Consider the following 284,012-nt stretch of genomic DNA (forward strand, 5'->3'; position numbering starts at 1 on the left):
TCTAAGCAATTTAGGAGGTTAGTTGGCTATTTCTTGATAAAGCATAGGAATAAAACTTTACACTTTGTAAGAATGAATGGAAGGAAATACTGAAACTATAGGACGGAAAGACTCAGTTGACCACAGCTGCTTCTAATTCTGTCTCTTCAGTGCCTGCCTTCCAGTGGACCACAGGTCTTCCTTTGGAATTGATAATGTCTCTACCCTGCCTGTTCTTTGGGCTCACTAAAACCCTTTGGGTAGAATGGGAACAAGTCCCTCTTATGTTCAGTCAAGATAAACTTGTAGCATTATAAAGGAATATTTTGAGAAAAGGAAAATAGAGAAACTAAAAGAAGACAAACTGATGGAAAACCTATCCCTTCCCAAAAGAATAAAGAAAAAATAAACACATGGATAAAATGGAGGCCATAGAAATAGATTCATTATTCTCACCAAAGATCAACATGGTGTCTGTGCCATGGCAGGAGCAATTAGTTTCTTCTCTTACCTGAGGCTTCTGCACTTAACCTCAAATCTCTGTTTATTGTGGGCTTTTATCGAGGTTCACTATGGGCTGGTTCAGTTCCTTCGGAAATTATATGACCTGAATGGTAGGTGTTATCCTTGGAGCCTCTATGCTGTAAGGAACCTTTCTAATTTGGCTTTGCTTAAGTCCTAGAATTTTAGTTTTCTGGGTCCCAATTCCATTGACTATGATAGACTAAAATTCTAAAACCTATCTTGGAAGTTGTTGTAAGTTATTATGTCATCTTTATAGTTCTTAGTAGAAGGCCTGGCATAATTTTGAAACTCAAGAAAGTAATCTATAATTTGATTAATAAGGTTAATCAGAAGCATCTATATCTTCTTATGACTGATATTTTCCAATTATCAGTACTTCCTTTTGTTTTAGGCACTCCATGAAAAAAATCGTAAAGTTCCTCCCACAGAGTGAGGTGAACATTGAACATTTAATTCTTTCATTTTCAAGCAGCAATACTGTTTCCCACCTCAGAGATGCTGAAGCAGCTAGAAACAGTAAAAGAATGGCCTTTTGCATTTATGAGAACTTATCAGAATTGGAAAGAAAAACACGTAAAGAGTCAAATTATAAAGAAATTCTGCTCCCCTCTTCTGGATTTGTCTAACAGTGAGTTATCTAATCCACATTTAAATTTCACTTTTCTGTATTCAATTAGCATTGACTATTAAATACCAAGTTATATAATAAACTATGTGTTATACAACGTTATTTTTAGCTGAGTATCAGCTGGGCTGGGCTTGAACCGTAAAGATCAAGGATAGAAGTAAAAACCCAGGAGATTTGGGATTTTAAAAACAAAGCGTAAATTTTAGCCAAACACAAAGTCTAGAACCAAGAAACAGAGCCACTAACTTTAGCTGAGTAGATGTCATTCATGTGCAGTAGTCAAGAGAGCAGAAACAATCATCAGGGAACAGATGACATTAAAAGAGAAATAAATTGTATGAACATAGAAGGAAGTTTGTAAGAATTTTAGGGGTGCTGAAATGGCCCTCAGTCCTAGGGCTTAGATCAACATTTTGTCTTTTCTACTCGCTAGGCATGCAATTATAAAAAGACCACTTCACTCCTGTAAATCAAGTTTTGCTTACCGATAGAAAGGGAATGGTCTTTATCTTACCTACCTTCCAAGTTGCTTGTGACATAACCAATAGGGAAGCACATGATAAACAATTGTGTACTATACACATTAAAAGGTAAAGTAAACTCTGGGTTGGATGCCACATGCAGATATATCTTCTTTGTTCCACATATGGCATTCTAACCTATGAACTATAAAAATATGGATTTCTGGATTTCTTTGAAACACTGAAAGATATGGAGCCTCTGGGCCAGTGTTACTGGATAATAGCAAGAGACAGAGTGTTTGCATTATAACCTGTAATAAGAGACACATGTCTCCTTCCTGCTCAAGATACAGATCTGACAGCCCAGGATATGATTAATCAGAGCTCAGGGCTCAGGAAGCCATTCTCCACATCTGGCAGAGCCCGACAAAATATTTGCAATCAGATTAACAAAGTAGTGACACGATGTTCTATTAGTGGGAACGTGGACATGCAAAATCATTATGCAGAACAATTCATTATCATAGCTGAACATGTGATGGGATTTTAGCTGCATGTGGATTTGGCACAACTCACTGAAGATGCATGGATAAACTCTGTGGCTAAGGCATTGAGAGGAGCTAGAAAGCTAGCTCTTACCACCTAAGCCCAGCTTGAAGAGAAACATAGTTCTGGGATCACCACTCATTTTGCTGCTTCTGAGTCCTTTCACCTCTGCTTTAGCAAGGTACCCTCTTGCATGAACATTTTCTTTTGTCCTTCAACTCTTCTTCCATCCTGGTGTTTAAGATATCACTGGGTTGGGATAGTGGGAGAGATGGCAGTTTTATTTGTTTTTAAATATAAATTCTCCTTTTTGATATAAGCTTTTCTCCTCTGAATAGTCCAGGACATACCTGCCTCTCAAGCACCCTTTCTCAAAGCCAGTTTTTTTTTTTTTTTAAATGCCACAGACTTAGGATATTTTTCACAGTCTGTACTATGAGGGTTGACTTTCTTGCACCTACATTAGGCCACAGCCTTTAAGCACAAAGAGCTTTTCATGACTGCTTACTGAAATATCCAGCAAGAATTTTCATCAGAGCTTTAGTCATGCTCTACCTCTGCTACTTATTAAAAGGGGTTGACTTTATATAACTTGATTAACTCTTCTAAGCTTTAGTTCCTTCTTCCTAAAAATAGGATTTGTAGGAAAAAAGATCAGTGGGCCCTGATTCATTTGGCTACATTTATAACATCAAAATGCAATGAATCTCTATGTGCACTCTGAATTTGTGACTAGCCGGGTAAGCCAGATTTCAGTGTACTTCACAGACCTGAGGACCTTGGACCTGGAAGAGAGAACGACACAAGATGTCTTACTGAGGCCTTTTAGAGTAAGCTATTCTCCAATATACAATTCTTACAGGGTGCTTGTCTAGTCCCTCATTTGGTCACTATCTTTAAGTGTATAACTCCTTGTAGGAAACAACTTCAATAGTGGAAGATAAACACTAAGTTTCATTCACATACAAAACTTCAACTCAACCATTGCAATGTTTATAAAGCACACTCATCATCTTTGAAAAAAGATATCAGTTTCACAGGTCAGGTTCCCAGAAAGTGCACTCTGAAGTAAAAGTGCATGTAAGTTGCAGTGAGCAGAGATAGCGCCACTGCACTCCAGCCTGGGCAACAGAGTGAGACTCATATATATATATATATATATATATATATATATATATATATAATATGTAATGTATGTATTGTAATTTTATTAAGAAATGCTCTTAAGATCAATACTCTTGGAATAAAAAGGAAGGAAGCAGAATTATGCAGAAGAAAATCTTTGGCTGTGATGTAATCTCAACACAATTTTTAGCCAATCCCACAAATAAAAATGGCTGGGATTGCTGTTTAGAGTAGATGAAGAGTAAGCCTTTATATCTACACTGATAAGTTGTTGATTGTGGCTACCTTTAGGAATAAGAGTCACCTTCAAAGTGCCAACTCTACCTAGCCCATGGCAATTTGGAGTGTGGGTGGGAACTAATTTGCTAAATAAATAATTTTTTTTTCATTTCTCAGTACAGATATTTCTGCTTTTGAAGCCACCTAGAGCATTGCATGTACCACTTATTTTGAATGATGCTTTATATTTTACAAACATTGTCTCGATGCCTCCCATGATGCTTCATGAAGCAGATAAAGCAGGTATTATTTAGAGAAAAAGAAACAAAATGTTTCAGACTTTTCCAAACCATTTTGGGAAAAGTAGCCTTTAGCAAGTAATAATCTCTGTGGGATTTAGCTTTCTTTTAAACAAAATATGGGTGCAAATCACTTACCTGCTTAATATTTAGTTCCAAAATTAGGATCTATGAATGTGTACCTTGCACAGATTTGTGTATTTGCTAAGTGGAGGAGCCAACCACAACAGCTGTATCCTGTGGACTTCGATTCCAGGGCTCTACCCACTGCCCCACGCTACCCTGATAGCACTGAGGTCAATGATAGGTCTATTGTCTGAGACTGTAGAAAAGACAAGCACAGAAGTATGTAAAAGAAGAAGGATACAACCTGAGGAAATATTTCCAGTGTACAGGTGTCTTTGGAGTGTTTGAAATTACTTGAATAACACTGAGTAATATTTCCATGTTACATTTGCCTTGAGATTTTTTTTCCACCCCAAATTGAGCAATTTGTGCTCATAAAGTGGAATCATGTGGAGCAGGCTTGACAGAATTCCATGCAAAACTGACGCCTAGGTTTTTTTTTATTTTTTTTATTTTATTGCCAGTTGTTGGCACAAGTCTTTTGTTGTGGTAGACATGCTATTCTCTAAATTTAGCTTACTCTATTAATGAAAAACAAAAGCCATGATGTTTAACTCAAATATTGTGTATTCTTAGATTATATTTCTGTCTTCTGGACATTCCAGTTATACTCTTTCCAACTGAGAGGGTTTGTAGAACCACTCTATACTCATGGGTAGCATCCATTTTCCCTATCCATGTTTAGCCTGCCCATTCTCTCACAATCTCAGCCAGCACTTAGTTTTCAAGCAGATTCCCTGAGAATGAGGAGCTGGAGCTGACTCAAGTCAGCTGTCATCAGCATTTGACAATACAGGTACAAGATGGATGAAAACAGAGGCAAGACACAAGGTAAAGCGTTCTGATTAAAGATGATCAGTGAAGCAGAAAATAAGGACATCGCTGGGTTGTTTGGCCCCAGTTTTACATACCTTGCAAGCTATTTATTATGACAATGTGGGGCTGCCTGAATTACTGAAATGTGTCATTTTAGTACTACCGTTCTGATATTTTGGAAAACCTGGTTGTGTTGTACGTAAATCAAGATTTTAGACAAAAGAAAGAATATATGTCTTAGGACTATCAAGTTTAAGGAAAGAATCCTTATAGAGTGAGGATAATTGAGAAATTGAAGTATGAGAAAAGCCCCGAAATAAATGAGTTGTGAGCCATGTGTGTATCTAGCGGGTGAGAGTCCCAGAGGGAAATACCAGTTCAAAGATCCCAAATGAGAAGGACTCCTCAGCTCAAAGAGTATAAGTCACAATGGCTAGAAACTGAGAAGGAAAGTTAGAGAAGTCAGACAAGCAGAGGAAACAGTGACTACACTGAATAGGGTCTTGCAGACCATTGTAAGGATGTTAGTTTTTACGGAGTGAAGTAGGGAATCACTCAATAATTGGATTAGAAGAGTGATATGGTTTGATATATTTTTAAAGGATAACTCCACATGTTGTCTTGAGGGTACATAGCAGATATCCTAGTTTTCTTCAGAATGAGGGGCTTTCTGAGACACAGCACTTTCAGTAATAAAACCTGTTAGGTCTCAGAAAAACCGGGATAGTTGCTTAAATAACAAGTAGAAGCAGAAAAACCAACTAGGAAGCTATTGCAATAGCTTCCTGATGCTAATATGGTAGAACTTTCCTCCTTAGTTCAGCTAAAACCCAGGTTTCTTGTCACATGGCCAGGAAAATTTAGGCACCAGACACATTAAAGGGTGAGTAGAGCAGGACTTTATTGGGAGAAAAGGGAAAAAGGCATAAACACTCAGCAAAGTAAGATCCAGTCCTGCTAACAGGCCCTTCACCTCAAGGAGTGATTCCCAGGTCCCCACGGGAGCCGAAGAGAGCTAGCTCCTCCCCTACATAAGGGGTAATTTCCCCATAGCTCCACCCACTTCCCCCGGTGCACAAGTCTGGCTTTAGTCCACTGTAGGCATGCCCAGACAAATCCTGGGCAGGTTCCCTCATCTGCACAAAAGCATCTGATGTTAACCCTGTGGGGCGGGTGGGGAATTCTCCAGGGACCCCTTTTTATCTGCCTAGGCATTTGGCTGTCTCACTAGCTGTGCAAACCAACTTGAGTTCCTTAAAAGCTTCATACCCTTTCGGGACTTGAGGCTTTCAAACATACTTTGCATCTGTCAGAAATGCTCTTCCTTTCCTCCTTCTTGAAATTATTACCTGCTTCAGAGCTCATCTCCAACATTGTTTCCTCTAGAAAGCCTTTTATGACTTCCCCAACCTTGAACTGTCACTGTGTAGGCTCTGTTAAGCCATATACTTCTTCCTTTATAGTCCTTTGTAAAAAGTCATTTAGATAATTATGTAATTGCTTTTTAAATGTCTGTCTCCTCCACTAAAATCATCTTTATGAGAGAACAGACTTTGTATATTTTTGCTGCTATTTTCTAAGCATTTTTTTGTTACTTTTGAGGCAGTCAGTAAGATTTTGGATGGATGGATGGATGGGTGGATGGATAAGTGAGTGAAGAGTACTCACTAGTTGAAACCTGCCTGATCCTGTCCTCCATCTCTCCTAAAATTCTAGAAAGTTCATGATAGCTATATTTTGAGAACTGCATCTATGGCAGGCTTTTCCCAATAGTGAATAATTACCTTCTTTCCCTTTGCAAGCATAGCTTTAAGTTAATCAGTAATTTTCAAATGCTCATAATTATGTAAAATAGTGAACTTAGCATCCTTTCAGCTCTTAGTGTGACATGCTGATATGAAATATGAAGCCTGGATATCAAGGATCTAAAAGCCTGAGCAAGCCCCTTCCTTGAGAGGCTTTAGGTCAGATAAAAATGTCAGAGGGTGAAATCAGGGTTGCTATGGAGTGTTTTGGTGGAAGACACCACGAGTTGATTGAGGTAGTTATCAGAATTACAGCTCTAGATACAAACAAATACATATTACTAAGGTGGATTACACAAGAGAAAATTTCTGCTCACGGATTAAACATTCAGTAAACTTCCTCTCTTGACCAGAGTTTTACAGACTATCTTGTGATGTACTTATCTTTCCAGCCACATTAAGAGAAGTGCCTTATTCCTGGCAATTCATCCCTCACCCATTTGCATTCTTACAAATTTCTAAGTCTTATTGTAGAATATAAAATTTCCAAAAGATCAGAAACACAGGTATTAGTAAGAAACTGTTACACTTGTTTCAGAAATAGAGTATTAGTAGTGTGGCAGGATTAAATTAGCTCTACTAACAGAGAGGCAAAATAATAATTGCTTAAACAATAAAACAGTTTGAAAATGTAACAACATGGGTGTAAGTGGCTCAGAGTTTGTTCAGATCTTTCGCTGTATTGGGAACCAGATCTAGCTTCAACCTCTTCCATCTCCAGGGTAATGCCATAATCTAATGTTACCTACAATCTGTGTTATAGCCTGTGAGAAAAGCACAATGGGAAGGCAAGGACATGTCCTAGAAAGTACACACATGGCTTCTGCTTACACCTCAATAACCAGAATTTAGTGATGTCCACAGCTTGCTCTGAGGTAGGTTGAAGAGAAATGTATTCATTATCATGCACCTGCTTGAAATTGAAGATATCAATGTTATGAGAGGCAAAGAAGAATATATTTTATGGGAAAACTAACAAGCTTTATTATAGTAAGTAAATCTAATCTTAATTTCTATTCTAACTTTCTATTTCTAAATTCTCACTCAACTGTTTTTCTAGAGTTGGTTTCCAGGAAAGATGTTTTTTGGGATACGTTCAGCCTTAGGTCAAATAAGTCAATGATAAGTAAAAATATTAGCAACTAATGTCACCATGAAACTCAGGGAAATTTGTATATGGAAAAACAACTAGCTAGAAACATGAAACAGAAGTTAACTGAGTTACTGTTTTTCTTGAAGCAAACAAAGTTTTGTGAATGTAGACTATGTGTGCTAGAGGCTCCATACTCTTTTTGATTTCTTTATGCATTCATAGGTAGAGAGACAACAGTGTGCCTGTGTTTCTTTTATCTAGTTAATTCTGATTCTTCTCTGTGACATCCTCTGAATTTAGGAAGAAGCCATCTTTTATCCTACTTATGGCAGCTCAGGTACACATTGTTGGTCCAGATGCAGAACACAGCCAATCTTCTTTGATTTATCCCGAAACATCATGTAAAGCGATAATATATAAAATAGAACTCACTGGACATTTTTTTGTAATGCTGAGTGTGTGCTTTTCATGTTAAATATTCATGTTGAAGACGCATTAGTAGTAGTAGTGCGTTTTTTAGGGTCTCTGAAATGTTTGTGACCATAGTTTCTAGCCCGTGCTCTACCTTTCTCTCTTCTCTGTTCTCCATTCCTTTCCAAGTTTCTATTTTTTATCTAAAACAATTTAGCTTTCTTCTCTTTCTTATTTTCCTCTCAGCTCTGTTTATACAAAAATATTCTTTTAAGTATAGATGATTCTTAACTATTTTTTGATGCAAGCTATTAAATATTGGTGTGTTTTTCTATTATTTTGTTTTGTCTTGCTATATGTGTTTAACAATATGCATTTTCCTAGATCAGAACCATTCAATATAAATTGATAATATGAGTCATATGTTTACTTTTGCATTTTCTAATAGTCACATTAAGCAATTTTTAAAAATACAGGTATAACAAACATTAATTGTATATTTTCTTTAACCAAATAAGTTTAAAATGTTGTCTCAAGATGCAGCCAATGTAAAAATTATTGAGATATTTAATCTTTTTCATTGTACTCAATCTTTATAATCTAGTGGGTATTTTATACCTCCAGCCCATCTGAATTCAGATGCTAGATTTTCATTGGATTTGCTTGATCTGTATTTAGATTTCATAAAATTTGTAGTGGAATTATTAGATTTACATACTCAAGTCATTCCCAACATAAATAAAAGTTTTTCAATAATTGAACTGAATACCAGAGATAATTTTCCTTTAATATTCATATCTATGATGACAAAGCATGTTAATATTTTCAAAGATAAAAAGGGTATCAGTTTTAAAACTTTATCCAAGTTAGGTAAACTCATTAACTGTGTCAGCTTGGAGTTACTAATATTAAGATCAGAGGAAAGCTGCATAAATTGAAGGGCAATTTCAAATTTGACAATATGAACAAAACATTTTCAAATTTTTTTTTTTTTTTTTTTTTTGAGACGGAGTTTCGCTCTTATTACCCAGGCTGGAGTGCAATGGCGCGATCTCGGCTCACTGCAACCTCCGTCTCCTGGGTTCAGGCAATTCTCCTGCCTCAGCCCCCTGAGTCGCTGGGATTACAGGCACGCGCCACCATGCCCAGCTAATTTTTTTCTGTATTTTTAGTAGAGACGGGGTTTCACCATGTTGACCAGGATGGTCTCGATCTCTTGACCTCGTGATCCACCCGCCTCGGCCTCCCAAAGTGCTGGGATTACAGGCTTGAGCCACCGCGCCCGGCCTCAAATTTTTCTTTATAGTTTTACAGCTAGTTTATATAGTGAAGTTTGCAACTCGATTCATATTAGAAAAAATATGTAACATCAATACTATTGTATTTTTAAAAGTTTTCATTTCAAAACAAATGTTATTACCTCTCTAGTCTGCTCACAGATAAGGTCTTTCTTTTTGAAAGTTTAACTTTAGCTTGTTCATATGCAATACAAAAAAGTCCTACATTATATTTCCATTTTTATTTGATTATTGAATATTTGGTAAGTATGTTATTATTTCAAGAAAATTTAGAATTGGAGTTACATATTTAGAATTATATATTTCTAAAATTTATGGCTCAACCGAACTTAACATTATTAGATACGTTGTCTTTTATTTATTTCAATAGTTCCAAAAACAGGTTATGATTTATGTATGTATGACACATTTTATAGGTTATTTCTAAGACCAGAGCATAAAGATTTTCAACATGTATCATGTAGTGGAACAAAGCAGTAGGGAAGCTATCAATCTCTTGTTTTAAAATTTTAGTAAGTCTGGGTTTTTGACCTAACATAGAGCACTGTTTACTGTGAGTTTTTAAAAAATATATACCCAGCTGAAATCATTCTTTAAAGATGTAAAATATTCAAAAGTATCTATGCCCTGAAGTTGATATTTTAGGTTGCAAATTAACAACATTGACTTATAAAAGTCCATTGAAACAAAATATGCCCACTATTTAATTGGGCATTATGTTTTATATTGTAATTCTTTGTAAAGCAAAAAATTTATTTGCAATATTTAAAATTTATAATTAACTGATCTTTGATACTGTTAGAAAGGTGTACAATGGGAATTGTTTTGTACCTTAACTTTCAATTTTAACTTTTAAAATCTTTTCCTTCATGACTTGCCAACTTAATTTTCATAAATGAAATAATAATTTATTTCCTTCTCTTTATCTAAAATTACTTTTTGAGCATGCACAAGAATCTAAGCTGTTTTATACCTCACCAATATTATAATCTTAGCTCTTCTTAAAAATCATTCATAATTTTTTTGACATTTAATTTTTATTTTAGCTAATTCATTCAATTCTCTTTTTTGCTGGTTAGATATGATTTATTATCAAATTTACTATGTCTACTTGATAGTGCTCTTTGTTATTTCCAAGATTGTTTTTGTAAATCAAATAACTTCTCCATTTTGTTCTGCTGCGGCAACTTATTTATTTTTTCTGAAGAGGAATCAGAGTATGTTATGGAATCAATCATGTAAGACCAATTAAGTCTCCTGAGATTGAGAGGCAGACCATGAAAAGAAAAAGATTGATAAAATGTATAGTCTTTAATGCTCACGATGTGCCTCTGTGTAGATTTTAACAATATTTTGATGCCATTACACTTCACGTAATAACCTTCCTAAAAGACAAAATTATTAATTAGATAATAGCTTTAAATTTTAAAATTAGGTAAACTAACCCCTTCCCCCACTAGGTTTTGTTATTTTAGAATTGTTCAGGGCTTTGGTCCTCTTTCATCTTATTTTTTTAATTGACAGATAAAAATTGTGTATATTTGGTGTGAACAAGGTGTTTTGAAATATGTGTACATTCTGGAAAAGCTACATCAATTTAACATATGCAATGCCTCACAAACATCATTTATTTGTGGCAAGTACACTTAAAATCCATTCTCTTAGAATTTTCAAGTATAAGTATGTTGCTATTAACTATAATCAACATGTTGTACAATAGATATTCTAGATTTATCCATGTTATAAATGATAGAATTTCCTTCTTTTTGAGGCTGAATAATTGTGTGTGTGTGTGTGTGTGTGTGTGTGTGTGTGTGTGTGTGTGTATAAAACATTTTCACTATCCATTCATCCATTGATAGACACTTAGGTTGATTCTATAATAATGCCACAATAGACATAAGATTTCAGCTTTCTCTACAGATAGGTTTCCTTTCTTTGGCTGTATAACTAGAAATGGAAATGTCTAGATCACATGGTATTCTGTTTTTAAAATTTTTTAACAAGTCTTCATAACAGTTTTCCATAATAGCCATACTAATTTACATTTCCAGCAACAGTGTACAAGAATTGCCTTTCCTCCACAACCTAATACTTGTTATCTTTTGCTTTTTCTGATTATAACCATTCTAAAAGGTATGAGGTAATGTTTCATTTGGTTTTGATTTGAATTTCTTTCCCTGACAGTTAGTGATTTTAAGCCTTTTTTCTCATACCTGTTGGCCATATTTATGTCTTCTTTTGAGAAACATCTAGATCCTTTGCCAGTTTTTAATTAGATTTTTTGCTATTGAAGCCTTTACGATCCTTATTTTTTTGGTATATGTAGACACGTATATTATTAATGTTGTTTATTTATTTGTAAATTTATTTTTATAATTTATAATTTTATTATAGGTTAAAGACTACACATGCAGGTTTGTTGCATGAGCAAATTGCATTATGCTGATGCTTGGGGTTACAATGATCCCATCATTCAGACAGTGAGCATACCACCCAACAGGTGGATCTTCAAGGCATGCACGCCTCCTTTCTTACCTTGTCTAGTGGTCCCCAGTGTCTGTTGTTCCCATTTTTATGTTCATGTGTATTCAATATATAGGTCCCACTTACAAGTGAGAACATGCAATATTTAGTTTCCTGTTTTTGCAGTAGTTCACTTAGAATAATGTCCTGCAGCTCCAACCATGTTGCTGGAAAGGATATGCCTTTGTTCTTTTTATGGCTTTATAGTACTCCAGAGTGTATATGTACCACATTTTCTTTATCCAATTCACTGTTGATGAGTGCCTAGGTGGATTCCAGGTCTTTGATATTATGCACTACACAATTTACAGCATTGCAATAAATATATGGATGCATGTGTCTTTTTGATTGAATCACAATTTCCCTTTGAGTATATACCCAAGTAGTGGGTTTGCTGGATTGAGTGGTAGCTATATTTTAAGATCTTTGAGGACTCTTCATGTTTTGCACATTAACTCTATTAGATATATGGTGTGCAAATATTTTTTCCATTCTGTAAGTTGTCTCTTCATTCTGCTTAGTTTTTCAATTGTGCAGTACCCTCGTTTTAACATAATCTTACTTGTCCATTTTACTTCACTTTGTTTTATTTTAGTAGTTTTACAGTTTCAAGTCTTAAGATTTAAATCTTTTATGCAATTTGAGTTTATTTTTATACGTGGTATGAGATAAAGATCCAATTTCATTCTTCTAACATATACATATCCAGTTCTGCCAACACAATTTATTGAAGGGACTGCCCTTTCTGTGTTGTGTAATCTTGGCATATTTGTCAAAAATCAGTTGATGACAAATGGATTAATTTATTTCTAGGCTCTATATTCTGTTTCATTGGTCTATACTTCTGTTTTTAGGCCAATGTCATGCTGTTCCAATGACTATAACTTTGTAGTAGATTTTTAAAGTCAGGTAGTATGATGCCTCTGGCTTTGTTCTTTTTGTTCAAGGTTGCTTTGGCTATTAGTATCTTGTGTGAATTTTAGGGTTTTCTTCCAATTTCTGTGAAAAATGCTACTTGAATTTTGAGAGAGATTGCATTGAATCTATAGATTTTATTGTATAGTGAAATATTTTAACAATATTAATTTTTTCAACCCATGAACACAGAATATTTTTCTGTCTGTATTTGTGTCTTCTTCAATTTCTTTCACTGACGTTTTATAGATTTGATGTATAGACACTTCACCTTATTCCTAAGTATTTTATGTTTTTGTTTTGTTTTGGGGTTTTTTAAAGCTATTATAAGTTGGTTTTTCCAATTTCTTTTTTGGAAAGTTCAGTTGTTAGTGTATGGAAACTCTACTGATTTTTGTGTTTATTTTTGCATCCTGCAACTTTACAGACTTTAAATAGGTTCTAATAGTTTTTAGTTGGTGTCATTAGAGCTCTGGATAGTAAGACTGTATTGTCTGCAAAGACAAGTTAATTATTTTGTTTTGATTTAGATGCCTTTAATTTCTTTCTCTTGCCTAATTACTGTGGCTATGACTTGCTGTATTATGTTGCATAGAAGTGACAGGAGTGGGCATCCTGATCTTGTTCCTGATCTTAGAGAAAGAGCTTTCAGGCTTTTACCATTGAGTATAATGTTAGCTGTGGACCTGTCATTTATGGCCTTTATTATGCTGAGTTATGCTACTCCTATACCTAATACGTTGAGAGTTTTTATTGTGAAAATATGCTTTATAGTGCATTATATTTTACTTACCATATTTTTTCAAACTAGAAAAACAATTTGCTTAAATTAATTATAAAATAATAATACGTGTTTTAATCAATTTATCAATTATAATTTACATAGGTATTGCTGTAACTGCCACTGTCTGCATAAAATATTCAAATAAAAACACTACAATCTTAAATCAGTACATAGAGAAATATCATTCAAACTGAATCAATCCATAGACACCAACTAGATTGGTGAACAGCTTATGTGTAATACTAGAAGTGATGAATGTTGCCAACATGTGCAGTAAAATACAACAATAACATCTCACATGATGCAATAAAGTGAAATATAGCTCTATCAGAATAATAAAGTGATATACACAAAAGTACTCCTTAAGTTTTAAAAGTACTCCTTAAATTTTAAAATTATGCTGCTGAAGTTTTAAAATTTGGATAAATTAATAAATGAAATAAAATGAAATGTTAAGTTTTTTGCTAGCCACATTCAGATGTTCATAGCCAAATATGGCTAGTGTCTACCATATTAGATAGAACAGTTCCAGATTCTACATTGACATTTTTTCATGTTTCACACTCAGTGACTTACTATATTTTATAATTGCAATAACTATAAAGGACATATTTCTCCATATCATGTGCCTTCTCATAAACTGTGGTTATTTTGTTGTATTCTTCCTATCTAGTATATTACGTGAACATCAGTAAATACTATGGAAATGAATAAATAAGCAAATCTATACTTTATCACTGTTTTTTGTTCCATCTATTATTAAGCTTCTTCAGTATATTTAGAGTGATCTTTCTGACAAAAGAGTAATGACCCAATTAATTTCTCATCTCTTAATTTTTAATAGTATATTGCAGATAATTTTATTTGATTTTTTCTTAAAATTTCGTTATAAAAATAACAATGACAACTATAAAGAGAAAAATATCAAATACCCATCCAAAGCACCCTGTTTTAATAATCATCAATATATGACCAATTTTCTTTCATTTATATTCTCCAAATCCCAGTCTTTGCCCTAACGTACCACTGAAACTACTGGATTACTTTAAAGAATCGCAAACTCATTCACTCAGAAACACTTCACTATGTTGCTGTAGAAGATAAACTCTTTTAGAAATAGTAACACAGTACCAATTTCACATCTACAAAAGTTTTTTTTTTTAAATCACAAAATACTTAGTAGTCAGTGTTCAAATTTCCCTAATTATCCTGAGTTTGAAATTTTGTCCAAATCTGAATCCAAATTCCACATGTATCTGTTAATTCTCTCTAAATCTATAACAATTTCTTCTACATTTATTTTGTTTATTGATATTTGTTTACTGAGGAAACAAGATATTTTTTTACAGAATTATCCACATTTTTTATTTTGCTGATGCATCCCTATGTTGTATTGTTCACCATGTCTCTTCTGCTTTTTTTTTTTTTTAATGGAGTGGTAGTCAAACCTAGGGACCACATCAGCTTTTAAATTTCTATGTATCCAGCAGGTTTGGTGTCAACTGTCTTTGATGAGCTAATTATTACTGCTCATCTGAATTTTTTTAGTCACCAGATATTGGTGCTATCATTCTCACGTATACTCTCATTCTCTGTGGGTTTATACCTCTTTAAAAACCTCTTTAATATACCTTCAGAAAGGTGTGGAAACAAATACTTACATCCAATTGCCATGCTTCTCTATTCTCCTTCAACTCAATAATCTGCATTTTTGCTTTCTCTTTATCATAGCTGCTCTCTAAAGTTACCAATAACCTCCACTTTAGCAATTCCCACTGATAATGTGTTTTCATTAACACACTATTTGACAAAGAGTTTTAATCCCTTTGTATTATGGGACCAGTTTATCCTGGTTCTTCCTCTATTTCTGTATTCTTTCCTTTATAAAGTTCTTCCTCATTCTTTTCTTCTGTCTGTCTCTTAAGAAATAGATTTTTTGTCCTGTCTTTATATGTTTTTATAAAGACCTTTCAGTTTTTTACACAACTTAAGACTATCCAAATGTGAACTCATCATTCTCTTTCAGACACATACGTAAGCTTTATATAAGTTCTTTATGCATAATTTTATTTCCAGCCCTCATGAGAAAATGGCATAAAGTATATAATAAATGTTGTAAAATAATTTAATCCATAAATAACATAACTTTAAAGGGAAGTTATATTTTCTTAGTTCTCTAACTAGATATTTTTCATTCCCTTTGGTGGATTTTCTTTCTCTGCCACAAGGTAAATGTTGTTCCCCACGTTTTGTTCTGGGTCTTCTACTTGTCTCATTCTAAATTCCTTTTCTGTTGCTTCTTAAACAGCCATAACTGTGGCTTTCTTTTAATACTGGTGCCTTCTTACATTTGGATTTCTAGTTCCAAATTTTCCATAAAGCTCCAGTTCACATTTTCAAATTTCCTGCTGTGTACCATCAGGTCTCACTCTTGCCCCTAAAACTTAACACTTTCTGTGCCTGACACTATGGTCCCCATCATCCTTGACAATCTATACTTTATCTTTCACTTAGTATCCTGGATTAATAGCCACCAGCTTGTCTGGGATAGGCTCCCTATTATCTCCCCATCAGTGAATCAGTTGCCAAGTCCTGTATCATACAGGCCAGAGTTTCGAATCCAGTTGCCTTTTTATGTTAATATTGCTATGATCTGGCCAATGTCCCTATTTTCCCTTGCCTCATTGCAACGCTTTCCTAACTGATCTAATGACTATCCCTTCTTATTTCTGTCCATCTCATACATTGCCCAGATGAATATTATCTCTGTAAAAATCAAACTTAACTGCATATCTCCCTTAAATAAAATATGTTTTGCTCCCAATGCCTATACACAGAAGGACCTGACAACCTATCTTTCTTTTTTTTTTTTTTTTTTTTGAGACGGAGTTTCGCTCTTGTTACCCAGGCTGGAGTGCAATGGCTGATCTCCGCTCACCGCAACCTCCGCCTCCTGGGTTCAGGCAATTCTCTTGCCTCAGCCTCCTGAGTAGCTGGGATTACAGGCACGCACCACCATGCCCAGCTAATTTTTTGTATTTTTAGTAGAGACGGGGTTTCACCATGTTGACCAGGATGGTCTCGATCTCTTGACCTCGTGATCCATCCGCCTCACCCTCCCAAAGTGCTGGGATTACAGGCTTGAGCCACTGCACCGAGCCCCCTATCTTTCTATACTTAGCCTACAATCTGTCTCCTTCACCCTTAGCTCTGTCCCTTTCCCTTTCTAGTGGGTTATGGAGGGCTCTCTATTACCAAGCCGGTGGAATTATTTTGTCCATTATTACCTCTCTGTATAATCTTTAAGAGAAATACATATTTCTCTCTATTTAGAATGGCCATCTGTTTCTTCTTCACCCGAAGAATGATTCAATACAACTTTCAAAGGAATATTCAGAGAATTTTCTAATGTAGAAACAGGTATTAGTCTATTATCATTTCAAAAAACATCTTCCTTTATTTAAGCATGTTATTCTCTTCTGCAGAAAAGCCTCTGGTGTTTATTGGGGAGATTGGTGGGAAGAAGGGGACAGTGCTGAACCACACCCAATCTAACAAATCAACCCTGATAATTAGTAGAGTGGCAGATGGGGAGCCCAGCGATGCTCACACCTTTGTGAGAACCAGCTCAATTCCCATCTCTGACCTGACACTTTCTTGCTGGTAGTTAGTCACTTTCTGTACTTCTCATGCACTCTGTTCATAGTTTCATTCAAGTACGGGTTATATAGCTTTCTAGTCATTTGTTGACACATCTACTAAAATGTGAATTTCTTAAGGGCAAGTCCATTTTATCTTTATATTTCTGCATATATAGTTTATTCTAAGCTCATTTATTTTGAATGAATACATTTGGAGATGGGACAACAAAGTATGAGAGATACGTTTAAAACCTATAAATGCAAAACCTTGAATGAGAAACTTGTTCTTGATAGCTTTTAAGTTTTTGGATGATATATTTCTAGAGCGTAGACAGTACCTGCCAAGGCATAAATTTTTTAATAAAGGGCTCCCTTTTAAAAGAGATCTTTAAAATATCACAGTTTCTTCGGTCTGTGCATTGAGATTTCAGTTAATCTGTAACAGAACTTCTTATTTAGGACCCTTTTAAATGGCCTGGGGTACAGAGACCAGCTCTTTATGGTCCCTTTTGTGACATGAGCAAGGCCACAGCTCCTGTGATTTCTGGTATGTCAAATTGCTAACTGAGAAACAGAAGGGGGACTTTGTCTAAGAACCCCAGCATCTACTTGGAAGCAAATAGACAGTACGTTCCCCTTCTCTCATTACAGATAAAAATGTTATTTTATTTAAAATTCTTGCAGGTGCTGTGTAATTAACATTTTAATCCATAGTCGCTTTATAAATGGTATTGTGTTGGCCCATATGCTTGCTAGTTTCTACCTTCTAAAATATATAACCAAGAACTTGAGCAGTCTCAGGAATAGGTTTTATTTTTTAAATGTTAGTGTTAGGCAGATTTACTTGACCTTCAACCAGTATTGGTAGTAGGCAAGTTTAATGAGATTCACGGAATAACATCACCTTTGGGAAGCAGAAAATCTAAGCTTGAGTAACCTGAGTTGCTAGGGGAAAAGAATACGTTTAACTTTGACAACCCTAGTAGTGCTGTAAATCCAAATATCCAGCAAGAGATTTGTTTTGGGTAATACTAACTACACATGTGTATGCGAACTAAAAAAGTTATAATTTGGAGCCTATGAGTGGCACCACATTAGAAACTGTGTAGGTATATGGACCTCGTATTATCAGGTAGAAAAATTTCTGAAGGGCTGTACAGGCTTTTGCTTCAACAATGACAGCAATGTTACTTACACCAGCCTCCAGATTTTTCTACTCCTGATGTCAGGAGAAAGTTGATTTACCTTTAGAATGAGATAACCTCTGGGATCTCTGAACAGTTAAAGGGCAGACGGAAATAAGCCTGGGTGAGAACTAATGAGATTCCCGCTAATAAGTCAAGATGAATTTGCATGATTGATTAAAGAATTATTAATTAAAGAATAAAGAGATGACATATTTGTTCTCTGCTTCTGTGGCTCATAATAGTTACACAAAACAGTTTGTAGAAGTTTTTTTGCATGCTTCATGAAAGTCCAATGTTGTGACATCACTAGGTGAGATCATGCAGTTATGAGTACTTAATAAGGTGAAAATATTATACAAATAAAAGAAACTTTATAATATATTATTAGCGTGAATTTAAAATTTGCATAAGAACACCTATGAAACGATAACAGTAGCAATTACTCTTGTGAAACTATTCTAAATAATTTGAAAGAAGTAACTTATCAACAATATTTTTCTAATCCTTTCCCACAAGGCAATGAAGATGGACAAGGAACATATCCCAGTACATCTATTATAAGCTATGTATCCCAGACTGTGATACAGGTGTGCTTAAATCGGAACTGCAAGTGACTTGTACTTAGAGGCAAAATACATTCCAGCTGGGGCAAAAAGGCAAGAGTTTTGCCGTCCTTTATGACCTGTTTAATCCTGTTGCTTTACATTCATTATGGATGTCTCTGGATGGTGCCAAAATAGGTGAAAAGTGGAAGATTAAATCACATTCAGCCAACCATTTGTTTTGCTCATACTGTGCCAAAAATAAATATGCCATTAAAATTTTTTCGCCAAGTTTACTGATTTTTTTCCCCATAATAGTCTTTATTATTTCCTTTCTTTTTCTCATTTTTAATTGATTTGGCTGTCTTATCTAGTTTCTGTTGGTTTGTTGAGAAAGAGTCTCACTCTTGTCTCCCAGGCTGGAGTGCAAATACCGATCCCAGCTCACTGCAACCTCTGCCTCCTGGGTTCAAGCGATTCTCCCACCTCAGCCTCCTGAATAGCTGAGATTACAGGTGCCCACCACTACGCTCAGCTGATTTTTGTCCTTTTAATAAAGATGGGGTTTCGCCATGTTGGCTGGCCTCGAACTCCTAACCAATGGTGATCCGCCTGCCTAGACCTCCCAAAGTGCTGGGATTATAGGTATGAGCCACTGCGTCCAGCCTGCCTTACCTAGTTTCTTAAGGTAGAGGTTTAAGTTTATTTATCTGAGATCTTCTTTTCTAATGTAGGTGTTTACAACCATAGATTAACCTTTTAGCACTAGTTTTGTTGCATTCTATCTATTTTGTTGTGTTTTACTTTTCATTCAACTCAGGTATTTTCTAATTTGCTTTGTGATTTCTTTGACCCATTAGAGATGTAGAAACACTTGAGAAAGCTCTATGATGTACTCCACCTACAATGGAGAGGTGTTTAACAGGTGAGTTTGAGTGAATTCAAATAATGAGATTGATAGTTCTCCCTATAGTACTGGCAGTGTGAGCTGATACACTGAGGACTACTGCTGAGCTGGGGAGTTGGAGATGGGATGAGTGTAAGTTAAAACACCACAAATCTCACTAGTCTTACTGATAGTAATTCATTTTTTTGACTAAATATGACCCAGGTTGCTGCAAAGCCTTGACTAGCTTTCAAAGTTTTGAAAAGTTGATACTTATCTTCTTTTTTTTTTTCCAGGGATTTTTGTTGCTGATTTTATGGAGGGACCGGCTTTCAGAAGTCTTTAATTCACCATTTTCATTGATGTCACCCTGTTACCAGAAAGATGTCTCAATTCTGACCCCAAGAGATGGTCCATGGATCTCATGCAAGGAAGATTTCAGGGTAAGTCCATAAAGTGAAAGCAAGTTTATTAAGAAAGTAAAGGAATAAAAGAATGGCTACTCCTTAGGCACAGAAGCCCCAAGGGCTGCAGGTTGGCTATTTTCATGGTTATTTCTTGATTATATGCTAAACAAACCAAAATGAATTATTCATGAGTTTTCTGGGAAAGGGTTGGGGAATTCCTGGAACTGAGGATTCCTCCCCTTTTTAGACCATATAGGGTAACTTCTTGATGTTGTGACGGCATTTGTAACCTGTCATGGTGCTGGTGGGGGTGTCTTTTAGCATACTAATGCATTATAATTAGAGTATAATGAGCAGTGAGGATGACCAGAGGTCACTTTCATCACCATCTTGGTTTTGGTGGGATTTGGCCATTTTCTTTATCTCCTCCTGTTCCATCAGCAAGGTCTTTGTGACCTGTATCTTGTGCTGACCTCCTGTCTTATCCTGTGACTTAGAATGCCTAACCCTTTGGGAAGGCAGCCCAGTAGTTCGCATTGTTTTACTGAGCACCTATTCAAGATGGAGTAGATCTGGTTCAAACGCCACTGACATAAATAAATATGCCATTAAAATTTTTTCACCATTTACTGATTTTTTCCACCATAATAGTCTTTATTATTTCCTTTCTTTTTTCCATTTTTAATTGATTTGGCTGTCTTATTTAGTTTCTATTGGTTTTTTGAGAAAGAGTCTCACTCTTGTCTCCCAGGCTGGAGTGCAAATACTGATCCCAGCTCACTGCAACCCCTGCCTCCTGGGTTCAAGTGATTCTCCCACCTCAGCCTCCTGAATAGCTGAGATTACAGGTGCCCACCACCACGCCCAGCTGATTTTTGTCCTTTTAATAAAGGTGGGGTTTCGCCACGTTGACTGGCTGGTCTTGAACTCCTAAACCCTGGTGATCCACCTGCCTAGACCTCCCAAAGTGCTGGGATTATAGGCATGAGCCACTGTGCCCAGCCTGCCTTACCTAGTTTCTTAAGTAGAGGTTTAGGTTTATTTATCTGAGATCTTCTTTTCTAATGTAGGTGTTTATAACTGTAGATTAACCTTTTAGCACTAGTTTTGTTGCATTCTATCTATTTTGTTGTGTTTTACTTTTCATTCAACTCAGGTATTTTCTAATTTGCTTTGTGATTTCTTTGAAAATTCCAACTATTTTTAAGAAAATGTTCAGACATATAAAAGGAGACAGGTAGACATATAAAAGGAAATTCCAATAACTTGGTCTCCAAATTAAAATAAGTATGTCTTTATTGAACACTCATGTGATTGAAAATGTGCTAGGGGCTTTTAATGTATTATCTGATTTAATTATTTTAACACCTAAAAGAAGTTGGGTACCATTAGTCACTCCCATTTTACAGATGAGAAATCTGAGATAGAGATAATGAATTACCTGGCTTAGATGTCAATGTTAGGTTAGTATAATGTTAGGTTAACTTTTAAAAACTCAAGTTAGGGAGAACTAAAAGTCTTCAGAGAGTGTAAATAACTCCTCGTTCTTGTTGTTGCTGAGGGCATTCTTACATCATATGAACAATTGGTTTAGAGGATGTCTTTTTTATTAATTTTTTAAATTGTACTTTAGGTTCTGGGGTACATGTGCAGAACATGCAGGATTGTTGCATAGGTACACACATGGCAATGTCGTTTGCTGTCTCCATCCCCCAATCATCTACATCTGGCATTTCTCCCCATGTTATCCCTCCTCAACTTCCCCACCCCCCAACTGTCCCTCCCTTACCCCTCCCAAAAGACCCCAGTGTGTGATGCTCCCCTCCCTGTGTCCATGTGTTCTCATTGTTCAACACCTACCTATGAGTGAGAACATGCAGTGTTTGATTTTCTGTTCTTGTGTCAGTTTGCTGAGAATAATGGTTTCCAGATTCATCTATGTCCATACAAAGGACACAAACTCATCATTTTTTATGGATACATAGTATTCCATGGTGTATATGTGCTACATTTTCCTTGTTCAGTCTATAATTGCTGGGCATTTGGGTTGGTTCCTGGTCTTTGCTATTGTAAACAGTGCCGCAATGAACATACGTGTGCATGTGTATTTATAGTAGAATGAATTATAATCCTTTGGAAATATACCCAGTAATAAGATTACTGGGTCAAATGGAATTTCTATTTCTAGGTCCTTGAGGAAGTGCCACACTGTCTTCCACAATGGTTGAACTAATTTACACTCCCACCAATAGTGTAAAAGTGTTCCTATTTCTCCATATCCTCTCCAGCATGTTGTCTCCAGATTTTTTAATGATCGCCATTCTAACTGGCGTTAGGTGGTATCTCAATGTGGTTTTGATTTGCATTTCTCTAATAATCAGTGATGATGAGCATTTTTTCATATGTTTGTTGGCTTCATACATATCTTTTTTTGAAAAGTGTCTGTTCATATCCTTCTCCCCCTTTTGGATGGGTTCATTTTTTTTCTTGAAAATCTGTTTTAGTTCTTTGTAGATTCTGGATATTAGCCCTTTGTCAGATGGGTAGATTGCAAAAATTTTTTTCCATTCTGTTGGTTGCCAGTTCACTCTAATGATTGTTTCTTTTGCTGTACAGAAGCCCTTAAGTTCAATTAGATCCCATTTGTCTATTTTGGCTTTTGTTGCCAATGCTTTTGTTGTTTTGGTCATGAAGTCCTTGCCTATGCCTATGTCCTGAATGGTTTTGCCTAGGTTTTCTTCTAGGGTTTTTATGGTGTTAGGTCCCATGTTTAAGTCTTTAATCCATCTGGAGTTAATTTTAGTGTAAGGTGTCAGGAAGGGGTCCGGTTTCTGCTTTCTGCACACTGCTAGCCAGTTTTCCCAACACCATTTATTAAACAGAGAATCCTTTCCCTATTGCTTGTTTTGGTCAGGTTTGTCAAAGATCAGATGGTTGCAGATGTGTGGCATTGCCTCTGATGCCTCTGTTCTGTTCCATTGGTCTATATCTCTGTTTTGGTACAAGTACCATGCTGTTTTGATTACTGTAGCCTTGTAGTATAGTTTGAAATCAGGTAGCATTATGCCTCTGGCTTTGTTCTTTTTGCTTAGGATTGTCTTGGCTATGCAGGCTCTCTTTTGGTTTCATATGAAGTTTCAGGTGGTTTTTTTCCAGTTCTGTGATGAAGGTCATTGGTAGCTTGATGGGGATAGCATTGAATCTAATAGAGGATGTCTTGAACATTTACTGTGCTCTAGTACTCTGCAAAACTTTCCTATAATGTCATGTTAGACAAAACAACTTTATGAGATACTTCTGTTATTTTCATTTTTAAATGGGAAAAAAATGGTACTTGAAAAGTTTAAGTAATTATCTAAAATCAGTCCCATCGGTAAAATTTAATGCAGGGCATTGTTGACCAAAAAGTCTCATTATCTTTATCACTAATCATTGGATTTAGTGATGCCATTGGAAGCCACAAAAATATGTCAGACTATTCTTTCAATATAGTAACTCATTACTTTCCTGGAAACAGTTGAGGAAAATGAATGTATAAAAATTTTAGTCTTTATATTGCTATTAACTATCATTCATCACCTGCTGCATACAATATTCTTGCCATGTATTATCTTTAATTCTCATATCAACCGAGAAAGGTGGGTATTCTGATTCCCTTTTCATATGAGATAAAACCAGAGGTCAGAGAATGTAAGTATTTTCTAATGTCACAGAGTTAGTGAATGAGCTCAAAATCAATTGCAGGCTTATCTGATATCAGAGCTCAAGCTTTTCCCATTGTGCACCGATGCTTAGTCCTTTTGTAGACAAAGTACTTGAAAGATATTGTAGGTGATAAAAAGACATTAATGGCACACAATGGCAAAGCATTATACTCCTGCTAAGACTTAATTGAATGGCCATCCAACTTTTTGAGAGCAATTGCTGTTTTGGAAGCCCAACATGGAAAATTTCAAACTTAACATAAAAGAAAAGTTATATTCCACTAAGAATATAACTTCTCACACACCAGGAAGTTCTCAGATATAGTCAAAAATGTACTAGTTAATTCTTTTCTCTTAGAACCTGAAGAAAAGCAGCAATAAAAGGAGACATTTCTTTCATGGACCTGCCATTACTATGCCAATCTCAGAAATGAAACTGGTTCTTATTAGTGTTTTGTTATCATGGGTCACCCCTAGCATTGTGAGAGGTTTCTGGGGCATAGAGAGCAGAAAATTCAATCACAGACCCAAGAAGTTTACATTATGCTTCTGCATACATAAAGTTATGTAGTATTTCTGTAAAATCGTAACATAGTCTGGATCAGAGTAAAGGAAAATCTGGTGTTCTTTGTTTGCTTTTTTCAATGATTCATAGCCCATGACTTTAAATCTAAGATATATCCATGTAACAAAATAGAGAGATGAGAAACTAACTCTTATATCCATGATAATTCAGTGTCTTACAACAGTAATAGTTATCACTTGATGACTAATTATTGTGTTTAAGACATTATCCTAGTTTAACCTGTACTATCATGTTTAATCCTTAAAATTGTCCACTTATGAAGGTATCAGCATTACTTACCTTCACTTTTAGAATTAAAAAATTAAAAACAGAAGGAGTTAAGCAACACATATCAGATCATACATGAGTTGGATATTAGGGATGGGGTTTGAACCCAAGAATTTTATCACCCAAGTCCCCTTTGGACTACTGCATTACCTAACCTGGCATACAAAGCCAATGAAGTAAAATATGTACTATTTAGTTAAATGATGATGATTCAAGTACCAGTGGTATAACTCCAATATGACTAATGACATGATTAAAACAAGTTACAAAATAGGGATATATTTGGAAAAGTATTTGAAGTCTATGGGATAGAAAAGAGTTGATATCTTTTACATCTAAGAGGTATTTAAAATAAATAAAATGATAGACACACATTAAAATAGACAAAGGTAAAAAATAAAGGAAGAATGCTTAGTGGCCAGTTAGTTCAAAAAATAGGTTTAGACTGGTAATTAAACAACTGCAACTCAAAATCTCAATAAAATGCTATTTTAACCTATCTAATTAACAAAGATTAAACATTTTTAACAAATAATTTTAACAAAAAAGTTTTGGAAAGTGTATGGGAAAAATGACACATTCATACCTACACAATAGTTGTATTAAACTTGTGCAAAGAATGACAGAAGAAAAGAAACATATAATAAACAGAAATGCAATTATTTACATTAAATGGAAATATAAAATGCCAATGACTAGGAGTATAATTTAAATAGGTGGTAAAAGTAGACATATAACTAAAACTCGAAATCTGAGATCAGCCTTGCAGATACAGAAATAAAAAGACATTCTTTCCCCAAAACTTGTGGGACATATTCTCTAAGACCTAAAATATGCTTTTAATGACTATATGTTTCCCATTCAAAAATTCATATGTATATGAATATGCATACATGATATATTTATTGCGTATATAATTTTTCAAATATCAGGCTTACATCAGATGTAAGTTACCTGGCTGTTGAGACTTGCTCTATATTACAATGCTTAGTTTTGCAGAGTGATAGAATAAGCTAAAGGAACAGAGAACAAATTTGAAGCTAAAAGTATATATTGTCACTTTAAAAAATGTTGTTTTATGACAGAAGTAATTGCATTACTATTTTAAGATGAAAGTCTAATTGAATCCTTAATATGATTTAGAATGAAAAGAAACTTTTTAAGTCGCCATTAAATCATTCAAATGTACTCGCTTGTCAGCTCAAACATTATCTAGAAAGAGCTATATTTTCTCAGTTCAGATATCAAATCCTCTAATTTGCAGATTTTTCTTTCTTACAGTAGAAGCACACTTATATGCTTTCTTAAAGTGCTTTAATGCATGTTTTCAAATTTGAATGTAATGCTTATGTAAACAAAGCAAATATAATCATCACGATTTTAAATAGGAAACTGAGGTATAGTGACTTTAAATTGTTCTAAGGCTCACAGAATGTTGGTTACAAAATGGAACAGTGTTTTTTTTAAATTTTGATGGGAAGGGTCTGATTGTTTTGTTTGCTTTTTATGGAGAGTCATTGAACGGTATTTTTGAGAAGGTACTCTTTATTTTTTGTACATTCATTTAACAAATTACATGGTTTAAATTCTATTAAGACAATTCAACTTTTCATTGTCTTTCATACTTTCTTGACAAAGTTGCCTCTCTGGACAAGTGTTTGTTATTGTATATCTGACCCCCAGCCCCTACTCTGAAGGAACAAATGAAACGCCCTGTGAATCTCTCAACACTGTGTTGTCCAACACACATATGATGTGAGTCCCATATGTAATTTAAACTTTCTAGTAACCACATTTTAAAAAATGTAAAAAAAAAAACAGGTAAAATTAATTTTATTCAAATCTAATATTTAAACTTAAACTAATATAAAAATTGTTAATGAGGTGTTTTGTAATTTTTTTGGTACGAAGTCTTTGACATGCCATGTGTATTTTATACTTACAGCACATTCAGTTTGAACTAGCTGCATTAGAAGTGCTATATGATTGCACAGTGCATTCTGAGGGCAATTGGGACTTCTTATTGTCTATTTTGACTCTTGGTTAAATAAAATTTGAAATAATTTCAGACTTTAAGTAAATACTTAGGAATATATTTGCTTGCAAAGTTACCAAGGAAGCCCTGCTAGTTAACTTTATTCTCATAATCGCTATTATTTTTCATTAATTAAAATGTGAACTTCTTTTGACTCTGTGTGTTTTTTTTGTTTCTTTTATTTTGTTTTGTTTTTGCTCCTCACTTTGTTCTGACCTTCTTCTTTTCCTTTTCAGTAAGATTTGTCCTGTCTCCACAAGAACCAGTCTTGGGATGGGAATAGTAAATGACTTATCTAGAGAGTAAATAAATGTTCCTCCTCCCCCAAAATTCCTTTTCTTTTATTGATACCTGATTTCCACAGAAGTCAGTTAATTTCTTTTCTTTATTATTAGTCCACTAACTTCCATAATAGATAAACTCCAAAATTTCAGTTTCTAAACCCCAAATCAGCTTCTCTCTCAGATAATAGGCCGAATTCAGGCTTATTTTCAGCAAGAGCTCTGGCATGGGGGAATTGGGGGTGGGGTTTCTATTCCACAAGTCATTTGCACACCCAGCAGACTGTGCCTTCTGGAACATATATAGTCTCTATGACAGTCCTTTAAAGCATTACCATTGAATAGACAAAGAACAAAGACAGAGAAGGCACATACATTCCTCAATTTTCTTAATCCAGAGTCAATGCAGATCATTTTTACTTATATTTCATTTGCAAGAACATTCACACATGCACTAGATGCAAGAAAGGATGAAAAATGTATCACTGGCCGCTCAGGTGCTTCCTAAAGGGAAAAAAGAGCATAAATCTTTGGTGAACACCAACCCTTTTCTGCCACAAATGTTAACATCTTTTGAACTATAAATCCTGTGGAGGATTCACCTATCCTGGGAAAGCTGCAGTGACAGACTAGAGTTATAGATACCTGTATTCAAAAATACTTTCCAGCACTTGAACAAATTAATTAGCTTTCATGAATCTAGTCTTTTCCATCTCTGTCACTATGGTTGGGAGTGGTGACAAAGATTGAAATTGTGTTTTCAGTACCACTATCCTCATATTTCTTATGAAGTGAAATCTAGTTTTGTTTGGGTGGGCAAGTTATCAATTTAAAAGCTACAATTCCTGAATAGGGTTAACATGTAATTATTTTTTGGTCTATGACAAAACTGATAATTAGTTTCTTTTTGGTTTAGTTTTTGATTGCTGACTGATGTTTCCATGAGAGTATAAAAAATTTTCAGTTTCAGTTTCTTTTTCAGAGCAGTATATCATAGGGAGTAAGTTTACACTGCATTTTCGAGGAGTCAGAAAAGTTGTGTACAAAGTAGGATAGATTGTGTTATGCTTCAGTAACAAACTATCCAATTGTCAGTGGCCTATTTCAACAAAAATTTATGATTCACATAAATTATGTGAAAATCAAGGTGATTTTCTATGACATCTATTGTCCATGCAGTAGATTAGTGTTGGGGACTGAAGATGCACATTCTTTCCCTCAAATTCAGGGATTTCCAGGAAAGTCACAGAGAGACCTGCAATAAGGTGGCCTGTGTCTAAAGTGCATAGACACTAATCATACTTGAAAGGCAATGAAAGAATGCTTAAATGTGTGATCGTATCTCTAGTATTTTCCAGTTTTGTATACTGTTTTTTAATTTCTTAATATAGGATAAAGTCTAAAACATCATTTAAGATTTAAAATAACTATTAATAAGTAGGTTTCTTTTGAAAACACATGAATATACTTATTTTCTTCTTCACCATCAACTCTATTTTAATTGAATAAAAATAATTATCTTTTAAAGGTCTCAATGTGAAAGCTGTCTCTAAATTGATGTTTTCTGAAAGCTGCCAGTTAAAGGGCTACATCTTGCCACAGTAGACTAATAGAAGTCAAGTTCTATTGTAAAAGTAGAATTGAAATTATGCCTCTTGCACATCTGGCAACAGGGTGTTTTACACATAAGAAAGGCGTGAATAAGATTATGTCTTGAATAAATTATCCACTGATTATGACAATTAACTGGCTGTCATAGGTATTCAGTTATCTAATTATCTGGCAAAATTCTGTGCCAGGTGTTTCCTGTGTCCAGATTTCCATTATGTTACATTTTATTAACAAATTTGCTTCATTTTGAGGATCCTCACTTAATATACTTAGGCTTGATCAAACAATTTGCTTTTCTTCATATTAAAAAACCCAAATTTACACATTAAGCCATCTGAATAATGCATGAAGAGAGTGTGTGGATTCAAATTCATTTGTCCACATCACAGCATCTGTTTGTACTGGCCCAACTGCTTACTATGCATGCAGATGTTAAATTGTGCATCCTCAGTCTTCTGTTTATAATGCAAAGTGACAGTTTGACTTGATTTTATCTAGCAGAAATAACTCAGGCATCCACATTGGTAAATTTGGCGCAGAAGGTTTTATGAATATTTCGCAGTGAAACCTGTGGATGAATTAAAATGCATATTCACAATTTCTGTATATAAGTGTGTATATGTGTGTTCATCACATAGAGTTTTTCAAAAACTGGAGATTTTCCTTCTTGAGCTCCAAAGAGAAACAATTTTCTCTGTGAATCAAGAGTGTAAATAACACTATTTTTTCCTTTTGGTTTTACCTCCCACTAGAAAATAGCTGTGTGTGCTATGCTCAGGACTACAATATCTACTTTCGCGAATGTAAAGAAATAAGTACTTTGAGTCTACATTTTTATTTATACAGAAATTCATGCAGGATTTTACAAGGACATGTTGGTCTCTACACTTCTTGTGATAGTAAGCGTATCTCCCATTGAAACTGGGAAACAACCTTGTTCTACAAAACAAGTGATTTTGAAAGCCTTTGATTGCATTGCCCAATGCTGTGTCACAGAGCAGCCACACACTGACACCCAGTAATTAACATAAAAACAAAAATATCTAAGTAGAAATGCCAAGAACACGGGGAAAGAATGCATGAGAAAAAGAACGTGTTTTCATAAATATACAGTTCTTATTTTTGATAGAGCCAGAGTTTCCCACAATTGTTTTTCCATTGTCCCTTTTCTACTTAAAATTCTAACTGATGTTCAATTACTTGAACATTTTTGAAGACCTACCTGGTCTTTCTGTTACATGTGCTGTATTCTGAGCCCTCCATCATCTACTCTTCTTTATAAAATCTAGACCCAGCTGCAGAATAACATCTGTAAGACATTGATCTTATCATCTGCTATTCCTCTGTGGCACCGATGTAAGTTTAGGGTGGGGAGTAATCTTTGCAAGGCCCAGGTAAAGAGAGAACCAAGTCTAAATAATTAACTTAGCTGCTGGGAATTCTTCACTATGGCGCTGGTAACTAGTTTTCTGACCTTAGCTTCTGCCATATTTTATTCTCTTCCTTCTCCCTCTCCACATCCAACATTTTAATATCACTCATGTAAACATTGTTCTCCTGAATAACATATACTGCTCCATTTGCAGGTCCTTGTTCAAATTTATATACCTAGACTTAAGTCCTCACTTAATGTCACCAGTAGGTCCTTGGAAGCTGGTACTTCAAGCAAAACAATGTACAGCAGGTCCTCTAATGACTTTGTTTCATTCAACACAGTCCAGTTATCATGTTGATGAGAGGAAGAAAATGGTTTTGTTGTACGTTGTTTTGCTTTAAGTCACTGTTTCCAAGAACCTATCAATAACACTGACACCTACAGTATGTATGAATATACATCTATATATCTATATATATATATATATACACACACCCATACATCTATATATATATATATACTTTCTATAATGTCTTTTCTTGTACTGTCTACTTGTCAAAACACTGAGACATTTTTATAGACCTGCTCATTATATCCATAAACTGCCTTGCCTACACCTTTACCCCCACCAATCCCAATCTACAATATGTTTTCTACAACCATATCTAGCACATATTTTTTTTGCCTCATTTATGTATCTGTGTTTCATTGGCCTATCAGAAGTATTTGTGTCTTACTTATTAAATATTAAATTGTAAGCTTCTGCATATTAGGAACTGTTAAGTTTTCCTTTGCACTGCCTTTGCCACTGCTATCAAGGTGCAGAACACAGGATATTATGGTAAATGTTTATTAAAGTTAAATTTAGATCATTTATTCAATTAACATTTATTAGCCATTTATATGTTTGGTGTTTGGCCGAGCTTAGAATGCAAATATGAATGAATAACAGAAACATATATTATAAAATGTAATTTACAGGGAAATAATGAACTCTTGGTGGTTGAGGTGTCCAAGGATATTCTCTGTAAACTAAATCTTAAAGCTTGAATATGAGACCATTGTGATTAGGGCATTTTAGGTAAAAGGAATAGTGTAAAAAATTATGTACAGACAGGAACATGTGGTATATTGGACATTACATAATCGTTAAACCAGAATACTTGACTACTCTAAATACACATGCACCCAACACAGGAGCACCCAGATACATAAAGCAAGTTAGTGGAGAAAAGAGACTTAGATTTCCACAAAATAATAGGGGGAGACTTTAACACCCTACCAACAGTATTAGATCATCAAGGCAGAAAATTAACAGATATTCAGAATCTGAACTCAACACTTGACCAAATTTACTTAATAAACCCCTTATTAAAGAAATGGTGCTGGGATAACTTATTAGCCACAAGCACAAGATTGAAACTGGACCCTTTCTCTTACGTTATATACAAAATCAACCCAAATTGATTAGACTTAAACTTAAAACCTAAAACTATGCAAAACCTGGAAGATAACCTAAGAAGTACCATTCTGAACATAGGACCTGGCAAAGATCTCATGATGAAGAAACCAAAAGCAATTGCAATAAAAAGAAAAATTGACAACTGGAACCTAATTAAACTAAAGAACTTCTGCACAGCAAAAGAAACTATCAAAAGAGTAAACAGACAATCTACAGAATGGGAGAAAATATTTGCAAACTATGCATCTGACAAAGGTCTAATATCCAACATCTACAAGGAATTTAAACAAATCCACAAGAAAAACAAACAACTCCATTTACAAGTGAGGAAAGGACATGAACAGACACTTTTCAAAAGAAGACATATATGTGGTCAACAAGCATGTGAAAAAATGTGCAACATCACTAATCATTAGAGAAATGCAAATTAAAACCACAATGAGATACTGTTTCACACCAGTCAGAATGGCTGCTACTAAAAAGTCAAAAAATAACAGATGCTAATGAGGTTGCAAAGAAAAAGAAACCCTTATACACTTCTGGTGGTAGTGTAAATTAGTTCAATAATTGTGGAAAGCAGTTTGGTGATTTCTCAAAGAACTCAAAGCAGAATTACTGTTCAACCCAGCAATCCATTATTGGGTATAGCCCAAAGGAATATAAAGTCTTCTATCATAAAGACACATGCACACATATATCTATTACAGCACTATTCACAATAGCAAAGACATGGAATCAACATAAATGCCTATCAACAGTAGCCTGAATCAAGAAAATTTGGTGCATATATGCCATGGAATACTACATAGCCATAAGAAAGAATGAGATCATGTCCTTTGCAGCAACATGGGGGCCATTATCCTAAGTGAGCTAACACTGGGACAGAAAACCAAATATTATATGTTCTCACTTAAAAGTGGGAGCTAAACATTAAGAACCTATGGACACAAAGAAGGGAACAACAGAAACCAGGCCTACTTGAGGGTGGAGGAAGTGAGGGTGAGGATCAGAAAACTACCCATTTGGTACTGTGCTTATTACCCATGTGGTGAAATAATCTGTACACCAAACCTCTGTGACATGCAATTTACCTACTTCACCTTTACATGTACCCCTCAACCTAAAATAAAACTTATAAAAATAAAAATAAAGAATTTATTTCCACTGAGGCATTTTATAAAACTATTGTTTTGCAGAACAAATTGTAGGAAATTCTGACTTGGATTACATTTATTTGGTAAAATCCGCAAAGTCTAGGTGTTAAATCTGAGACAATGTGCCTCAGTTTCTGACTTGAATGGTGGGATGGATAGTGATGTCATTAATTGTAACAGAAACTTTTGAGGAAAGAAAATTATTTCATTCTTGGACATGCTAAACTTTGAGTTGCCTATATGATATCAAAGTGAGAAAATCTCTAACTATCAGAATATGCACCTGAAATTTATCAATATCTTTTATATATGTGAGTAGCAATTAAAGTTTTATGAGTAGAAAAATAATGCTGTCTTAAATCTTCAGCATAGATTTTGATTGAATGTCCTGTCTGTCTAACTGAGGGCATTTGAGACTTGGGAAACATCCTTTGCAAACAGAGTTGGATGGTAGTTTCCAACAAAATGTCTAAGATGGGGAAATGAAGGGCTGGTGCAGACTTTATATTTTTAACATAGCTGCTCATCTTATACCTCTGCCTGTCTCTATTGAAAAAGGTACCTTTGAAAAGCACAGATACACTCCTTAGAGTTTCTAGGTGAATAATGAGTGTCAGCCTCCAGCAATAACTGTGATGTGTGAACTTCAGGCAATGACATGGAATCTCTCAGGTCTCTCTGAGTTTTCAGAGCACGTATCATTGTTATTAACTTCAGCCTAACTTGAAACAAGTATCTGGAAATAGAAAAACATGAGTGACGGTCATTCTGAGCTTTATGAGCTATAGAGATCCATAAGCCTAATTAAATTCATATTTTTAAAGAGGTCAGAAACAGTTCGTATTTTTAGATGGAGCAGCATGAACACCATTTTGTGTACTCTACAAAAGAATGACTCATGAAGAACAGCTGTTAAACATCCTTTGCCTTCTTAATGGCTGTTTCTGTGTTGATCTCTCTAGCATTCCATGTCAGAATGCAACCCTGAACTTTCTTCTTTCTTAACCCGTGACCAGCCTGTAAATGTAACATGATGTGGAGAAATAGTAGGCAATGTTGTGAAGCTCGCCATCATTTCAGTCTGACTTATTGAGCCCAGCCATAGGCACTGGGATTACTGGTTTCACATTTCCTTACTATGTTTTCAGAGATTAACCATTGGAGATGCTAATGTCTTGATGCAGAAACAAAAATAAATAGTGAAGAAATAGGGAAGAGGAAATAGTGAAGCACATATAGAAAACTATATAGAGTGTACTTGCCTAGAGGAAACACATTATGCAATTTTTCCTTCAAAGATTTATTTAAATTGAATAACATATAATTACACTTGTCGAGAAAAAACTCATGACAACAGGAGATTCTCTTGGCAAATCAGCATTTTGAGGTCTATTGAAATTAAGAGGATTAAACATTTTCTCACTAAACTTGAAATATCTGATCACTAAACTTGAAATATCTGTGGTGGCTTAAAGATGATTGTCAAATTCTTTGCCACAATCTTGTAAAGAAAAAGAGCTAATCTGTCCTTCTCTAAAATCTCTATCAGCTTCTGCTTGTTCACTCTAGAACAATTACTCTTCGGATACTCCCTCTCAAAATTCATCTGCTTCTCAGAAACCAAAGTCACTTGAAGAGGCTATGAGTGTGAGTTCTGGTCAATAGCCTCAGCTGAGCTCCCAGCCGAAAGAGCATGTCTTCTACCAGCCGTGTGAGAAAGCCATTTTGGATGTTCCCAATCAAATAAGTCCCAGATGATGCAGCTGTAGCTGATATAACATGGTGTAGAACTACCCAGCTGGCTTTAGCCAATCCTTAGAATCATGAGAAATAATAAGATTATTTTTAGCCATTCAGTTTTGATATGGTTTATTATGCAGTTATTCATAACTGAAACAGATAACATGGCTTATTCTTGGGGACAGAATAAGCCACAAAATTCCAGAGGTAAGCGACTCTACAAAGCTCAGTGCATGTGATGGTTGAGAAAGAAAATGAAAAACGAGGCAGGCAGAGCTGAGGACAATGGGCAAATAAGATCTCAGAGAGCAGAATCAGAGCCTAAGCAAGGGATTACCTCCTGATTCCTCAGAGTTGGGGTTTCTTATAATGTGTCTACCTAGTGGGATTTAGACCTATGTTCCAGTAACTGCTATGTGTCTCCTAGTCTTCTTTCAAAATAAGGGTCTGGGTTGTAATTATCCTATTGCAGCATTACACATTGGTGTGGAGGGTAAGATAACTAGCAATGTTATTCTATGATCTTAAGACTATGAATGTGCTTCCCCGGTAAGGTGAAGTAAGTGCCACTCCACACCCAGAGATGTAGACTTTGAGGATGCAATGTCTATGTGGAACTTTGTATTGTCTCCTTGTGAGGGGATTTTTAAAAATAAATGTTTTCTTATAATAGGTTTTATTTTTTAGAGCAGTTTTAGGTTCACAACCAGACTGAACAGAAGGTATGAACACACTCCTGTCCCGCTTCCCACGGCCTCCAGCAATATCAACATCCCTTACCAGAGTGGTACATTTGTTATAATCAATGTGAGAGAGTTTGAGTGTGCTTACTGTATGGGAAGAAGGGAACAAGGAATATACTGGTTCTAGAAATATGACTTGTGCTCAACAAATATGTGCATCCTTTCTACTTATTCCCCCCAGACATGTTTACAGTTAGGTTGGGGGTATGTGATTAGATATGGGCAATAAATAATCTGTGAGCAGGAGTTATGTGTTTCATTTTTAGGGCAATGCAGTTAATATCTAGGGTAATGCTTCAGCCTTGGTCTTCCACTGTCATGGCAGTTTGAAATCCATTTGTTTCATAAAGCACAATAAGAAGATGAAAGAAGACATCCTAACCTGTAAATCTGGAATCTGTATATTGCAACAACTAGTGTTAATCACCTTAATTAATGCATTCCTGGGAGGAAATTCTTCATAAGTGCTTTCACATAGAAAGAGGTAAATAACCTTCATCTCTGACTTCTCATTTATTCGCCAACATTATACACACCCTTGTGAGAGACATTTAAAGTTTCACATATTTCAATCCTTCATTCAATCTCTGCTTCATTCAGAATTTGTATAATAAAAAGTTTGCTAATTGGCATTATTTTCCATGTATTTTTTGAAGTGAAGTAACATATCTCTGGCTGTGGCCTTTATCCAAATGTAAGTGTATCTGTTATCCAACCATCCAGCCAGAAATTGCTTTTTCTTTTTTGTTTTGCAATCCTAGTCCGTAGGGCTGTCAGTTGCAGTCTCAAACTTAAAGTGTTCTCTTGAGTACTTCTATATGTAATTGAAGACGTTTGGCATCAGTTTTACTTTCCTAAATTCATGCTAATACAATATGGTATAGTGTCATGCATTTTAAGAAAGAAAACAATGGAAATTCAAGCATGAAAATAGCAAAGATAAAAGTAAAAGTAAAACATAGACATTTGAATTGCATCCAGTAGTTTCTTGTTTACTTGTTTTGTGCTTTGTGTTTGTGTACACGTATGTACCTTTTGCTATGTTTTGCTTTTTGCTAGTAATACATTTACTGAGAAATTTCTTGTTTGAGACCCTGATACTCCCAAACAAGACTTTTCTACTGTCTGAGTTACAGAACTAGCGTTGACAATGTTGGGAATTAGTTGAGTGAAAATAATTCAAATAGAGTATGAATATCTATATGATATATATATGAGATACAATCTTTGTAAAGCTTAAAAATGAGTAAAGGTAAATGACATTTCGCAATAGCTTATGGGGTAAAGCTGTTTAGATAAATTATAAAATGACAAATGTAAAATTTTAGATAAAAGGCTGGGTACGGTGGCTCACACCTGTAATCCCAGCACTTTGGGAGGCCGAGACGGGCAGATCATGAGGTCAGGAGATCGAGACCATCCTGGGCAACATGGTGAAGCCCCATCTCTACTAAAAATACAAAAATTAGCCATTTGTGGTGGCGGGTGCCTGTAGTCCCAGCTACTTGGGAGGCTGAGACAGGAGAATTGCTTGAACCCAGGAGGCAGAGGTTGCAGTGAGCTGAGACTGCACCACTGCACCACTCCAGCCTGGTGACAGGGCTAGACTTCCACCTCAAAAAAAAAAAATTTTTTTACATAAAAATTGCCTCTGAAGGAAAGTAAGGGGATATAACTAGGAAATATTAGCATATGATTTTTACTGGCGTTTGGTAATATTTTGGTTGTTAAGTTGGGTGGTGGGTTCATGAATGTTCAATTAATCACTATAATTCACAGTTCCCATTCTAACTACGTAACGTTTTGATCCTATTAAATGAATATATTTTTTATAATTCAGAGGTGAACAACTACCTGTAAAGTTTAAAAAGCCAGCAAACAATAATGAACTCTAAAGAAAGTTTAGAGTTCACTGACTAAAAAAAAAAAAAAAATTCTTGTCTATATGTGCTTTATTTGAATTCCAATATCCCTCAAAAAAATAGGTGACTCTGTGGCAGATAGATCTGAATCACTGACACCCCGTGATTTCCACTTCCCAAAGTGTATGGCTTTGGGTATTCCCTACATCTTGAGTATGGATGAGGCTTGTGACTTACTTTTAACCAATTAAATATGGGAATTCATTTTCACAGTTAGTGTAGATTACATGGCAAAAGAGATAGAGTGTCACTCTTGTGATGATAAGTGTGACTTGTGCCTCAGCCTCCCAAGTGGCTGGGATTACAGGCATGCACCACCAAGCCTGGCTATTTTCTTTTCTTTTCTTTTTTTTTTTGGTATGTTCAGTAGAGATGGGATTTTGCAGAGTTGACCAGACTGGTCTTGAACTCCTGGCCTCAAGTGATTCTCACTCATTGACCTCCCGGCGTGCTGGAATTTCAGGCTTGAGCCATTGTGCCCAGCCTCAAACCTCTGTTTTTGGAGTTGTTATTAAGCTTTGTGAAACAGAGAACTATAGCTTTTATGCTTTATTTTTTTTTGATGGGGGTCGGGGAGACAGAGAGAGAGAGAAAGAGAGAGAGAGATTATGCATATGTGTGAGCTCTTTAAAACTAACTCAAGAAAGATTTTCAAAAGACTGATATCCTAGAAATCAGTACAAAACACAACTAGTGTAACATAAATAGCTTTCTTTCCTAAATGAAGTTGTTTGAAGAAAGTTAGCTGTCAATCAGAAACTGTTTTATTTGATCAGGCAGAGGCAAGATACTATGACTACTTAGCCAAAGAAAATGACATTATAGATACATGTAAAATGCTAATACATTGTGTAATGTAACAAAACGTAGGCTGTCTTCTCATTATTATTGTTATTAATTTAGATCTATATTCTACCGACTTAGGTGAGAATGTTCTCCACTTTCTGCTTTGAAAGTTAAGCAACTTTCTATGAGTTTTTCACCTGTTTAATAGTACAACCAATGAAAACATGTTTTGCCATAGATTTAAAGGTTTGTAACATCTCCCTCCACCAGCATTTAATCATAGACCTTAAATATTAAGGTCTATGATTTTGTGTATTCATGATAAAATAATATAAGTAGTATCAAAAAAGACTGTGAACTATCCCTAGACTATGAGATATTTGAGGGAAGGGGTTGTGCCATGTTTACCTTTATAGCCAACTTTAGAGAGCACCTAGTACTAAGCAGGTCATTGTAAGATGATTCCTAAATTAAACAGAAAACCAATTCTTAGTTATTTTGTGCCAGTGAATCAAGCACAAAATAACTTTACTGCACTAAGTTTCACCAATATTGACGGTCAATATTTGCCATGAGAATTGGATGGGAGTATTTAGAGCTGAATTTAAGTGTACATTATTTGAAGGATTTTCTACTCTTTTCAGTTTGTCAGGACCTTAAATGAGGATTTTGAATTGGTGTGTAACTAAAATAGGAGAAAGCATTTAAGGATTTGGCTTGAACTGCAGATGTTTGGGATTACATCTAATTGCTTCACTGCTGCTGCTATTTTTGTCAGTCTGCTGAAAGGACTTTTGTAAATGCTAGAAGAAAGCCTAACTTAAAAGGGTTAAGCTTCTAAAGTGCTGTGATCTATAGTCAGTGAGATGTGACAAATTGTAAGCAAAAGATAATCTCTTCTGCTTTCAGAAATGCCAGACCAAATATCATCTGTAGAAAGACTTCAGGAACTTTAATATATTCATGTTAATGAAGCAGAATTTTAAAATAGTCATATATGGATTATGGAGTCCTATTGCTTCATAGACTATGATGGTGAGCAGGTTTTTTCATTCGCAGTCTGATGGAGTACATGGAATCTCTGTATTTTAGAGATTCATGAAAAGCCTATACTGTGGAGGTTAGCCAACACCTAGTCTCCCAACTTTTTGCATCTTCCACACAATGGAAATCCACAGCTTGTGAGGCAAAGGATTTTGAATGCATTAGGAAAGTTTTACATTCCAGGTAATAGAACAAAAAGTGACTTTAAAAAAGAAAAAATTAAATCACATTAATTATGAAAGTCCTCCTTTAAAAATATCATCTTAATTATGTCAGGGCTGCGTGCATTTTTGCTAACCTCTAGTACCTTATGGGTACAAAATAGGAGCTACACTCTACAAAGGACACCACAATATTATATTCCAAACAGAAAGTGAAGAAGGCAAATAGAAAAGGGGCACTCCTTTGTTAAGGCGTAAAATCCTTTTCAGATTTCTCAAGTAGCCTCTCTTTATGCCCACTTAGCTGAAACTACTTAATATGGTCATCTCTGGCTGAAAGGGAGGCTGAGAAAGTGGGGAGATGGCAAAGAAGAATGAAATGGTCATAACTAGCTTAGATAAAGCATGTTTAATTCTATGTTTTAATTCTGTGAAATTAGGTGTTTTCTTTAAAAAAAATTGGGACCTGTTAGCAAGAAAAAAAGGAAAAGCTATAGGATAGCAGGGTAGCCATGCAATGATGTTTATAAACTATCATTCTATTTTATGACTGTTCTAATTTGAAGAATAATTGAAAGAACTTCTCCACCACCATTCACATATATCGTTATACTTAATCCAAAGAACAATCAACAAAAAACAAAATTAAACCTAGCAAAAGACAACACTAAAGACTCTTGAAATTTATCCATAATTTTATCACTGAAAAAGAATTTGTGTTCAAATTTGTATATTACTATCAAATTGCTCATATTATTTGTATATAACTATACTTTTAAAGTCTATATTCTTTTGCATTCTTCCATTTTCATTTGTCATAAAGACATTTCATTCTGTGAATTGTTTTAACAATTTTCACTCAATGGTTTCATAGGTTTTTATCCAATGTTAGGCCCAAGTATATGCAATAATTTTCCTATCATTGGAAGTCAGTAAGCATAGAAAAGTAGCCTAGCAGAACATAAGCTATAGCATCACACTACCTGGCCTCAAATTTCAGTACACCACTTTCAAAGTGGTGACATTTGCAGGTTATTTAATTTCCCTGAGCTCCAGTTTTCATATCTGTAGAATAAAATTAATAGAAAGATCATAATAATAATTAAACAATATAATTTCTGTAAATTGCTTAACATGTGTCTCACTGTGCAGCCCATTATAATAGTCACTAGCCACACATGACTATTGAAATTTTAAGTTTGAATTAAATTAAATTAAATTAAATTAAAAATTTAAATTCTCAGTTGCATACTACATTTCAAATACTCAATAGTCACATGTGGCTACCATATGCCACAGCAAGTAAAGAACATTTACAACATTACAGAATGTTTTATTGGGAAGCATTAAGTAGAATATAGTAAGAGTTCAATATATTGTCCATGTTCTTTTTGCTTCTCGTAAATGTCCTTGGAAAAATACCCCTAGGAGAATAGTTTCTAAATCAAAGAATATGAATCAAAGAATATGAGTTTCCCTATGGTGAAGCTCATAACTTTCAAAATGTTATGTATTTATATTTAAGTAGAGCCAAACACCTCTCAAAATTTCTTTGCAAATACTTATGCCGTTTGAAAGCAGTCTTTTCCTCCATTCAATTACTGAATAACTGCTTAGAATAATAATGTCACATAATATGCATTCAATAAATATAGTTGTTGGGTGAATGAATGATTGAATGATTGCCCAGGAAGTATCTAAACAAATATTCTTTCAATTTTACAGATGGCAAGTCTGAGCCATTCAGTGAATTGTCAACAAATTTCAAATTAGAGTACAGTTGGCCAAGCTTAAGTTTTATTCAATATTGTCATTGACAAATATTTTAAAATATAATCATGATGAAAACACTATTATCTCTAAAGATCAATGTGGAAATATCCATCTCTATTCCACAACAAATTTTACTGAAGTTACTGCTTAGATCAATGTATATATAATATGTATACATATATATTATATAAATATATTGTATATGAACACTGCATGCATATGTCTAAAATAATCATATGTCTAAAATAATACTTGATGGTAATAGTGATATTAATACTCTGTTATTATCTAAAGACCTAGGACCCTAAATACTGCCCAAAATAGATTCATACCTTCCATTGAAGGTCCCAAGGAAAATTTGTAAACAAAACACACTCACAAAAGGAAATTAAAGGCTGATTTTATTGTTAGCTGGGCTTCTGCCCATAACTACAATGCAGTGCATTTTGGAAAAGTGATCTAACCCATAGCCTTCAAAGGTATTTCCCGCTGCTTGTGTTGTCTAAATTTTCCCAAAGGCCAGCTTTTAAAAGCTAATTGATTGTTGAGCCACAGTACACTGTGAGAAACTGAAACATTTCAAGACAGAAGATCTAAGCTGTCCTACTGACATTGTAGCATAAGCAGAAGAGCCAAAATGCAGCTCCAGAACTATCTAAAACTTCCCTCAGAGAAGGCCCTAGTATGGCTTCCTGCTTTGACATCCAGGAAACCAGAGGAAAGAGAGAGGGAGAATACACCAGAAAGGCTGACATCCATATCTAAGTGCATGCCCTTTTAATGCACAATTGTCTTTCCCACTAGTTAAATGGTCTAATTAGAGTTCCAAAATATAACTCAGTAAAATCAGCTGCTTCTTTAGTTGAGAGGAACTGACATTGGGGATTGCATGGAGGAGTGGATCTTTCCTGCTGCATTTGGGACCATCAGGAACCAGCTGTCACTCAGCTAGGCTTTGTATTGGATTCTAATACACTGTGTGTCTACGTTTGCTTAAATGTCTATGTTTTCCCAAAAGTGTTTTTTGAAAGTGATTTTCACTGAGCAGAGGAAAAAGGTTTGTTAAATGCTAGTTTGATATGAACTTGAATTAGATTTATGTAGAAATTGACAAAAATTCCTGAGGCAGATGCTTAAGTTCTTTCTTTATGGGATGAACTTAAGCATCCCATAAATGAAGCTTTGTGGCAGACAAAAGGCTCAAAGAAAGAAGAGTCAAAACACTATCCTTCCATAAAAGGGTGTGGCTGCTGGGTGAGCTGTGCATTTTGTGTCTGATGTCATTCCCAAGAAAAATCATTTATTTTTGGATTTCAAACCCTCTCTGAATGCAACAGAACAATGCAACCTTCTTCTTGAAGGAATCTACAGAAAATAAATGTCAGTATTTCATTTTTCAATTAGAAGATAATCCTTAACTTTATTTTTAACCTATCACTTATTGCTGTATGGGCCAATTTAAACACACACTGTGAACTAACTTTTATGTACTATTATATGTTAATGTTTATCTTATCTACACAATACTATTAAACCAGGCAAAATGGTGAGGATCAATTTGGTATTGGTTACCTTCCTTTCAAATCTGGAAATGATGAAGCTAGATATTTATAAGAAATGATGGAAATTCACTAAAATATTCTGAAAAGTAGTCTGCTGATAATCACAATCAAGGTAAATAATGCAGTAAATTTTAATTCTTTTATTGATGTAATTATATATGCTACCCTTGATTAGAAAATATATCCTGGTTTTTAATAGAAAAAAGAATTAAAGTATTATTTCTGTTATAAACTGTTGTAGTCATTCTTTAGTTTTTATAATAATGATACCAAAATATCACCATAAGTTTAATTGTTTGATGATATTAACTAAATTGTGAGACATGTTATTTTCATTTGTAAATTGTTATATTAAATACAAAATAAAATGATTATGTGCAGTAATGGTCAAAGGTCACAAAAGCCTGAAAAGATTAGGACGTGTGTGTTGTGTGAATGTGTATATGTATATATATGTATAGGTGTGCATGTGTGTGCAAATGTGTGCATTTGCTTATATATATGTGTATTTGTGTAACAGTATGATGTTGAATGAATATTTACTCTCTTCTAGGCAGTGTTCTGGATACTTTATAGTCATTCTTCCATTCTCTGCATACTTTATATTCAGTACATTTAAGGGGTTAATTATCCATCCAAATACGGCAATATTTTGTCACTAAAATCATTCTGATTTGGTATACTTGGTGGTTTTAAAACCAATACATACTTCATCTTTCGGCAGTGCCTTACTTTTTGAAGTTAGTATAAATGAGTATAAATGCTGTTTAAGTATAAACAAATGTTTTAGTCCCAGAGGAAGACTGAAATTAGCATATATAGTAAACATCTTTACTTAGAAAAAAAAAAGAGTTATTTTTGTTTGTGGTTTTTCTAGATTTAAGAAATGTGTCTATGTGTATACTTAGACAAATATGTTATCTCAAATCATATTGTCAGTGTATAATGTAGTATGTACAGGGGTTAGCATTAATGCTACAAACAGTTAAGTCAAGGTCTACCAAAAGTGGATACAAGACACTTTCTTTCTCCTTTTTCCAGAAAAGAAAATTGTCAATTATGTCCTGCCTCTTCTATCTTTGCCTAGAGTACATTTCTATTAGTATTTGTAATCAGTCAGCTTAACTCTCTATTTATCTTATTGAGTGTTAGATCTGACCCGTAGGCCCTGACCCAGCAATGGATGAACAAATGCACTCAGACACAGATATATGGTGAAAGAGCAGGCTAGGAGATCAGGCCACTCACAGACACTGAGGAGAGTGCTATAAAGAGTCAGCAGTGCCCCTGACAAGCTGGCCCTGCAGGCCTTTGTTTAGTGCAGAATTAAAGACAAAGGCCTAAAACAAACACCATTTGTGGGTCATTAACTTTGCTGACCCCTGAGTAGAGAACAGTCACATGCCTGTGGAAGATCAAAGATCAGTCTTAGGACCACATGAGTAAATAAGTTCTTTAGATAAACACCTCTACATTCCCTTGTTATCTGCTCTATGCTGTTAGCTCAAGAAAAGGGGAATAGGCTGCCTTCAGCCATAACCTCTTTCCCAGGTCTTTTGTAAAACCTTCCAGCCTCCCAAGAAGGTTTGCTTTTTCTAAAATTTCTCCCACCACCCTGACTGAACTCCTACTATTGAGAGATGATTTCCCTTTATTTTTTATAGGTTAATTAATTTATATAACTATGTAATATGGAAGCATCTAAATGCATGGACACCAGAAGAATTTCTCTGACTATCTTGGGTTACCTGATCATGGCTATCACACTTTGAATTCTGAAGGAAGCAGACTCTAAGAATGAGTTTGGCATCCATTAAGTTGATTGGGGAATATTCTTGGAAAGGAAGGAAGCAGAAATAGGCAGAGGGAAAATTGGGCAGCCACATAGTCTCAATGGAAACCTCAGCTGATGCCACAGAAAATTCTGGAGCTAGAATAATCCTTCAGTGTTCTTCTGAGTTAGGGTGAGGGGGATGTGTCTTTAGAGCCCTGGGTCATTCTATCCAAACCACTCCAATAAAAGAGCATACATCTTTCTTCAGCTAAGCAGTACTCATAGCGATTGTCAGCTGGGGCTCTCTGCTGACAGCACTATCAGCAGCTGGGAGAATATGTCCATCATTCCTGAAGGGCAATGGTGATGGTATCTTACAACATCCACCAAAAAGACCATTATGTTTGTGATATCTAGTCATTTGTCTCTGGGATGAATAAATTCTTACCATTCTGCCTCCTCTTGTATTATTAGCTCAATAATTAATTTCTCAGAGGCCTCAGAATAATGTTTACATTTAGTTTTCTTTTTTTAAATTTGGTAGAATTTTTGTCATTTGTTAATTTTGTTCTTATTTATAAGTATAAATAATTTTTAAGCACAAAGAATTATACTTAATTTTGTATGTTTATTTATTTATTAAGAAGCATAATAAGCTGGGTGCAGTGGCTTATGCTGGTAATCCCAAGCACTTTTGGAGGTCAAGGTGGGAGAATCTCCTAAACTCAGGAGTTTGAGACCACCCTGGACGACATAGTGAAACCCCATCTCTACTAAAATACAAAAAATTAGCTGGGCACGGTGGCACACACCTATAGTCCCAGCTACTCAGGAGACTGAGGCACAAGAATCACTTGAGTCCCAGAGGCAAAGGTTGCAGTGAGCAATGGCTGTGCCACTGCACTCCAGCTTGGGCTGCAGAGTGAGACTCCAACTCAACGACAACAAGAAAAGAAGCATATTAATAAACATAATTGAAGTCAAAACAAGGGCTCCATAAGAATTCTTTTTTGTTTAAAAAGGATCTATCAGGTTTTTTAAGAGTTTAAAGTGCTGTTTTGTGGATTCAATTGGGCAGAAACCAATCTTTCATCAGATGAGTATAAACAGGTAGGAAAATGGGAGTTAGATACCTGAGTTGAAAGGGAAAATGTGGAATCAGAACTGAAGGACCTGAAACCAACACTGGAAAAGATGATACTAAATACTAAAAACTAAAGGCAACTAACATATGATGATTAAAATGATTTTTCACAGGAGGATAACTATCATAACTGTCATATACTGAACACTTTCATGAGTCAGACACTCTTGTAAGCATTTTAAAAATATTATCTAAAATTTAAGAAGTTTTAAAATTAAAATTATTTCAAGTTTTACTTAGGAAGGCATTGAAGCTCAAAATAACTAAGCAATATGCCCAAAGTCACAAAACAAAGTGTTTAAGCCAGAAGCCAATCCAAGTCCATTCCAAAGAAAGTTTCTACTCTTCACACAAGGTAGTAATGGCCTGGAAGCGATTTAAAATATATGTATGAAAATAGTAAGTGTATTTAGTCATAACAGCTGTGACACAAACCATAAGAAATAGACAACCTCAAATGAGAGGAGATCTGATTGTGTAGTGATTCAATTCTGAGGCCGTTCTGCTGAGGCGTTCCACATACTTTGGTTTCCGTTTTTCTCATTTTAATCAGCAGGGAATTTACTTGGAAGCAAAATCTTTGGTTTCTTAACTATTATTACCCACCTGAAGTCATCATTTCTGTTTATTACATCATAATCATCTCTACTTGCCACCAATTGTACATTCCCAAAGAGGAAATTATGATTTCAAGTGAAGACGATGGAACAGGAACAGATGTGCTACTAAAAGAGAGACATCCTATTATCCTGGAAATGTACTCCATAATGAAGAACAAGGGAAAAAAGATCAGAAGGTATTGTCATATATCAAATTAGAGTCTGTTCTAGCAGCAGGATTACATTTAAATAGAAAGATCTGCTGATGTTTCCATGCACCATTCATAACACTTTATGCTTGACATTTTTATACTAAAGAAATAGTGAAATTTGACCAAAAAAATCCATATGCATAATTTTTGGCAAATCCCTTACTCTAGCCTTTGCAGCAATTTCCTTTATCCTCATTTGGTCTAGTCACACCATGTTGACCCTACTTCCAATTGTGGCACTTCTGTTTGGTTCTGACTTTCTTTTTCCCAAGACCTCCACTGAATTGCACCACCAGCTATTTTAGAGGCCTTCATAAAATATCTGTCTTTTAACCCCAAGGAAGTGAAGCTGACAGAAGGAAGACTGTGTAATTATTCAAACTGTTTTTAAAAACTGTTGTTTGTGGTTACTAGGACTGTAAAGCATGTGTTTTATACCAATTCACTCATAAAAGCAGTATTCACTTAGGCCGGGCACAGTGGCTCATGCTTGTAATCCCAGCACTTTGGGAGGCGGAAGTGGGTGGATCATGAGGTCAGGAGTTCGAGAACAGCCTGGCCAACATGATGAAACCCTGTTTCTACTAAAGATACAAAAAATTAGCCAGGCGTGGTGGTGTGCACCTGTAATCCCAGCTACTCAGAAGGCTGAGGCAGGAGAATCGCTTGAACCCAGGAGACGGAGGTTGCAGTGAGCCAAGATCACACAATTGCACTCCAGCCTGGGTGACAGGATGAAGAAAAAAAAAAAAAAAAAAAAAAAAAGGCAGTATTTACTTAATATGTGTCAGACAATGTCTGATAAGCTAAAGGTACAGAGATTAAACACCTGTTACATAAATTCAGTGAGTCCACAGTAGAGTGAAGGAGACAGATAAGGTAACAGATAATCACAAAACAGTGGCCCAGTGCTATGACAAAGAGATTCAGTGTCTGATGGAAGCTTCTTATAAATACAGACAAAGAGGTTGATTCAGACTGACTGGGAAAGACTAAAAATGAGCTGAACAGTGTTTGCAAAGGTATGGAGATAAAACAAACCATGGTGTGTTAGGGACAGAGCCAACTGATAATATGAATATATTTAGGCTGTTGGCTGTGGAAGTGTCTGATGAAGATAGCAAGGGGGTCAAGGAAGGACCAAATGGGCTTTTTAATCAAAATCAATGTGCAGACTTTTGTCCTGTCTCTAGAGTCATTTTCAGAAAATTCCTAAACTAAACCGTTGCTGATGCTCCCAAAGCCCATGAAGGCCCAGTGAGGATCATGGTATTTTCTTCTCCAGGAGCTGCCCTTTTATCTCCTTTTGAATTTCCTAGGTTTGGAATAGCTTGTGCTGTTTCTATGCTGATAGAAACATTGCGATCTCCTTTCCATTTCCTTCTGTGCATCTACTTTCCTGTTGACCAAGTAAATTGACTTTGATTAAATCAAATTCAACTTATTTTAACATCATTTTACCTGAAAAATCCCTGGAGTGATATTGCATTATATCCATATCTTCTGCTCACATTCAGGGAAACAGATGATATGAGATATATCTATATATCTATATATATATATACACACATATATACACACACACACACACCAGGGGTGCAGGAATCTTGAGGGCTGTCTTAGAATTCTGTCTACCACATGGATTATTCTGTAATGCCTCACCCACAGTCCTTTACACAGTAGATAATATATATCTGTTTGCTAATTTAATATATGCATTACATAGCTTCAAAATTATACATATTGTACATAACAAATTAAATAAATAATATTTACCAAAGTTATATAAATAATATGTTTAATGTTGTAGTATTTATTCTACCTCCAGGGAAAGAGGTCCTTACGTTCTCTGTAGGTCTGTATTTATTTAATCTTTATAAATCATAACAACTAATATTATTTGACTCTTTCTTCACTGTCTGTGCCTTCTGTCAAATGTGAAATTATTTAATGATTTGAACAGTCTTGAGTCCTGGCGATGAGGCAGAACAGACTATCTTAGGTTTCTGGGCTGATTCATCATGATTTTCAGAATCTACAATGAATCTATTATAAGAAGACCTTTTTGATTGTTCTAAGTGGGAGAAAATATTCTAATTTTTGAAATATTTCTCTTAGGGAAGAAGTTAAGAACTGCAAATATTTCTTTAATCCAGGCACTCATGGACAAGTGTTCTACTATTGTTTTTGTGGGAACACATATGAAAAAAATAAGCATATGCTAAGTCTCAGCAAAGTATATACCGACACTTCATGTTCAGCTTTCTTACTGAAAACATGCAACCTACACACCTGCAAAGTTTGGCTTGTTTTATGTACAAATATGAAAGTCGTAAACTGCTTATTATCCATACTGTTGTTGTCAGGATTACTATATTGATATTTTTTATTATCAAAGAGCTTAAAGGCTATGTAGGGGTTTTTTATACTGGTCTCCCATAATCAGCATATGCAATGAACACATAAGCAGAAGATTTACAAAACTTACATTTTATTAAATTCCATAAAAGAGAATAAGAAAATAAAATTTACTCTAAATCTATTATGCACATCCATAGAAATATGAATATAAGAGAAAATTGATAGCTACTCTAACACTAGTATACCATAATTTGTATAACAGAGCAAAGTTTCATATGTCCATGTAGTTCAGAGACTGTTGCTGACAAAAAGGGACAGAGTCAGGTATAATAGTTGTATTAGTCTTTTCTCATACTACTAATAATGACATACCAGGTAATTTATAAAGGAAAGAGGTTTTATGGACTCATAGTTCCATGTGGCTGGGAAGGACTCACAAGCATGGTGGAAGGCATAGGTGAAGCAAAGGCATGTCTTACTTGGTGGTGGACAAGAGAGTTGTACAGGGAAACTCTGATTTATCAAACCATCAGATCTCATGAAATTTATTCACTACTATCAGAACAGTATTGGGGAACCCACCCCCATAATTCAAGTTCTCCCCCTGGCCCCACCCTTGACAAGTGGGGATTATTACAATTCAAGGTGAGATTTGGGTGGGGACACCACCAAACCATATCAATATTTAGCATGGTTTTTGTCAACTATTTGAAAAAAATACTTCAAAATGAAATTGATGTCATTGGCTGTTACATTTTCATTAATAGGTACTGGCATACCTGATTTGATTGCAATTCCTTTTATTGTGCTTTATAGATATGCTTTTTAACAAATGGAGGTTTGTGGATAAACTCCATCAAGTAAGACTTTGGTACCATTTTTTTCTAATAGTGTGGGCTTATTTCATATTTCTCTATCATGTTTTGGTAATTCTCAACATATTGTTTCAACCATTTTAATTGTTATATCTGTTATGATCTATGATCAGTAATCTTTGAGATTACTATTGTAATTGTTTGGGGGTACTAAAAAATGCATCCATATGACACAGCAAATTTAATCTATAAAGGTGGAGTGTGTTTTGACTGCTCTACTGGTTGACTGTTTCCTTATCCCTCTCGTCCTCTTTAGACCTGTTTCCTAAGATATAATCATATTGAAATGAAGGCTGTTAAAAACCCTACAATGGCATCTAAGTGTTCAGGTGAAAGGAAGAGTAACATGTCTTGCACTTTAAATGAAAAGCTAGAAATGATTCAGCTTAGTGTGGAAGGCATGTTGAAAACCCACATATGCCAACAGCTAGGTGTCTAGATGTCACCAAACAGCTAGCTAATTTAGGAATGTACAGAAAACATTCTGAATAAAATTAAAAGTGCTACTCCATTAAACACACAAGTAATAAGACAGCAGAATATCCTCATTACTGATATGAAGAAAGTTTTCTGATTCGGACAGGAAATAAAACTAACCACAACACACTTCCTTAAGCCAAAGCCTAATTCAGACCAAGGACTTAACTCTTCTTTTTTTTTTTTTTTTTTTTTTTTTTTGAGATGGAGTTTCACTCTTGCTGCCCAGGCTGGAGTGCAATGGCACAATCTTGGCTCGCTGCAACCTCCACCTCCCAGGTTCAAGAGATTCTCTTGCCTCAGCCTCCCAAGTAGCTGGGACTGCAGACATGTGCCACTGTGCCCAGCTAATTTTTTTTTTTTTTTTTTTAGTGGAGGCAGGGTTTCTCCATGTTGGTCAGGCTGGTCTTGAACTTTCAGCCTCAGGTGTTCCACCCACCTTGGCCTCCCAAAGTGCTGGGGTAACAGGCGTGAGCCACCGTGCCTGACCCAACTTAACTCTTTTCAATTATTATTATTTTTATCTCTTTTCAATTCTGTGAAGGCTGAGAGAAGTGAGAAAGCTGTAGAAGAAAAGTTGGAAACTAGAATAAATTTGTTCATGAGGTTTAAGAAAATAAACCTTCACTGTAACATAAAAGTGCAAGGTGATGCAGTGAATACTGATGTAGAAGTTGCAGCAAGTTATCTAGAAGTCCTAGCTAGGCAATTGTTGGAGCTGACTACACTAAACAAGGTATGTTCGGTGTAGATGAAACAGCCTTCTACTTAAAGAAGATGCCATCTAGGATTTGCATAGCTAGAGAGGAGAAATTGATGCCTGGGTTTGAAACAAAACTTCAAAGTATAGGCTGACTCTCTTCCTATGGGCTAATGTAGCTGGTAACTTTAAGTGGAAATTCAATGCTTATTGAACATTCCAAAATCCTAGAGCTCTTAACAGTTATGCTAAGTCTACGTTGCCTGCATTCTCTAAATGAAACAAAGGCAGGATCACAGTACATCTCTTTACATAATGGTTTACTAAATATTTTTTACTCACCATGGAGACTCACTTCTCAGAAAAAATAATTTCTTTCAAAACGTTACTGCTCATTGACAATGCACTTGTTCACACAAGAGTCCTGATGGAGATGTACAAGGAGATTACTGTTGTTTTCATGCCTGCTAATACACACCCATTCTGCAGCCCATGGATCCAGAAGGAATTTTAACTTTCAAGTCTTATTTTTTTAAGAAATACATTTCATAAGGCTATAGCTGCCATAGATAGTTATTCCTTTATGAATCTAGAAAAAGTAAATTGAAAACTTTTTGGAAAGGATTTATTACTCTAGGCATCATAAAGAACATTTGTGATTCATGAAGGAGGTTTAGATACCAACATTAACAGGCATGTGGAAGAAGTTGTTTCCAACCCTCATGGATGACTTTCAGGGGTTCAAAACTTCAGGGGAGAAAGTCACTGCAAATATGGTGGAAATAGCAACAGAACTAGAATTAGAGCCTAAAGATGTGAGTGAATTGCTGCAATCTCATAATAAAACTTGAACAGATGAGGAGTTGCTTCTATAGATGAAGATAGAAAGTGATTTCTTTGGATGAAATCTACTCCTGGTAAATTGCTGTGAACATTGTTGAAATGGCAATGAATGACTTAGAACATGACATAAACCTAGTTGACAAAGCAGCAGCAGTATATGAGAAGACTGACTTCAAGTTCAAAAGAAGTTCTACTTTGAGTAAAATGCTATCAAACAGCATCACATGCCACAGAAAAATCTTTTGTGAAAGGGAGCATCATTCCATGTAGCAAAATGTATTAGTCTTATTTTAAGAAATTGCCGTAGCCATTCAGCTTTCAGCAATACCACTCTAAATCAGTCAGAAGACATCAACATTAAGGCAAGATCCTCTACCAGCAAAAATATTATGACTCACTGAAGCCTCAGATGATCATCAGCATTTTTCAGCAATATTTTTAATTTAGATAGGTATATTTTTTAAACATAATGCTTTTGCACACTTAATAGCCTATAGTGTAAACCTAACTTTTATATCCACTGCAAAGCCAAAAAATGTGTTTGATTCACTTTATTGTGATATTCATTTTATTGTGGTGGTCTAGAACTGGACCTGCAACATGTATGAGGTATTTGTGTATTAATATTTACAACTAACATTGACCTAAATTACTTACAATTGAAATTTTAACATCTGCTAAATTCTTATTTTAAATAATCAGTTAAGACATGAATGAGACATACATAGGTTAATAAGGAACACTTAAACCAAATCATATAATTGCTTCTGATGATTGAATTGGCACATTAATGGAGGGAAGGAATAATTTATATTTTTTTAGTTTGAATTATTTTACATTTCTCGGTATATGGCTCAGGATATTTGAACTTAAAAGAATCTGTGCATACTGGGCTAGATTTTATTCTTTGTAGTTTCACTTGGGGAGAACCACCAAGACTCTTTTAGAAGACAAACACAGTTGTATTTAACATGGGTAGCATTCCATTAGAAATGACCTAGAAGGGAAAATAAAGAAGACACTCGTGGAATGATAAAATATTGAAAGATGCTATACATTAGAGATAAAAACATGCCAGAGGCATGAGCAAGGATAGATAAATTGGGATTCAGCTAGAAATAGTGCATTGTTATGATAATGAGAAATTAGTTGGAATCAAGCATTCAGGTCTCAGAGAAACAGTCCTCTAAAGATGATCAAAAATACACTTCTTCTTTCTTTTCTTTTCTAGTTCGATCTTTTCCTTCACAATTCTCTTTTTTTCCTATAAGAATCCCACTTTACTTTTAAATTGATTTGTGCAAAGGACTAGTAAACCCTAAATACACCCCAAATTAGGTAGGTTTGTGTTTGTGTGTGTGTGTGTGTGTGTGTGTGTGTACATAAAAGTACTGGTGACTGAAACACAGTATGTACAATAATTGTTTCTTGCTAACATTGTTTTTCCCAGACAACTGAAGTCCTAACATACAAAGATGATTCTTCCACATTCACACACACACAAATGCAGACACACAAATCCTAAACATACTTTTAAACTGAAAATTGAAAAAGCCATATATATTAGTCCATTCTCCCATTGCTATAAAGAAATACCTTAGACTGGGTAATATATAAAGAAAAGAGGTTTAATTGGCTTGTGGTTCTGCAGGCTGTACAGAAAACACAGAAGTTTCTGTTTTTAGGGAGGTCCTAGAAAGCTTCCAATTATAGTAGAAGGCAAGGAGAAACAGGTATCTTACCTGGAGGAGCAGGAGCAAGAGAGAGGGTGGGGGAGGTGTTACACGCTTTTACATAACCTAATATTGTGAGAACTCACTCACTACCACAAAGACAATACCAAGAGAATGTGATAAACCATGGAAAATAGTCTTATGATCTTATCACCTCCCACTGGGCTCCACTTCCAACATTGGAGACTACAATTTGATGTGAGATTTGGGTAGGGACACAGATTCAAACCAATATCATCATAACGTTTGTTTGGCAGTTAAGAAAAAAACGTTTTTAATTCTTTTTGAAGTAATTTATTTTTATATTATATAAATAGGTAGCCAGTACTATTTCTTGAGCCAAATACCAATAAATGAGAAGAAACAGAGAAGGCAACATCTTGGTGATATTCTAGGCTCTTCTTGTGCAACATAATGGGTATGGTGAGAGGGAGTTACAAGAAGACTAATTTACAAAGATATATTTACATTACTGGTTTGCATAGTATTATATAATTTGACAATAAATGATATAGAAAGTATGGAGAAAGATAAAATAAATATGCCTTAAGGAGAGGAAGAAAAGCCAAGATCTATACAGGCTAAATTTAAGAGAAAGAAGAATTTACTATGAAATAACAGAAATCGATCTGACCAACAGTGATGACTTGACAAGGGAAGAAACCGCAAATTACTTCAATAGTTTTATCCCTAGTGGATTTTTAAACCGAAGTAGGTAACATACAGCCAAGTATATTAATATGAACAACAATATGCTGGCAGAAAGACAGAGCAAAAAACCTTTTAGGTCATTTTCATGATTATTCATTGGCTTTAAAAATGTGTTTGATATCTTAAAAGGTCTTGAAGTTTATGAACACATTTTTCTGCAGTGTTCTAAGGCAAAAAGTAAAAGAAAAGAGAAAAAGATCTTTAAATAAAAAATTGTACCTGAAAGCAATTTTAGCCATTTTCTCAGCAAGCTGATCATTTAGAAATGTCTATGGTTGCAAATTAACATAATAGCCTAAGATTTGTGTGATAGTGAAAAATTCCAGAATCATAGGTCGCAGGCTTAGAGTGTATGACCCTTAAAAGACTTGATACCCAAATTACATTCTGAGACCATTCTAATCCCCCTTCCTCGCATGTCCGCTGTGCTATAGCTAAACAACACTAGGAGCAAACACTCTATTGCCTTCATTTCTGATACCCCACATATTTTCTGGACTCCATGTTTTTGTTCAAGAAAGTTCCAGCAACTTCTATACAGTCCTATATCACCCCTAGTAAATATCTTAAAGAAAATGCTCAAACTTTAGAGGCTGAAAAATAAAAGTTATTTTCTGCCCCCAAACATGTTCTTCTTTATTCCCACTCTTGCTTAGTTATTAATAAGTATTCACTTTTTTGAGTTAAAAATGCCTGAGTCTCACTGACTTCTCTCTCCTCATGACATATTCATTAATCAAGTCTTACTAACTGTTGCATTTATCTGGCTAAATCTCCTGGATATTTTTTCCTCAATTTCACTACTCTTCTTTCAGATGTGATACTTCACTGGATGTGTATGCTGTCCATCTATGATTTTGTGTTACTTTACATTTTTATGTATACAAGCATCCTTAATAGTGATATTTTTAATGTTTTAAGAATTTACATATATGATATCTTCTGGAACCTACATTTCAGAGAGCAAATCTTTATTTTTTTTTTCACTCAACATTGTATTTTTGTGATTTATGTATGTTGACATATTTTCTGATTAAGTCATCTGGTGTTTTATCATATGATTAGACTATTTCCCTATTGGTGAACATTCAATGGTGCCAATATTTCTATTACAGATGATGTCTAAATTTCTTGGCCACATAAATGAGAATGTCTTTAAGCCCTATACCTAGAAATAGAAATACCGACCATAAGCTGTTACATTAGTTTACTATTGCTTTTGTAACAAATTATCACAAAGTTAGTAGCTTTGAATAATGCAAATTTATCTTGGAGTTCTGCAGGCCAGGGTCTGAAGTGGGTTTCACTGGGCCAAAATCAAGGGTACTGCAGCCCACACTGACTCCAGAGGCTCAAGGGAAGGATCTGTTTGCTTACTTTGTCCAGTTTCTAGAGGTTGCCCGTGCTTCCTGGTTCCTGGCCCACTTCATCTTCAAAGCCAGCAGTGTGGGATCTTCAAGTCTCTCTGGCTCTGACCCTTTACTTATGTTATCACATCTTCTTCTTTGAGTCTGACTCTCCTACCACCTTTTGAAGACCCTCTTATATAAAATTGGGCCCATTTACATAGTTCAGGATTATCTCTCCAGCTCATGATTTTTAACTTAATCGTGTTTCAGAGACCCTTCTGCCATTTAAAGTAGTAACACCTTCACATGTTCCACAGATTAGAATGTAGAAATCATTAATGGGATATCATTCAGCCTACCACAGGTATAGACATCATCAAGTTACTAGATATAATATCATTTTTCTTCAACACAGGTGAAGCATTTTAAGTACTGTCTCCAGTGTTTCTGTTTTCAGCAATACCTGGCATTATCAGCTTCTCTGGAAGGCATAAAACCTGAACTAATTACTGTTGCTTGTAACTTAAATTTTTAATGTATTAAACATACAAAAAATTGCAAAAATTAAGGAACTGTTGCTTACTTACCTACATTCACTTATTGTTAAATTTCATCCCATTTGAGACTAAGGTCAAATGTGTATCCCTTTATTTATAACAATTTTGGTATGTGTTCCCTAAGAATAAAGGTAATCTTTTGTTTACTCACGTTGCAGTTATGTAAATTAGGATATTTAATATTGATTTACTATTAAAATCCCCAGTCCTATTCAAATTTTATCAGTTGCTTAATAGTACCCTTTATACCTATAGTTCCTTGATTCAGGACTCAATTCAGAATCACGTTGCATTTTTTTGTCATCTATTCTTAGATGCCTTTCATTTGTAAAATTTCTTTGGTCTAATATTTTGAAAGAATATAGAAAATCTAATATTTTCTCTAGATTTCTTTCAATTTGGATTTATCTAATGTAGCTCCATGCTATTATTCAGGTTATATATATTTTGGGCAGGAATACCTCAGAAATTGTGTTATTTCTTTCTCAGTGCAGCTTATCAGGAGGCACATAATATTTTTCCCCAAATTTAGTGATTATATATTTAGTTTCTTGTTTAGGGTGGTTTCTGCTAAATTTCTCTATGCCCCAGATATATCTCAGGATCAACTGCAGACCACCACAATAAGGTGAATAATGCAAGAAAGTGAGTCACACAACTGTTTTGGTTTCCTGGTGTATACAAATGTTATCTTTACACTATATTGTAGTCTTAATAGTATGCAATAGCATTATGTCTAAGAAACTATGTACAAACTTTAAAATACTGCTAAAGAATACTAATAATCATCTGAGCCTTCAGCAAGTCATAATTTTTTTACTCGTAGAGGTTCTTGCCTTACTGTTGAGGCTGGCTAACTGATCAGAGTGGTGGTTATTGAACACTTGATGGCTGTGGCAATTTCTTAAAGTAAGACACCATTGAAGTATTGCAGTTCAATTGACTCTTCCTTTCACAAAATGTTTCTCTGTGGCAAGGTATGCTGTTGATAGCATTTTTCTCACAGTAGTACCTCTTTCAGAATAGAAGTCAGTATCTTAACCACTGCTACTATTTTATTAAGTAAGTTTATATAATATTCTAAGATCTTTATTGTCATTTCAACCATGTTTATAGCATATTTACCAGGTACAGATTCCAATGCAAGAGAACGCTTTCTTTGCATATTTATACGTAGTAACTCTTCATCCATTCAATATCTGTCATGAAATTATAGCAATTCAGTAGCATTTTCAGGCTCTACTTCTAATTCTACTTCTTTTTGCCATTACTTCCAATTCTACTTCTCTTGCTATAATCATCTGTGATGATTTCCTCCACTGAAGTTTTGAACCCTTGAAAATATTCCATGAGGGTTGGAATCAGCATCTTCCAAACTACTCTTAATGTTAATATTTTGAACCCCTCTTATGAATCACAAATGTTATTTAAGGCATCTAGAATGATAAAGCCTTTCCAGATAGTTTTCAATTTACTTTTCCTGAATCCGTAAAGGAATCAGTATCTACAACAGCTATAGCCTTACAAAATGTATGACTTAAATAATGAGACTTGAAAGTCAGAATTACTTCTGGATCCATGGGCTGCAGAATTGACATGTTAGTGGGCATAAACACAATAGTAATGTCCTTGTACGTCTCCATCAGAACTTTTGAGCAACTGTGTCCATTGTCAATAAGCAGTAATGTTTTGAAAGGAATTCTTTTTTTTCTGGGCAGTGGTTTTCAACAACGGGTTGAAATATTTAGTAAACTGTGAGGTAAACAGATGTGCTGTGATCTCGGCTTCGTTATTTGTTTAGAGAACATAGGCAGAGTAGATGTAGCATAAATGTTAAGGGTCCTAAGATTTGTGAAATGGTCAATTAGCATTGGCTTCAACTTAGTCACCAGTTGCATTAGCTTCCAGAAAGTCAGGTATACTTTGAAGCTTTGTATCAAACCCAGGCATCAATTTCTCCTCGCCAGCTATGCAAGTCTTAGATAACATCGTCTTTGAATAGAAGGTTGTTTCATCTACTTGAAAATATCTTGTTTAGTTTAGTCACCTTCAACAATTGTCTTGTCTAAATCTTCTGTATAATTTTCAGCAGCTTGTTCATCAACGCTTGCTGCTTCACCTTGTACTTTTATGTTAGAGAGATGGCTTCTTTCCTTAAACCTTATGAATCAATTTCTGGAAGCTTCAAATTTTTCTTCTGCAGCTTTCTTATCGCTCTCAGCCTTCACAGAATTGAAAAGAGTTAGGTCCTTGCTTTGGATTAGGCTTTGGCTTCAGGGACTGTTGTGGCTGGTTTGATCTGTCCAGAGCAGTAAAACTTTCTTCATATCAGCAATAAGGCTGTTTTACTTTCTTATCATTTGAGTGTTTACTGGCCTGCACTTTAACAATTGAACACTTAGATGCCATTGTAGGATTACTAACTGGCTTAATTTCAATATGGTTGTATTTCAGGGAATAGGGAGGCCCAAAAGCAGGAGAGAGACATAGAAACAGACAATCAGTGGAGCAGCCAGAACACCACAACATTTATTGATTCCATTTGCCATCTCATATGAGTGCATTTCTTAGCACCCCCAAACAATTACAATAGGAACCTCAAAGATTACTGACCACAGATCACCATAACAAATATAATAATGAAAATGTTTGAAATATTGTGAGAATTACCAAAATGTAAATAGAGACACAAAGTGAGTACCTACTGTTAGAAATGGTACCAATAGATTTGCAAACGCGTTTGCCAACACAGTTGCCATAAACCTTCAGTTTGTGAAAAATGCAGTATCTGCAAAGTACAATTTTAAAAATGAAGTGCAATAAAACGAGGTATGCCTGTATTAATTTTTTCTTTGTAATTAGTAACTAATTTGTGGGGATGTACCATGAGATTGTTCATATCTTTTAAAATCAAACGTTCAGTCATTAATTTTAGCATTTATGTGTGAGTTTAGCACCATCAATAATTCTGTATTGATTAGTTTGCATTTTTATTTGTATGTTCCAGTTGTTCCAGATTTGGCCAGTTAGAGCCCCTTCAAACTAGCCAAAATATATTTTTCATGTATCTCCATCATTCATTGAATAATCTATTATTTTGTGGCATGAAAAGATGTTCTGGACTCATTTTGTGACTATGCTTGATTATTTTCTGTCCATTTTATCTTGCAGCACTTAGACTTAAATATGTGATAAAATAACATTACTGAGTGTCTTGGTGGTTTGTATTTATTATTCAGTACTAAATGCATTGAATACTAAAGTGTGATGATGACACGAGGGAAAACAGAGAAGAGAATGGCAGTGACAGGGAGAGAAAATAATGACATAAATATAGCATTGATCAGAATTACTACACATCTTGGAAAATAAATTTCTTTCAGTGATGCTGTCTAAACTTCAATGTCATACTAAACAGCAGAAGAGTTTAGAAATAGAGTAAGTAGTAATAATAGTAAAAAACCACTTGAGTGTAGTAATAAGAAAGTCTTCTAACCCCTTTCTCCTCAAAATGATGTTATATACAGTTTTGTATTTCTAAACCCAAGCAGTCAAATGTTTTGTGTAGAATAGTATGCATCTTTCTATATGCAGTGTATCAAATATTAAATGTAGTTTAATTAAATAATTTTACATTAAAACTCTTTCTTACCTACGTGGCCCTTGTGTGTGCATGTGTGTATGTGTTTTACTCTTACTTATAGCTGTCTGTGCCCTCTTAAATTGTGGCATTAGTATTTTAAATGATTGTGTTTTTATTCTTTTATAAAATATACCTGCACACACTCGTCCACACATTTAGTCTTTGCTATGTTGCAGTTCATATTAGTTTTCCATTGCTGGTTTAAAAAAATACTACAAACTTAATGACTTAATACAAATTTATTATTGTTCATTTTTGGAAATCAGAAGTCTGAAATGGGTCTCAGTTGGTTACACCCAACATGTCAGCAGACCGGGGTTCCTAATGAAGCCTCTCAGGGAGAATCAATTTTCTTGCTCTTTCCAGCTCCTAGAAGTCACTCACACATTCCCTGGCTTTAGACCCATTCCTGGATTTTCAAAGTCAGCAATACCTAGCTGAGTCCTCACACTGCAATCTCTCCATTTAAGGACCTGGATAATCTCAATCGTGTCCCTAAATTAAGGTTAGCTGATAGCAAACTTAATTCAATTTGGTACATTAATTTGTCTTTGCCATATAATGTAATATATTCAATGTTTCTGAAGATTAGAACATGGGCATCTTTGAGGGACCATTATTCTATTTCCCACAGTAGCCAAGACTAACAATATTCCTGGACTGGCAGAAATTTCATTTTAATTGGGGAGATAGAAAGTCAATAAACACAGATATATGTCATAAATTTTCAAGAATAGATATATACTTGAATACAGCAGGGTAAATATTGAGGGCAATAAAAAGGTGACTGTTATCTCCAATTTGCAAGCGAAGAATTAAGGTCAGGCAGGTTTAGGCGCTTTTGCCATTGTTAATTTGACATTTGCATCTCTCTCTGTCTGCAAATCCTATGCTCTTTTTGTTTTTAAAAACTTTCAACTTTTATTACAGATTAAAGGGTACACATGCAGATTTGTTATACAGGCAAATTGCATGATGCTGAGGCTAGGTCCCAACAATCCTGTCACCCAGGCCATAAGCGTAGTACCCAACAGGTGGTTCTTCAGCCTATGCCCCCACTCCCATTTAATGATCCCCAGTTTCTATTATTCTCATATTTACAGACAAGTGTATTCAGTGTTTAGCTCTTATTTGTAAGTGAGAACATGTAGTACTTGGTTTTTGGTTCTTGTGATAGTTCACTTAGGATAATGGCCTCCAGCTCCATCCACATTTTTGTAAAGGACATGATTTTGTTGTTTTATATGGCTACATAGTATTCCATGGTATATATGTATGACATTTTCTTTATCCAATCCACTGTTGAGGGGCATTTAGGTTGATTCCATGTCTTTGCTATTGTGAATAGTGCTACAGTGAACATACAGGTGTATATGTCTTTAAGACCGAATGAATTATTTTCATTTGGGTACATACCCAGGAGTGAAATTGTTGGGTCAAATGACAGTTCTATTTTTAAGTTCCTCGAGATATTTCCAAATTACTCTTCACAGTGGCTGAAATCATTTTCATTCCCACCGTCAGTGTATAACCTCAGTGTATAAGCACTCCCTTTCCCCTGCATTATCCTACATCTGTTGTCTCTTGACTTTTTAATAATAGCCATTCTGACTGGAATGAGATGGTATCCATTGTGGTTTTGATTTGCATTTCTCTGATGATTAGGGATGTTGAACATTTTTTCATGTTTGTTGGCAAACTGTATGTCTTCTTTTGAGAAGTATGTTTATGACCTTTGCCCATTTTTTAACTGGATTGTTGTTTTTTGCTTGTTGATTTCAGCACCTTGTAGATTCAGGCTCTTTGATCTTTGTCACATGCATAGTGTACAAATATTTTCTCCCATTCTGTAGGCTGTCTGTTTACTCTGTTAGCCATTTCTTTTGCTCTGCAGGAGCTTTTTAGTTTAATTAGATCTCACTTTTTAATTTTGGTTTTGTTACCATTACTTTTGGGGATTTAGCCATAACTTCTTTGCCAAAGCCTATGTTGAGAAGGGTATTTCCTAGGTTTTCTTCTAGGATTTTTATAGTGTTAGGTTTTATGTTTAAATCTTTAATCCATCTTCAGTTAATTTTCATAGATAGTGGAAAATAGAGGTCCATCGTCATTCTTCCCAACACCATTTATTGAAAAGGAAGTACTTTTCCCATTGCTTTTTGTTGTTGTTGCTTTTGCCAAAGATCAGAAGGTTTTAGGCATGCAGGTTTATTTCTGGTTCTCTATTCTGTTCCACTGTCCCATGTGTCTATGTTTGTTCCAGTACTATACTATTTTTATTACTGTAGGCCTGTAATACAGTTTGGAGTCTAGTATGCAGCTTCGTTCTTTTTGCTTAGGATTGCTTTGGCTATTCAGGCACTTTTTGGTTCTCAATGATTTCAGGATAGATTTTTCTAATTCTGTGAAAAATTACATTGGTCTTTTCATAGAAATAGCATTGAATCTATAAATTGCTTTAGGCAGCATGGCCATTTTAGCTATATTGACTCTTCTATTCCATGTGCATGGAATATTTTCGGTTTATTTGTTTTGTCTCTGATTTCTTTCAACAGTGTTGTAGTTCTCCTTGTAGAGGTCATTTACCTCCTTGGTTATATGGATTCCTAAGTATTTAATTTTCTTTGTAGCTATTATAAATGAGATTGTGTTCTGGATTTGTTTCTCAGCTAGAATGCTATTGGTGTATAATTAATGCTACTGATTTTTGTACATGATTTTGTATCCTGAAACTTTATTTAATTTGCTTATCAATTTCAGGGGTTTCCTGCTCTTTTCATGTTGCAGCTCTGTTTCACTGTCTCTCCAGTTCTCAGGGGAAGATAGTAATGAGTCTACTCATGTTATTCATAATTGTATCTCTATTGCCTGGCGTAGTACCTGAAACATAACAAAACCTCAATTATTTGCTGTTGGTATTGTTATACTTCTAAGCCATTCTCATCTCACATTTTTATTTTAAGCACAGAACCAATAGAATAAAATAAATTTCTTGAAATACATACTCATAAATCTCCTTTGAAAAAATTTCTGAAGTCAAATCGGTAGACATATCTATAGCTTATAACATCTCCCACATCTTTCCACGGATTTCTTGAATGCCCTCTGAAAGTTTGCCAGAGCCATGGATAAAATATCAGTAAACAATGGATGTCCCCTCTAAGAAAACAAGCAAGGCAAAGATATTAAAAAATTGTGATTAGTGGCTGATATCATCCTAATAAGTCATTTTTAATAACTTGGCATTTCTTTAAAATGGAGAATAATAAGAAGCAGGTTACATAATTTTCTTTGTGGTAAATTATTTTCTTCATTTTCTTGCTATTGCTGCTTGAGTCATTGTACTGTTTTAAAGTAAAGTTCAGTGAGTTCTTATCCTCACAGTCCTGTCATCACATTCACGGATCTTCACAATCTGGTCCCTGTCTGTTATTTCATCTTCATTTTTATCATCACATACTGTATTGTAGACCACATTGTTTTACATCATAAATGTTTCCAGATTCCAATAACATTTTTGAATCTACACTTTTCTAAGAGCATGAGTTCCAGAAAAACAGAGATGGTGATACTTATTTTTGTAGCATCAATACTTAGCACAAAATCAAGCACATAACAGAGATTCAATAGAAAAAATATGACTGAAAGCCTGAATGAATAAATGATTGATACCTTAGAAGAACATTTTGACTGCTCAGTAGTTCTGTTATTGTTTCTTATATCTGTAACTGCATTTATCTCTATTAAAAATATCGAACACTTGTTTTATTTTCAGTGTCAAATTAACACAGGTATTTCGTATTTTTTATAGTCAAGGAATTAGCTTGACTGTGTCTCAAGCTGGATGACTCTATGGAAATTTTGAGCTGTATGTACCAATCTCCTGATCATCCATTTACCTTGCTCTGGTACATTAGGACTTTAATAGAAACTGCCTAACGTATAGGTAAGTCAACAAGAAATGAAATATGGGTCATTATTCAGTGGTATCAATTGAGCAGAGCAACAAAATGTAAATCATTGACAAATGGGGATGCTTCATGCCATTTTGCAATTTGAAGTAAGTCTGAAGACTTCATGTGGCTGAGAGGTCCCAGAGTTCACTTTGGAAAGCTGAGCAGCAAATCTCTCTCCTGTAAGGGTCAATCTACTACTAACAACTCCGATCTCTAGCAAATGGAAGTATAAACTATATTTTTCCCTATGCTCTCTAATTGTCTAACCATATCCTTCATGTACATATGTTATGCTATGCGACTTTAAGTTAGTCCCTTGGATTTTCTGAACCTCGTTTAATTCACAACACAAAAATGATACTTACTTTGGCTACTTGGCATGATTCTCTTTTAGCATTGAATAAAATATGCAACAGAACTTGGGTACCAATATCTCAGTGTCCTTTAACAGAACTTGGATATCATTATCTCAGTGTCCTTTGGCCAACACCAAAGGGCACTGAGATAATGGTATCCAAGTTCTGTATCTAAATGCAGAACTTCTAGTTTCTAAAACTGTGTACCTGAGGGATCTTTTTGCTATAACTGTGGAATATTTCATATTTCCTCTATGTGTGTCTGCACACATCAAACAGGTTGAGTGCTGAGGAACTAAAACTCCTGTGGCCAACTCTCCACCAATGGTTTGCCAATAATTTGTATATAAATATTCCAGTTTCCTTATACTTCAAGTTGGATAACTATAGTGCATGTTTTCTATGAATTGTGCTATCAAGCTTGGTGATCAATTTCCAGAGTTTCCAAACAGGATCTAGCTCAAGTTATGTACCATGTTAGTTGGTGTATTAGCCCGTTCTTACATTGCTAATAAAGATACACCCACGACTGGGTAGTTCATAAAGAAAAATAGGTTTAATGTACTCGCAGTTCCACATGAATGGGGAGGCCTCACAATCATGGCAGAAGGTGAAATAGGAGCAAAGGCACATCTTACATGGGAGGAGTGCAGAGCGAAGGGCAGGGGAAACCTGCCTCTCAAATCTCATGAGAACTAACTCACTATCACGAGAACAGGATGGGGAATACTGCATCCATGATTCAATTATCTCCACCTGGTCCCATCCACAACACGTGAGGATTATGGGAACTATAATTCAAGATGAAATGTGGGGAGGGACACAGACAAAGCACATCAGCTGGCTTAGTAGCTCACCTTTTGTTGGTTGTCTTCCTTCCTTTCCATCACCTCTCTACTTGTGTTATCTGAGTTTACCAAACATGTCATTTACATTTGAGTCCTGGTTTCAATTTCTGCATTGAGTAGATCCTAGATAAGAGAGCCTCTACACTGTGAAAAGGCACATGAATGAGGAGTAATATTATTAATTTTTAAAATTAATATTTTGATGAGTTTAATATTTATCAACTTAAGAATACCTTTGATAAATAAAAACTTGAAAGGTTTTTCTTTTGTTTGTGGATTTTCAAGAAATATAAGGAAGAGGTATGTAAAGAGATCTAGTGATAGGCAGGGTAGAAAGTGGAGCAAGGGAAGAGCCTAGATGAGCCCAAAGATTTGGGCTAGAGACTTCTAGTTTAAAAAAGCACAGCATAGATGCAAGCTGGCTTCATTTATGAAGCCAGAAAACCAAAAGTAAATATGCAGCACCAAGATTATCTCCAGCAATATTTCAGAACTCAAACATGAGAATAAGTTACTTCCTGAGGACACAGAAAAGTGAAAAAAACTACAAGGAAATGGACACTTGTCTGTGCCTCCACACACAGGAAGCATCATGAGTGTCTGCATTAGTCTGTTTTCACACTGCTATAAGATACTACCTGAGACTAATTTATGAAGAAAAGAGGCTTAATTGACTCACAGTTCTGCATGGCTGGGGAGGCCTCAGGAAACTTACAATAATGGAAGAAGGTGAAGGGGAAGCAAGGCCACTCTTACATGGTGGTTGAAGAGAGAGAGTGAGGACGTAACTTCCAAACACTTTTAAACTATCAGATCTACTGAGAACTCACTATCATGAGAACAGCATCAGGAAAACTGTCCCCATGATCCAGTCACTTCTCACCAGGTCCTTCCCTCAACATGTGGGGATTACAATTCAAGATGAAATTTGCATGGGGACACAGAGCCAAACCATATCACTGCCTAAAGGGAGAAATGCTCCTAAGGACAGACAGAGATAAAGGATTGGATTTAGCTAAAGTAAGAAAAAAGGAGAAACAATTCAAATAAATAAAATCAGAAGTGCTGTTGCGATGGCTTACACCTGTAATCAATCCCAGCACTTTGGGAGGCCGAGGTGGGTAGATCACAAGGTCAGGAGTTCAAGACCAGCCTAGCCAAGATGGTGAAACCCTGTCTCTACTAAAAACACAAAAATTAGCTGGGCATAGTGGTAGGTGCCTGTAATCCTAGCAACTTGGGAGGCTGAAGCAGAGAATGCTTGAAACTGAGAGGCAGAGGTTGCAGTGAGCTAACATCATGCCACTGCATTCCAGCCAGGGCAACCCAGTGAGCCTTTGTCTCAAAAAAAAAAAAAAAATTAGAAACATAAAGAGAATATAACAGCTGAGATTACAAAAATACAAGGATTAATTAGAAACTCTTACAAACAACTATACATCAACAAAAAGAAATACTTAGAGGAAATGTAGAGACACATACAACCTACTAAGATTTAAAGAAATAGAAAATCTGAACAAACTGATGACAAGTATTGAAGCAGTAATAAAAAGCCTCATATCCAAGGAAAGCCCAGGACCTGATGGCTTTCCTACTGAATTCCACCAAACATTTAAAGAAGAACTAATACCAAGTCCACTCGAGCTCTTCAAAAAAATTTAAGAGGAAGGAATACTTCCAAAATCATTCCATGAAGCCAGATTACCCTGATACCAAAGCCAGACAAGGACAGACATAATAACAACAAAAAAGGAAACGACACGCCAGTATCTCTGACGAACACAGATGCAAATATTCCTAACAAAACACCAGCAAACCAAATTGACAACACATTAAAAAGATCATTCACCATGATCAAGTGAGATACTTCTCAGGGATGCAAGGATGGTTCAAGATATGCAAATCAATAAATGTCTTACATCACAAGAACAGAAGCCATATGATCATTTCAACAGATGCTGAAAAAGCATTCAATAAAATTCAACATCCCTTTGTGATAAAAACCCTCAATCAACTAACTATAGAAAGAACACGTAGTTCAAATCAATAAAAGTTATATATAACAAACCCACAGTCAACATTATACCCAATAGGAAACATATGAATTTAGTTTAAATTTCTACAATTATCTGGAACAAGGCAAGTATTCCCACTTTCACTGCTTTTATTCAACATATTACTGGAAGTCCTGGCTAGAGTAATTAGCAAGAGGAAGCAATAAGGCATCTAAATTGTAAAGGAAGAAGTAAAATTCGCCTTGTATGCAGACAACGTAATATTATAGTTTGAAAAAGCTAGAATCCACTAGAATACTCTTAGAACTCATACATTAATTTAAAAATTCAGGATACAAAATCAATATACAAAAATCAGTAGCATTTATATGTACCAAGAGCGAATAATGGGAAAAAAAAAAAAGAAAGCATTCTCATGTACAACAGCTACAAAGAATGTAAAATTCATAGGAATCAATTTAACCAGAAAGCAAAATATCCATACAAGGAAAACTATAAAACACTGATGAAAGAAGTTGAAAAGATCACAAACAAATGGAAGAATATTCTATGCTTGTGGATTGGAAGAATTAATATTGTTAAAATGACAATAGTACCCAAAGCAATTACAGATTCAATGCAATCTCTATCAAAACACCAATTACACTATTCCTAGAAAGAGAAAAAGTAATCCTAAAAATTTCTATAGGCCCACAAAAGACCCTAGAGCGCCAAAGCAATCCTAAGCAAAAAAACAAAGCTGGAGGCATCACACTTCACCCAACTTCAAAATATACTAAGATGATATAGTCACCAAATCAGCATGGTACTGGAATAAAAACAGACACATAGACCAATGGAATAGAATATAAATGCACACATTTAAAGCCAACTCATTTTCAACAAAGGTACCAAGAACATACAATGGGGAAAGGACATCCTTTTCAATAAATGATGTTAAGAAAACTGGATAACCAAATGAGAAAGAATGAAACTATATCACTATCTCTCACCAAATATAAAAATCACATCAAAATGGATTAATGACTTAAATTTAGACCCAAAACGGTGAAAATACTAGAAGAAAACTTTGGGGGCGTGTTCCAGGACCTTGTTCTGATCAAAGATTCTTTTGTGTAAGACTTCAAAAACACAGACAACAAAAACAAAAATAAACAAATGAAATTACATTCATCTAAAAATCTGCACAGCAAAGGAAACGACACACAAACTGAAGAGACAACCCATAGAACGATTGTATTTACAAATTATCCATCTAACAAGGAATTAATAACCAGAATATATAAGGCACTCAAACAACTAAATAACAAAAAAGTAAGTAATCCGATTTGAAAAATGAGCAAAAGATATGAATAAATATTTCTCAAAATAAGACGTGTAATGGCCAACACATATGAAGAAATGCTCAGCATCACTAAGCATAAGAGGAATGCAAATCAAAATCCCAATGAGGTCTCTTCTCACTTAATTAGAAGGCCTTTTTATCAAAAAGGCAGAGAATAACAGATGCCGATGAGGACATGGAGAAACAGGAATTATTAATATCATACACCATTGGTGGGAACGTGAAATAGTTCAGCTACTATGGAAAACAGTTTAGATGTTCCTCAAAAAATTAAAACTAAAAAAAAGAAAAATCTAAAATAGTTCTACCATACAATGCAGGCATTTCGCTACTGGTATGTATCCAAGAGAAAGGAAATCACTATATCAAAGAGGTATCTGAAGTCCCATGTTTAGCACCATTCACAATAGCCAAAATATAGAATCAACCTAGGTATCCATTAATGTATGAGAGGATAAAGAAAATATGGTGTATATACACATAGTGGAATATTATTCAGGTAGAAAAAATAAAATTCTGTTATGTGTGGCAACATAGATGGAACTGGAGGTCACTATGTTAAGTGAAATAATCTAAGCACATATATGTAGGAGCTAAAAAAAAAAAAAGTGAATCTCTAGAAGACAGGGGTAGGTTGGTGGCTACCAGAGCATAAGACCTGGCATTGGATGGATTAGTAACCGTAGTTAGTATTATCTTATCATATATTTCAAAACTACTAGAAAAGAATAATTTTAATGTTCCTGGCATAAATAAAAGAAAAATATTTAAGGTAATAGATTTTTCAATTACCTTGTTTTGACTATATGGTATATCAAATTATGACATGCACTGTGAAAATATGTACAGCTACATTGTATAAATAAAGCATAAATAAATATATTTTTAACAAAGGATTTGGCCTAAGGGTAGATCATCAGACTTCAGCTCAGAAAACATTTTTAAAACCCAGTAATGAACTCTGGTTCATTCTTACAACTAATACAAAGAAAGGAAAGGTAGCAAATTGTATGTCAGGCACATTCCTATGTGTGAACACACCCATGGCATTTAGAACCTTAACCGTAAAAGAGACCTTATCAACTCATACCAAATTACCTTTGTAGCCTGTTTTTCTGACATTTCTGACAGATTGATTTTCAAAATTGTTTCAGAAGAACAATTTGAGAAAGAAAATAATGATAGTGTTATATTATTACCCATAAAATAAAACAGGAAGCCACGAGTTAATATTGATTAAATAGTTTAAATAAAAATAAATAGTAGGGCACAGATGGGTCTTCCTTAAAGTAGAATTCCAACTAATAAATCTAGAAGGAATAAAATAAATGGAATAATTGTTTCAGCCTAGAGTTAACTATAGATGTTATGCAAAGGCCTGGTGAAAAACTATATATATTTATATATATAGTTATATATATAAATATATATATTTATATAGTTTTAAATTATCTCCCTATATGTTACTTATTAATCACAAACCACAATGTAGTAACTTTTAAAGTGAAGAAACTTTCAGGCATCACCTTAACCTCACCATCCTGCTTGCCTGGGACAAGCGGGATGTACATTGCTTCTGTGGTGCTCTTACAAAAATGCATAATCATAAGAAAACCTCAAACTAAGACACATTTTTACATATTACATCTCCAGTACTCTTTAAGAGTCTCAAGGTTATGAAAGACAAATGGTCAACAGAAGAACTCTTCCAGGAAAGAAGGGAAGAAGCCATGACAACAAAATGCATCCTCTGATCCTGCATTAGATCCCGGGTCACTACAAGGACATTTATTTGTCAGTTGGAGAAACTGGTCTGTAGATTTAAGTATTAATATTGTATCAAGTTTAATCCCTGATTTTTCACTGAACTGTAGTTATATAAGATGTTAACACATGGAGAATCTGGATAAAGCATCTAAGGAATTATTTGTACTGTTTTTGCAACTCTTTTCATGTCTAAAATCGTTTCAAAAATACAATTTAAAAATAATTTTAAAAAGCGTCTAAAATAGAACCCTCAGGGTTATCCACACATAACTAAAAAATAATTCAACCTCAAATTTCAAAACAAGGCACCAAAATTTAGAAATCATATTATATTTAGGATAAATTGTCTGCTTAAAACATTGTTACATTGTCATTGGCTTCTTTAAAGCATACAATGTTTTGTAGAAAATCGTGTTTGGCAAGGACTTACAAAACCAGCTTCTCTCTAACTCTACCACCTGAGTTTATTTCACTGTATGTCTCTGCATTTCCATTTTCTTCTCTGAAAATAATACAGATAAAAATCATCTGTACTTTGAGATCTCTCAAGTTATCATGAACAAAGACAATCAAAATAGTTGTAATGAAAATCCCATAGAACAGCCCTATTTTCTGCTTACTCAGATTCAATATCCCATGCTGAATGAGTAAAAGACAAGGTCTAGTATTTTTCTTTAAAGATGAATTATTTTGAAATATGATTACACGTTTCAATATGTTTCTTTTTATCAAGACTGAATGTTTTTAACCTCAAAACTTTCTTTGCTCTCAAGAGGTTGCCTTTTAATTATGTCCCTTCTTGATCTAAAGTCTTTCTTATTATTCGTTTAAATGTTATTGTTTGGACCTGTATTGATTGCTTCTGTTCAATTGCAAGGTTAGCATTTGCTGAGATGTAGAATGAATTTTTCCTCCTGTTGCCTTGAGGACATTCATTGGGAAGATCATGTTGTGCTTAATGGAGGTTCTCTTGATGAAAAGGTTCACAACAAAGAACAAATTAATTTTTGGTAACAATCAATGGCATGATCCAATGCATTTTCCTATTCCCTTTACTTTTTGATTCTTTTTCTCTTTGTTTTCTAGCTTCCTGATTCTTTTCATGTAGAAAGTGGACTGTAGTTTATTTTAAAAGAAATACTATGAATTTCTCCTTGTCTTAATTAAAACAAGGACCTTAGCTCGCCTAGAATCCTAATCTGGTAAACAGAAAACATAAAGAATCAGGAGGGACCTGTGTTTCCTGAAGCAAAAGAGAAATGGATCCTCCTAGCTATAAGATAAATCCTTACTCCAGTCAACTCCGTTATTCTTATTTTTACGCACACATACAGACACACACACACACACACACACACACACACACACACACATTATGCACATATGTTTGAGATTTGTTTTGTTGTGTTGTGATTTTCACAATAAAGGTTATAATATGAATCCACATGGAATAGCTAAATAATTTGTGGCTTTCTCCTACACTGACTTTTTGGTCGTTATTAATCTTGTTTAGCACCTAAGGGACTTCCTTTGTCATGCATAGAGTTTGTGGAAATAAAATGTAGTACCAAGCTACCTGACGTGGCCAGTTTACCCAGCTTAATTTGTCAGAGTGGTTTTGCATGTTTGAAAATGGTATACTCAACTTAGAAAAAGTATATTTACCCCAAAGTACATATTTGGAATACCCATGCATTACTAATTATGTGCCCAGTGATATTCTCTTGAATTGCTACAAGAAAGTCAAATGACCCATGGTTCTGAAGAATTTTGGATGGAAGGAAGTAACTATACATTCAGAGCATAAGGCCTATCCTCTTACTATATCAAAGGAAAGAGGTTTCTATCTTCGGTGTTCTCTGGAAGTTCTTGAGTTGCAATACTCAAAAGGAGGCATCACTTTCATATACACTAACCAATGCCTACAAAACCTTAGGATATGTTATGTTTTAAATTAATATGCATTAGGATGACATAGTAGGGTTAGCACTTGTTGCTTGGAAATACTGCTTATGATTTTAAAGTTTCCAATTTTTCCTCAAAGAACTAATATCATCCTTAAAACAGAGTAAATACCTCTTCCAAATACATATTTCTAGAAAAAGCTCGTATGTTTTGACAAAATCTGTCAAGGAAAATCAGAGAAATGGAGAAGAGGGATTACCAGAAAAAAAAATGAACATGGAGAGCCTGAAAGTCTGTTCAGTTTAGCCATCAGCAGCTTCTTGTTAACCTTGGGCCAAGAAATAATCTTACATTTTATTTCTTGAATGAGAAATTAGAATACTTTTTTCCTTACTTATAAATATTCTGAGAATGTAGGCCATTTGTGTAATGGTCTTAACTAAGATCCTTTCAATATTTCTTTCTGCTTTATTTTCACATATGTGTGCTAACATCATAGGAAGTTCTAAATTAAAATATTGTTACAGCTAAATGTTACAGGTGTCACATTTTAATTCATGATAAAAGGTTATTCATTAGTTTAAGGTTCTGCTAGCACAATCTTTCTGCCTTCTTGACTAAGAAGTAACAACGTTTTTTTGCTCTATGATAGTTACCTAATAGTTCATTTTCCTAATGCTTTCCCTGAAAAAAAATGTAAAGAACATGGTGACAATATTTTCTCCTTCCTAGTAAAATAAAAGAAGGAATGAAGAACAGTATATTTGAAAAAGCTATAATTGCAGAATTAGAAAAATTGGGTTTCAGATCCATTTTCTGTTCCTATATACCATTTAAAAAAGTAATTTCTTATTTCTGAACCTATTTTCTTTAACTGTAAGATGGGAATAACAATTGAAACTCTCTTCTAAGGATGTTGTGAGACTCAAATGTGATTGTGTATGTGATCATACATGTGCACATTTTAAAGTGTAGGGTATGATTACCATTATATTTTGCAATGACCATTATATTGTGCAGTTCCCCCCCAAATGCATCAACAACTGTGAGGTTTTATAGGGTTGTTTAGATATGCTCATGCAACTTATGATGCAAACATTAATCTTTAAATAATCACAAATTACATTAATATTGAAAGCCATTTGAAAGAACGAAAATACTATTACTGTTCCATGGTGAGTAAGTAAATGCAAATCTATCCTCAAGGGCCAAGGGAGCTGAGAGATTCTCAGAGAGAAATTGTTTAATAGGGACTTACAAACAGAAGGAATATCTTGGGTGGTTGTGGAACAGCAGATCTTCACACCTACCCTCTAAAAAGTATCCTTTATATAGCAAGCCTTTATGGTAAAGACACCTGAAACTGGTTATGGCTAAGACTTTTTTGCTGAAAAGTTGTGCACACTGGCGATGTCAGATAAGCATCTTTATGAGGAGTTATCTGGGCCACAGGCATTGCTGAAAGACCTTGCTGCAGAACACCCTGGTATGCTTGAGTCAGATATTAGTCATTATGGTGGCTTTGCTTCAAGATAACATCACTGTGTCCATGCAACAGGCTGTTTTCCTCCCCTCCACTCCTCAAAACTGGTCCTTACACCCACATGGCCACCTCTCCTAGGATAGTCCTTGGGCCTAGAGGGAAGTTTCTTGATATTTCATAGCTTCAGCAGTAGTGCGTTGTCTCCATTGGAGCCATGCCACAGCAACAGTAAAGGCAAAGAGAAGACAATAAGCAACATGTGAATATAACACCTAAACCAAGAAGCAGCTACTGCCACTAGGTACCCCAGGAACCAAACCAGCTGTGAAACCAATCAAAGTGGAGGTTCAGTCAGAGAGGTCGGTTATTTAGGTCTTCATATCAGTCATTAATTTAGGGATATCATATGACTCATCAGGAATATAAGCACAGCATTCAGCATCACACAAATCCCTCCTTGTGCAGTAGTATGCCTAAAGCCATGCAATTTTGCTGGACAGACTTTCTCATAAGAGGGACTTCCATGTTTAAAAGAGAGATTCCCATGTGGCTATTGTTCAAAGCTTTCTTTGTGTAGTTGTGTTAGCGCTTCCACATTCCAAATAACATCTTCAATGCCCAGTTGAGGAACAAAAATAGAGGCTAAATGACCAGACCAAAAGTAGAGGGGGCCCAGTGTTATTTCAAATGAGGCAGATTTGCAGGCTTTGTAAGGGTGTGAACTATTGGATCTTGTGCCCATGTATAACCGAGTGAACATCTTTTTAAACATCTGGGGTGTAACCAAGGCCATAAGCTCGTGGCACAAATCCAGGAAGTTCCATTTGGAGCCAACCAATAGATTCCTGGTTGCAGTGCCCATTCTATACCATGCCAGTCATTTGTAATATTTTGGTATGTGAACATTTGTCTCTTGGTATCCGTACCATATTCCTCATGCTATTTGGCAAAGTATGTTTAGAATGATTCTTTTGTTCCTAGTATAGCCAGGCAAATTTGCTGGAGTATTGCCAGTTGGAGAGTGAGTGAGCTGGTTTTATTGACAGAGAAACTCTACCTGTGTCCTCTTTCTGAAGAGTAGTATTAATGGGCCATTGGATTATTTCATCTCTAGTCACACTTGTATTCAATACCATTATGCAATTTGGAAGCGGTAATATATTCGTGATATTCTATCTAATCTCATCCTCAGAAGGGAGATGATAACCACCACAGTAGGCCAGAAACACTGGAGAGTGGCATCAGGCTACACACATGCAACAGGTGTTTTCTGTAAGCGTTAGAATAGTCTTGGGCTCATTATAGGAAAAGATTTGCTTCAAAGGTGACAGCTGGTGATAGCAGCAACAGAACATAGTAACTTAAGTTTAAAAGAAAGAAACAGGGGGTTCTTGCAAGGGAAGTTCTCCAACTATTAGGATTATGCCTGTTGATTCACCTACAGCATTTAGTAAAAAAAGCGGTTATTGGCTTTTGTGAAGGGGTTGTACACCAAATATGTTTCTCGGGGATCACGTGACAGCAGTGGTTGTCAAAGTAATTTGCTTGAGAGTACACCATATTAGAGAAACCACCACCATGCCACATGTTTCTCCTGACTATTTATAGTGGGTGATTGTGGGTCCAGTGTTAATAGGATCAACAGGTACCATTCTGTTTAGGGTACTCCCCACTCTCCAGCAGGAAATAGCCTAACCAGCCTGAGGATGCTTGCCGTTCCAAGTCTAGTGGAGCCTTCCCTTTCCTGGTAGTATGTCCATTGGTGTTTTCATGTGCAAAACACACTGACTGTCAATCAGGTCTGGGAGTAAAGTAGTTGTCTCAGTTACCCATGTGCAAACAGTGGTAGACTGTAGTGACACTTGTTTCAACCTGTCATATGACGCATGTGTCCCCACTTTGGCTGAATTTAAAGAAATAAAAGTTTCAGATAACACATTCATCCACCTGTGCAATGTAGGTTTCCCCAGTAAAGTTTGAATTTGTGTTTTCAACAGGTCATTTTTTTCCTTTTAATCAATCCTACTCCTTGGTGGTTTTATAGGAGATGAAAATGCCATGCTCTATTGTGTTCCCTGGCCCAGTCCTGCATCATGTCTAACAAAATTGACTCCTTGGTCACTGTCAATGTGCTGAGGATATCTATACATAGTACTTGGAACCTCTGAACCCTTAGAAGTACTGGTTTGATTAGCTTACTTACAAGGAAACCTTGCAGCAGTCCAACAGCAGTGTCCATGAAGGTTAACACAAATTTCTTTCCTTGGCTTACAGGCTTACAAGAAGATGTTCTATATAAGCCACTTGCTAATCTGTTACAAGGAAAAAGTTCCACGAATGTGTCCTGCTTGATATGGTATATGTTAGGGGCACACTCAAGAAAAAAACAGTTTGTAACAGCTAAGAGGTCACTACAGCTAGTGCTCGACTTACGACCACGGTCGGGACCGCGGACCGGTCGTAACACGATTCGGTCGCAAGTTGAGTAGGCTATATGTACAGTTGAAATGGTGCACGCAGAGATGGTAGTGCTGCCAGAAGCTGGTCTGCACTGTCGTACGCCCAGCTGGGCAACGTTTGTGCTGCCAGACGTGGAGCAGTCGTGGCTAGTGATTGTGGTCGTAAAGTCGAATGGTTGTAAGTTGCATAGGTGGTAAGTCGATCAATACCTGTATAATATAAGGGCAATCCTGCACCCTTGAACATCTCCCAGCCTACTCTTGCACTTTTAAGACCAGTTTTGTTATGTACCCAGGTTGCTAGTTCAGTGTCCTGGACTGGCATAATGCTCCTGACTTTTTAAGGGTATCAGCTTCTATATTTTCTGGAACTGAATCTTTTTGTGTGTGATCAGATGATGTACAGTTAAATCAGCAGCAGGGCGTTGCTCCTTCTTCCATATGTCTTGCCACATGTTCACGCCTGATATGAGTTTGTGCAAAATCATCCAATTTTCTAATTCCCATTGGGCTAGCCACATAGGCTCTCAGTGCAAAGAGCCAGAAGCCAGGGCCCATGTGTGATTACCAATCAAGAAGCTCACAACACAGCCCATTGACTACTGTAATGTGTACGTATATCAAACCATATTGTATCAGTTTGTGATTATAAAGCAACAGTGGTTCAAGTATAGGAAGTTCCCCGGCTAGAACCATCTGTATTGTCCAGCATGAGCAAAAGCCTTTTTCCTACTGTGTCAGGCACTGGAATAGAAGAGGGTAAGGAGTGCACTTTGGTTACTCATATATAACACAGCCTAATATAGCAAGTAATTCTAGGCTTAACAGACTAATTGCCAGATATTTTGTTGTTACAAATAGACATTTATTCAAAGAAAATGTTTGGACTACAGCAGAAGGGGGTCATTTAAACAATCCTTCTACCCATCCCTTGATTGGTAGACCTGTTCTCACAGTTACAGGAAGAGTTTTGTTAACCGTCTTGCCTACTATAAAACATTATATATTGCTAGCACTTGCTCAATGAGTGTCTGGTTTCAGCTCTTTTCCATAATTGTGATCAAAACCCTTAAAGGACTAATTTACCATACTTTGGTTGTCACAAGGTCCAACTCATACCTTGAGGAGTGGCAGTAGCATCCAACACTATATCCTCTAAAAGTGTTCCTGAGGCTTCTGCCTGTCATATAAGCACTTTAGCCTGTTCAAAGCTTCCTGCTGTAATGTGTCCCAGGCCCAATGTGTCCCATTTATAATAAGTTTATATAGTGGCCTCAAACATTGGGCTAAGTGTGGGATGAATGCTTTCCAATAACCCAAAAGATCCAAAGATGTTTGGATTCCTTTACCATTTTCAGAGTTAAAATGTCCAGACTTTGTCAGTTTGGTACTGTACCTCATACCAAACAAGTCTTAGCTGGCTATGGAAGCCCTGGAATCCTCACTGAGACCCTGAGCTCTGGATCTTGAGGGTTGATTGCCCATCCCCATTCCCACAGATGAGCATACAGTGCTGTAAGTCTTTCTTATAACACTTTAACATTTTCAAAGTTTAAGGTCATGTCATCCACATAATAAATGCAAGAAAGACAATCATAAATGCAAGAAAGACAAGATGAGTTCAAGCGATTCTCCTGCCTCAGCTTTCTGAGTAGCTGGGATTACAGGCATGTACCACCATGCCCAGCAAATTTTTGTATTTTTAGTAGAGACGGGTTTTTATCATGTTGGACAGGCTGGTCTCAAACTCCTGACCTCAGGTGGTCCACCCACCTTGGCCTCCCAAAGTGCTGGGATTACAGGCGTGAACCACCACACCCAGCCAGGCATCAGCAAAACATAAGACAGCTTGTTATCTGCAGCACTGACACTATGTGGTTGACTACCTGAGTAAACCTCGAAACAGCAGCATGTATGGACTGGGTTACCTTATTCAATTTCCAGTCATTCATGGTCATCTGTCAGATATCATCTACTTTGTATAGAGGCTAGACAGAACTGTTAAACTGGCTTTGAGCTGGGCAGATAATATGTACCTTTACTAGTTCCTCAATAGTTGCTCTTATTTCAGCATCCTCCCCAGTCAATCTGTCTTGTTCAATGTTGACAGCCCACCTAGGGGCAGGGATTTAAATGCGTTCCCATTTTGCCTTTCCTCTGACAACAGGTTTTACTATAGATATTTCAATCTGAACTATCCCACTGAAGTTTGAAAAGTCTTTCTTAGCAGAATATCCATGCTAAAATGTTTTCTGGGCTAGGGAAAACAAAACACCACATATAAGGCTGGGGGTGCTCTCACAATACCTAGATGTAATAAAGTCCTTTTTACCTGGATTGTTTGTCCCCCATAACCATTAATGGCAGCCATTGACCAGGGTGTCTTTCTGGATTTTCATGGGTTAAAGTACATTCCACCTCAGCATCTGTTATGGCAAGTCTTCTCCTAATTTGAGAGAAACTAGTAAATGGTGAGCTCAATATAGGGTATCAATTTATCCCTGATTGCTCAAACATGGGGTCAACCTTGGCCCAGCTCCTAATCTTGGGGGGTCAGGGTGAAAGCTACCCAAGATAGGCTGGACCATTAGAAGGAGAGGTGGAGTTGTCTTTCTCTTCTGCTGGAGGAGCGGAAGGAAAAATCTGAAACTACTGTTGAGGTGTAGTTTTCTCCATGAGGCTTCTAATACAGCATTAGGTTGCCTGTTTACTTTTTTTCTAGTGATGTTTCTGTTCCCAATAAATCATGCCACATTTGCTTACATGTGATTCTTGTCTCTTTTTCCCATTTCCCCCTACTTTTTGCAGAGCTTTCTTTTTCCCTTTTGTTAGTCCTTATTGGGTTATCAAGTATACCCTGTCCTTGGTTTCTCAGTTTCTCCCAAATCTGTGATGTCTTCTCTCACACCATATACATCTTGTCCCACTATAGGGCTCAACAAAGATACTAAAGGGACATGCTAGTATCTTGATGCACCCTATAGTAATTTATTTTATGCCAGCAGTAAAAACTTTTAATGGGCCCTACAAAACCCTGAGCACAGATGGCTTGCCTCATCCCTAATTCTCAGAGAAGCCCCTGAGCTGCTTTAGTTGATCACCAAGAGGTCATTTCTCCCAGTAAATCTCCTTCCTTAGGTCAAGCCTCACTCGTAGGAACCAAGTAATTTAGGGAGAATTCCCACCTCCTTTCCTGAAAACTATACTTTTCAGAAATTTCCCTGATCATCCTAAAGAAGTTCTCCTATAGATGACATGAGTGTTTGGTCTGAGAAAGTGAGAAGTCATGGGTGGCCTGAAGAATGGAAAGACCTTATCTATATTCAATCTTCGCCAGAGGAGCAGTGACCAGAGATTTGTCCACCTATACTATTTATGAGTTTCACTAAGCAGAAAGATTACCAGCTGGCAGTGACTAAAGGGTTCTTCAAAATCTGTGCTATCATCTTCTCTTTCTTTGTTTCCTTCCAACTTTCATATTAGGTTCAGGGGGTACCTGAGTAGATTTGTTGCAATGGCAAATTGTGTGTCACTCAGGTTTGGTATACAAATGGTTTTGTCAACCAGGTAGTAAGCATAGTACCCAATAGGTAGTTTTTGATCCTCACCGTCTCACTCCTTCCACCCTCAAGTAAGTCCTGATATCTATTGTTCCCTTCTTCGTGTCCATAGGAACTCAATATTTGTCTTCCACTTATAAGTGAGAGCATGCAGTATTTGGTTTTCTGCTCCTACGTTTATTTGCTTAAGGAAATGGCCTACAGTTGTATCCATATTGCTGCATAGGATACTATTTTGTTCTTTTTTTATGACCACATAGTATTCCATGGTGTATATGTACCACATTTCTTTAGCCAGGTCACTTATATTGGGCATCTACATTGATTCCATATCTTTGCTATTGTGATGAACATGGACATGCATGTACCTTTATGGCAAAATAATTTATATTCCTTTGGGAACATACCCAGTAATGGGGTTGCTGGGTCAAATGGTAATTCTGTTTTAAGTCTTGAGCAATACTCAAACTGCTTTCCGTGGTGGCTGAACTAATTTACATTCCTACCAACAGTACATCAGCATTCCCTTTTCTCTGCAGCCTTGCCGGCATCTGTTTTAATAAGTAGCCATTCTGACTGGTGTGAGATAGTATCTCGTAGTGGTTTTGACTTGCATTTCTCTAATGATTAGTGATGTTTAGCATTTTTATATATATTTGTTGGCTGTGTGTATGTCTTCTTTTTGAGAAGCATCTGTTCGTGTCCTTTGCTCATTTTTTAGTGATGATATTGGTCTTTTGCTTTTTGATTTAAGTTCCTTATAGATTCAGGATATTAGAACTTTGTCAGATGCATAGTTTGTAAATATTTTCTCCCTTTCTGCAGGCTCTCTGTTTACTATGTTGATAGTTTCTTTTGTTGTGCAGAAGTTCTTTATTTTAACTAGGTACCTCTCTCCAGTTCTTTTGTGTTCAGTTGCTTTTGGAGTCTTTGTCATGAAATCTTTGACAAGGCCTATGTCCAGAGTGATGTCTTCTAAGTTTTCTTCTAGGGTTTTTTACAGTTTTAGGTTTTACATTTAAGTCTTTAATCTGTCTTGATTTGATTATTGTATATGGTGTAAAGAAAGGGTCCAATTTCAATCCATAGCACATGACTAGCCAGCTCTCCCAGCACCATTTATCAAATGAGACTATTCCCTCTTGCTTGTTCATGTTGACTTTGTCAAAGATCACATGTGCATTTTAGGTGTGTGGCTTTATTTCTGAGTTATCCAGGTTTTTCCATTGGTCTATGTGTCTGTTTTTGTACCAGGACTATGCTGTTTTGATTACTGTAGCCTTTTAATATAGTTTAAAGTCAGATAGTGTGATAACTCTGGCTTTGTTCTTTTTGCTTAGGACTGCATTTGCTATTCAGGCTCCTCCATGGTTCCATATGAATTTTAGAATAGATTTTTTAAAATCCTGTGAAAAAACGTTGGTAATTTTATTGGAATAACATTAAATCTGTACATTGCTTTGGGCTGTATGGCCTTTTAAATATTATTTGTTCTTCCTATCCATGAGCATTGGGTTTTTTTTTTTCCCATTTGTTTGTGATGTCTCTGATTTCTTTCAGCATTGTTTTATAATTCTCATTGTAGAGATCTCTCACATCCCTGGTTAGCTGTATCACTAAGCATTTTATGCTTTTTGTGGTTATTGTGAATAGGATTACATTCTTGATTTGGCCCTCTGCTTAGAATATTAGTGTATAAAAATGCCACTGATTTTTTATTTTAATTGTGTACCCTGAAGTTTTGCTAAAATTGTTTATCAGATATAGGAGCCTTTGGGCAGAGACTGTGTGGGGCTTTCTAGGTATAAAATTATAATATCTGCAAAGAGAAATAGTTTGACTTTCTCTCTTCCTATTTGAATGCTTTTAATTACTCTCTCTTGTCTGATTTCTCTAGATAGGACTTCCAGTACAATGCTGAACAGGAGTTGTGAGAGTGAGCATCCTTGTCTTGTTCTGGTTCTTAAAGAAAATGCTTCCAGATTTTGCCCATTCAGTATAAGGTTGGCTGTTGGTTTTTTATAGGTGACTTTTGTTATTTTAAAGTATATTCCTTTGATACTTTGTCTGTTGAGGGTTTTTAACATGAAGGGAGGTTGAATTTTAGCAAAAGCCTTTTCTGCATCTATTGAGATGATCATGTGGTTTCTACTTCTGTTGTTGTGATGCATCACATTTATTGATTTGCCTATGTTGAACCAAACTTGCATCCCAGGAACAAAACCCATTTGATCATGGTGGATTAGGTTTTTGATGTTCTGCTGGTTAGCTACTCTTTGAGTATTGTTGATTATTGGGTATTGTTGAATCTATGTTCATCAGGGACATTGGCTTGAAGGTTTTTTTCTTTCTTTCCTTCTTTTTTGTTGTGTCTTTGATAGGTTTTGGTACAGAATGATGCTGATGTTCTAGAATGAGGAAGGAGTCCTTCTTCCTCATTCTTTTGGAATAGTTTCAGTAAAATGCTCACTCACTCTTCTTTATACATACTATAGGACTTGGCTGTGAATCCATCTGGTCCAGGGCATTTTCTGGTTGTCAGGTTTTTAAAATTACTAAGTTTATTTTTGTATTAGTTATTAATTTGTTCTGGATTTTAAATTTTTTCCTGGTTCAACCTTGGGAGGTTTCATGATTCCAGAAATTTATCCATTCTTTCTATGTTTTCTAGTTTTTGTACATAGAGGTGTTCGCAATAGTCTACAAGGAGTTTTTATACTTCTGTTGGGTTAGTGGTAACATTCTCTTTGTCATTTCTGATAGTGTTTATTTGGATCTTTTCTATATTAGTTTATCTAATGGTCTATCAGTCTTATTATCCTTTTAAAGAACAAATTTTTTAATTTGTTGAACTTCTACATGATTTGTTGCATTTGAATTTCCTTCAGCTCAGTGCAATTTTGGTTATTTTTCTTCTGCTAGCTTTGTGGTTGGTTTGCTCTTCTTTTCCTATTTCCTGTAGATGTAATGTCAGTTTGTTAATTTGAGATCTTTCTAAATTTTTCATGTGGGCCTTTAGCTCTATAAATTTTCCTCTTAATACTGCTTTAGCTGTGATCCAAAGAATTTGATATGTTTTATCTTCATTTTTATTATTTTCAAATAATTTCTTGATTTTTGCCTTAATTTCATTGTTTACCCAAAAGTTATTCAGGAACAGATTGTTTAATTCCCATGTAATTGTATCGCTTTGAGATATCTTCTTGGAATTCAATTCCATTTTTATTGCACTGTGGTCCAAGAGTGTGGTTGGTATCATTTCTTTAAAAAATTGTTGAGAATTGCTTTATGGCTGAGCATGTAGTTGATATTAGAGTATGTACCATGTGAAGATGAGAAAAAATGTGTATTCTGTTGTTCGGTGGAATGCTCTGTAGATGTCTATTAGGTCTATTTGGTCATGTGTTGGGCTTAGGTCCCAAATATCTTTGTTAGTTTTCTGCCTTAAAAATCTGTCTAATACTGTCAGTGGAGTATTGAAGCTTCCCATTATTATTGTGTGGTTATCTAAATCTCTTTATAAGTCTTAAAGAACTTGTTTTCTGAATCTTGGTGCTCTGATGCTGGGTGCATATAGCTAAGTCTTCTTTGAATTATTTATCATTATGTAATGCCCTTCTTTATCCTTTCTAATTTTTGTGGTTTAAAGTCTGTTTTATCTGAAATAAGAATAGCAACCATTTGTGTTTTTTGTTTTCCAGTTGCTCTCTAGATCTTTCACCATCTCTTTGCTTTGAGCCTGTGGGTGTCATTGCATAAAAGATGGGTCTTATAAAGACAGCATACACTTTCATCTTTCTTTCTCTGACTTGCCACTCTGTGCCTTTTAAGTGTGGCATTTAGCCCATTTACACTCGAGGTTAATAGAGACATGTACAGATTTGACCCTGACTTCACGTTGTTTAGCTAACTGTTATGTACACTTGATTGTGCAGTTGCTTTATAGTGTCAATGGCTTATGTATTTAAGTGTGTCTTTTGGTGGCTGGTAACTGTCTTTTGTTTCCATCTTTTGCACTCCCTTGAAGGCCTCTTGTAAGGTAAGTCTGGTGGTAAACAATTTCCTTAGCATTTGCTTTATCTTAAAAGAACCTTATTTCTCCTTTGTCAATGAAGGTTAGTTTGGCTGAAAATGAAATTCTTAGTTGGAAATGCTTTTCTTTAAGAATGATCAATATAGGTCCTCAATCTCTTCTGGCTTGTAGGGTTTCTGCTGAAAGGTTTGCTGTTAGCCTGATGGGCTTCCTTTTGTAGGTGGCCTGCCGCGTCTCTCTAGCTGCCTTTAACAATTTTTCTTTCATTTTGACCTTGGAGAATCTGATGACAATATGCCTTGGGGATGGTCTTCTTATATAATATTTTATAGGAGCTCTCTGAATTTTCTGAATTAGATTTTGACATCTCTAGCAAGGTTGGGGATGTTTTCATGGATATTATCCTAAAATGTGTTTTCCAAGTTGCTTGTTTCTCTCTCTCTCTCTCACTCTCTTTCTCTGTCTCTCTCTCTCTCGGACAACAATTGTTCACAGGTTTGGTCTCCTTATGTAACTTCATATTTCTCTGAGGTTTTGTTTCTTTTTAAATTTTTTTTTTGTTTAATTTTTGTCTCACTGTGTTGAGTCAATCAGTCTTCAAGCTCTGAGATTCTTTCCTCAGCTTAGTGTATTCTGCTGTTAATACTTTCAATTATACTATAAAATTCTTGTGAGTTTTTCGGCCTTATCAGATCAGTTTGGCTCTTTCCTAAAATAGCTATTTTGTCTTCTAGCTCTTGAATCATATAACTTGATTCCTTAGATTGCTCGTATTGTGTTTCATCTTTCTTTCTAATATTGATTATCTCCATTGCCATCTGCATTCTGCATTCTATGTCTGTCATTTTAGCCATTTCAGTCTGGCCAAGAACCATTGCTGAGGAACTAGTGTGTTTGTTTGGATGTAAGAAGATGCTGGCTTTTAGAATTGCCAGAGTTCTTACACTGGTTCTTTCTCATTTTTATGGCCTGATGTTCCTGTAATTTTTGAAGTTGCTGTCCTTTCACTGGGCCTTTTTGCTTTTACATGTTTTGCTGCTCTTGAGGGTTTGAATACAGTGTAAGTTGAGTGCAGTTGACTGGTTTCACTTCTAGATGATTTTAGTGAACCAAGTCTTACTCAGGTTAGCACTCCTGGGCTGCATGCCCTATTTTGCAGGGACTCGGACGGGTAACATGGCTTTGTTCTCTGGCACCTCAAGGTTAAGTACCTCCTGCATGGAGGGTCCAAGGTATTCTCAATCCATTGACAGCAACTCTAATAGGGTAATGTTGGCAAAAGTGCTTTGTCAGAGTGGTGGCAGTGAGGACCCCCACACGCATGCCCACAGGAGCAGAATGGTTGCAGCAAAGTCCATGAACACACATGAGGGCCTGTGGCGGTGGAGCAGCAATGTCCACATGTGCATGCTAGCTAAGCATTGCTGGGAGACTGCAGGCAAGTACACACTGACAAAGTTATGAGAGGATGCTGCGGGTAGGTACATGCTGGTAGGGTTCCATCTGCAGAAGCTCTCTGGTGGTTAGGCAAGGTCTGTCACCAAAGGAGCTATGGCAGTAACTTCTGTGATGTGCCCTGGTTAGGCATTTGAAGCTGCAATACAAGCGGATGTGCAGTAACCCAGGGAAAGACTGATATACAGAGGGGCACTAAAGTCAGACTGGCCCCATCCCATGGGCAAGATAGCCCTGTTCTGTTCAGGTCCAAGTGTCATCAAAGCCCAAAGCCACCTCAAGGAGCATGGTGAGCCTTGGAAGATGAGTATATCTGGTTGTGCTCCACTGTAGACTTTCCTCAGCCAGACCCTCTGGGCTTTATGCCAGCTGGCATATACTGTCCCTGCCAGTTCTTCCAGCTGTTCTTTCTGGTGGTACAAATGTCTGGGGGCTGTGGGATCTCCTGCAGCTAAGATTATGGAGCTCTGTGGTGAGAATGAGATACTCCATGACTCCATTCCTATTTAACTCAAACCTTTCCCAGGAGCCACTCAAGGCCAGGAATGAGTCCTCATGCCTGACAACCCCATACATCGTTCCCAGCTTCCTTCCCCTTCAGCCTGGGGTCTGTGTCCTCTCTCTGTCCTTCCCTCTAAAGAGGTGCTCACAGTGTGAAAGTATTCTTGATGTTCTGCTCTCTCGGTGGGAGAAGCTCTTCCAGCTGCATGTAATTAGCCATCCTGGTTCTTCCCTCCTTTACCCCAGTCTTCTTAATTTTATCTTGAACTGTCCTTCTCTTAACTTACTGTACTCTAGCCATACCAATCACCTATTCTTAAAATGTGAAGTCTTTCCACCTCAAGACGTTTATATTTTCTGTTTTCTCAATACTGTTCTTTACATAGTTGTCTACTCCTCATCCACAAATTAAAAACAAGTAGGTTTTTGGAGTGAGATCAACAGTAGGCCCACAATTATGTAAACACAGCATGGTATAAAATAGAGCTGGCATTTACACCTTGAGAAAAAGAAATGGGCTATTAAATAAAAGGATTTATGATATTTAGCTACAAAATTTGGAGAAAATGTATTTTTAATGTGTTAGAAAACAGAAGAGAGTATTTTTTAAAATAGAGAGCCTTTTATCCCCCAAACAAATTACAGAAACTTTAATAACCAAACTTAAAATTCTTCTGAATGCACATACATTTTTAAAAGCACATAAATAAAATTTAAATGTGTCAGATCTGGAAAAAGCATGTATTTTCAATGTATCTGTCAATAAAACAATAATCTATGACCAAGATAGCCTTAGTGGTCCCCTCAGCTTTACTAAACTTGTAGACAGACTTCTTTCTGACTCTGGACCCTGATCTTCCTTTTCTCAGAACATTTAAAAAAATAAAATAAAATTAGTAAATTATAAATTCTTTTTTTAATTCCTTAGAAATACATGTAAACCTTTTTTTAAAAGCTTCTTGCCAGTTTTAGAATTCAGAAATGTGTTTTTCAAGGACCTGGAAACATCTTTCCAAAATATAATTATCAGGAGGATAGTGCTCCTATCCTTCGGTTTCTTTGGGTGGATAGGAGCCTAACTTCAGAGAAAAAGACAGTGCCTTATTCCAAGTTCTAAAACTTTCTCCTATTATTTATTTAGATGTAAGACAAGTTGCTTCTTTAAGGGTTAAAGCTAATTATAAAACACAGGTAACCTTTATTGTGCACAATCTCCAGGGCATTAAAAAGTCTTCATCTTCTAATTTAGCACGATTGACTTCAGACCGAGCTCTGAACTCTCTCTCTGCTATTGCACTAGCTTTGGATAAAGTTGTCTTTACATGTTTAACTTAGAAGCAATTTTTGCTTTAACACTAGAAAATATAAAGAGTTAGCATAGATGAGAAATACAGAGAGTCAAATTTTAAATGATAAAATACATAATACATTTGCATAATAAGAATCTAAAATGGCAATAAACACAAGAAAGAATGGATTTTAGTGTGTGTGTGTTTCAAGAATTTGTTGGTATCCATCAAAATGTAACATGGGTGTGTCTTTTTGTCCCAGGAATATAATTTCTAGTTATCTGTCATAAATAATTTTTTATTAATTAGGTATTAAAAATAAAGAAATCACTTAAATTTTAATGATGAAAGGAAAATTAGAAGTTTCCAGAGTAAAAACTTTTCTAAATACAAAAATGACTGTAAAGAAATAGAGTACAGAAAATGTTAGAGATGCTAAATTTAAGAAAGCAGCTTTTATTCTATTCTTTATACATTTTTTTGTACTTTCTATAAAGTCTCCAAAGAATTCCTATTAGTTTTACAATAAAAAATGTTAATACATTGTTATAGCAAAAATATAAAATCAAATTTGAAATTGCTGATTGATAGTGGCTAACATCAAAGTATAAGTCTTTACTTCAGTAGAGACTATTTGCTATCACTCTACAGTAGCCTCTAAGAAATGAATGGTTCTCAGTGATTTAGCACCTTAAATATGATACTTAAGAAATAAGACATCGATTTACACTGTCTACTCCTCCTCCAGAGAAAAGAAAGAGAGAGAGCCTGCTCTAGAAATAACAATCTATCTTTTTAAGCAATAGCAAGGTCATTGCTTAAAAAGATTCTCAAACATCACCTTTACTTCTTTTTGAAGGCCTGTTATTGCAGGAAAGTTTCCCACCAGCATGTACAACCTCAAGCCTCGGAAATGAGTAGCATCTTTGTAAATATTGCATGTCTATTTGATGGAGCCTGTGTGTTCGTTTCATCTTTCATCTGCTTCTCTCTTCTGTGGCATAGTGATGCGTGCAGCCTGGAAAGCGCCCAGCACAGTGTGGACGCCCTGATAAATATTAAATGATGATGATGGTAATGACAGAGCAGAGCCCTGTCTTTGCAGCTGTATAATTCCTCCCTTACATCGTTTGCCTCCTCAGACAGGTGTCACATTCTTTCTTCAAGAGGCAGAGATTTCTTGCGAAATTAAAGCTTGAGAGGAGCACATTACATCCTCGTGTCAGTGTGGGAATGTGAGATGTAAATGCCTGCAGCCGTAGACGCCACTCAGAGGCACATCTATTTGATAAATACTCTTTTAAGAGTCAATTCAGATTGACTACCTGGCCAGTTCAATCAATCATACAGAGATCTGCCCCAGAGTTTATAAGATGCCCAAACTATTGACCAATACCAGGTGGGAAATGCCCAGTCCATTTAAGACCTCTTAGCACATTTTAGCTTAGTAGTATTAATTTTAAAATAATGTGTTTTTGAAGATTTTGTAAAATATGAATTTTTCTGAGGGATGGAGGAAATATAATCATCAATGTCAATGTCAGTTTTTAAGAAATGAATAGCACTACTGAAGCAATTTGCAAGTTGCTATACAAAGTACTTTTCATGAATGTTCTTGTTTAATTTTCAAAAGTCTCAAAAGGTAAATACTCATGCTGCATTTTTTTTGTATACTTGGAAAACAAAACTAAGAAAAATTAAGCGGTTTGCTTCTGGTCACAAAGTAAGGAAGAGGAAGTCAATGGAGTCCAACTTAATTCCTTTGAATCTATAGCTTTTATAAGCTTATTTGGAAACATTTCAATAATGGAAAGAACACCTTGACAATAATGTTGTTTATTCACTTATGCATTTTGAAAGTGTGTACTAAGTATCTTTTTTTCAAGGTCTAATAAGGAATAAGCATAACAGAAAGCCAAGAAAAATTCCAAGTTCATGCACTCTGAGCTAGAAATTCTTCTTATAAACTATTCAAAAATGGCAATTCTATTCAAATTACAATAAAACTAACAGATAAAATGCCCATGCCCAATAATAAAGGAAATGGTTTAAAACCAAAGGATGAAATATTTTTTTAAAAAGAATAGGGTACAGAATAAACTTTACATTTTATTTTTTTAATTTTTAATTTTGGTGGGCACATAGTAAGTGTATATATTTATGGGACACATGAAACATTTTGATACAGAAATGTAACATGTAATAATTGCATCATAAAAAATGAAGTATCCATCCCCTCAAGCATTTCTCTTGGGTGTTACAATCTAATTGTACCCTCAGTTATTTTGAAATGTACATTTACATTATTTTGACTATAGTCACCCTGCTGTGTTATCAAATGCTGGACATTATTTATTATTTCTAATGATTTTTTTGACACTAAGCATTCCTACCTCTCTCCCACCATCCTACTCCCTTTCCTAGGCTCTGATAACAATCCATCTATTCTCTATCTCCATGAGTTCGATTGTTTTTATGTTTACATCCCACAAGTAAGTGAGAACATACTATTATTTTTTTCTGTGTCTGGACCATTTCACGTAACCTAATGACCTCCAGTTCCATCCATGTTGCTGCAAGTGACAGGATCTCATTCTTTAGGGCTGAAGAATACTCCTTTGTATATATGTGTCACGTTTTCTTTATTCACTCTTCTGTTGATGAACACTTAGTTTGCTTCCAAATCTTTGCTATTTTGAATAGTGCTGTAAAAAAAAGACCTGTGAGAGTGTATGGGAGTGCAGATATACCCTTGATATACTGATTTCATTTGGGTGTATAGTCAGCAGTGGGATTGCTGAATCACATGGCAGCTCTATTTTTGCTTTTCTGAGGAAGCTCCAAACTGTTCTGCGTAGTGGCTGTGCTGATATACATTCCCAAAAATGATCTACAAGGGTTCCTTTCTTCACATCCTCTCTAGCATTTTTAATTGCCTGTCTTTTTGATATAAACGATTTTAACTCAGTTGAGACCATATCTCATTGTAGTTTTGATCTGCATTTCTCTGATGATCAATAATGTTGATCACCATTTCATATATCTGTTGGCAATTTGTAGGTCTTCTTTTAAGAAATGTCTGTTCATATCTTTTCCTCATTTTTAAATTGTATTGCTTTTTTTTGGATAATGTTTCAGCTCCTTATATATTCTGGTTATTAATTCTTCATCAAATGGATAGTTTGCGAATATTTTCTCCCATTCTGTAGTTTGTGTCTTCACTTTGTTAACTGTTTCTTTTGCTGGGCAGAAGCTTTTTAACTTGATGTGATCCCGTCTGTCCATTATTGCTTTGATTGCCTGTGCTTGTGGGGTATTGTTCAGGAAATCTTTGCCCAGATCGATGTCCTAAAGAGTTTCCCCAATGTTTTGTTTTAGTAGTTTTGATATTTTGATGTCTTACATTTAAGGCTTTAATCCCTTTTGACTGGAGTTTTATACATGGCAAGAGATAGAAATCTGGTTTTATTCTTCTGCATATGAATATCCAGTTTTCCCAGCATTAATTATTGAAAAGATCATCCTTTCTCCATTGTATGTTCTTGGCACCTTTGTCCAAAATGAATTCACTGTGCATGTGTGGATTTGTTTCTGGGTTCTCTATTTAGTCCCATTGGTCTGTGTGTCTGTTTTTATTCTAGTACTATGCTGTGTTGGTTACTGCAGCTCTACTATATATTTTGAAGTCAAGGAATGTGATTCTTCCCATTTTATTCTTTTTGCTGAGGATAGCTTTGGCCATTCTGGGTCTTTTGTGCTTCCATATAACTTTTAAGATTTTATTTTATTTTTTATTCCTATGAAGAATGTCATTGGTATTTTGATAGGGACTGCATTGAATATATTGATTCCTTTGCATGGTGTGAACATTTTAATACCATTGATTCTTCCAATATGTGAACATGGAATAGCTTTTACATTTTGTGGTGATCCTTTCAATTTCTTTCATTAGTGTGTTATAGTTTTCATTGTGGAGCCCTTTCACATCTTTCATTATGTTAATTTCCAGATATTTAATCTTATTTGTGGCTAATATAAATGGAATTGCTTTTATGAATTATTTTCTGATTGTTCACTTTTGGCATGTAGAAATGCTACTGATTTTTGTACCTTAATTTGTATCCTGTAAATTTACTAAGTTTGTGTATCAATTCTAATGGTTGTTTTGGTGAAGTCTTTAGGTTTTTCCAAATATAATGTGTCATCTGCAAACAATGATAAGTTGACTTCCTTTCCAATGTGGTTTTCTTTTCTTTCTTTCTTTTGTCTGAGTGCGCTAATTAGGACTTCCAGTACTGTATTGAATAACAGAGGTGACAATGGGTATCCTTGTCATGTTCCAGATCTTAGAGGAAAGGCTTTCAGTTTTTCCCTATTCAGTATACTAGCTGTGAGTCTCTTATATATGGCTTTTATTACAGTGAGGTAAGCTCCTTCTATACCTAGTTTTGTGAGGATTTTTATTATGAAAGAATGTTGAATCTTATCAAATGCTTTCTCCACGTCAATTGAAGTAATCATACAGTTTTTTTCTTTATTCCATTGATATGATGTAACATGTTGAATGATTTGCATATGTTGAGCCATCCTTGTATCTCTAAGATAAATCTCACTTGGTCAAAATGAAAGATCTTTTTAATGTACTGCTGAATTTAATTTGCTAGTATTTTGTTGAGAATTTTTACATCAATATTTATCAGAGACAATAATCTGAAGTTTTCTTTTTTAGTGTTTCTGTGTTTTGTTTTGGTATCAGAGTAATACTGACTTCCTAGAATGAGTTTTGAAGTATTCTGTCCTCCTCAATTTTCAGAATAGTTTGAGTAAGATTGGCTTTAGTTCTCTAAATGTTTACGTAAATTAAGCATTGAAGCCATTGGGTCCTAGGCGTTTCTTTACTGTGATGAGACTTTTTATTATGGCTTTGATCTCATTACTTGTTATAGATCTGTTCAGTATGTGAATATCTTCATGGTTCAATATTTGTAGATTGTATGTGTCTAGGAATTAATTCATTTACTCTAGATTTTTCAATTCATTGGCAAGTAGTTGCTCATAGCAGGCACTAATAATGTTCCTTTGAATTTCTGTATTATCCATTGTAGTCTCTCCTCTTTTATCTCTGATTTTATTTATTGGGGTCTTCTCCCTTTCTTTATTCATTAGTCTGGCTAAAGGTTCATCAATTTTATCTTTTCAAAAAATAAACCTTTTTGCTTTTGCTTATTTTTTTGTATTGTGTTATTTATTTAAATTTACTTTACTGCTCTGATCCTTATTTCTTTATTTCTACTAATTTTAGGTTTGGTTTGCTCTTGCTTTTGTAGTTCTTTAAGATGCACAATTAGGTTGCTTCTTTGAAATTTTCCTTCTTTATTGTTGTAGACACTTATAGCTATAAACTTTCCTCTTAGTATTGCTTTCACTGTATTCCATAGGTTTTAGTATGTTGTGTTTCCATTATCATTTGTTTTAAATAATTTTTCAATTTTCTTCTTAATTTTCTCATTGTCCCATGGTCATTCAGGAACATATTGTTTAATTTCCATGTGTTTCTATAGTTTTCTAAATTCCTCTTCTTGAAGATATCTAGTTTTATTTAATAGTGATGAAACAAGATGCTTGGTGTTATTTCATTAAAAAATAATTTAAGACTTATTTTGTGACGTAATTTATTGTCTATCCTTGGGAATGATCAATGTGCTGAGGAAAATAATGTGTATTATGCAGCCTTCAGATGAAATATTCTGTAAATATTTATTTGGTCGGTATGGTCTATAGTACAGATTAAGTCCACAGTTTCTTTGTTGATTTTCTATCTGGGATATCTGTTCAATACTGAAAGTGGGTGTTGAAGTGTCCAATTATCATTGTGTTAAGGTTTCTCTCTCTCTTTAGCTCAATAACATTGACTTGATATGTCTATGAGTGCTCCAGTGTTGGGTGCATATATTAATATATTTACAATCATTATATACTGTTGTTGGATTGACCCTTTTATATATAATGACCTTCTTAGTATTTTCTTACAGTTTTTGTCTTGAAACATATTTTGTCTTATATAAGTATAGCTATTCCCGCTCTTTTTATTGGTTTCCAATGGCATGGAATATTTTCTTCCATCCCTTTATTTTCGTCCTATTTATGTTCATAGGTAAAGCGTGTTTCTTGAAGGCGACAAGTCATTGGATCTTGTTTTTCTCATTCATTTAGCCACTGGATGTCTTTTTATTCAAGAATTTAGTCTATTTTGATTTAGTGTTATAAGTGATAAGTACGTATTTACTCATGCCATTTTGTTATTTGTTTTCTGGTTGTTTCGTGGTATTCCTTCTTTTCTTCTTTCCTGTCTTTCTCTGGTGAAGATTATTTGCTCTGGGGATATAATTTAGTTTCTGGCTTTTTATTTTTTGTATTTCTATTGCTTTTTTTTTTTTTTTGGTTTGAGGATACCATGCAGTTTGCAAATATTATCTTATAACTCATTATTTTAAACTGTTGACAACAACTTAACAGTGATTGCATAAATAAACAGACATGCAAAGAAAAACCTAATGAAAACTTTACATTTTAACTTTATCCTCCTGCTTTTTAACTTTTTGTTGTTCATTTTATGTTTTATTGTATTGTCTATGTCTTGAAAAGTTGTTGTAGTTATTACTTTGAGTTCGTTAATCAGTTTGTGTTTCTACTTAAGAGTAGTTCACATACCACACAGTGTTTTAATATTCTGAGTTTTTATGTGTGTTTACTATCACTAGGAAGTTTTGTACTTTCAGATAATTTCTTCTTGCTCATTAACATTCTTTATTTTCAGTTTGAAGAGCTGCCTTTAGCATTTCTTGTAGGACAATTTAAGTGTTGATGAAATCTTAGTTTTGGTTTAGCTGGGAAAGTCTTTATTTCTCCTTCATACTTGAGGAATAGTTTCACCAGATATACTATTCAAGGGCAAAAGGTTTTTTGTTTTTATTTTTTTCCTTCAGCTCATGTCACACCACCCTCTCCTGACCTGTAATGTTTTTACTGAAAGGTCTGCTGCCAGACATATTGCAGGCCCATTGTATGTTGTTTGTTTTTTTAAAAATTTATTTATTATACTTTAAGTTCTGGGGTACATGTGCATATCATGCAGGTTTGTTGCATAAGTATACATGTGTCATGGTGGTGGTAGTTTGCTGCTTCTGTCACCCTATCATCTACATTAGGTATTTCTCCTAATGCTATCCCTTCCCAATTCTCCTGCCCCCTGCTATTCCTCCCCTAGCCCCCTACCCTCCAGGCCCCAGTTTGTGATGTTCCCCTTCCTGGATCTGTGTGTTCTCATTGTTCAACATCCACTTATGGGTAAGAATATGTTTTGGTTTTCTGCTCTTGTGTCAGTTTGTTGAGAATGATGGTTTCCAGTTTCATCCATGTCCCTGCAAATGACATGAACTCATCCTTTTTTATGGCTACACAGTATTCCATGGTGTATATGTGCCACATTTTCTTTATCCAGTCTATCATTAGTGGGCATTTGGGTTGCTTCTAAGTCTTTGCTATTGTGAACAGTGCCGCAATGAACGTACATGTGCATGTGTCTTTATAATAGAATGATTTATAATCCTTTGGGTATATTCCCAGTAATGGGATTGCTGGGTGAAATGGTATTTCTATATCTAGATCTTTAAGGAATTACCACACTGTCTTCCACAATGGTTGAATTAGTTTATACTACCACCAACAGTGTAAAAGCGGTCCTATTTCTCCACATCCTGTTGTCTCCTGATGATCATTCTAACTGGCGTGAGGTGGTATCTCAATGTGATTTTGATTTGCATTTCTCAAATGACCAGTGATGATGAGCTTTTTTTCATATGTTTGTTGGCTGCATAAATGTCTCCTTTTGAAAAGTGTCTGTTCATATCCCTTGTCCACTTTTTGATGGGGTTGTTTATATTTTTCTTGTAAATTTGTTTATTTGTTTTTTTTTTCTCTTCTTGTTTTTAGGGTTCTTTCTTTATCCTAGACTTTTGAAAATTTGATTATTAGGTGCCTTGAAGTATTATTCTTTGGTATAAATCTGCTTTGTGTTCTATAACCTTCTTGTACTTGAAAGCTGATATCTTTCTCTAGGTTTAGGAACTTCTCTGATATTAGCCCTTTGGATAAACTTTCTACCGTTATCTCTTTCTCTATCTTCTCTTTAAAGTTAACAACCCTTAAATTTGCCATTTTGGTACTATTTTCTAAATCTTGTAGTCATGTTTTTTTTTTTTATTATTTTCTTTTGTCTCATCTGACTGTGTATTTTCAAATAGCCTATCTTAAACTCATGAATTTTTGTTTTGTTTGTTTAATTCTGCTATTGAGACTCTGATAAATTCTTCAGTAAGTGCATTGCATTTTTCAACTCTAGAATTTCTACTTGATTCTTTTTAATTATCTCAATCTTTTTGTTAAATTTATCTGATCAAATTCTGAATTCCTTCTCTTATTATCTTGCATTTTTTTGTTTCCTCAAAATAGCTATTTTTAATTCTTTGTCTGAAACATCACATATCTCTGTTTCTCCAGGATTGGTCCCTGGTACCTTATTTCATTTGTTTGATGACATCATGTTTTTCTTGATGCTTGTGGATGTTTGACAGTGTCTGGGCAGTGAAGAGTTAGGTATTTTTGTAGTCATCACAGTCTGCGTTTGTTTGTGCTCATCCTTCTTGAGAAGATTTTCCAGGTATTCAAACAGACTTAGGCTCAAAGCCCAATAATGCTTCAAGCCTAAGTATCTATAATACTTATAGATGTATCACTTTAGGGGTTTTGAATAAGATCTGGAGGAATTCTCTGGTTTACAAGGCAGAAAATTTTGTTTTTTCCCTTACTTTACCCCGAACAAGTAAGCATCTCTACCTGTGCTGAACAGTCTGAAAATGGGGGTGTGGTGATGCAAGTACCCCTATGGCCACCACCTCAGGGACTGCAGTAAGTCAGACTTGAAGGCGGCACTGCGCTAGGGATTTCCCAAGCCCCACTGTAACCACTACCTGGCTACCCTCTATGTTCACTCGAGATCCTAGAGCTCTACAATCATCAAATTGTGAAGCCAGCCAAGTTTGTGTCCTTCCCTTTAGGGTGTTGAGTTACCCTAGGACCCAGGCAGGTCCAGAGATGCTGTCGGGGTGCCAGGTATTAAAGTTAAAAAAAAAAAAAACAACTTAGAAATTTGCCTAATATTCTATTCTACTGTGGCTAAGCTGACATTCAAACCACAATACAAAGCCCAACTACTCTTCCCTCCCCTTTACAGAGGCAGGGGAGCCTCTCTGTGTAGACACTACCATCACTGGCCCAAAGGGGCTCAGAGCTCTTCAGTCAGCCTATGGTGAATTCTGCAAGGGCTGGGACTAATCCTCCAGAGTATCAGGCGCCTCTTCAACCCAGAGAAGGTCCATAAATGCTGTCCAAGAGCCTTGGCCTAGCTTGGTGACTCAAAGGGCCTGCTTGTTTCTCTACCCCACTGTGGTTGAGCTGATAGCTAACTTGCAAGACAGAGTCCCCTTCACATTTCCTTCTGCTTTTCTTAAGAAGATGGAGTCTTTCATTCTAGCCACTATAGTTGGCAATGTGCTGGGTCACATCTGTAGTCAACTTATTCCAGAGCCCAAAGCCCATGGAATACTATCTTGGTATCACTGCTGGTTATTCAGGGCCCAAGGGCTCTATAGTCATCAGGTGATGTATCCTGGAGGACTAGGCCGTTCCCTTCAAGGCAACAGGTTCTCTTTTGGCCCAGGGTATGTCTAGAAATGTAGTCCATAGGCTATGGCCTGGAATGAGAGCTTCGTGACTCTGCCTGTGCCCTGTCTACCGTGGCTAAGCTAGTATTCAAGATGCAAGATAAGGTCTTCTTTATCCCTTGCTAAGCAGAAGGAAGCAGTAACTTTCATTGCTGCAGGTTCTACTACTTGGGATTGTCGGGGAGGGAAGGTTTCATAAGCACTCCTTTATCCCTCAGCTAGTGTTTCCTTAGGTCATGTACCAATCTAGTCTTCTGGATCTGAGCCTGGTCCAGCACTAGAAGTTGCATAAGAATTGTAGTCCTTGTGTTCTAGACTGCCTTTCAAGTTTACCTAGAATGCAGAGCAGTTTGGTCTGTGGTGGCATGGCTTGCAAGAAATTTAAGTTTCAACTGCTGAGATGGGTGATTCACCTCTAGCTAAGTATTGTCCAAATGCTCCCTCCATGAGTGCAGCGTGACTGAGCCCAGCTTGGCTTTGCTCTATGCTATGACAGGGCAACACTGAGTTCAGTGTAAAGGTTCCCAGTTTCTGTGCTCTCCCTCCCCCAAATGCACAGACTGTTCATGACACGTGGCTGCTGCAGGGGTGGGAAGATGGGGCAGAGGTGATGGTATAGATTCAAGACTGTCTCTCTGACCCTTTTCAATGCCTCTTTCAGTATTATGATGAATACGATGTATTATGATTGCTTACTTGAGTTTTGATTCTTGTGACAGTGCTTTTCTATGTGCAAATAGTTGTTAAAATTAGGTGTTCCTGTGGGGAGGACTAGCAGTGTAGGCTTCTATTCTGTCATCTGGCTCCATGCCTCCTAGAATCACACAAAATATTCTGCAGGCATTAAAATTGAGTATCTCAAAGAAGAATAAACTCAAAATGCTGACTATAGAACAGAAAATAAGAAAAATGTGAATAAACTGGCTGATTGTATGGCATTTTCTTAAGGTGAATAGAAAAAAAGACAAAAGAACACAACCAAATGCTATGGATGATTCTGTTAGGCTGTTGAGTTTACGGATTTTTAAAAATATTTTATTAGTGTCTAAAAACTATTTATGTTAATATTATAATAAAAAACATTTTAAAAAGAGATCCATTATCTATTTAATTAGATCAGCTTTTGTATTGTAAGTGGTAGTCATATTAAATTAGGATAACTGAAGTTAAAAACTAATCCAATATATATTTTTCTTTCTCAAAGAGCTAATTAAGCAAAAAAGTTGTAATTTATTCAGTTATTTAAAAAGAGATACTTTGCTAAATTATTAGCCAGATTTGTTTGTACAGTACATTTTTAATCGCATATTTTAAATAATACATTTACTGAATAACCATTTTTAAAAAGATAAAATTTTAGAAATTTGATTATGAAATTATTCAGTTTCTTATTTACATAGCTTACTAGTGCTCTGCGTTTTAATTAACTCAGCATTACCAGCATACTGAAATTGTATTTTAGTGCTCCACTTGAAACAAGAGAAAGAATTGTCAATTTCTGAACTTAGTCATGCTGCTATAAATTTAATTGTCTCCTTCATGAGATTAAGGAGTGTACAATCAAGACAATGATTTTAATCCACAAGTTTATGAGGTGTTTCTTAAGCTTTTCTTGGTTTCTACCAAATTGCCTAATAAATTAGACTGTAAAAGCAAGCTACTTCATGAAGAAAAATAGTTACCACCTTGTTTTAGGAATGGAAACATATTATATAGAAGCTCCCCTTTGCGGGACATAAAGAGGGCATGTTGTGAATCTTTGGTGTTTCCATTCAGACCTCCAGAGACGTGTCCTAGAAATTAATTGATTGGGCAATAGTGGCTTCAAAGGCCTTTGTGATGGCTGGGGATGGACAAAACACCATTGTGTAATAAATCATTTTTAAAAATATTTTAACTGTTGGCAACTTCTGATGTTAATTCTTCTCTGAAACAACATTCTCAGTAAAGGTTTTAAGCTAGAAGTGCCTATAGGGAAAAAAGTTACTGCATGCTAGGCTTAATACCTAGGTGATGGTTTGATGGGTGCAGCAAACCACCATGGCACACATTTGCCTATGTAACAAACCTGTGGTCTCCTGGAACTTAAAAAAATAAAATAAAATAACTATAAAAATAAATAAATAAAAATAAATTAGAAGTGCTTATTTGTATTAAACACTCAGACTATACCAGAATGTATTTTATTATTCCAACTGGAAAAATAAATGTAATTTTTGACTTTGTAGCATTATCTATTCATCCATCCATCCATCTATCCACCTATCTATCTATTCATCCACCAATCTACCCATCATCTATCTATTTACTTTCTGTTTTCTCCTGAGTACTATTACTTTCCCCATTTACATGTTGAAATTGAACATATTCCATCTTCAATAATCAAAAAGCCATAATAGTTTATAGTAGAAGTTATTAACCTTTTCTTCAGTCTTCAGGGTACTAATTCCTAAACATTCCTTTTTAAAAACCCTGCACTAATTCATTTATTCAGCTGCAATATCAAAACAATGGTTTAAATTTATTTTAATTATTTCCTCTCAGAATCTGTAGAAAACCCATAAAAAGAGATGCTGTCTTTTAATAATATTTTTTTCTTGATAATCTTGCTTTACTATTATAAGGCTTGACAATTAGGGTAAATATTACTATGAAGATAATTAACAGAGACTGAAGGCTTTACAAACGTAGAGGACAGATTTATAATTGTATTCAGACATAATAGTTCACACTATCCTGTTGCTGATTTAAATGCGATGGTTGAGATGTAGGCAAAGATGAAATTGAGTTATATCAAGGTGCTGTGTGTCACTGTGCTAGCCAGGATATCTAATGTAATTTGTCTGTTATAGGGTTTATAAAACATTCCATCTGGCACAATATGCCTCTAAGACAGAAGGTGCTGGCATATTAAAGATGCATATGACTATTTACTCATTTGTTATTTCAGCAGAACAGAAGACAGTCTTAGGAAACAGTGAAGAGATTAGCAAACTCAGACATTTGATTCAGGTATAAATTTGAGGACCAATGTGTCCATAATACAACAAGATATTTTAATAGAAAGTGAGATTTTTGTCTTAGAGCTAAAACCAAGCATATCACAGGTACTTTTTCTTTTTGTTCATGAAAACTGTACCTTTTACTTTGCTTGGCTGGTTTTTATTTTCAAAGCAAATTTTCAGGCAGAGGCTGAGAAAGAGAAACACTCCATTGTAGACTGAACTTTCTCATTAAAAACAAAAGAATCACTTAGATGGTTGCTGATGGAATTTTATGGATCTTTTAACAAATTTCAGGGACTGCTACCTTACCTTGTACTCCCACTGCTGTTTAACATGGATCATTTTTGTTTGTTTGCAATAACACTCAGGTAATGAGATACAGGACAGAAAATAGATGTCATCATTCCTCCCTGTTTTACATACTGGGAATAATGGAGATACTGAAACTAATAATACATTCACATTCTCAACAATATTGATTATTTAATCATCATTATTTGGGACGATACCATGTAGGACATTCCTAACCAGGAACCTCACACACATCATCGTATTAACCCTCAAAACAAATCCTATGTGGATACTATACTTATGTATCCATTTTGTCTATGAGGAAATTCAGGTTAAGAGAGGTTAAGCAGTTACTCAAGCTTGGTTTTAGCCCCAGTAATGTTTGGCTTCAAATCCCATGTTCTTTCCATTGAGATTCCCTTAAGATGGAATATTACAGGAAGAAGTCACACTGTAGGAGTCTAGAATATAAGATTTAAAATACCCTAAATCCAGTAGAAGTCCAGGGGTTTTCCTGAGTAGATTATTCATACTTCCCTGAATTGAAATGCCAAAAATTTATCTAACACAAATGCAGTTACCTTACCTCATATACCTGCATGCTCTTTCCAGTCAATACATACCAACATAAGTCACTAGTGCTATAATTGCTAACACCATAGATTCACTTACCTTTTCTGACATTTTATAGAAATTGAGTCATACAATGTGCACTGATTTATAACTAGCTTCTTTCTCTCAACATAATGATTTTGAGATTAATCCACGATTTGCACAAACCATTTGCTCATTTTTATTGCTGAGAATGGTCTATTTTATGAATATACTATAATTTTTTATTCATTTACCTATTGATGGATATGTGAATTGTTTCCAGTTATTGTACATTATTAATTTTTTTGTGCAGATAAAGATTTTTGTTATTGAATTTTTTCAAATGACCTGGAAAAGTTACTTTACTCCTTTACTTTCCTCCTACCAGGAATATGCATTTCATTACTTTCTATTAGGTCACAGACCTCTCTTCTGCTAGATTGCAAATGTCCTTAGGGAAATAATTTTATCCTTTTTACTTTCTGTCTTTTTCTGCTGTCCAGCACATGACTCATTTATGATCTCAGCCAGTAAGCATTAGCTAAATTAAATGTTGTCAAATCACTATTGAAGACAGCTCTTTTTAAAAAAAAAATCAGAACATAAGATTTTATGTTTAATATAAAAAGTTTTTTATAAAGTTTTTTAAAAGATGTTTGTTTGGTTACCAATTTTTATTTAAAACATAGTTTTGTGAGGTTTTACATTTATTTATTTTTGCAATAAATTTGTATATTTATTGAAATTAGTTTATTTAAATTTAATTTATTTTTAGTTGAAAAATAATAGTCATGTATATTTATGGGGTAAAATGTGATATATATATTTTAAATTTTATTTTAAGTTCAAGAGTATAGTGCTTATTTGTTACTTAGGTAAACTTGTGTCATGGGGTTTGTTGCACAAATTATTAAACCATCCAGGTATTAAGCCTGGTAGTTATTAGTTACTTCATCATTAGCTCCCTCTTATAAGTGAGAATATATGCTATTTGCTTTTCTGTACCTGTGTTAGCTCACTAAGAATAATGGCTTTCAGCTCTATCCATGTCCCTGCAAAAGACATTATTTCAATCTTTTTTTATGACTGCATAGTGTTCCATGATGTATGTGTACCACATTTTTTTAATCCAATCTATCATTGATGATCATTTAGGTTGATTCTGTGCCTTTGTTATCATAAATAGTGCTTCAATGAATGTAAGCATGCACATGTCTCCCATTCGGTAGACTGTTTGTTTACTGATAGTTTTTTTTTATTTTTTAATTTTATTTATTTATTTTGCTGTGCAGAAGCTCTTTAGTTTAATTAGATCCCATTTGTCAATTTTTGCTTTTGATGCAATTGCTTTTGGTGTCTTCAGAAGACAGCTCTTTCAAGAACCCCATTTTATATGGAAATCCCATCTCTTTTATTTATAAATATCCTCTGTATTCTGTCCTTTCTATGACTTCTATTTGAGACACATCATCACTGGTCATTAGGGAAATGCAAATCAAACCTCAGTGAGATACCATCTCCCACCAGTTAGAATGGCAATCATTAAAAAGGAAACAACAGATGCTAGAGAGGATGTGGAGAAACAGCAATGCTTTTACACTGTTGATAGGAGTGTAAATTAGTTCAACCATTGTGGAAGACAATGTGGTCATTCCTCAAGGATCTAGAACCAGAAATACCATTTGACCCAACAATCCCACTACTGCATATATACCCAAAGGATTATTATTATCATTGTTATTATTATTATTTTTGAGATAGTGTTTTGCTCTTTTTGCTCAGGCTGGAGTGCAATGACACAATTTCAGCTCACTGCAACTTCTACCTCCCAGGTTCAAGTGATTCTCCAGCCTCAGACTCCTGAGTAGCTGGGATTACAGGCATGTGCCACCATGCCCAGCTAATTTGTTGTATTTTTAGTAGAGACAGGGTTTCACCATGTTAGCCAGGCTGGTCTTGAACTTCTGACCTTAGGTAATCCACCTGCCTTGACTTCCCAAAGTGCTGGGATTACAGGCATGAGCCACCACTCCCAGCCTACCCAAAGGATTATAAATTATTCTACTATAAAGACACATGCACACATATGTTTTTGCAGCACTGTTCACAGTAGCAAAGACTTAGAGTAACACAGATTATGTCTAATTTAAGACATAATCTGTGTTTTAGACATAATCTGTGTTACTCTATGTGACATATGGTATTGATTTATCTTAAATTTGAAAACTAATTATCCCTGGGTCCGGCTCAAGCTATTTCTTAAAAAAAAAATTATTCACTGCTTACCACCTGCAGAATGTTGTATGAGATGGTAGAAATACAGCATGAAAAAAGCAAATATAGAGTCTGCCATCATGGAGCTTATATTCTTAAAATATGCAGTCACTAATTACTTAGGAAGAATGACAGATAATTATAACAAGGGCCTGGTCTTGTTTTAGGTTAGGTTTGGGAGAATAATTAAGGAAGCTCTTTGAACTAATGTTCAATTGAACTCCAAAGGGTGAATAGAGGATATCTAGATTAATAAGGAAGAGAAGAATCACATTCATGAAGCTTATATGTGAAGGACATGACGTAAAAAAGGAAAAGCAAGTCACAATCAAGACACCAACAGAAGACCAGGGTGGTTCGACAAGAGAGAGAATGCAGGAATCGTGATCAAAGGTTAGGTGGGTAGGAAGTAGATTAACTCAGAATGAGAACAACATGAACAATGTAAAGTCACCAAAAGATTTAAGGCAGGGAACTCATGTGGCATATCAGATTTTCATCTTCATGGACTCATTCTAGCTGTTTTGAGTGGGAGAATTTAATGTCTAGTAATATGACAAACTAGTTAACCATAGAAAAATTCCTCCTGGTTCAGGGAAATAGATTGCTTTATAACTTATTTAAAACATGTTAAAGCATGTCTGAGCTTATGGAAAAGTAAGAGACTTTCTCCAATGCTAAAATAGAAATTCAGATTCATAAGAGAAAATGAAATCAGGAGCCCTATTTGTCCTTAAAGATATAGGCCAATTCTTAACAACCCTCATGTTGAGTCTTAGAGATCCATTCAGGTCAATATATCTAAGCACAGTGGGGAATCATTGGAATACCTGCATTGAGACAGAATCTTTGAAGGGTGAACTAGAGAAAAAATATCTACTACTAAGTGTTACATTTGAAGTGTACTCACATCTCTTCCCTTTGGATGTGTGGCTACAGATAGAAAAATGTTTAGCCCCTGAGAATCCTTCAGATGACTCAAATATGTGACTAAAATATACACTACCTAAAAACTCAAGTTGAAATTTGGGTTGTAATTATCCCGTAGCCTACCAGAAACTTCTCAGCTCTCGCGGTGGCTCACGCCTGTAATCCCAGCACTTTGGGAGGCCGAGGCGGGTGGATCACGAGGTCAAGAGATTGAGACCATCCTGGTCAATATGGTGAAACCCCGTCTCTACTAAAAATACAAAAAATTAGCTGGGCATGGTGGTGCGTGCCTGTAATCCCAGCTAGTCAGGAGGCTGAGGCAGGAGAATTGCCTGAACCCAGGAGGCAGAGGTTGCGGTGAGCCGAGATCGCGCCATTGCACTCCAGCCTGGGTAACATGAGTGAAACTCCGTCTCAAAAAAAAAAAAAAAAAACCAGAAAATCACACTGAAAAATGTGACTGCGAGCCACCTTCCATAGAACCAAAATTCATAATGAAAAATAATAACTAAACACATGAGGAAATAATCCATGCAAGAAAAAAATCAACAAAAATAATGAACCGAACAATGAGAAAAATAAATACTGTGGATATTGGGATTATCAGATATAAATATAAAATATCTGTTTTCATATTCTAAACAAATTGAAATACAGAACTAAAAGCAATAAACAAGGACCTCTGTGTGAGCAAATAAATACACAGACACTTGCTTAACAACAATCTACAAAAAGATAATATATGCAATGTTGAAAACTAAACATTTTTTCATTAAAATAATAAATAAGAGTGGTTGTGGTGGCTCATGCCTGTAATTCTAGTGCTTTTGGAGCCCAAGCTGGGAGGTTTGCTTGAGCTCAAGCATCCCAGATTAGCCTGGACAATTTAATGAAACCTCATCTGTACAAAAAAAATAAATAAATAAATAAAAGCAAAGCAATGGTGGTGTGTGCTTGTAATCCAAGCTACTCTGATGGCTGAGGCAAGAAAACTGCTTGAGCACTAGAGGTTGAGGCTGCAGTGAGCTATGATGGCACCACTGAACTCTAGCTTGGATCACAGAGTGAGATCCTGTCAAAAAAAAAAAAAAAAAAAAAAAGAGAGAGACAAAATGGACAAGTCTACTATAGGTATTTTCATCCAACATTTTATGGAAGGTACTAGCCAGTACAATAAGAAAAGAAAAAGAAATACAAAACTTGAATAATAGGAAAGAAAGAAGCAAGACTGTCATTATTACAAATGATGTGCTTGTCAATATAGAAGCCCAAAGGAATCTACAGATAAAATATTTAAAATAGGCCAGGTATGGTGGCTCATGCTTGTAATCCCAGCACTGTGGGAGGCCAAGGCTGGTGGATCACCTGAGGCCAGGAGTTCAAGACCAGCCTGGCCAACATGGCAAAACCCCATCTCTGCTAAAAGGTCAAAAATTAGCCAGGCATGGTGGCAGGCACCTGTAATCCCAGTTACTCAGGAGGCTGAGGCAGGAGAATCACTTGAACCAGGGAGGTGGAGGTTTCAGTGAGCTGAGATTGCACCACTGCACTCCAGCCTTGGGTGACAGGAGCAAGACCCCATCTCAAAAAAAAAAAAAAAAAAAAAAATTAATGCAAATGTTTAGAAACTTTGCTAAATACAAAATTAATACAAAAGTCAATTGCATCTTTATATATTATCAAACACCAGGAAATGAAATTCAAATATGCCATTTATAATAATGAAACAAAATTCAGATTGAATGAATAAACATGACAAAAATGTGCAAAACTATGTAACTTTACTAAGTCATTTAAAATATATAATGTTTTGGGATAAAAGCCCAATATAATAAAATTGCTAATTTTTCTTAAATTGATCTATAGATTTGATAAAATTGCAAAGTATAATGTAATGTATATTTCAAAGAACTGACTCTAAAAGATTTAAGAAATAGCAAAAAGCTAAGAGAAGTCAAAACAGTGCTGTAGAGAATGAACAGGTAAGATTTTTTTGGATACTAATTAAAATAGTTGTGATATTGATATGGAACAGATCAAAGGGACAGAGAGAGCCCAGAAAATTATTCAAATATAGCAACCTGTTTTATAATATGTCTGACAATGCAAATCAGTGAAAAAATGCTAAAATATTCAAAATATAGTGTTGGAACAATTTCTTATGTAAAATAATTTCTTATGTAAAATATTTTATGGAAAATAAAGTTATGAGATATTTCTAATATATGCAGAATTCAATTTCAGCTTCATCAAAGGCAAATTTAAAAAGTAGTTTTTTTTAGACTTTTAGAAGAAAATGGAGGATTTTGGGTAGACTTCAAATATTGTAAGATTTCCTCAACAAGAAATAAAAGGCATAAGGTACCCAAAGAAAAAAAATTAAGAAAATTTACTACATTAAAATTATAAATGCCTGGCTGTGTGCAGTGGCTCACACCTACAAACCCAGCACTTTGGAAGCCTGAGGTGTACATATCGCTTGAGCCTGCGAGTTCTGAGACCAACCTGGGCAACAGGGCAAAACCCCATCTCTACATAAAAATACAAAATTAGCCAGGTTTGGTGGTATGCACCTGTAGTCCCAGCTACTCAGAATGCTGAGGTAGAAGGATGGCTTGTGCCCAGGAGGCAGAGGTTGCAGGGAGCTGAGGTCCAGCCTGAGCTACAGAATGAGACCCTGCCCCTTCATCAGAAAAAAAAAAAAAAATTAAGAAAATTAGTCTACTAATTAAAGTGCAGCATCAAAAGAATATTTTTTAAAAGGCCATTTAATGGGGAAGACATTTGCAATACATATACCTGAAAAAATATTTGTTTCCAGAATTTAGAAATGATTGCTACAAACCAGTAAGATGAGATAGAAATTTAAATTTTCAAATGGGAGAAAGACTTGAAAAACCTCTTCACAAAAGAAGAAATATAAATTTGCAGTTAAACATATGGAAAAGTGGGCAACCTCATTAGTAATAAGAATAATTCAGAATAATGCTCAATACGTTACCAATTCATAGACACAAAGTTAGCAAAAATTAAAAATTCAGAAATTCTTAGTGTTCATAAATATGTAAAGCAATGATAATTCCTGTACACTATTGATTGAAAATGTGCTCAATCTGTGATCCATCATTTGTCAAAAAGAAGCTATTACACACAGGTGCCACGAACTATATATAAGATATTTATAACTTTATTTTTGGGAAAAGAATAAACAAAACAAAACTAGAAATTAAGTCCTTCAGCAGTAAAGTGAACACATAAAGCATGGAATACTCACAAGAGACAACCATATGGCAATGAAAGTCATTTTTAGTAACTTAACAAAAGTTTAAATAACAAAAAGCTACTGTTATAGAGCATAATTTCATGATTTTACTTACATGAAGGTTTTTAAAATGCAGCTGAAAAAATTAGCCAGGTGTGGTAGTGCAAGCCTGCAGTCCCAGGTACTCGAGATGCTGAGGCTGGATGATCACTTGAGCCCGGGGGTTTCAGGCTGCAGTGAACTATTAATATGTTCATGCCACTGCACTCCAGTCTGGCTGACAGAAGAAGACACTAGAAAAAAAGAAAAAATAATGTAGCTGAGCACTTTCTTGTTTAGAGATACATATATATGTGTATACATAGATATGTAATCTCTTGCAATGGTTAATTATTAACACAACATTCTAAAAGGTGGTCACTTCTGTCAAGGTGGTGGCCCAGGAGGAGGACAATTTTGGCAGGGTTACTCAGAGCCTTTCAATGGTGTTGATAATGGTCTAATGCATGATAGATATGTTGATGTTCATTTTATTATTTTTTATAGTATAAGCACATAGTACTATTATAATATATATTAATTATAATATATGTTATAATGCGTCTTAAAACTCTCATAGATAAAATATATTTCACAATTTTAATATATCTTTTTTTTTACAAAAGAAGAAAGAATACACAGAAATAGATGATATTTGAAATTTTTTAAAATCCCTTGATAACCTATTGAAATTTTATAGGAAAAAGATAATGGTGTCTTGTGTTGTTGGAGACAGAAAAGAATTAATGACTAGAGAAATATGTAAGGTTTTTAAAAATTGACGTGTTTGTTTGTTGTTTTAATATTGTGATTGAGGCTGTTATATGTAAGATTTTCAGTGCAGCTAAAGAAGTAGCACTCGAATATAAATTTCCCCACAAAGGCAATTTACTTCTGTAGAAGGGTGCGGCTCAAAGATGGAGAAATGGTGAGTGCACACCTGGACAACGGAAGGGAAGGGAAGGGTACTTATTCCTGACGGGAGTCACCCCTACTGCTGTGTCGTTCCCCTGTTAGCTAGGGTTAGACTGCACAGCCTAGTCTAATTCTAAAAGATTATTTTAAAGGGAGCAGAGGTACGAGCTGGATTGGCGGGGTGGGTAGTTTGACAGGAAGGACGGTTACGGGCAGGTCAGAGCAGGTAGCCAGGGGTGACCTAGGTCAAAGCAGGTGCCTGGAGCAGGTGACCAGGGCAGGTGAATGGAATGAGTCAAAATGGAGCAGGGGACCAGGGAAACAGAAGTGAACTACTGATTAGAACTGGTGGAAAAATGTTTACTGAAACTACAAGGAAGTTAAACTTTAAAATGGACAATTAAAGAATAAGAGAGCTGAATATACTGACATACCGATTCTCTGAAGAGAAACTTGGGTTTCACTATATCTAACAAGGCTAGGTTTTAATAATAATTTCTAGTTTATTAGCTTGTCCAACTTAGTGGATTTTGAAAGCATTTGCAGGAATATAGAATAATGATGTTGGCTTAGGGAGGCAATTTTTACTTATATGCTTCAGATAACTTGGACTAAATATATAATTAGCTCAGTAAATATTTACCAAATAAATTAGATTAAGGTTTTGGAGCAGATATAATCTTACTCATCTACAGTTAAAATTGACATCTTAATTTTAGTAGCTTGAAGTACTTTTGTAGAGTCCATATGCTATAATTATTTGCATATGTGTTCAAACAACTATGCAAATGTATTCTCATACTTGAAACTTGTGTAAGTTACTCATTTATTTCCTCTCATCTCCAAACCCATGAATTTTTGCTCTGCCTTGTGATACTATAGATGAACCTTGTAAATATTTCTTCCTTGCAGCTAGAGCAATGTTAAGCTTTGTTAGTAGATGGCACTGGAGAGACCCTGCAGGAGGAAGTGATTTATTTCTGGATCTAGTTTCCTTTATTTTTTCTCCTCCTGCAGGACTTGGCTGGTGTGCAAGACACTCACTGGCACTTAGCTGAAAATGGCACTGGCACTCATCTGCAAATGAATTTCAGTGGTTCCCAGAGAGTTGTTTCCTGGTGAGTTTTAGTGGTGCTCCTAAGAGTAGCTTTTCAGTGGCTCTCACCAACACACTACCAGCCAGTTTTCTGCCTTGTCGCCTTAGCTTACAGCACCTCCAGCAAAATTCTCTGCTATTCAGTGTGCAAAAGCCACCTTTTGAAACAGGTTTTGAATCTCATCCTTGGTTAGGGGGTGGGGTAGATCGTCCAAATGTGTTTCTTTCTTTAGTACTCTCTCTTAGCCCTAGAAGTCGTGGCTGTTTCCTAATCCTCTATTTCTGAATTCTTTAGAGTTTTCTCTACCCCTAGAGTTTTCATTACCCCAGAGTTTCCTTGACCCCTGCTAGTCAGGAAATTAGTAGTTAATTTCTATTGCCATATAATAAATCTTTGTATTAAGTTTTCCCGTTCAGTTTATTCAGTGGTTTCTATCTCCTAACTGGGTCCTGTCTGATACTCAAATCAAATCTCTTTTTGTGATGGGTGCTCCTATAATTTTACAAGAACTACCTGACCTATCTCCACCTATGTATTCATTTCAATCCTAATCCTCTCCACTCAAAGGCTAAACTTAGAATTCTATTTAAATAGCATTTGGGTTTTTTTTTTTTTTTGTTTTTTTTTTTTTTTTTTTTTTTGCCATTAAGTAATCAGGTTTTACACCTTTCACATAATGACTGTGACAACTTCCTCTCACTATTGGCAGCAGGTAAATTACCTCTGAAGAGTTCTTTGGAGAAACAGAATATCCAAAATTTCCATTATTTTTCTTTTTTAAATTTAAAAGCATCACATTCTTTTTAAACAATGGAAAAAAAGTTAATAATAAGGGTAAATAAAAAGACAACACCCAATACATTTAGACAAATGATGTATTTATGTGCCATACAGAATAAATGGCTTCAATAATCGTAAGTGAATGCCCCTGAAATCACAATATTTTTTTCAAATCAGAGTTTATTTTAGGAGATAAGTAAACTACTCATCATCGTCTGACTTTGTTTTCATTTGCCACTGTTTTTCTGCTCATCGAAAATGAAAGGCCCCTTTTCTTTCACCTAAATGATTAATGGCAAATGCTAATCAAGGCACTTTTTCTGCATAGTTCACTGCAAGTGTGAGAAATATTGTCAGAAACTAAATGAACCTTTTAGAGTTGACTGATTTCTCCCAATGTTTGTGATATTACCCAACATGTAAATGACAATATTTTTTTAAAAAGAAAAGAAAAGTAGAAAACTTGCAACAAGTAGTTTCGGATTTCTGCTACACATTTGCAAGGCAGCTGAAACATGATCTAAACAAGTTACTTTTAGATTTTTCCTGATAAAATCTCTTGCATTTATAAGGCATTATAAAATACATTATAAAGGAAATTAATTTTTTAAATTTTATTATAACTTCTCCACTTTCTGATTAGGCTAAATGTGAAGGTGACTATGTTCTATGTAACCTACTTCTTTTCCAAAGTTATTGTACAATTCAAACAACAGAAACTGTTTGCTAGCAAACATAAAATTTCACATATGTTAAATCAGATACATGCTACTGTAATTGTTAAACAGAGAATGAGATGTTAAATGCTCTACTGAATTTTGTATGTATAATTTGAAAGGTTAAATATCATTTCAAAAAATTCCCAGAATATATGCTTATTGACTAATAATTATGAATATATTATCTATATTTTATATTTACATGCATATATATTATTTGTGTTTACATCAACATATTCAGAAGCTCACACAAAGGTGTATGCTTATTTTTATTAAGGGTCACTAAAACAGTTTATAAAAGTCAAATCCATGGAGTTCATGTATGTTAAACATTGGTATTGAAAGTAAATTAAAATCTTTCGATTGTGGTATATTGGAGTCCAATTTGTCTATGATGAACTATGAATATTTTTCTTTATTTTTTTTTAATTAAGATAGCTGCCTCACTAGAGAAAAGTTGATCCCATGATAGTACAGAATTTACATAGCCTTTAATATGTTATTATTTCTGATTATCCAAGGGTTAAGGGATTATATGTATAATTTTCCAAGTGTATTATATCATAGAAAATATTTCTTCATGAGCCATTTTCTTAAAACAAAATTCTAGGAGAAAGATAATGTAGCATAATGGTTGTAGGGACAGAAATATATACCTTTCCTTACTTATCACAAACGTCATGGCCAACATTCATATAACAAAAGACAGCTTAACAAGAAAAAACAATGATGTATTTATTTAAACAAAATTTGATGTGACATAGGAGCCTTCAGAAAGGCTGTTTAGATTCTTCTTGGCCTCTCTGTGTAGCTTTCCTTTCCTCTGGGTGTAGGGTAGGACACTTATCACATGAAAGTCTTTGGTGCAGAAGGAAAAATTTTAGAGAGTGACCATGTTAGGTTTTATGGCTTGCTTTGGGAAGAAGAATTCTAGTTTCTGTGAACCTTGGGGAAGAGGAATTTTATCTTCTGTGACTTGTTTTGGGGGAAAAAAAGAAGCTGAGAAAGAGGACATGAGATGGTTAGAGAAACCTTGCTTCTGACACTCTTCTAGTCTCTAGTCAAAGTACTCAGCATACCAAGGTACCATGCTTGGGAGTATTGTGATCCATGCCATGACATAGTTAAGGAAGTGTTTTGGTGCAAGACATTTCTGTATTTGAGTATCTCACATAAAACGAGTTCTGAACGTTTCTGAGCTGTAATTCTGTCATCTATAAAATAGAATTAATTGCCGGGCGCGGTGGCTCATGCCTGTAATCCCAGCACTTTGGGAGGCCGAGGCAGGTGGATCACGAGGTCAAGAAATCAAGACCATCCTGGTCAACATAGTGAAACCCCGTCTCTACTAAAAATACAAAAAATCAGCTGGGCATGGTGGCGCATGCCTGTAATCCCAGCTACTCAGGAGGCTGAGGCAGGAGAATTGCCTGAACCCAGGAGGCGGAGGTTGTGGTGAGCCGAGATCGCGCCATTGCACTCCAGCCTGGGCAACAAGAGCGAAACTCCGTCTCAAAAAAAATAAATAAATAAAAATAAAATAAAATAAAATAAAATAAAATAGAATTAATTATATAAGGCACATAGAGTGGTCATCAAAATCAAATGAGATACCATAAATAACCATTTTTGTATATTTCTTGTTGCAGAGGAGACTCATGTATGTGTGGGTATGTGTATATATCTCTGTATGTGTGTCACAACAAACAGATAACAGACATTTAAAAAGATGGAATCCACATTACATGCAAAATCACTTGTTGTAACCCAGGAAGTAGCATATCTGTTTGAATGGTATAATACTGAGAAGTAAAGGATCAAATTGTAGATGTAGAAATGTTGTCTTAGGCTTTCTTCCCCTATTTCCTTCAGTTCTTATTTTATGCTAAATGACAGGGTATCCTTAAATAGGCTCAAATTATACCAATCTTGTTCTGAATTTTAAATTACATGACATGATAGAATACAATGTATAGATATTTCCAAGTGTTTGGTTTTATTTTTTTCTAGTTTAATATATCTCTCTTATAATTAAATGACATCAAATGTTAAAATGTTATTAACTGGAAAATGGCAGATAATCAAAAGGAAATCTGTGGGAGTTGGCAACATTCCTGAATATGAATAATAATGTTTGCTACTTATGAGGCACCTGTCTTCTAAAAATTCAATTGCCTTAATGGCGTTATTCTACCATATCTCTTTGTAGCAAATAGGGGGCAATATTACCTATTCATTTATGAATTAGGCAATGGAAAAGGAGACCATTTCAGTGACCTAAAACTTAAGAATGAATGACGCAAATAATATTAGAATTCAGGTATTTAAACTGACTGTCACTCTTTTGCTAGGTTAAATGACCTTATTCATTACAGTTAAACTTGAAATCTTTATTACTACCATCTAAAAAGGGCATGTTAACCCAACAGAGTATTATTATTTCAATGTCAAACATAATATTATGATAGCAGAATGCACTTTATTTTCTTCTTGCACCTTCAGATAATAGAAAGACAATAAAACACTTACATAAAAATACCTCGTATTCATTTTTGGAAGACCAAATATAACAGATAAAGGAAAGATTACCTCTTTTGGTGGTAAAAATAAAATAAGGGCAATGACTATTTCAGAGAGAGCTGCATGGAATCATTCTGGTGAAGTGGAATCTCAGTAAGTTTGGAAATGGAAGAATATTCAGAAGTTTTTATGCTAAAGTGTGATATATTGAATACAGATGTTATTAGTGGGGTGCTGGTACATGTTTAACAACAGGCTCTCAGGAACATAAAAAGTAATGAGTTATAATATTTCTCAATTTTTGTATTACACATATTCCCATCATAGACAGTTTCAAACTGCCAAAATGGAGTTACTGAACAAGGAATTGGAGAAAGATATACAAATTGGTATGAGCTGACACCAGCATACCATTGGATGTTGCCTTTTCTGTCATATTTTGATTACCACTTATGGGGCATGAGAATATACTTTGAAGACCTCCAACTACAGGGACAGTCATTAATGAAAGATCCCAGCAGCTGTGATCTGGAATCATCACATTTGCACAGAGGCCACACCTGCCAGGATGGTTCCCAGCCAATGTCAGGGATACTAAAGCAGATCCATTCCTGGAAGACTTGGTCCTCTTTTCACAACAGGCTTTGGCTCAAGGACTTCCCAATGGATGACAGTCTGGGACACTTCTATCTAACCCTTGTTTGCTCTCTCTCTTGCACAGTGTCATACCTACATGAGGATCTCCAAGCTTTTTGCATTTCTACTCACAGGTGTTTCCTCTAAAAACATGCTTACATGCTTAGTTTCAAATATTGTATGCCTCTCAAAGGACTTGGATAACATTCCATTTAAGGAGTGTCATTATGCTGCAGAAAGTCTCCCCTCATCCAAATGCACTTGGTTCACTTGAAAGCTACCTGTTGCTGCAAGAGAGACTTTCCACAGGCACCTATAGCCTCATACCACAAACATTTCTTCTTCGTTCAAGCAGGCTGGGCCTGCAGGAGAGAGAATGATTTCCAGGGATTACTCATTCAGTGAAGGAGAAGTGGTGCATACATGTTTCAATTCTCTTGCTCTTCCATGAGACCATTCCAGAATTATGGTTTTGAAGGTCTTAAAGAACATTTCCAATGGCCCTGTGCAGTAAGTTGCCAATTAACTCCCCCCCCTTTTTTTTTTGCAATCTCCCCTCTCCTATCTACACTCCCATATGAGGGCTTCTTAGAATCACCTTCCAAATAAACTACTTTACCCAAATCCATGTCTTTGGTTCTGCATTTGGGTAAACCCAAAATAAGATATATCACCAAAATCAAGTGAGTTATATTTTAAATAGCTTTATTTATAGAACGATTCATAAATTACAATTGTATTGGAGTCAGGAAAAAAAAGGTAAATGAGAGAATCTAGCCAGGTATAAGAAACAGAGAGAGATGGAGACCTGGTAAACTGAAGAAAGTGATAGCTCCTCATTCTCTGTCCATTTTTTACGCAGAAATGTGTACCTAGAAGCCAGGTATTCTGATTTTTACAGAGACACAATATATTAAAATAATATAAATGGGCAAAGTTATAAGATTTTTAGAAAGCTCTATGTACAACATGAATACATCTATCTCCTGCATACAGAAATGGACCTTGAGTTTGTGATCAGTGATTAGAGATTCTGGAAAAGTCTCCTAAGTGCATTTAACATGTACAAATGCAAGAATAAATACCACCCCTTTGATCTCATTAACTTTCAACAATAACTTATTGATCTTCCCCTATTCTGCTTTTTTATACTTATGAGAGAATTCCAGGGCTTATGACCTATAAAATGCAGTAAGAAAATAAGTGAGTCAACATGGCATCAAGTGCCTTGCACGGTCTATTTATGTGATGGAATCAAAAGACAACAGAGGTCTATTCTTCTATCTCAGTCATAAAGCCTCTGATGCTTCAGGAAAAGAGACAAGTGTTGAGAAGTCTTGTTCCTAAATAAAATGTTGCTAAGATGAAAAGAAACCCTTGAACCAAACTTTTTAAAGATAACTTGAAACACATCAAACTTTAGCTTTGCTTTCAAATTGTGTTGGCTGTTATCTATTTTTCTTCTCACTTAAAAAAACATGGTTTCCTTGCTATTTGTAAATTACAACCTGCTGTTTTCACTTCAAATCTTTCATGCTACAAAGTTTTCTCCTCACCTTTCCTGCATCCAGTATTCCCTTGTCATTCTTTTCTTAACCCCTGGGCATACTTTATAAGACTTAGCTTGAAAGTAATCATCTCTGTGAATTCTTCCTTTACTGGGGATCTAGGCAGAGTTAGGAGTGCCACATGCTCAAAAATACTTGCAAAAATCTCTTTGATAATACTCATATTATATAATTATTATTTGTCTCATAGTCTATCTTGCCATACAGAAATTCTGTTAAGGACTGGACCATCTACTTTTAAGTTTTAAAGTCTAGCATAGAGTCTGTCATATAGTAAGTGATTAAGGAATATTTCTTAAATGAGTAAAAGTTCCTGTCTTAACTTCCATGTCTTCTTCAGATTTCCATCTTCTCCGTTTTCTTTCACTCCCATACCTGCAAAGCTAGTGATGAAAGAAAGAAAACAGATATTACAAGGCTTCCTCCATTATACCCCATGGATACTGGCATTTTCCCCTCTACACTTTCTTTTTGATGCCCTGAATAGAAGTATAAGGGGAAGGATTATGGGGAAACAAAAAGGACATAGATAATGGAGTCATTGATAAAAGCCATGTTGACAACTCTGAGAAATTTATTTTCACTTATTCTTGAAAAGATAGAGTCATTCTCAACACTGTACCTTATTTTACCCTTGCAAATATCCTTAGAGATAATAAGGGAAAACATTACAATTCCTGTTTAGTGATGAGAATGCTGAGGAGTGAGTGCATGGCCCAATATGTTCTCCTCATGCTTTTCTACTCATATATTGCCATTGTCAATTTCTTCCAATTTAAAGGCCAGGGGATTTTTTTCTCCCCCCTTAATTCTCCTCTTACTGACAGCCTCCATGTCACCTTTTTCTGTTTCTTTACCTCTTTTTCTTTGCCGTTGTCTCTATTAACCAGCTGCACTGCAAATCAAATCCAGTGACAACTTGGTAAGAATAAATGACTAACCTGCTAAGTAATGTCACATGGCTTCTTTTGTAAAAAGAATTCTAGGTTGTCTTGACATTCATCCATCAAGACTGGTTAGAGCTAATAAAATCAGGCCTCCCACAGTACAGGTAGGTAGGCTAGCTGACCCTGTATCTTGAATGATTCATGGTAATTTGTGGTTCCTTGTGATAATGAGAAGTCCCACAGAGGAAAAAGCTAAAAGTGTTCTCCAAATGATGGATGCTGTCAGGAAACAGCCCTTATGTGCCTTTATTTCTTTGTGCCTGTCTAATCAAGTATCTGGAGTAGCTTGTTATAAAAGATAATATGTGGTTTCAAAATGGCAAAGTGAGTAGAAGAGAGGGAGGCTAGCAAGAAACTAGAGATGCCTTGAGTTCCACATCTGCCCTTGTGGCATCCACAGGTGTCCATAAGCAGAGCTTAGAGCAAGACATATAACCTTTTAAGTATTCTGCTGTCCTTGCTGGATGGAGAAGAATAAGTAGAGGAAATCTTTTGCTTCTGGGAAGATAGAGTAGACATACTTTTCCCTATTCTTCCTACGAGGTATAACTAAAAAATCCTAGATATTATATGTAAGTTAAACATGAAAACACCCTGAAAGGTAAAAAGAAGAAAGTAAACTGGCTATAGGTCTTGAGATTCAAAGATATACTCCCAGTGTTGGAAATTCTAGCCAGTGCAGTAAGACAGAAAAAGGAAATGAAAGGCACACAGTTTAGAAAGAAAGAGGTAAAACTCTCCCTATTTGAAGATAACATGATGGTCTATGTAGAATATGACTGAGAATATACAAAAAAAAAAAAAAAAAGGGTCCTAGAAGCAGTAAATGAATTCAACAAGGCCACGGAATGCAAGATAAACTTTTGATGTCTGAAAAATCAACTGTTTTTCCGGGTACTAGCAATAAACACATGAATGCAAAATTTTTGAAAATAATATTTACAGTCATTCAGAAGAAAATGAAATAGGTATAAATCTAACAAAATAAGGAGGCTGAAATGACACAACGCTAATGAGGGAAATTTTAAAGTATTTTGATAAATAAAAAAGCGTACTGTGTTCATGAACTGGAAAACACTACATAATAAGGATGTTAATTCATGCAAATTGATATTCAAATTTACAGCAATTCCTACCAAAATTCCAGCAAGAATTTTTATAAATATGGGTAAGCTCATTCTAAAATTTGTATGGGCAGGTCATGTAGCTAGAATAACTAAAACAAAGCTCAAAGAAAAATAAAATGGGAGATATTAGTTTTTCTGATTTCAAGATTTATTGTATAGCTGATTGCAAAATATACTGTATAGCAAGACTGCATGGAACAAAATAGAAGGCACAAAAATAGACATACAAACACGCTCCCCTGATTTCTGACAATGTTACAAAAGAAATGTAATACATGAACATCCACAGGTCAAAAAATATAATATTTTTTATAAATTTGGGAATTAGAGTTTGGATAATTTAGAATTGTCTTCTGGATTCTTCATAACAATCAATAGCTGAACCTACAGGGGTGGATTCTGCCCAAACATAGAAACTGAGAGTGAACAGTATTTTTAAAATTAGCTTTTAAAGATGACAATGACCAGTAAATTGTAAATAGAAAAAAATTTCATTTTTCTAAATTTAAAATAGGACTCTGGTTAAAATTAAGTGATTATATGGATGAATTATCCCTGAAGTACAGACATTTGTTTCAACATTATTAGGGATTATTGACATCAAAAAGGGAGTGGGAGAGATATATCCTAAAAAATACATTTTGCATTTTTCCGTTCCATTCTAATAACTTTTCCTTACGAGAAACAGGGTCTTTGTCCTCCCTTGAAAGTCATGCAAGCTTTTAAAAAATGGAACATAGAAAAGAGGGATTATTTGAAATCTTGTCATTCTTGCTTTATACCTTAGAGATGTCCTCTAAGAATACAATGGGTCACAAATGTGAGCTTGCCATAATCTGTTTTGTGTTGCTGTAACAGGATACCTGAGACTGAGTGATTTATAAGGGACAGAGATTTCTTTCTTATAGTTCAGGAGGCTGGAAGTCCAAGATCAAGCCGCTGCTATCATGTGGGCCTTCTTACTGTGTCATCATATGATAGAGGCAAAAAAGAAAGAAAGAGTGAGAGACCAAGAGGGCCCAAACTGGCTTTTTTAACAAAGTCACTCTTAATAATGAACCCACTCCCAAGATAAAGGCATTAATCCATTCATGGGGACAGAGCCCTCATGAACTATACCTTTTAAACTCCCACCTCTCAACATGATTGCACTGGGGGTTAAGTTTCCAACGTGAAATTTGAGGAACACATTCAGACCATAGCAAAGCCACACGTGTAGTTTTAAATATTCTAGTCTTTATATTACAACGTTTGAAAAAGTTTAATAATAAATTTATTATTACATTTTAACAATAAAATATTTCACTAGTATTTATATATGGATTACTTGTTGAAATAATACTTTGAATAAGAATTATTTTCTTGTAATAAGTGTTTGATATCTGTTGTATATTTTAAACCTGCAATGCATTCAGTCCAGAGTACCTTTATTTCACGTGTTCAGTAGCCACTAGCTAATGACTTTAATACTGAACAGAGCATCTTGGAGAATAAATAAATGGCAAAGGTTTTCTTTATTCAAAAGGACTTTATGTACTGATACTACAACAATATTTCTGTGATGTGCTCAGTCATGTTTACACTGTCGTATTAATCTTATATACTAAAATATACAATTTATTAGTAATATACAATTGCTTATTCAAGCTTGGTTTATGACTTCATCATATATTTATCTGTTTTTGCAACTAAAACTTGAATTTAACTGCATGGAAAATGAAGCACAAACTGCAACATTTTGCAGTAGTTCAACAGTCATAATCAGTAACATTCATCAAAAAGAAAAAGATATGCTCTTGAATATTTTTTGAGTCCTCCTTAAAGACATATAAAAGTAAGCAAGGTCTGCAACTGAAATAAGAATTTATGAATACCCATTCATTTCAGAAATAAAATGTTTAACTGCTTTCTAGAAGGAATTTCAGGGCAATAGAATAATGCATTTGAGGTCCTTTAACATCCAGAAAATGCAATCCTTTTGTCTATACCAATTAAACAAATGGCTAAAGCCAAATAGAACTCTGTATTGAATTTTATTTTCTTTAGTCTTCTTTATTTTATCTATCACTATTTTAATCATCTCTTGACATACTGCATTAGTAATCAAAGAATCCAATCACCTTCTCCCACCTCCATGGCTGCCATCCTTTTCTGAGTCACCATGCTTTCCTGTCTGGAGCACTAAAGCAGCCCCTGGAACACTTCTTCCTTCTACCTGTGCTTCTCTACCATCTATTCTGAACATAATATCCAAAAAAACCTTTTTTTTTTTTTTTTTGGGACGGACTTTCACTCATGTTATCCAGGCTGGAGTACAATGGTGCAATCTCGGCTCACCGCAACCTCCGCCTCCTGGGTTCAGGCAATTCTCCTGCCTCAGCCTCCTGACTAGCTGGGATTACAGGCACGCACCACCATGCCCAGCTAATTTTTTGTATTTTTAGTAGAGACGGGGTTTCACCATGTTGACCAGGATGGTCTCGATCTCTTGACCTCGTGATCCACCCGTCTCGGCCTCCCAAAGTGCTGGGATTACAGGCTTGAGCCACCGCGCCAGGCCCAAAAAAACTTTTTAAAGTAAAGTATGTCAGATTATGCAATTTCTCTGCTAAGACTCATCAGTAGCTTTCATATTCTCTCTCAGAGTAAACACAATAGCCCACCAGGCTGTACATGTCCCAGCCCCTCCATCACCTCTGTGACTTCAGCTCCTATAGTTCCTCCCAGCTGTTACGACCCTCCAATCACATGGGTGTTTTTGAACAAATCTACAAACTCTGTTCTTGGATGATATGTTCTAGTTATTCCCCCTGCCTGGAATACTCTTTCTATAATGTCCGCATGGCTACTTTCTCAATTCTTTCCTTACTTTCACATTTTCAATGAAGTCTGCCTTGACCACCTTATTTTCAATTGCAAACTAACTCTATCCTTTCTTCCAACACACATTCCTTATCCCACTTTCCTCCATTTGTCTGTATCTATCTCTCTGTCTCTGTCTCTCTCTTCTATAACACTTTCATCTCACATGCTGTATCATTTGCTTGTTGATTACATCAATTTTATTTTCTGCTTCAGTACATTAGAATGTAAACTCCACCAGGGCAGAGATAGTTGTTTACTTTTAGTATCCCCTCCAAGTTAATAGATGAGTTTTTATTTTTATGCTTCCGTGTGCTAGAATATTAAATTTTAGCCTTTATCCCACATACTTCATCTTTCTTTACCCTGATTCACACTTATTATATATCACTTATATATTGATTATCACCCTTTAAGAGGTTGTTTACTTTAGTTAGCCACTTTGTTTTATGTTCCTACTCTCAGCTGAATGCATGTTCCCTGACAGCTTTATTCTGGGGGAAAAAAAAGGAATATGTCTGCTTTGTTCAGTGCCACATCTCTGTATCTACCAAACTGTAAATGTGCCATGGTAGAAATTCTATGTATACTCACTGAATATATAAGTGAGTTTGAGTCTAGCAATTTCACACTTCAGTGAGCTACCTGGTGCATTTGAACTGCAGATTAACATCAAGAGAACCTTCACTTCTGTGTGAAATCCAGAAGATGTACACTTCATGGTCTAATCTATGTCATTCATTATGTTCTCACCAATGAATACTTGACCTTTCACCATAACTGTACACACATACACTCAGCAATGAACATTAAGGAAAAAATAGCTCAATTTAGCATCTTTGACTAATAAATTGAAGATGTTTTCATTAAGGCATAGTTCATCAAGTGATGTGGAACCAGAGTCACTTCTAAATTATTGAGATTTTCTGTAAAGTAGAAGACATACAAACAGGGCAGGGTAAGGATTAACAAAAGATAATGCATCATGTAGATACAAAAATAATCATTTAAAAAAAAATAAAATTCTTGGGTTATGGCTTATCAATACTAATCAAATTATTCAGTTCATTAGGTAATTAGCAATAATTCACATGTATTTGAAGCCAAAGCTTTTCTGCAAGGTGTGAGGGTGCAGCATATATGGCTGCTAGTAAGAAGAAACAGGCTGCTCCAGCATGAACATTCTTAGAGGACACTGTATTTTTAAAGGCTACTTAAGCCATTTTAGAGTAATAGCAGCAGATATGAATAAACATGAAATCATTGTGTAGAATTTCATTTAGTACTTTTGCTTCGAGTTCGTTGTTTTGGGTTTTGTACTATATTTATTTATAGCTCCTTCTTGGGCATACAAACAGGATGAGATGATTTTATTAAATGGGATGATATTACTAAATGTTTGACTGCTTTATTTTAGATGTCAATAATCATACTCTATGTGTTGGATAATTAGACAGAAGGTTAAGAGGATACAGGTTTTGCTGAAAACTTCAAGGTGCACTCAAAATTAAGTATGTACAATATTTAATTTGTTACTAAGTGCATCACTTTGAAAATGTTCTCCAAAAATATCCTGAAATCAATTATATGTTACCCAAGAAATCTTCATTTTCTTCACCATGGACTCTTTCAGGCAAAGCCTGGATTTAGACACAAAGAATACTGTAAAGCTCATTATCTGTTTAATATAATTCAAAATTTTCAAATTCCTAAATCTAAAATTTAAAAACTGGTTGAAAAACAGTGAGTGTTTGGCTTGAATATTTAGATTATTCCTTTTTTTCCAGTTCACATTTGACACAGACTCAAAGTCAAAGTAACCCAGATTAATAGACAGAAAATTAGGGACTTTGGACTGGAGGAATTAAATAGAGTGAATCTGAGTGACCAGTGTAGCTTCCTATAAATGAAGGTATTACAATGTCAATATTATTGATCAACTGATTTCCTATCACATAAAATTATCATCTGTGTACTTGAAATATGTGTGCTCCAAATGTACGGGCAAGTTTGAATACAATATAAAGATGAAAAGCAGTATCAGCTGTTTATATCTTTGCCCCATAACTTAGTTGCTGCACATGGCTTAGAGACCATATAACATAGAGGAGTAAATCATGCAAAAAAGGAATCTAAAAACTGTACACTAAAAAATAAAGCCAAAGAATATAGATTATAGATTCTAAAACAGGAAAAATGATTAAGAGTGTTCTATTATTATTATTACTATTAATTGGTTGGAACCAGTTTTTTCCACACTCTTACGAATGTTGACACTTTGACTTCCTGATGTAAATTATGAATGTTCTTAATGACACGTAGAATAGTAAGTTCTTTCCAGAAGGTTTTGCATTTACTTTGCCCAGGCCATCAGAGGAATCGCTACCTATGCAGATCTTCCTGAAAAAATAAGACTTGAAAGTTAAAATTACTTCTTGACCCATGGGCTACAGAACGGGTATGTATTAGTAGGCATGAAAACAACATTCATCTTCATGTTCATCAGAGCCTCATGTTCATCAGAGCTTCATTCATTTCCATCAAAGCTCTTGAGATATCAAATGCATTGCCAGTAAGCAGTAATATGTTGAAAGGAATCATTTTTCTGAGCAGTGAGTCTCAATAGTGAGCTTAAAATGTTCAGCAAGCCATGCTGTAAACAGATATGCCATCATCCAGGGTTTGCTGAGCTATTTACAGGCACTGCAGAGAATATTTGGCATAATTCTTAAGGACACTAGGATTTTCAGAATGGTAAGTGAGCTTTGGCCTCAACTTAAAGTCACCAGCTGCATTAGCCCCTAACAGGAGAGTTAGCTTGTATTTTGAAGTGTTAAAGCCAGGCATTGATGTCTCCTTTCGAGCTATGAAAGTCCTAGATGACATTTTCTTCCAGTAAAAATCTGTTTCATCTACATTGAAAATCTTTTGTTTGGTGTAGTCACCTTCATCAATTATCTTAGCTAGATCTCCTGGATAACTTGTGGCTTCTACATTGGCACTTGCTGCTTTACCCTGAACTGCTATGTTATGGGGAAAACTTATTTTCTTGAATCTCATGAATCAATTTCTACTAGCTTTCAACTTTTTTTTTCAGTTTCCTCACCTCTCTAAACCTTCAGAGAAATGAAGAAAGTTAGGTCCTTCCTCGTGATTAGGCTTTGTCTTAAGGGAATGTTGTGGTTGTTGTGGTCTTCTGTCCAGACCACTAAAACTTTCTCTAGATCAGCATTAAGACTATTTTGGTCTCTTATCATTCGTGTGCTCACTGAAATAGCACTTTTAATTTCCTTCCAAAACTTTTATTTTGCATTCACAACTTAGCAAACTTTGGCAGAAGAGGCCTAGCTTTCTGCCTGTCTCAGTCTTCAACATGGCTTCCTCAGCTTAATCTTTTCTAACTTTGGATTTAAAGTGCAAAATATGTGATTATATCCTCCAGTTGACCACGTGGAGTCCATTGTAAGTTATTAATTGGCCTAATTTCACTATTGTGTCTCAGGAAATAGGGAGGTCCTAGGAAAGGAAGAGAGACAGAGAAGGGCCAGTAGGTAGAGGAATGAGAATATACACAACACTTATTAAGATCTCCATCCTATATGAAAGTGGTTTATGGCACCCCAAAACAATTACAATAGTAACATCAACAATCTCCCATCACAGATAACCACAAAAATATAATAATATTATTAAAAGTTTGAAATGTTGCTAGAACTACCAAAATACAACACAGAGACAGGAAATGAGCATATGCTACTGAAAAATGACACCAATAGTGTTGCCACCACAGATCCTCAATTAATAAAAAGCACAGTATCACAGTATCTGAGAAGTGCAATGACGTGAACACAATAATACAAGGTTGATGCACATATGAAAAATCCTGTAAAGATTGTGCCAAACATTGGTTTTATTTTTTGACTTAGCATCACAGAAAACTAATAAGCAGCAGAATAATACTTACCCTTAGTATGTTTTATTCTCATTTTTTTAAAGAACAGTTTTTAAAAGACAGGTTATTGGCCTAAATTTATCATTGATTTCCTCTTTTGTTCCCTAGTCACTAGGACTATTAAAAAGCTATTTTATGATAAAGGTAATCACCATGATGCTACTCATCATTTGCAGTAGCAATACTTTACATTCTACAAATTGCATGTAAGTTATAATATCATGTATTCTAAGGTTCTTTCAAAAAGACTCTCAAGAATTTTGAGGGACAGCATACTGCTATATAGCCTTAAGTATCCTGGAGTATACTCTATCTTTGATTTAGATGAGAAGCATTAACCACAGTTAGATAGCAGTAATTATTCAGTGGCTGCTTATCTCTTTTATGGATAATCCAAGTCCTTTGCTTCTTCTGTCATTAATGTAAGGCTCATTAGTTCCTTTTCATAGAGTAGATGAGAAAAGAATGAGGAGATAGAGCTCAAAGTAGCCTTGGGAGGTATTTTGATATAGGAGGAAGTCAAGATTGTTATCCAAGAGGAAGATCTGGGGACAGGATTAGTCAGTCACACATTAGAGGCATTTTAGGTAGTTATCTAATATGGTAAATCAAAGGGCACTTGAACAAATATAATTCCAGTAATCCAATATATTGGTTTTCAGTTGCTGTCTTGACAAGTTATCACCAACATATAAACAATGTAAATATATTTTGCTGTAATTCTGCAGAAGTCTGACATAGGTGCTGCTCAGCTAAAATCACAGTATTCTTTCCTTTCTGGAGCCTGTAAAAAAGACTTCATTTTCTTGCCTTTTCCAGTTGCTAAATAGTCCCCACATTCCTTGGATCTTGACCTCCTTCCTCCATCTTCAGTGCCAGTAATGTAGAATCTCTGTCATCTTTCTTCCATCATCACATCACTCTCTCTCTGAACACACGTGGGAAGAATTCTCCACTGTTAAGAACCTGTGTGCTAAAACTGGCCCACTCAGGTAATCTGAGATAATATCCTTATCTTGAGGTTTGTATTATTAATTGCATTTGCAAATTCCATTTTGCCAAGTGAGGTAAGATATTCATGGGTTACAGAGTACTAGGGCATGAATATATTTAAGAGGTCTTTATTCTGCCTACCAGACTCAGTGGATCCCAAATTTTATACTGCTCTTCTTTTTATTTTTTAGGTAAAACATTAAATAATCCTACCAAAATATATATGTAACCCAAGAATAATAACACCCATGTATCATTTTAGAGATACAAATAACATCACACATAATTCTCACACAAGCTTATAAATTAGGTCTTATGATTATTACCATTTTTAAGATTAAGAGAGGGAGAATAATGGCTTGAGTCGAGTTTCACAGTTTTGACTGAACACAGTGGCATAACCAACGTTTTCCTGGCTGTTGATTCTACTCTTGACCTTCTACAAGTTTATAAGTAATTCTGAGATATTTACACTTGGACTCAAATAGCTTTACTAAATGAAGGCTGTTAGATGGAGGAAAGAGCCCTAAAGCAGTAGTTCTCAAACTTTAAAGGGCATCAAAAGCACCTAAGAGGTCTTGATAGACTGCAGATTGCCAAGTCCCACCTTAAGAGTTTCTGATTCAGCAGGCCTGAGTAGAGCCTGAGAATCTGCGTTGCAGCAGCCTGATGCTGAGGTTGCTGAAATACACTCCAAGAACCACCAACCTAGTGAATGAGAAGCCTGAGTTAGGGTAGGGATCTGCCTCAAATGTTTCTGGCAGAAAGTAAACCTGAAGGAAGGGACTGAAAGAAAGAACTAAAGAATCAGATAAGAGAGAAAGAAAGGAAAGAAGAAAGAGAGGAAGGAAGGGAAGGAGGGAGGAAGGGAGGAGCAGGAGGAAAAGAGAAGAAGAAAGGGAGGAAGAAAGAAAGAGAAAAAGAAAGGAAGGAAGAAAAAAAGAAGAAAAGAAGAGAGTCAGGGAGGGAGGGAGGGGGGGAGGAAGGAAGGAAGGAAGGAAGGAGGAAGGAAGGAGGAAGGAAGGAAGGAAGGAAGGGAGGGAGGGAGGGAGGGAGGGAATCATCAAATGTTATATATAGTAGAAGGTATGGGGGAAAGAAAACTAATAAACTAGCATAAACTTGACCAAGGCCATTTGTTTAATTAGTGGCAGAGTCAGGACTAAAATCCAAGTTGTCACAGATATGGAAAGATCATTGAAGATAATCATCTGTTTTTAGCCTTTCCTGCGTCTGACACTGTAAATGGATTTAGTCATCTACACTGTCTCAATTCTCATGTCAGCCAATAAGTGAAAGGGTGGCACCCTAGGTCTGTCTGACCAATTGCTTTGAAAAAAGTTCTAGAATACTTGACGGTATAAATAAAGAATAAAATCTGGTGTTGTCCCAAATAAAAAGTAAAATATTTTTTTTGAATCCATCATTTTATTAATTTGGGCTGTGCATAAAACACACGCTATTTAAACATCAGGGGATTTTGCTAATTATTTTCCTCATAAATAACATCATTTTGGAAAAAAGTCTTTGTGTGCTGTTTCTCGTGTTTCTCTCTAAAGCTCCCTGGCAAGGCATGTGCTAACAGCCTGGCTCCGCTGAGCATCTGGCTGGCACTAAGGCAATCCAGAGAGACAGAAGGACCTGCTCTTCATCATCTTTTCAGAAGGATTTAAACTCCATGGAGCTTGGCAGAAAGTGCTATCTTTGTTTCATCATTCTCTAACATTGGCATTCCTTTGGAAACCTATTTATTGAGGTTTCTGAAATGCCTTCTTTCACACTAAGTATGGTCACTTGGCCGTAAGATAATCAAAAGAACCTGTGAAACGTGTGGAGTCAAATGTATGACATGCCTTAGAATTGAGGCGGAGAGGGAAAGTGAGATGAGGCAGATGTAAGAGCTACAGCTTATGCGCTGCATTTCTAGATGTCAGCAATGTTGAAATATGAAGCTTAAAGCAAATGCAGATCAGCCAAGGCTTGGAATAGAAATAACACTCTATTTCCTGGGATGATTCATTCAAAGAGGCTGTTTATTGCATGCATAGTTTCAAGATCACGTGCCCATTTCCTTCTATGATTGTTCATACATAAATATATTTTACTGGTCCTAAAATTAACCTGACATTCCCTCAGCAAAGGGGGGCAAGTCCACTCAAAAGCATCCAATGTCAAGATTTAAACATGCTAAGATTATCCTGCTAACAATTGATGTTTTAACATGAGGTCGCCGAAGTATGATATGTGATCCTGGATTCTTGATTTGAGTCAGAGTTTGTCACACAACTCTCCAGGGCAAAGCTTCATTGAAATGAATGAATGTGTTGATAATGTCTTTCAACAACTTTGAAAGGTAAACACAGCATCATTAGCTCAACCACTGGAAGTCTTCCATTTTGTTTCTGTGGCAGAAATCTGCCCAGGAATTTTATGGGTTCTATCTGTTATAGTATGTGTGGGATTTACCCAGGACTCAACTTCAGTTCCACGACCTTGGGTAAGAATTTAAACTGATTCAGAGCTCATTGACCTGGAGGCAAAGCTACTCAGAGAGAGTAAGTAAAAATCATGCCGTGGGCTATAGGTGTTTCTAGTCTGGTGTCAAAAAGATCGTCCATCTCCAGCCTGTATAACAAGCCCTCACGACAGAATCCAATTACCTCTTCTCGGTGACATTGGAAAGGACTCTTCATTTGCTTAGCTAGTTCTGCTTCTCTCCTTTTCTGTCAGTCATGTGGTCTCCTTCCATTCAGCAATCTACTAAAGATATTTGTACTGGAAGGCTGTGCAACAAATGTAACCTATCCTCTCGCCTCCCCCCACAACCTGCTTAAGGTAGTTTGTCTCCCTCTTCATGTACAAACAGTTTGCCATTGCAAACAACAGCACAACCAAATGGCTCCTTGCTGATCTTTAGCTTCATACATAAGCAATGGGTATAACCAACAGATTTTGTATTCCATCTGCAAGCTCTTCTCTGAGAACCCATAGCATTTTAACACTTCATTCTGAACATAGGAAATAAATGTGATGAGAAAGACGCAAAAATAATAATTACCCAGATAAAAATAAATTGTAAATAAAGTTCATTGTATTAGCTATGATCTCTGGAGAGCTTTTTATAGAGTATGAAAAAAAACCAACAAACAACTCCATCATTGCAGTGCTTCACTGAGTTCACAAAAAAGCATATTCTATATAAGATTTACTAAGAACTTCTCCTGAGGTTGACAGTTGTCTATTATTATTATTATAATCATGTTTTTCTAATTTAAATCATTTAAGGTAGTCTAAGTTACCATTTAAGATTTAAGTGTTAGAACAGTTAACATTTCTAAAGGATTTAGGAGCTTCCAAACATGTTTGTGCACCATCAAATGTGTTCTTTGAAATAACTTTGTGAGTTAGCATTATTACATTTCACTTTTCAGGTGACAAATCTGAGATACAGAAAGTGATATGACTTGCCTAGGATCAGACAATTGATGTCAGAACTACCCTAAGTCAAATGCTTATTGCACTGCAACAGCAGTTCCAAATCCTGCCTCCAAAGCTCCTGATGATAAACCCCTGGGAAGTTTTAGAAAAAAAATAATGTATAGACCCCAACCCAGAAAAATTAAATCAGAATCTCTGGGGGTATGGCACAAGGGATAGTATATTCTAGAAACTCTCTGGAAGATAATTATGTGTAGCCAAGGGTGAAACCTACAGCACCAATCTGAAGGCTTCCTTTATCATAACTCATATTGAAGAATACTTTATCCAATTAACTCTACATCTTGTGTCATAGGCAAGCAAGCTAAAAGCAAAACAACTGGCATGCCATTCTTTTTTTTTATTTTTATTGCATTTTAGGTTTGGGGGTACATGTGAAGAACATGCAAGATTGTTGCATAGGTATACACATGGCAGTGTGATTTGTTGCCTTCCTCCCCATCACCTATATCTGGCATTTCTCCCCATGCTATCTGTCCCCAACTTCCCATCTCCTGCTGTCCCTCTCCTGTTTCCCCCCAGCAGACCCTAGTGTGTGATGTTCCCCTCCCTGTGTCCCTGTGTTCTCATTGTTCAACACCTGCCTAGGAGTAAGAACATGCGGTGTTTGATTTTCTGCTCTTGTGTCAGTTTGCTGAGAATGATGGTTTCCAGGTTCATCCATGTCCCTACAAAGGACAGGAACTCATCATTTTTTATGGCTGCATAGTATTCCATGGTGTATATGTGCCACATTTTCCCTGTCCAGTCTATCATTGATGGGCATTTGGGTTGGTTCCAGGTGTTTGCTATTGTAAACTGTGCTGCAATGAACATTCGTGTGCATGTGTCCTTATAGTAGAATGATTTATAATCCTTTGGATATATACCCAGGAATGGGATTGCTGGGTCAAATGGAATTTCTATTTCTAGGTCCTTGAGGAATCGCCACACTGTCTTCCACAATGGTTGAACTAATTTACACTCCCACCAACAGTGTAAAAGTGTTCCTATTTCTCCACATCCTCTCCAGCATCTGTTGTCTCCATACCTTTTAATGATCACCATTCTATCTGGTGAGATGGTATCTCAATGTAGTTTTGATTTGCATTTATCTAATGACCAGTGATGATGAGCATTTTTTCATATGTTTGTTGGCCTCATGTATGTCTTCTTTTGTAAAGTGTCTGTTCATATCCTTCACCCACTTTTGAATGGGCTTGTTTTTTTCTTGTAAATATGTTTTAATTCTTTCTAGATATTAGCCCTTTGTCAGATGGGTAGGTTGCAAAAATTTTCTCCCATTCTGTTGGTTGCCAATTCACTTCAACAACTGTTTCTTTTGCTGTACAGAAGCTGTGGAGTTTGATTAGGTCTCATTTGTCTATTTTGGCTTTTGTTGCCAATGCTTTTGGTGTTTTAGTCATGAAGTCCTTGCCTATGCCTATGACCTGAATGGTTTTGCCTAGGTTTTCTTCTAGGGTTTTTATGGTGTTATGTCTTATGTTTAAGTCTTTAATCCATCTGAAGTTAATTTTAGTGTAAGGTGTCAGGAAGGGGTCCAGTCTTTGCTTTCTGCACATGGCTAGCCAGTTTTCCCAACATCATTTATTAAACAGGGAATCCTTTCCCCGTTGCTTGTTTTTGTCAGATTTGTCAAAGATCAGATGGTTGTAGATGTGTGGTGTTGTCTCCAAAGCCTCTGTTCTGTTCCATTGGTCTCTATCTCTGTTTTGTTACCAGTACCATTTCTTTATCTCCTGTTTTCCTTCAGAAAGTATAATAGGGTATTTTTTTAGGAGAGAGAATATGATGAAAACAAATATGTAATGCTAACAAATAACCCATGATACAAGGCAATCGCCATACAAAGCAAGCCAAGAGAAGATTCTAACTAGTGGACTCCATCCAGCATCCTACTTTCACAATTTCCACCACCTGTACATGACTCTCCTTTCCTTTCATTGAATGAATTACTGACATCAGCACTTTGGGCAGGTACTCAAGGGAGGTAACTCAGACTGCATGAAGCGACTTGTGGGAAGAGATCCCTTACCAAATGTATGCCATTCACTTTTTTCTCTAAGTCAGTTTCTAATGAACTGTGAACTTTTCTTCATAATGGCCCTGACCTTTATTTTATTGGTCATTTTAAATGTTACTACAGTTCCTAATGTAATCAGCTTTCATCCTCTGAAACTGAGTCTTGAGGCTTATTTTTCTAAAATAGAAGATAGATTGATCTGATACTAACTTGTTCAACATGACACTAAATTAGAAAACAAGATGTGGGAAAGAGGGAATTCAGTAAATTCCATTATCCCTTCTTTAGCTGATGGAGGGCTATACTTGGTAGGTAGAGTAGCAAAAAGTTTTATGTAAGGTGATCAGGCAGGAAGAGGAAGTTTGAGAAAGGCTCTTCTCATGGAATTAGAGAGAAGGCAGGCAAAAAGTGGTAAAAGAAGAGAAATATAAAATTATTTTCCTGTATCCCTGCTAATATCCAGGACTTAAATAGATTGTAATAGAGTGAAAGGAAGCATAATTGTGCCTCTGCTGGTTGGGGTTGTTGAAGGAGAATCCTGTGTATTCATTCATTCATGCAACAATTATGTATTGAGTGACTACTCTGTGACAATTTATGTTCTAAATGACAGAAACAAAAGCAGCAAACAAAATAAACAGAAATATTTGCAACATGGCAGCCCAGCAGAGATTAGTATGGCATTCTTCACCCTCTCTCAGTTCCTATGTAGGAGGTCAGAGAGGAGCTTTATTAGAGGGTTGACTTAAATCTCAAAGACGCATCTGCTGGATTACCCAAGCAGAGACCGAGTTAATCAGAATTTAAAATATTCGATTGGTCTGAGATTACTGACCTAAATTAATAGAAAAATTTGAATGTCCTTCCCCTAAAGGCAGACACTGCTCTAAAGCATATCAAATCAGTTACTTATAAAACAAACAAGCAAACAAAACTGTGTTTCTCTGCACACATACTAGTAATTTTGCAATGCTTTACATTCAGGAACCAGAGAATAGAGTGAAACAACACAATACCTGGGAAATTGAATTGTCTCAGATGGAGTGTTGTTGTAGCCCATTGTCAGCACTGGTAAATTTAGGAGGACTCAGATAGTGAAGATCATCAGGAAATGGATGGTTTGGAGAAACAATATATTGCTGATGTTTATCTATATTGGTATAGTTCCTAGCAACATTTAGGTTGAGAACCAGATCTCTATCCCTAGTTACAAGGATCAACTTCCTAGGAAAAAGAGCTGAATAGATATGCTACTTTGCTCGTTGAAATTAGGAACTGCCATGCTCCAAGGAGTTTGTGTGTATCTATGTGTATTCCAATTCTTTGAAACAGCTGTTTCAATGCTACAAATTTCAAAAAACTCTCTAGACTAAATGAAACGCTGTTATAAAGCATGGAAAACAAATATTTAGGTCCTCTGCCTAAGCATCTTTAACCACATCCCAGATTTCAATCTTGATTACGCAACCAGTTAGTATTTGATACTGTCTTACTTCTTTTTTTCTTTCTCTGAAATCGCCATCTTATTTTTCTGCACTGTCTCTAAATATATAATCCATAATTGTGCAAGTAAAGAGTTATGTAGCTGATCTCAAATCTAAAAGCTTTGGCCAAGTATAATCACTTTTGAGAAGATTCTGACATGGCAGGAAGACCATTTTAGACTTTGTTTTTGCCCATTTAGTGTCAGTTACATATCTCCAGTGCTTGGCATGTTTCTTAAGTGTAGATACATGCAATGAGATACTCAGTGGTATCCAACCACAGCTACTTAATTCTCTACTTACATATTCAGGAGAGGGCCTGAAGTGTGAGGCAATGGGTACAAGGCTTGCAGTTCAGTAGGAATCAGGATGAAAGTAAGCAATTTTCCTCCAAGGAAAGATCATCATTCCTCGGTTCATTAGTTGGTTAAAGACCTTGGATCAGCATAAAATGCCTTTAGCTGGTAATTAGCATGCAAATAAGCACTGGCCCATAGTCCCAGGATTTAAAAGAAATGAGGCTAGGCTTAAAAGGAATGTTAGAGGCAAACATATTTTAATAAAAAAAAATTCACTAAGCATTAGTCATATTTGCTTTATGATGTATTCCTTTTTAATCCTGTGGACCCTGCCCGGTGAATTGACTCTATTGTTAAGATTCACCATTGAAGGCATTGCAATGAAGTATTCAAGCAGTAACAGAAGAGAACCAGTTGCTTCTGGGGAAGAACTGTGGGTTTTCTATTAGGAAATTTTAGTAACAATTAGATGTACTGCACAAAGCTAGGACTTTACGCAACAGTATGTTTTACAAAGGAGGTAAAGTCATTGCAGGGAATAACAAATTTAAAACTTCAATATCAATTACACATCTCAAAACCAGCTATCACCATTGTATATTTCAGGATAGGCTACGCTATCAGACTGAAAAAAATTAACTCCAGAATTTCAGTGGCAACACAACCGCAGTCGATTTCTTACCAAGGCTATATTTCTAATGCAGGTGGGCAGGGGCCACTTCACATTGTGCCACAGGGACCCAAGCTGATGGAGGCTCTGCCAATTTGTAGCTGCACCATCTGGAACATATGCCCTTCTGTGGCAGAGGAAGAAAAAAGCTGGAGCATTGCCACCAGCTCTTGAATGCTTTGCAGGATAACTAAGACTTGTTACCGCTGCTCTGAGCCCATCGGACTCAGCCCTAGTCATCTGGCCCTACGTCACTGGAAAGAGGCTGAGAAATATGGTGAAGCATACAGTGAACACTAAGGGAACGCTGGGCAATAGTTTATCCAAACCTTCATGTCCTGCTTTTCTACAACAAACTAAGTCAAGGTGAGATTCCCCAAAAATGCTTTTTTTCTGAACAAGAATCAGAAGAAAATATGGACACTTTCACAAGAGTGATGAAACAATAATTATTGGAGGTGGATTAATTCACTAACCGTTTTCACAGGGCATTTAAAATGTAGTCTCCATTGAAGTCTACCAAAGTGCTCCTAGTTTTAAAATTTAAAAATTGTTTATCTAGATTAATATGTCCCCATCTTTTTTCTGGTATCTTCCCCCAAGAATCCTTTTTAAGTATCTGTTTTCCTAAATGACCTTCTCATGAAATATTAATACCATAGATATATTAGATATCTATTGATGTACTGTATGTATACCTGAGCTTTACACATTCAAAAGAGTAAGGTTCTTTTGTCTCCAACAAGAACCAATTTTCTTTCCTTTAGAGGTGATATTCCTCCACTCCTATCCCCCATACCTTCTACTTTGAAATGCATGACATGAATTTAGCAGAATAAAAACAGAAACCTGACCTCTACCCAGGGGTATGTGGCAATACACATGGCTGGTGTACAAATAGGGTTATATGTGCATAAGAACAGATCACATATCAAAGCCTTGATAAAACTAGCCTGTTGTCTTTTACTGGTAGTATTGGCCTCTTCATATCTCTTTATGTAGTTCAAGTAAATGTAGAAGCAGTATCTCAAAGAATGGCAAATTTAGCCTTTTGTATTTGGATAGTTGCTTCTAGCCTGATCCTTCTTAATAGTTTCTTACTGGGTGATATAATTTTGAGTTTTGCCAAATTTCTAATTAAAGAAGCTCTAGTACCATGTTCTTGGAAACTTATCCAGTCACCTGTTACAAATAAAAAGCATTCAGAATCTCGAGCACCTGAAGCTGAAAGAAGGGAACCCAGTCTTTGTTTAATCACAGCTCTAAACAGATAACAGCTAATATTTTTCTTGCTGTCAAATATAACAACTGACCTCATCAACCTGTTGGTAGATACATTACATAGCAGTAGCTTGTGGGCCTTGTTTGTGGTCAATCTCTGTGTATTTTCCAACTGTTTTATTGTATATATACTATATTTGCAAGATAAGACTCTAAAATGTTGGTGATCAGCAGGGGTAGGATATATAAGGATTTGGGCAGTATTTAATGAGGAAGAATATTCATTGTAAAGAAAATGTGCTTTTGGCAACCACGTTAACCATATTTTATTATAAAATAATAGTAGTGATGCTTACTTTTTTTCTTTTTCTGAGACAGAGTCTTGCTCTGTTGCCCAGTCTGGAGTGTAGTGGCACAGTCTCAGCTCGCTGCAACCACCACCTCCTGTGTTCAAGCGATTCTGCCTCAGCCTCCTGAGTAGATGGGATTGTAGGTGTGCGCCACCACACCCAGCTCATTTTTGTATTTTTAGTAGAGATGGGGTTTTGCCATATTGGCCAGGCTGGTCTGAAACTCCTCAATGCAAGTGATCCATCTGCCTCGGCCTCCCAAAGTGCTGGAATTACAGGCATGAGCCACCACACTGAGCCAATGCTTAATATTTTAATGTATCTCAACAATAAACCAAGAAGAAACAAAGCCTTGTGACTTATACTATATGAAGTAGTGTTTTAAAGAAACTTTATAGTTGTGACATTGGAAGACTGTTGGAGGGTGGGAAGGAAGATTTTTCACTTTTCTTCTTAATGTAACCTTATGCTGTTCTGTATTTTTACTGTATATTGTTTTTACAATAAATGTATATTAAATGAAAAATTCATGTACTTTGGATAACCATATTTTTACAGCAATTATTTTTTCTCATAGTCGTTAGGAATCTAGTGCCCAAACTTCATTTTCCATATTCCCCCCTAGTACTGCAAAGACAGTGTAACTTAGTGATTCGGGGCACAGGTTCTGAGGTCAAATAGCATATTGTCAAATCCTATCACTCTCACTGGGGAAGTTTTTTGATCTTAGACAAATTATTTAGACCTTCTAAGTCTCAGGGTTTTTTTTTTTCTTTTTTAATACATAAATGAGATCTTACAGAACCAATGTTAGAGAATTTTTTGAGGACATAGATGTCAAAGTTTTTTTATATTGCCTAGAATGTAGTTTGTGGCTAATATTCTTACCATTGTTGATGCTTATGGTTATGTGAGCCTATTTCGTAGTCCCTAGATCCCAGAATTTCTTAATGGGAAGGCAAGAAACTGAAGCAAAAACTTTTCTGTTATGTGCCTGACTCATGTGTCACCATAGGCCTTAATCTTAATTTTCCAGTGTTAGCATTGTCTTCCTGACTTCCAGACCCCAGGCCACCTAAGCCTATCAGTATTCAGATTATGAATAAGAAACCACAATAATCCCTTTGATTTCAAAGGGGCCTAAATATCTGTGTGGAAGATCAAATGTGTGTGTGTGTGTATTTGTGTGTGTGTGTGTGTGTGTGTACATAATGATGTTTTATTTTACATATATGTATAAAACATATATAATGTTTTAATATATGTTTAACTATATGTGTGTCTCTCTGTCTCTCTACATATATATATATACACATATGGGCACAAATTCTCTGCAAGTATTAAGCCTAAAGGTTTGGACACTGACACAGATTTTAATGAGACAGCCTCCCAGCAGAAGCAACAGGTGAGGGAGAAATGAGTTATAGCCTCTGCTGTGATTTCTCTTAAATCGGTTTACAAGACGCATCTGTGAGGGAGAGTGTAAGGAACAGTAACTGGGTTTGGCATACAAAATTCTGAAGCCAAATTTTAGGAGCATAATTTAGTAGCCAGGGAAATTTGGTTAAGTTACTTAATCTCATTGAGCTTTGGTTTGGAGATTATAATGCCTATCTTGTTGAAGGATTCTGTTGGGCTCAAATGACAATACTAATGTATTGATAAGGACACTTGGTAGAAAGTAAGGCTTTATGTGAATTTAAAAGATGTTTATTACATTTACCTACTTTTACCCATATTTTAAACTGTGAATTTTTGTAACTACTGTGGGATAGGGTGATGATTTTCTGATTTCTGATTTTTTCCCTATTTAAACATTTATCTCATTATGACTCTGTCCAATTAGACCTTGTTATTGAATTATAAAATAAATATTTATTCAAAAGCTTGATATTAATTTTAAAGCTGTCTGAGATTGTTAAAAAACAACCACTAAATCTGCCTTTCCCTCCACTAACAATCTTTCAAATATTTTCAAGGCTAGATGACTTAGAATGGCCAGAAACTTATATCTGTACTTCCTTTTCCTTTCCTTCTTAGCTAATGGAGCAAAAATCTGTTTAAAAAAGCAAACAAACTAAAACGTATCTCTGTACCTTAGATGCATTTCCAGTTGTCTTTGTAAGTCAGTCAACAGAAAGGAATATAAACTGTGGATTGTTAAAATCGTCAGGGACATCTGCACAGCTACTTTGAACAGGCATTAAAGATCATAAAATGTCAGGACTTCATTTGCATGAAGTAGAATTAGAAATGTCCTGGGACAAGGGGCAAAAGTGGCACATGGTTAGCATTGCACCTGAGAAGTTTCTTTCTGTACCTTCTTGTACCATCCCCCTCACTTCAACATGCAGGTAAATGGGAAGACATGGATTAAACAGACCTGAGCAATTATCATAACTTGGATCTTAGAAAAATCTCTCAGATTTGGATATAACAAGGAATATTGGTCACTCCTATAATGTGTGTCATCCTACTAGAAAAATAATAAGCACCTAAGTTTGTACCAAATAGTTACCTTAATTTTCAGGTAATGGGCCTCTGTTTAGCTGATAGAAGTACACTAGATTTCCTCTTCTCTACTACATAACACACATTCTTTTCTGTATTAGCAGGGAAATTTGGGCTACTTTGCATGATTGTTGAACGATGAAAGCAATTCAGCATATCATCAGTGTTTTTAAAAAGCATGCAATGTCAAGCTTTACAAATTAGCATCTTACTTTATTCATGACCTGTAAGCTGACTGTGGTACCTGCTCTTGTTCTGGCATCTCTTTCTCCTGCCAGTCTCCTATCTTTTCCATACCGGTCTATTTACTAGGGTAGATGCCAGGGCATGGGTTAATTATGATAACACACAGTTTTTATTTTACTTAGTAAGAACTCTGTGAAAGATCTAGAGTAGCAATGGTGCAGAGTGGCAGAAAATTGGTGCATTGGACATTGAGCACAGGTGCATTTAATAATTTACACAGAATTAATAAGACACTGGGTTATTTTTAAGACTGATGATCAAGTGACTATTACACTTTACAAAATTGTTACTTTGCTGGAAGACAAACCAACTTTAGTAATGTAATTAAATAGAAATTAAATTGGGGAAAGTGCATAATCATATTCTTATTAATATGTTAACTTTGTAAAGATTATTTGCATATCGCAGGAATTGAGCAAGATAACTGAGGCAAGTTAATTAGATTTCAAGTGAATTGCCACCATGTTAATTCATATTTTATAAGAATAGTAATTAAAATCCAACATGTTATAGCTATAGTATGGTATTTTATTATATCCTATACTAACATTTCAGTATAAGTAATTTTAGAACATCAGCTTAATGGATTAGTAAAAGTATAATAATGTAACTGGGCATTTAGTGTTAATAGAATCCAGATTATGAAGTGAATTTTTATTATTCTTAAAGTCATTCACAGCACAATTTTAATGATACAACATTTATATTCTACCTGGTACTCTTGTATGAACTTTGTTCTGCAAGTGGCTTTCTATAGTATATTTAAATAAATATAGGCTTTACATCTATTTATTTAATATTATTTTATCTATATAAAATATAATTTCCATGATCTCTGGATCTGAATATGGAGACGCAGTGGGCAGGTTAATATGCCACAAGATATATGGGCTGGGATTTCATTTGGTCAGACTACCATACAGTTTGTCAAACATTTCTTAAGTCTGAACAAAGGTTAGGAGGTAATGGACAATTCTGCTTCCTTCACAGGAGAATAATTATAAAGGATGATGAGAAAAAAAAACATTAAAATGTGTTGAATCAAATCTTCCCAGGAGCAGGCTAAATGCCCTCTTGGTTGTCTGCCATTTAGAGAAGAGAAACCTAATTGCTCTGGTGACTTGGAGTCTAGCAAGCTTCCAGTAGTTGGTGTAGCCAATGTGCACATTGAAAAATGTGGCATAGAAGCTAGTGAAAAATAATATCAATAGCCTGTTATCAGATCAGCTTGAGACAGCAACTATCTTGCTGGGAGGCCTCTGAGGGAGAGTTCCTATTCTGTTGATTGAGAAGAACTTTCCCTAATTTTTCCTCTTCAGATCATTGAAGAGATGTTTAATTGGCCAAAGGAAGGGTTTCAATCATGTTTCCAGTAATATTGATTGTGAAGAATGTCTTAACATTTCAACTTTCCAAATGAAAAAACAGAAGTGCAGATATGTAATGTGCATTTTCGAGTATTTCTAGTTTCCCTGGAAGGGATAATGACTGCATTTGCCTCATGATTGCTTCACATCAACCACTTTCAACTACTGCTCTTAACACAAACTTCAACTACTTATTTGTATCTTACCTCTGTGGCTTTTAAGCTCTCAGGAATACTCTACTCAAGTAAAGTTAGAGGTCTGTGGCTGGGCACGGTGGCTCACACCTGTAATCCTAGCACTTTGGGAGGCTGAGGCAAGCAGATTGCTTGAGCTCAGGAGTTTTAGACAAGCCTAGGCAACATGGAAAAAAAACCCATCTCTACAAAAAATAAAAAATATAGCAGGGAGTGGTGGTGCATACCTGTAGTCCCAACTACTGTGGAGGCTGAGGCGGGTGGATTGCTTGAGCCTGGGAGGTTGAGGCTGCACTGAGCCATGATCCTGCTCTCCAGCTTGAGTGACAGAGCAAGACCTTGTCTCAAAAAACAAACAATAAAACAAAACAGAAAAAAAAAAAATAACACTGTGATAGATGTTGTGATTTGGTACCAACACCATCCCTCAGCAACAGAAGATTTAATATCCCTGCTACTGGAGCCTCAGCTTTCAGCCCATTTCAGGCAGTGCCTTAGATACAGAGACCGGACTTATTCAGTCATGTGACCTTTCAGGGATAGCTAATAGCCAGTGACTAATCAAAGATCCAAAAGCCCAGCTGGCTAACCCCCAAGGTGGAAAATTTTGAAGGTGTATCCCAGCTTCGCAACTTCCTGCAGGATCTCGTGAATACCACTGGGACTGTGTTGCAGGTCAGTTTCCAATTTTGCCTAATCCTGCCTTATTCTTTATCCTTCCGTAGGTTGTATCTCAAGAATAGTCCCTAACAAACTTCCTGCACTGAACTCCATCTCAGAGTCTACTTCCCAGTAAAGCCAGTTGTGCTGATTCTAGATCTTTGATTTGCCATTATTTTGTGGAGAACGTAGAGTTCATTCTGCACTAATGGTATTTTGTGTTTTGTATTTAATGGCTTAAATAAAAGAAAATAGTAGTTGAATTTAGATGATAGGTTTAATAAAAGGGATTGAGTTTACATGATTTAAGAGGGCCCTAGTCTTAAAGAACATTAGATAAAATGAGGGAATTTTACTCATAATAAAGATAATTAGATTCAGATCTTGAATACATTAATCAGAAATCAGTAATATGAATTTAAGTGAATGTCTGAAAAAAAGGAAGGAACATTTTTCTCTATAATCTTCAGTGTTTGATAATTAAATAAAGGTCCCATAGGAAAGTCTATTTTTTGCCTTTGAAGCTTCACTTGTTGGATAACGATTGGAGCAAAGCCATTACATTTTCTACAGGAATAGAGTTTTGTGCAAGGAAAGAGTTTTTTCTTGCAAATGCTACTAGTGAAGAACACTTACACTCATTATCCAATATACATAATAAAGCCACTCACTGAACCTCCAGAGAGTCCCTTGGCTGAACACATTTTAGGACAGTGAGCATGGAGCCAAGAGGAAAACCATTTTTTTTTTGTATTAATAACACTTTTGGAACCATTTCAGGAAGCCTTTCCAAATATTGAAGGAACCTTAATAGATTTCTATAGGGAGTTCTATTTTGACATTCAGGCACTTTCTAGATAGCTCTATAACAATGAGCTCTCTATGAGCTCTTAGCTCTCCCCAGTGAATTTGCGTAATATCGTTTAACACACTATCTTTGTTTTACAAACTGTAGCCATAAAATTTTCCTGTTTTATTTGAGTTATTTCAGTCTGAGATTTAGGACATTTCTAAGTTTTAACTTGTCATGTCTTCCTGGTACCATTAAATCATAGCATTCTCTTAATTTTCCCCTAGATTATATATACCGAGGCTTAGAATTTGAAAGTTAGCTAGGGCTGAATGCAAATGAGAAGTCTCTCTAACCTACATTAAGAAAATCATTGCCCTCCCTGTTCATAGAGAAGCCTCTGACTCTGATGTGGACGTATTTGCTTATTTGTTATTTTACTTATATAATGGTATTAGTTATGACTTCAAAAAATTACTAAATATGACCTTTGAAATACAGACATTATGCTGAACAACCCAGCATGTTTCCCCTCCCCTCCCTTCCTTCGTTTTCTTCCTACTTTTGTTTTCTTCTTTCCACATATATTCTTTGAATCTATTGTCATCACTGATAGATGCAAGTAATCCAAAATTTGTGTATTCACTTACTCCACAAATATTTAATACACATCTATTATATACCCAGACATATGTTAGACATTTTGAATACATGTGTTAGCCGAATGGGCATTTCTTTGCTCTAAAGGAACTCAATAACCTAAGTGATCCCTAGTCTTAAGGAGGTCACTATGGAGTAGGAGACTCAGACATGAAACAGCTAAGTATCAAATGTGTTATACATATTAGTTACTATACAAAAAAGAGTGTGAGAACTTCTCAGTTGGAAAGCTGCCTTTGGGATTCAGGCAACTCTCAATAACAGAGAAAAGCAGGAAAGGAAATAGCTTTGTGAGTTTAACACTGAAATTCTGGAACTGCACCTTTAGGGGGTGCTAAACTGTATGGCTTGCAAAGAGGAAGCATTGAGAAAAGAGGCTGGAACATTAGCAGAGTGGTAGATCAGTACCTTGCATTCCTTACTGAGATGTTTAGTGATGGGAATGATGTCAAAGAAAATAAATTGACCACCAAAGATTTCTTCCCAGCCAAAGACTACATACTCCAGTCTCTAGCAAATATAGATTATAACTGGTGTTCATTTATTGAATGTAATCAGCTGAATTATCTGCCATTCCCATGGCAAGGTGGTAAAAAACAATTTGTCGTCTCCACTGTTTCTTATCTCCTGTTTGAATAATGACATCCAGGGCAACCTTGGAAGTCATATGTATATGTCAGAGTCTCCAGCAACCTGAGTTACTGAATTACTGGGAATCAGAACCTCCAGCCTGGTAACCAAGAAGACCTACATTGGATGAATACACATGTGAGAAATCAACTTTTATTCTGTGATACTATTAACATTTAAAAAATTTTCTTTGTTACTGCAGCTAGTGAACTTACTTCTGATCAACATAGCAACTATTAAACGACTTTTTTTTTCCACATGAATATGATGTAATCAGGTGTATATTTTTGAAAAATATTGCTATTAGTGTGGACAGGAAGATCATGTGATTGGGAGGCTTCAATAAACCACTAGAAGGATAGGATCTGTATCAGAACTTCTATAGAAGAAAGAGAAAGGATAGCTTTGGGTGCCATTTGGATGATCCATCCTTCAGTAACTGCTCCAAGCTTAATTAGGGATAAGTCTAGATAGCCTCCAGGTTTTGAAATATGAGAGGTAAATTCTTAAAAATTAATATGAAAGTATCCAATAAATAATAAAATTTATAGTAAACACATACTAGATTAGGAGCACCCAAAATTTAATTATTAGTGATGACTGTATTCAGGACCATTCCTTTAAAATATTTGAAATGAAAGATTATCTTTTAATGGGAAATCTACTTCTCATCTTAAAAAAAGAATACCTTTGGCTTAACTCTTCTTCATATAAATGATTTTTTCTTCGTATGGAAGTTACCCATCTCCTAAAGACAGGACTGCCACGATATATTTCAGGCAAGAGTGCCTAGAGAGTTATAAATGCATGAATAGTGGAGTTTGAAGAGAGAAATCCCCTCTGCCAGGGTGCAGAATGCCAAATAATGAATCCTTATGGAGGTGACATTACAAATTGGAATCTGGAAGGGGAAAAGAACTCAGGGAAATAAGAGCCGTTATACAATGAATGATTGTGATAATTAAGCTTATGGGTAAAGATGGGTTTAGTTATTGCAATGCAAATAAATCAGGAGTGTGTTTGAAGCAATGCAACAGTGTGCCTCTTAGAATTTGTCAAGTTCTTGCCTTTTTTGTTTCCATATAGCCTAATGCTCTAGTCAGGAAGTATCTTAAAATTATAAGATATATTGAAAACAGGTAATTGCTAAAATATGCATAAAAGGCTTATACATACACTTAGCTTCCTTTAACTAATTTTGGAGTAAAACAACAAAAAGACACAAATCATATTTCTCAGTCACTATTTCATTACCAACCTTGGCAGGGATAAACAACATTTCTAGGTGATGTTAAAGAAGATGACACTTTACATTCAGATTGGCAAAACTCAAAGCTTCTATTTGTAAAATAATGCCCTACTATGGCACTAGATCTCTGAGGCAATGTTTCAGTTATTAAGCCAGAATATAGTTTGGTTAAAGGTTTTATATATAAATTGATTATAATTCTATTTCTTAAAAATCACTTTTGTATGATGAAGATTGCTGCTTACTTTTTGGATTTTATGTTGTTTATTCGTTGTCTGTTTTCTGTTTGTTTTGGGGGTTTTTGTCTTTTTAAAAATTTTAAGCCAATATACAATAATTATACATATTTATGGGGTAAATGTGATATTATGATACATGTGTACAACATGTAATAATCAAATTAGGACAATTACATCCATCACCTCAAACATTTATTATTTATTTGTGTTGGGAATATACAAACCCTTCTCTTCTACCTATTCTGAAATATACAATCAATTACTGTAAACTGTGGTTACCCACCTGTGCTGTAGAACACTATTACTTATTACTCCTACCTAACTGTAATTTTGTACCCATTAACCAACTATTCTCTACCCTTACTTCCTCTTTCCCTTCCCAACCTCTGGTAACTACTATTCTAATCTCTACTTCTGTGAGATCTACTTTTATAGTTTCCACATATGGGTGAGAATGTGTGATATTTGCCTTTCCGTGCCTGGCTTATATTACATAATATAAAGTCCTCCAGGCTCATCCATGTTGCTGCAAATGCTGGATTTTATTCTTTTTATGGCTGAATAATATTCCATTGTTTATATATACCACATTTTCTTAATCCATTCTGATGACCATCACATAGCTCCACTCCATTTCCTGGATATTGGAAATAGTGTTGTAATAAACCTGGCAATGCAGAGAACTCTTTGATATACTGATTTACTTTCCTCTGGATATGTACCTAGTAGTGAGATTGCTGGATCATATTATAGTTCTACGTTTACTTTTTTTGAGTAAACGTCTTACTGTTTTCCATAATGGCTGTACTAATTTACATTCACATTAATAGCATATAAGAGTTCTGCTTTCTCACACTCTCACCAGCATTTTTGTCCTTCTGATAATATCTCATTGTGGTTTTGATTTTCACTTCTTTGATGATTAGCGATGTTGAGCATTATTTTATATACTTGGCCATTTGTATGTCTTATATTAAGAAACGTCTATTCAGATCATGTGCCTCTTTTTATATGAGATTATTTGTTGTTTTTCTGTTGAGTAGTTGAAGTGCCTGACATATACTAATCCTTGTCAGATGGACAGCTTGCAAATATTTTCTCTTATTCTTTCAGTCGATTTGATTGCTTCCTTTGGATTGTTTTGATTGTTTCCTTTGCTCTGCAGAATTTTTTTAGTTTGATGTAATCCCATTTGTCTATTTTAGCTTTTCTTGTCTGTTTCTGAGTTTCTACCCAAAAATCCTTTGCCCAGGCTAATGTCTTAAAATATTTTTCACATGATTTTTTTTTCTAGTACTTTCGTTGTTTAGGGTCTATATTTAAGTCTTTAATAAATTTTGCTTTAAGTTTTATAATCATGAAAGCTAGGGGTATCATTTAATTCTTCCACATATGGATATCCAATTTTTCCAGCACAATTTATTGAAAAGACTGTTCTTTCCCTAATGTGTGATCTTGGCATCTTTAGTGAAAATAAGTTGGCAGTAAATATCTGGATTTACTTCTGGATTCTCTATTGTGTTTTCATGCCAATATAACACTGTTTTATTACTATAGCTTTGTAGTATATTTTGAAGCCAGATAATGTGATGCCTTCAGCTTTGTTCTCTTTGTTCAGAATTGCTTTGATTATTTGAAGTCTTTTGTGGTTTCATGCACATTTAATTTTCTTTGGTTTCTTTGAATAATGTCATTCCTGAGATTAAATTATACTTAATCACAGTGAATAATCTTTTTGATATACTCTTGGATTCAGTTTGCTAGTATTTTGCTGAATATTTTTGCATCTATTTTATTAGAGATATTGACCTGTAGTTATCTTTTTTTGTTGTGTTCTTCTCTGCCTTTTTTTAAATCAGGATAATGCTGGCCTCATAGAATGCATTTGGAAGAATTATATTTCCTTCAATATTTTTTGGAATAGTTTGAGAAGAATTAGTGTTAATTCTTTAAAAGTTTGGCAGAAATCAGTTGTAAAGGCATCTGTTCCTAGGCTTTTTAGGGAGTTTTAAAAATTCCTGATTTAATTTTATTTCTTATTATTTGTTTAGGTTTTGTATCTCTTCATGGTTCACACTTGGTAGGTTGTGTGTGTCCAGGATTTTATCAATTTCTTCTAGGTTTTTCAATTTGTTTGTGTAAGGTTGCTCTAATGATCCTTTGTATTTCTGTAGCATCAGTTTAAAAGTTTCCTCTTTTGTCTTCGATTTTATTTGGCTCTTTCCTCTATTTTTCTTAGTTAATCTAGCCAAAGGTTTCTGGGTTTTTAAAAATTCTAGCTAAAGTTTTCTGTGTGCTTTAAATTTTTTTTTATTTTATTGATATTTTATATTTTTGTCTCAATTTTCTTTATTTCTGATCTTTATGTAGTCCCTTCTATGATTTTTTGTTTTTTTCTGCCTTTTCTAGTTCCTTGATGTGCCATGTTCAGTTGTTATTTGAAATCTTTTTACCGTTTTGATGTAGGCATTTATTGTTATAAGCTTCCTTCTTAGTACTGCTCTTAGTACTTCCTTTAGATTTTGGTATGTTTTGTTTCCATTTTCATTTGCTTCAATTTAAAAAAAATTTCTTCTTAATTTCTTCATTGAAACATTGATCATTCAGAAGGATGTTGCTTAATTTACATACATTTTTAGTTGCCTAATCTCATTTTATTGATTTCTAGTTTTATTCCATTGTGATCTGGAAAGATGCTTGATATGTTTCCAATTTTAAAGATTTTTTGAGACTTTCTTGTGACCTATCATGTGACATTTTGTCTTCTATCTAAGAATCTTCTCCATGCCTATAAAAATCACATGTATTTTGCATCTATCAGATAAAATGTTCTGTACATGTCAGTTAGGTCCATTTAGTCTAGATGATAGTTTAACTCCAATGTTTCTTTGTTGATTTTCTGTCTGGCTGATCTGTCCATTGCTGAAAGTGGGATGATGAAATTCACAACTATGACTGTATTGCAGTATGTCTCTCCTTTTAGATCTTCTAATATTTGCTAGACATATTTGGTTATTCCAGAGTTGGGTACATATATATTTACATTTATAAAGTCTTGCTGAGTTGACTTCTTAATTTTTTATAATGACCTGCTTTCTCTCTTTTTATAGTTTTTGACTCAAAGTCTATTTTATCTGCTATAGGTATAGATACTCCTACTCTCTTCTGTATTTGATTTGCCTGGAATATCTTTTTCTAGCCCTTCCTTTTCAGTCTATGTTTTTCTTACAGGTTAGATGAGTCTCATGTGAGCAGCATATAGGTGACTTGACTTTTTATTCATTCCATCACTCTCTTTTAATTGGATAATTTATTTCCTTTTTATTCAAGGTTTTTATTGATGGAAATTGTCTTATTTCTGCCACTTAAAAATTTTTTTACTGGTTATTTTGTAGATATTTCCTCCTTTTTTCTTCTCTTGGTTTCTTCCTTTGTAATTTGAGTGTTTCTATAGTGGTATGCTTTGTTTCTTTTACTTTTTACTCTTTTGTGCATATTATAGGCTATGCTTTGCGGTTACACTGAGGCTTATGTAAAACATCTTATATCTATAATATGTAAAGTAAAGGCACTAAAAGCTTAATTTTGATTGCATACACTAACTGTCCACTTTTGCCCCCTTCTTCAAAGTTTCATGTTTGTAATGTCATATTTTACATCTTTTCATAATATGAATCCCTTAGGAGATTGTTGTCCCATTAGTCATTTTAATAGTTTTATCCTTTGACTTTTGTATTAGAGATATAATTGTTTATATCTCTTACAGTATTACTCTTACAGTATTAGTGTTTAGGATCTGACAATGTACCAAGTTTTACCAGTGGGTTTGGTATTTTCATATGATTTTATGTAATTAATTAGTGCTTTCTTCCTTCAGCTCGAAGAACTTTCTTTAAAATTTCCTAATATAGGTCTACTGTGATCATCTCTCTCAGCTTTTGTTCTTTCACCCCTTCAGTTTTGAAAGACAGAATTGCAGGCTATATGTTTCTTGGTTGAAAGTTTTTGTTTCAGGATTTGAATATATTATCCCACTTTCTTCTGGTTTACAAGGTTTCTTCTGAGAAGTCTACTGATAATCTTACAGAGGGGTTCCCTATATATGACAATTCAATTTTCCCTTGATTCTTTCAACAGTCTGTCTTTGTCTTTAAATTTTTGACAATTTGGCTATGATATGTCATAATAAGGATCTTTTTTTTTTTTTTTTTTTTTTTTGAGACTGAGTCTCACTCTGTTGCCCAGGATGGAGTACTGTGGTGCGATCTTGGCTCACTGCAATCTCTACCTCCCCAGCTCAAGTGATTCTCCTGCCATAGCCTCCTGAGTGCAGGTGCTTCCTGCTACCACATCTGGAAAATTTTTAAATTTTTAGTAGAGACAGGGTTTCACCTTGTTGGCCAGGCTGGTCTCAAACTTCTGATCTCAAGTGATTCTCCCACCTTGGCCTCCTAAATTGCTGGGATTACAGGCATGAGCCACTGCGCCTGACCAAAAATATCTTCCGTTTCATTTTATTTGGTGTCCCATGGCTTGTTGAATTGGGCATTCTAATTCTTTCTCCTGAGTTGGAAAGTCGTCTACCATTACTTCTTTGAGTTTGTTTTCTGTCCCTTTTCCTATTTCTGGCATGCCAATTAATCATAAATTCTTCTGCTTCGTAGTGTCCCATAAGTCTCTCAAGCCATTATCACAGCTTTTTATTTTTTTTAAACTCCTCAAATTGGATGATTTCTAGTGGTCTCTCCTCACACTCAGTGATCATTTTTTCTTCTGCTTGATCTAGCCTGTTGTTGAACTCCTCTATTAAATTTTTCAGTTTGTTTATAGCATTATTGAAATGTATGATTTCTATTTGGTATTTAAACATATTTATTATCTCCCATTTGAGGTCTCAGCTTGTTCTTGCAATGCTGTCTTGACTTCTGTAAGCATCTTTATGACAATAATTTTGAATTCCTTTTGAGTAAATCACAAAATTCTATGTTTTTCAGGTCAGTTTCAGAGAGTTATCTTTTTCTTTTGTTTGAAACACATTCTTTTTTTTTTAAATTTTACTCACTTCTTCTCTGTGTTGGTTTCTATATATTAGATAAGAAAACAATTTATCTCAATCTTGTTACTCACTTCTCTGTGTTGGTTTCTATATATTAGATAAGAAAACAATTTATCTCAATCTTGTTAAACTAACCTTATTTAGAAGAAAGTTTTTTACCAATCTTTCCTTCTATAGATTTTAAGGTGCCTCTCTAATTTTTTTTTCTTTCTCCTTTTTCTTTTTCTTTCTTTCTTTCTTTCTTTTTTTTTTTTTAATGGCCTAGATTGTTATCTTTGGTTTTGGTGCCTACGTGGAGCTTAGAATATGTCCCATCTTGTGCATATCCTGAAATGATATAAGAGGAGCCAGGTATTTTAGATCTATCTGGAAAGGTTAGGAGCCTGGATGTGAGCTCCAGTAACTTCTATTTGCATAGTAAGGCTGAATGAGGGATTTTTTCCCCCACTTTATCTGGACTAAGTCAGGGAAGAGGACCTGTGGCTAATACCTGTATTCATTTTCAGGTTACACCTTCTGATTCTGAAAGGATAGATACTGGAAGTGAGTTTGTTATATGTTCATCTGTTTGTTTTCTGTGGTCTTGGGTCACTCAGGATTGCAACATTCCCTTGAAGTCCAGAAATACTTCATTAAGGAGACAGTTCCTTAGGTGAAAGCTATGGAAGTTGTGGTGCTTGGTACATGGCCAAACTCCTTTCAGAAAGACTAGATATATCTGGATTTATCTCTTGGGTGAACTGGGGAAGGTGGGTTTTATGAAGTATCAAGCTGTGGCTCTAGCTATTGTAGTTAGATTGATTATTTGTTGATTGTATTCCTTGTTAGCTCCTTGATGCAAGTTCATTAGAGTGTAGGCCATCAATTAGATGTGTGTCACGAGCCACTTCCTGAGAGAACGTGAAAGCTTTATGTTCCTGCCCCCTTTTCTGCGTACTCCAAGTGGGTATAGGCCCTGGAAGTGTTTGGATGTCCATCTAGGACCACTTCTTTGTTCTGGAATCAAGGGAGATTCACATATCCCTAGTCCTCCTGTTCCCAGAGCTACTAGGTTTAGAATGGAGTCTTTTAGGAGGCAGATTAACAACCAAGGCTTCTCATGTGTGTTCTGGAACTCTTCTAGGGAGAAACAGGGAATTTTTTATTTGTTGTTGTTTTAAAGCCTCTTCTTTGCACTAATCCTAGGGGATGTGGTACCTTAAAGAGTCCACACACTTGTACAAAGCCATGGCCACTTAATTTTTTTTTCCACCCGTGGTTTAGAGAGACACATGAGTATGCCAGTTCTTTCTACTCCCACAGCTAGATTCATGATTCAGTCAGTTAGGTAGATGTTATAAGAGTTGGGGTGTAAACTTTTCTCTGGCTGGCCCCAGTTTAATAATTGACTATCTCTTTTTACTACCTGATGCAAGTTGGTTAGAAGTCAAGCGACCTCCAGCCACTGCAGGGGTATTTCACAAACCCCTCCTGGGGGAAACAAAGGGTTACGTATTTTATACATCCCTTTTCTGCACTACTCCTTGGAGAATAAAGTTCCTGGAAGTCTTTGCATGTCCTTAAAAAAAAACACCACTTTATTTCCTAAAGTCTGGAGAGACATCCCCTCTGCTCACACAGTTGGTGAATTAAAAGTCAAACCAAGGACAGACGTGGGGCTTTAGGCTCTGTGTATGAAATCCAGACCCTTTTTACCACAGAGGAAAACTAAGTGCTGGAGAATTATTTCCCAATTTTGTGGCTCTCCTACCTACTCAATGTGTACATTTGCTCAGTTGCTCAATGGGTAGAATTCCCTCAGTTGCTCTCTCATTTTCTCTCAGAGGGAGTTGATTTATAGATAGATGTTCATTTCGGGCATCTGTGTGTGGAGGGACAATCAGAAGCTTCCAATTCCTCATTGTTGATGACATGACTGTAACACAGCCATTCTATAATCCTGTCAGGAATCTAGTGATAGAAAATATATTATAGCATCCAGGGAATTGATTCAAAATTGGGGTTTTCAAGTTCCTTTATATGACTACTGACAATTTTTTATTTATTCTAAAAAGAATTTTTGTTTTCTGATAATAAACTTTTTATGTGCTCAGTCTACAAAGTTTAGAAATTATAGAAAAGTGAAAGAACACTAGAACTTTTTAAAATAGAGTAATATGTCTTTTTTCTTTATGCATGAATAAACTTGGTATGCTTTTTCTTGCAATGTTTCATTATATATTCTAATATCAACAATATTTATTTATGTGATTTTAGTAGTTGCACAATGATCTATCTTGTAGGTGAATTATATACTTTTACATAATTATTTCTGAAAATATGGAATATTTCCAAAATTTTGCTATTCTAACACACACACACACACAAAGGAAGAAAAAACCTCCACTTGGATAAATTTCCAGATGATATTTCTATATCTGCACATACTATTTTCATAGCAAAGAATCCTTGAAGTAAAATTACTACATCAAAGTGCATAAACCTTTTTGAAAGCTCTTGATACGTATTGCTAAAATGCCCACTAGGTCAACTGTAGCAATTTACACTCTCATCAGTGGCTATTCTTAACTGGGCCTAGTGAGCTTTGATAATCATCACTCTTTCTGACCTGTGTCAATCTGATAGACAAAAAAATGAGATCTCATTGTATTTCCTTTGTTGTTTTTCATTTCTCTGTCTATAAATGGAAATAAGTTTTTCTTAGCCATTTGTTCTTTTCTCTTTTAATTGACTTTCTAAACCTTTGTATGTTATTGTTTTCATGATATTGATTTATCACACTATGTTTTTAGCAGTGTATATTCTAAAACCTTTTCTTCTAAACTTCATTTTTTCTTTTTACATATCTTTATTCTGTAAATTCTTGATTTATTTCATCTTTAAATTTACCCATGACATAATCATTTACTATTTACTAGCATTTTTAAAGTTATTTTTAACATTTTATAGTTTTTTAATTTATAAATTTATTTTGGTATATTTTGCTAGATAAAAATTTCAGCTGTAATTCAGTAAAGCTGAAGGATATAAACTCAGCACACAAAATCCATTTCATTTCTATACACTAACAACAAACTATCTGAAAAACAAATTAATATAATCCTATTTATAATAGCATCAAAAAGAATATACTACTTAGAAACAAATTTAACTAAGTAAGTGAAAACTATATATACTTTAAAACATCAGACAAAAAATAACTTGTGTTCATGGATTGGAAGAATAAATATTGTCAAAATGTTCACACTACACAATGTGATCTAAAATTTCAGTGCAATCATTATCAAAATTCCACTATTATTTTTCACAGAAATAGGAAAAAATAATCCTAAATGCATGTGGATCCACAAAAGAACCCAAATAGTCAACATAATTTTGAAAGAAAAGAACAAAGCTGAAGCCATCACATTATCTGACTTCAAAATATACTTAAAGCGGTGATAAACAAAACAGAATGATATTGACATTAAATACTGTAGATTAATGGAGTGGAATAGAAAGTCCAACGATATATCTACACATATATGATCAACTAACCTTCAACAGAAGCACAAAGAATACACAATAAGGAAAGGACAGTCTCCTTAATAATAGTATTGAAAAAACTGTGTATCCACATGCAAACCACAAAATTACATTCCTATCTTAAACCATACACAAAAAATCAGCACAAAGTAGATTAAATATTTAAATACGAGACCTAAAACCATAAAACTCCTAGAATAAAGTATAAGGAAAAAGTTCCTTGACATAGTCCTGGAAATGATTTTTTGGAGTTGGCTCCAAAATCATAGGCAGTGAAAGTAAAAACACCTAAGTGCATCCTCATTGAATTAAAAAATGTCTGTACAACAAAGGAAGTAATCTACAAAATGAAAAAGAAATCTATGAAAAGGGAGAGAGTACTTGCTTTGCAAATCAAATATCTTATCAGATTTCTTAGGATGGCTACAATGAAAAATAAAAATATATATATATTGGCAAGTATGTGGAGTAAATGGAAACCCTATACACTGTTGGTAGAAACATAAATGGGCACAATCATAATGGAAAACAGCATAGAGGTTTATCAAAATACCTTAAAAAGAACTGCCATATCATTCAACAACTCCACTTCTGGGTTATATTCAAAGGAAAAGAAATCACTATGTCAAGCAGATATCTATGTTTCCATGTTCATTGCAGCATGGTGGACAATTCCCAAGATGTGGTATCAACCTACATGTTAATCCACAAGTGAATGGATAAAGGAAATATAAAATGAAAAAGAAAATACAAAATTATTTAGTTAAAAAAAAAATCATGCTATTTGTGACAACACAGATGAACCTGGAAGAAATTATGCTAAGTGAAATAAATGAGACACAGAAAGACAAATACTGCATGACATCACTTCTGTGTGGAATCTGTAAAAGTGGAACTCATACAAACAGAAAATAGGAGTGCTTACCAGAGGTTGTGGGGTGGAGGAAATAGGGAGATGTTGGTTGAAGGATATTACTTTTCAGTTATAAGACAGATCAGTTCTGGCTGAGGCATGGTGGCTCATGCCTATAATCCTAGCCCTTTGGGAGGCCAACGCAGGTGGATTACCTGAGTTCAGGAGTTCGAGACCAGCCTGGCCAACCTGGCAAAAACCCATCTCTACTAAAAATACAAAAATTAGTTAGGTATGGTGGCGGGAGCCTGTAATCCCAGCTGCTCGGGAGGCAGAGGCAGGAGAATCGCTTGAGCTCAGGAGTGGAGGGTGCAGTGAGCCAAGATTAGCTTAATTTTGTAAGTATTTTGCAATATGTACATATATAAATACATCACATTGTATACATTAATTGCATACATTTTTAATTTATCAATTCTCCCACAATAAAGCTATGGGGGAATAAGATCTAAGTTGTTTGTTTGTTAGTATGTGTTGTATATTCCAAAGTTGTTGGGATGAGAGGATATGTGAAAGGATATATGGATTTACATATAAATCTATAAACTGATAGGTATATTATATATATTTTAATTAATTAGCACTTTCCTTTACCACCTTCTCAAGATATTTACAACAATCTGAGCATAGCCTCTTTTTTATACATAGAAGCTATACTATGCACAAGTACATAAAAATTACTATGTAAGTATATATATCTATCTATCTGATGATCAGAATTTACAGGCAAATGTGTGTAGCCTTTATTGGAATAGCTTTATTCCTTCACTATGTTGTTTTATAATGCTTTTTGTATCATATCATATGACATACATTATACATTATATTCTTATGTAGTCTCTGGTCTATATCAGACCTACTTATGTTACCTCACTGATCTAATTATAAATTGATCATTTAATTACAGTGCTTTTTAAAATGATACATTTTAGAATAATCTGACTGTTCCTGGGTATGGTGGTTCATACCTGTAATCCCAGCACTTTGGGAGGTCGAGGGAGGTGGATCATAAGGTCAAGAGATTGAGACCATCCTGACCAACATAATGAAACCCTGTCTCTACTAAAAATACGAAAATGAGCTGTGTGTGGTGGCACGTGCCTGTAGTTCCAGCTACTCAGGAGGTTGAGGCAGGAGAATGGCTTGAACCCGGAAGGCAGAGTTTGTGGTGAGCCAAGATTGCGCCATTGCACTCCAGCGTGGACAAGAGTGAAACTCTGTAAAAAAAAAAAGTTATTAGGATTCATTTTTCCTTGAACAAAATTATCTATCAATGAAAAATAGGAGTAGATGGTGTTGGGAAAACTGGCTAGCTATGTGCAGAAAGCTGAAACTGGACCCCTTTCTTACACTTTATACAAAAATTAACTCCAGATGGATTAAAGATTTAAACGTAAGACCTAATGCCATAAAAACCCCAGAAGAAAACCTAGGCAATACCATTCAGGACATAGGCAAAGGCAAGAACTTCATGACTGAAGCACCAAAAGCAATGGCAACAAAAGCCAAAATAGACAAATGGGATCTAATTGAACATAAGGGCTTCTGCACAGCAAAAGAAACAATCATTAGAATGAACTGGCAACCAACAGAATGGGAGAAAATTTTTGCAAGTTACCCATCTGACAAAGGGCTAATATCCAGAAGCTACAAAGAACTTAAACAAATTTACAAGAAAAAAACAAATAATCCCATCAAAAGTGGGAGAAGGATATGAACAGATACTTTTCAAAAGAAGACATTTATGCAGCCACAAACATATGAAAAAATGCTCATCATCACTGGTCATTAGAGAAATGCAAATCAAAAACCACATTGAGATACCATCTCATGCCAATTAGAATGGCGATCATTAAAAAATCTGGAGACAGCAGATGCTGAAGAGGATGTGGAGAAATAGGGATGCTTTTACATTGTTGGTGGGATTGTAAATTAGTTTGACCATTGTGGAAGACAGTGTGGTGATTCCTTAAGGATCTAGAACTAGAAATACCTTTTGACCCAGCAATCCCATTACTGGGAATATACCCAAAGGATTATAAATCATTCTATTCTAAAGACTGCACAAGTATGTTCACTGAGGCACTATTTATAATAGCAATGACTTGGAACCAACCCAAATGTCCATCACTGATAGACTCGATAAAGAAAATGTGGCACATATACACCATGGAATACTATGCAGCCATAAAAAAGGATGAATTCATGTCCTTTGCAGGGACATGGATGAACCTGGAAACCATCATTCTCAGCACACTGACACAAGAACAGAAAACCAAACACTGCATGTTCTCACTCGTAAGTGGGTGTTGAACAATGAGAATACATGGACACAGGTAGGGGAACATCACACACTGTGGGCTATTGGTGGGGGGACTTGGGGAGGGATAACATTAGGAGAAATACGTAATGTAGGTGACAGGGGGATGGATGCAGCAAACTACCATGCCACGTGTATACCTATGTAACAATCCTGCACAATCTGCACATGTACCCCAGAACAAAAAATATAATTAAAAAAAAAAATAGGAGTGGAGATGGGGAAAAGTGTTCTTCTCTGGGGACAGACAATAAGGAATTCATTGCCTGAAAAAAAATTAAAAATGGTGATAAAGCCAAACTAAAGAGCAGTTTTATTATTCTTATACATCTATAATTCTCACCCCAAAAATCTTTGATCTGAGTTCTAAATTTAGATAATTGTTTTTGTTTCTGTTGAGTATGTATATGTATAAGCCTCCATTTTGACAATTTTTAAAAATTATCCTTTAATAAGTATTATATTCTACATAAAAGCTAGTTTAAAATATTCCTATTTAGATAATGGCTCCCAAGACATTCAGAATCAATGACATTCATTTGGAGAGTTAGCTGGTAAAGGACAGAACTTTCACACTTAATTTGGGCAAAGTTTCTATCACTGTGGGACTATATAATCCTTCACTGAAACCACATATTTGAAATAAACAATGATAACAGTGGTAGCAAAGACAAAGAAACAGAAGATGTGTTATTTTGATTCTATAATTCAGTGTGTACCTTTGGAGTTTTTATTTGTGTTTAGGACCGTAATATTGTGTTAACTAGATGCAGATTTTGGCTCCTACATAAAAAATTTTGCTAAAATGTAATGATATATTTAAGTTGACATTTTAAGTTATTGCTATTTGGACAGCAGAGCTAGCCTTTGTTCCCCTGAATCAGTCATTGGCTCAGGCCAGGAGTGAGGCATCTCCCATTAGGAGAAGGTAATTCTTCACAGGAGAAGCCAGCTGTGAGCAGTTAGCACCCAACCCTCACAGCACCTGGGAGTGGTTCACTGGCCTGGTAAGGACTCTGAGTGTGGAACCAACAGAATGCGCTGCAGCTTCAGACTTTTATTCTTTGAAAGAGTTCTTCAGCTTCTTTTTCAAAAAGACACTTAAGGTAGGCAAAAAAGAAATGCCCTTCTCCTTAAAAAAAAAATGTATTTCCTAGAATCTGGGGATTTTATCTAATATGAGAAAGAAAATGGTCTTTGCAGATATAATTAAGAATACTGAGATGAGAGATTAGCCTGGATTTTGCAAGCGGCCCCGTAGTACAATCTCATGTATCCTTACAAAAAGGAGGTTGAAGGAGATTTTGCACAAAAGACACAGAAAAGGTGGTATGAATACGGAGGTAGAGATGGCAGGGATGCCGTGGCAAATCAAATATGATGGCAGCCTCCAGGAGCTAGAAGGAGCAAGGAATGAATTCTTCCCTAAAACCTCCAGAAGGAGCGTGGCCTTACAAACACCTTGATTAGTATTGTGAAATAATAAATTCGTCTTATGTTAAGCCACCAAATTTGTATTAATTTGTTGCAGTAGCCATAAAAAACTAATGCAACACTGTAGTCAAATTCACAGGTAAATAACTGAATTAGGCTAACTTCCTCATTCATATCACATGTGTGCCAGATCTGTGAATAAACTGCTTTCCAATAGTTATATATTTTCTCATAGCAAGTTTTTGTCTAGATTGTTGGTGCTACACAAACAAATCTTATTTTGTACTATCTTTTCATTAATTGTTTCATGTGAATTTTTTCTCTTTTATTCGTTAGCCTATAATGTTTTATTAAACAGAATGTATTCTGATAAAGGTAGAAAGAAAATAATTTTTGAAGTCAACTTTTCTTAGTTATGAATTTCAGACCCTAAGCAAGATACTTAAAGTATCAAGGCCTCAGGTTTTTTCTGTATAACACAGTGATAACAGTACCTATGGTGTAAAGGATAATTGCATAGACTAAATTAGAAACAAATGGGGAGTACCTGGCTTAGAGTAGGAATCAGATAAAATTCCCTTTCTTCTTCTTACCCTGAGTAACAAGTACATGCTTTGGCACTACCACATCTTTGGGTAAATACTGTGCTTGCTTGCTGAATTTGGACACACATATAATTAAAACTTTAAATTGATATGCTCTTAACATTTAATATTTACAGGGATGTACATATATTATTTATATATCAGTGTTATACATTGGAGTGAAAGGTGACTTGGGAAGACTTTAGGGCTCTGAGAGCTGAATATTCTTTTTGGGCCATATTATAAATCATTTTGCATGAGGAAGCAGTCAAAAACAATTGTTACTAACACTTTTAAATCTGATTCCTTTTTGCGATCTGAACATAAAAAAGCTATCACTGGTAGGTTGGGTCCTTCAAATGTACCTGGATATGTGACATCTTTTTGGTGTGGTCTAGATGTTGCCATATGTCTTTGCATATATTAGTAAGCCTGATCAATTGTCAAGAATTGACACTAGAAATATAAGGTTGGTGTAGAAGTAATTGTGGGTTTTGCCATACTTTTATAGCAAAAACCACAATTACTTTTGCACCAGCCTAATACAAGTGGCATTCCCAGGGGGAAAAAAATGCTATTTCTGGGCCTCATATTGAGCAATTTTCATAAGAAAGAGACCATGAGAAAAAAATGAAAGTTAATTAGCTCAAAAGAAAGATGGACTTAAAGAAACTAAAATCATTAGGGGAGATAGAGTAATATCCAATAGCTATTTTGGTGACTGGTGAGTCCAGGGCATGCTGGATAGGTAAAAAAGCCAAAGAATCTAAAAGATAACATAAATACATGTTTTTTTCTTGTAATCTAAATAGAAGTGGCCCAGGGTATGCCCTGAGCTTCTGGATCAAACTAGTCCTTAGAGTTCATTAATTTATCTAATTTGCTGCTAGATCCGCTGTGAGTTTGTCTTTCAGCCCTCCCAATGAGACTCTTGTGTTGTTGTTGTTGTTTGTCCACAGATTCTGACCGGCAGCAAATATGTGTCTATGTGTGTATGATATTTATAGTATATTTATATATGTGCGTATGATATAACTTCTATTAATAAGCTCTGGCCTATCCCAGGAGTATAAAAAATAATAAGATTGGTAAGGGAAAGTGTTTACTTTTTAAAGCATTTTTTTTCTTTCTCTTTCTCCGTGTGTGTGTATATACATGTATCCACACATATATATACATACATGTACATATATATATATATTTACAGATTAAATATACACTTTTAAATCTGATACTTTTTTGCAATCTGAACATAAAGCAATCACTGGAATATTTATATATTTAATCTGTAAATATATATATGTATATGTATTATATCTATTATATATTATATATATATGTGTGTGAATGCATAAAAAGTTGCTTTTATATATGTATCCACACACATACATACTTATATACATACATATGTGTATACATATATGAAAAGTTACTTTTTAATCTATAAATATATATATTTATGTATTTATATGCATATGGAACAGAAACAAAACAGGAACACAGGAACAGAAAACCAAACACTGCGTGTTCTCACTCATAAGTGGGAGTTGAACAATGAGGGACACAGGGATGGGAACATCACACACTGGGGCCTGTTGGGGTTTGGGGGGTTGGGGAGGGATAGCATTAGGAGAAATATCTAATGTAGATGATGGGTTGATGGGTGTAGCAAACCACCATGGCACCTGTATACCTATGTAACAAACCTGCACGTTCTACACATGTACCCCAGAATTTAAAGTATATTATAAAAGAAAAGTTCTTACTATACTATATTATTATGTTTCAACAATCCTGGAAAGCAAACTTATTCTTGATAATGTTCCATATCTCAAAGGTATTATTATTTCTTCTAATGTCTAGAAATTAGTAAATGTAAGTGTTGTGGCTCAGATCCAGAGAGGCCTAGTGCTCCTGTCAATTCCCACATTTTTCTCAGAAAGAAGCTCTGGGAACCTAAATGACAGAGAAGTCAGGAAGCCATGAACCTTCAGGGGCAGCTTTATAGCATACAGGAGAGTAAAAACAAAGTGATTGTGGGGGAATGCACTTACGTGGGTTTGGACAGCATTGAGGTACATGTTTTGAGAGTTTCTCATGGTCCTAAAACCCAGGTGTTTCCAGAGGGCTTCTGAAGGACCCAACGAACAAAACACAGGGGTAGTTGCATCCAGGACCCTTTTACTGAAGAAGGCTATTGCCAAAACAAACAAACAAACAAACAAAAAACAAAACAGCTGAAAGCATCAAAAGTTCAAAATGCCAGCCATGGTAAAAAATGTTCCCTCTTCCATCACAAATCCCATAAAAATCTGAGTGATAAAACCTCTGCCTTTAGTCTTACTTAGTATTCTATCACTTTCTTCACGCATAATGACTCTCCCAATTCACTTTGGATTGTAACATTTTGAAAGAGAAGAAGGAAGCTCATCTGCACCATTCTCCCTCTTTGGGGATGAATCCTTTCTTTTTTATCCACCCATTCTTTTCTGATATCTATTGAATTAAATTATTTTCCCATTGCTTTACAATTGAGAACAATGTAGTGGTGGTAACTTTCCTCTTTCATTCATGTCTATGTCCTAGGTGGGTACTTTGATGCATTCTAGGACTCTCTCTTTGAAGAGGTTGAGCTGATCAGAAAGGCATGGAGCATTCAGTTCCAGTCTTCACAAATGCACTGGGAGTTAGTCCTGCTTGCCAACCTGCCGTCTGATTCCTTCTTTGTGATTAAACTGACACTTGTACAAATACTTAGTTCCAAAAGAGAAGTAAGAAAAATGTGCGTTTGATATTATGTATGAAATGGCCATGGGACCTTAGTCACCATGCAGATGCAAAATTATGCATAGTCATTTGGTGAATATTGTATCTACCTTATGTCTAGTGCAGCTTCTAGAGATATACCGTGTCCTGGAAAATTATCGGGGAAATCATTATAATATCACTTGCATAATTACATGGCTTAGAGAAAATAATCACTTTTTCAACAAATTCGGAAGAGAAATAGTGATGGCCATTGTTTGCCTTGATCTTAATAATTTATAGAACATTTTATTTACAACATCATACAAACCTTGTACATAATACAGTGAATTAGCTATTAATTTTGTCTCCATTTTTAATCTTTGGCTTAGCAAGGGTAAATTATTCAAAACTTGTATTTAGAAAACAGTATATGCAGTGCTAAACTATAGGTTCTGTGACTTTAAATCTTCCAAATCCTAGAAAATTTTTTTATTTAATCTTATACACACATTTTTCTTACTGAATGGAGGAAAAATAAAGCTTAAAATGATAGTGGATAGGAAACAGAAGAAATATACCTATGGTAGTAAGTCAAATAGTTCAACTTCTGAAAGCACTATTTAAAATTCATTCACGGCTTGGCGTGGTGGCTCACGCCTGTAATCCCAGCACTTTGGGAGGCCGAGGTGGGCAGATTACTAGGTCAAGAGATCGAGACCATCCTCGTCGTGATGAAACCCCGTCTCTACTAAAAATACAGAAATTAGCCAGCTGTGGTGGCACGCGCCTGTGGTTCCAGCTACTCGGGAGGCTGAGGCGGAAGAATCTCTTGAACCCAGGGGGCGGAGGTTGCAGTGAGCCGAGATTGCGCCACTGCACTCCAGCCTGGCAACAGAGCAAGACTCCGAATCAAAAAAAAAAAAAAGAAAGAATTCATTCACATTTCACTCATGTATCTATTATCTAGATCTGAGAATCAGCCCTGAAATACCTGATTTAAGTTTAGAAAACCCTGGTTCATAGTAGAGCAATAGAATAGAATAATGAGTAGATATGACAAAGGAGAAGAGTGGAGAGAGAGGGTTAAAGTAATATGTAAACACTGGACACAGGTTATCCAGGAAAGCTTGAGGCTGTAAGGACTTGAAGCAAGGAAATGATAATGATGAGATGGAAATTTCTGATAATAGAAAATAAAATGATATACTTACAGATTGAATGTAGTGCATAAAAATATATACATTTATTGAATTTTAAACACTAAACATATAAACTAATTTAATACAGTAATTTTAGAATGCATTACAATGCACTATTATATTCTCACTTTACATATGAGAAACTGAGGCACTGAGAGGCAAAGTTATTCGGTCATGAAAAGTTGAAGTCAAACCTAGACTACCCAGCCTTTGCTATACTAAACCATGTTCCAGATTTCTAGTTTGGGTTACTGGGTAGTTGGGGATGGATTAACTCAGATGAGGACTATAAGAAGATAATGCTTTGTATAAAGAATTCGCAGTAATAATTTCAGCTTGGGACACCTATGTTTGCTATGTCGACAATTGAAACAAGTGCAGCTGTTAATGAGTTAGTTATAAATGTGGGCCTAAAACTAAAAATCGGGATTATTTAAATAAAGCCAAATACTTATTAAGCACCTTTCAAGGTACAGATGAAGCTAAAGATGTAAAAATAGTGGTAATTACATAGTCCATAAAGCTAAATATTTATTAAGCACCTTTTCAAGATACAGATGAAGTTAAAGATATAAAAATAATGGTAATTATATAGTCCTATTGATGTTGATTGTCTTCATGGAGGAATAAGAGATGTTGTTAAAAGAGGAACTTAACTTGATCATGCACCTATAAAGGATGGTCATGGTGCTTGTCTGGCGGTGTGTACTGCTGATGGGTTTTTATTGATATAAAATATTTTACATGTTTATGGATTACATGTTATTATTTGTTACATGTATAGAATGTGCTATGATCAAGTGAGGGTGTTTGGGATATCCATAACCTTGAGTATTTACCATTTCTATGTGTTGGTAACATTTCAAGTCCTTTCTTCTAGCTGCTTTGAAATATACTATACAGTGTTGCTGACTATAATCACCTTACTCTACTGTCAAATATTGGGGTTATTTTTTCTATGTAACTGTATGTTTATATTCACTAATCAACCTTTCTTTATCCCCACTTTCACCCATGCACTTTTCCCAACTTCTGATATATATAATTCTATTTTCTAACTACAAAAGATCAATTTTTTAGCTCCCATATATGAGTAAGAAAATGTGTCATCTGTCTTTAGGTGTCTGACTTATTTAAATTAATATAATAAGTTTCAAGTTCCACCCCTGTTGCTGCAAATGACATGATTTCATTCATTTTGATAGCCCAATAGTATTTTGTTGTGTACAGACACCACGTTTTAAAATTTATTAATCTGCCAATGACACTTGGGTTGATTCCATATCTTTGCTATTGTAAAGAGGGTTGCAATATCCTTTTGATTTACAGATTTCTTTTCCTTTAGATGAATACCCAATAGTGGAATTTCTGGATCATTACATAGTATTAACTTTTTGTGTGTGAGAAAACTTCATACTGTTTTCCATAGTGGTTGTACTAAATTACATTCCCACCAACAGTGTATAAGGGTTCCCTTTTCTACTCATCCTTGACAGCATCTGTGCTTTTTTGTTGTTTTTTAAGTAATAGCCATTCTAACAGGGATAAAAATGGTATTGCATTGTGATTTTGATTTGCATTTCCCTCATGATTAGTGATGTTGAGTATTTTTTCATAAACCTGATAGACATCTGTATGTCTTCTTATTAAAAATTGTATTCATGTCCTTAATACACTTTTTAATTAGATTATTTGATATTGGTTGCTGAATTGTTTTAGTTCCTTATATATTCTGGATATTAATTAGTCCCTTTTTAGATAAATCGTTTATAGAAGTTTCTCCCATTCAACAGGTTGCTTCTTTACTCTGCGCATTTTTTCCTTTGCTGTGAAGAAGACTTTTAGTTTAATATAGTCCTATTTGCCTATTTTTGTTATAGTTGTCTGAGCTTTTGCAGTATTAGCTATGAAAAGCTTGCCACGGCAAATGTCTTAAAGAATTTTCCCTATCTTTTTCTCTGGTAGTTTTATAGTTTTGGGTATTATATTTAAGTCATTCTTCTGCATATGGAGATCCAATTTTCCCAGCACCACTCTTTGAAGAGGATGTCCTCATTATATATATATACCTCATTGAATGTTCTTGGCAACTTTATATATATATATATATATATATATATATGTGTGTATATGTATATGTGTGTGTGTGTGTGTGTGTGTATAAACAGTTGCTTGTAAATGCATGAATTTATTTCTGGACTCTATTCTGTTCCATTTGTCTATGTGTCTATTTTTGTACCAATATCATGCTGTTTGGGGTACAACAGGCTTGTAATATATTTTGAAGTCAGGAAGGGTGATGCCTCCAGCTTAGTTCTTTTTTGCTCAAGTTTCCTTTGGCTATTTGAATCCCTTTTTTATTTTCGTACAAATTTTACCTTTCTTTTATTTCTGTAAAAATAGAAAATATGTAGGGGTTGTATTTAATCAATATATTGCTTTGGGCACTATGGCCATTTTAACAATATTGATTATTTTGATTCATAAGCATGGGATGTATTTCCATTTGTTTGTGTGCTCTTCATTTTTTTTCATTAGCGTTTTGCAGTTTTCCTTGCAGATAGTTTTCACCTCCTTAGTTAAATTTATTACTGAGTATTTTATTTTTTGGAGCTGTTATAAATTGGATTACTTTCCTGATTTCTTTATCATCCAGCTCATTATTCATATATACTATATTGATTTTTATATTGATTTTATATTATACAATTTTACTGAATTTACAAGTTTTTTTGGTGGAGTTTCTAGTTTTTTTTCTAGATATATGATTATATTATTAGCAAAGAGGAACAATATGACTTCCTGTTTTCCAATTTGGATGCCATCTTTCTCTTGCCTGATTGCTCTTACTAGGACTTCCAGGATTATGCTGAATAGCAGTGGTGCAAGTGGGCATCTTTAACTTTTTCCAGTTCTTAGAGGAAGCACTTTCAGTTTTTTCCCATTTAGTATGATTTTAGCTGTGAGTTTGTCATATATGGCCTTTATTATTTTGAGGTATTTTCCTTCTATTCCTAGTTTGTTGAGAATGTTTATCATTTTTAAGTGATGTTGAATTTTATCACAATTTTCTCTGTATCTTTTGAGATGGTCATATTATCTTGTTGATGTGATGTATCATGTTTACTAATTTGTATATGTTGAATAATCCTTGCATCCCCAGTATAAATCCCAGTTGATGGTGGTGTATTATCTTTTTCATGTGCCTTTGGATTCTTTTGTCAGTATTTTGTTAAGGACTTTTTGCTTCTATGTACATTGGGGATATTGGCCTATAGTTTTCTTTTTGTTGTTGTGTTCTTGTCTGGCTTTTGGTATCAGGGTAATGTTGGACTCATAGAATGAGTTATGGAGAGTTCCCTCTTCAATTTTTTGAAATAGTTTTAGGGGCATTCATATTTTTTTTTAACATGTTTGGTATAATTTGGCCATATCCATCCAGTCCTGGACTACTTTTTGTTGGAAGACTTTTAACATATGATTCAATCTCATTACATGTTATTGGTCTGCTCCAGTTTTCTGTTTCTTCCTGATTCTTGGGAGGTTGTATGTTTCCCAGAATGTATTAATTTTCCCTAGGTTCTCCTGTTTATTGGCATATAGTTGGTCATAATAGTCTCTCATAATCTTTTAAAATATTTCTGTGACATCAATTGTAATGTCTCCTTTTTCATTTCTGATTCTCTTTGGGTCTTCTCTCTTCTTTTCTTTGTTAGTTGGGATAGAGTCTTGTAAATTTTGTGTGTCTTTCCAGATACCCAATATTTTATTTGGCTTATCCTTTGTATTTTTAAGTCTCTCTTATTTAGTTCTGCTGAGATCTTTATTATTTCTTTCCTTCTAGTAATTTTGGGTTTTCCCCACTAGCTTTTCTAGTTCCTTGAAGTACATTATCAGCTTGTTAATTTGAAATATTTCAACTTTTTTGATGTATGCATTTATTGGTATAAACTTTTCTCTTTCACTGCTTTTGCTGGTTTTTACAGGTATTGGCATATTGTGTTTTCATTTTCATTTGTTTCAATAATTTTTTTTATTTTCATCTTAATTTCTTCATTAAATCAATGGTCATTCAGGAAAATTTTATGTAATTTCCATGTATTTCTATATTTTCCAAAATTCCTCTTAGGGTTGATTTTTATTTTTATTTCATTGTGGTCTCAGAAGATACTTGATATAATTTTAAGTTTTTAAAATTTTGTTGGTATTTGTTTGGTGGCCTATTATATGATCTCTCCTAGGGAATGTTCTATGTGCTAATTAGAATAATATATATTCTGTAACTGATTGAAAATTTTCTGTAAATATCTATAATATCTCCATTTGGACTAAAGTCCAATTTAAATCCAATTCTTCTTCATTGATTTCCTGTCTAAATGTTCTATTTAATACTGAGAATGGGGTGTTGATATCCTTCACTATTGTTGTAGTAGATCTATCTCTCTTTTTATTTCTAGCAATGTTTGTGTTATGAATCTGAGCATTCCAATGTTGGGTACATATATATTTAGAATTGTTATATCATGTTGCTAGATTGATCAATTTTTAAATCATATAGTGACCTTTGTCTTTTTCTTAACTGTTTTTGACTGATAGTCTTTTTTATATGATACAATTATAGCTAATTCTGTTAGCTTTTGATTTCCATTTGAATGGAATATCTTTTTCTATCCCTTTATTTGGATTCTATAAGTGGATTTGCAAGGTGAATATGTTTGTTATAGGTAGTGTATAGTTGAGTCATTTTTCTTTATTCATTTTCCTCTATATAATTCACATGGAGAATTTAACCCATTTATATTCAAGGTTATTGTTATAAGAGGGTTTGGTTACTTTCATATTGTTGATTGTTTTCTGGTTTTTTGTAAATTCTTTTTTCCTTTCTTTTTCTCTTATTGTTTGTCATTGTAGGTTGGTGTTTTACTGTAGTAGTACCATTTAAGTCCTTTATTTTTCTCATTTGTTTATTTTGTTTATCATTGAGCTTTCTCCTTTCATGTGTTTTTATGACCATAATTCATCCTTTAGCTTTAAAGTTTTGAACTCCCTTGAATTTTTCTTGTAAGGCTGGTTTCAGGGTGATAAATTTCTTCAGCATTTGCTTATTTGGAAAATACTTAATTTCTTCTTCATTTATAAAGGATAATTTTGTTGGATATAATATCCTTGGGTGAAACTGTTTTTTTTTTTTGTTTGTTTGCTTGTTTTCATCCAGCACTTTGAATATGTCATCCCATTCACTTCTGGCTTATAGGTTTCTGCTAAGAAATCCACTGTTATTCTGATGGGGGTAGCTAGATGCTTTCCTCTTGCTCTCTGTGGTATGTTTTATTTTGTTTTGACTTGAGACAGTTTGACTATAATGTGTGATTTGGTTTGACTGTGTCCTCACCCAAAATCTCATCTTGGAATTGTAATCCCTATAATCTCCAAATGTCAAGGGCAGGATTACCTGGTGGAGGTAATTGCATCATGGGGAGGTTTCCTCCATGCTGTCCTCATGATAATGAGTGAGTCTCTTGCTATCTGATGGTTTTTAAGCATCTAGCATTTCCCCTGCTTGCAGTCACTCTGTTCTGCTTTAAAATTTGACTGCCCTGCTGGATTTCAAACTTATATAGAGCCTGTAGACCCTTTGTTTTGGCCAATATTTCCCATTTGGAATGGCTGCATTTGTCCAATTCCTGTGCCTCCATTGTATCTAGGAAGTAATTAACTTGTTTTTGATTTTACAGGCTTGTAGGTAGAAGAGACTTATCTTGTCTCAGGTGAGACTTTAGACTGTGGACTTTTGAATTAATGCTGAAATAAGACTTTGTGTGAGTGTTGGGAAGCTGTGATTTGTTTTGAGATTTGGGAGGGGTCAGGGGTGGAATTATATGGTTTAACTGTGTCCCCAACCAAATCTCTTCTTGAATTGTAACTTCCACAATTCCGATATGTCCTGGAAGGAACCCAGTGATAGGTAATTAAATCATATGGATGGACTTTTCCCATTATGTTCTCATGGTAGTGAACAAGTCTCACAAGATGTGATGGTTTTAAAAATGGGAGTTTCCCTGCATAAGCTCTTTCTCTCTTTGCCTGCTGCCATCCATGTAAGACATGACTTGCTTCTCCTTGCCTTCCTCCATGTTGAACCTGGGAGGCCTTCCGAGTCCATTAAACCTCTTTCTTTTGTAAATTGCACAGTCAAATGGGTATGTCTTTATCAGCAGCATGAAAACAGAAAAACACCATCCTTCCCTCTCCTTATCTGCCAGTGCTTCCCACCACTTCTCTCTTGAATTCCATGATTCTCTCCTACGTGATCTATTCAGAATGTTATGAGGTGGTCCTTGACGGATTTCTTTTCTTTTTTCAGCCAATTTCATTGTAATATAATAACAAAGTAGCTCCTTTTAATTAGCTTTCCTCAAATTTTATACAGAAACAAAACATGGGTCTTGGAGTACATGACTTAAATTTTCACATTTAGTTTAAGGCTAGATATATTTTTAGACTACCTTTTGAATTAAAGCTGAAATAAAGTTTATTTATAGACTAGGACTAAGGTAAACTCATGTTATCTTTATTATTGACATGGATAATAATATAAACAAATTTCACCTCTCTATGGGTCTCAAATTTTATTATGTAACGTAGACATTGTAATATCAGCTTCATAAATATTTTGTGATGAATTAAAAAGTATGAGATATTTTACATGGCAGTTTTAAATTTTTTTGGTGAATATATATATATACATTTTATCACTCCTGATTTGGTGTATTTTAAAACTCACAAACTTATCTCCGAATTCCATTTTTAAGCAAGTCAGCTTTTCTTTATCATTTTTCAATTGAATGCGTCTGCTCTCATAAATCATATATAAAGTTGATAAAAGCAAAGAGCACAGCCTTAGGAAAATCTAACAGGTTGGTAGCTATTTATAATTTGACAGTTTATGAGAACAAATGTTTCCATTATATAAATAATTCCCTTGCATTTCATTTGCTTACCCACCAATATTTCTAAAAGTTTGTCACAAAAAGAATGGTGATCGATTTATCTTCTTAGCTGGCACAGTAGGTAAATGTGAGTACCATGCATTCCTTCAGTTGGCTTGCTAGGAAGATAATATCAATCTTTTATATTATAAAGATATACCTGAATTTTAGCCAAAGGCCAATGATCCACAGAGACATAAAAAGCCCTATGAGAAATTCAGCCCTGAGCTGCTTCTGTGTACTCCAGTGATCATTTGGCTGGTTCCACCTGAGTCACTGTCTCTGAATGGAAATGGGAACTGTCCTTAAATGTTATTCAGTCCTTTATCCTCTCTCATCAGCCTAAGAGTATGAGCAATAAAATTGCTTTGGGGCATGTTTGCCAGCTTGTGTAGAAGTAAAAAGAGCCTTCCATGTACTGAGGATTAGACAACTTGTGTTCGAATTCTGACCTCCCACTGGGTGTTCTTGTGTCAATCATTTATGAAGCATTTTGAAAATCACTTTTAAAATAAGAAATATAGATTAGATATGCCCAATTATTTATAAAGTAATTTATAAATGATAAAATCATTTATTATATAAGAAGGCTGGACCTCATACTTGAATGTGTTTTATCAATTTGGGTAAGAATGGAAACTGTATTTGTCACACCTCCCCTTCCCTGTGTGGGTCCAGAATGTTTGTGTCAAGAAAGAAACTTGGGTAAGATTTGGAAGGCAGAAATAAATCTGGAGCCATTACTCTTGGAAGAAACTTTATAGTCAAGACACTAGGATAGCAGGCCAGACGTGTCCAATAGTCCAGTGAACTTCTGTTTATCTTCACTCTCCTCCTATTCTCAGTTCATTGTTGCTCATATGTCAACCAGCGGTAACCCCAAGCCCACAACCGTGCATCTGACTACAAGTGCCTTGGAAGTACTAATCATACATAGGCAGCAACTTCTTCAGAAGGGGCAGTAACTATGGGCCTCCCTGCGAATACTCCCTTCAGGGTCCCGCTTAGATACCCAGAGGCTCTTTGTCTAGAATTTCTTGTAAACGCTAACTTGTTCACACATATCAGTGGTTCAGGTTAACATTATCAGTGACTATTTCTCTGATCCTCTCACTTTCCCTTTCTTCACATTCTCACATATTCATAATTTGTTGTGACAATGAATCAAACCCAAAGTATCTCAGTCCAGAATGTAAATTCTCAGGGGAAATAACAATTACAGATCCACAAATGTGACTCAGAGCATCTGTGAACACCTGGGAAGTAGGCGTTTTTATTAAGCATTTTTCTAGGTAGAAGGGGTACATAATTTCTGACATATTCATTAAGAATTCAATAAGTCCAGGCTGGGAGCAGTGGCTCATGCCTGTATTCCCAGCACTTTGGGAGGCTGTGGTGGGAGGATCACTTGAGGCCAGGAGTTTAAGAGCAGACTAGCCAACGTGGCAAAAGCCCAACTCTACTAACAGTAAAAAATTAGCCAGGCATGGTGGTGCACACCTGTAATCTAAGCTACTTAGGAGGCTGAGGCACAAGAATTGCTTGAACTTGGGAGGAAAATGTTGCAGTGAGTCGAGATAGTGCCACTGTACTCCTGCCTGGGTGACAGAGTGAGAGCAGTCTCAAAAAAAATTCAGCAAGTCCAAACAGATTAATATCAATGCTTAAGGCTGTACTGCTTCATATGGGCATCACTGGCTACACGTGGCTACTTTAATTAATTTAAAATTAATAAAATAAAAATTCAGTTTCTTTGTCACATTAGTCACATTTCAAGTGCTTGGTAGCCACACATGGTTAGTCAGCTATCATATAGAACAGTGTAGAAAATATTTTCATCCTTGAGGAAATTTCTGTTGGATAGTGTGCTTTCAGGATAGTCAACATTTTATGGAAACACATGAGTTCTATGCTTTCTATGTATTATACTAAAGGAACTAAGCACCTTTCTTATAATTTCCCAACTTCCTCCAATTTCTCCACCAAACACAAAATCCCTATTCAACATCAAATTCATTGAACAGCTTAGTATGTCTATTTTTCCTTTATAAAGGTCAGTGCTTTTGGTACAGCATGATTGCATGCAGAGTTGAAAAACAGATCCAATTCACCTGCAGAGCCACATAAATATTTTAAGACTGTGTTTTATAAACTGTAAACTTTAGTATCAGCTTTGGTTCCAGGGCAGGTGAAGTCTATATATCATCGAGTCCCACCACTCGTGGCTATTGTTTTAGTAGCCTGCTTCTTCACTTCTGCCATACATTACCCTGCAGACTGGATTAACAGCTCTCCTGGGTCCCCTTCCACCTTCCAGGAGAAATACTGATTGAACCAGAAGCAAATTCATCCTATTCTGACATACATGTATACAAGAAAAGCCTAGGACTTACCAACAGCACAATATAGGCTACAAACAGGCAACCAATCATGCTCCTCAGGGAAAGCACGAAGGAGTTTATTATCCTTTCAGGCCAGAAAGGTTTTGAATGGTGAACACAGACCTCTACAGCTACAACTGACTTCACTGCATTTTAAGGAGCAAGATAATAGCATCCCCAATTAGGAACTAATTAGAGAAATAAGTAGCAGTTCCAGAATTTTGGCAGCTATCCCTCATAACCTGAAAGCAATAATAGTAATAAACTCTTCAAATTCATCTGCATAAAGAAAGACTGGCGTGAGAATCAATGTCAGCTTTGTCATAAAGGGAATATAGTCAGTTACTCATCTTAAAATTTTGGGCATTTGAAAAAACAGCCATCTCTCTCAGTCATTAAGGAATGGGTTTGTACAGGAGCAGACATTCACCAACCAGCCTGGCTCCGGGTTCTGGAGACTTCTAGGAGCACATATCCTCTAGAATTGCAATATAAGTTTTCCCACTTAAAAAAAAAAGGTTTGTCTTGATCTCTTTGACACAACCTCTAATCTCTTGCTCCTGCTGGTGTCTCTCTGCAGTATTGTAGTCTCTCTGGTGCCATTACAAGACACAGGGCTCACCTTTGTTTTCAGCAATCCCCAATTTGGCATCCAATGTACAGCACTGTTTCTTTCAGTGCTCCAAGTCAAGCAGTACAGGAAATAATCTCTCAGGATGCTGCCTCAAAAACCAGAATGTTTAGCACATGTTCTACTCTTCTTTTTCCCTTCCAAGAGAAGCTAGGAGTTTTGTCTCGATTGTTCTATACTGTAGTGGGATGGGGTGTAGAGAAAAGGGGGTAGAATAAGCAAATGTAATAAACTTTCTTGCCCGTTTCTATGCAGTTCTTTGTGGCTTTGTGCTCTTCTCTGGGCTGCAACCTCTTAACTGGTTTCTGGAGTTTTCACAAAGGCAATTTGGTCAGTATATTATTGTTAAGTCAGTGTCTCCACAGGGTAGCATGGGTGTAGGGCTTCCTTTCAGCCATCTCGCTGTCATTGCTTGAAAGCAGGTAATTTTTGAGCAAGAAAATATATTAATGACTAGGAAAGGCAGCTGTGTAAGAAAGTATGTATGCTTGCATAGGAATCCCTTAGTCAAAACTCCAAACTCAAAAAATGGAATGAGAACAAAAGCTTCTAGTAAAATGTCAGAATATGTTTTTGAGTGGTGTCTGCTCCACTAGGCTAACTGCTGTGTAGAAACAGAGATGGGCCCTTATTCACCCTTGTGGTTGTGATGACATTCATTGTTTCGTGCTTCCAGCAATGATTACTTTCACTGAATGCATGTTAGCCCATATATTTATTGCTAGGTACAAATGGTGAGCAAATACAACCCAGTTCCTGCCTTCAAGGAGTTTCTAGTCTAGTAAAGAATACAAGCATACGAACAAACACCCAAAATCTGTGACAACACTCAGAAAGGCTTAATTGCAGAGTACTAGGGGAAAATAAAAGTAGGACTTTTACCACAAATAAGAAAAAAAGCGCATAACAAATGCCTGTCTTTACTAAATTGAATGGAAGAGAGATTATACTTGTACCAATGCTCCAGAGTTGGTCAGCAACCACACAACATAACCCAGCACAGCTAAAATAGTCTGTAAACGTGCCAAGCCTCAGTGAAAGCAACCAGCACAATTGGATACTTCTTCCATTGTTCTCATTAGAGGGGGCTTCCTACTCAGCTTTCCAGCTCCACAAATCTTTATCCTTTTAGAGTGAGCTCTTGATTAGCCAGCTATACATTTTTGACACCAGTCTAGAAATTGAGGAGATAATCAATAGTTTGGAAACTGTGGGACATATGCAATGGATGGCTTTAGGGGACAAGAGGTGGCCAGCACTCAATTTGTCTTGTGCCTCTAGTTTCATTTCAAAAGCTCTCTGTTTTAGCTCTGACATTTCAGGTGTGAAGAGCAGAGTCAGCAAGTTTCCTTAGTGAATATTTTAAAATGATTCTGCAAGACACTAGGGAGGGAGATATGGAAGCAAAAGCCAGACAGTGACAGGAAAATAGCAGAATTCTTAGACAAGGGAAAAGGAACAGCATCCAGTATTCTCATATGGATAACCACTGTTCAGGGACAGTTAGTTTTTTTTTTTTTTTTTTTTTTAATGCTGCAGGAAGAAATCTATTATTTGTTTTCCACTCTTTTAACAAATATCTTAAAAACAAACGAAGTGATTAAAAAAAGGATTTTTCTTAAAATATAATATGAACATTATTTAGATAGTATATTGTATTTTTAAAAGGAAATTTTCTCTTTGATTGTGAGAGAGTATTTTTATAAAACTCAGAGGGAAGGACAAGAAATTGATCCCAGAGCAAAATGGAGCTGTCTAGTTTCTTGGTCACCTTTTTCAACTTTCCTCTCAAATGTAGAACTCTACTTAGCCATCTTAAGCTGAATATTTTACAACCATCAATGTATGTCCCGTAAAACACTAGAGCCAAATGCATTAGAGTGTAGATTCTAATGAAAGACAAAGGTGCACTCTAGGCTTAAAGGAATGATCCTTTAATGATGGCATTTCTGGCATTCAGGGTAGTGATATACCTGATAGCAGGAGTCTTTGGGTGTGAGGATGATTTTATAAAGTGACTAGATTCCTGGCATTTTGGCAACATCTACTTTTCTATTGCATCATTAAGGCTTATTCTACCAATGTTGAGATAGTGAGTTGGTATATTCTAAGATCTCATTCCACAAACCTTGAAGAGCTCTCAACCAAGTGGTCTTGTATATATGACAAATTCTAAATATTTATTTAATACTATATAGCCTAGCTCAATCAGTTCCATTTGTTTTTTGTTCAAATTGATATCCTACACTGTCTACCTTTGTAAGAATATGATTTGGTACATGTTATCATGCAAATTTCTCAACAATCCTCTGACTTCTACCTATGTCCCAAAAACCAAATCTAGACTTATGACTCCTTGAAGCTTTTCCTGATCACACAAACTTCAAATATCTTCCTCTCCACTTATCTCCTACAAATCTTTTATTTATATATATTTGGCATTCATTATATACTCTCTCAAATTCCAGTTTTTGAAGGATGTATTCTCTTGCCTCATCTCAAGTTTAAGCTCCTGAAAAGAAGAAGCCATGCCTTATATCATTTTTCTCCTGTCTATGCATTTGTTGATGCCTCAGTCCAGTGGTTCTCTGGGTTGATTATATGCAGCCCACCTTAACAAAAATATAATAAGTATCTTCTATATGTTAAACAGTGGAGTTTCAGAGATGTGTAAAATAAGATCTCTGCCCTTATAAATATAAGTAACTAGTCAAGAAATAAAGAAGAGTTTGGTTACCAACAGCCAAGATCATTTCCAACAAAGCACACTGGATTGCAGGGCCCTTGAGAGCAGAGACCATACTTATGTTGTATCTTCAGCATGTAGCACAGTGTAGCCCCGACTTGATTCTTCAGCACTAGGGCAATAGATCCAAAAGCCTCTGTGACATGTCTGCTGCAACAGACATCTCATACTTACCATGGCTCACAGAGAACTATTGATTTATTTTATCCCATAGGAAGCCTGCTTCTTCTATTAGCAAATGACAACAGCTTCTGCCAAGCTCCTAAAAACCCAGGAGTTACCTTTACATTCATATCATCAACCAATCACATTAATTTTGAAAAATACGCTCAAATCTCACTATTCCTCTTGCTACTGTTGAAGCCACCAAGAGTTTCTCTGTAATAGCTGTAACCACCTCCTAACGTGTCTCCCTGCTTCCACAGTCACCTCCTCTCTGTTTTGTTTTGTTTCATATAAAACTTATTTCTGATTCAGGGTCTTTGGTTTTCCTGTTTTCCTTTTCTGAAATTCTCTTCTTCTTGAGTAGAAATGATATCTTATTTATCACTAAAGTGCTAACACATAGTAGATTGCCTGGTGCAAAGCAATAACTCAATATTTATTGAAAGAGTGAGCACAATTTTAGTTGTTCTTTAAAAATATGTTGAAATGAATCATAAATGACTTGAGTTCGTGTGCCTAGAAGCTGACATTGTTTAGACCTCAAGAAGGTTATGGCTTGAATATATTTGATTCTATGGGCTATCTGTATGAATAAATGAGTAATCCTCCACTAAGTATTAGATGAGTGACTACAATGTATGTCCTGAGTGAATCAGAAAACCAGTGGCTGGCAACCACAATAGTTAAGGCAATAGTTAAACAGTGATTTTCATCTTTAATACATGTTTTTGTGTTAATAAAAGTTTACTCTTAGCCAGACAGGACCTCATTTAGCCTTTAAGGACTGGAAAAGCTCCCAAGTGAACAAGCATCATTTTTATGATTTATCTTAACTGACTAAATGTATCAGTAATTCCTGGAAGCTGGGATAGGTAGAAAAGAGAACTGGATTACCTCTCTTGCCTGCAGTGTTGTGCTGATTTAATCCTTTTCTGGATCTCAAGTTTTAAAAAATTTTTGTCAGAAAATTGGGGATGCTAATAGTAGCCACTCAAGGAATGGTCATGTGCATTTAGAAAAGTAATGTACATAAATTAATTCGGACGGGGTCTGGTATACACTAAGCCCTCAAATGATAATATAATGATGGTAATTATACATTAAAGCATTTTAAAGCTGTAATAGTACTTTCTAAATATAAAGGAGAAGAAATCAAGGCCTTAAAAATACAAATTACGTTTTGCTCTGGCATAGAGATTACATCAGTCTATATCTCACACAGTTCTTATTATTTTCACCAGGTATGTACTAGGTACTCCGTTAAATGTTTTTTAAGAAAAATATGTTCAGAATCAGAGAGAAGCAGGGTCAGAAAAATTCAGCAGGTTTTTATTTTTTCATTGAAAAGGTGATTCATGTCATGTTTAAGTTTTCCAGTTAATAACTAACTTTTGGGAGGGTGCAAATATTCTTTGGGGTAAAGGTAATTTTCTCTGCCAAAATACACAATTCAAAGCCTACATGTTGTTCCAGTGAAGTTTAAATTTTATTCATGATCCTCTTTCAAGAGCAATTTAAGTCATAGGTTAAGATTCTCAAACATTAGGAAAAGGAGGTTTTATTTCTTCTGAAATTGACCTTGATTACTTTATGTGTCTCATAGTTTTCAGTACTTTAACCAGGTTTATTATAACTTCCCAATAAATATCTTTTGCAAAAATGAATAAAAGGGTATTTAGGAAGGATGCATATAAGGTTTATGTGACTTCAGAGACACACGTGCCGATAGTTGTCCAGTCCTTTATTCCCTTGTGACAAAGGCCATTTGTCATGATTAATATCATCTATGGCATGGCCTCTTTACCTTCTTCTGAACCCCTGCTTCCAAAAAAACTTCCCATTTCTGGGAATCATATCCCAGCCTGGTCATCACAAAGTTTCTATTTTTCAAGCTCCAATTATAGGATTCCCAGAAGTTGGAAAGCATTTTCTATACTCCCTAAGCCTGTGGCGACTTCCTTTCAGCTCTTTGTTATGGAGTGTCTCTGACACTCTGCCACTCCACCAACCCACACAGACTGGTCACAAGAGGGTCTAGTTGTTTAGGCTTATTTCATGTGAGGAGCTGAGTCACCTTCAAAGCTGTGAAAATAAGCAATCTTGAGTGCTTAGGTGTTTCTCAAGTGACCGCCAACTTGACGAGGTCTCTGACTGGCCTGTGGATGCTTTCAGTTCCCTCTAACTTCAGCAGACAGCTTTATTATGGAGGATGTTCTTGACCTGGAGCACCATTCATCAGAGGCACCATTCCTTCTCATTCCTTCTATACTTACTGGAATTGTACTGGAGTAGCTTAGCTTCAAAATGCATTTTGAAACTTTTTTCCTTTCCTTCTTAATCTCAGAATTTGGACTTGTATACTTTAGAACTGTTTGCTTCCCTTTCTTTCTGGCCAAGTACTCCTATGCAAAGTGCTCACTTATTTAATTATGTGCTTGTTTAGAAATTCCAGGGGCCAATTTTGAAACAAACCAGGACAGAGAGTCAGTTGCAGGATCTTCCCACTTAGGAGGAGTCACAAACAATTAGTCCACCACAATCTGGCCAAAGTCAAGGTGATCCCAACCAAACCTCCAGATGAGAGATTATTCAAATAAGAAGACATGCATAAGATTATTCATAAGAACAAGACACGCAGACCGGCACCCTCCTGGATCACTCCTACATGTTTCCTTCTTAAATCCCTAAGCTCTGCCCAAAAAGTGGGAATGGTTTTTAAGGGCATGAGCCTGGCCATTTCCCAACTGCTAGCCTTCAATTAATAAAACTTTTCTTTCACCATACCTCACCTCTTTTGTTTTCAATCTCGGAGTGGCAAGCAGCCAGACTTGAGGTGGTTACAGAATTCCCTGTTAGAATATATCCAACTAAGTTCTCAAAGTGTATTTATTTTTATTTTTCTTATTTTTAGAGTGGTTGTCAAATCCAGTTATAAAAGCTGATAGTGCTTGACCAGAAATCTAGGTGGAAAAATTCAAATGTTTCTCCTTTGATCTCTGCTCAACAGAATAAAACTGGGATTTGTAAGAAGAAAGTTATACTTTTGGCTGTGAAATACTTCCCCTGCTTCAAATGTGTCTAACAACATTAAAACTAGGGATTGATAACTATCCCTTAACCTAGTATTTAGCCAGAACTTTCACTGTAATCTTGTGAATGTCTGTCTGTCACTTTTTGCCTACACTGACTGCTTGCGTGATTGGCCATTCCGGGCTCAAAGACAATGAGATGTCTGATGGAAACTCCCTACCCTAGAGTGAGGTTTTGGAAGAGCCTATTTCCTCTACACAGTGTACCAAATGATTACACCTACCCTTGAGCATAAGATAAACACCAGACATGTAGCTACCTTATTCAAGCTTCACTTGGTACGGTTAGACAGCTTTATTCTGGTCTAGATTATGCTGTCCTCTCCAATTTCCCTTTGGGAATGTATCTGAGCTCATATATGAGATCTTCTCTTCCTTGCCTTTTTTTTTTTTCTGCCAGTTCTTTCTGCTGCCTTGGGTCTATATTGCATGTCGCAATGTCTTGCGTCAACACAGGTAATTAACTCTTTCATAAAACCTTGACATGAGAGAAACACTACAAACGACATGCCCCAGAACTGCTAAAAACTTGACCATGAATTACATTCAAGTTAGCTCTGACATTTCTTCTGTGACTATTTTGGCTTCTGGCCCCTGGATCTGCTCCACTCCAACCTCTAAAACAGTTCCCAACATTTTGCATGGCTTGTTCAACACACACAAAAAAACAGAGTAAAGCTGGGAATTATATCTCACTGCTAAAAATGCAGGTTTGTAGCTTGAGTGACCCAGAAATGATAATAATAACACTAAATAATCTTAAAGTAATTCAATTTTCCTGACCTCAGGGAAGTAGGAGGATTTTGTTTCCTTTGGCCTACATAAATTATTTATGTGAAACCAACGTCTTTAAGAAAACAGAATGTGGCCAAAGAAAATGTTTTGTATTTCCTCCCTCATGTAGCCCTCCATCTTGCTCAGAAGGCAGTTGCTAATTAGGTTAAGCTGCTTTCTCCCAAGGATCGAGTTAGAACCCCAAATATTAGATCTAAGTAAATTACTTCCTCCACATCTCCCATAATAAATTTCCCATTATTAAAAATAAACATACAATTGTACTTTGTTTTGTTCCGGGCACTGAATCCATCTGATTAGAATAAAACCAGTGGAAAAGGGGGAAAGTGAAAAAGGAAGTTTTTTTTTTTTAATCCTTTCAATCAAGTGAGGAATTTTTAGTCAGTTTTATTCCCATAGTTTCCAAGCTGTTTTGAATGAAAACCAACCTTCCAGCTAACTCTTACGCATGCAATATCTGTTAAATAAAGTGCTCATGAAGCGGCTGGAGGTTGAGTGAAAAGGACATATCAAGTTTCCCACAGATTTCTTCCCCAGTAGATAATGGACACGAGTTCACTGAGAAGCAACAAAGCATTTAAGGGGACCCCTCAAACGGTATCTGCCCAAGGAGTTCACAAGAATCCCCCCTCTAGCCTAGGGCTTCCTGTTGTGGATATGAAAGGTTTTTGATCGTGTTATTTCAATTTGTCCCACACAATATGTCTCAAAGAGTGAAAGAGAAGTATTTACCTCATGAATGCTGGTTGTTAGCCCAGATCCTTTTTTCTTTTATTCTTTCCATCTTGTTTCTTCAGTAGATATGTCTCCTGAAGCTTTATTCCTGCTATGACCAAAGTGCATTCTGTTATCACAACAGGATACAAAATAACAGCTAAAGAAAGAGAGAAAAAAATAACAATGCATTGCTTTGTGGAAACTCATACTCTCAAGTCTCGGATTACTTTTGCACCCAGGTCTGCACATTCAGATTCATCTCGGCTAGACTGCATATGCTTGGAGGCCTAAATAGGTTCCCTGCATATCAGGGTAGGTTGAATAAGTGAAACTACAAGGCAGAATCACAGAAGTGTTTTGTAGGGTTGCCAACAAACAGAAGGCAAGCTTGGAGGTCTTATGCTTCCTGCAAAGCTGATCTGTCAGCTGTTTTTTTTTTTTTTGTTTGTTTGTTTTTTTATCTGACTGATAAGAAATCTAACTGGTCTCTCTGTCTAAGCAAATGATGACTTGTAGTTCTGAATAAATTTAATTTAATTTAATTTAATTTAATTTAATTTTTTTTTTGAGGCGGAGTTTCACTCTTGTTACCCAGGCTGGTGTGCAATGGCGCGATCTCGGCTCACCGCAACCTCCGCCTCCTGGGTTCAGGCAATTCTCCTGCCTCAGCCTCCTGAGTAGCTGGCATTACAGGCACGTGCCACCATGCCCAGCTAATTTTTTTGTATTTTTAGTAGAGACGGGGTTTCACCATGTTGACCAGGATGGTCTCGATCTCTTGACCTCGTGATCCACCCGTCTCGGCCTCCCAAAGTGCTGGGATTACAGGCGTGAGCCACCACGCCCGGCTATAAATTTAATTTTAAACAACCTGTGAGCCTCATACTCAGAGAAAATTTAAAATAATTAAATTGAAAGATAATGATTTTTTAAAAAGTCATTATCACTGTAAAGAAATGTTTTGGTTCCCTAGATATTACATATATACAAATATGTCCTCTCTTTTAAAAATATGGAAGCTAAAAAGGAACATTCTGATTCTGCTACTAAATTTTTATAATTTCATTCTCTCTTCTTCACATTTGGTCCCCACTGCAAATGGTTGACCTTGGGAATGTTATGTAGTCCCTCTATATCTACATCCTCATCTGTCAAAGGGGCTGAAAATGGTACCTACCTCACTGAGTTGCTAAAAACATTAAAATGAGATGCTATGGCAGGTAGATAGTAAGCTCACATGGCTATAATTGACAAAGCCCTTCACTATTTCATCTACGTGTCTAACTCTCCAGTCTCATTTACCAAAGCTCTGGCTTTGTGTTTTACAATCATATGATTATATATATATATATATGATTACGTATATGTATATAATCATGATTATAAAACATGATTACATACATGTCATATATTTATGTATATATGTGTGTGTATATATACGTGTGTGTGTGTGTGTGTGTGTGCGCGCGCGCGCGTATGACACCCAAGCATGTACTTTTAATAGGGACAGGGGCAGAGAAATTATTGACAGAAAAAGGCAGGTTCCCGGCAAAACCCCACCCTCAAGCCGAAAAGCCTGAAACCACGGCCCAAAGTGAGAAATACGTGCCTGTTTTCCCCCTCAAATGTTGCCTTTTCTTCAACTACCCACGGCGCACCCCACCTTACCACATCCTGTGCCTATAAAGACCCCCCAATCTCAGCCGGCAGAGAAGCAGCATCAGGACTATGGCCAGACGTCTGACAGAAGTGGCCTAACTTCAGAGGGACAGCTTGACGGAGGAGGAGAATCTGGCCGGAGATGGCCGGACTTCAGGGAATCATGACCTACCAGCCTCATCCTTTTTCAGCTCCCCTTCCCGCTGAGAGCTGCTTTCATTGGCAATAAAATCCCCCACATTTACCATTCTTCAATTCGTTCATGCGACCTCATTTTTCCCGGACAGCAGACAAGAGCTTTGGAACCACAAGTGCAGATACAAAAGGCTGTCACACTGGCCCTTTGTCCTCGCTGGCGGGGGGCAGCCGCCCCATGCGACGAGGCAGAGGGCTCACTGGGCTGTTAACACTGAAGCCATCCACGAATGGCAGAGCTAAAAGACCACTGTAACACGCCCTCTGGGGCTTCGGAGGTCACGGGCACCCCCATCCGGAGCTGCCAGGGGCCTGCACAGAGTTTGCTTCTGCCAGCAGCAGCGAAGCAGCCGCAGGTTCCAGCACTCGCGCACTCCAGTTCCTTCCTCATTAGCTCAGGCACTGCCGCCCACGAGGAGCCGAGAGCCGTGGGCTGAGTAAACCAGGCGCCCCTGTCACGAGGTCCGCGAAGGGGTCAGGGGAATATCGTGCTCCAGTTTCAGCCCTCTAGATATATGAACATCTCTACTGTACCTGGAATATGCTTCTCCTGACCTGATTCTCATCCTTTCTACCTTTGAAATTGCTCATTCCACACTTGGTTCACCTATTGCTCTTCGTATGGTGCTGCATCTTCCCAAAACATTTAATTATTATTATTATTATTTTTTTACTACTTACAGCAGATTGTATTTTCCAAAGACGGCTCAAAAATATCTCTCGCCATATGCTCTTTTGCATTTGGACATTGACATTGTCATGACTCTGTCAAGAGGTGAAATTTATTTTCCCACCCCCTTGAATCTGGTCAGGCCAGGTGACTGTTTTGGCCAATAAGTTACAGCAGAAATGATGCTGTGATTACTATAGGCACAGGCCTCAATTGGCCTAGCAGTTCAGCTTCCTGCCTCTCACAGCTTTGAATATCCATTTAAAAAGTCCAGGCTACTTTGGGAGGCAGAAACCCCACTTAAAAGGGCTTTGAAATGTCAGACATGTGAGTGAAGAAGCCATATTTGATATCCAGCCCAGTTGAGTCTTCAATGACTCCAGTCCCAGCTGTTACCTGACAGCAACAAATAGAAGGCTCTAAGCAAAAGCTACCCAGGTGAACATAGCCAAACCATAAAACCATGAGAGATGATGAGAAATTATTTAAAGCCACTGAGATGTGTAGTTGTTTCTTATGCAGCAATAGATAACCAGGATAATACGTATCTGGTTTCAAAGAATCTTTATTATTACTTGTGTATATTTCTTCTTTTATTGCTTTCATTTCTTTGTATGTTTGTCTTCTATGCTAGACTATGAACATCTTAAAAATTGAGACTTTAATAAGCATTTTTAATATAACTACTTGAATCATTGTAGGCTCTAAATAAATATTTGTTGAACTGACGTAAATGTGCAGGGTAGATTTGTTATTTCATTATAGTTCTTAAACTTTGTGAGAAGATAAAATTAATAATTATTACTTATGCTACTATATAACACATATTTTTTGAGTATCCTGTTCCTTTTCCCCAACTCTTCTACCAACACCAAGGAGGATTAGAAGACAAGATGTGACTCATATTCCAAAATGTATCCAAAACAGGGTAAACTCTTACTGTAGCCAAGATTGCCTTCATCTTTGACAAAGATATGGAAAGCTACACTCTGAACCGTTATTATCAGTTACCTCCAGACAGGGCATAGAAATTGCTGGTGGGGAGGAGTCCATTGTTGAGTAAGGACATTAACTTTGTACTCTGTGTACTTCTGGAATGCTTGAGGGTTTTTTTAACGTGTATATTTTACTTTTAAATTTAAATTTTAAAAAAATTTAAAAAATGAAATAAAGGAAAACAAGATGGAAACAATCACAGATTAAGTGCACACTCTGTGATAATATGGGGCATTAGATATGATGATGGTTCATTAGTTATGGATTTGGGCTTCAGTGTTATGCAGACATGGATTGAATTCTGACTCTGCATAGGTGACTGAGTCCAATCACTTCACCTCTCTAAGCTCCAGTTTACTCATCTAAACAATAATCATACAAAATATCTAAAATTGTTGTGCAGACCAAGAGATAATTCATACAAAAAGTTTGACACAGTGCCTGACAGATAGTAAGTGTTCAGTTATTATAGTAAAGTAAGAAAAGATAGAAGAGGAAGAGGCAGCCATTGAGGAAAAAGAGGAGTCAGTGCTGGGTGTGGCGGCTCACACCTGTAATCCCAATGACACAGGAGGATCTCTTGAGGCCAGTAGTTTGCTACCAGTCTAGGCAATGTAGACCCTGTTTCTTAAAAAAAAATAAATAAATAATAAATAGAGAAGTCAGTGACAGTGGCCATCCTTGCTGGTATGAATGGTGAGATTCTTTATTTCATTCATTTTGAATATTATGTTATCAATTTAGTCTACACCCTCCTTACTACACACTTGAATTACTGAAATATGCTCTATTTTGTCTCTCTATCTCAGTCTCTTTCTTGCCTAGAATCCTCCCTGAACAGATTAATCTGGTCTCATTTCCCACTGGTGCCTAATTAGAACTGGCATGGCTTTTTGATGTCTACTCATTAATTTTCATATTCTCTATCACTCAAATCTCTTATAACAAGACTCTAGATAACTTTAGCTCAGAACAATTCTCCCCCCCAAAAAAGTCTGGCATGGAAACACCAACTTTCCCACTGCCATTTGCACAAATGCTGATTCCAAGTTTCACACACTGGTTCACTTTCAATGCCTTCCTCCTCTCTTTGGAAGTTCTTAGCCTGCCTATGGCTTATGTGTAGGTCAGCTATTATTTCCTTATGCTATCCTCCCTTATCATATTCCTTCACTCTTCAACAACTTCAGGATTCACAGTCTAACCATGATTGATGGTAATAGTTTTCACTGAATAATATAAAATTTCATATTCAGATATAATAGTGACTTATTTATTGTTTTATGTATAAATCTTGACTCTCCAACTGCTGAGTTGCTATTTGAATCTTTTTCTGCTCTTAAGAAAAAAAATCATTGTAGCAAGTATTGTCCTGGACATGTAAAAGATGTTTAATTTGGTTAGATTGCTTAAAACAACAACAAAAAATGACTTTGCCAATTATATTTCCAGGATAGTGCCCACTGTGTTTAATTGCTGTGGGATTACACAAGGAAAAATGTTTGTTGTAAGGAAAGAAAATTCACAAACTCAAATTATACTATGTAGACATTCAATCCACTACTTTCTATTAGTATTTTAAGGAAGGATAGAATAACACATATTCATAAATTTGATGTGCTCCGGATTTAGGTATTTGTGTATTTCCCAAATATAAATGACCCAAACACTCAGCCAATGAAATGCCCAAATATAGTTCATTGTTTTAGATGCGAGTCGTGCGTTTGGTGCAGGATAGAGCATCATATGTCAAAGCATATGCCTGCTGCTGAAGCCAAATACAGATAGCATATGCTTGGAGGTAAAATATTTGTAAGTCTTATTGCTTATCAAAAATTAATGAGAGCAACTGTGTGTGTTTACACTATTTTGGGTTTATAAACAGCAGGGTTAATTGTAGAAACTGTTTTTGCGAAACAGTCAAGTGTAGCTTGTTCAAGCTGTGGGCCTTTTTACACATCAGTTCTGAAATACATACACACCCACCCTTCCCACACAAAGGAAGGCACACCAACACGCATATTTACTATAAGGGTGGCTACATGTCAGAAGCCCTATTAATGGATCCTTAAGCTCGAGTTGCTTTTCCTCCCAATGCAGATAAAGTAACAGTGTAGGAGGTTACTCATTAAAAGTATTTACATTTTTATTTTAAATATTTTTAAAGTATTTACATTTTATTTTAAATATTTCTGGAAATATTTACATTTCCTCTGGGGGAAAAAAATCTATGTGTAAAATTCAAGCAGAAGCCATAAAAAATCCACGCTATGCATAGTTACATTAAGTTTCTTTGTTTATGAAGTTCATTCACTTACATGATCTGGTGTAACTTTAATATGGTGACGGATATTTTCATTTTTATTTAATGGCTGAATAAATTGAGATTCTGCTAAAGTCACTTTTATAGTTGGTTTTGCTGAAGCCAGACCTTGAGCCTTTACCTGCTGCCCCACCTCCAGTGGTTTTCACTACATATAGCTATTCAACATCATTAAAGAGTGATATCATATTAGTAATCAGCTGATGTTCTGATTAAATGCTTAATTGGTGGTGAGAGCTGGGAGAGTTGTATCTGATATCATTACCACTAAACCTACTATTTGTGGATTTCAGAATATTTGGGATAAGGAAGCTTGGTGTACCATCAGACCATGCAGTGATGCCACTGGTCCAGCAATAAAAGTAAACTTTTCTTTAAAGGTGATAACATTTTCTCTTTTTAAACACACCCATCAAAACCTGAGTGCCAGATCAATAGTGAACTGTACAGCTGCTAGATAGTGTAGCTCTTCCCCAAACCTCTACATTTAATCATTATTCTAATCCTAATAATTATATTTCCATATCAACTATACTGCCCTCTCCTTTTGATTCCATGTACACTGCCTTTATTTGGGCCTCCATTGCCTCTCTCTGAGACTCTTACTAAAGCCCTTTGACTTGTTTCTTTGCCTTCAATCTCTCCTTTTCCAATTCTACCTTACAACTCTTCCATGATATTACTTTCCTGGTTTAAATCTTGATTCTGTCAGCTACCTAACTCCAACTGTCCTCAACAGTCTTGTGAGCACAGAAAATTAGTTATTTATTTTTCTAATGATAGGATCAGGATTAAGTAGTTTTTGTTTGTTTGTTTGTTTTGCATTTTACCTGTGCTTGCTCTGATGCAAGATTGCTTTACATGCATTTGATATCTTTTAGGTCTTAAGTATTTAAACCAAGTAACATGTGGGCCATAGCACATAAAGACAAAGTATGACACTATTGGCGGTTACAATTAGTCTAGAATAGCACTGTGAAAACTACGTTTGCAATTTTAAATTTTCTAATAACTATGAATTCTATAGACAGAATTTTTATGATCCCCAAAGATTCCTATGTTGAAATTTTACCCTCCAGTGTAATGATTTTAGGAAGTGGGGTTTGGGGGAGGTGATTAGGTCATGAGAACAGAGCTCTCATTAATGAGATTTGAAATCTTAAAAAAGAGACCCCAAAGAGCTGCCTCAACCTTTCTTCCATGCAAGGACACCAGGAGAAGACAATTGTCTGTGAATCAGGAAGCAGGCCCTCACCAAACACTAAATCTGCCAGGATTTGGATCTTGAACTTCCCAGGCTCCAGAACTATAAGAAATGAATTTTTGTTGTTACCCAGTTTATGGCAATTTATGATAGCAGCTCAAACATACTGAGATACTACATTAAACAAAAGTAAAAAGAAACATATTAAATTCACTTTAGTACTATTTTTATTGGACTAATGTATCTAACATCTTTTCATTTCAACATATAATCCTATACAATTATTGAGACATTTGCTTTATTCATGCTGTCTTTGGAATCCAGTGAGTTTACTTTATACTTACAGCACATTTCAATTTAGATTAATCACAATTCAAGACACATGACTATAGCCTGCTGTGTTCGATACTGCAAGGCTAAGAATGCTTTGTCCTACCTGTCTTCTCTTTCTCTCCAGCCTTTCATGACTGAACTTCCAGAAAGCATCTGTCCTTGCTTTCTGGACTTAATAACCATTCAATCTCCTGAACCCCCAGCAGTCTGACTTTTATCCCACTTTTACACTGAAATAGCTCTGTCAAAATGCTTGGCAACTTCCTCGTCACATCCAATGCCAATCCTCTCTTTTCAGTAGGAGCTCTAAATAAGTTAAGGTCCAACGAAGAACACAAGAACCATGCCAGATGTTTCAGATGGAAGAGATTTAATACAAGGAAACTATTTACAAAAATGGAAGGATTAAAATAACCTCAAGTCTATTGGAGTGTTCATTTTAAATGAGAGAATAGAACAACATGAATTATTATGAAAAATTATCCAGGGAATGATCATGCAATATCTTGTAAGCCATTTTTTGGAATTAGGGGTGTTTCAAAGGCTGAGGAAACAAGAACAGAAATCAAGTTAGCACAGGAAGTAACTCCAGGAAACTTTTGCTATGTCTAAGATAGGGCAAATAAGGCAATAGGTAGCTTCCCCACCACTCAGGAGTGCACTTACAGCTGACACTGGTGGGAAAAAGTGCTGCTGCTGGTGAAACCTCTGTCTGGAAATTTCTGACACTAGAGGAACCCATAGCACCTGGCATTGTCACTGCTGCTGGAGAGGACACCAAAAGAATGATGGGAAAACATGAGTAGCTTCTCCCTTCTTTACATCTTTTATTTTCCAGCCAGCACCTATGATTGCCCAAACCAAATTCACAAAGGAATCTGGAAAATGTAGTTTTGACCGGTCTAATCCTCTGTAGTACACAGATGAGGTCAGAAGAAAGGAAATAGCTGAGTACAAACAGATAAATGTTAAGCTGAACATTTTAGTTGACATTTGGTACAAAAATATTTTCTCCTACAACATCTATGATCACTTCCTTCAGTCTCCTTGCTAGAATACTCTATCTCTTAAACATTAATTTTTAAATATTACTAAGATTATTACATATATATTACATATTAATATTATTTAAAGTCTTGTACTCTACCCTCTTCTGTTTTACTCAGTGGGTAATTTCATACAGTCCTTCTTGATCTCCCTGTCTCCAGTTATGTTCTTTATAATGGTGATTCCCCAGTCTCAAAGTCTCCTATCTTCCCTGAGTTGTGAATCAAAGCCAGGGAAACTTCCCACTGGCAAACTGCACTTGTATATACCATATGCATATACATAAAATTCAGTATTTTGGAAATAGAAGTCATCCTCTCCCCTCTCAGTAATACCCTCCATCCTCCATCACTTATTCCATCTTGGCCAATGAATGACATCATAATCCAGGAAGAAACCTAATAAAGTTCTCTTTAATTCCTATATCTAATCAACAAGTCATATCTACCCTCCATTTACTAATGATTTTTTAAATTGCCTCCTCCTAGCTAGTCACAATGGTATGTGCCTGTAGTCCTAGCTACTCGGGATGCTGAGACAGGAAGATTGCTTGAACCTGGGAATTTGAATGCAACCTGGGCAACATAGCAAAATTTTGTCTTAAATAAATAAACTTTTAAAATATTGCTTTCTCTTTCTAGAATCCACTGATGTTTTTCTAGTTCAAGTCATTATCTCCTTTGTAGTAACGTCAGGTTACTACCTCAGTAATAACAACTTGTAGTAACAATTAGGTTACTATAACAGTCTCCTAACTGCTCTCACTGTGATCAATACATTTTTCACATTGAAATTTGAGTGATTACCCTAATATCCAGATCTAAACACATAATTTTTCTGCCTATAACCCCTACTAGGTCCTGTAGCATTTCTCTCTCCTTATATTACCAACCCCATTTTATGCCATTCCCTATCCTCTTTCAAGGTCAACACCCTGCTAAAATGGAATTAATTTTGTTTTCTGCCTTCTCTCCTCTCTTGTCCTTGGTGCGGCTGTTCCTTTCTTTAGCATGGCACACACTCCTCCTCCTCTTCTTTGCTTCGGTGCTCACCTTGCACCTTACCTGAATACTCCTGCTAATTTTCCAGATCTCATGATATCTTTTTCTTCATCCAAGAAGACATCATTGACTCCTTGTACTTCAAAAATCTTGATATATCATAACAGAAAGCATTTTGTGCCTTAGATACGTGCTCTCATCATCTCATTCTGAAATGTCAGCTCTTGGAGGGAGGGAGAAACTGTCAATTCTTTTTCCCTGACATAATACTTGGCACATACTAGGTATTTGATAAATATTTTTAAATCAGTGAATGAATAAAGGGTTGAATGAAGACATGTAGCTAGATGAAAACATGGACAATTTCCCAGAATTCATTCATGCCTTTGCCTTTTTCACTCTGATAGATTGCTTCAACATAGATTGTTCATTATATTTTAGCCCATTCTATCTTCTTGGATATAGCACATAAATTATAAAAGGGTATATTTTAAATTATTTTTTTCAGTATTCTTTTCCTCAGAGATCAATTGAAAAAGGATACAAAAGACCAGTGGGGGCAGGCGGGTTATGACTTTTTTGAAAACTATGTCTCCCTATGTGTAGTTCTTGATATCATTAAGAATTTATTTATATTTGCAGTTTCCAAATTGCCCAGGTTCTACATGTACCCCATAACTGTTTGATGAATGAAATAATAAGTGAATACATAATCAATTAAATTGTATGTTCTAATAAGTAATCGTTGGATGTACATTTTGCTCAAGAATCACTTTCTTAAAGGAAGTAAGACCAGTATCAACCTGAGAATGCAGGTCATTGGGTTTGGGAATTGTTGCTATTGTGCCATGAAAGCATGAGAGCACTGAGCTTGTGCAATTGCCCTGAAAAACCAATGATTCTTTGCAAATGTTCATGAGTTCAGCAAACTATTAAGGTCTTGATGCTTAGATGCTTAAGCCAAACAAATTAACAAGGATAAAAATGAATCTGTGAAAGCATTCTACTTCTAATATGTATTCCACTTTTTAAACTCGATTTGGTACTATCATAAGATACAAGTAGGCATTCCTTAAGATGTCTCTTCCCATAAACCATAAAATGTGAAATTAGAAAGGGGCCTTGAATTTTCTCCAATTCAATCCACCCCCACAACCCTAAGGCTCTATATTATAGATAAGCAAATTGGAGCCCAGAAAAGCCAGATGACTTTCTCAAAACCACACATTTCTTTCAATTGCTGGGACTCCAATTTAAGTTTTCATCAATAAAATGAGAGCAATAATTATTCTACACTGAGAACTCATTATGTATTTGAAATTAGCTAAGTATTGTAGCATTTGGGTTTGGGAGTTGTAGCATAATTACAAATGTAATTATTCATACAAAGGCTGACTTCAACATAAATTTCTGCCAAGATTTATTGGCATACACTAGGTGGATGCTGAGTACTACTTTTAGTTATGAGATTGAAGTGAGCAGAATAAACTAAAAATAGTGTGTAAAACAAACTGTGAGAGCTACCTTGTCTCCTTGTCTCTAGATTTTCAAATTATAGTGATACATTTCATGATGATTCTATTTAGCCTTTTCCCTGATTGCCTACTGAGGAAACAAACAAACAAACAAGCACACATATACACACAAAATTCACCTTGAAACTAGGTAATTGCTTTGGAAAAAAATCTGAAACAATGTGAGTGAGCTGACCTAGGATAGTACATTTGCAGGTGGATGTACTGCAAAACAGTGCCCAATGAAGAGGTTGTATGTATTCCAGCTCTTCCTGTTTCTGTCCAATTTTTCTATAAGGACTGCTGTGCATGCTCTCTGCAGTTGACCTGCACAGTGCTCCACCAGATGCTAAAGTGTCAGTTGAACAGTCACAAAGCTGCAGTGAAGGCAGGAATAAATGTGTTTGTTAGCATCCCCACTTACTGCCATCCAAAATATTCACATGAAAACACTCACCATACTGCCAGCCCACCCCTCCATCTGCACACTGGCTAGTAAAGGAAAAACGCAAACTGAAAACTCTCTTTGAAGCCCTGTTTGCAACCAGCTTTCTGAGTAAATATGCTGGTTCTCGTGCTATGGTCTGAATGCTTGTGTCCCCCTAAATGCCTATGCTGAAATCTAATCCTCAGCGTAATGTTATTAAGAGGTTAGGCATTTGGGGAATTGATTAGGTCATGATAGCTGAGCCCTCATGAATGGGACTAGTGCCATTATAAAAGAGATCTAAAGGAGCTCATCTGCCCCTTTCCTCATGTGATGACACAGATAGAAGGCTCATATAAAACAAGGAAACTCATCCTTACTAGACACCAAATCTACTAGCACCTTGGTCTTGGATTTCTCAGCCTACAGAAACTATGAGAAATAAATTTCTATTGTTTTTAAGCTGCCCATTTTATGGTATTTTTTTATAGCAGCCAGAATGAACTAAGATATCCTGGAAGGGACATCTCAATTCCAGGGAAGTGTCAAATGATAGTGTACAATGTAGCCAGGCTTCTATGGCAGCGCCATGCAGCCCTGAACTCTCCTAAGAAGGTGAATGTGTGCCCTAATGAAGTGCAGCTGATGCAACCAACGCAGTGGAGCAGCTACCGTGAGCATTTCCCAGCCTGCAGTCACACAGAACCCCCATCTAGTGCAGGCTGGATATTTTTAATTCATCCACTCTAATCGTGATTGATTGGAAGAAGATACAAAGCGTTCTTCCTCTGTCAGAAAAACCTTGGTGGTCACCAAGGTTTCTATTGCCCAAGATCACAACCATTTCAAGAAAATAGAAACTGTGGGCAATTTCTACTGGGGACAACTACGGGGGCTTATCCTTGGCAGAGGAGCTTGTACATTTATGTAAAATATTCAGATTTCAAACACTCTTCACTTTCTAAGAAATAGTTCATGGATCAGATATCTTTTATTAGGCAACATCTGATTAGGTAATTATAGCGGATAATAACCAAAATAATGTGTGTTGTCCATCTGAAAGAGATAATATCTTCTAGCGAAAATAGGCCACTACCTAATATTTTGCCACATTGATTGAATAATTGGACACACTTTTATTTGTTCACAGAAGACCTCTCAAAGGATTTCTAAATGTTCAAAATATACAAATTCCTCTTCGTCAATAAAAACTTGAATAAGTTGGTGTGGCCTAATGGTTAACTCAGCTGTAAACTATGCAGACTTGGAAAACATTCTGTGTCCTGATGTGGGTTCATGATTGTCCTCCAGAGCTTCTGGAATCTCAGAAAATGATCCAATCACACGGGCCTGGTGGCAGAGACTGTAAAAATAGATGATCTTCTGCCATTCTCCCTAAGTGACCCTAAACAATGTATTTTGTAATTATCTTTTTCAGCTATGGTATTGGTGAGTTGAAATGATTAATTTGATGCCATTTATTTCAACAAATGTTCATTAAGCAATTTCTAATATTTAAGACGGAATCTTTTTCAACTTCCTAGATAATTTAAAATGCATTTGAAATAGTTACAAAACAATATGAGATGGTCATGGTGAAGACAAGAAGAGCACGAAGCCAGGAGATGAAAAATTAAAAAAGCCACAGAGAAATAGCCAGAGCCATTGGAAGGGTTTTATTTAGAAAGAGAATAGGGCTGACATGAGGAAGAATAAAAGCACTTTCAATAAGCAGGGACAGGAAGTGAGAGATTTCATAAATGAAACGGTGTATTGTCAAATGAAATTTGGCCTAGAATGAGTAGAGAACAGTAATCTATAGAGAACTTTGTTAGTAAGTTATGGAAACAGAGTTGGGTAGGTGATGTGAGCCTGTTCACAAGAAGGCAAGAATAGATTCTTAAGTAGCTGAGTGCCAAAAGCTATTATTTGGGAATAATTACTCTAAAATTCCTTCGAAATTGCTTTTCAGAGACTTTCTCTTATGTAGATTATAGCGTATTGAGATAAAATATGACTATATAGCCTGCTACTTTACTGAAAATTGATTGTTTCTATTCCAGTTCTAGTTCTTTGTTGAAGCAAAGAACATGCATAAGAGGTATGAGAAGTCATAGTTGATTTAGAGCCAGATGAAAACCTCAAGAATTACCAGTTATTCCACTAAAGCAAAGCACTGTTTCCAGAGGACTTCCATTTGAAGGAAAACATGCTCCTTCCTTCATTCAGTGCACCCTTATTGGATGCCTTCTCTGAGCCTTGTAATGAGTTGCAAAAGCTAAAGCATAAATCCACCAGGAACAAACAATATCTAACACAAGTTCATTTTTTTTCAGAGCACATTGATCACAGTAGAACATATTAAAGCATTAGCTTCATAGAATATAACTTGATGTCTGAAGGTGTGATTTCTGAGTGGTTGATAAAGGTCTTCTGCTAAGGTGCTACTAGCCAGAAAGGAATTGGAGGGTTGGTGGGTACATGGGTATGGCATGGACCGAGGGTGATTGGGACAGTGAAAAATCGCCCCTAGAGAAAACTTTCTGATTTTGTGTTTGGCCTGAGACTGAGCCCTGTATTGTAAAGGAATGGTACATTATTTCTTACATCTGGTTCAAGGCCCAACTGCAGAGGGTGTAGACATACATCCTGAACATTCCAGAGGCACTTATCTGACAGTACGACCAGTAAATGTTACATTTTAGAGATGAGTATGTCCTAAAATTGCATGCAGCTGACAGTAAAATTGGGAGAACAGCTTCTGTGTGTGGTCAGGATAGTTTAACTTTCCCTGGTAGAACCAAAATTAGTCAAAGGGGAGTTTGGGTAAAAGAGGGAAAAAAAGCTTTTCTTTTCTCTAGGTTTTCATTGGAAAAAGGAAATATCAAAAGAATTTCAGCTGGCTGATGAATGGTGAAATATTCCAGGCAGGGAGCTGCGCAGCTCAAAAAGAATTAATTTTACAATTTTCTGCCAATTTTTCATTTCCCACCTCTCCCCCATAGAAATGCAGTGTCTTAGTCACACACTGGATGAATAAAATGAGCACATAGCCTGCTGTTCAGAGCTGGGGTTGTGGTCATCTTCTGCCCTGGAAAATGGTCAAGGACTAATCAGGCATGTGTCTCTTCTTATCAAGTTTTGACAATCTGGAAGTTTGGTGGCAGGGTAAGGGAGGGCCTGCTGACAGGGCTCTTTGGTAGAAAGAACTGTTTAAGAGTCTGGGAGCCTTAAAAAAAATAGGCATCTGGCATTATTTGTCCTGTCCTTTATTTCCTGGATCACCTACATTAGTGCTACTATAATCTGGCTGAGATTTGATTGGGAAAACTTTCTTTTTTAAAATGTGTGTTTTCAACCTCCACTTTGAACTTTAGGAATTTCTCAGGATGGATATCAATAATCTACATTTTTCAAATATGCTTTTCAGGTGTTTCTAATGATTATCCACATTTTGTATCATAATTTCTGATGACCATAAGGTTTTTAACTGAGGGATGAGTGGGTTGGGGGAGAACTTATTCAAGGTAGAGCCGTGGAAAGAGAAATGCTTCTCTGTTGCTTTATGCACACCTGGAAGATACTAGACAAATGACAGTCCCTTTTTTACGAAAATGTATTAAGGTAATAGAAGTTTAACATTAAACAGAATAGGGGAAGTCCAATTATTAAAGTCAGAATGGTTTCAATGTGCAGACAGAGGCACAGTGCCTTTCTTTTTGCATCTTTCTTAGGGCTAATGACTACCATACATTACTCTGCATTAAACATGTATGCATAAAATTGTGTTCACTACACTTCATAGGGGTTTGCACAACATTTACAAAGTGAATTTAACTATATTTAATTATAACCTCAAGTGGGTTATAGAACCTAATCCTTTCATAAAATGCTATTCAACATTTTGACCTCTAAAACATTTTATTTCAGATGTCTTCAAATGTGAAGATATATTCCTCTTTACTGAACACATTAAAAAACTCTCCAAAATCACGTTGACTGATATTTTGTTTGCATAAGCACTAAATAATTGAATTTATATTTCATAGATGATGACTACTTGACCAAGAAGAATTTTAGAAATTGACAATACCTTTGTGTAAATTTGTACAGATATCATGGGAGTAGGCAATGCATATTTCTAAGCGTATGCTCTTTTTTTTGTCCATTTTTACACAAAAGAATACAGCCAACACCAGTAGTTAATATATGGGATAAACTTCTGAGAATAATGAAAGCAACAAAGAGTATCATTTAAGTAAGTCTAGAGCTCAGCTTTCTCATTTTTAAAGTGACAGACTGGCCCAGGCGATACTTTCTTAAATACGTAAGCCTAGCTTCATCACTCCATGCTTCTGCTAATCTAAGAGGTGACTGAGTCAGAAAAGAAGATTAAGGGCTAACTACCATTTACCAGGATGAGAGTTTCATGGTAACTCTGGTTGTTCTGTTTAAAAAGCAATATATCCAGGCATGGTGGCACATGCCTATAATCACATCTACTCAGGAGGCTGAGGCAGGAGGATTAAGTGAGCCCAGGACAATAGTGAGATTCTATCTCAAAAGTCAACAAAAAATGTTTTGAAAAGCACTATTACATTCATCCCAGTGCAAATATTATATGTTAAGTGACTTCTCCTACCTTAGCCACAAACCCTCATCACAGCTTATCACCCCACAACCCCATAACCCAAGGATTCAGTAATACAGCCAGGATTATAATTAATGATAGAAAACCAGTGCATATTCAGATGTCAAGAGTGTCTACACAAGGAGAACTGACACTCACATGTTGAGAAATCAGTGCCTATGTAGCAGAAACTGGAGTCTTCTGGCTCTGGGTTGTTTCAAGGCCAGGCAGCAGATAACTCTCAATCCCTGGCAAAAACCACAGGAATCCCAGAATTTTGAAGTCTTCTGCAGAAAAGGCTATTTCTTCATGTTTTCCTTGCTAGATATGTGGTACTAAATGTAAAGAAGAGAAAACAGGAAACTATGGCAAACAAGCTATATTTCATTGTTCTTGACAATAAATGATGAGATTTTGAATAAGAATGGCATAAGCCTGACATGATAATGTTACTGTAGCTTTTAAAAGTGATGAATCTAACATTAGTTGTTATGTAAGTTGAAGCCAAGGAGAGAAGATGGTAGATAGGAGACAGGAAAATGTGTTTCAAATGCTTGAAAGAAGAAAAATAATCATATAGCAGTCACTAAGATAGAAAGAGAGAAAGAACATCCAAGGTTCTTCCTGCTTTTCCAATTATTGCACCTAAACACAAATTTGCAGTTTTACCTTTTATTATCTGTTCAAGACTGTGTTCTTTTTACTTCCTCATAAACACTGATCATGTATTTCATCCCCCACTCACTTCACAATATCTTCATTTTTACTTTCTGGACTTCCAAGACTGAAGTCAGCAACCCTTGGCATGAATGTTTCTACTACAGAGCCCCATGCTTTAGGAATGACCCCTGGTGCCCAGAAACCATGTCTACACTGTTTCACCCTGCTCCCTTGATCATCGCCAAAGAAACTAAAAAGTAGACATTTGTCCAATTGGAACACTCAGATTTTTGTAGCAAATTTATAGCGAGATATTATCAATTACACTAAGGAGGCTTATCATTATTGTGTACTTTGTGTCTATTTCATAGAACATTTTATTAATGAGGCATTGTCATTACCAGATAGATTCCTTAACAATGCCAAAATGTATGTGATTGGGGAGAGAGGTATCAGTAAGCAAGATTGTATGATTGGGGGGCGGGGGGCTACAACCAGAACTGGTTTTGATTTTATAGTCTATGCAAATATTTTGATTCTATATTCTATGCAAATATTTAAAATTTTGTCTTGGAAAAATTATGAAATTTTTTTAGACTTCTGTTTTATTTCTGTATAAGAAAGTAAGTTTAATCCTAGAGTTCTTATATCACTGTTTCTACTTTTTGAATGGGGATTGTTAAAGAAACTATGCTTAATTAAATCAAATATTTTTAGATATATCCTATGCATAAAATTATATTGAGGTTTCAATTTAAAATAGTCTCCTTAATAAGAAGCACTACATGTTCCATTTCCTTTTAAGTTAATAGATTTCACAAAAGAAAAGCCATGTTTTGATTCCAGCATCCACTCCTGTTAAAGACATGGAAATCTTCCCAGAATATAATCTGCTAGTTTCTCAGTTAGGAAAACAAAACCTTCATCACCTCCTTGTGTTTAACAAAACCAAGCAGTTTCAAAATCAATCCTCTAGTTTCATCATAGGAACAATTTAATTCTGTTTGCCATGTCATAGCTTCTGCTTGTTAGTCCATTATTTTTACTCTGTGTTTCAGAGAAGCAACTAATCCACTAGGTCTTTTAATGAGTTTCCAGAATTATCTGAGATGGAAATAATTCTCTGAGGTTAAATAACTGATTGACCTTCATCTTCTTCTCAAATTCAAATATAATTAATTCCTCAGCTACCTATACCTAGGTTGCTCTATAGAGATTCATATACTTCTGACCTTGGTCCAGACTTTATCTCTTTTGCATTAATTGACTAAGAATGTTGTCTGCTTAGGGAACACTATCACCCCAAGTGAAGTTGATTAGTATATGCTTACATTGCAAAGTTTTCAGAAAATAGATTGGAATAAATTCAAGGTTATATGCATGAAGGAAACTACCTTTACTATCTATATAGTTTATCATACAGTATGTTTTATTACGTTGTGGAGAGTGCACAATATAGATGTTTGAAAGACTCTCCTAGAGCTTTTATTTATATTTTATCCACAATCGTAATTGTCAAGATTTCTGTGTTTCCTTTTAAGTAGCTTGATAATGGCCCTGTGTACTAAAAAGTAGACATAAATTATAAAAGTATTTATATTAAAAATGAGAAAATTATTTTTCCATAATTTTCACAAATGTAGAACTCAAAATAGTTGGACATCAAACAGAAACTGTTAAAGAAAAATGTATTGAAAGAAAATTGCTTACGTTTATGTGTTCAAATTATAGTTTTAAAAAGAAATATAATCACAATATGGGAAATTTACAAAGTAGTGATATGATGAATTACATTAATTAATTTTCAAATCTTGAGCTAGCCTAGAATACCCAGAATAAATACTACTTGGTTGTGGTATATAATTCTTTTTATAATTTTTTGTTTGTTTGTTTGAGATGAAGTCTCACTCTGTCGCCCAGGCTGGAGTGCAGTGGCGTGAACTTGGCTCACCACAACCTCTGCCTCTTGGGTCTAAGTGATTCTCCTACCTCAACCTCCAGAGTAGCTGGGACCACAGGCACATGCCACCATGCCTGACTAATTTTTTGTATTATTAGTAGAGGTGGGGTTTCACAGTGTTAGCCAGGATGGTCTCGATCTCCTGAACTCGCGATCCACCTGCCTCAGCCTCCCAAAGTGCTGGGATTACAGGCATGGGCCACCGTGCCCAGCCCTTTCCTTTTATAATTGTTGAATTAAACTTGCTAATATTTGGTTGAGGACTTTTACATATATATTCATGGGAGTTAGTGTTCTGTAATTTTCTTTTCTTATAATCTTTTTGTCTGGTGTGATATTAGGGTAATGCTGTCCTTATAGAATGAGTTAGAAGGAATTCCTCTGCTTCTATCTTCTCATAGATATTGTAGAGTATTGGTATAATTTCTTCTTTAAATGTTTGGTAGAATTGCCCTCCAATTTGGGTGCTTTCTGTGTTAGAAAGTTATTAATTATTAACCAACTTTTTTGGTAAATATAGATCCATTCAGATCATCTATTTCTTCTTGTGTGAGTTTTGGCAGTTTGTGTCTTTAAAGGAATTTGTCCATTTGATATAGGTTACCAGATTTATGTGCAAGAGTTGTTGTTAATCGTATTCCTTTTTTATCCTTTTAATGTTCATCTGATCTAAAGTAATGTTCTCTCTTTCATTTCTGATATTAGTCATTTGCTTTCTCTTTTTTTTCTTAGTCAGCTTGGTGAATAGCTTTCTCATTCATAAGTGGGTATTGAACAAGAGAACACATGGACACAGGGAGGGGAACATCATACACTGGGGTCTGTCAGGTAGTTGGGGGCTGGGGAGGGAGAGCATTAGGAGAAATACCTAATGTAGAAGGTGGGGTGATGGAAGCAGCAAGCCACCATGGCACGTGCATACCTATGTAACAAACTTCCACGTTCTGCACATGTGCCCAGAACTTAAAGTGTAATAAAAATAATAATAATTTAAAAGAGTAAAGAAAAAAAAACAGCTTTTAGTTGCACTAATTATTCTTACTGATTTCCTGTTTTCAATATTACTTTTATTTCCTTTATTCTACTTACCTTGTATTTCACTGGCTTTTTTTTTTTAAGTTTCCTAATATGCAAGCTTAGATGATTGATTTTAGATCTTTCTTCTTTCTTTGTTTTTTTGTTTGTTTGTTTGGTTGGTTTTTTTTTTTTTTTTTTTTTTTGAGACAGAGTCTCGTTCTATCTCCAGGCGCCAGGCTGGAGTGCAGTGGCCTGATCTTGGCTCACTGCAACCTCCGCCTACCTGGTTCAAGCAATTCTCCTGCCTCAACCTCCCGAGTAGCTGGGACTACAGGCGTGCACCGCCAGGTCCAGCTAATTTTTGTATTTTTTAGTAGAGACGGGTTTCACCATTTTGACGAGGATGGTCTTGATCTCTTGACCTCGTGATCCCTCCACCTTGGCTTCCCAAAGTGCTAGGATTACAGGCATGAGCCACTGTGCCCGGCCTCTTTGTTTGTTTGCTTTTTTAAAATTTTACTTTAAGTTCTGGGATATATGTGCAGAACATGCAGGTTAGTTACATAGAAATACATGTGCCATGGTGGTTTGCTGTACCCATATACCCATCACCTACATTAAGTATTTCTCCTAACGCTATCCCTCCCCTAGCCCCCAACTTCCCCGACGGGCTCTGCTGTGTAATGTTCCCTTCCTTGTGTCCATGTGTTCTCATTGCTCAACTACCACTTATGAGTGAGAACCTGTGGTGTTTAATTTTCTGTTCCTGTGTTAGTTTGCTGAGAATCATGGTTTCCATGTTCATCCATGTCCCTACAAAGGACACAAACTCACTGTTTTTTATGGCTGCATAGTATTCCATGGTGTATATGTGCCACATTTTCCTTGGTGAGTCTATCGTTGATGGGCATTTGCATTGTTTCAAGTCTTTGCTATTGTAAACAGTGTCACTATGAACATATGCGTGATGTGTCTTTATAGTAGAATGGTTTATAATCTTTTGAGTACATACTCAGTAACGGGATTACTGGTTCAAATGGTATTTCTGGTTCTAGATCTTTGAGGAATTTCCACACTGTCTTCCACAATGGTTGAACTAATTTACACTCCCACCAACAGTGTAAAAGTGTTTCTGTATCTCCATATCCCCTCCAGCATCTCTTGTTTCCTGACATTTTATTGATCACCATTCTAACTGGCGTGAGATGGTATCTCATTGTGGTTTTGATTTGCATTTCTCTAATGACCAGTGATGATGAGCTTCTTTTCATGTATTTGTTGGCCTTTCTCAAGAGAAGGCATAAATGCCTTCCCTTGAGAAGTGTGTATTCATATCCTTTGCCCACTTTTTGATGGGGTTGTTTGTTTTTTTCTTGTAAATTTAAGTTCTTTGTAGATTATGGATATTAGCTTTTTTTTTTTTCCAAGTTTTCTTTTTTTTTTCCCCCATTTATTTATTTTATTGCATTTTAGGTTTTGGGGTACATATGAAGAACATGCAAAATTGTTGCATAGGAACACACGCGGCAGTGTGATTTGCTGCCTTCCTCCCCATCACCTACATCTGGCATTTCTCCCCTTGCTATCTCTCCCCAGCTTCCCACCCCCCACCATCCCTCCCCTATTTCCCCCCAACTGACCCCAGTGTGTCGTCCTCCCCCTCCCTGTGTCCATGTGTTCTCATTGTTCAACACCCGCCTATGAGTGAGAACATGCGGTGTTTGATCTTCTGCTCTTCTGTCAGTTTGCTGAGAATGATGGTTTCCAGGTTCATCCATGTCCCTACAAAGGACCCAAACTCATCGTTTTTGATGGCTGCATAATATTCCATGGTGTATATGTGCCACATTTTCCCTATCCAGTCTATCGTCGATGGGCATTTGGGTTGGTTCCAGGTCTTTGCTATTGTAAACAGTGCTGCAATGAACATTCGTGTGCACATGTCCTTATAGTAGAACGATTTGTAATCCTTTGGATATATACCCAGTAATGGGATTGCTGGGTCAAATGGAATTTCTATTTCTAGGTCCTTGAGGAATCGCCACACTGTCTTCCACAGTGGTTGAACTAATTTACACTCCCACCAACAGTGTAAAAGTGTTCCTATTTCTCCACATCCTCTCCAGCATCTGTTGTCTCCAGATTTTTTAATGATCGCCATTCTAACTGGCGTGACATGGTATCTCAATGTAGTTTTGATTTGCATTTCTCTGATGACCAGTGATGATGAGCATTTTTTCATATGTTTGTTGGCCTCATGTATGTCTTCTTTTGTAAAGCGTCTGTTCATATCCTTTGCCCACTTTTGAATGGGCTTGTTAGTTTTTTTCTTGTAAATCTGTTTTAGTTCTTTGTAAATTCTGGATATCAGCCCTTTGTCAGATGGGTAAACTGCAAAAATTTTTTCCCAATCTGTTGGTTGCCAATTCACTCTAATGATTGTTTCTTTTGCTGTGCAGAAGCTGTGGAATTTGATTAGATCCCATTTGTCTATTTTGGCTTTTGTTGTCAATGCTTTTGGTGTTTTGGTCATGAAGTCCTTGCCTACACCTACGTCCTGAATGGTTTTGCCTAGATTTTCTTCTAGAGTTTTTATGGTGTTAGGTCTTATGTTTAAGTCTTTAATCCATCTTGAATTAATTTTTTTGTATAAGGTGTAAGGAAAGGGTCCAGTTTCAGTTTTCTGCATATGGCTAGCCAGTTTTCCCAACACCATTTATTAAATATAAAATCCTTTCCCCATTGCTTGTTTTGTGAGGTTTGTCAAAAGTTCAGACGGTTGTAGATGTGTGGTGTTATTTCTGAGGTCTCTGTTCTGTTCCATTGGTCTATATATCTGTTTTGGTACCAGTACCATACTGTTTTGATTACTGTAGTCTTGTATTACAGTTTGAAGTCAGGTAGCATGATGCCTCCAGCTTTGTTTTTTTTTGCTTAGGATTGTCTTGGCTATACGGGCTCTTTTTTGGTTCCATATTGAATTTAAAGTATTTTTTTCTAATTCTATGAAGAAACTCAGTGGTAGCTTGATGGGGATAGCATTGAACCTATAAATTACTTTGGGCAGTATGGCCATTTTCCTGATATTGATTCTTCCTAACCATGAGCATGGAATGTTTTTCCATTGTGGGTTTTCTCCTATTTCCTTGAGCAGTGATTTGTAGTTCTCCTTGAAGAGGTCCTTCACATTCCTTGTAAGTTGTATTCCTAGGTATTTTATTCCCTTTGTAGCATTTGTTAATGGGAGTTCACTCATGATTTGGTTCTCTGTTTGTCTATTATTGGTGTATAGGAATGCTTATGATTTTAGCATATTGATTTTGTATCTTGAGATTTTCAGTAGTCCCAACCAATCTGCAGAGGATGTGTTTCATAACTTCCAGACAATACCTGAAACCATGAAAAGTGCCAAACTCTACATAGGCTGAGTGTGCCTAATCCAAAAATCAAAAATCCAGAATGGTCTAAATTTGAAATTTTTTGAGCACTGAAATAATGCTTAAAGGAGATGACTGTTGGAACATTTTAAATTTCAGATATTTGAACTAAGAATGCTCAACCAATATCTATTCTGTAAATATTCTTTTAAAAAATGAAATCTAAAACACCTCTGGTCCCAAGTGTTTCAGATAAGAGATCCTCAACCTGTGTATAATATGCATAAATTTCTTTTTCCTACTTCACCATTTCACAAATAAAATATTTGTTTTTACTGTAAATCTCAGCAACTTCAGCATACAATTTTTTTCTTACTTTATTCAGTCAAGAACTTTTACCTTTTCACTTGAGAGTCACTTTAAGGCTTCTCTTTGGCTTATTCAAATTGCCAGCTTTACTACTCTTGTGCTTTGGTGCCATTATTAAGTAAGATCGGGGTTACTTGAACGTAAGCTCTGTGATACCTTGGCAGTTGATCTGATAACCAAGATGCTATGTGACTAACAGGCAAGTAGTATATACAGCCTGGGTATGCTGGGCAAATAAATGATTCGTGTTCCAGGTACAACACAGCAGGATGGCTGAATATTTCATCCCACTAATCAGAATAGTGTACAATTTAAAACTTATGAATTGTTTATTTCTGAAATTGCTCACTTAATATTTTCCAACCCTGATCAACTGCATGTAAATGAAGTTGTACAAAGCAAAACTCCAGATAAGGGAGGGCTACTGTATGAAGTCAATGCTATAAATTCTCCACTAATTTCTGCATTCGCTGCATTTTCGAAATTTTGCTAAGTGATTTTTTCATTTCTATTTAGTTCAAAATATTACTTTTAATTTCTCCTGAGATGTCTTTTTTGATCCATTTGTTTTTTAAAAGCGTGTTGTTAAATCTTCAAATATTTTGGATTTTTCAGCTATCTTTCTGTTACTGATTTCTAGCTTAATTTTATTAAGGTCTGAGAAAAGTCACTGTATAATTTCTATTCTTTTATATTTGTTGAGATGTGTTTTATATCTCAAAATGTAATCTTTCCTAGTGAATGTTCCATGTGAGCTCGAGAAGATTGTTTATTCTGCTGTTATTAGAAGAAGTAGTCTATTGCTATCCATTATATCCAGTTGATTGATGGTATTGAGTTCAACTAACTTCTTACTACTTTTATGCCTGCTGGATCTGTCCATTTCTGTTGACTAGGTATTGAAATCAACTCATCCAATTTTCCTTGTAGTCCTACCAGCTTTTGCCTCATATATTTTGATGATCTGTTGTTACTCACATAGTCATTGACATTTGCTGTCATTTTGAAGAATTGATCCCTTTATAATTAAGTAATATTTTTTATCCCTGATAAATTCCTTACTCTGAAGTCTGTCCTCTCTGAAATTTGTATACCTACTCCTGCTTTTGTTTGATTAGTGTTAGCATCATGTACCTACCACTATTCACTTATTTTCATTTATATGTCTTTATATATTCAGTGGGTTTTTTTTTTTTTTTTTGCAGACATCATATAATCGAGTCTTGTTTTTGATCCACTCTTAACACTTCTAGAATTGGTACATTTAGAGAATTGGTGTTCACAGTGATTACTGTTATATTAAGATTTATATCTTCCATATTTGTTACTATTTTGTTCCATTTTTCTGTTCCTATTTTTGTCTTCCACTTTTTTTATACTTTTTGTGGTTTCAATTAAGCATTTTATCTGATTCTGTTTTCTCTCCTTTCTTAGTATATGAGTTGTACTTTATTTTGTTTTTACTTTTTTAGTGTTGCTTTAGTTTGCAATATACATTTACAACTAATCCAAGTCAGTTTTCAAATAATATTATACCACTTTACAGATGTGTTTTATATCTTAAAATGTAATCTTTTCTACTGAATGTTCCATGTGAGCTTGAGAAGATTATTTATTCTGCTGTTATTAGAAGAAGTAGTCTATAGCTATCCATTATATCCAGTTGATTGATGGTATTGAGTTCAACTGTACTATTCTGTCTTATAATAAAAGAATTATAATTTTTCTCTTTCATCTCTTACAGAATTGTCATTCATTTCACATATATAAGCATATATATTGATGTGTTGCTTAATGATGGGAATGCATTCTGAGAAATGTGTTGTTAGGTTATTTTTCCACTGTGTGAACATCAGAGTGTACTTACACGAACCAAATGGTAAAGCCTACTACACTCAGGTTATATGATATAACCTATTGCTCCTAGGTTACAAACATAGAGCCATGTTACTACACTGAATACTGTAGGCAATTGTGACACATGGTATTTGTTTATCTAAACATATGGAATAGGAAAAGTACAGAACAAATATGGCATTATAATTTTATGCAACCACCATTGCATATACAGTCTATCCTTGACCAAAACATCAGTATGTACTACGTGAATTTATTATATATATTACATTTACATGAATATTACATATCTTATATCTTTATAAATACACACAGAGGAGATATGTGTGTGTGTGTGTGTGTGTGTGTGTGTGTGTGTGTGTGTGTGTGTATCACCTGAGGCTAGAATTTTTATTGAAAGAAGCCATTGTATCTGTGGAAAAGTTAAAATATCTAATTCATGTCATACAAAAGTGGACAATATTCCTAATATAGAGAGAATTTCTGAAAGTCTAGAAGACAAAGATCAGTAAAACTATAAAGAATTAATTAGAATTGACTAAAGACATAATAGACATTTCATAGAAAACAAAATTCCAAGTGCCGCTAACGGTAAGAAATTTCTCAAACTCATTAATAATGAAAGAAATGCAAATCAAACTTGCATTGAATGTGGTTTAGTTATCAAAATGGCCCCAAGGGATGCCTCCAGGTAGTAATACTCCTCTGAGGTCCCCTCCACTTTGACTGTGGGCTGGGTCATATAATTTTCCCTGCCATTGGAAAATCAGAAAATGTGATACAAGGCTACATTCTGGGGTTTGCCTCCTGGAGTTCTACTGCTATCCTGTGTGTGAATTCTACTGCTACCCAGTGTGAACTTGAAGATGGAAAACTGCATCAAGAGACATGATCACCTTTCCCAGTTAACCCCATCAATCTAATGTAGCCAAATGAGTAAACCTAGGGAAAACCATCAGAGGAACAAACATTCTGACGAACAGAATGCTGAGAAAAAATAAATCATGATTATAAGTCAGTACTTTGGGCTATTGTCATATAGCAATAGATAATTGATACACTGATATCATTTTCATTTACAGAATTGATAGAAATCCAGGAGTTTTACAGTACACTCTGGTAGTGACTCTGTGAAAAAGGCATTCTCATATGCTTCTGATGGAAGTGTAAGTTGATACAATCCCTGTAGAAGGCAATTTGGTAATATCTACTAACATTTCAAAGCCTTACTGTCTTTACCCAACAATCACATTTCTAGTGAATTATTCTACAGACATATTTACCCAGGTACAAAATTATATATACATGCAAATTTATTTAGGCAGTACTTTGTGTAATGGCAAAATATAAAAATAATCTAAATGTTTATTAATATAATTCTGGGTAAATATATAATGGAATTATGACCTGTAAAATGATTAAAAAATAAAGTAATTACACACAATGTGGAAAAAATTTAAATATAATCATTAAGCAATAAAATCACAGTGTAAAATAATGTTAATAGTATGCCACATATTGTGTATAAAAAGAAGACAAATAGAAATTTGTGCTCGTGTGTTTGAATATGCATTCAAAAACTCTGGAAGAAAAGTATAGCTGTAGACTTGGTGTAAGGGGCGAGATGTTTGGGGTCTGGGTTTACAGAGGATGGGGCAAATGGGAACCTTTACACTGTATTATACTATAATAATTCGAGGAACACAAAAATATAAATATTTAATTTGTTAATTAAAAATAAAAATAATGTTAAGAAAAGATTTGCATAGTACAGGGATACATTTATCTAACGAAATCCATGTAGTAGCAAATTAAGTTTTTATTAACATAATGCTGTTATAAATATCACTGCTATAAATATCCTTGTGTAAAATTTTCTACTTCATCTTTGATAATTTTCTCAAAGAAATATCTCAAAGTGGAATTACTGTGTCAAAAGATATAAAAATTTAAGTATCTTTATAGAGATAAATAACGTTTTGTAGGAGGGAAGAAAGGTTAAATCGTCTTTGAATTGTACTATTGAATATTTTTAATTTTCTCTTTAAAAATCAGTTTATTTGCTTTCATGTTGATTGCCAAACACTTTAAAATAATATATATAGTAAACTTTTGTCTAATTGATGACATAGTATTTCCTAAATCGGGTGTTTGTCCATAAACCACAGAAAAAAGAAATCCTTAAAAAGTAACTCATTGTACATATAAATAACACTAGTATATTGTAGAAAGTTTGGACTTCCAGACAATCAAAACTAAATAGAAACTACATACTTTCACAACTTAGGATAACCACTATAATGTAATGGTTCATATATTTTCAGATATTTTCTCATATAAATGCATTTTAATATGCCTTTGCAACCTGATGTTGTCAGAAAGAATGTCCATTCCTTAATTTAAGAAAATTTTAATTTCATTTAGTCAACTGTATTTAAGTATTCCCAATTATTCCCCAAATGTTTTTTACAGTTTGTTAATCAAGTCTAGTACTTAATTCAGGCCCATACATCACATCTGGCTTTTATAAACCCTAATTCAATGCAATAAAATATGATTGTGTTAGATTAAGACAACTCCTTCATTTTTCCATCTTTTTAAACCACTGTTAATTTGGCCTTTATTTCTGTATATGATCTTGCATCAGAAATAGTCTAGAAATTTGACATTTAGAGGTGAGGTATGGCTACAAAAGAACTTAAATGGCTTTGGCTTAGTAGCTGTTGGATAGACAGTGAGAATACACCATTGCTGTATGGAAAGCTCTGACCTTATGATTTCATTATTAATATTTTGGACAAATTTTTATCTGTGATGTCTTGGAACTCTGACAAATTTTTTATCTCTAGTGAAATGGGTTGGAACCCAACTCAAAATGATGGTATTGGTTACGTAATTTTTGTAGTTTCTATTTTCAAAAATTGAATTGATACAGAAACAAGAGTTTAACTCATGCTAAGGACAAGAGGTGCCTCTGGAGAGGCAGTCCAATGTATATATGATCCTGTGCTCTTCTCCAGTACCTCCCACTAAAAATTAATGATCAAATTAAGAATTTTGTCTCCCTATCCCAAGCAGACCCTGTCAGTTCTCTGCCACTGTTCACCATAATCTCTTTACAATTTCAGTTCACATCACCTTCAGGACTGCTTTCTCTTCCTTCAGCCAACACCTGTATCTCTTTTTTTTGGCAGGCTGCACTTGGCCTGCTGGTACTGCTTTGCCTCAAACTGGGAAAGCCAGAAGTAGTGGCAAAGGTGAATGTCTTTATTTAACATGGCGCAGCCCCTAAACAATGACTGATAGATATAGACGTATAAATACTCAGCTTCCTTGTGACTTGATTCAAACAACATTTAAAATGTGGTTTATACTACTACAGCTAGTGCTCGACTTACGACCACGATTGGGTCCGACAGACCGGTCGTAACGCGATTTGGTCGTAAGTTGAGTAGGCTATATGTACAGTACTGTGAAATGATAACTTCGTATCACGTGCAATCACATTCACTTTCTTTCCTCCTTCGTACTGCTTAATTACCTTCATTTTCATGTCGAGATCGATGGCCTTTCTTTCCTTCTTGGCAGGCTGAAGCGTAGACAAAGACAATTTCCTCTTGGTAGACATCTTGGGAGAGGTTTGATGAAAAAGATCCAAGACAAAAAACACAAATTGCTGTACCGAGTCTGGGATAACAGTTGAAATAGCGCACACGGAGATGGTAGTGCTGCCGGAAGCTGGTCCACACTGTCCTATGCCCAGCTGGGCAACGTTTGCCCTGCCAGACGTGGAGTGGTCATGGCTAGCGATTGTGGTCATAAAGTCGAATGGTCGTAAGTTGCATAGGTCGTAAGTCGATCAGTACCTGTATATAAAAGCTCCAAAGCTCCCCTGGGGTTTGAGGTAATGTTACCTTTCACTAGCTTTCTTGAGTTTCTTAATATCTTAGTTCACTTTTCCACTCCTTTGTTGCTTTTCCTTGATAATGCATGCTAATGAAGCATTTTCACATGGACAATTATCTTTGGTTCTGCATCCGGGGAATTGCATCCAAGACATTATCCAAGCTCATTATTTCAATAAGATTCCATTGACCCTTTATTAAGTTGAAAAACAGAGAGATGACCAGATTATTGAAGCTAGGAAATAAAGGAGCAAAATTATCAGGTATAAAATAAATGTATATTTACATTATATCTTTTGATATTGTTTCTGGCACAGGGTAATTGCCTGAAAGTAACTAGACCAGAGGCCTACCAGATTATTAAGAATATTTTACTGTTCCAGACATCACAAGCATGAGCTTCTAAGCCTGTGGCTGTTTGACACTTAAAGCAACCCAGAGCTGCACAACCCTCAAAAAGGGAATTCTTTGCAATGCCCATGTCAGAAATGGACATGGAGGATAAAATACAAGGGAGAAACTTCAAGAGGAAAAGCCCTGGACCATAAACGAAAACAAACCTGAAAGCAAACTAGCCATTAATAGTTCATGGACAAGACTAAGAATGTTCACAGTATTTTTCCAGCACGATTTAATAAGCTGTTAAGAAGAGTAACAACTGTGTATTTCCCATTCCTACCTTCTCCAAAGAGGAGTTTTTATTGTGGACATTCTGTACACACACTCTTCTCTCCATCATTGTATGTTGAGTATGATCAGGGTTGAGAGAGAAGCAAAAACACTTATGTTTTAGTTTAGAGGTTGCAAGATAATGAAGGAACACGCTCAGAACTAAAGAAAAGTACTTCATGCAACCCGAAGACCTTGGGCCTTGAGCTGAATATCATAACTACATAGGATTTTGACTCTTTCAGGGAGGAGTGAGTGGTTCTACCTATGAAAAAAACTGCAAAATATACAAGAAGGGTGGACTATGTAAGATACTGATAATTGTCCATACATATACATTCATCTTCAATTTTTCCACCTTTAGTAACAGAACCCCTCAATTTTAGCTGGAATGTAGATTTAGCATGACCACCCAGTTAAAGACATTTCCCAATCTCATTTGCAGATAGGTATGACCATGTAAGTAAGCTCAGGTCAGTGGTATCGGAATAGATAGGACACATTCAATGTTCAGTTTATGACTTGAAGGAGGATGGTTGTATCTCCCCTTGTCTTTTTGTCATCATCATGCCAGTTAGTATGTGTTTGTGGTAGTGAGAGCTGAATAGTGTTACGATATCCTACCTGGACTACTTAGGATTGAAATGCTGTGGGAAAGAGAAATAAACATCATCTCTTAAACCACTTTTATCTGGGCATTTGGTTTGGCTGCTTATCTAGTATTCTAAATAATATTCAGATAAGGATTGGATTTGGCACAATCATATTAACTTGAACTCCTAGAGACACATACTCCTAGGGACACTTCTAGGTGAATGCGTGATTCACCTTCTTGTATTTAGCAAGGTAAAAGATTAATTGTAAATTAACTCCCAGCTGTCCAGGCATCCCAGATTCAATATTAGCATGGCTGTTTGCTTCTAGCTCCTTTGATTCTAGGAAGACAAAAAGAAAATATTTTCCTTAATTACTTTAGGCAACTGGATAAAGCTAAGAAAGCATGATAGACTTCTCACTTATCACAAGAAATTATCAAATTTTATAGTGAAAAATATTTAACTTTTCAAAGCTCTATATCTATTTTTTTTAAACCTTACAACATCTGTATAAGGTAGGTACTAATATTATTTCTATTTTACACATGAGGAAACTAAAGCAGAGAGACTAAGTAACAATTAGTATTAGAATCCAAACATTCTGAATCATTATTCTGGACTTTGAACCACCACTCTGTACCACTCTGAAATATCAAGTGTATTTCAAGGACTTGCAGAAGCTTCATTTTTACAAAACTGAGAGATTGATATGTGAGACTAAATAACAGATGTTAAAGTGGGTTACTATAAGATACCTCAAAACCTGTTTTTGTAGTCTAGGAATATAAATATCTGTACTTGGAGGAAAAACATGCTTGCAGGTGAATAAAAGAAGTAGGTATGGAAATGCATAAGTTTTTATTTGTTTGGGGTTTTTTTTTGTTTTGGGTGACTTTAGTGGTCACTTTTCCTGACTTCTATTCTGAAGAGATAATACATAGAATTAGCAGACCTAAATGAAAATAATAAAGCTTGGTTCTATCAATCCACAGAAAGTGAATTAACCCTGTAATAAAATTCTGTAATAAAGCTCAGGTCTCCAGTCTCCTGTAGGGAATAACTCCCACTGCATCACACTGCTGACCATCCCAGTGCAGAGTCCCAGCTTCACCTAGCTGGAGGAAAGTAAAACGATTTTTAGATTGAACAGAATACTTAAAGGACTCTGATGGTCAATTTTAGAATCAATAGGACCATCAGGAAAGGAGACAAAGAAGGGTGAATGGAGGAAAGCAAAGTACACGGAATTTGATTTAGGCTGGAAGTGGAAACACTATCATTATTCCAAATGGGTTGTCAAAAGTAGCTGAAAAACATTCCAAGCCAAGCTGAAGATAAAAGTATACATTAAAAACAAACATATTTTGATTAATAAACTCAATGAAATGTCAAATGTATGTATGTTAATTATCTAAGAATCACTCTGATAATGGCCTATTGCTAATTTATTTGTCAAATGACGGAAGTCTGCAGCTTCCAGAAAGAAGCCATCAGATGTATAATAGACAGGGAGATTTGGCAGGCAAGCAGGAAAAAAAATTTGACTGAATTAGTACTAAACTGTTGTCGGAAATGTAAAACATAAGGCTCTCCTGAGTAAGTCCCAAACTCAAGACTTGGCATATTTAGATCCCAAGACAAAAGTATATGTATATATTTTTTACATATGCATGAATATGATTCTCTGGAAACTGACCTAATTTATTGCAAGTTTATATGCTTGACAATTTTGCTTTCCTCACATAGACCTTTCATTTACTTGTAGGAATGTTCTCTCTGGTTCAGGCTTGTGATCTATACCACACAGAATTTTATAAATATATCTATTTTCCTTCTTGTACAACACACATTATTTTGGCTCTGAAGACTCTTACTTAAACACATGTGCAAAGGATGACTTAATTTTCCAAGCTACTTGGGAAAGCGAATGAGGACTTGCAAGTTTCAGAGGATGAGATTTAGACAGGTGACCATCAGTTATAGTGATACGAATTCAGTGGAATGATTTCCCTTTTTCAGGCCCTTAGAAAAACCCAGATATATCCATGTTCAGCCCTAGTACATGTGACATAGAAGTTGCATAATTGCCTGTTTCATAGGAGGTGAGAAAGACTGAGTTAATAAAAACTCTGATCTGAATAGCTTTAGTTAAGATAATACTACAGAAATTAATCTTAGGGAACTGTCCCGAGCATACCTTGTCAAACAGAGAAGAACTCTTTAGATTGGGACTTCAGGAGCATGTGTTGTTCTGGTGTTGTTTCTGCAGATAATTGAGCTGTGTCACCCATTAAGTGACATATGCTCTCTCGAAAACTCTTTAAAATGTGTGAGAATGACTACAGTCATTAAATTACTTAGAAATTAAGATCTGAAATTTAATAACTCAGTGTCTTAAAAGGAACAGGATTGTAAAAAAGGAGTTCCTAATCTGGAAAGGAAATATTAAGATACGGAATGTCTGCTAATTTCTATACATACTCTTTTCCAAAGTACTGTAGTTGTCTTCCATGTAATTACTTCTTTAACTCAGTTTCTTTGTTTTATTTTTGTGGAGACGTATTTACCCTCCATCCCACAAATGATGATTCTTTTTCTTACTGGTACCCTTCATTTAACTTTTACTCAATAGCTTTTGTTAGGAATTACCTCAAATTTTAATGAGCGTTTTGAAGAAGTCTTTGGAAACTCCTTAGACTACTGCTGCCAAATAGAACTTCTGAAAATGATGGAAATGTTCTTTTTTCTATGTTTTCCAAGACAATATCCACTAGCCACATGTAACTATTGAGCACTTGAAATTTGGCTAGTGCAAATAAGAAACTGAGTTTAATTTTAATTAATTTTAATTTAAATAGATACATGTCCCTAATGGCTACTGTATTGTACACTGTAATGTAGAAGATCAGAAAACCTTTCTGCAGAAATTAAATTAAATGTGAGTTACTTTTTACTCTCCCATTTAGATTAAAAAAACCTGTCCAAGATGGGCATAGACATTAGGACTGGAGATGTGGTCATATGAGGATGTTCATGGAGACTGGAAGTACAATTTTCTTGACATGGCCCTATCAAAGAGTTTGGCAGAAACTGTGTCAGTATTAAGGGAGAATTTACATTAGAGCTATAGAGAATCTTCCATAATTGAAGGAAAAGCTGAGTAACAAGACCTCAAAAGGACAGCATCCTGTGATGGTCCGAAGAAATAAGCAGTGAGAGGAAATGGACAGTCTTTTCTAGAATGACCTATTGGGATAAGTTCCCTTCAACCATGCTCTTTCCTGGGACCTCTCTGTCTCAAACTCAGTTTAGAAATAAGTGATCAAGACTGGATCACGTAACACTCCTTGTTCGGGGAAAGTCAGATACGATACCTAGATTACCATTAAAGAAAGAAAGATAAATTCAGGTTTTTTTCCACTACCAGAAGAAGAGGGCAGGGCAACCAATGATAGATGTCAGTTTTTGTGATACACACACACACACACACACACACGTGTGTGTGTGTGTATATATACATATATATATATATAGAGAGAGAGAGAGCGCATTTATCGTGTTAGGTGCTTTGATATATGTAATTTCACTTAAGTGTTAATGGAAATTTTTTGAGAAAGGGATTAAATTATTTTCCACATGAAAACTTTTTCTGGGCATGTTTATACAACGTATTTGGTTTTATATTAGAAGACAGATGCATCTGGCTCCTGCTTGAAGTTATTGCATATAAGGCAAAAGCAGGACCACAGAATTAAATATTCTTAGGCATGAAGGAGATAGTCTATTCAACTCCATTATTTTATGGATATGGAACTGAGAGTCTAAAATGGCAACATCCATAGCAGTGGTCATGAGCTACATGTGGCAACTGAGTACTTGAAATGTGGCTGATCCAAAGAAAGATGTGCTATAAGTGTAAAATACTCACTGGATTTTGAAATTTTAGTATGAAAAATGTAGAATATCTCATGAATAATTTTTTAAATTGATTGTAAGTCAACATGTTCATATGTTGTGTATTTTGGGTTAAGTAAAATCTATTTTTAAAATAATTCACCTATTTTTTAGTGCAGCTACTAAAAATCCAAAAAGATATTTGTGGCTAGGATTACATTTGATTGAACACTGATGATCTAGAAAGTTAAATGACTTGATCAAATGCTTACAGCTAGACAGTGTGACAAGGCAGGAATCAATCCATTTCTTGTGATCTTTCCTATTCCAAGACCAATGTTTCAGGTTTGCCTTAGTTAGCCTGATCATTTCTGTATTTGTTTCTTAATCTTTTTAGAATATGTTGGTGCTCTATATGACATATTTCCATCCCTTTTAAAAATATTGCACCTCACAATTATATGAATTTGCTTAGCTTTCAATTATTATAATTTAAAAAACATAGTTCAATAAAAAGCAGTAGGCAAAGAAAAATTATGTCAATTCGTTTCTTTTTCATATCCAAATAGAAAAGCAAAGAGAGATGAGAGCTTGAACTATCTGTACACTAGATTTAAATATAGCCTTCTGGAATATTAGATGTTGCAACATTTCACTTCTTATTTAGAACACTGCTTGAGTGTAGCTGGTTCACATCAGCTAGTCAGGTTTACATCTATTCATAGTAATTTTAAAACAAACTTTCTTTCATTTTCCCTCTCTATTCCTCTGCATTAGCATTTGAGAATATTAAAAGGTAGTTTGCTTTTCTTGCACATGGCAGCAGATGGATCCTACTTGAGTCTGTGAGCCTCTTCCAGGAGGCCTCCCACAGAGCAGTCAGCAGTTAAGCTGATCTAAGGGCTGGTCCTCCAGGTTCTATGAGAAGAAGTGGGCAGCATCATGGAAAATATAAAGGAAGATTCAATGATTCTTCCAACCTGAGAAATGGAGGAGCTCTTCATTTAAAGTGGTAATAAAGAAACAGAGGATTAGACATCTCCAGTTTTTTCCTGCCCCCCAGGTGATTTTTTTTTCTTTAACTAATTACAAAATACTACCTTCTTCCCAGAGGTAACCAATATCCTAACTTTTTTTTTTTTAACTTGGGCTCTGGGGTACATGTACACATCCTACATCCTGCAGGATTGTTGCACAGGTACATACGTGCTGTGGTGGTTTGCTCTCTCCATCCCTCCCACCCCCCATCGCCTACATCAGGCATTTCTTCTGGTGTTATCCCTCCCCATCCTCCCTGCCCCCCACTGTTTTTCTACTCCCCTCCCCTGCATCCCTCCACCTAGCCCAGTGAGTGTTGTTCCCTTCCCTGTGCCCAAGTGTTCTCACTGTTCATCACCCACTATGAGTGAAAGCATGCAGTGTTTGGCTTTCTGTTCTTGGGTCAGTTTGCTGAGAATGATGGTTTTTAGATTCATCCATGTCTCTACAAAGGACACAAACTCACCACATTTTATGGCTGCATAGTATTTTGTGGTGTATATGTGCCACATTTTTTTTTTGTCCAATCTATCATCGATGGGCATTTGGGTTGGTTCCAGGTCTTTGCTATCATAAACAGTGCCACAATGAACATACGTGTGCATGTGTCTTTATAATAGAACGATTTATAATCCTTTGGGTATATACCCAGTAATGGGATTACTGAGTCAAATCGTATTTCTATTTCTAGAACCTTGAGGAATGGCCACACTGTCTTCCACAATGGTTGAACTAATTTACATTCCCATTGACAGTGTATAAGTGTTCCTTTTTCTACACATCCTCTCCAGCATCTCTTGTCCAGATTTTTTAATGATTGCCATTCTAACTGGCTGAGATAGTATCTCAATGTGGTTTTGATGTGCATTTCCCTAATGACCAATGATGATGAGCATGTTTTCATATGTTTGTTGACTGCATAAATGTCTCCTTTTGGAAAGTATCTGTTCATATCCCTTTGAATGAGTTTTTTCTTTTTTTTTCTTGTAAATCAGCTTTAGTTCTTTGTAGATTTTGGATATTAGCCCTTTGTCAGATGGGTAGATTGCAAAGAATTTTTTTCCATTCTCTTGGTTGCCGCTTCACTCTGATGATTGTTTCATTTGCTGTGCAGAAGCTCTTAAGTTTAATTAGATCCCATTAGACATCTCCAGTTTTAAACTCACTGACAAACATGGAGAAATGGCGAGAATATTGGATCTGTCTTTTGGACATGTTTTGCTTCGTGTTCCACAGTCCAGTTATACTGGCGATGTAGTGAGGAAGGTAACTTAAACATTTTTGGTTATTTAAACAAGAATGTGAAGCTTATATGTGTACTATAACAAAACAAATGTACTTCATACAGAATGATAATTTTTAAAATGTGACATAGAGTTTTTGGTAAATACCTAACTTTATATATTTATGCTGCCAAGAAGACATGAAACTCTTCTGAAATTCATTGCTGCAAAGAAATAAATCTTCAGATATGAATGCCTAGTATTTCCTTCTATCTAGAATCATCAGAGTAATTCAGTGATGTCTTCAGGCCACAGCAGAATGATAAGTTGAGGTTTGAGAGCAGGTTTATCGTTATCATCATCAATCTCCTCCCAAATCCAGTCAGCCAGGTTTTGTATCGGAAGATTTTTTAATGAGGAAAAAGAATCCCAATCAGTTCAATTTTCTCCCTATAATAAATAAATACCTAAGGAGCATACCAGATCTTGAATGGAAATAAGGCTTTTTTTAAAACAGAGTTGTCTTAGAGTTTCTTTTTCTGCTTATAAAAACAATACATACATTCTTGGAATTGGTATGAGAAGCAAAGAAAATAATATATAGATTTTTAAAAAATTACCTGAGATGATATAATAGTAGGCACTAGAAAACTTTTTTCCTTTTTTTAAACTCCTCAATACAAACTGCGTTTTCAGATTCTCTCTACCTACCTATTACTGATGCCAAGAGCAACTGGAGGTCCCAGGGAAAGAAGACTGATATAAATTTATCACATATTAAAATATATTTTATCACTTGAAAGCATTTTTCAGAAAATGTTTCAGCAATATATTTCTGAAGTTTTGGCTCAATAATGTTTATTGAGAATTATGTGCCAGTTACTGCTTGTGTTTCTCTCATATGAGGATTCCAAAAACTTTGTGTTAACTGATTATTTTTTATCTTTGTTTGGATGTAAACACATTGAAATTCAGAGGAGGAAACTGTCTTTTTCAAAGTTATGAAACCATTTAACACTGGACCAAGTGAATACTAGACCTGTGATTTTAAAATTGTTATCTGACTCAAAGGTCTATTCAATTTCTTTCATCTAAAACTGAAAATGTTACTTAAACTCCATTTATGCATAGTTGTATGTTATATATACAATATAGTGATGCATTTAACTCCTAAAGTATTTTAATTTATTAATTTTTCAGAATCCTCACTTTTTGTCTCTAACAAATGTGAAGTAAATAATATTATTCATGCTATCTGTTTTCAACATTTTCCTTGTTCTAGACTCCTTATTTCTGACATCAACAAAATTTGAAAGAGAGAGAGATAGAAAATATCTCAAAATATTTATTTCCATTTGGCTTTTACTTCCTCAAGCAAGGAGCCTATGGTTATAGTATACAGCACTATGAGTATAGACTGTTTCAAAATTAACTTGTCTCTGAAAAGTCAAGTTGTGAAGTCAAGCTGTCATAGACTCAGCAACAAATCAACAGGAAGCAATGAGAAGCTTCTGGAACAGACATATCCACTTCTACTATAAATGGCAGAATAACCTCAAAGTTAAGGTTGTCCCAGGATGTACTGGGGCTTTTCAACAAGAGGCATGAAAGCTAAATAACCTTAAGTAAGACAACAACCCTGACCAAGAAAACATAGTTAAAAGCAAATGTGATATTTCTTCTAGAAATTTACTAGCAAAGCAAATTTTAACATGGCAATTAAAACTGAGATTGACAATTTAAGACCTGAGATTAAACTGAAAAATGGAGTCACAGGTTTGGAAAAGAATTTGCAGCTAAAGTAGGATTTACTGAACTAATGGATAGAAGTACCATTGAATTATTAATTATGTCTTGTAATTTCTTATTTTTTGTTGCTCTTTTTGTTCTTTGTTCTGTTTGGATCTTGCAATATACATTTTTAAGTTAAATCTTACAAGTTATTTTCATCACTTGAAATACGAGTATATGTATTTAAAATATTAGTGAGTAATTTCAAAGTATATATCTGTTTTCCTCAATTTCTTTTATTTAAGCTTTCAATGAATAAACTCCATGATGTAACAAATAGTAGCATCATCTAGTTGTTGATGATAATAGGTAATAAAATAATTAGAAAGAGCTTCTCAGTTTGCTTAAAACATCAATGATAGCGATACACTGAGAAAATTGGTTAGTCACAATGTTCACCTCTGACATAAAACTCTAAGTTGAGGGCAATAGCAAGACTGAGAGAGAGAAAGTGAGAGTGAAAGAGAAATTAATAAGCTCAGTGCTTGAGGAGGCATGGGTAAAATAGAAATTAGGTGGAGTAGGAAAACTTGTTAGCATATATAGGTGACCTGAACCTTCTATAAATTCATACAGCAAGAAATATATACCTTCAATCCCAAGTGCCTTTCTCTCTGCTTTCCAGGACAATGGTCCTTTCAAGACAATGAATCAATCAGAGGGAGTGCCTATCAGAGGAAGAGATGTACACATGGCATTTATTCACTGCGGGGCATTTTGGGGCTCCAATTGTTCCTACTAGGAGATATATAAGCATCATTATATGAGTAATTTAAAATGTTCCTAACAGAAACCTCAGTGTGGAGTTCTAGAAAGATCCATTCTTCTCTGACAAGGATGGCTGAAGGCATGGCATGAGAATTTCAATAAATAATTTACATTAATCCACAAGCATTACTGATTTGGCACAATCAAATTAAAGTCAGTTGGAGGATATTAAATGTTCATTTCCAAATAGGCATCTTTTTTGTAGTTTCATTATTTAATTTTTTCTCTCATTTTGATTTTTTAAAATGATACTATTTTGAAGCCTTGCTTCAGAGAATGGCGTCTCAAATCATTTAAGCCACTTTCTAAAATACATTTTTGTCTTTATCTGTATCGCTCCTCAAAATCCATCAGTAAATTGTGCAGGTCAAAACTCGCAATTCTTGACACATTCATTTTTCATCTTTCTTTTTTCACAGTCATCTTATTAGCAACCGATCACATGGTTTTTCAGTTGGCAGTCTTAATTTGAATCATATCCATCCATAAAATAAGGCCACTTACCTGTTCCTTGGGGACTATAAATGACCTTGTTCAAGTATATCTCTGTTATCTCAATAAAATAGACAATAAGACAGACAATCATCAACAAGACAGAACTCAGTAAGACAGACAACTCAATAAGACAATCGTTTCATATGAAACAAAATGAAATTCAAATGTAAACTTTGGCACTCAGCTTGATGGAACATTTCCAGATTCTATATTTACCAACCTTTTTTCCAGATGTGATGTCATGCAGCTTAAGGAAAGCTTTATTTTATTTTTCTTTCTCCTGCACTTCTTAAAGAATACAATTGAGCACACATTTTTTACTGAAGCCAAAGCAGAAAGGAGGAGGGGCTTAAGGCAGCCTGGGAAGTCCAAAACAGAAGAATTGCTCTCTAAAAATTTGAAATATCAAAACATGAAAACCATAGACCCTTGCACACATCCACAGACACTTCGGTGCTTACATATGTGTAAAACAGAAATCAGGTGTATAGGAAGACTTGTCAGCATATATAGGCAATCTGAGCCTGCAGTACATTTAAAACGTATTTGTTGTTAATTTGTTTCTAAAAGATAGAAGTATTTGCAATGGGTTAAAAAATATAAGAGCAGAGATTTTATACTAATTCAGATTTCACAAACTTTCTCTCAATAGCATGAACAATGATTCCAGACTCTGAACATGACAGCCTCAATCCATTCTAAGTAGACAGCCATGCAAGTACATTTTCACAATATCAGATACAACCAGCCTGCTGGGAGTGAAAAAGTTACAAAATATTTAGCTTTGTGAGAAATTTGCAGCCTTAAGCAAGTGGTTAAGAATTTCTAAGACAAAAGCACATTGATTAAAATCTACAAATTTATCATCTTTGTTCCCTCCAACTTCTAGAGTGCATTACATTTTACTTCCCAAAACTACTCATTCTTGATGTCTTTCTTTTTGAGGTCACATTATAATTATGCATTGAGGCATTTCCTGACTCCCCTGTTCATGACCTTAAGAACATATAATCTATTCATAAATTCCAGTAAAACCCATCTCCAAACTTCTACCAGGTAAATCTATTTTGGAAAGTTTAAGCTACAGTTTCAAGCTTTCATATCTTATCCCCAAAATAAAACAAAACTTGTACTTTTTTTCATCCTGCCTGTCTGATTAAATTTTAGAATATTTTTACTGTAAATACCTTGAGTTCTTGTATATTTCTGCCAGGTTCCTTACTAACAGAAAAGGACAAAGAATGTATCAATGATCTGGTAAGATTCAGAGAGTACATCATTTAGTATTAAAGGTGTACTCAATAGGCTTGGGATGATAGATGCTATCTAGTCTCTGGTGTGTTCCTTCCGAATGTATCATTGTGTCTAATCACAGCCCAGATGAGCTCAAAATGATTCAGCTTTCTCTATTTGCTGGAAATAATGTATGGAGTTATCTACTTTGAGATTCAGAGGGAGATTGTTGTCTGTGCACAAATGAGGAGTAGCCAGGAGTGACACTCAATACATAAGATTATTCCTATCGATCCATCTCAGAAGGAGAAAGCTTGTGTTCTTGGGTGTCAGTAAGAACGCTGGTTCCATTTAATCACAGAAGAGAAATGTGCTTACATACTACACCTGTCCTTAGAACAAATCCACTGCCTCAGAAAATTCAAACATACCAAATTAATCCCTGTGCTTATAGTGATAATGAGGGAAGTGGAGATGGAGAGAGGAAGAGAACCAACAACAATTTTCAAAAGACATTAAACTTTAGCACACTGTTTTGAGGTCCAGAAATCATGTGTGGAGAAATAACTTTTACATTTTGGATGAATACTTTCATTTTTAGGGGTATAAACTGTCAGACCCAAAATAAGGTAGTTGAAAGGAAGCAGAGGTATTTTTTCCTCTTTTATGGAGGTAGCTTCAGAAAGATCAAATTGCAGCAGGCTACGGGTTCAATCTCCTTCAATTACCTCCAAGCCCTGTGGAATATATTATCTCATCTTCTTTCCTCTATCTTTCCAAATTCCTACAGCCCGGTAAAGCAGCAAGAGATTCTCAGGTGAAGAAACGGTGACAAGTTCCAATAATACCTAAATTCATAATACATCTTGTCCAGGCTAATCATTTGGCAATTAGTCATAAACCACTGTGTAAATTCACACATTCTTCTGTTGATCTTGAAACTTTTAAAGTTAGTTCATTGTCTTTTTTCTTTATTATTTATTCATCTTTCATAATTACATGTGCATGTTATTTATTGCATATTCAATCTTCTTTTTGTCATTTCTTTCTAATCTTCACCCAAAACAACACAAAGCAAAACTTTTCTTTCACACTGACTGCTATTTATGTCTCCTTTACTCTGCAATCAGAACTTTGAAATGATAATGCCAAAAAGTATTTTATACTTATTTCTAATCCTTTCTAAGCCTCATTTTTCATCTCTTCTTAGCATCTAGAAATTTGAATTCTGTCTTCACCACAACCGTGAAAATACTCCTGCAAAGGTAACCACTGACCTTGTAACTCCTTGGACATCAGATTTGCCCTGGAAATTATGAACACTATGTTTATGCTTTCTCCTTGAGGAATCTTTCTCTTCCTTTTTGAATCTATAATGTCACTTCCACCTGATTTTTCTCCAGAATTTTCACTCAAATTTTCTATATTTTGTTCACTGCTTATTTATATTTCCTTTCTATATTTTCCCCTTGGCTTTTAAAGTTTCTCCTATTTTTATACTATGAGCAAGCACATGAATGCCATTGACCCCATCCTTGTTTTCTACTGGCAGTTGTCTTATATGTGTCACATTCACTTAAAATTTCCAAAATTATCCAAATTATCTCTAAATCTGCCATTCCTCATGCATTTTCTCTCAGCTAAAGGCAACCATCTCTACACAATTATTGCAAATACAATTCTTAGAGTTGTGTATAAATCCTACTTCTCTCCCTTAACCTCAACATTTAATACCTCCTAGAGAGTCTATGTTTGTAACATCCAACACTTTTACTTCCCAAGGCTCCATCTTCTCTTTGCCTAGACCTAGAATTATTTTAAAAGCTTCCTAACTTAGTTCCATGTTAGTATCCTCCTCATTGCTATTAATCTTATATTGTTTCCACAGATATGGCTGCCATATATATAATTAGTACAAAAGATACATCATCTCACAAGCACAATTCATATGGCAGACATTACAGATTTTTATATTTTATTATGGCAAAGATTTAGCAGATGACAATATGGTCCTTTATTCTAACAAAACTAGTATATTATTACAATTTTTTCAATGTACATAGGGAAAATGACTTAAGAAAGAAATGTCATTTACTAATTTGCACATAGGTGCCACATAGAGTGGCTGGACTGAAATCAAGTTGCATTTCTAGAATACAGATTGACTCTGAGTTATTTTTCTGGTTAAGTCTTCTAACTGTTATGTTGTTTGTAGAATATAATCTAAACCCTTTAGCAAGTTGTACAAGACTCTGGACACTCTAGCCCTGGTCTATGCATTATGTCTTCCATACACAACCTAGTTTCAGCCCCACTTTGGAGTTTTGGTGCTACAACTCTCAGTGTTTTACCTACTTGGATTCTCTCCATCTTCTTCCCACTCTTCTCAGTCTACTTATCAAAATCTTTCTGATGAGATATTCCTAAGTATCATTGTTTAATTTCTTCACTCATGCATTTATATCTAGCATTATACTGTATATGCAATTGTGGAGAATTTATGTATTAGATTGGACTTAATATATAGGTTGGATCATATGAAATTGCCATAAAAATGATCAACTATTGACAGTTTCATATAGCTGAAATTATTATTTTACCCTTTACAAATAAAATTGCTTTTTATAAGTTATTTACTTCTATATTAAATCACAGGTCTGCTTTGATATAACCCATACACCAAGAATGGTTTTTATACTTCAGATGTTTGTAAAATAAGAGAAAAATGTGGCAGAGACTATTTGTGGCCAACTAAGCCTAAAATATTTATATCTAGCTCCTATACAGAAAAAGTTTGCAGACTTCCACACTAAGCTATTATTTATTTGGGGTAGATCTTTGTTTCACGAACATATAGCACAGTGCTTGGAACTCTCTATGTGCTAAATGAATGCTTTCAATCTGAACTAAATGACTGATCAATTTTCTAAGAAATAACATAGGGTGAAAATAGACCTAATATATATATATACATTTTTTCTTCAATAGAGGCTGTTTGAAAAATAAGAAACATAAATATGACTATTTTGAGCATACTTTGCAGCTTACCCAAACCCAGAAGTCTGTGATGAAGAGCATTATTGTCAAATGATCTAAAGCAAGATTTTTCTTATGTTGCAGAGAACAAGGTCCATGGGTCAGAGTTATCTGTCAGTAATGTGATTAGGTCCTGAGATGAACTAGGGGTGGTGGTGGGAACGAGCGTATGTGACATAGGGCTGCTATTAGCTTTAACATTTGTTGACACTGGACGCCTTAGAAAAAAAATCTTTCCCCAACTAAAGCATTGCAAAGTGCTTAAGAACCTTGTCCAAGAGCCCAGGCACTTCATCACTGGCTACATTCCCACTGAAGAAGTGATCCCGAGAAGATTGCTCTTAAATCAAAATATGTGAAAGGGTACTTCGCAGCCACAGCACAGGAAAGAAAAATTCTGCTTAGAACAGCAGCCTTTCCCTATATTTTGTACACTTAGTTTTTTTCTCCTTTTCTCTCACTTTTTACTTTTATTTTTGCTACATCCCGACAGCTTTGAGAAAAAGGATCTTCTTCAGAATCTTTTTGAAAATAGGATTCCTGAAATAGTTTAGTCAATTAAACCCAACCCTTCACAGTTAATCTCAAAAGGTATTGTTGGTATTTTCACCATGATGTTTAAGTGCTTTGGAAATGTAGCATTATTGAAACACTCATTTCCTGTTTTAGGTCTGTGCCATATCACAGCTGTGCTCAATTAAGGCCTTTTGAAAAGCAGCAGAAAAGAAAGAAAACAATGCATTTTCCCCTCTGTTCTTTGTAATTCTTTGTAATAAATAAATAAATAAACGCAACACTTTCAATTGGAACACCTCCCTCAGCGCTTTTGGAATTATAGATGTATTAAAATATCATTTCTAAGCACTAGGGGAGAAAAAGCTCATTTCTAACTAAACAAATAGTTTAAGGAAGTTCTTTATTTTCAACTATATCCCAGACTTGCTACAATTTCTTATTGAACTTCATAACTGCCAAACTAAGTCATTTTAAAACTCACCATGAAAAGCTTTTTTCATGTTGCAAATATAACAGTGACTCAGGGACTAGGAATTCAAGGTAGCATTATTCTCAAGAAAGTGAAAAGTATGCAAAATTAAAGCATAGGTATAACTCACTTCACTTTTAGGCAATTATTCAATATTGATCTCTCTCAATCTTTCAGCTGTTGTTTGGCCTCTATTTCTCTCCCATGCTGGTAGACAAACATCAAACAGATTGGTCTTCAATGCAGCTGTGACAATGTTGCTGCCTGATGTGATCAGTTACTCCCTAGCAACTAAAGGTGCTGATTGTGAATGTTAGTTGAGCATCAAAATCGTCTGCAGAGCTATTAACGTGTGTATATGCTCCTCTCCATCCCAAGAGTTTCTAGGTCATTGGGTCTTGATCAAGGATACACACATCTGCATATCTAAAACACATCCAGAGGATTCTGATGTGTAAAACTCAGGCAGACCATCATTGGACCATCGAACAAGAGTCAAATCCTTCAGTGTGACATATAAAACTTTTCACAATTGGGCTCATTATACATTTCAAGCCCACTGAGCATATTTTAGGACTGAACTTCATTGACTTCTGAACAGAATTTGATAGCATTGACTACTCCTTCTGACTTAGAAAATGCTTCCTCTTTGTATTGGGACAACACAGATATTCTTGTCCTTGGGCCTCTCCATCCTCTTCTTTTTGTTCTTCTCTTGTGTGTTTTTCTTTTTCTTAGAATATCTGAAATACTGGTGTTACATTGTCCTCTCTAGGCTACTTTTATCGTCAATGTAGGTATTTTCTTTTTATCACATATTATTGCTTCTATAACTTCAATTACCTTGTTGGTTAAGAGCATGGACTCTGAGCCCAGGGTGTCTGGGTTCAATCCTAGCTCTGCCACTTAGTAAGCTCTTTATGCCTTTGTTTACTTATTTACAAAATAGAAATAATATTGTCTGCATCAGAGAGGTATTATTAGGATTTAAGAAGTGATATGTGTAAAGCCCTTAGAATAATAACTAGAATATAGTAAGTTCTCAAGCATTTGTGTCCTTATGATTACTGCCTTTATGTATATTCCTTCAGCACAAACCTTACTCTTGAATCCTACAGTCACATCTAACTCTCTACTTCACATTTCCACTCAGATATCATGCAAATTCCAAGAATGTAATACTTGTGAAAGTGAACTCCTGTTCTCATTTACCGGTTCCTGTTTGCTCTTTTTTCTGGAATCGGTAGCTTAATGAGAAACATCACCACCTATCCAGATGCTTAAGACAGAAAACTAGGCATCAAACCTGATATCTTTCTCTTATCCTCCACATCAAATCCATCACCAATACCTGTTGATTTGAGTGTTCAATTTTTCTACTTCTCTTGAATTCCACTTGTCAGAATCTTATATAGAACCACCTCAACTTCCTTCCCTTTTTAGTATGCTGCCTGTGACTTTTCAAGTATTGTCCTGTTTCTATTCTATACTCTACACTTCAGATGTAGTAAACATTCTAAATCATGTCAGTGACCACATAAATACATCCAATGGCTTTTCAGTGCCTTTGCAATGGAATTAAATGTTCTCCTGTGGCTAACAATATCTTTCTGAGTCTTCATTTTTGACATCTCCTACCCTACATCATTCCCAACATTGTACTCTATATTCAGTTTAGGCTGAATCTATCCTGTTTCCTAGCATCACCTCCTCGGTCTCTGAACTTTCATATGACCTCTCCTCTTCCTGGAATAATCTGTTATCCACAAATTTGCCTCAGCCAAGATCTAGCTTCTCCTGACAGCTCTCTTAACATTCCAGGTCCCAATCAGGTGTTATCTCTAGGTGCACCTTAGTTTCTGTCATACTTATCCCATTATCATTTTGTAATTGCTGTATCCACTCCTAGAATGTTATTGCTTCAAGGAACTCAGTTATTTTTCTATGTGTGGCAGTTAGCACACTGCTTGGCACATAGCAAACATCCAAGAAATGTGTGATGCATAAATGAATGAATAAGTGAATATTTAAATTCCGTATCACATGCATTATATTTGATTCATATTAAACTTTGATTTTATCCACACCTATATTGAGATACCTTGTGATCATTTCTTCTAGTTTATATAAATATAAACTAATGTTAAACTTCTAAAACTTCTTCTAGGTAACATTTGTAAAATGCTATATGTAATACAAATGTGAAGTATAATCATTCCTTGATGTAACAAATTTATTATAGAAAACATATTTGTAGTAATAGCAGAAATTCCAAATCCTGTAAGTACTGGCCCTTGGGGTGTCCATCCAAAGCCTTCTGTGGTTGGGGGTAACCACAGCATCTTTGACATTAATCTGAGCATCTTATGAGAATTTTGATTCTTCCTGATTTCTGGTTTCTGGCCCCATTAGCCTGTAAAATCTGGATTTTATTGATTCTAATACAAACAAAACAAGTACCTTATTTTAGAAAGGAAATGAATCAAAATACCTGAAATGAACACATGGGAAAGACATTACTTAAGTTTCCAAGGAGGGCCAATGCTTATACAAGATATAATATGAAATCTGGAAGAGATTTTAAGTATCAAGTCCAACCCATTCATTCTGTAGAAGAAGAAAGCAATGATTTAGCCAGAGAGGTTATGTAACTGGCCACAAATCACCAGGATACCTATTAGCAGAACTGAATTTGAATTTGTTCAATCCTGAGCACTTTATGCTCACTCATATGGCTTAGGATAACTTTTATGTAAAGCTATAGAGAACTATAAATTCCTTTTAACCTAAGCTAGTGATTGATTACTTAGAAAATCCACAGATAACACTGACTGTGAAAGTATTAAAGAAAATACCATTGTGATTATTCTTCAAATCTCCTGTCCATATTTAAAAAATTTATCAGACTGGAAGTCAATATATGTTTTCTGGGCTCAGGAAGAAGTGAGAAGGGGCAACCAAGTAGTTAGACAAGGGAGAGGAACAAAATTGCAGCAAAGATAAAGCAAAGTAAAAAGCCATCAAACAATAAAGACAATGATATTTTGGAACAATTTTAAGATTTAGTATGTAAAATATGTTTCCAATATGTTTCTAACAGTCAGGTCCCTCTGCTGCAAGTCTGTTGGAGTTTGCTAGATGTCCACTCCTCTAGGCCCTGTTTGCCTGTGTACCACCAGCAGAGGCTGCAAAACAGCAAATATTGCTGCCTGCTTCTTCCTTTAAAGCTTTGTCCCAGAAGGGCACCCACCAGATGCCAGCCAGAGCACTCCTGTATGAGGTGTTTGCTGACCCCTGCTGGGAGGTTTCTCCCTGTCAGGAGGAACGAGGGTCAGGGGCCCACTTGAGGAGGCAGTCTGTCCTTTAGCAGAGCCCAAATGCTATGCTGGGAGATCTGCGGCTTCTTCAGAGCCAGGAGGCAGGAACATTTAAGTCTGCTGAAGCTGTACCCACAGCTGCCCCTTCCCCCAGGTGCCCTGTCTCAGGGAGATGGGAGTTTTATCTATAAGCCCCTGACTGGGGCTAATGCCTTTCTTTCAGGGATGCTCTGTCCAGAGAGGGGGAATCTAGAGAGCTCCTATGCTGTTTCTGTGATAGTGAATAAGTCTTATGAGAACTGATGTTTAAAAATGATAGTTTCCCTGTGCAAGTTCTCTCTCTCTGCCTGCTGCCATCCATCTAAAATGTGACTTTTTTCCTTCTTGCCTTCCACCATGATTGTGAGGCCTTCCCAGCCACATGGAACTGTAAGTCCATTAAACAACTTTTTATAAATTGCTTAATCTTAGGTATGTCTTTATCAGCAGTGTGAAAATTGACTAATATAGCAAATTGGTACCAGTAGAGTAGGGTGCTGTTGAAAAGAACTGTAAATTGTGGAAGCAAATTTGGAACCAGGTAACAGGTAGAGGTTGGAACAGTGTGGAGGGCTCAGAAGAAGACAGAAAAATGTGGGAAAGTATGGAACTTCCTAAAGCCTTCTTGAATGGCTTTGACCAAAATGCTGATAATGATATAGGCAATGAAATCCAGGCTGAGGTAGGCTTAGATGGGGATGAAGAACTTGTTGGGAACTGGAGTAAAGTGATTCTTGTTATTTTATAGCAAAGGTACTGGTGGCATTTTTCCTCTGCCCCAGAGATTTGTGGAACTTTGAACTTGAAAGAAATGATTTATGATAAGAAGAAATTTCTAAGCAGCAAAGCATCCAAAAGGTAACTTTGATGCTGTTAAAGGCATTCAGATTTAAAAGGAAAATAGAACATAAAAGTTTGGAAAATTTGCAACCTGACAATGTTTTAGAAAAGAAAATTTAATTTTCTGAGAAGAAAGTCAAGCCTGCTATGGAAATTTGCATAAGTAATGAGGAGCTGAATGTTAATTCCTAAGACAATTGGAAAAATGTCTTCAGGGCATGTCAGAGGTCTTCATGGCAGGCCCTCCTATCACAGGCTTGGAGGCTTGGGAAGAAAAAATGGTTTTATGGGCTGGGCCCAGGGTCCCCATACTGTGTGCAGCTGAGAACTTTGTGCCCTGCCTCCCAGCTGCTCCATCCATGACAAAAGGCACTAAGATACAGCTTGGGCCATGGCTTCAGCAGGTATAAGCCTAAGTCTTTGCAGCTTCCACTTGGTGTTGAGCCTGCAGGTACACAGAAACCAAGAATTGACATTTGGGAACCTCTGCCTAGATTTCAGAGGATGTATAGAAATGCCTGGATGTCCAGGCAGAAGTTTGATGCAGGGGCATGGCTCTCATGGAGAACCTCTGCTAGGTCAGTGCATAAAGGAAATGTGGGTTGGATCCCCCACAGAGTTCCTATTGGTCACTGCCAAGTGGAGCTGTGAGAAGTGGGCCAACATCTTCCAGACCCCAGAATGGTAGATTGACTGACAGCTTACACTATGTGCCTAGAAAAGTCACAGCCTCTTAATACCAGCCCGTGAAGGCAGCCAGGAGGGAGGCTGCACCCTGCAAAGCCACAGGGGAAGAGCTGCCCACGACCATGGGAACCCACTTCTTGCATCAGTGTGACCTGGATATGAGACATGGAGTCAAAGGGGATCATTCCAAAGCTTTAAGATTTGACTGCCCTGCTGGATTTTGGACTTCCATGGGACCTGTAACCCCTTTGTTTTGGCCAATTTCTCCCATTTAGAATGGCTGTATTTACCCAATGCCTGTATCCCCATTGTATCTAGGAAGTAACTAGCTTTGCATTTTCCAGGCTCTTGGGGGAAAAGAACTTGCCTTGTCTCAAATGAGACTTTGGACTGTGGACTTTTTGAGTTAATGCTGAAATGAGTTATGACTTCGTGAGACTGTTGGGAAGGCATAATTGGTTTTGAAATGTGAGGACATGAGATTTGGGAGAGGCAAGAAGTAGATTGATATGGTTTAGCAGTGTCCCAACCCAAATCTCAACCTGTAGCTCCCATAATTCCCATGTGTTGTGGGAGGGACGGGTGGGAGATAACTGAATCATGGGAGCAAGTCTTTTCCCATGCTGTTCTTGTGATAGTGAATAAGTCTCACGAGATCTGACGGTTTAAAAAAATGGGAGTTTCATTGCATAAGTACTCTCTCTGCCTACTGCCTCCATATAAGACATGACTTGCTCCTCTTTACGTTCCACCATGACTGTGAGGCTTCCCCAGCCACATGGAACTGTAAATCCATCAAACCTCTTTCTTTTATAAATTGCACAGTCTTGGGTATATCTTTATCAGCAGAATGAAAATGGACTAATTCATAGGTTTAGAATTTTTATGCAGATTCCTGCCTATGCATGTAGGTCTTGGTCTCCAAAGAATTAGTATCTAATTCTCAGGTCTCTCTCTCATTAGTCATTAGTCCATTCTTCATTCTGCAACCACATTTCTTTCCAAACCAGAAGATGTATCATAATGCTAGACTTTCCCAATGAACCATAATTCCCATCATGTATGGTTGTTGTTTAAATCCAACAAATTTCAATGTTGTCATCTCAAAATAGATAACTACTGAAATATTGGTCAGATAATTCATCACTATTAGCTGTACTAGAAGAGCTTCATATTGTCCATAGTTCATTACCTGACAATAAAGTTAATTTATTCTCTGGCCCCAACTTACCTTTCCAGCTTTATTTTCTTTCAATATTTCATCCTCTCACTTCTTTATTATCTCACCTCAGTACACTTACATTCTCACACTCCTTTTTCAGTCATGAAATACCCCCTGAACATTTCATAATGATCATTACCTCCTTCTATTTGAAAACCTTTTCCTCATGATCTGGCTCTTCAAGACAATAACCAAAATACCTCAAATAATAATTTTATCTTAATAAATTTTTATAAAAATTTCTTAGTCTTTGAGAGCCTAGAAGTGTCATTTATTGATATTCAAAGACCATCTCCATCTGGTTTTTTGTTTTGTTTTGTTTTGTTTTTGAGACAAAGTGTAGCTCTGTCACGCAGGTTGGAGTGTAGTGGTAGGATTTCAGCTCACTGACACATCCACCTCCCTGGTTCAGGCAATTTTCCTGCCTCAACATCCCAAGTAGCTGGGACTACAGACATATGCCACCATGTCTGTCTTATTTTTGTATTTTTAGTAGAGAAAGGGATTTTGCCATGTTGGCCAGGCTGGTCTTGAACTCTTGACCTCAAGTGATCTGCATGCCTCAGCTTCCCAAATTGTTGGGATTACAGGCATGAGCCACCACTCCTGTTCCCATCTCCATCTCTTAGGAATAGTTTCATATTAAACAATGTACGATACTAATGAACAAACTGTGAATGCTGATTTATATGTTTTCCTTTAAGGAAATTTCTACATTAGTTCTCCAAATTAGCACATTTTTCTTCCTATAGGCAGAACTCCTTGGGGGTCACTTTACAGTCAGAAGGTAGTTCAGGCGGTTTGAGATTATAACAGTGTATTAGGATGTTCATGAGTTTAATGTCACCATGTCAGCTCAGTCATATATATCCTTTTTCACAAAAGAAAGTCACAGGGGAAATCCTTATTTTTGACATCCTCTCCATGGGCAGAGTTTTCAGGACTCTGCCATCGTCCTCTCTGAACTTTCATGTCCCTCACTTTCATAGCTGGCTAACATGTTCTCTCTTCAGACATCTTTGCACCTTCACTTACATTAGAGTTTAGTGTCACTGATCGAGGAGCCAATCCCTTTAAGATGATTTTCCAGACATATGCATTAATCTACAATATGCATATTTTGAAGTTCAAAGAGGACAGTTCTATTTTTTTTTTCAGTCTCTCTATGAAAATTTATCTGCCACCTACACTGGCCTCATTGCTTTAGTGTATAATTACCAAACTATTGTAGTGGCTTCTGTATATATTTTCAGAGCAAGCATGTGCCCTCAATTTTATGATAAACATCATATTTTTGCATAACAGATTCTAGTTCTGTTCAAGAAAATTTGTCAATGACAGATGAGATATCTTAAAAATAACTACTTCCACCAAGTTGCCACAGAATCTGTCATTATTATCATGACACTTCTGGTTGATTAAATTTAGGCATATTAAAATTTTTAAAAATAGAGGGTAAAAAACTAACATATATGAAAATCTACTATGTATTAGACAATTTATATTAGTTTTGTTCTTACTGTGCAAAACTACCAACAAAGTAAAAATAAAATTATTGTCCCCTAGGAAACTAGAGATAAGAAAGAATAAATAGCTGTAGTTGCAAAGCTGGTAGGTATTATAACAAGTTTTTAGGCCAATATATTTGTTTTACAAAACTTCAGAACCCCAGAGTCGCAGGAGGAAAGGAGGGAAGTAAGATATATTTAAGGAGCATGGGGATAAAATAGGACTGGGCCTACACAACCTTATGTAAGGGTATTGGCATCTGTAGGGGAGAACAAAGAAGCTAAAATAAAGCCTCTTTCATGGGGCTACCATAAAAGTGAGAACCAAATTTGCCTATAATGAATATAATTGAGATGTAACCTGACAGAAGCTGGGAGCTATTAGCCAGTCAGCTCATGGTTTCAGAAAGAACTTTATGAAGAGGAAAGGTAGTAACTTAAGGTTTAAAAGAGAAATGTTTATTGGAAATGGGTTTTCTCTTTTCATAATACTCGAGAAACTTTCTGCTAATATTCTTCTGAGAAACTTTGCATAGTTATTTATTTTCAGGAATGTTACTGAGTTCTTTTTTTAAAGCGCTTGAATGGGAATGTCCTCAATTTTGTAGCGAGCATCTACAATAATCTTAGAGCCAATAAAAATTAAAAAAAAAAAAACTGTACATAAACACCGAACTCTCACTGAAACCATTGTTTTTAGTAGGGATGTAAGTTAACAACTCTGATGTTTTTCTGAAATCGAACAGTTAAGTAAATAGATGGAGGATTATTGGGGCCAGGTTTCTTCCTATTAGAGTGTGAGGTTACCAATAATCAAGTGGAGGAGGCCACGATAATCCATGTAGTAATAAAGTACAGTTGGGGACATCAATATAAATTTATGTTTAGCTTAAAATACCTATAATAGCCATGTATAAAATATTTATAGATTTGTGCATATATACAACTTAATACACAGTTGTACTTTTTGCTCTATTAGATGAAAAAGCTTAAAATCAATGATACCCCAGTAGCAATGAGCACACCTAACCCAGATTATAGCTTTTACTAAATAGAACCCAAGCTGCTTTTTGGAAAAATGGCTAATTCTAGGACTAGGGCAGAAAATACATAATTGTAGAGTATCTTATATTGCCAAAAAACCCCACAAATTTCGAAAATAAAAAAAATCATAATGAGAGGGTATATGAAATGGACACGTGTGCCCACCTTTAGTTTCAGGTCTTACAGCGCCCCCAGTGGCCAAAGATGAAACAATTTGAGCACAGAATAATATATTGTAACTCAAACTATAAACATTCTATTATATAAATAAATACATGAATAAATAAATAAATGGGAACAAAACACATCAATTTTAACATAGAAGACTTCCAAATAATTTATGTAGTTATTCTGCCCTCAAAAAGAAGGAGAATAAATTCCCACTACTTAAGTATGGGTTGTGCATAGTGACTTCCAAAGACGGCAGTATTGGAAGAAAGAAAAAATAAGTAGATTTGCCATGGAGAAATCTGACGAATACTACCTCGTCCAGGTAATTTATGTTAACATCAACAGTGAGAAATTATGTTGATGACATGTACTCTTTACCTCTCCCTAAATCTTATAACTATTACTCTCAATATGAGAAATATATAAAGTAAATACCAATAAAAGAGAGTCTTACAAAGAATCTGACAAGTACTCCTCAAAAATATCAAGTTCATCAAAACCAAGGAAAGTCTGAGAAACTGTCACAGTCAAGAGTATCCTAAGAAAATATGACAAATAAATGTAATGTGTTATCCTGAGTGGGAAACTTGGAATGAAAAAAGAACCTTTGGTAAAAACTAAAGACAGCTGAATAAACTATGAACATTAGTTAATAATAATGTTATCAATATTAATTTGATATTTATAACAAAATTAGTAAATGTATCATAGTAATATAATGTTAATTATAGAAGAAACTGGTAGTACACAAAAATTCCATGTACTATGTTCTTAATTTTTCTGTATATCTAAAAACTAGTCTAAAAATAAATTTTATTTAAAATAATAAGAACAATTATATTAGTCTGTTTTCACACTGCTATAAAGAACTTTCTAAGACTGGGTAATTTATAAACAAGGAATGTTTAATTGACTCACAGTTCTGCATGGCTGGGGAGGCCTCGGTACACTTACAATCATGGTGGAAGCTGAAGGGAGAGCAAGGCACTTCTTAAATGGCAGCAGGAGCAAGAAAGAGTGAGACAGTGAAGTGCCATGCTTTTAAAACATCAAATCTCATGAGAACTCACTATCATGAGACCAGCATGGGGAAAATCCACCCCCATGACCTAATTACCCCCTCCTAGGTCTCTCCCCCAACACATGGGGATTATATTTTGAGATGAGATTCAGGTGGGGACACAGAGCAAAACCACATTAACAACTAATGGTCATAGCTAAGAATTTGAGCAACAAAATAAATGATGAGAGTATTGTATTATCACCCTAAGGATAAAATAAATATTGTTGAATCTGTGCTAAATAAATAAATAAATAAGCAATGAGGAAAATAGAAAGATATTGATAGAACACAATGGTAGCCGTTACTGCCAGCATGAATCATTGGTAGATGATAAAACTGGTGGACATAAATTTAAGGGAAGAAGATATTTGTGTAGTTTCAAATCATCTACTCTGAGTGTTTATTAATTGCCAAAGGAAAAATAATAACTTTACAATGGAGAAATTCTGTCAGGATAAATGTTAATATTGCCAGTAATAAGACATTTGACCTCACAATACACTGAGAAAGGCATATTGTCTCTGTGATATTTTATCGAATAATGTATGACAACAATCTAGTCATAAGAAAACATCAGACAAGCCCACAAAGGACATTCTAACATTAGTGCCCTTCAAACGTCTTGTAGTCATGAAAGGCAAGGAAAGACAGGAATTATCACTGATTGGTGGAGAGTAGGGAGACATGAAAGCCAAATGCATTATTAGATTCTATATTAGATCCTGGAACAGAAAAAAAAAAGCAGTAGTGAAAAAACTGGTGAAATATTTTAAAAAAAAGATTTATAGTTAATAATAGCACTGCAACAATGTAAATTTCTAAGGTTTGGTAATTGTTCTGTGATTAGATGAGATGTTAATATTAGGAGAGCATTGGGCAAGGGATACTGAAACTCTGTATTATTTTTGCAATTTTTCCACAATTCTAAAATTATCTGAAAACTAAAAACTTAAACACAAAGTGAAACAGAATTTCTTTTACAAAGTTCTTTATACCAATTTGCTAATTTTGTTTGAGCCAGTTATTCTGAGATTAGTGCATAATGGAAGTGGTAGCGTTTATTTAAGAACCAAGGGAAAAATCATCTCTGACCTCTTAATTACATGATAAGATAATATTTTCCTCCTTCAATACGTAATGACTTCTTCAGAATATTCCTGTTCCTGCATTTAAAAAATAACAGATTTCTTGTCCTTTATAATGTGTCCTAAAATACCTTTAGTTTGGGAAGCAGATTTAGTTCAGGGTCAGTTAGATTCCAATTATTTGAGGAACTGTATTTAACTATGACTCAAAGCCAGGTGCATAATAGATGCCAAGGGAAGAAATAATTCACCCAGCTAGTTCAGACTCCCAGTGAATTTCTTTAGCCCAGTAAGCCATTACATTCAATATGTATAAATGCAGGCACCCATTTTATCCACAGCCAAATCTTTTTAGACACAGTGTGACTTGAAGCATTTCATACATTCATTTCAACAGTAATTTTGTTCTTCAAGTATGTTTTCTTTGTAATCTTATTTAGCGTTATAAATGATATACAAATTCTGAAGTAAGCTGCAGGTGGAAAACTCTGATTTTAAGCTGATAGTTCTATAACATGGTTCTAGATTTAGAACTTGTGCCCTTTGATTTATTTGTAAGTCAAAATATTTTGTTAAAAAAGAACTCATGTCATTTGATCCTTTTCCCAAGGTTCCGTTTCTGTTTTGAGAGTCTACTGTAAGAGAATACTCTGTGAGGTTTTGAAAAGATGTTACTCTCCTTCATGGAATGCTATCTTTTCCCCTCAAGACTACTGTGAATTCCTTCTTTGTTCACTTTCTTGAACTATGTATCTTTATTCTTTGCTCTTTTGTAAACCCGTTTACACATTCAAAAATATTTTTCATTTATTGGGACTAACTTTGTCCTAAATACTAAGAATAAAGACATGAAAATGAATTACATATTAGCAAAGGTTACATACCTATAAACACATCATAATTCTATTTGAAAAGTTGATCAGATGGAGCTCTTTAGGAGTGCTGAAATGGCATAGGTCGTGGATTATAAACCGTGGGGAGAGGTATGGAAATGCTTTCCAAAAACATTATGAAAATTTTCCATAACATAGCTCTCTGTTATATTTACTGGACTGTGATGTTCTTGAGGATTATATTTTCCTCACTTTCCTTTACAAGGACTAACACTAATGGTGAATGAAAAACTAAATAAGTAAATGAATGTGCTTTCATTGGCCTCTCTGGTGGAACCTGTAATGTAGATAATAGATGACATATTTATAACAATGCCCTTTTTCGGGCCACTACAGAGGAATATTCCTACATAGCATTTTCTGATAAATCATTTTAATAAGAGTGACTCTGAACCTCTTACTCATACTAATCTTCCACTAAAGCCATGGGGAATTTGACCTAATAATGCACCTCAGAATTAGGCTCAAATTATCCCAGAATCACCAATAACTTTTTTGTTCTGTTTCAATTATAGATAGTTACAAAGATCAGAAAAATAATATTTTTATCAAGCATATAAAGAAGCACTTATGGAATTTGTTTTTAGCCAATTTCTGTTTAACAATATTATATTTATTAGCTTTCGGCTATTATGCTATTCATTGCGACCAGCTAGTCTATAGATTCTCAGAGTAAAGCTTTGAACCTGAAACTGAAGATAAGAGATGAATGTCCTCATTCTCTGTACTATTAGATTGAATTATATGAAGTTGCCAATATTTGCCTGTTTTAATTTAAAATGGCTACTTTTTATTCCAACAAAGATTTTAAAGAAAGTAATCCAATAAGAGTTTTTAAAGAATCTATTAAAGTACAGCAAGACAAATTCCATAAAGACAATACACAGAACAATTATGGGGACCTAAATGAGAGAAATACTACTTTTAGTTGGAGATAGGGATTAGAACATATTGTTTGCAGGAGACGGCATTTAAAACAAGACTTGATGCTTTAAGTTGCTGAAGAAGACATTCCAATCAGAAGCAGCATCATTAGATTAGGAATCAGAGTATAGAAAGAAATAGAAAGCAGTTAGTCACCAGTCAAGCATTACAAAAAAAAAAAAAAAAAAAAAAAGAATGAGTGTGTGATGTAATTCCTACCTTCATAGAACTTGCAATGGAATGAGATATGCCTGAAAACTCATTATCCACGAAGATATGTCTAGAAAAGTTAGGAATTATTCTGAAATCATCAAGATATAAGAAGCTACTGAAGATTAGATACACAGAAATGTGCCTTATAAATGTTATCCCTGAAGAGCTATTTAGGACAAATTGAAGCATTGTGGGGCAAGAGGCAGGATGACAAGCTCATTATAGGAGTCATAAAGAGGTCACTCTATAAGACAGAGAATTGTTTTCAAATTCTACTAGGCTAAATGCTTTTGGGGTAGGGATCACATCTGCTTTCTTCACCATTATTCTTTTTTTATTGCATTTTAGGTTTTGGGGTACAGGTGAAGAACATGCAAGATTGTTGCATAGGTACACACATGGCAATGTGATTTGCTGCCTTCCTCCCCATCACCTGTATCTGGCATTTCTTCCCATGATATTTCTCCCTAACTCCCCACCCCCTGCTGTCCCTCTCCTATTTCCCCCCAGCAGACCCCAGTGTGTGATGCTCCCCTCCCTGTGTCCAGGTGTTCTCATTGTTCAACACCCACCTATGAGTGAGAATGGAATGCTATGCATCCATATTCTTTTTTTTGTTTTCTTGAGACAGAGTTTCACTCTTGTTGCCCAGACTTCAGTGCAATGGCGTGATCTTGATTTACTGCAACCTCCACCTCCTGGGTTCAAGCAATTCTTCTGCCTCAGTCTCCTGAGCAGCTGGGATTACAGGCATTGGTCACTAGGCCCAGCTAATTTTTGTATTTCATATATATGAGAGACAGCATTTCACCATGTTGGCCAGGCTTGTCTCAATCTCCTGACCTCAGGTGATCCACCTGCCTCAGCCTCCCAAAATGCTGCGATTATAGGCATGAGCCACCATGCCTGTCCTTCACCATTATATTCCAGTGTGTAGTTTAGTATCAGTAAATATTTGTTGAATTAATAAATATCCCAAAATCATTCTTGTTAAAAATATTAAAAGATATCTATAAAGAGATACATTCATAATCTTATGAATCAATATTGTGTGTGTGTGTGTGTGAGCAGAAAGAGAGAGAGAGAAAAATAGAAGGCAAGAGACACATCATGTATATGCATCCACACATATACAAAAAGTGAGAAAATGGAGAATATGTAGCTAGAAGGAAAAATCAGTTATGCCCTGGAGCAAGTATAGAAAGTTTTTAATAAAATATTAAATTTTAAACAAAAAGCAGGATACACTTTACAGAAGAAGGAACATTATACATACGGACACAGTGCGAGATGTAGAGAGTACTCTAAGATACAGGTGAATAGCTATGATAAAGCTACATAAGCAATGAGCTTGAATACATAAGATAAAATGTTTGACTTTATCTGAGAGCTATTGTAGTTCACTAAGGAGTAATAGCAAATGGCATGGGCTTGAAGGAACATTGATTTGATCAAATGATTTAGAGGAGAATGTGACAGCAGCTTGAGATCCAGTTAGAAGGCTAATACACACGTATAGATAAGTGATGAAAGTTCTTGACTCAAAATAGTACCATTGTTAATGGAAAAGGAAAAAATCCACAACACTTTAAAAGTGACTTGGTGCAAATGGCAATCCATTAATCTATACTTTGTGCTTCCCACATTGACCACCATATTTATATTTAATATTTCCCCATCTATTAAAATGGAAGCCAATATTTTGAGTGACTTTGAAAGAGAAGCCTTTTCAGGCCAAGAAACATGATCACGTGTTTTGGAGAATTAATTTTTCTGATGGAAAGAATGTAAAACAGTGGAAATATGTTTTGGAAAATATCAGTATGAACTGAACTTGTGTTTGGTGAATTTAGTAGAAATTCAAATTGTTCTAGCACCCTGAACTGTTTTTTGAAGCCTATTTTTTTTTCCATAGTTCTTCACTGATGGTGCATCTAAGCATGCAAACAATCACCCTGGATGGCAATGTTTTTAGCAAGTATCTCTTCAACTGCTTTTCCTGATTTTTTAAGTTATCTGCCTGGTTTGGTATCACCCTCAGATGTGTGGCTCCACTAATGGGAAATGATTTGCTCTATTATTTTTGATAATAACTGGGGATGTAAGTTATTTCACAGTCTGATCCAATTAAATGCAGGCTTTTCTGCAGAGGTAGTTTTACAGACCAGTCTTCGGGGTTTGTTCTGACCCCAGTAGGGCTCTTTTTCTTCTTCTTTTTTTTTTTTCTGGTAAATCTCCTAGCATATAGTTTATTTTTTTGCTTCTATAGAGCTATTCTTTTTTTTTTTAAATATTATAATACCAAAATCTTTATATTTTTGAACGTGCCCTTAGGCTTGAATTTCTCCACACTGTTTCAAATGTAGTCAATTTATTTTGAGAAAGCTTTTGAGGTCTCTCGTCATAAAAGTGTTTCTCCCACTGCCCAAAATCTCTGAGCCATGTCCTCAGAGATTAGGGTGGAAGTGACACCTTTGTTTACAAGCATGGCAGAGAATATGGGGGGTAGCCTCATGTCTTCTCATCTTGCTTTCTCTAGCATTGAACCTCTGCTCTACCAGTGAGCTAGCGTGAGAGTGATAAGGGACTCCATATTCCTGTCCTGCCTGATGAAAAGGAAGACTCAATTCTCCAAATGGTATTGGGGTAGAAGAACTTTTAAGTTTACAAGAATTCCCAAACTTAGTAAAAGCCTTGCCAGATCAGTGTTGTTGTAATAATTCTTCATTTCCTAATAAAACCTAGTTGTTACCTATCTGGTTATTTCCATTTCTTACAATATGAAAATTACTAATCGGGCATGTTTTATTTACTGATGTTTCTGTGATATTTAATTTAATAATTTTTCCAAGGCCATAAACTAATTTAGACATTCTATGTCCTGTTCAAAACTATAACTGATATTCCTGAGTCTAGTAATTTAAGTCAAGAGAGGCACAAAGACTGGTATGTAGGGCGAGAGAAAAGAGATTAAGAAATTAATCTTCTTAATATGCTATTATTGTTCAGATAATTCTATAATGTGTATTTCAATGTATGGGTTATTGTCTGAATGTTTAAAAAGAAGAGAAAATCTTAAATATTACTCAGTTCAATGTGTCTTTGCAGAATTCTGAGATAAATTTAAATATTAAGCTGAAGCAGAGAAGCTCTTCTTCTGAAGACTGATAAAATAGTGCCTATTTTGACTAATATCAGAATCTTATCTTCATTTTTCTGGTCTCTCATACAAGAAACTGGAAAATAACAAGGACACATTTCTTCTAGTTTTCAGTCTCATTGTTTACATATCAAATCCATGTCAAAATCTTATTACAACATACAGTAAAATCTTTGGACTTTCATTAATTTATGTATTTCACGTAAATTGTTCTGGTGCAAGCCACCGTTATCTCCCACCTGAATTTCTGCAATAAGCTTCTAACTGCTCCGCACTTGTCATCATTTTTAATTTTACTCTACTCGAAATTCTTTTCTACATGTGTTATACTTTTTAGTCACAAATCTGAATAAAAAAGCCACCTAACGAAACCCTTTGATGGCATTTTATTTGAGGTAAAATTTCTTATCTTCATTCTGCTCTACAAGGATCTGTATAATCTGACCTGTATGTATTTCTTCAGTGTTTCTTGTAGCCTCCTCTGATCAGACATTTACCACCTCTGGGCTCTTTTTCATGCGGGACTGGTTGCCAAGGTGGCATTTTTTTCCACTCATTCCCTCATTTTTTTTTCATTTAACTTAAATGAAATGTTCTTTCCTTAAGGAAACGTCATTGACTCTTTCAATCTAAATCTGATGCTACTCTGACTATCTCATTTTATTTATTAACTTCATATTATTTGCCACTATTTAAAATATTAATAACATATTTGTGTGATCAAAGCATCTTAACATTCAATAGCACGGCGAGAAATTTCAAGCCTGCTTAACTTCTCTCTGCAAACCCAGTCCCCCCAAAACACACCCCACCAATCTAGGTGCAGGTTTTGAAGGATTCACATTTGGGTTTACGGAATTCCCAAAGTATAAGGGAAAGATATCCGCAAGTGATAGATAGGAAGTAGCAAAGGGAAGTCTTGTGATCCAACTGCCCGTATTCTTCTGCATGATAATTAACCTTAAAGGCCCAGATATAGATGAAGCCAAGTTCCCCTCCAACCCATAGATGAAACTGAAGGATCATGTCATCATATAACTAAGTTCAGGTGATAGGAGGTAATCACTTGTAAGAGAGCTGCTGAGTAAACTGATCCCCCAAAGTGTCCGAGACACTCCTGTGTCCAATCTCTGGCACTTCCATAGTGCTCGTCTCATCTTTGGCCACCAAGGTTGTACCTATTTCCTCCTCCTTACTTGCCGTACGCTGAATTATTGATCAAACTTAATTTTGAACTGTTCTCTATCTAAATTCATTTGTATGTGTATACAAAGCTTTAATTTCATATAAGCATATTAATTTACCCAAAATTCATATTGTGAGTGACTTGCATAACTCCCTCATAAGACAAAACATTTCTTTAAGTCAAACTATTTATTTAATTAATTATGTCATACATATTCCTGCCTCTCCCATTAACCCTATTATAATGTGTTTTCTGTTTTCTCTCTGTATATGAGTGCAAATATCCTCCTAGGGCTTAGCTCAAGTTCTTACTCTTTGAATGACTTCTTTCTATTCTTTCTATATATATTATTTCCTACTACCTAACCCGTTATGAAATTTTATATTGCATTTTATATTATTTACTTGGTACCTGTGCCTTCTTGTTTTGTTAATCTTTTTTATGTATGTGTCTTTTCTATCCAAGGGAAAGTTCTACATTTTTACTATTGAGGAGTAGGAAAGTGTTTTCGTATTCCTAGATTATAGGTATATGTGTATATATATGTGAATGGAAGAATACATTAATGACAATTCTAGATATTTGTAAACTATGTATTTTCTTCAGAATTAGTTTGCTAACATCCTTGTTCTTTGGGTTTTTAAGAGTTTTATCTACAGGTATTTGTATCACTTAGATCTCCCAGCCACTTCTTTTGCTTGCGTAAGTCAATATAGGAGATATATTGGCTCTATTATATAGTTTGTTCCCCAGAGCTAACATATTGCCCTGTATATAGTGACAGCTTCATTAGTATGTATGTTGATAATGGCACTATTGCAACTCATATTCAATGCCTGCCTTTTTCTTATTCAAATAGTTGAGCATCTTTTTAAATATATGTGTTCAAATACTATATAATTGCAATGATTATAGTGATTATAATGTACCTAAACAGAACATTATACAAGAAGCATATAGAAAATTTTATCTTTGAAATAACTTTTCCTTTAAAAACATGATTGTTATGACTCCTGTCTATACTTGTCAGAAATCCAGATAGTCTGACTTAGACATAAGCATGAGAGAACAACTACCTTTTAAAATTTTAAGCCAAAGTTCCTATATTAACTTTTTGGAAACACATTTGTATCATTATTCTCTGTTAAAATCATGATTTAGAGATTGAAATACTCCCTTACTACCCTTGCCCATTTTCTCAGATATTTCATGATTTAACAAAATAGAAGTCTAGTTAATAATTTAACAGTTTTTGTTAAGACATTAGGGCTCAGCCAAGTCATTGTAGCGCAGATGTTTTAGCAATGATAATCAAAAGTTGGAGTCAAACATGTTAATCATTGAATAATTTTCCTTGCAAGATGACATTGTGTTTTTCTTGATTTCTCACAATTCACATCCATTCCAGATTTGCATTCTTAAGGCAAATCCCAAGACTTGTATGTTAACTTCACATTAATAAAGAAAAATATCAAGTATTTGGTAAGATAGGAAAAAGGACTTATGTATGAAATTTTCAACTATGGCATCAAAATACTATCCATTCTCAATATTGAAATTAGCTTAGTTTCAGAATTTCGGAAGCATATAGCTAGTATGATCCTTCTCAGGGCTGTATGTTGATTCTTTTTTTTTTTTTTTTTTTTTTTTAACAGAATGCCTCTGAGCAGCTGTCAAAAAATTAATCCAGAAGAATTGGAGATGATGTCCTCATACAGAGTTGCATATGCTGAGGGTATAACAGCCACAACGAAGGGAGTTCAAGTAAGTGTCTGCTCTGGTAACTAGCAAGCAACTAAAGCACAATATTGCTAGGATATATGGATCAGATGGACCTAGCATTGAAGCATATTGACAGATAAAAACTGACTAATTTTATTTTCATCCATTCATTTTACCAAGATTTATTGAACATCTACTATGTGTCCCCTGAAAATACAAAGGTGATTAAGACAAAGCCATTTTCTACAAGGTGTATATGGTCCCAGGTTGGACTAGAATGCTATTCTTCCTTGGGAGTAAAGTTCTTTTTGTTTTTTAATCTAGTTTTTATAAAGGCAGAAGACAAGTTCTTGTTGGTAGTTTCAATGATATATCTTGGACCAAAATTCAGAATTCATTTTAGGAAAACATAGGCAAATGTTAGAAAAGTCATAGCGTAAACTGTATGTCCTGTCCCTTCCTCAGTGGCAATCCAGCATTATTTTTGTGTTTTCTATCTGTTTTGATCTTACTGCCCACTTTCTTTATTATAATGATAAGCCCTGTAAATCTTTACATCTGTCAATATCCGTGTTCTTTTATCAAAAAGCATTTGAAACAGATTCATACCCAATAGTAAACAGCTTGAAGTCCCTTATACTATTATTGTTTTCTCATAGGTATTTTCATTTTAACCAGAAAAAAAAAGTAATGGCAATATGTTTAAGGAACCTTAGGTAGTATGTTGCAGGCCAACCACACTTTACAGATAGCCACACCTACTAATTACATCTTAATTCCCCTATTGAAAAGAAAGTCCTAACACTAGAAAAGAGTGATGAGATTGGATTGACAATCAGATTTGATGAAGGAGATAATCATTCACTGTTGTTAGCTCTCAATAGGCAAAATTCCTTTCTATGGGAGTTTTCATAAGGTTAACAAATCACAGTATTGAACCTCACCTGGCACAGTTGTGAATTCCAGCTGAAATGGGCAATATGAGGAAGTGCCTCCTCTGTCAAGTTCTGTTAAGGCACTCCAATTTCCATGTTGACAACATGAACTAAGTTTGTCTTTTCATCACTATCACTTTTGACTTTTGTACCAGTAATAGCAGCCAAAAGGCCCTTAGTCATTGCTGATTTGACTATATTTATTCAGAGGGATTTGAGACTTAAAATCAGGTCAGAATATTTTCCTTCTGCTCAGGAAGACAAAACCGTGTTAGAATTCAAGATGGAGCTATAACGTTTCTCACAGCTGTTTAGAACAAAAACATAGAAAATTTAGTCGCCATATAGTTATTATAGTTGTATCTTCAAACTAGTACTACAGTAACTTGTGGGAATGATAGCTCCATTGCTAAAAATTCAGCCTTACAATTGGCAAAGTAGATATATAGATTGTGATTTCTCTTCCATGTGATTTATATTTCTGCTTCTGTATGAGCTTCTTAATCAACTTGATCTCAAAGTTGGGGGTTTCATATATACAGGGATGTGAACAATTATTCTTACTCTGTAAAAATTAAAAGAATTAGTTTCCATTTTCATTTCACTTTGTTTCTTTTTTGTTCATTTGCTTTTGTCTAACTTGGTAATGCAATGCTCTCATTTATTAGCAAAGTTTCTTTATACAGAGTGCTAAATTCCTAGTGATAATTCTTTACTCTGCCAAGGTTTCGAACTATGAAAAAAGTTTTCCAAAGTAGGCTGGGAAAAAAAAATAAAATGCTATATTTGAACATCAGAAACACATTTTTCTTCATCAAAGAGAAAATAGTTAGAAAATATAAGCCTGGAAATTAGTCCAAAACAGAGATTAATTTTAATTAAGGCTCAAAAAAAGATGACAAGAGTATTGATAAATGACTTTCTTTGCTTTGCTTTCATTTCCCTTTTCTTTAATGGTGTATGCTTGAGGTCAGAAGATTTTCTAGGCTTCAGCAGAGGCTCATTATAGAGTAAAAAATCATGGCAGTTTCAGGAATACCAAATGAAGAGTTACTAGCGTTGGGCATGGTAGGATGCTAAGGTATATCCTCAGACTTCATAATTATTTTAGTCTAAAATATTCACTGAGCTCCTGCTAAGTAAAAGACCTTGATCTAGACACTATGGGGAATACAGAGATAGACTTCAAAAAATCTAGTCTGTGGAGCTGTTGACATAGATGTACATAACTGTATAAGAGACCAATGCAAGGCAGGGAACTGGGCTAGAAGTTCATGTTGGATACAGGGGAAATTCGGCTTCAATATGATCAGTGAATACTGTAGTGCCCAGAGAGAGCTCTGCATCCGCATGGACCTAAAATGCCCAAGAGAAAGGAAGCTACTATTGATTAAGAACATAATCAGTATTAGGCATGCCAGTAGGAATTTTATATGCACTTTCATCTTTAATTATTACAACAGTCTTGTGAAGTAGATGTGACCCCCAATGAGAAATCTGAGGCTAAAATGATTACAAAATGATCTCCATTAGAAGTCATTAATTAAAATCTGTATATTGCAACATGGTTTCTGTACACTCAGTAGACCCTAAGTAAAAAGAAAATTAAAATTGCTGGTTGATTACTTAATGTATTTATTATGAAGATTCTCCCTCACTGTATTTTACTCTTAAGCAAGGTCTCTCCACTCTTCATCTATTTCAATATCTAGGGTGGACAATGTTCAGAGTTTAGAGCATTCTTCCAGGAATGTAATCAGAATCTATCCCCCTCAAAAACATTCCTCAAAAACAGTAATTTTGAAAACAAATTCAAACCAACAGAGAAGCTGAAAAAATAGCCATACATTAAACACCTGTAATATGCTCATTATTCAACAATTGTCAAAATTTTGGTAAATTTGCTTTATCACTCTCCTATCCACCATTCTTCTCTTTCTCGGTCTCTCTCTCTCTTTTTCCCAAGAATCCAGTCTAGCTATTTGTCTTGTAAGATATCGCACAATCAGAGTTTACAGGTTTATTTCCTAATGATGAGATTCAGAAGAAAAGATTTTTTGGTAAGAATATTATGTTATATAATGTGATTTATGTCTTCTTGAAATCACATTGGCGGTACATAATACCAGGTTACTCCATGAATGGTGATGCTAAGTTTTGACTCTGGGTTTGTGTGGTTTCTACCATATCTCTTCCTTATAAAAGAATCATATTTTTTTATAAGTAGAAAGAAGTCTGTGCATTATATGGCGTAAAACGTAAAGATAAGCAAAATTATGATTCCTAACAACGTTTCACCCAATAATTTTAGCATTTATTAGATGCCCCTTGCCCTGATGAAATACTATAATGTCATTATATAATGATGATTTTTAAATTTGAACATTCCTGCCATGTATTTTAGTTAGCATGTAACAATATAGTATTGAGTTTATCATATATGTGTATGAAAATCATACCACATAGGTTAAGAAGAAAAAAAAAGTATATTAGTTTATTAGCTTGCTATATGTGCAATGATGTATTATCACTTGAAAGTAAACTGTAATAAATTAAGATGTATACTATGAACCCTAAAGTGATTACTAAGTTAACAATCTAAAAGCTATAGCTAATAGGCTAAAGAAGATTAGTTTAAATCATTTAAAAATTTTAATTAACCTTAAAAAAGGCAGAAAAAAGAGAAAAGAAAAAATTAGACATAGTACAAATGTAAACCAAATAGATGAGAGAGTTAAACCTAATCATGTGAATAATCAAATTACATGTAAATGATCTAAACATCGTAATTGAATGAAAGAGATTGTCATATTTGATAAGAGAGCAAGATCTAACTATATGCTGCCTACAAAAAGGAACTTCAAATAAAGACACAAATTAAATGTAAAAGTATGGCAAAAGATATACAATAGTAACACTAATAAAAAGAAAACTGAAGTAGCTATATTTTATCATAAAAAGTAGATTTCACAGTATATAATATTAGCAGGGTTAAACAAGATAACTTCAAAATAATAAAGGAATCTATTCTTCAACAGAACAAAGTAATCCTAAACATTCATGTACATAGTAATAGATATTCAAAATACATCAAGAGAAAAATTCATAAAGCAGCAAGGAGAAATAGACAATTATCATTGACAATTAATGAAACTCTCAAGGATAGAAAAATAGAGAGAAAATAATCCAGAATATAGTAGACCTGAAAACCTCTATTAGCTTATTTGACCCAATTGACATTTTTAAAACACTCCATGCAGCATTTACTCAGATAGACTACATATTGTGAGCATTAAAACACATCTCAGTAGATTAAAAATGGTGGATGTACTACGAAGTATATTCTTTGGTCACAATGGAATTACCTTAGAAATGAATAACAAAACAGTACCAGAAAATTTTAAAAGGCTAATCATAATGACATTGGCAAGAATGTGGAACAATTGAAACTCTCACAAACTGCTAGGACATATTCACTTAAGAAAAGTTTGGCAGTTTTTTAAAACATGTAAACATCCACCTCCTATGTGATTCATTAACTCCACAATAGAGAACTGAAAGCATATAACCACAAAATCCTTGCATGTAAGTATTCATAGCTGCATTATTTGTTAGAGTCAAATACTATAAAGGACATATCCATTCATATTTGAATGGATAAATAAATTATTGTATACAATATTTAAATGCACTATATATGTACAATGGAATACTATTCAGCAATATACAGGAATAAACTATTGATAAATACAACAGCATGAATAAATCTCAACATAATTATGTTGAGTGAAATAAGCCAGAAAAAGTATATACTATGTGATTCCGTTTGTATATAATTTGAGAAATAGCAAACTAATATAGCATGACAGTTGACACTTAGATTGTATACTTTCAATATGTACAATTTATTTGATGTCAATTTTACATTGATAAATCTGATCAAAATTAAGTAAAGCAAAATTAATGACTTGAAAATAAAAGATATATAAAAACAGATATGTATATACCTTGGAATAGTCTCCCCCTTACCTCTGTATCTTTCACCACATACCATACAACGAAATAAATTACTAATGCACAAGACAGAACAAAAAGAAACATTCAAGTCTTAGAAAAAGCATAGATAAATATCTTTTAACTGATTACTATTTAAATATAGGAAGGCCTTAGTTTTGGTTATTTTAATTTTATATTTTATCCTTTTCTGAATTATTTTATTATTTGTGTTGGCTTCCTCATAGATTGTCTTGGGTATGTCATATCATGTCATCTGCAAATAGAGATATTTAATTCTTTTCCAATTCTTATTGTAATAACCTTATTACAAACATTAACACCATAGCAACATACATGCTAGAACAATGATTCTTAGGTATCTGTTGAGAATTAAATAATTTTAAGCTTTGAGATCAGGGCCTGGGAATGCACTTTTTGGTTTTGTTTTGTTTTTGAGATGGAGTTTTGCTCTGTTGTCCAGTGGCACAATCTCGGCTCACTGCAACCTCCACCTCCTGGGCTTAAGCAATTTTCCTGTCTTACTTGCCTCCCAAGTAACTGGAACTACAGGTGCATGACACCACACCCAGATAAGTTTTGTATTTTTAGTAGAGACAGGGTTTCATCATATTGGTCAGGCTGGTCTCGAACTGAGGTGATCCACCTGCCTCAGCCTCCCAAAATGTTGGGATTACAGGCATGAGCCACCACACTCAGCTGGAATCACATTTTAAACAAATGATTTAGGTGGGTTTCAGGCATCCTAAAATTTGACATCTACTTGTCCAGTCCAACATTCTCATTTGAAGGAAAAAGAAAATAAGAACTAATGAAGTTCACTTACTATCCCAAGAACACAAAGCTAAATACAGCATTTTCAGCCTCTTCTTTGGAGCATGAATTATTAGGAACAAAAGTCTTTTATTTATATAATAAATATAATAACTATAATAAAGAGTAAATCTGAGGGAGAACACTAAAACCTCCATGCCTGAAAAGACAGTGAGTGTAGAAGACCTAGTATTAGATACAATGAGAAATTCAGGAAAAAGTGATGAACGGGAAACAGAATGATCAAAGATCAAAGGACATACATTGCTTTTGGCTGAAAGACCTCTCTAGTGCCTCACTCCATTCATAGTGGGCAGGAGATGTTCCTTGAATGCTTACTGAATAAACGGTAGGACTGCATGAGAGAAGGGAGGTTTCGAGGCCTGCAGGAAGTAGCTGAAAATGAACCAGTGATATGCACTGATTTGTTTGTCTTAGATTGTAAATGGGTGCACATTCTGTTTTTCCCTGTCTCTTTGGGTACAGACACACAGAGATATACATATAAATATATAAACATGCACACTTACACTAATAAAAGCCTTTGCTTTTACCATGATTGGGCAGAAACAAGTCCTTCAAAATGTATAATTCTACAAATACTCTGTCACTTCCATAGACGATAAAGTGAATGAGGAATTTATTGTTTTCCCAGACCAGTAGAAGTTCTCCAAAAGGCTGACATCAGTGCTTTCCAATGGACAGGATCACTGCAGCCCCCTGTCTGTGACCCTTTAAGTGCTTGCCCTTTCCAGGCTCTGTGAATAACAGGCAAATTCTCAGATTCTATACAAAAAAAAAAAAAGGGGAAAAATATTTTTTAATTCTGATGAAGAAACTTTGGTTCATCAAAGCTCTTCTAAATGAAGCAGTAACAACCCTCTCCTTTAAAAAAAGAAAGCTCCAGGGTAAATAGCCAGAGGCATAGTGGCAAAAATAAGACCTATGTTTAAATTTCTGGGACATGAATAAAATGTATTTAAAAGAATCAAAACAGCTTTTTTTTTTTTTTTTTAAGTGCTGCTGCTATTAGAATCTCTGATGATATGAACCTCTCACTGGTCTTTGCCTATCAGAGGCAGTTGAGATTCATCCACATGCCCATATTATCTTCCTGCTATTGCTGATTGCTAATTTTGTGGGTATTAATTACAAAGTTCAGTCCTTCCCCTATTGAGTCTGAAATAGAGAATGAGGGCTAAGTATAGAACAAAAGCTGTCAAATTTCCCTATCCACTCAGTACATTTAAGGCCAAGGACATGCAAAGCAATGAAACACATTCCTCCCCTTTCAGGAAATTTTCTTGTGAAATTAGGATGACTCAAACTTTCCTTCTAGGTCCTTAAAGGGTGGGTGTTACAGACATTCCATTTTTGAATGGCCCTAAAAATCTTTATCTGTGAGATATGGGCAGAGGGGTAAAATTATCTTAGCTCATTGAGCACAAATAAACGTTCTGGCCATTCTTTCCTGCATGATTAAACCATTGTCTTAGTCACAGCCTGGCCTCTAATTCTCAAATTAATTCATTGCTTTAGAGTTGTTTTTTCAAGAGGAGAAAATAAGAAAAAGAATTTTGATAGAATTAACTATTTCACTTTTCATCTCAGGGAAAAATCCCACACTCTGCGACTGCCAACTGGTTGTTTCAGCCACGAGGTCCAATATGTGGCGTATCCTCACTTTCTTCCCAAGAACGTGTTTCCTGGTTGGCAGTCTCCATATGGACCAGAAAGGAGAGTCAGAGAAAGAAAAAGCCAGTCTACCACACTAGTAGATTTAGCAGATGGCGGTGATGAACTTTTTCTCTGCTAATTACGAAGATAATTTGACACAAGTGTACAATTAAGGAACTTGCTTTTCCCGCTTCCTTCTCCTCTTTGCCTCATCACTCTTTTTTCAGTTCTCTCTCTCTGCAAAATATATGCCATGTATAGTTACTTAGCTATTACTTTATGAATCTTTATTATGCCTTTGAGTTTTTATTTTTACCTCTACATTGGGTGAGTGGTTTTAGGGTATGAAAGGTTTCTCCTAATCTCTTAACTATTTTTGAAAAGATTAGTTCAAGCACGTCTACCCCCACCCCCTGAACTTACAGCAATGACGTTCTATTTTTATCTTAGACCCTTCAAGAGCTTCTTTTCCCTCACTTATATCACCTTTACATTGTTTTGCTGCGGTAGCTTATTTTGCTAAGATATTCTTAGAACAAGAAGAAAGAGGAGAGAAATGCCAATTGTTCCAGAGCTTATATCTTAGAATGCTTTAAAGGTGTGAGAGTATGGAAAAACATTTAAGTGTGGAGGACTTAAAGGGAGGACAAAACAGATATGTAATATAGCAATTACCTGTATATTTTTATTAAATGGACCTAAATAAGTTTCAAAGTCACCTTTTAAACTTTAGAATAATCTCTGGACAATCAACATTTTCTCCTGAAAAATTTTGCTTCCCAAAGCTGGACAATTTAAAAAACAATGGAAAATGGCATGTCACTTCTTTCCATTAACTCTTCTGGTTCCCTGTTATTTCTCATAATGTCTGTATTTCTAAAAAGTTTGATCCTGAAAAAAGTAAAAGCCCATGCCTATCACAGGTCTCAGTTTGAAAATCAGTGTTCATCTTTTAAAATACATTTTGGAATTAATGTGCTTTCATGGAGATAAAAATGGAAAAATAATTAGACACTATCCTTATTTGCATTCTTCAGACCCATTCCTGATTAAATAAAATTAGTAGGATTTTTTTTTTCAATGATGGCATTTTCTGAGGAGTGGTAATTAAGTCTCAGCCATGATGAGTAACCCACTAGCGCCATAGGAAACCCATTTCCCAAGACACAGCTCTCAACTAGCCTTTCTAATAAGCAGTTGTTTATGAAATGAAAATTTTTGTGAAAAGGTACAGACTATGCAGTATTAGAACCAACACTTGTGAGCTCCATAAGGTAAACTTGAGCTTGAATTTTCCTTTGCAAACTCCTGAGATCTGGCCACAGTTCCCCTGGGGTGTGTGTGTGTGTGTGTGTGTGTGTGTGTATGTGTGTGTGTGTGTGTGTGATGGGACCAAAAGGAAAAGATTCAAAAATCTCTGTAAATTTGCTAATACAATGTGCAAATCACTAAACCCAGTTATAGTTTCTGTTGGGTAGAAATGGCAAGAAGCCAAAGCTGAAAATAATGGTGTGGACAGCCTCACTCCATTACTTTCAAAGCAATTGATTCTGTTGTAGCCATTATATCACTCTCAATTTAAAAAGCAAAAAAAAAAAAAAAAAAAAAAAATGGAGGTGGTTTATCATTTCTCTCTCTAATGGATAAGAATATAAATTTGCTCTCAATGTGGGATAAGTGAACTAAATATAAGGTGTTCAGCTTGTCAGTCTCTGCATCCAAGCCAGTGATGAGAAGACATATGCTCAGCTCTGTTGCCAGCTTTCATATTTGCTTCCTGTGAGAGGGAGTTCCTGGGTTGTGTTCTTGTCTAAATGGCTTCTGAGAGTCAAACCAGACTTTGGAAAAAATAGATATTTATCAAAGCCTGTCACCCTCAATCCTTGACTCTAGTATATAATATAATGGTAAGATAGCAGGAAGATTTTTCATGTCTTTGGACATGTGATTTTTGTTGCATTTATACTATTAGGTGAAAAGAAATAAATTATTGATGAAAAATACTTACATCATTCTATGGAGAAATATTTAATTTAAGCTTATGACTCCCTAATGCTAAAGCAAGTTAGAGAAAACTCCTGTCTGATACTCAATGCAAAACACCCAGTCAAGTATGCATGATATGCTTTATATTAGAAACTTGTTCCACTAACACTGGTTTTAAAAAAAACAAATAAATAAATCCATCCCAGAAGACAATATGATATCAGACAGAAAAGTTAAGAGAGCAGATTAAGAATGAGGAAATATATGTTTTATGAGATTACAGTTGCTTATTTAATTGCTTAAGCAAATTGCTCTCTGCTAGTTGGCTTGATTGCTGGGTATGAAAAGAGAAATCTGGACATGGTTATAAAGGGCTTTGCAGCATTGTTCAAGTTGGCAAGGTTATGATCAGTTCATGTCTCTGGGTTTAATGTAATAGTTCTCAAACTTGGCTGAACATTGGAATCACCTTGGAGCTTTAAAACATACTGATGCCTGTGTTCACACCCAGAAATTCAATTTAACTATCTGGCTTTTTGTCTGGTTATCAAGACTGTTAAAAGCTCCCAAGGTGAAGCCAATGGGAAGCCAGAATTCAAAATCTTGACTTTCAGAAGGAAGATTACCCAGTCATGTCCAACTATTTCTTAAATGTAGGCATTTGAGGTCAAGTTAATCTGGATCTTAGGAAACCCCTGTTACCATTAAGTAAGAACAGCCCACATCTGATGCACAGGTGAAGCACAAGGATATTTTAGGGGAGTGAAATTATTCTATATAATACTGTAATGGTAGATGTACACTATGCATTTACCGAACCCATTAAACTTTATAGCACAGAGTGAACCTTAATGCATATACATTAAAAAAATCATTTAGGAGGTTAAGGTATTTCAGTATAAAATTTTGAATGTAACAAAAGACTATAACTGTGTTACAAATGTACGAAATAACCTCACTGAAGGAGAGAGAAAAAGGTGCTGGCCTAAGTAAGTTTGCAAATGAGTAAGGTCTGTGAAACTAATAGTGAAAGTTATCTAAACACTGTACTGTAGTTGATAGGTTGTGTTACATGTCAGTACAGGTTAAAGATTCTGAAACAACTCTGGATGCACACTGCAAATGAACAATTAATGAAATGGATGGCAGATTGTGGGAGGCAGATTTCTCACTGATAGAGTGTAAGATTACAGAGAGTGATCTATGTGGTAATGAATTAGCATTGGAAATATCAGTATGAGCTCCCATTTAGCTTAATACAGATAAAAGTGTTAGAAGTAAAAATATGGCTGCGTGCAGTGGCTCATGCCTATAATCCTGGCACTTTGGGAGGCCGAAGTGGGCAGATCACGAGGTCAACAGAATGAGACCATCCTCGCCAACATGGTGAAATCTGTCTCTACTAAAAATAGAAAAATTAGCCGGGCATTGTGGCAGGCACCTGTAGTCTTAGCTACTGGGGAAGCTGAGGGAGGAGAATTGCTTGAACCCAGGAGGCGTAGGATGCAGTGAGAGGAGACTGCACCCTTGCACTCCAGCCTGGGCGACAGAGCAAGACTCCATCTCAAAAAAAAAAAAAAGAAGTAAAAATATTTAAAAATATATATTTACAGACATGGGTTTCTGTGTGTGTGTGTGTGTGTGTGTGTGTGTGTATTCCTTCTTTGTCAGCTCAGAGGGTCTAGAAGCAGTGATACTCCAGTGGAAATGCACAAATATAGCACCTAGATCTTGTTTTCTAATACCATTCTACAAACAATGTAGAACTCTTTGCAGAAATGGCTGATTGCAGAACTGGGGTAGAAGGTTTACAAGATGAGCCTGGAGTATTTGATAGTGCCAGAAATTAAGAAAAAGCCGTCCCAAGAAACAAAACAAAACAACAACAAAAAACATAATGATAGGGTATGTTAAAGGTCCACAGGAGACATCTGAAAGAACTCCCAATAGCCAAAGTTAGAACAATTTGAACAATAAATAAAGTGATATTTGATTATATCACAAAGTATAAAATGAATACCCAGATGTAACTTACAGGGTGGTGGTACTGCTTAAGTAGGTTGCACATAGTGACTTCCTTCCAAAGATTATAATATGGAAAGCAGGAATACAAAAAGATAACTTACAGTGGAGAAACTCAACAAACACTATTCATTCACACAATCAAGGTGAACATCAATAGTGATAAATCATGTGGGTACTATAATAAATACCTTTAATAAAATACAATGATATTGGACTTGACTGTAGGAAGAACAGTGGCCTTCCTTTCAAAAACTCATTGATTATGTCTAATCTTGAGAAAAATATTAGACATATAATAATTGAAGGACATTGTACAAACACCTGACTAGTATTCCTCAAAATTCTTGAGATAACCAACATCAGAGTGACATCAGAAATATGGTGGAATAGGAGTTTTCTAGCTTCACTCTCTCACAGAAATCCAACTAGCAACTATCCACGGACACAAATACCTTTGTGAATATTCTAGAACTCAGTAGTGAGGCTGAGACACCTCCTTGGATCACAGAACTGAGAAAAGCTACATTCAAAGGATAGAAATTATTCTCTTTGACCACAAACCCACATCCCTAAGCCAGCACAGTGCCACACAAAGAGGATTTTCCTGGAACTTTAGTGGGAAAAGTTTCTTTAGTGGGAAAAATAAGTTGTATGTGGACAATCCACTTCTTTACTATTCTGGGACCATTGACAGATGATTCACACCTGTTTCATTAGACTTAACAAGAGCGTCAGGACTATGTGAGAAAGATGGATTTGATCCTGGTGCACCTCTGGAGCATGCTTCCTGCAGCATAATGTCATTGGCTAGTCTCTCTAGTGAGTGCCTGCATTTGCTGAAATGCAGAGCAATGACCAAGGTCTAAGCACTGGTTCTGGTTAGAAACCCTGAAAATAAACCCAAAAATTTATGGTCAATTGGTTTTTGTTAAAGATGTCAAGAAGATACAATGGGGAAAATACCTTTTCTTAAATAAATGCTGTTGGGAAAACTGAATATTCACATATAAAATTATAAAATTGGAACCTTGGCTCACATGATATACAAACATCAATTCAAAATGGATTAAAGATTGAAACATGACACCTTGAAACTGTAAAACTACTAAAAGCTAAAATGGGAGAAAATTCCATCACATTGGTTTGGGCAACAAATTTTTGGATAATATCCTGAAAATATGGGCAACAAAAACATCAGACTAAAAAGCTTTTGTACAGTGAAAAAAAAGAAAAAGAAAAAGACAGTCGACAAAGTGAAGAGGAGACTCAGTGTGGGAGAAAATGTAATACGTACATATCAGTTCATTCTCATGCAGCTAGTAAAGACATACTTGAGACTAGGTAATTTACAAAGGAAAGAGATTTAATTGACTCACAGTTCCACATGGCTGGGATGCCTCACAATTATGGCAGAAGGCAAATGAGAAGTGAAGTCACGTTTTACATGGCAGCAGGCAAGAGAGAGAATGACAGCTGAGTGAAAGGGGAACCCCCTTTTAAAATCATCAGATCTAGTGAGATTTATTCACTACCATGAGAACAGTATAGGGAAACCACCCCCATGATTTAATTATCTCCCACCCCAGTCCCTCTTACAACACATGGGAATTATGAGAGCTACAATTCATGATGAGGTTTGGGTGGGGACACAGCTAAACCATATTACCATATATCTGATGAATAGTTAATGTTCAAAATATGTAAAGACCTCAAAAAGCAAGGAAGGAAACAATTAAAAAATGGACAAAGGGCTCAAATAGACATTTTTTTTTTTTTTTTTTGAGGCGGAGTTTCGCTCATGTTACCCAGGCTGGAGTGCAATGGCGCGATCTCGGCTCACCGCAACCTCCACCTCCTGGGCTCAGGCAATTCTCCTGTCTCAGCCTCCTGAGTAGCTGGGATTACAGGCACGCACCACCATGCCCAGCTAATTTTTTGTATTTTTAGTAGAGACGGGGTTTCACCATGTTGACCAGGATGGTCTCGATCTCTTGACCTCGTGATCCACCCGCCTCGGCCTCCCAAAGTGCTGGGATTACAGGCTTGAGCCACCGCGCCCGGCCCAAATAGACATTTTTTAAAAAGAAAACATACAAATGGCCAACAGGTACATTAATAAAAGACTCAAGATCACCAGTCATTAGAAAAATGCAAATCAAAATCATGTGTAGATATCATCTTACACCTGTTAGAAAGGCTTTTATCAAAAATATGAAAGAAATGTTGGTGAGAATGCAGAGCAAAGGGGGCTCTTGTACATTGTAGGAATGTAAACTAGTACAGTCATTATGGAAAATGGCATGGAAGTTTCTCAAAAACTAAATATAGAACTACCCATATGATTCAATAATCCCACTTCTGAGTGTATCTCCCGTGGAACTGAAATCAATATTTTGAAAGACTATCTGCACTCTCATGTTCATTATAGCATTATTCACAATAGCTAAGATACAAAATCAGCCTAAGTGTCCATCAATGATTGAGTGGATTAAAAGATACGTGGTATGTATACACAATAGAATACTAGTCAAACTTTGAAAAGGAGAAAATTTTGTCATTTGTAACAACATGAATGAATCTGGAGGAAATTGAGCTAACTAAAATAAGCCAGGCACATGATCTCATTTATATGTGGAATCTAAAAATGTTGAACTAATTGAAGAACAGATTAGAATGATGGCTTTACTCTAAGAACTGGAGGCTGAGAAGAGGGGATCAGGAGAGAGGGAATGGACTTTTTTTAAAAATCAAAGTGTACAAAGTTTCAAATACACAGGAGCAATAGATTTGGAGATCTATTGCACGGCAGGGTGACTATAATAAAAAATAATGTACTATATATTTCCAAATACCTAAGAGAATAAATTTTGAATGTCTCCCCCAAAAATACAGTAGATAAGCAAGGTGATAGATATATTAATTAGCTTGATTTAATCAATGTCACATTGTACTCCATAATGGCATACAACTATGATTTGTTAATCAAAAATAATAATAATAAGAGAAGAAAATAGAAAAGAACTCTGGGATCATCAAAACAAGAAGTGAGAGAAGCTGTCACAGATGAAAAGAGATGTGGCAACTAAATATAATACCATATCCTAGATGGGATGCTGAAACAAAAAAGCAACATCTAATAAAGGAAGGGACCATCAAAACATTATGACATTTAGTTAATAATAATATATAAATGTGTTTATTATCACAAGTAGACAATAGTATTATAAAATGCTAATAATAAGGGAACTGGGTATGATGAATATGGAAATCCTGAACTTCCTTTGTAATTTTTCTGTAAATATAAAATTATTATTAAAAACATGGTCGATTGCAAAAAAATGCACATAGTGTATCTCCTTTGTCAAATTCTTAAATGTTTCAAAGATATAAATAGTCTATGCCTTGCAAGCATGTTATATCTGCAAAAAGATTTTCTACTTGCTCCTCTGAACTTGTTTTTTTTTCCTTTTTAGTCTTTGTGAGTGTGTGTGTTCACATGTATATGTAAAGTAAGTCCTCACTTAATGTTTTCAATAGATCTTAGGAAACCATGACTTAAAATAATGTATTTCAAAACCAATTTTATCATAGGTTAATTGATATATAAACAAGAGTTAATTTCCAACAGTATATTTTTGGTCACAAAACATTACCCGGCTTTTAAAGAAAGTCCCCCTCCCAAAAAAGCACACACATACACACACAACTTAATATTAAACATTGAAATAAATGTAAGCTATAGATATATTTAAGAAAGAATAACAAAAACCAGTACAATAATTATTTTCCCAATTATTCCAGTTCAAAAGTGCCTATGGCCAAAATTTATCCTGGAAGCTCAGGATGCAAAGTGGGAACCAACCATGGACAGGATGCCATTCCATTGCAGATCACACCCCCCCACACACCCACACTTACCTTGCTGGGATTATTTAGGCATATTAATTAATCTAACATGCACATCTTGGGGATGTGGAAGGAAGTCAAAACACCCAGAGAAAACCATGCAGACATGGGAGAACATCCAAGCTTCACAGACAGTGGCCTTAGCCGGGAATTGATTTGTTAAATGTATTAATAAACATATTTAAATACATTTATATTTAAATATAAAATTTACTTCATCCATGCCAAAATAAATCCTATAGAGCCATCTGTTTATTATCATATAAAATAGCTATTTTCTAGTCTGCATTGCTAAGACTCATTGGCATGTCTTTAGATACATACGCTATTTTAATTATTTCTCAGATTTATTTTTCTTTGGAAGAAGACTACATTTTTGTTCTGACAAATGTGGGTTAGAGTCAAATTGCTTTATTTTAAAGGAGAGCTGGTTTTAATCCACTGGCTTAACTTTTAACAACACATTGAAAATCTGTGGTTAAGACCTTAAAACAGAACTATAAATAGTTTTTAATATACAAATGTATCATGTTTGATCTTTAAATAATCAACAGAAATTAATTTAATAATAGAAATTCATCAGTCTTGCTGGTTTCCCACATTTTCCAAATTAGAGTTTGCAGTATATTGCCTTGTGAAAACCTGGTGACTCTCAGAGCACCTGTCATTTGGAGGAATATTTACTATGGTACCTGAAAGCAAACACAATCAGAATCATAAAATGGCAGATTACCTGTTCAGATGCCAAACTGCTATAGACCAGATTGCTACTTACACCTGCAATTACAAACCAAATCACACAGTGCATGACATACTCCAAAGAGATGTGAGACTACATTTCACGGGCACAGCCTGACTCCTGGAAATTATGACCTTCTCTGCTACACATGAGATTTCCTGTCTATAATCATGATTGCAGTAATATGGCCATTTTGAAGTTATTATTTGAGGAAAGTCTTCCATTTCATGTTCCAGCTTCAAGGCTGCTTCTTTTGCCAAGGAGATAAACTACCGCTGCAACCAAAGTAACTAAGAGGATACTTTTTATTTGTTGGTGGCAAACATTTTGTCATTTGAGATCTCTGAAGGTCTCAGATTATCCTATTGAAAGTTTATGTTAGAAAAAAAAGAAAAAAAGAAAGGAATATGTATGATGAAACTCTTGGGTAAAATGTTCTATACGTATCTGTCAGAAGCATTTCATCTATGGTGCCGTTTAAAATCCAGTATTTCAATTTTCTGTTTATATGCTTTTTTAACGCTGAGAGTGAGTTGTTGAAGTCCCCAGCTATTATTATATTGGGGTCTATCTCTCACTTTAGATTTAATAATATTTGCTTTATGAATCTGTGTGCTCCAGTGTTTGATACACATATATTTAAAATGATTAATTCCTCTTGCGGGTTTATGCCTTTGTCGCTATATGGTAACCTTTTTTGTCTGCGTTTGTTGTTTGGTTGGTTGATTGGTGGTTTTTTTTTTGTTTGTTTGTTTGTTTTTTTTACTGTTTTTGACTTAAAGTCTATTTTGTCTGCTTACTTTTCATTTCTGTTCAAATGGAGTATCTTTATTTATCCCTTCACTTTCAGTCTATTTGTGTCCTTACAGACACAAATTTCATGTAGGCAGTACATAGTTAGGTCTTATTTTTTAAAATCCATTTGGACAGCATATTCTTTTTATTTGGGTAATTGAATTCATTCACATTCAAGATTATTATAGGTGAAGACTTATTCCTATCACTATATTGATTGTTTTCTGGCTGTTTTGTATATATACCCTTTGTTCACTGGAGAATGCACATCATTTTCATCAGCCCATGGAACATTCTCCAGGATTGACCATATGTTAGAGCACAAAACAAGCCTGACAGCATTCTGAGAAACTGAAATCACATCAAGTATCTTTTCAGACCACAATGGAATAAAACTATATATCACTAACAAGAGAAACATTTGAAACTATATAAATACATAAAAATTAAACAGTATGCTCTCAAATGACCAATGAATGAAGGAAGAAAATAAGAAGAAAATATAAAGATTTCTTGAAACAAATAAAAATAAAAACAACACACACACCAAAAAAACCTGTGGAACACAACAAAAGCAGTATTAAGAGGCACATTTATAGCAACGAATGCCTACATCAAAAAAAGCAGAAAGATTTCAAAATAAACAACCTAGAAATATATCTAAATGAATTAGAAAAGCAAGAACAATCTGAACCCAAAATTAATAAAAGAAAAAATAAAGATCTGAGCAGAAATAAGTGAAATTATGACTAAAATAATAATGAAAAGAATAAAAAAATGAGAAGTTGGTTTTTGAAAAGATAAACAAAATCAAGAAAAATTAGCTAGTTTTTTTTTAAGAGAGGTTAAATAAATAAGTCAGCCCAAATAAATCAGAAGTAGAAAAGGAGACATTACAACTAATACCACAGAAATAAAAAAGATTGTTAGAGACTCTTATGAAAAACTACATACCAATGTTTTTTAACATAGAGGAAATTGATAAATTATTGAACACATACAACTTACAAAGATTGACTCAAAAGTAAATAGAAAATCTGAACAGAACAATAATAAGTAATGAGGTTGAATCAGTGATATTACATCTCCAACCAAAAAATGTCCAGTAGCGAACAGGGTTACTGCTGAATTCTATCAAACTTCTAAAGAGAACTCATACCAATTCTTCACAAGCTATTCCAAAAAACTGTGAGAGAGGGAATAACTCCAAACTCCTTCTATGATGCCGTCATGACCCTGATTCAAAACCAGATAAGGATACAAAATAAAAGAAAATACGGGCCAATATTCTTCATGAACATAGATGCAAATAAACTATTTCAACACCACAAAATATAAAAATTGTGAGTTATATAATATATATAACATGGCAGAACCACAAGCTACAATATAGAAGACAAAATAAATTATATTATCAGCGGTGTTGGCAGATCTGGGAAAATAGTACAAAACCAAATTGTAAAGAAGTAAGATAAAAAATTTCTTGTAACCAAAATTAGAAACATGGAAAACAAAGGACAATAAAATTCCTGAAAATTAGAAATAAGCAAAATAGAAAAATATTAGAAATATAGTAGAAGAAAACTATAATAAATCCACAGATTAAAATAGCTCAGCATATCCTAGTATTTATCAGATAGCAAATTCTAGCCAGGCAAACAAAACATTGAAGATCATTTCAAAGGTTTAAAGAAAAAGGATTTACAGAAGCCTGCAGGGAGGAAAAACAAGGCACATAGAAGTTACAAAATTGCAGTTTGGCCACACATCTCCCCACCATCATGTTTAATACCAGATGTGAAACAGTATCTCCAGCATTTATGTATTAATGATTGCATAATATTACACCATACATATGTACAAAATTATCCCTTCTTACAAATATCTTAAATGCACTCACTGTTTTTACAAGTTTTATAAACAAGACAGTTTTTTTTTTTAGTGAAATGGCAGCTTCATAAAAATCACACATTGATAGATTCAGATAGCCACTCTCAGAAGCTGAGGTTTTCTAATCTCACGATATGTGAAATTTAGAAATCATTCTGGTAAAAATTATTCCACAACTGCTCTCATTCCAGGGCTTGCGGGAAGTCATTTTATTCAAAATTTTTACATATTCGTTCAGGCCAACAAATGTTTCAAGAACTTTTTATATGCCAGGCACTATGCTGAGTAATTAGGTTAACATAAATGAGACAAACTGATATAGTGCTTTGCCCTCATGGGGTTTACAACCTTATAAAAAGACAGGATTAAATCAAATAATCATACAAATAAGTACAAGCCTTGGTAATTGTTACAAAGTGTAGATACATGATGAGAAAGCAATGTTTCTACCATAAATTGACGGAATAGAAGTGGGTGATGAGAAAGAGATTTCTATGTCAAGGAAATAGCAGGACATATAACACATTTAGAGGGTAGAAATCTCACATGGTAACCATTCTGAGGGATACTGGGGGAAGTGACAATAGAAAAACCCAGAGACCTTGAATGGATTTGAAATGTTGTTCGTGATAAAATTAGCAGTAAATTGATGTGGTTGTATGGGAAAGGAGGTGGTGGGGGCATCTGAGAGGTCTGAACACATAGAGAAAATTGGGAGCTTTCTTTACAATAGAAAATACTGTAAGAGTATTGATATAAAAGTGGGAGATGATTGTAGGTCAAGAAACAGCAAACTTGTAGTTCCTGTGAAATATCCCAAATGAGAAGTTGAGTAGACATTTGAACACGTAAGTCACATCTCTTTGGAGTATGTCATGCACTGTGTGATTTGGTTTGTAATTGCAGGTGTAAATAGCAATCTGGTCTTGCAGGTTGGCATCTGAACATGCAATTTGCTGTGTTATGATTCTGCTTATATTTGTGTTCAGGTGCAGTAGTAAATGTTCCGCCAAGAGGCAGGCACCCTGACCTCACCATGTCTCACAATACACTATGCTGCAGACAAATTTGGAGAATGTGAGAAACCAACAATGCCGATGAATCTCTATTATGAAATTAATTTAATAAATATGTATTATATATGTATTTTTAATATAGAATCTTTCTGGAATTTAGGAAATCAGAGCAAACATTCATAATAGATATATAATATGTAATAATTATGCCCATCATATAAAAAACAATTTCAGAAACTAAAGATTGTTTTTACAAAATCACATTAGACAAAAGGAGATTGGTAAAAGGGACAGACAATGTCTCTGCTGATCTCTTTTATGGTTTTGGTTTTCCTGGTTGGAATGTAAAGGGTAGAAACCATGAGGCAGAAATAACACACAAATTCCTTTCTGCCATGTTCCAGTAGTTTACACTTCCATTTCTGATTGTTTCTAAAATTATTCTGAAAATGAGAAGGTATCATGCCTGAGTAAAAAAATTAAACCACGGAGATAGAGTTTTTTTCCTTCATTGTCATGTTAGGCTCATGTTAAGATAAAAACATTTATCTGTGAAAGACCTGTAAGATACTGGTCAGAGTAGAATATGATAAGAATCAAAACAAAAAGTGCAAAATAAATGAGTGTATAGATGCTGAACAGGAGGGAGTTAAGGTCTTGGACAAGGCATGCTAGATGGAAGCAGGTAACCACTTGCTCTGGGTCAGCAACTGGTGAATCAAGAATCAGGAAAATAGCTTCATACCAAATACAAGTACTAGTGATAACTTTTGGAAACAGTCATTTTTTACTTATTTGTGAAATTGCTTTTTCGTTGTTTTTTTTTTTTTTTCCTAGGATGGGAGCCAATCAAAATGCAAAGTCCATTCTATGGAAGCAAGTTTTGAATTTGTCAGTTCAAACATTTGATTGAAGTGAAGCATGTAAATATTTTTTAAAAAGTCTTCTAATAGTATTCTAATAGGAAATTCTGTAACATAGAATTTCTAAAGTTGGCTTCAGAGGATGTTAATTTAGTTGTCCTTAGCTGAAGAGAGTTGCCTCTTCCAAGACCTCATCATTTTTCTAGATAGCCTGCATCTGGTAAAATGTGGATATAAAGGTCTGGACTTTATGACAGACATTGGGGTAACTAGAGGTACAACCAGCTCCATAGTATTCTGTGTTCATCTGACCTTTTGTTATGATTATATTATGGACCAATTGCTTGCTCTGCTCAATCCTAATTCATTTCTTTCACACATTAATGAAAATCCAGAGAGCATTCTCTTATTTCCTGAAAGCAAATTGCTTCATCGAGGGTGTTTTCCTAGGGAATTTAACCTGCAATATTATCCAAAGATGGTTAATTGAGTGGTTTCCTAAGACGGGATGAATAATCTGTAGCCATACACTTATGATTTTGAAAATACATGTATCTTATCAAGATACAGGACATCTCATAATGTGACATGGAGTAAAAAATAAACAAGATATAGAATAAGGTTATGAAGAAACATGAAGGGCAAAGAGAGAGAAAGAAAGATCTGAAAGTACATGTCCCTAAATGTTTATATATGCTCCAGGCCTTAAAATTACTAATCTTTCTCTTTGTGCTTTTCTGTGTTTTTAGAATATGCAGCAATTCATATATACTGTTTTTCTATTGGAAAGGAGTATTTAAATGGACATCTCAACCCTTGGTCTAATAGCATAGAGCATAATAGGGAATTCTGGTGTCAATATGATTTTGTGCACAGGGCTGCCATGACTTTTTGTTTTTATCATTTTAAGGGAGCTATGGTCTTTTTCATGCTAGTCATTGTAATTTTTTGATAATAAAATCACATTTTATATCTTCCTTCAAGATGAAATGTTGAATAATTGTTATTTTCAAATATATGCCCTTAATGAGAACTTCCCAGCTTCATATGTGACTTGTCTACCTTTAGAACAAGAGACATAGGAATGCACATATTTACATCCTGCAGTGCTCAAATATGAGAATGGGGATGTGTGTAGGGTACTGTGCTTGAAGTGTGACAAAGCATCTAATCCACAGGCATCAACTCCGCCCATTAGGACCCAGGCTTCCTAAAAATGCTTACCAGAAATACTCTCTAGTCAACAATTTCCAATTTCAAGCTATGCTCCTTTATACTTATGACTCATTTCCCATCTGAAAAATTTATTATCCCCTCTCATTCTTCCAACATTGCCATCTAACCTTGAGCTCAAGAGCAATAAAGGCAGCTGAAAAACAGGGGTGTGTGTGTGTGTGTGTGTCTGTGTGTTTAAGGGCAAGGTGCTGTCTTTTCTAACAACCAATTCCCTCAAGAACTGATTTCTTCTAAATTGAAAAGATCCTTTATATTGACTGACTGACTGATGTGATGTCTGGTTAAGTGATTGCCTTCTGAGTTCTGGCACTAGTGACAGATACAGGTTGACAGGCCCAGGTAACTGCAATAGGCATCCACTGCTAACTGTTGTTAAATGAACCAAGAAAAGAAGAGGATTAAAATACTCTACAATTGTGGTCCCAAGAATGAATAGAGCAACACAGTAGTAACAGGAACAGTGAAATAGAGGTATTAACTGGCTTTCTATTCTTGTTACCATTTTAAGAAAAGATGGCTCTGCATTTTGGAGGTAAATCTCACTCCTGTTACATATTTTCTAAAACTCATGTGATTTCCGCAAGTGTTATGCAACCCTGAATCAGCCATATGCATTCCATTCCTTTTTTATCATTTTCCTTTTATTATTCTCTCCCAGCAAAATCATTATGTCTAGCAAATAGAAAATGAGGCATGTGACATTTGTTATTAGAAAAAGAAAAGTCTTGCCTTGCTTTGGGCAATTTATTTCTACTTTTGTGTATCCATATTTAGTTTTAGTTATTATTTTAAAACAACTTGGACCTTTGAAACTGGCCTAATAACTTGCATGGCAAATATAGCTATCGAAAAACCTAGTTTGTTGGAGAAAGCTTGCCAACAAATTAAGGGGGAAGATTGTTACCCAACGAATATCACTATAAGCTGAGGTTCTGTATGATAAAATCATTTCCATGGCCTAATCAGCAGCTCATCTATTTTCAGCTATATTTGACACAAAATAATACCACTGCATCAAAGACATGTAGACAGTCTTATGGCATTCCTGACTGTGATTCATTTGACTAAGTTCAGAAAGTTTTGGTTCTAGAATCTTTGCATCAAGTGCAACAACATACAGCTGAGTATGCTGGAAATTGTCAACTACTTTCTTCCCTATGTACCAGATTTAGGCATACCTTCACACAGAAGTGATTTACCACAGATGAGAAGCAGATTCACCACATGTCTAATCATTACTGGCCAAAGAACCAAAATTAGGTGGATTCATTAAAAATAATTGAACTCACTGAACAATGAAAAGTTGATAATATTAACTACACAGTAATGTGTGTGTGTCATATGTGCGAGTCTTTAACTTAAAGAGAGAATACAAAATAATCAAGAGCTGAATGGTTGATTTACTATGACTGATAAGCACAATGTTTGAAATGAAAATGGAGGGAATTATCTTGATAATTGCCTTTATAACAATTGAGACTAAAATGTTTCTGAAAAATTAAGATAGTTGTTTTACTTATCCATCTTATTTTGTACTTGAAAATAGAGATTTTTGAGACCTCGGCTATTAAAAATTTGTCAGATGAGTAATCATTACAGAAAGAAATAGATGTGTTGCATCTATAATAATTACATAAATTATTTAAAAAACATGAATACATTTAAAAATGAATGTGAATGAATTAAGCTAATAGCAATTTAGTGCTTTCTAGTTTTCAAAGATGTTCATGTATATATTTTAAGTGTGAATGGTTAATAATAAGACATACGCAAAATTCAAATTTGACATTCCAGTTTGTTTATTGATTTCTCACTACCACCAATCCATCCTAAGCCCTCTACCCCAATTATTTATAAAATGAAAATACATAGCAGATAGTAATACATACCACCTGACTTACCAGCAGGCACAATTTTATTCATCCATTTTACTTTCTTTTCTTCCACTCATGCATTCATTCACTCATCCACTTAATAAATATTCACTTCCCAATACTAATATTGTGATATATGCAAAAAATAGTTATAAAGTTCAGTTTCCTATTTCTAGTTGCTTAGTCCACATGTGAGAGGCTGTGTGATGTAGAAGGGAGTAATTAAGTGAGATCTGGGTTGAGAATATGACTACATCACTTACTAGCTATGTGTAGTAAAGCTTGCTTGTTGCCTAACCCAAATCTATCTTTGACTTCTTTCGAAACAGGCTTTTCCTTCTAAGCACCATTGTATCCATTCGTATGATACTGTGATTGGCCAATAGCACGTAAGAGAGAGTGTTGTTTGTGAAAGAGTGTTGGGTCTCAGAACACGTTACCCCCAAATAAGGCATCTTTACAATTGAGAAAACCATAGAATCAAGGTCACTCTGACCTTCTTACACCTTTCTCTTCTCTACCATGGTCACAAAGGAATTATTTGACTTATCTTGCCTGAAACTAGATCATAAGACCCTCATTCCAGGGAGATTCTGCCCTATACCAAAAATAATCTGAAAAAACTGATTGCTAAATTCCCCCCAGTTTATTATCATTAGGTCCTACCCTCTTTTATTCCAATCACGCTTCTATACAACTGTCCATAAAATTGACTATTTTCCTTTGTCCTTGGGTTTTCTTTCTTAAGGCTCCCATATTACATAAAACTTCAGTCAAATACTTTTTTGCTTTTCTCTTATTAATCTGTTTTTTGTTGTATGGGTTTCAGCCATGATCCTTGTGATGAGTGAGGAAAGATATTACGTTTTCTTCTCTACAGACAGCTAAGAGAAAAGGACAGTCAGATAGAAAATGGATCTTTTCTATCTTTGCCCATACTTTCTTCTCTTTCTTGTCTGAAATGTGGATGTGAGTTCCATAGCTCCAGCAGCCATATTGGATAATGAGGCAAATTTCTCGAGAAATGTCAAGCACCTAGGTTGACAGAGCAGGAAGAGAAATGGCATAAGTCCATGACAACTTACTCAAAGCTGAGATGCCTACTTCTGAATTTGTTCAACTGCTTATTGATATTAATTTCTATTATGTTTAAGTTCACAGTCTTATAACAACAATTCCTAGATGATTAAATGTAGCATCTTGGTTAGTCTGTCATTTTCTCTAAGCTTCCTTCTCTTCACCTTTAAAATACTGCTAACTTTGTAAAAAGTTTAATTTAAAGGTTTAATTGTATGTAAATCAATCTGTATTTAGTAAGGGTATGCATAGCAGATATTTTCTGGGCTTGGAACCCTCTGACACTGTCTTATTGTTTCATTATAGTGGGTTCTGTTTTGATGGGTCAGAATCTGCATCATACTAGAAATTGATCTGGCTACAAATTTCATTCTAGAATATGCAATATAAATTAGCTCTTTTTGTCTAAGCTAAAGAAAATACTCACCTATATGAACACTAAAATCATAATAGGATATAAATAGAAGGGAAGGGAAGCCAGAAGTGATGTCAGAAAGCAATATTAGTGAGGGACCAACTATTTGGTGTCAACCATAGTGCTTTTCCTTTTAATTTGATTGCGTTACTGGGGAGAGGGAAGTACCAATGAAGAATATTGAGCTAATTGCCATGGCATGTTGTCATTCATGGGAGATGAGGCCATCAGAAAATTATAAGATATACAGCCTGCCACAAGGAGATATTTCATATGAAAAAACTGTAGTCTTGTAAACAATTAATATCCCAATTGCTATTTGCAAGCCAAATGTAGGTTTTGTACATGCTTTTGAAGTTTAATTCTTATTTAATCATTTCAAGTACTCCCCAAATATTTGTGTCTATTTTAAGCTATATCAAATGCTTTTTGGAAATAAGGGGATATACAGTAAGCATTATTTATTAAACAAGTGCATTGACAAACAGATACAGAAGAATGAAGTGAAAATGTTTATGATTAGTTTTGTCCTTGCTTGGTTTTAGGATTTATTATTTAATAAAGGATTTATTACTTAAATCTTTTCATGAAATGCAGAACATTTTCAAAATAATATTTGGAAGTTTGTTTTAGGCTTTGATATTTAACCTAATTAACAGAAATAAAGAAAACGATAATTAATACATGTCAACCCCTACATGATATTTATGGCCCTCAGTGTGATAAATGAGGGGAAATGCTTGATATTTTGAATGATGTGATAATTAAGTAGAGAAAGGAGAGGAATCCATTGTCACAACCTAATGAAAGATGTAAAGCCTTTCTAATTACACAGCATGCCCTCAGGACTTACACAAACTCTGCTCAAGGCCAGAAAGGGAATACTTGAACATCTTTGTGGTCTGTATTTGTAGAAATTTAGAGTTAGTTTTGATTCTTCAAAATAGTTCCTTAAGTACTCTACCATAGAGTAAACATAATTTAACAAATGAAGAATTTTCCACTTCATAGTTAAAGAGGAAGGGAAGTATCAGGCATAGTATAACAGACAAATTAGAAGAATTTTGGAGATCTAAAGTTTTTTCTTTTTTGTACAGAAGAAAACCAAGGCCAAGAAGGGCAATAGTAATTTTTTAGAAATTTTTCTGAAACAAGAAAATATGAAAGAGGACCTTTAGGGTCAAAGTACATGAAGGGCACCTTACACAAATAATATCAATCAATTTCTTTTGTGTTTAAAGTAGTTTCAGTGAAATTTCTGTCATTTGCAAGTAAAGGAACATTAATTCAATTTTCAAAACTCTATTTTATGAACTGATGAAGAGTAATAATAATGATATAATAAAATAATATTTAGACCAAAATTGATTCATGCTGAGACGATAAGCAGATAGCCTGATATGTATCAATGATGAAATAAAAAAATACAGTGCTTAGGGCCTTTGCTGGTGGTAGCAGTATGTGTGGGAACGGGGGTTACAAAATAAGATCCAAAGTGATAACTGGATATATATTAAAAAGTTTAGAAAAAAGTTTTAGGGGTAAGTTCTACAGTAGGCTGACGTTTTCAATATGTGAAAATGAAGCTTTTCATTTTTTAAGGACTTTTTGTTGGTTTGTCTCATTTGACTACTGAAAAGGCAGAATGAATAACATAAGAGTGAAGGGTAGAGCAGTTTTGTAGAATATTGGAAGAATATTCAAAAACAGATTTTAAACACTCAATTTTAAATTATTTGTATTTCTCCAATATAAAGCTTTTCTACTTCCAAAACTTTCAATAAAATCTGTGATACACATAATAACCTAGTGTGAATGGTATATGGATGTGTGTGTGTGAATAAGAAGGGGTCTGAGTCCATGGTAACCTCCCCCCCAACACACACACACACACACACAACCTGTAGCAGATACACAAAAGAAAAAAGATCAAAGCATGTCACTACAAAAAATCACCAAATCACAAAGAAAGACAGCAAGACAGAAGGAGTGGAATGAAGTACAAAACAGAAAACAATTAACAGATGGCAGTAGTAAGTCCTTACCTATATAATTACTTTACATGTAAATGTATTAAATTCTTCAATCAAAAGTCACAAAGTGGCTGCATGAATTAAAAACAAAATCCAACTCTACGTTGCCTTCAAGAGTCTTATTTTAGCTTTAAGCACACACATAGACAAATAAAAGATGGAAAAATGTATTCCATGCAAATGGTAAACAAAAGAGAGCAGAAGCAGCTATATTTACATAAGATAAAATTGAATTGAATTAAAAAACTGTCAAAAGTGAAAAAGAAGGTCATTATATTATAATAAAGTGGTCAATTCATCAAGAGGATATAACTGTTGTAAATATATACACCCAACATCAGAACATCTAAATGTATACATAAAATATTAACAGAAATGACAAGAGAAATAGTAGTATAATAATAAGAAATGTCAATATCCCACTTTCAACAATGAACCTGGTTTTTTTTTAGTTGGGAGGCCATTAATTCCTGCCTCAAGTTCAGCCCTTGTTATTGGTCTATTCAGGGTTTCAACTTCTTCCTGGTTTAGTCTTGGGAAAGTGCAAGTGTCTGGGAATTTATCCATTTCTTCCAGATTTACTGGTAGGTGTGCAAAAAGTTGTCTGTAGTAATCTCTGATGGTAGTTTGTATTTCTGTGAAATTGGTGGTGATGTCCCCTTTATTGTTTTTTATTGCACCTGTTTGACTCTTCTCTCTTCTTTTCTATTAGTCTGGCTAGTGGTCTATCTATTTTGTTGATCTTTTCAAAAAACCAGCTCCTGGACTTGTTGATTTTTTTGAAGGGTTTTTGTGTCTCTGTCTCCTTCAGCTCTGCTCTGATCTTAGTTATTTCATATCTTCTGCTAGATTTTGAGTTTTTTTGATCTTGCTCCTCTAACTCTTTCAATTTTGATGATAGGGTAACGATTTTAGACCTTTTCTTGCTCCTCATTGTGGGCGTTTATTGCTATGAATATCCCTCTAAACACTGTTTTAAATGTGTCCCAGAGATTCTGGTATGTTGTGTCTTCATTTTCATTGGTTTCAAAGAACATCTTTATTTCTGCCTTCATTTCATTGTTTATCTAGTCAACATTCAGGGGACAGTTGTTCATTTTCCATGTAGTTGTGCGGTTTTGAGTTAGTTTCTTAATCCTCAGCTCTAATTTGATTGCCCTGTGGTCTGAGAGACTGTTTGTTGTTATTTCCGTTCTTTTGCATTTGTTAAGGAGCGACTTACTTCCAATTATGTGGTCAATTTTAGAGTAAGTGTGATAGAATGTAGAATGTATATTCTGTGGATTTGGGATTGAGGGTTCTGTAAATGTCTATTAAGTTTGCTTGGTCCAGATCTTCATTCAAGTCCTGGATTTCCTTGTTGATATTCTCTCTTGTTGATCTGTCTAATATTGACAGTGACATGTTAAAAAGTCTCCCACTATTATTGTGCAGGAGTCTAAGTATATTTGTAGGTCGTTAAGAACTTGCTTTATGTATCTGGGTACTCCTGTATTGAGCGCATATATATTTAGAATAGTTATCTCTTCTTGTTATATTTATCCTTTTACCATTATGTAATGCCCTTCTTTGTCTCTTTTGATTTTTGTTGGTTCAAAGTTCGTGTTATCAGAGACTAGGATTGCCACCCCTGCTTTTTTTTTGCTCTCCATTTTCTTGGTAAATCTTCTTCCATCCCTTTATTTTGAGTCTATGTGTGAGTTTGCACATGAGATGGGTCTCCTTAATACAGTACACTGATGTTTCTTGGCTATTTATCCAATTTTCCAGTCTGTGTCTTTTGATTGGAGCATTTAGTCCATTTACATTTAATGTTAATATCGTTATGTGTGAATTTGACCCTGCCATTTTATTACTGGTTGGTTGTTTTGCCTTTTGTTTGATGTAATTTCTTACTTGCCTCCTTGGTCTTTACCATTTGGTTCTTTTTGCAGTGGCTGGTACTGGTTTTTCCTTTCTGTGTTTAGTGCTTCCTTCAGGAGCTCTTGTAGGGCAGGTCTGGTAGGGACAAAATCTCTCAGTAATTCCCTGTCCGTAAAGGATTTTATTTCTCCATCACTTATGAAGCTTAATTTGGCTGGATATGAAATTCTGGGTTGAAAGTTCTTTTCTTCAAGGATGTTGAATATTGGCCCCCACTCTCATCTGGCTTGTAGGGTTTCTGCCAAGAGATTGGCTGTGAGTCTGATGTGCTTCCCTTTGTGGGTGACCCAACCTTTCTCTCTGGCTGCCCTTAGCATTTTTTCCTTTGTTTCAACCCTGGTGAATCTGATGATTATGTGCCTTGGGGTTGCTCTTCCAGAGGAGTATTGTTGTGTTCTCTGTATTTCCTGTATTTGAATGTTGGTCTGCCTTGCTATGTTGGGGAAGTTCTCCTGGATAATATCCTGAAGAGTGTTTTCCAGCTTGGATTCATTCTCTCCAACATCTTCTGGTACACCGATCAAGCATAGATTAGGTTTTTTCATATAATCCCATATTTCTTGAGGGCTTTGTTCATTTCTTTTCACTCTTTGTTCTCTTTTCTTGCTTTCTCATTTTATTTCATTGAGTTGATCTTCAATCTCTGATATCCTTTCTTCTGCTTGATCTATTTGTCTATTGAAACTTGTGTATGCTTCATGAAGTTCTTCTACTGTGTTTTTCAGCTCCACCAAGTTGTTTATGTTCTTCTCTAAGCTGGTTATTCTAGTTAGCATTTTGTCTAACCTTTTTTCAAGGTTTTTAGCTTCTTCGAATTGGGTAGAACATGTTCCTTTAACTCAGAGAAATTTGTTATCACCTACCTTCTGAAGCCTGCTTCCATCAATTTGTTAAATTTGTTTTCTGTCCAGCTTTGTTCCCTTGCTGGTGAGGAGTTGTGATCTCGTGGTTGGGCAGAGGCATTCTGGTTTTTGATGGTTTCATTTTTCTTGTACCTCAGTTGGCAATGCAGACATCACTTACCTTCTGCATTAATCTCACTGGGAGTTGCAGACTGGAGCTATTACTATTTGGCCATCTTACCAGACACCATCTGGATGTTCTTTTTGTTGATGTTGATTCTATTCTTGTTTGTTACTTTTCCTTCTAATAGTCAAGCTCCTCTGCTGTAGGTCTGCTGGAGTTTGCTGGAGGTCCACTCCAGCAAAACAGGGTAATATTATGCCTAAGTATCACCGCCGAAGGCTGCAGAACAGCAAAGATTGCTGCCTGTTCCTTCCTCTGGAAGCTTTGTCCCAGAGGGGCATCTGCCATATGCCAGCTGGTGCTCTCCTGTATGAGGTGTCTGTCAACCCCTGTTGGGAGGTGTCTCCTAGTCAGAAGATATGGGGGTCAGCAACTCACTTGAGGAGAATATCATAAACACCTCTACACAAATAAGCTAGAAAATCTAGAAGAGATTGATAAATTCCTGGACACATACATCCTCCTAAGACTAAACAAGGAAGAAATTGAATCTGTGAATAGACCAATAACAAGTTTTGAAATTGAAGCAGTAATTAATAGCCTACCAACCAAAAAATCCCAGGACCAGACAGACTCACAGGTGAATTCTACCAGAGTTACAAAGAGGAGCTAGTACCATTCCTTCTGAAACTATTCCAAACAATAGACAAAGAGGGACTCCTCCCTTACTTATTTTATGAGGTCAGCATCATCCTGATACCAATATCTGGCAGAGACACAACAAAAAAGAAAATTTCAGGCCAATACCCCTGATAAACATCAATGCAAAAATCCTCAATAAAATGCTGGCAAACTGAAAGCAGCAGCACATCAAACAGCTTATCCACCATGTTCAAGTCAGCTTTATCCATGGGATGCAAGCCTGGTTCAACATACACAGATCAGTAAATATAATCCATCACATCAACAGAACCAATGACAAAAACCACATGATTATCTCAATAGATGCAAAAAACGGCCTTTGATAAAATTCATCTCTTTATGTTAAAAACTCTCAATAAACTAGGTATTGATGGAATGTATCTCAAATAATAAGAGCTATTTATGATAAACCCACAGCCAATATGATGCTGAATGGGAAAAAGCTGGAAGCATTCCCTCTGAAAACTAGCACACGACAAGGATGCCCTCTCTCACCACTCCTCTTCAACATAGTATTGGAAGTTCTGGCCAGGGCAATCAGGCAAGAGAAAGAAATAAAGGTATTTAAATAGGAAGAGAGAAAGTCAAATGGTCTCTGTTTGTAGATGACATGACTGTATATTTAGAAAACCCCATTGTCTCGGCCCAAAAACTCCTTAAACTGATAAACAAACTCAGCAAGGTCTTAGGATGCAAAATCAGTATGCAAAAATCACAAGCATTTCTGTATACCAATAATAGACAAAGAGAGAGGCAAATCATTAGCAAACTCCCATTCACAATTGCTACAAAGAGAATAAAATACCTAGGAATATAACTTACAAAGAATGTGAAGGACCTCTTCAAGGAGACCGAAAAACACTGCTCAAGGAAATAAGAGAGGACACAAACAAATGGAAATGCATTCCATGATCATGGATAAGAAGAATCAATATTGTGAAAATGGACATACTGCCCAAGGTAATTTATAGATTCAGTGCTATCCCCATCAAGCTACCATTGACTTTCTTCACAGAATTGGGATAAACCACCTTAAATTTCATATGGAACTAAAAAAGAACCCGTATAGCCAAGACAATCCTAAGCAAAAAGAACAAAGCTTGAGGCATCACACTACCTGACTTCAATCTATACTAAAAGGCTACAGCAAACAAAACAGCATGGTACTAGCACCAAAACAGATACATAGGCCAATGGAACAGAACAGAGGCCTCAGAAATGATGTCACAGGTTCACAACTATCTGATCTTTGGCAAATCTCACAAAAACAAGCAGTGGGGAAAGGATTTCCTATTTAATAAGTGGTATGGGAAAACTGACTAGCCATATGCAGAAAACTGAAACTCGACGCCTTCCTTAAACCTTATAAAAAATTAACTCAAATGGTTTAAAAACTTAAATGTAAGGCCTAAAACCATAAAAACCTTAGAAGAAAACCTAGGCAATACCATTCAGGACATAGGCATGGGCAAAGACTTTATGACCAAAATACCAAAGCAATTGCAACAAAAGCCAAAATTGATAAACAGGATCTAATTAAACTAAAGAGCTTCTGCACAGGAAAAGAAACGATCATTAGAGTGATCATGCAACCTACAAAATGGGAGAAAATTTTTATAATCTACCCATCTGACAAAGGGCTAATAATCCAGAATCTACAAAGAACTTAAGCAAATTTACAAGAAAAAAACAACCCTATGAAAAAGTGGGCAAAGGATATGAACAGACCATTCTCAAAAGAAGACATTTATGTGGTCAACAAACATATGAAAAAAAGTTTATCATCACTGGCCATTAGAGAAAAATTGAAATCTCATTAAGATAAGATCTCACGCCAGTTAGGATGGTGATCATTAAAATGTTAGGAAACAACTGATGCTGGAGAGGATGTGGAAACATAGGAACACTTTTACACTGTTGCTGGGAGTGTAAATTAGTTTTGGATATATACTGGGTATATACAGAAAGAATTATAAATCTTCTATTATAAAGACACATGCACATGTATGTTTATTGTGACATTGTTCACAATAGCAAAGACTTGGAACTAACCCAAATGCCCATCAATGATAGACTAGATAAAGAAAATGTGGCACATACAAACCATGGAATTCTATGCAGCCATAAAAAAGGATGAGTTCATGTCTTTTGCAGGGAAATGAATGAAGCTGGAAAACATCATTCTCAGCAAACTATCACAGGAACAGGAAAGCAAACACCACATATTCTCACTCGTAAGTGGGAGTTGAACAATGAAAACACATGGACACAGGGAGGGGAATATCACACAATGATGCCTGTCATGGGGTGGGGACCTAGGGGAGGAATAGCATTAGGAAAAGTACCTAATGTAGATGATGAGTTGATGGGTGCAGCAAACCACCAAGGCATGTAACAAACCTGCACATTCTGCACATGTATCCTAGAATTTGAAGTATAATAAATAAAAGAAAAAAGAAAACAGACCTATTTAAAGGATGATGTAGCACTAAAATAATATACAGATTTTGTAAATAATTAAATTAAAATGGCTATTGTTTTGCTGACTGGCAACACTAATACAGAAGGTCCAACTCTTAAGAACTGCTATCATGCAGTCACATTCCTTCTTTAGTGAAATAAAAGCTGAGAGATAAAACTGTCTCCAAATATGGGTATGCAAATTTTTAAATGCCACTAAAATTTTTAGTTCTACAGGAGAAATTGTGCTTTAGCTAAAGCAAGACATCTTTAGGCTAGACATAAGTAAGAAATTCTTGTCCAAGTGTGATTAAACACTGAAGTAGGATGCTCAGAAAATGATTTCAAATTATGTGGGAATTTGACTATATAAGAACTGGCTCTGTCAGTCCAAATGACGAATCTTTTCTGCCTGTGTTGGACCTAGCCTCCTTTAGAAGCAGCCGCTGGATTCTAAAAACTTTTCAACCATATAGATGGTTTCAGTGAGAGTGGAACTGCCCTCTAGACATGAACTGGTAATTTTTTTCATTGATATGTTGATTGGTGGCTTCTAATAGGCATTTACTGGGTAGGAGACTGAAATGATAGACACTCTACAAGACTGAGACCATCTCAAACAATAAAGAAATGTTTTACATTGTGCACAACGTTTGAAGAATGCTTCACTAAATCATTAAGTAGGTACAAAGCCTGTTTGTATTTAGCTACTTTCCGTAATAAAACCAAAGTATTTTAATATAATTTTCATGTATTGTAAATGCTCCAGAAATGCAACTATGTTTTTATAGAGTGAATTTCTTCCTTTGTTTTGTAATTTATATATATATATATATAAATATTATACATATATATATCCTATATACATATATAATTATATATATAATAGATATACATATATAATTATATAATTATATAAATATATAATATATATTTATATAATTATGTTATATCTATTATATATATAATTATATATTATATTATATATGTATAATATTTATTTACATATTTATAAATATTATATATATTATATAAAATATATATGTTATATATTATATATTATATGTTATATATATAATATATATGTTATATATTATAATATATTATATATAATATATTATATTATATAACATATATATATAGAGAGAGAGGGTTGTTAGCTATTTCAGAAAAACACACTCCAACAGCATTGCTATTCATGATATTTGGGCTTCACTACACACTCCTATGTGTACTCATAGCTCTCACATTTCAAGGATGCTACAACTTGGTAGAAACATATAACTACGTACACTAACACAGTAGTGCCACAAGAATTGTATATTGAAAAATTCATTGTTTTCTTATAAATTACATTGCTTTTAGTATAATTTTATATAATCAGTTGGAATTATATTAATTTTTAATGCATAAGGAGATAGTTCAATAAATCTATGACTTTATTTCAGGTTAGTAAAAGAGCATTAGAGAATCCTTGCTATCAAAATGGGAGAGTAGAGATGATAGTCCGATTAATGACAGAACTAGATTATCTGAAAGCTGTTGGTCCTGGGCACTGGAACTAGAGAGGGTTCTCCTTCAGTTCTAAGAGTATTGCTATTTATATGAATGGCTGAAAACATTAGTTTTCTATGGAAATTGGCAGACTCAAGAATAACCCCAAAGCAACTGTTAAGGATTTAATATTAAGTCCCCTAGGATGATATATAATTGAATGTATGTTGTCTAAACACCTGCTTGGTCAAAAGATCTGCCAGACCCAACAGGGTGGAGGGAGGGAGTGTTTTCCGAGGTCAGGGACAGGGAGAACAGATTTTGTTGGGGTTGTAATGGAGTAAGAATCTTTTGTGAGGATTGTGGAATAATGCCTAAAGACAAAGACACAAAGGTTTTTAATAAATGAAATACAAAATGCTGTCAGAGTATTCTAGATACTGTCTATATTATGAATCAAAACCCAAAGTGTAAAAGTTCAGGTACAGAGACAAATATGGAGTCCTCCAAAAGCAAGATAGTCATCATAAGTCAGGAGTAAATGGTGAATATATTAGGGTGTGTTTAAGTCATTGGCATTGCCCAGAATAAGGAATATTTAACCCTGTCCCTTCTCTAGCACGGGAACCTTCATCCAGTTATGTAAAGGTAATAAATATAATTACCAAAGTATATCAGGGAGAAGATGGGGCATACTCCCAACCCTTGCTTCTCTATATCCGCAGCAGCAGCTCTACAATGCTGGAATTTATGTTAGGACTTCCAAGTGAAATCTATTGTATCACTGTCTTTTAGAGATTGAAAGACGCTGTTCTAGCTCAAAGCTGGAGTTTTAATGTGTTTGTTTTGGTTGGCGGGAGCAATGGATATGAAGTTGAGATAGATGATTGGTAGCCCTCAATGATCCATGCTTCCCATACTCATCTCTTGTCCAATTCCTTCCCACATTGACTCTGAACTTGACCGTGTGACTTATTTTAACCAATAGGACATTAGCAAATGTGACACAAGCAGAGGAATGATAAGCACTTATACATCATGTCTTCCTACCAGGAAATTCTCCGTTGAAATGTAGTGTGAGAAACCTCAATTTACCCACATGGAGAGGCCAAGTAGAAAATAATGAAGGAAACTAGGCAACAGCCAGAACCTAGGGCCAAGTTAGACGGCTCCAGTGATACAGTCACAGGCAGCACCCAACTATATGAGCTTCACAGCCGAAGCCCTGGAAAAGATGAAAAGACTATTTATCTTCCTGCCATTTGCCATTTCTTGACTCACAGAAGGATAAAACAACAACAAAGAAAACAGTATTTGGATTAAATTACTAAGTGATATAAGATAAGTGAGACATGAAGCCTTTATGATTCCTCAGCTAAGTGGCAAGGGTACTGTAGGTGTGAAAGCACGGATGACCTGTTTCAACTCTAGTGTTTCATAGAAATGCTGCTAGAAGTCCCTGCCTGTCCTTCCTTCTGGATCAAAATTCAAAGTATCTCTGGATATAATAAACACTATTTTCCGATACAAAATAATATAAGAGTTTTGGCATAACATGGATTTAATTATTTTTTATTTGCTTATTTTAAATTTTGGTGTCATGACGTTTCTATGGCATCACTGGAAATTCTCAAAAATTGAAAATGAGGTGGAAAATTGCTAGTTTGACTCATTTCAAAAATTAAACATTTACTGAATAAAACAAGATGACATTTAGAGAGTGGAATAAGATTTGGAAGTTCTCCATTAATGCCAGAACCAACCCTCCACCCTGGTCATGATCACATCAGCCCTGACTCCACTCTGATTGAATAACTGTTTTCATAAAAATTAATGTAAGCACTCAGCGAGGCATAAATGAGTAATTGTGTGGAAAAATCTTGCTTCACCCTGCTACCAGCTTGAAAGGACATGCTGTCTAAATGCACACCATCAGGTAAACACATGCCAGGACTTCCAAAGGTTCAGAAACCACCAAGGTGGAAAGTAGCCCAACAGCAAAATCTCAGCTGTTTTCTTCCCTCTCTGTTCTAATATGAGACATGGAACAATATACAACACTCCTCCGAGTCCCAGTTTACTGAGAAGCAGACTGATTTCTACATTGTATGGTTGTTGAAAGACAAAATTAGAAGATACAATTATATTCAGATGTGTTATTATTTATTATTAGTTTCTAGTGGAGAAAACAATAAGCTATTTGGTAGTAAATATTATTGTGCAAATCCAAGAGAGTATTTTTAAAAACATTGTTTTTGAAGTATTGAAGTTTGAACCAAAGACAAGTTTATACCAACCTTCCATAAATTGGCAATTTTTTAAAATAAAGAGTAAATTTTTATTGGTAGTAGGTATTGAATAGATTTTCACTTACTTCAACAAAAAAAAGTTTTAATTAAATTTTTGAAGTTGTTTTATTTTTCCTATAATGAAATTAATATCCAAAATAAACTGAAATGTATACAGATGGGCACATCTCTAAGGAGCATACTTAAGCAGCTAAATTATTTTAGCTTTAAAATACCATACAATGCTTTTGCAGAATTAATTTAAAAGGACATTTTTGTTTCCTGTTTCATGTTTAAGTATGTACTAGTTATGTAAATTACTTATAATACTTCAACTATGACCTAATCCAATAGGAGATTATCATACTTTAAATATTATTTCTAGAATTCTGAAGAATAGAAAAATGTAGGTTGAAAAATGTAGCCATATTTGCAGACTAGCAAGCAAAATCTTAAATGAGAAGCTGGAAACCATCACACCATTACAGTTTAAAGAAACATCTGGCGCAATATTAGAAGAAAGAGGTAGGAGGCTGTAATTGCAGGAGGAAATTGAAGGGACAAGTGGGTAATGAACTGAAGAACTTCCATGCTGATGTCAACTTAATTTCACTAATTTTATTCTGCTATTACATAACAGTTTTACCTCACTCCTCCCAAATCTACTGTCTTGTATTATTTCTATTTTTCTTTGTGACTGTGCATAACTTCATATAGCATAAACTTTCTATACAGTTTCCGTATGCTAGGAAGTTCCATATGCTGCCTGGTGCAGTGGCTCATGCCTGTAATCCCAGCACTTTGGGAGGCCAAGTTGGGCGGATCACAAGGTCAGGAATTCGAGACCAGCCTGGCCAACATGGAGAAACCACGTCTCTACTAAAAATACAAAATTAGCCACTCGTGGTAGCACACGCCTGTAATCCCAGCTACTCAGGAGACTGAGGCAGGAGAATTGCTTGAACCCGGGAGGTGGAGGTTGCAGTGAGCCGAGACCGTGTCATTGCACTCCAGCCTGGAAAACAAGAGCAAACTCCGTCTCAAACAAAACAAAACAAAAAATCCTTAAACAAATCCAAGTAAGCAATCTGGATAAAAGTCCAAAAAACCTGTAATCCCAGCACTTTGGGAGGCCGAGGTGGGCGGATCATGAGATCAAGAGATCGAGACCATCTTGGCCAACATGGTGAAATCGCATCTCTACTAAAAATACAAAAAAAAAAAAAAAAAAAAAAAAAAGAAAATTAGCTGGGCGTGGTGGCACGCGCCTGTGGTCCCAGCTACTCAGGAGGCTGAGGTGGAAGAATCACTTAAACCAGCAGGCGGAGGTTGCAGTGAGCTGAGATTGTGCCACTGCACTTCAGCCTGGTGACAGAGCAAGACTTCATCTCAAAAAAAAAAAAAGTCCAAACATAGAAAACCTTGATTTTATTATTTCTGAGACCCCACCACCCCCATCTATTGCTCTTGTTCTCTCCCTTTTTCCTTCTTTACCTCTAGGTTCTGCATTCTTGTATTGTGTCATTGGCTCTCTATATAAGTAGCTTCATGTTTACATAATCTTTATAGCTGACAATGTAAATATACAGAGTCCTTATTTTTCCTAACGATTCTAGCAAATATATGTGGCTATATTTTCCTGTTATGAATTGAGTAAGTTTCTGTGATTCAATATCTATGACTGAATACAGAATGTCCTGATTGGCTGCCACCAGGACAGATGCTTAACTCCGGGGCTAGGGTATGGTCAGTCTCACTGAATCCACATGGATGGGAAAATTAAGGTGTTTGTTTCCAAAGAGGAAAAGAAAGCTGAGCAGGAACAAGTAACATATGTCTAATATGAGGATCTGAATAATAAAACTAATAAGGTTAACCTTATAGATACAGATACCTAAATGTCACAAAGTTTCATCCTTTTCTCTATGTGCAAATAAGGTCATATGAATATGTATATCATGTTTTTGCTGACCTGCAGCTCCCACCTTTAGAGCAGCCTGTTCTCTTTCTTTACAGCCTACTCCTACTCATGCAAGTTCTTCAAGCTTTCTTATTTCTTCGGGTAGTTCTAGGAGTTTATGAAGACCACACATATTCTGACAGGTCATTCTTAAGCAATTGTGGCTGCCACCCTTTCTATGGAGAAGCCCTTCTTTGTCCTGGTTTGGTGATGCTCTAGATTCTGTATCTCATGTATGATTGGCTTCCTGGTCAACACTAACCAGTCCTCAGCAACGTGTTTTTATCCTTCCCTCTGAGACAGAGGATAAATGCCTCCTCCTGATTTTCATCTTGGGACTCTGCTGGTGTGCAGAGCATATATTCTTCTCTTTGTCACCATTTTCCAAGCACGTATAGAGTCCCTTCCCTCTATTCCTTGAAGTGCTGAAGAGAGCTGATAATATTTAATAGGAGTTTTAATCTATTTTAAAATTACATTAAAATCTAATGACTTTGATATATACGTTTTGGACTTGGATAGGCTCTTGAACTAGACTTGTAGGGCATACATACTCTAATGTGCTTTATTCACTAGTCCTTAGACAGTGACTGCTTGCTCCAAGTTGCCTTAAGAAAGCTGATAATTTTTAGAGTGAAAGTCAAATAGGGTGAACAAATTTTAGAGAGCCAGTCCAGAATATAGAAATATCAGGCCTAAAATATTATAATATAGTCTATATTATATAATTGTCCACTGTTATTACTTTAACATACAAATGTAAAAAACAGGCATTTGTTTAAAATTATGTGTTATTCTATTATTTAATGTTCTATTACACAAATGTTATTATTTCAGCATTTAAACAAAACAGTTATAGGATAAGTAACAGCGGCAACTAGTAGTAATTAATAGTCGGACTAATAAATGTGTGGAAAATATAACAATATTTTCATAATGTTCCTTTCTGTCCTCTTATATATTAATAGGAATTTAACATTTAGAAAATTCTACATTGGATATTTATATTTTTAGGCTGTTTTCATAACATACGTAAATTTAAAACATTTAAAAGGTGAACATACATGCAATCAGAGATATGACATTTATTTGATAAAAAAATAGATACAAAAAAAGAACAATGATACTTTTTTTCCTGTCCTATAATGCAAGAGGATGTCTTTACTGTGTCTGTTTTTCCAATAACACTTCTCTTAACTGCCTATAGCCTTTAGTATATTCTTTTTTCTATGTAGTAGCAAAACTGAATATAGTGAAATATAAAATTCACTTTGACTTGAGTTTTTCTTTCATCAAAGCCACATTACATTCATACCTGGTGTCAGTCCATTAAGATAACATCAAACTAAATATCCTCTCAATAAAAGCAGTGGGCAATAAAGCACTTAGTATTTTACTTACTAGCAACAGCAGGCTTTTGCAATTCATGGGGATTACTTTTCAGCTTTCCAATAATGTTGGTTCCTGGCACATTAGAGTTTGGATGTTGTGACCCTAACTCTCACAATGAGGAAAGGGCTAAACAAACTGAAAATCACCTTTTCTTAGATCCATCAAAGAACTGAGGTCACATGTCAAGCCACCGTTGAAAATTTTGATAGAAGGGTCAGGTAAATAAAGAGATTTACAGTTCACCAGAACAGAGCCCAGGAGCAGAAGTTCACCACTGGAGCCACCACTAACTGCAAACTTAAGAGATAAAAGCTTCAAGGCTCCCATTCTGGGGAGGATCATCCCCACACTTTTGTGAGTTTTGCATGCAAAAGTCCCACTAGGTTCTCAGAATGAAGATCAGAGAAAAATCTTCTCTCATGCTTCTGGAGTAGATAGGGAGAAAACAGGCATTCCTAGAGCATTCGGTTTTCTTCAACAAAAGTCAGTCCTCATGGCGAACTATTTTGCCAGAGTACAAGGGTCTTGTTTTGGGTTTTATCAGAGTCTAACTGACCTGGGGACAGGAAAACACTCAACTCCAGTTTTTGATGGCTCTCCTGTCTCATATAAGAGGAGAAAAATAAAAGTGGAGGAGCACTTGTGAAGGTCACAGCCCAGGGCTGCAGGCTGCCCTAAAAGACTGAGAACTAATCATAGAACCACAGAATGCTTTCTGTAACCCCATACTTTACCATCACATCTATATAATAAAGGAGATTATATTGAAAGAACTGCAAGTCTTAGGCCCTATTTAAGGCACCTCTAAAGAAACCCAAAGGCAGTAGTGGGGGAGGGAGAGAAAAAAGGCACTAGAGAAAATTTTATCCTCTGAAATCTACAACTAGAACAAACAGTAAACATAATCTACAGGTAACATCATCATTAATGACAAGAAACTAGATGCTTTCACCCTAAGATTAGGGACAAGGCAAGAACGTCCCCTTTTACCTCTGTTACTTAACCTCATACTGAAAGTCTTACCTAATGCAATAAAACAAGGAAAGGAAATAAAAAATATATAGATTGGGAGGAAAAAATAAAACCATCATTATTCACAGATATCATGAGTGTCTATTTAGTATCTTCCAACTAACAGCCAGAAAAACCTCTTGGAACTAATAATCAATTATAGTGAGATTGTGGAAAGTAAGATTATATACACAAGCCAATTCTTTTACTGTATACCAGCAATGAACAATTGAAAATCAAGATTAAAAACACAATACTACTTACATTAACATCCTACATATTAAATATTTAGGTATAAACCTAACAAAATATGAATAAGATCTATATAAAAAAAAACTAAAAAAAAAACTTTGCTGAAATAAGTCAAAGAAGATTTACATAAAAAAACAGACATTTCATGTTCATGAAAGATGCAGTATTTTTAAGATGTCAGTTTTCCCCAACTTGATAAATATATTCAGAACAATCTCAATTAAAATTCTAGTATGTTATCTTGTGAAAATTAACAAACTTACTAAAAGATAT

General features: G+C 35.4%; 1 long non-coding RNA gene across 1 annotated transcript; it reads left to right on the plus strand.

The window, feature by feature from the left end:
* The first annotated feature begins 19,684 nt into the window (after positions 1 to 19,684).
* Positions 19,685 to 242,333, plus strand: LOC116542605. The gene is made up of 3 exons (XR_004265285.1): positions 19,685 to 19,851; positions 20,109 to 20,255; positions 241,931 to 242,333. It is a non-coding gene; the product is annotated as an uncharacterized LOC116542605 (long non-coding RNA).
* Positions 242,334 to 284,012: the final 41,679 nt, after the last annotated feature.

The sequence above is a fragment of the Sapajus apella genome, unplaced genomic scaffold, assembly GCF_009761245.1.
Source record: "Sapajus apella isolate SASKATOON/1434 unplaced genomic scaffold, GSC_monkey_1.0 scaffold4, whole genome shotgun sequence".
In the NCBI taxonomy this organism is placed as follows: domain Eukaryota; kingdom Metazoa; phylum Chordata; class Mammalia; order Primates; family Cebidae; genus Sapajus; species Sapajus apella.